We start from the raw sequence: 288,358 nt of genomic DNA on the forward strand, positions 1-288,358 counted from the left end.
GGTATATAATTTGAATAGCAGGTCACAAAAACTGCAGCACTGCGCTACATCCTTTTTAGTCTGAGTATTTGTATCTTCGTCTTCCATCCTTACTGCTATATCTTATTTCTTGTATAAGTTGTATGTTACTCACCTTCCAACATTTTACTGTGTCGAATGGTTAGCTATCTCGACAAATCCTATGAAGGTGTCTTGAGTATTCTTAAATCTTCCACTACTGCCTTCCTGATTTCTTCACGTTTTCTACAGTCAAAGTCACCGTCATGAAAGGGATCCTTTGTTTACATTTATACTCTTCTGCATACTTTTTTTGATCAGGAACTTAAATGCAGCACTTAAGTTTATTGTGCGATCGTTCTCACATTTATCTCCCTTTCTATCTTCGACAGTGGTTGAATGATTTATAATCTTCCTGAAGTCAGATGTATATTTCCAGTCTCTGACTTGAACAGTTGTTTGATGGTTACTTCCGCCAATGGTTTCGGAAATTCTGAAGGAATATCGTCTATGAAATCTCCTTGTTGTGTCTTCCAAAGCTCGGAGCAACTCTGGGTCTAATGCTGGATCCCCTTTAACTTCCAAACAGACATTCATTTCTTCTTCTATCACGTCTGTTCCTACAAATCGCACTGACTCTCATTGTACTCTTTCCACCTATACGCTCTCCCAAGAACTGCTTTTGGGCCGATAATGTTGGAATGATATGCAAACCTTGGTGTGAAACCATGGTGATATATTTAACCCAGATGACGAAACAGCTTCTAGGCTTCCAGCGTCGCTACAAAGTGTAGAAAATATTGTTCCATTGCCGAGGCCACCTCGATACCTAACCCAAACCCGGCTACATTTCTTTTTGTGGATATATTTGAAGAGTGTGTTAACTAGTTCAGTAGAGGTGTGTACAGAAATGTTTTGATTTACAAGAAACTGTCTGACAAATGCGACATTTCCCGGGTATTCACTTTGCCAATTTCCTATCAGAAAAGAAAACGAAAAGTGAGCTCTGTTTGTAGTGAATATCGAAAATATTTCATTCCCATGTATTCGTGAGAACGCATTTGAAATTACGAAACAGTCGTACAAAGAAATGTGCATAACGTACAGATGTATAAGTACAGTAACCCCATTAGGTAACGTGATCCCGGACAGTATTCTGGCGCCAACTACTTCACGTGTCTGCAACGCGGTTTCGTAAACGTCTCTATGGGAACGCCTCTTCATAGATCTATAGACGGCTACTGATTTCGCCTACAACCATTTGCGCTTCGCAGATGGAAGCTGTCAAAAGCGCTACCAGGTGTTTGGAATTTCCTTAATTTGACTCGACTGTACGATTGTCTTAGTAGTAAAGAATAAATGCATGATGCCGTAATTTTTCACGCATTTCAGCGTTTATGATGTCGTATCTCTTGAACTATGTGTCAAGCAATGATTTATTTGTGTAGTTACGTTCAGCGGCATAAGTGGGTACTGGAAATATATTGCGAATAGATATATTGCGAATAGACCCAGCAGCAAAGGCGTAATAAATCGACATACACGATGCAGTAGTCTTTCACGCATCTCATTGGTAATGGCGTCATAAGTCCTGAAATGCCGCCTGAACTGTGTTTGAATAAAGTAACGTCAAGGTTAAGCGTTTTGAAAACGGCAAGGAATTCTAGAAGTTACTAGCTTTATTTAACATATGACACATTTCATCTGCTTGCGGGAGGCGTGCTATAGGATATGCTAGAGGTGTGACAGCTAACATTTCAGCCATACGTCTCGGTACCTGCGTGCGAAAGGGCTCTTGGATTCCACTGCCGACCGGCTCGGTGGTTTTCTCCGCTTGGGGAGTGTACACAGTGTTGTCCTGACGTTTGTATCGTCAGAACTGAAATCCCCCTATTGAGGTGGCTGAACGGGTACCTCCTGAAAGCCAATAAATTGTGGGGGGAAAAAATCGGCCAGGTAAGGGCACACATTCACAGGCTGACTGTATCTAGTACCAACAACAAATCCGACACGGTTAGTGAATCCAGAAAGCAAACCAAAGCCTACGTTTTATTGGCAGAACGCTCAGAAAATTAACACGTCTACTAAAGAGACTGTCTGCACTATGCTTGTTCGTCCTCTGTTAGAGTATTGCTGTGTGGTATGGCATGCTTACCAGATAGCATTGACGAAAGACATCGAAAAAGTTAAAAGAAGGGCAGCTCGTTTCGTATTATCGCGAAATAGAGGAGCGAGTGTTACGGATACGAACGCGAATTGGGGTGGCAATTCTTACACCAGAGGTGTTTTTCTTTTGCGGCGAGATCTTGTCAAGAAATTTCAATCACGAGCTTTCTACTATAAATCCGAAAATATATTACTGTCGCCAACCTACGTAGGGAAAAATGATCATCGTAATAAAATATGAGAAACAAGAGGACCCGTGCGAAACTTTCGCACTTTTATAGTTTTAAATAATGACAGTATTTGGAATAATTATAGATGTTGGATAGGGGGACTTGTGCGAATGAAGAGAAAACATCTTTAAAAATGAAGCGAATAACGTAAAGTAATAACCATGAATTTATTATACGTCTTTATATGTATATTTTCGTGCTTTATTGCTTGTAATTTCTATCTTTCGACCGTAACATTTACATTTACTTGCTGCTGAAGAGAAGTTTAGTGAGAAATACGAATACAAAATACAAAGAAGTAAACAAATGCGAAATTTATAGGTTGGAACGTACAGTTCGCTTCTTTCCCGGTGCATCACTAAGGGCGCAAAAACCTCTAACTGTGTTTTGAGATTTTAATTGTACACTGTACTTTATGTAAACACGTTACCATGTGTTTGTTGTTTCGGAAAGTATATTCGCTTAGAAACATCACCTTGTACGACATGCAGAGGTAATGGACTACCGCAGTGATTAATGTTGTAAACAAATTATGCAGTCAATAAATACTTTAAAACAAATAAAATAGTATTTGTTACAAGATAACATGAAAAGGGAGTCTATTATTCATGATTAATAAGTTAGTTTTGTAAAATATAGGTATGAAGCAGGGCGTCCATGACGCCCATTTGCCTATCATAGTCAAGTCTCTTCTACGTTAAAATTTTCCACAAGTGATTTTAGCACAAATCGGTCTGCAATGTCAGAAGTCGGTTAAAATACCTTCTAACGATACCTCATTATTCCCTGTGCGATTAGTGTGAGTTGGGAAAAAGGGATGCTGACTTTTTTTAGAAATAATATATATGATCAGAGCTCGTACGGAAAGATTTAGGTTTTCATTTTTTCCCACGAGCAGTTAGAGAGTGGAACGATAGATAGATAGTCTGCAAGTAACTCGAAGAACCCTCTGCCACGTACGTACGTGTGAATTGTAGTCATGCAGATGTAGAGCCAGGAAACCATAGAAATTTGAGTAAGACAATTCACAAGAGGAAAGACCCTTAAAAATTTATTTTCCATGCGTAATGGGAAGTAACTGAAAGAAAAAGTATTTCTCTGTTACACGCTCGTGTAGTTATGACTTGGAGACCAATTTCACTGTCTTACTGCTTAGTGAAATAACGATGGCTGCGAGTGCACACTTCGAGTCTTTGCTGTGTAAATTATGATGTTATCAAAGTTCTGAGAGTTCGCTGCTTTCATTCTTGACGTAATTGTCTGACACATGCACTTTTCAGATTTTCAGATGTTATGTTTCTGCCTGAACTGGAGTTTCTCGGATGTCATGCTAAACAATGTACTGTTAACTTATTTTATTTGTTTTATGCGAGTAAATTATTTATATTAAAACATTATTGCATAATTTTATTGTTATTAATACTGAAGTCGTACTTTATGTGGCACCTCAAGTTATGTTTGGGGCGGTGGAGAGGGCGACACAGAAATAAATTCTGTTTCGCCCTAGAACTGAACCATGGATGCGCACCTGACTCAAACCATCTACAACAAGGGTGCTCAACCTTTTAGCCTACCTGGGTCACACTGGAAGAAGACAAGTATTTTTCGGTCACAAACAACATACTTAACACAGCTAACAATAACTGCTAAGAGGGGGAAAAAATCCGGGATGGCCCAACGAGAGAATAGCAACGTGTGGAAGGAGTTCCAGATGGAAAAAATTCAATTTATCGTAACTACACATAGAAGGAATTTTATGGAATTACTTTTTTTTATGGTCGTACGATTTTAGCCGCTTTGGTACATGCTTTCGGCCACGTGCGATCAGCGGGTTGGACGACCCTGCTCTAAGCCAAGAGGATTATGTGCAAAGAACTCGGTTATGCTTAGGATGATTTGCGATTGGCGAATGTGTTACTAAAATATAAAAAAAAGGACAAACGTAAGCAAATGTCGTGTGACGTGAGATTTTGAGAGAACCGGGAAGCTGAAGGGCGTCGTAAGGCCTGAAGATGCAGTCCACGAGTGTCCAGATGTGTTCAACGAATGCATTCGGAAGCTACGGAACCAAGTTCGAGGACGGAGTTGCGGCGGCGGTCGCCAGGCGGCAGCACGCTAGGCAGTCGCGTGATTGGCGGCCGCTCGCCCCCACCCGCGCGCCGTTCTGGGAAGCGGGACTTATGCCCGCAATAAAACGCGCGGGCGCGCGCGCCGTCACACCACTGTTGGGTTCGCGCCGCGGACAGTCGGCAGGTAGGGTCTGGGAACTGTCAGGCAGCTGGTCCACGGTAGCTTGGTAGTGGTACAAGAGCTAGGCGAGATTGCCGTGGACGACGCGTCTCGAGTGACCAGGACAGGACACACAGACACACGAGTGGTGCGGCAACCAGCATGTCGACCGCAGCGGCAGCGATCTCTGTGCTGGCGTGCGCCCTCCTCTGCGGAGCGGGACACGCCTTCCCCGTGGGAGGAGACATCTCGGACACAAACGCAATGGTGAGTACGCCAGCAGCTGCGGTATCCGTATGCAGGGCACTACGAAACTTCTCTCCGCCGCACTCACAGGTTGCCATACTTCTTATTTTCGCGCTACTCGTGAAGTAGCACTTTGAACACGAAACAAACAGTTTACAAGGGAAGGGTGCAGGCGTAGTTCTTACGCACGTTTAGGATATTTCCATTTCAGCGCTTGTAACGCATTGCAGTTTCTTCCATAAAAACTCTACTTGTTACGAGATGCTTTAATTTTATCTGAGCTGTCTTGGGTAAACTTTAACAAAATCAGTCGGCAACCTTCCGTTATACAGCACATTTCCTACAGATGTTATGAAACTAGCTAACCACTATTGCTTACTTTTTTCGAAACACTTACTTTTAAAAGAAGTATAAGGACACGTAAATTTTACATGTTTGTTTCATCTTCTTGATACAAAAACTTAATATTTGCAAATAAAAAAGTATAAAAATATGAATTTCCTACAGTATATATTGTAGACCACCCACTGTTTTGTGCTTTCCGTTTATAAGTATGTTTTTAACTTGCTCTTACAATTCTGCACTCTCTGTTACCGCTAATTACTACCGTAGCCTGCTGAAAGAATCCCTCGAAACATCCATAAATCATTAGTTTTACAGATTCTTGTTCGAAGACAAACAGTATGTCGGTCCCGCAGCAGTAAAAACGTAAAAGAAAAGGGATTGAGCATCTCAATATGTGTTTTATCTGCTTATGCTCTACACGTTAGTAAAATTTTCGTCAGGGCGGAGAAGACTGTGGAAATATTTCGGACATTTTTTCATGTTCTTTTTGGTAGGACATACAGTTCTTGACTTGGCAACAGCGTACAGTGATTGGAGAAATACATCGGAACCTTTACTGGAAAAAATGAAAACTGTCTTTTTTTCTTGGCAGAATATCTCTAAATTCGTTGACAGTAACAGATAATTAGACACTCAGGCCGGTACAAATAATAGTAATATCTCTTATAGGTGTATTTTCACTATCATTTGGAGGTATTTCGCACGACAGGCTGAACATTGTTGAGTGATGGATTCGCACGAAAGCGTCATATACGCATATGTTAATATAAAAAGTTTTCACCATCGCGCGCTTTAAATAGTTGTTTTGAAACCTGCTGAACATGAAAAGCTTTGAAAAATTTGTAATTATATAAGTTTTTTAGTTATTGTTTTGAGTAGAAATTAAAATGAGAACTGAATTAGGTATGTTACTCTCATGGAATAGCGTCAGATGGTCTGACTTTTTAGAAGAATGGTAAGACTAAAGTAGTTAAACTGCACTAAGTAGTCATTAACAACATTTTGTTGGACGTACGACTTTCTTTTATGAACACTGACCGCTGATTCGGCCCTCGAGGTACATTTTGCAAGACTGAGAACGAAGGAAACGTGCAAAGAATTTCACTTTTCTATTACATGACCCTCGATTGCTAACGAGTATAAGAAAATCAGGATACATTTAATGATTACATGTGTATGCATCTGTCATATGAGTTTTGGTATGCCGTCCAATAGCAAAGTTGCTAACAGACTGAGGGTAGCAGGTACCCGCCCACTTTTGGGCACCGCCGATGGCGCGATATCTGCATACAATGTGGCAAGGACATGTCGGGGCTGGGAGCCAGTCATGAACGAGCGGTCCTTAGCCGCGGTGAGATGACAGTCGGTCTGCCTTTTCGCAGCTGCCGCCGGCGCTCACGACGTGTCGCAAGCCGCAACGATGACGCACAGCCCGACACACGCAACGCGAGCCGGAACACACGCTTCCGTTTGTCAGCGCACGGAGATCGTTCCGGCTTCAATGGTCTAAAGCGTGACTCACCTCCTACTCGTAAACGGAGTTTGAACTTCCGCGCAAAACTCGCTCGGAATTTTCTCGGTCTCTGACACTCATTGCCATTACTTTAGAATTCGCTATACGGAAGGTACCACTCGTCGACATCTGTATCATTAAAGGCAGGGCTGAAAACCATAATCTCAAATTTCTTCCTTGAGTTGAGATAACTGTCATAACGAACGCATTGTTTCGCTCGGTACCAAAATACAGAACCAAAACGAGCATGTTCCTTAGTCATATATGTGTACGTTAAGCTCATGACATCAGACGTTCGCAAATAATAATTTCGTTCACTTACTATGGCAACAGATTACCTTAATTTCCATTACGTAAAGGTGAAGTGCCCTCTCTAATGACCTGGCGCGTTACCTGATCATCGCTAGTGAAGTGACAATTGTTGCATTTCCTTTGTTCATTAATAGTTTCTTCGAGCGCAAACGTCTTAAGGACAATATTTTATACAAGAAAATAAAAACCAGTATGTTTCGCAGCCGCTCACGGGGACCCATGATGGCAAGTCTCAAAAGATGCGACGATGATCCGTAAGAAAACAACGAATAAAATTTATCTATCTCCTAGACATAGCATTGAATTGGTAAGATGTATAGTTGCCGACGACAGCCTTTTGCGTCAGAAAAACATACCGGATGCATATAACGTGTTTAAATTACTAAATACTAATTAATTATTAATGTTTTGAACAAAGCATAAGCTTTGACTTGAAAAGATTTACTTCGTTTGCCTACCAGTTTCTAGATTTTCAATATTACCTCGAATCCGTGCTTTGTCAGCAGCTATTAATACGGTAACGATTTTTCCGAATCGCTTTTTCATTTCTCACTTTCCTGAAAAAATACTTTTGACTATTGGTGAACGATGCTCATACGATTTTTCTTCATCTTGGGTTCGAATAGTATTTTATTTCCGGGAACTACGTCTCGAAATTTCGAAGTAAATGTTCCTGTATGCCGGTGTATACGAAAATACAAACTATCATCATTTTTCACTCCCTTCAAATAGGAAATACGATTCATGTGAATAAATGTCAAATTATTTGCTTAAAAACACATGAATGCGCGATACTGTTTTTCGTCACGCTAAAAGCTTCTTTATCCTGGCAGAACTTCTACAGTACGCGACCGATATCTTCGTGATCCATTGGTAACTAGGCGCTAGTGTAATCCCACGTGTCACACGCTACTACTTCAGTGTTAACTGTTGTTCCTTCTAAAAAAATAGTTTCCTTACTTCTTTCGCTGTAGTCAGATGCGGGGACGTCGCGAAAAATATTGTTGTTTAAGCAAATCCTTGTCTTCTCACCTTTTTTATTAATGAACAATACAAATATGCATTAATTTTAACATTTTACTAGAGGTTTCTGATAGCTGCCCCTGTGTATAGGTTTTGCTTCACAAGATGACGTCTATTTCACTGGATACACTTCGTGAAAAACCTTTAGCAAAGGTGTTCAGGTTGCGTCCGTTAGCAGCAATATTGGAGAATGCTCTCTACCGCCGGCAGCCCGGTGAGCGTTCTCAATTGACGCCCAATAAATCTGCGTCAGAGCTCAGTTGTCGAAGCTGCCTGCCTTCTCTGCTCATTGGGAACAGATTTCTCAGGCGCCGTTACATCACACTGGTCAAAGCGCTTCTCAATAGGACAGCTCAACAAGACCGCAAGTCTGGTAATGTCGTTCCAAGATGGAAGGCTGGTGCTTAATCTTCAATCTACAACAGATAAGCGGAAGGCCGGTTCATGAGCGACGTACGAATTATTGCTTATCCACACTGCACCAACTTGAACATGGAATTTTCTTTATCTTATCAAATGACGTGGTAGCAAATCAGAAGGTTACGATATGCGTTTGTATTGCGTGACAGGTTTCGTGGAATTGGATTACTTTCATTTTCGAAACTCATACCGTCGAACACAGTCACACACTTTACATTCGAAGCAATAGAGCGTAGTAAACATGGGATTTAATTACATTCCTTCAGAGCTATGATCACTTCTTCATTTCCTCTACTGAAGAAGTGCTCATAGCTTGAAGGTATGGAGTTTAGAGTCCATGTTTACTACACTTTTTAGCTTCGAATGATCGTTCCTGTCATCCATGAATACAGACCATTCCTCTAGCGACACCTTGTAATCAAGAAATATTCAGCTTCCTCTACCGCTGTCTTTTATGTAACACGCAATGTTATAGCTCGCATTCATAAACCACGCGCAAGGTTTTTCATATTCTCTCGCTCGCTCCTTGCGAACTGTTAGTCCTACATAAAAAGATTCAACAGGATCTTCCTGTACGAAATTTAAAGTAGTGAAATATTGTACTGAGACACGCTTTCACTAGAGGCCGTAGTTTTTGAGTTATTCAAGAAAAACGTAGGAAAGTGACCTTCAGACACACCCCCACTCCCACACTCGGCTCGCACCTGTCAGGATTTCTAATGTGTTGTTCATGGCACTCCTCCTTGCCACTGTTAAAATGTTTCCCATCTTCTAATTTTTTGGTTTTCATTGAGTTGCCTTATTACGCCACTGGCTTAGTCGGGAACTTAGAACTTGTAAAACTGACTTTTGTGTAAATTTTACGTAACAGTTTTGCCAGTTTTAACACCACTGCATCGTTGTATTCGTCCAGCCTTCTGACTATGAAACTACTGTGCTTTTAGGGGTTAAGTTTGGACGAGCTGGCAACGTTATTAGTTTTATCAAGACGTTTACAAAAGTCGTTTTACGTTCATCACATTCAAGAGCACGGTTGATTTAATAATGTTAACGAAGTAGTCGAATGCTGGCAGGATAATAGCCCAATCGACAGAAACGAAAGGAGGTCGAATATCGGGAATAGTTCGTGTAATAGGGAATTTTTGTACAGTGATAGGAGGGAGTGCCACGAACAACATACCAGAAATCCTGACTAGTTCAGTGTAAGCTGGAGGTGCGTTTGAGCGTCACTTTCGTACGCTTTTCTTGAATAATTCGAAAACCATCGTCTCCAGCGAAAATGTATCCAAGTACAAAATTGACCTACATTAAATTTCCTACAAAAAGAATTTGCTCATTTTCTTTCTGCGGGACCAATAGTTTGCGCCTAGCGAGCCAGAGACTATGAAAATCTCACGCGTGATTTATGAATGCCAGCTATAACATCGCGGGCTGCATAAAACGGCGTCGGTAGGGGCAACTGAAACACCCTATTGTAGTATTGTAGTAGGTAGCGTTATAATAATTATGTCGTGTGACGAGGACCTCCCGTCGGGTAGACCGCTCGCCTGGTGCAAGTCTTTCGATTTGACGCCACTTCGGCGACTTGCGCGTCGATGGGGATGAATGATGCTGATTAGGACAACACAACACCCAGTCCCTGAGCGGAGAAAATCTCCGACGCAGCCGGGAATCGAACTCGGGCCCTTAGGATTGACAGTCTATCGGGCTGACCACTTTTTTTTATTTTCATTTTTTGTTCGCTTTAGTTCGTTTAATCTGCTCGGGGCGAACGTCGTAAGACATCCATTTAAGATCGTTGTTGATCTGTTAACTCAGTTTTTTTATTACAGAGGGCACATTACCCTCTGACCGAACACGCTGAGCTACCGTGTCGGCACCACTCAGCTACCGGGGGAGGACGTAGGTAGCGTTAAGGAAATGTTAATTTCAGTGTGCTGCTTGCCCGTCGAGAAAGAGGCGAGGCTCCTTAACGCTGCACCTCTCTTCCCTCTGCAGTAGACCATTAGCCAGGCTGCGCTCCCTTGCTTACGGTGCCATCATCCCCTGCGAAGTTGTACTGTGCGTGTAGCGGATAATATACCAGTTGAGGCCGCCTCGACTGCCGCTGACTGGTGTGCAGCAGGTCCCTCAGAGTGGTGCTGGGGAAGGGCCGCGAGCGCAACACGTGCTGGACGGGCTCGCTGCGTGATGTACGCGTCTTTTTGCTGCGTGACGTGGGATTGCGTTCGGGCGCGGCGCCAGCGCTGGCGCGGCTTGTCTTGCTGCTGGCTCGCCTCACATCTGCAGCGTACGGGCTGGGCAGGAACTGTACTCTCTCTGTCTCTCTCTCTCTGTATCCTCACTCTGGTGGTGGGGCAACTGGCCTTTCAGAGAGAAATAAAGCCACAGGTTGCAGCTGCGCTATTGTGACAGCCACACTCGGCGTCCAAAGAGAAAACGCTGTCCAAACAGGTAAGAAAAATTCCGGGTCAACACAAGACGAAACTCTGTCGACGACAGAAAGAGGAGTGTAAATCAAGGTGGCAAATTAAGCGTGTAATGAATCTTTCACACCACTGCTCAGTCTAGGCTGTGTTGAAACATTTATATTAAAATTATCAGCCGGATCTGTACCCCTCTTGCACTTAGTGGGAAATACAACAACGTTGCCCGATTAAGGCAAGACTCCGTATTGACACACGGTTTGTCTGCCAGAGATTTCAAATCACATCTGTAAAGCGTATTGGCGAATCGTAACTGGGACTCGGATCTGGGCAAATCACGTGCTTTACGAAACCACAATCTTCTATCTGCGTCTGTCTTTCTGCCAGAGCGTCAACATCCACAGTGCAGCTTTTTGAGTCGACATTACTTCGTCCTGTAAATCACTGTCTGCCAGTGTGGCCGAGCGGTTCTAGGCGCTTCAGTCTGCAACCGCGCGACCGCTACGGTCGCAGGTTCGAATCCTGCCTCGGGCATGGATGTGTGTGATGTCCTTAGGTTAGTTAGGTTTAAGTAGTTCTAAGTTCTAGGGGAATGATCACCTCAGATGTTAAGTCCCATAGTGCTCAGAGCCATTTGAACCATTTTGTAAATCATTCAAGAGCTGTCTTTCTTGGTCAAAGATGTGGCATGGAATAACCCGTTATGTTGGAAGAAATAACCTGGCATTCGTCAGGACATATGAGTGAAATGATCGTTTGGCATTGTTGGCCGGGATGTCCCAGTCACGTTCGGCCCCCAAGTGTAAGTCTTATTTCATTCGACGCCACATTTGGCGACATGCGGCCGGCGATGAGGATGAAATGATGACGAGGACAACATAACACCCAGTTTCCGAGCGCAGAAAATCTCCAACCCGGCCAGGAATCGAACCCGGGCCCAGTGCATGGGAGGCAAGCACGTTACTACCCAGCTAAGCAGGCGGACGTCAGGACATATGGCAGGACACTTGAAACACCTAACAACTTTTAATTTATCTTGTGGAAAGTATTTTCGACATAGTATCCTGATAGAACTAATAACAATGTGTAAACGTTTTCTTCAAAATTCTGAATTGTCAACACTTTCGACTTGTAATCATTATTTGACATTTTATAGCCTTAGTAGACATTTATGAGAGGAAGCCACAAAGCCGCCAAGCCATCAGCATATGACGGAGAAATACTTGTAAGTTTCATGTATGCCCACCGTATGCTGGTGGCTTGCACTTAATCAAGTCAATGGTGGAAAATAATGATTACGAGTGGAAAAGGTTGTAATTTCAGAAATTTTATACGGGTGTGGTAACTGCCCGAATAAAAGTAAAAGGCTATGTTTACTACTACAATTCGTACCTATGTGTGTAGGCTTCTGCGGCTCTTGTCATCTTCAGTAAAACTTCTCCGCCTCAAGTATCATAGACCAACGTTTCGGCGATTCTTTGCAAGTGGCCATCATCCGGTTGGTTAACGTAAATCCAAATGCAACAGAGACTGAAAAGTTCACCTGTTTAACAACATGAGGACGCAGTCATATTTTCGGAATACCATGATTAGACATCCGCTGTTACTCAGTCTATAATTCTCTGCTTATCATATCTCTAGAAGACGTGATGAAATTCTATGAATTCCATTCTCAAGAAAATGTATGAAACACAGAGTACCTGTGTGCAGAGGCAGACCAACAAGACACTACCGTGAGACGGAATACTTGACGTTTTCCCGCTGTAATGACTATTCCATAGAGTTTTGGAACTGTTCAAGGATGACACTGACATCTTGCCGACTTATTTCGACTGAAAATGAGGCAGCGATGTTCAGGAGAGAAACTGGTCTGGCCAAGTTGTCAGCCGAACCGAAGTATTGTGGAAAGATATCGACGTCATCCGTCTGCAGCGGAGAAACCTTACATAACAAGACACAGTACTAGCAAAAAACAGGCGCGAACTGACGTGGCTCCGTGCTTAAATACCGGGACGCTTGGTTTAAGCCTCTTTCCACCCGCACCAGTTGAAATGTCCCCTTAGAAAAATTTATGAATTACTTGCGCTGATAAAACTCTTACGTTATTTGATTTTCAAACAGCTGAACAGAACTGAAAGTACTCAGACATTTCTCTCTTTACTTATTCTGATCAACACTAAACTGACATACAATATTTTTAGCGCAACGCAATCTGATTTTCAATAATCCCTACAAAAGAATGGCCCTGACTAACAATAACCTATACCTTTCATGAATCACTTACCTCACAAAAATCATCGTTACTCGAACTACTGCAATACAGCGAGCGCCAATACTGCCACCTAAAAGATTCTAACTACTGAAGGCACTAACTACTGATAGGCACAGTTAGCAAATGAAAGATTTTGATAGAGAACTAACAATGCATTTACCTTAATAATGTTCAAAAGTCATCATATATATATCAGTTCATGATATCCAGTATTACAAATTTACTCTTTCTGATGGACACACGTCCAGATTGTCCGCTCTCAAAATTGTGCCATCTCTCTCCCCACATCCACCACCGCTGGCGGCTCACCTCCAACTGCACAACGCTACGGGCTGTTCACATCCAACTGCCCAACACTACAATAGCGGATATTCCAACAATGCCAACCATCCACAGACTGCACACAGCACAGCCAGTGATTTTCATACAGAGCGCTACGTGGCGTTACCGACATAAAAATCTAAACAGCCTACTAAACTAAATAATACAGTATTGTGGTTGACGATCCTACAGCTGTCGAAATATTTTTCGAAACAGATTCGCTGAGTTGCGAATTATTGTAGCATAGTCTGTATTGGGTGTGGTTAGAGTATCTATTGGTAACATATGAAAATTTGTGCCTGACCGGGAGTCGAAGTCGGATATCCCGCTTATTGCGAGCTGTTGCCTTAGCTTTAGGCTATCCGTGCACGCTCTTCGTACCCACCCTAACTTCCATATGTGACGTTTTCTACTTGAGGATGTAGAGAACAGAACATGTGGAAGTTCAGGTGCTCGGATAGCCTAAATCGTAAGGCAACCGCTCGCGATAAACGGGAAATCCTGCTTCGACTCCCGGTGCGGTACAAATTTTCATAAGTCACCAGCGGGTAGTATAGCCATACCCAATAGAGCTGATGACAAAAGAATTCCCAGTTGAGCGAATGTGATTCGCACACACACACACACACACACACTTTGCTTTATCACTTCAAGTGAGTTCTAGGATGACGTGTCTAATGACCTCCGTATCGACGTAACGTTTCTCTAAAAACCTCCCCCTCTTGTCGTAACTCGATCTCGGATTTGCACGATTCTGCGCTTTTGGCCGAATCGAGAAAACGGATTTGCTGGAAGACCGAAGGCCTTCTCGCCCTCTGGAGGTTGGAGGGTGCCGTCACGCCCCGTCGGACAGCGCCAGCGCCTTGCCGACCTTCGCAGCTCGGCCCTCTTTACAAAATCCGCCGGCCGGCTTTCGTTTTGCAGCCGACCGTTTCCCCGCGATTACAGCCGCCGGCTTTTCTCTTTGCCGCCGGACCACTGCTTTCCGTTTTAGCCTTCACGGCTGTCAGCGCTCTGCTCGTGCATCGGCAGGTGTTGACAAACTCCGCGCGGGAGAAAACATCCCACACAGACCTCGCTCACCGCTGCCGTGCCGCCGCGCCTGGGAGGGAATCGTTTCCGAAGCGGAGACGAGGTGGGCCGCTGGAGGCAGAAGCCAGATCGTGAGAAATGTATCTGGCGTTACTATCTAATCGGGTCAGATAGGTGCTTATCTGCTGCTGGCTCCGACATTAACGGTGGAACAATCGGGACGTAGGATTCGTCGCTCAACTGTGCTTAACTGCTGCCTGCTGCAGCGAGTGGCAAAACGCAATTGGACTTGCAGAGATTTGCAAGTAGTTACGTGATGTTTCTGACTTCTTCTTCATCTTAATCCCGTCTAGTTCAAATTCAAATGGCTCTGAGCACTATGGGACTTAACATCTGAGGTCATCTGTGCCCTAGAACTTAGAACTACTTAAACCTAACCAACCTATGGACTTCACACACATCCATGCCCGAGGCAGGATTCGAACCAGCGACCGTAGCAGCTGCGTGGTTCCGGACTGAAGTGTCTAGAACCGCTCGACCACACCGGCCGGCAATCCCGTCTAGTATGGGGTCTCCTGTACTCAGGACAAGGCACATTAATTTTTCACTAAAAAAAAAAAAAAAAAAGAAAGAAAAGAAAGACTCACCACGAAGGTATTATCCGAATGGGACGGAAATCAGTAAATTTGATGTACGTGTACAGACAGCCAATGATTACAGTTTTAGAAAAATTAGATGATTTATTCAAAAGAAAGAGCTTCACAAATTCAGCAAGGCAATAACGCGTTGACAAACTGCCTGTTGTCTTCTGTCTCGGGTTGTTCGACTGACGCTCATCTGATGATTTTTCTGATGTTTCGCCAGCACAAGTGGCTGGAGGTTGAAACTTTGACAATGCCAGACACTTGCGCTGGCGAATCGTCAGAAAAATCATCAGACGAACGACGGTCGAACAACCCGAAACTGAAGACAACAGGCAGTTCGTCAAAAAAATTGTTCAAATGGCTCTGAGCACTATGGGACTTAACTTCTGAGGTCATCAGTACCCTAGAACTTAGAACTACTTAAACATAACTAACCTAAGGACATCACACACATCCATGCCCCGCCCGCATCTCGTGGTCGTGCGGTAGCGTTCTCGCTTCCCACGCCCGGGTTCCCGGGTTCGATTCCCGGCGGGGTCAGGGATTTTCTCTGCCTCGTGATGGCTGGGTGTTGTGTGATGTCCTTAGGTTAGTTAGGTTTAAGTAGTTCTAAGTTCTAGGGGACTGATGACCATAGATGTTAAGTCCCATAGTGCTCAGAGCCATTTGAACCATCCATGCCCGAGGCAGGATTCGAACCTGCGACCGTAGCGGTCACGCGGTTCCAGACTGTAGCGCCTAGAACCACACGGCCACTCCGGCCGGCAGTTTGTCAACAAGTGGCCACAAAAGCCTTAACAGTTTTGTAACAACGCGTTGGTCCACATCTGCACTGAGAGTCAGTTTCCAGTCCGCGCACGAAAGGAATGTTTCGTCCAAATGTAACTAGATTTTACTGCAATTTTCGTCGGACTGGAGTTCTTGGAACGTCACTCTATCAGCACAGCAGGAGCAAAACGAACGCAATACGAGATCTGATATGTGTTAGAGAACGCAGGCAGTGGCTGCGGAGCGTGACACGGGCTGTTGAGTCAGTAGAGCCGGCGCTCTGCAGTTGGCAGTGGCGCCGTCCCTTCGTTGCCAAGTCTTCTTCATTACGGAGGTTCCCCTTGAAAAAGATGTTGGCCGAGTCCCAGCGACGACGCAGCGCGACTGGCAATGAATGAGACACGGCGCGGTGCTCACAGCTGAGTCCGCACCAGGCTTCGACGCTTTCTACAAGGGCGTACAGCGTTGACGACGATCATGATGGTGATGACATAGGTATCAGTGCGTACAGAGCTTCGTTAGCAGGGCTCTTGCAGAATATGAAATAAATGCTTAGTCAGGTTAAAATCTTCCCTCGCAACCAATATTCTTGGGAGTAAAACTAAACTCCGTCCAACAGGCCTCGTTAGGCCCAACAGTACCGACCGATCGCCGTATCATCCTCTGCCTACAGACGTCCCTGGATGCGGATATGGAGGGACATGTGGTCGGTACACCGGTCTCCCGGCAATTGTCAGTTTTCGTGACCAGATCCGCTACTTCTCAACCCAGAAGTTCCTCCATTGGCCTCACAAGGGTGCTTGGCTACAGCGTTCGGCATACCCGGACGGTGATCCATCTAACAATGGAAGCCAAGTCCAACAGCGCTTCACTTCGGTGATTTGACGGAAACTGGGATTACCACTGCGCCCGGGACGTTGGCATTTCGGGACAGTGGACACATACTAGAGATTTGGCAACGACAGTACATTCAGTGACTGCTTATCAATATCTTAATATGAACAATAAAAATTTAGCATGGGTGGGTGCATGTCTACGATCAACTTCATACCCTTTTCTTGCGCTTAAAAAAAACTGAACGTCGACCTTGCACAATACACAAAATGAAACGAGAATTAACGGGTAAAATGTGCTACGGGTTATTCCCTGATCCGCATGGCTGTTTGACCGCTAACGACGGGGCAAGAGCCACCTGCCGTGAGAATAGATATTTAGGTTTCCTAATCAACAGATGGATCACTATAATAGTGGGAAAACCTTACAAAAAATCACTCTAAGGCAAAAAAAAAAAAAGAAACGACGCACCACCAAGGAATTACGCGTATACGAAGGGAACGGAAATAGGCAGATGTGATGTACATGTACACACAAATAAATGATTACAACTTCAGAAAACTGGGCGGTTTATTCAGGAGAAAGAGCTTCGCAAATTGAGCAAGTCAATAACGCGTAGGTCCACCTCTTGCCCATGTGTTTGCACTGATTGATAGAATGCGTCACCTGACACGTTTTCGCTGGTCGTCGGGACTCAGTCTGAAGCGAGACTCAGCACTGAAGACAATTCTACTGCAGTCAATAAGATTCCAGGCCGAAGACGTTGTCTGGAGACGACATGGACGTCAGTGGGACACCAGACCTGTCTGCCACACGGTCCAGCAACAACTAGCGGCGGTCTGGATTGCCACTTAATTTCATATCAGGACCCCTTTGGTCGTCACCTGTAACACGCTTACAGCACAGTGCTCGATGATACTCTACTCCCCGTTTTGTTGCCCTTCATGACAAGCTATCCTCAGCTTACGTTCCAGCAGGGTAATGCCCGCCCGCAGACAATGAGAGTTTCTACTGCGTTTCTTTGTGCTTGCCAAACCCTCCCTTGGCCAGCAAGATCGCCGGATCTGTCCCCAATTTAGAAAGTTTGGATCGTTATGGGCAGGGCCCTCCAACCATCTCGGGATTTTGACGATCTAACGCGCCAATTGGACTAACCCATTTTTGTCTTGCTCAATTTTTGATGCTTTTTCTCTTGAAAACATCACATACAATTTTTCCGAAATTTTAATCATTTGTTTGTCTGTACATGCATATACATCTAACGATTTCCGTCCCATTCGGATAATTCCTTCGTGATGTGTCGGCTTTTTTTGTTTTTTGTAGAGTGTACAACACATCGCAGAGATCTGAGATTAAACTCAGGCATTTTTCCCCACAACATCTCCACCTCTTTCCGACCAAATTCTGTCGAAAAATTTTTATTTTTTTCTCATCGAGATTGGAAACTCGGTTGTGGTATGATGTTTTCGTTTCCCTTCTATACTTCCAACACATACTACGTATGTTGGATCTTTTTCACGAACAGCGAAGGGACTAAGAACTGTGAAGGTGAGAAGAGTACTTCTTTCTTTCTGTCTCGACATCCAAGTATGTTATGTCGTAATGGAAAGTGAAGGAACGTCTCACTTAGCATGACACAGACCTAAGACGAGGAGGCATTCAGCGAGAATAATGTACAGCAGGAAGTGAGGTCAGCCCGCAAAACTACGCTTTTAACTGACTGCTACATTGTCCGCAACTTTCTCGACCGATAACGGGGAGCGCCAGCGGCAGTGAATCACGCGTGTAGCTCGCAACAGGCGGTAGATAACACGGGGAAATTGGACTGACGCGACCAGGAACTCTACCACAACACCTCGTAACTTTGACAAGGACATACCTTGCAAATCCTGTCATTGCCGTTTGCTTCGCGAGCTTAGCGGGTAGCGGTAAAGGGCTTCCATGGGTCGGACGTAGAGATGGACAAGTGAAACTGGCGCATGATCTTCGTTGTCGAGGCACGCATCATTTCCGGAAGCAGAGTCTGTGCCCAAGGCAGGGTCGAAGGCCGAGGTCCTGTGTCCTTCCGGGATTGCCATCGGCCCACGCGTCTCGGACGCGTCCTGAATCGCTCAGCGAGCCCGATATAGCGTCGCCGCTTCAGCATGGCGGCCGCTATGTGAACTCTGCGTTTTGATTAAGAATGAGGTATTGTTCTGCAACAAGATCGCTCAATATTCAAGCTCTGTGTGACCAGAACGGACGATTTAAGGCGACAGAAACACTACCTTCATCATTTTGCTTTCTACATGTAATATAGGAACTTCGACATTAGTTTTTAGAAGTTTTAGAAATGAACAAAGTAGATTACTATGTCGCATGAAATAAAAATAGTCACAACCAGTAGTTGCGTAACTGTTCTTCACGGTTACAATGAGTGTAAAGACAAAAAGTCATTAGCAGGTTACATTGGTGCATGCTTCACGTTATTCTTCTGATTGTTTATGTAACTTTCACGAATAGACATCGTGCATCAGTTGTATACAAAGACTTTGTAGAAGATGCCGATACGTTACTGATTCATTATTTTTTCAATTAGTTGTTGTCTGCACCCATTTAACTGTTGATGTGTCTCCAAAAGTTTAGCATAGTGACACCGGACTCACATCACGCCACGCTGCACACGGTTGACGTACTGAGTGGATATAGGTCGCTCAGTTACATGGTTACTGATGTGAAATGAGTCACATCATTTCTGCCTCACAGAGTCTCTATAGGCAACCTACTTCGATCTCTTCTAATTTTTCATTCAAAGTCTAAGGCACGCTTTGATTTCATCCTTTCGACTTTCTCGTTCCACGTTACTCCAACTCTTTCTCATTTTCTAATTTTCTCCTTTTCGCAGTATGGCTTGCTTCAACATTAAAATATTATAACGAAATTTTAACTATTGTGTTTGGTGTTAGACTGGTAGCTGTCTTATCTGCTTTAAAGATGGGAGGACATATCCGCTTTCGGTAGCCCATAGTGACTTAATTTGCAATGCAATATGCATTTCGGGATTGAGGTATTCACATCTGTATTTCGTCACTGTCCGTTCGTTGCAGCTTTTTCAGTGGCGTTTATTATAATCTGAAGTGATAATTTCATATGTAGCCATGAAGCCTCGTCTAGAAGTATTTGCATCTACGCTAGATGTCAGGAACAACATAGGTAAACGCCAAAAAGCCTTAACTAAATCCACGGAAATAATCGAATAGATAAATATATTTTAAAAATGCGTCACAGTCGTGACAGAATCAACATAAATAAAACGGGAAACACTTGCACATCATAATAAGCAGCAGGATAAGGAAATTATACCCAAGTCTGAGTGTGGTAGTAAGATTATCGTTAAAGGCAGTTGTAGTGCCTTGACGCGTTTTCTAGTCAACGAGGAAGTGAAATCGACTATCGCAAACCAGTGAATTCGCGCTGACTTCGTATACACTCTTAGAATAAACAACAACAGGGGCCTTGTCTGAACAAGGTCAGGCGATAAAGTCTCAAGTTATAGCATATATATCGTTGTCTCTCAAAATAACAACCACCAACTGCTGGGTTTTTCTGTGACACTAATCGAGGCTGGACGTAATTAAGGGTTCTTATTATCGTCATAAGATTTCTCTTCTTCGAAGAAATCATTCTCGCAAGAGACTGTCGTTAAAAGTTTACATCCAACAAATTTGTGATTTAAGTGCTTAAATTCGGATAGAATACAGAGGGGAAGTCAACCTTTGGCAGTGAGAATTTCAACTCCTCTCACGCTGCTTCTTTTGTGGAAAAGTAGCTCCGTTACTGGGAATCGAATGACACCAAGTGAAGACATTAATATCACTGTGTGATTGCTTCCAGAATGCTTGTCGCAGATAGTAGCAAACTGACTTTAGTAACTGGCTTTCCTACTGCTCGTAAAAAACATGCAGAGCACAAGATACAGTTTGACAGGGATAGAGCGAAGAATCTTTGTCTTTATTATGAGAATTTTTTCTTGGAATTAAGGCGACACAAAAGAAAGAAAGGAAGGAAGGTTGGGTTTAACAACACGACGACATAGATGTCATTAAAGACGGAGCAGAAGCTCGGGTGGCGTCAAGGATGGGGAAGGAAATCGGTCGCGTCCTTGTCAAAGGAACCTTCCCGGAATTTTCCTGGAGCGATTTAGGGAATTCACGAGAACCTAAATCTGGATGGCCGAACGCGGGTTTGAACCGTCGTCCTCCCGAATGCGAGTCCAGTATGCTAACCACTGCGTCACCTCGGCCGATATAATGAGGTGTTACACCTATTTTTAGTTTCATGCTAAATATTCCTTCCCTTTCTTTGGCATATAGCACAAATTTGGGAAGCGACCTTTTTTTTCAGGGCAGCCAGTCTAACGCTGCAATTGATATTGTCTGAGTCCATAGGAGTTCTTGTTGTCTGTTGTCGAAGAAGGTGTCTGGTCGATTTGCAAGCGCCAACCAGTTTTCTGAGTATTACCTTCTGAGACATCACTGGCATTAGGGGTAAACTGCGAATATTGCACAGCGGTCTTGGAAATTGGAGGTAATCTGTAGTTGCTTTCAGCATATCTGTGGATGATACCAGATTCGTATCGAGTGGATGAGAGTGACTGTGTAGCGTAATGGTGTGCTAATAATTGTTGTGGATGAGTGGTGTATAGGAAGATGGGGCAGTCGGATATCCGAAGCCGGTTCTTTCAAAGCAGCAAAGGAACGGCAAACTTAAGGTACCATATATGTACGGCTGGCTAGCATTTGTATCTGATGCTTTCTCTACCACAGTATTTGGGCCGAACAGTTCGGTCCCCACAGTGAATTAGCGACCTCAGCCACGGAGGTAAGTCGCTGCCCTTGGTGAAAACTCCGCTTTGTGGTCACCAGGGCAGTAGCAGGTGCACTGGGAAACGGCGTGCTCTACCACAGGCGAGCAGGCGGTCCGCAGCATCCGATCCCGCCTCAGGTGTCTGTCGCAACATCCTGTCGCCATCCGCTGTCCCGGCACGCCTGTTGCAATTGGCCTCGTGGGGCAGGTGGCGATTTCACCCACCCGAAAGCGCCGGCGATCCTAGAGAACAGGCGTATGTCGAATCCGCTGCAGCGCGAAACCGAGCACCTACCGGCGAGTCGCTCGTACAGCGAGTGAACACCCGAAACAAAGGAAACAAAAGGACTTAAGTACTCGAGCCGGCACCAAGAAGCAAAAAAAGCGCCTGCCAGCTTATGTCTGACTTTTCCCGCTGCTGTCCGTCTAAACCACAACGATTTCTCTTAAAACAAGGAAGCGTTGAAGACGAGGAGTCGCGAATTCGACAAATGTTTAACGGCGACGTATGACGAAGTTGAGCGCTCGTCTGAAGGCTAACCTTTCTTCATTTGACCTTTACGCTGCGAGAATAATCGTTGATAGAGCATTTTGTAGGCTCGACATTGGGTTTAAAAGCGTCACGATAAACGGCCCGTGGCTTTGTCGTCACAGATGACTGGAGCAACATAATTTTCCACACTTCCGGATTTTCTTGTGCGTTTGTTGGTATACATAAAAATCCTTCGAAACCGCGGAGAGTTATGCTTGTGGTTAAAAGCGACAACCCTTTCTTATGACGTCGCAGGTACAACGCAATCTGATTGCTTCCGCGGTGGAGAAAACTGAACTCTAATTTCGGGAATTAGATTAAATATTAATATTAGTTAGCTTAGCATCGAGCATATTCACATGTCACTCAGTGTACCTCAACTGTGTGGGAATGAATATAGATTAAATGAACATGGAAAAATTCACTCAAGTCTTGCGCGAGTTAAGATATTCTCTACGTTCCCCGCAAATGTTTACAGTGTTTTGGATCAGGCAAAGCTGGGCAAATTCCAGATTACGGAGTTCGCTTGCACTTATCATGTGTATTATATCCATCTACTCTGACATCATGATTTCTTCTTGTAACGAAAACTGCAAATGTACCAACATAACCATTCACAGAAGGTAACTAATCGGTCTTTAATTCTTAGTATTTGTCGGTTTTGTCGTACTGTAATCTGGAATATACATATGAGTCAATATGTCCTCCATATAGATCTTTCGTTGATCGAAACTGGCTCCGATTGCCGCCTTACGCTTCTTCTCAAATAGTTTGGAAACATAGAGATGACATTCCAGATTTTCACTCTGCAGCGGAGTGTGCACTGATATGAAACTTCCTCGGACCGAGAGTCGAACGCGGGACCTTAGGCTTTCGCGGGCAAGTGCTCTAACCGACTGAGCTATCCAAGCGCGAATCACAATCCGTCCTCACAAATTCAATTCTGCTAGTTCCTCGCCTCCTACCTTCCAAATTTCACAGAAGCCCTTCTGGGAGCCTTGCAGCACCTGATCGCGAAAGGCAAAGGTCTAGAGTTCGACTCTCAGTCCGGCACAGGAAGTTTCATAGAGATGTCATTCGACGTTTTTGCCAGCTGGAAGAATTTCATCGCCTCCGAACATTAGTATCGGCAACTCTTCCTCTCACATTTTTAATACTCTTTTAAATTCTTCTTCATGCCATCCGTCACGTCTTCGATATACGATTTTGTTTTTACACAGTTGTTACTCAGTTGTCATCAGACTGCGAATCAATCATTTTTTTCAGTTCCGCCATGCACTCTCCAAAGATCAATGTTTCCGTATACTTTTTTCCTGATAGCAATTTCTACACTCATTTGCGAAACCGTCGGTGCTATTTTTTACAGGTCTACAGGACTCAGTCCAAGCTGAATGCAGGTTTCAAATCCGCGATTTCACTTTCCAAGCCAATAAAGGCACCGACCCATGCGATCCAGTGGTTAAGGCCTCTCGTTCGAGAGGACAGCGGTTCGAATTCCCGTTCTACCATCCAGCTTCAGGTTCTTCGTGTCTCCTCTACACAGCTCAAGGCTAACGCCGGGATGGTGCATTCGATAAGAATGCAGGTGAATTCATTTCTCTTCCTTCCATCAATCAGAGCTTGTGACGTCATTGTAGACACCCGGAGTAAAAGACTGCTCTACCTTGCTTCCTTTCTGCATCCACATCTGTACATCACTAGTCGCCTTATTGTGTGTGGCTGAGTGTATTTTGTATACCACTGTCCCTTCCACCTTTCCCGTTCCAGCCTCGAATGGTGCACGGGAAGAACGATCAGTGTGGGGTCGAGTCTCTCTAACTTTACCTTCATGTTCTTTTCGTGAGACATATGTAGGAGGAAGCGACATACAGGGTTTAACGGGTATAAGTGCAGATATTTGTGTGTGTGTTACGTTAACATGTACATACATCAGTGTGCTGACTGATTTTTTCTCTGCATCTAACAGTCTTCCCACAAAAATGTCACAAACTTTATGACCCGATGTTTTCTCCATGGTCGTAACTGCACCTGTCAGTATAGACTAACAGTTTTGCGTCCTTGTACCACACCAACACTTGACCTGCTGCCCAGGGGAAAATAAGCATTAATAGCTTGCTCTTGCCACGTGTACTCGGAAGTAGTAACTAATCTAAAAACATGCTACTCCAAATAGCTATAATTGTTAGTCTACAAATGAAGCAATGTTGTTCAGTGCCCTGTCTTCAGTCACAATAGAAACGTCTGCACTGCACTACACCCGTTACACCCTGTACCGGTTAGCGCATCTAGAAATGTGCGCTCTGGGAATTTTAGAGTAAAGCACACTGTGATTCACAGGGCCTGTGCTGTAACGACTCTGTGACGCTTTCGTCCTTATCAGATGAACCTGTATCTGTTCAATCTTGTAAGGGTCCCAACTGACGAGCAATACTCAAGAAACAGTAGAAAGCAGGTTTAGGAAGCTACTTGACTGGGGTCGACCATATTTCATGAGGATTCTTCTAATGAATCTGTCAGGCATTTGCATTTTCTACAGTTAGTTTACTGTGGCTGTTACGCTTTAAATCCTCCGTGCGCATGATCCCTGACACTGGACTCGCATTCGGGAGGACGACGGTTCAATCCCGCGTCCGGCCATCCTGAATTAGGTTTTCCGTGATTTCCCTAAATCGCTCCAGGCAAATGCCGGGATGGTTCCTTTGAAAGGGCACGGCCGACTTCCTTCCCTAATCCGATGAGACCGATGACCTTGCTGTCTGGTCTCTTCCCCCAAACGACCCAAACCAAGCCCATAATCCCTGGTAATTGGCGGATGTGACAGTTTCCAGTGATTTTTCGGCAATCGTGTAATCGTCCTATACCGGGGAACTTCCGCCTAGTTGCACAAAGAAGTACTTCTGTACGTAACCTTCCCCACCAGTTCGCGGCGATTGTGATTCCGCGCGATTTGTGGCGGGCGGTTCGGTATAGGTAGTGCGTGCGTCACGCGCTGAGCGGCATCGGCCATCAGGCATGCTCGGCGGACGCGCGGGGTCCTTGGCTGAAGGCAGAGGCCACCCGCGGCGGGCGGCATACAGATGCCCGCCGGCCACGGTCACCGGCTGCCGGAAGGCGCGCCTGTCTACCACAACACCACCAGCCCTCCAGGGCACTTTTCGGACTGGAATCGCAAACAGCTGACCGCCACAAAACACGCGGCATCCTGCTGTCCTTGATGCTATCCTTTCCGACTTTTTCTTCCCAGTTTTATTGGAGTTGACCTGCGCTATGCGATATTAACAGCACCACTACTCCTACGTCCAAGAACCTCACTGGAGAATAAAGCCATTTCCACCCTGTTTACTTAATCTCTTGGGGGTAATAAAGGGGTAGACGCGGAGAAAAATGAAGTTATGTAATTGATATTTTTTTTGCACGTATATGTCTGCAATCCTGGGACGCGCGGAAATGAAGTATCCCTTTTTCTCTTTACGTATAGGCTGCAAAAGTTTGTTTTCTTCCTGCCGGTCGGAGTGGCCGAGTGGTTCTAGGCGCTACAGTCTGGAACCACGCGACCGCTACGGTCGCAGGTTCGAATCCTGCTTCGGGTATGGATGTGTGTGATGTCCTTAGGTTAGTTAGGTTTAAGTAGTTCTAAGTTCTAGGGGACTGATGACCTAAGATGTTAAGTCCCATAGTGCTCAGAGCCATTTGAACCTCTGCCTGCGATGTTTCTTTATTTCCACTGTAGAGGGCAATTTTTGCGCCGTGAAGCCATTTTTTTAATTTTAGTGTCCCATGCCTCAATCGGTAATGCCAGAACCCTTATGGGCTCACTTTTCAGTTCGTTTGTCTGTTCGTCTGACTGACTGACCTTTAATAAAAAAAAATGGTTCAAATGGCTCTGAGCACTATGGGACTTAACTTCTGAGGTCATCAGTCCCCTAGAACTTAGAACTACTTAAACCTAACTAACCTAATGACATCATACACATCCATGGCTGAGGCAGGATTCGAACCTGCGACCGTAGCGGTCGCGCGGTTCCAAACTGTAGCGCCTAGAACAGCTCGGCCACCTCGCCCGACTGACCATTAATAAAACTTTTTCTCAGAAAGTGGTAGACGTATCAAATTGAAACTTCTGTCACATACGAAGGTCTACAGCCCCTTGGCTCCGTAAAAAAATTAAACTTCTAAGTCAATGCAATTGAAAGATACGGCCGTTTCGGTCGCAGGTTCGAATCCTGCCTCGGGCATGGATGTTTGTGATGTCCTTAGGTTAGTTAGGTTTAACTAGTTCTAAGTTCTAGGGGAGTTATGACCTCAGCAGTTGAGTCCCATAGTGCTCAGAGCCATTTGAACCATTTTTACGGCCGTTTCTGTCATACATTCACTCATCAGAACCTATAGGTACTTCATGTTGGCCTAGAACCATGTAATTTGACGAGAAGCGAGCCTTCACAGTACATGAAAAAGGAAAAAAATCCGAAAACGGTGAATTTGTAATTATGTCACGCGATTTTTTTTTTCTTTTGCTATCCGACAGTCTGTCCGATAGTCCGTCTATTAAGAGGCCGTTTCTCAGGAACGGGAAGTGGAAAAGTATGCCACGTACTAAGATCTATGGCCCCTTGCTGGTGTGAAATAATTAAGCTTCCGAGTCAATGAAATCAAAAGGTACGAACATTTGTCACATATTTTCATACTCGCAAACTCACTCATTAAAGCCTACAGGGCCCGTTGACCTAGAATCACGAAGTTTGGCAAGAAGCAAGGTTTCACAATACAAGTGAAAAAAATTAGAAAACTGTTAATTTGTAATTATATCACACGACAAAAATAATTTTTTGTCATTTGCTATCCGACTTCAAACTTAAAATTAGAACGTTCTCGAAAGTCTTGGAATTCTCGGAATCGACGTTTAGCCAATATCAATGTCGATAACAAGCAACAGTCGTCGATATTCTCGATTCCTGGTATGGATCGATTGTCTATGGATACAATTAAGTTTGAACAAAACCCTCGCAGCGCAAGTCCTACTAGCACGTAGACAAGTTTTCCTATAATTCAGCTGTGAAACTAGCCGATCTGAATATTTCCTCGTGTTTTACGTGTTTCTGAGAATGTAGTTCGGGGATAATAGAATTCCACACTATACAATAGGTCCTCTTGTAACTGGCTGGACGAGTCGATTATCTGTTCGAAAACAGGCGCCTCCAACACATCAAGGGCGACAAGTGGCTGTGACGTTCTCGTCAGACTTGATGCTGATGACTGCTTCTGCTAGTACAGCCACCATGACGAAGCTTTCACGGCAGACTCCCCCACCCTCACCACTAAGGTTAAACAAATGTACTTCAAACAGTACCGCAATTTGTCTCCTATATCAGCATGTCTCTAGGTGTGTGTTATTTCGAACCACCTATACTTAAAACAGGTTAGTGCCAGTTTCGGTTGCATATAAAATAACCTAATACGCTACATGGGGACATCAGCTGGACCGAAAAAGCATAGCACTGTTAGAGGTTAACAAACGTAGATTTGCCTGTAGAGTGAAATATTCTCACAGTCAGGCCACCGAATTTGAAAATATTATTTTCTCTAATCTTCCTAATTAAACGCTATTCATGTATTCAGCAATTCAGCACCATTTAACGTAATGTCACTCTTACGTTTTAGTATGCGAGTAATTATTTTGAGGTTTGTCTGACTTTCGTTCTGGGGCACTACGGCAATAGAAAATGAACGAAGTAAGATGCTGCACTTTGGAGTGAAACTTTTTTATATTTCCTGTCAACACACAAGTAAGATGCGTTTATTGACAAAAGAAAATACGCTCTGGAGCTTACGAATGTTTGACTACTAGCCTTTCATTTTCTCGTATTTCACACATAATGTAGGTAGCATTTAACAGAAGGTTTTGGCAACTGCCCTTACATCGGTCTTAGTTTGTACCTTTGTACTTCAAAAGTACTACGTAAGATCGACTTTTAATGGATCTTCGTAACGCGAGAGACCGCTGCACGCGTGTGGTGAAAACTGTTGTGACCATTATGTATTTGAAGCGAGATTTAAGTCGTCAAGAAAAAAAATAATACGGGTTTCCCTTTGAAATTTACGAAAAAATGACGTGGCCGAAAAAAACCTGAAGTCTTATAGCCGGGCCTAGGTAGCAACATGACATTGTTCCGAGCTATATTTCCAGGTGTGTTATCTTTGCGATAAGGAGATAAGTACTACTCCAACCATCGAAAGCGCACTGAGTCACAGATGAAACATTTCATCCCACGAGCCCACTTATGACTAAATAGCCAGATAAATGAGCTGTTCCTGCAGAATTTCATGCTCTAGGCCTATTGTACGAAACATGAGCGACCGTGAAGGTGAAGCAGCGTACAAAAGCAAGACCACAGTTGCGTCTGCTATTCTGTTCTGAGCAAAATGTGATAAATGTAAAGAAGTTTCTGGTAAATGACTAGGGAATCCCGAGTCATAACGTGTTATGTCTTGACCTCTCTCAGCAAGGCGAAGCAGATTCTTCGGAAACATTATCTAGATTGTGCGTGTAGCTCTCTTTTGCACATAAATTCAATCTGTTAGCGTTGTTTAAGCTACAAAATATCCACATCTGTTTTATTTAATGGCAAAGTAGAATTTGCTGGTGTGCTTTAACGGAATGAATTGTTATTAGCAAAATATTCAGACTCCCAATTATTGTCCATTGCAAAGACGCTTCAGACGAAGAACGTCTTGCAATAGAATGCAAAAAGATACGAAACTATGTTTTATCTTCGCTGTGTGCAAATCATGAGCTGTTAAATATCACGTACTTACCCATCGATTGGCGTACATTTTGCACCGTAGCTGATAGACTCGCATGACAGAAAGTCTGCATTCTTCATTAACCTCATGCAATGGAATCTACTACCAAATACCTTAGCTAATAGGGATCTTTTCCTGTGATCTGAAGACTGATTTGATGCGGCTTTCCACGCTAGTCTATTCCGTACAAATCCATTCATTTCTTTATAACTACTGCAAACCACGTCTATTCCAGTCTGCTTACTATATTTTTCCTTGCTCTGCAGTTTTACCCCTCCCCCGTATGACGTCCCATTTAAAGTTCCTTTCTTTATACCTCAGGCTGTGTCCCATCAACCTACCCCTTCTTTTAGCCAAGCTGCGCCATAAAGCTCTTTTCTCTCCAATACGATTCTCTCCAATACGATTCACATAAACAAGAGAGAAAAAATCTCAGGCTATATGCTGCTAAGGCGGAGATGTAAGAGTTAATCTCGGCCCGTTCATCCTACACTCTGAAGGCAGCGGCGATGTTTAATTACAGATGGCATCTGCAGCGGGAAGCAGCTCGTAAAACGGAGTCCATTGACCTGGAAATGAGCAAGGTTTTTATCGAGGGGCAAGTTGAGCTGCCCTCCTACTTATAAACGTCAGAAACACGTTAACAGGTTTTGGTCAGTAACCAGTGCTACCTACGTTGATGTGCACGTTAATTTACTGCTGGCAATGACGAAATTTTCGAAATGGAGAAGGACGAGTGCGAACTATGTCATTCACAAGCAAGGAATTAGCCTACAATTGAAGGTAAAGAAATTACTTCAGAGACGGAAGGACGGTAACAGTTTGCCTGTGTCGCGACCATTATAGGCGGCGTATTAGCTGGATCGGGAAAGGATGGCAGAAAGAATTCGGAAGCTCTTCAAGAACCACTTCCTCTAAACCCATTCGAGTCTCATACAACTATTTCGAAATGAATGCCTGATACTGCCCGAGAGCGTTTTATTTCATCAGCTGTTAAACGATCAGAAAGTTCGTCTAACAAATGATTGCAGCGCTCGATCAAAGACTCAAATAATCTTATTCTTTGGTGTGTTCTAAAAGTGTAAAGATGTTCTCCCATATAATTTTCCCAGAGCTCCATTAAATGTGAATAGCTTATATTCGGCAAGAGAACAGTTTTAATACCCAGTTTTTACCATTTGTGCTGTAGAGCCGGCTCTAAAATAAGTGTGAGAGAAGTTTCACAACAGAGCAGTGTGGCGCTCGCATGCTGTACTGACATATTTTCGATACCTCCACCTCTCCAGTGGGCGGTGACGTCAGATGCTCATAGACAGCAAGTCGGTGTCAAGGCCTGCGCCTCTCCCAGTTTCTCCCCGTGGCGCTGTTTACTCTTCCGTTCCGGTAACGGCGGGTACAGCGAATTCGGAAAGTCGGCTCCACAGAACTGGCGACTTGCCCGCGAAATTGCAGACCTAGCGAACTCGCGAAATGGGGCCACCATTTCACGGGCCGTTTCATACTACCTCGTGATTCGCAGTTGGCAACGAAATTGCAGGGTAAGTAGGTATTCGGTAGATCTGTGCGTCCATAGAGATGAGACAGCAGTGCTGCACCTAACGCAGAGCTACACCTTACTTTCCAAGGCAAAGTCGGCAATTGAGATTACATACCAGGGTGAAAGAGCAAGCATACAGCTAAAATTTCGTAAGTGTCCTAAATGAAAAGTCTTTCAAAATCGAGCAGCCCTCGGTTTCAGCGCCAGTTCTCCTGTATTATCACTGATTTTCCTGTGATCATGCATGTGGTGCAGTATTTGTTGGACGTTTATTAATTTGCTAAGAGTAAGCTCTGAGTCTCCTCTAAAGAAGTGTTTTGTTGAGAGACTTGTCATTAATCGTCGCCGGAAGACATGTGCATCATTACATGTTTTTGTATTCCAGTATGGAAAGAATTACGTGCCGGCCGCAGTGGCCGAGCGGTTCTATCCACTTCAATCTGGAACCGCGCCACCGCTACGGTCGCAGGTTCGAATCCTGCCCCGGGCATGGATGTGTGTGATGTCCTTAGGTTAGTTAGATTTAAGTAGTTCTAAGTTCCAGGGGATTGATGACCTCGGATGTTAAGTCCCGTAGCGCTCAGAGACATTTGAAAGAGTTACGTGGCAAGAACGAAGAAGGAAGACGAGGGTTTAAAGTCCCGTCGACAACTAGTCCTGTACATACGATAAACAAGCTGTGATTGGGAAGGGAAATCGGCTGTGTGCTTTTCAAAGGAATCTAACAATTCCCCTAAGCTATTTAGGAAAACGACAGGAAAACTAAATACGGATGGTCCGACGGGGATTACATCATTTCGCCCGGTAATGCAAGTGGAATTCCGTAAACAATGCGACACATTTTTTTTTTCCTCAAAGCAGGTAGATTTTATTCTGGTTTTCAGATAACCATGCTATTCCCCATTCCTTTCGTTACAAAACATTATTTTTCAGCATAATATCGGTTCAAAGCGACGGCCTTACGCCACCTCGCTGGGAGAGCCTGTGTACCACCCTACCGGTCAACGTCAGGGCCAACGCTTTGCTGCATCAGTAGCCTCCCCATCATCCAAGTACTGCTTTCCGCAGAGTGCATCCTCCATTGCCCCAAATAGACGGTAGTCGCAAGATGCGAGATCCGGGCTTTAGGGTGGGTGTGGAAGACCAGTCCAATGAAGTTTTGCGAATTCCTCTCAGGTGCGCAGAATAATAATTGTGACGATCAGCCTCGTAACGTGCAAGCAGTTTCGCCCAGTTGGTCCTTCTTTGCTCTGTACAGTCTTTTGTGAAGCGAGGAGGAACACAACGTGCACACCTGTGAGTACCCCAACTGGTGGACGAGTATGTCAGCCCCACAAAAAGACACGTCCAATTGGGGGAGGGAGGAGGTTGATTGCGAGCCGTCGGTCACCTCGAATGATAGTGTCCGCACGTTCCAACATTGCAGGAGTCACACCTGTGTGCAGCCGCCCGGCACGCGGGAAGTAGGACAGGTTTGCGCGACATTGTTGCAATGAGAACAGACACCTCGCCCAACGACTCACCGTTCTTTTTTTTCGCTTCCAGTTCTCCGTAGACATTCTGCAAGAGCTATGAATATCTATGATGCTCTGGTTTTCCGACTAAAGAAACTCAGTGACATCTCTCTGGTTGGAACGCACCTCCATTACAGATGCCATTTTGAATGCTAAGTACAGCTTCGCCACCTATCGAAACTTCACGAAACTGTGGGGTCTGAAGCGGGAATATTCGACGATGTCCGACAACAAATTTCATAGTTTTTACAATCCAAATTGGCCGAGAAAAGTTTGTATTACTTATTGAACGCCCCTTGTATTTCATGGATTGCGAGTCGAAAACTGCCATTTTCCTTCCGCGAACAGCACTTTTACCACGAAGCCGCTCGAGTGTTGTTCGTGGTTTGCGAAGTGTCACAATTTGTCATCTTCTCCAAGCACCACATATTTCTGCATGAAGGCGACTACTTCTTTCCTGGAAGATAGTAAAATATAGTTTAGCAGGTCAATAGTCCGTGCCTCCTTCAACACGTTAAAGACGGTTTCCAAACATAGATGTGCCAAATCGTTAATTCTATTAGCATTTCTCAACAAACATGTTGCTACGTTTTGCATCCTTCAAGTTTAGAAGAGACCCAAGCTTCTTCTTTGTACCTGTTTTCACATTCCTGCACTAGTGTTAAAGAGGACACTACTCTTTCTCAACTCTCAGACAGGCGTGAAAATTTCGCTTCGTGATGTTTTCGTGACACGTCAGTCCTACGGCACTCACGAATACCGATGAGGACGAGACGGCCATGTAAAGAATCTTCTCCGGTAAATAGAAGTGTCGTTGCAGTATGACTGTCCGCTAGAGAAACAACAAAGAGACGGGGAAAACAAGGCGAGATAAGCTACTCTGATAAGAGTATCTCGGCCTGCTCTCACCAGCAATCGGGCCAAAGTGTTGACGGCAGAAAGCACTCAGGTGCGCCGGGTACCGTTGCCCCTTTGTCACCCTCGCTGGCTTCCAGGACGCGGACACTGGTCGGAAGCAGCTGGAGCTCCGGAAACGAGAACAAAGACCACAGTGTTTCGGTGAACAGCCTTGGATAATAGATATTACGACTGAATAATGATCCTGCAAACTCGCAGAGAAAACGTTGCCTTTGATAGTGCTACAGTAATAACTATAGAGAACATTATACCTAAGAGACTCAAGCTTCCCTTGTTTGGGTCATATTTATTTATTTTTTACACTATAGATCTTAATACGTGGCATAAATTTAAATTTGATGCTTCTACCCGTTCCTTAGTAAAAGGGGTCGTAACAGATGGATGGGCCGAGAGGCAGTCAGATAACGAATGACAAAAAATTTTTCGTCTGATTTAGCTACAAATTCACACAATTTTAGGATTTTTGGGTTACATGTACAGTGTAACCTTGCTTCTTGCCAAATTTCAAGATTCCAGACTAATCTACATCCATACTCCGCAAGCCACCTGACGGTGTGTGGCGGAGGGTACTTTGAGTACCTCTATCGGTTCTCTCTTCTATTCCAGTCTCGTATTGTTCGTGGAAAGAAAGATTGTCGTTATGCCTCTGTGTGGGCTCTAATCCCTCTGAGTTTATCCTGATGGTATCTTCGCGAGATATACGTAGGAGGGAGCTATATACTGCTTGACTCCTCGTTGAAGGTATGTTATCGAAACTTCAACAAAAGCCCGTACGGAGCTACTGAGCGTCTCTCCTGCAGAGTCTTCCACTGGAGTTTATCTATCATCTCCGCAACGCTTTCTCGATTACTAAATGATCCTGTAACGAAGCGCGCTGCTCTCCGTTGGATCTCCTCTATCTCCTCTATCAGCCCTATCTGGTACGGATCCCACACTGGTGAGCAATATTCAAGCAGTGGGCGAACAAGTGTACTGTAAACTACTTCCTTTGTTTTCGGATTGCATTTCCTTAGGATTCTTCCAATGAATCTCAGTCTGGCATCTGCTTTACGGACGATCAACTTGATATGATAATTCTATTTTAAATCACTCCTAATGCCTACTCCCAGATAATTTATGGAATTAACTGCTTCCAGTTGCTGACCTGCTATATTGTAGCTAAATGATAAAGGATCTTTCTTTCTATGTATTCGCAGCACATTTCACTTGTCTACATGGAGATTCAATTACCATTCCCTGCACCATGCGTCAATTCGTTGCAGATCCTCCTGCATTTCAGTACAATTTTCCATTGTTAAACCTCTCGATATACTACAGCATCATCCGTAAAAAGCCTCGGTGAACTTCCGATGTTATCCACAAGGTCATTTATAAATATTGTGAATAGCAACGGTCCTACGACACTCCCCTGAGGCACACCTGAAATCACTCTTACTTCGAAAGACTTCTCTCCATTGAGAATGACATGCTGCGTTCTGTTATTTAGGAACACTTGAATCCAATCACACAATTGGTCTGATAGTCCATATGCTCTTACTTTGTTCATTAAACGACTGTGGGAAACTGTATCTAACGCCTTGCGGAAGTCAAGAAACACGGCATCTACCTGGGAACCCGTGTCTATGGCCCTCTGAGTCTCGTGGACGAATAGCGTGAGCTGGGTTTCACACGATCGTCTTTTTCGAAACCCATGCTCATTCCTACAGAGTAGATTTCTAGTCTCCAGGAAAGTCATTATACTCGAACATAATACGTGTTCCAAAATTCTACAACTGATCCACGTTAGAGATATAGGTCTATAGTTCTGCACATCTTTTCGACGTCCCTTCTTGAAAACGGGGATGACCTGTGCCCTTTTCCAATCCTTTGGAACGCTACACTCTTCTAGAGACCTACGGTACACCCCTGCAAGAAGGGGGGGGGGGGGGGGGGAGGGGCAAGTTGCTTCGCGTACTCTGTGTAAAATCGAACTGGTATCCCAAATCGAACTGGTATCCTCAATGGAAAGTACCTCATATGTGTTGATGTGTGAGTTTGCGAGTATTAAAATATGTGGCATAAATGGTCCTATCTTTCGATTGCCTTCACTTAGAAGGTTCACTTTTTTTTGGATAGCCAAGGGCCCATGTAATTTAACATGTGACATTTTAGTTTGATACATTTGCCAGTTCCAGAGGAAAAGGGTTTTGAACAGTGTGACGGACAGACGGACAAAAAAGTTATCTTATAAGTGATCCGTTTCTGTCGCTTGATGTACGGAACCTTACTTGAGAGTAGTTTTTTGGACATTATGGACGTCTATATTACATATGAATTTCGGACTCTTTAGGTGACAGAGACTTTAAGGCGAATTTCTATCACCAGCTGCGGCGTCTGTCTGCAGATAGTACTTTTTGTGGCACCGTCGGAGCTTTGAACCTTAAATGTCAGATGCTAAGTAATTTAAATCAGACTGTAGGTTACCCTAGCAGTTTACCTGCCCGCGCCGGGGTCGGTGTGGCGTGTTCTCCAAACACAGCCGACGCTGGTCACGTATCGGAGTGGTAGGAACGGTGCGCTCCGATCTCGGAGCGGGCGCACAGTAGCGGCGTTATCGCGACCCGTCGCCACGGTAACGCCAGAACCTGGTCTTTGTGTGGCGGCTGATGCTGCAGGATGCTCGCTTCCTGTGACCCCGAAACAGGTCGCACGAAACCAAAAACTGGCCAGCGCATCCGCCGCGCCGACCCGCGCACCGACAGACAACGCGGCGCTCCGCCGCCGTGTGCAGTTCGTCGTCGGCGCCCGCGTGAATCACGGAGCGCAAAAAACCGCAGAGCTCGCCGCCGGCCGGCCTTCGTGACAGTTCCGCGTGCTCGCCTTCTGCAGCCCGTCACACACACACACACACACACACACACACACACACACACACAGAGTGTTTGTGTTTACGTCGCTGGGTGCCGGCCGCCGCAAACACGCCTGCCGGTGGCAAGAAATTTACGGACGTGGCCATATTTTTGTTCATTTTCCGCTCCTCTTCCTAGACCGCGAACTGCTCACCGCCTCCCGTCATGCTTTCCCTTTTTTTCGCCTCCTCTCTTCTGTAGGTTTTCAAAATATTTGTTCTGTGACTGGTCGCTCTCTGCTTCCGCGACGTCGCTTTTGTTTTTGCTCGGTGTGTGTGAGTGAGTAAGTGTGTGTGTGTGTGTGTGTGTGTGTGTGTGTGTGTGTGTGTGTGTGTGTTTCTTCTGCACGGATGGCGACCGGCGCTCGGTGGAGAAAATAGGACGAGAGGCAAAATTTAGCGGTAGGGCGTAGCTGCTAATGATCTGACCCAGTTTCTGCACTGACGGCGCAGCACTGCTGCTGCTATCAACTTGTTAGCGCGACGAATTAGGACGCGATAGAGCCAGTTAAGGATAGGAACAAATACATCTAAGGTGTAATGACTACAATAAAAATGAAAGATAAGTAAGACTGACAAGTTAGTATGAAATTTTTTAGAACACTTATTATTTTTTCCCTTTTTAAGGTTCCGTACCTCAACCATTAAAAAAGTAACCCTTATAGGATCACATGTCCGTCTGTCCGACTGTTGAACCCTTTTTCTCACCAAAGTGTTAAAGTATGCCGGCCGGTGTGGCCGAGCGGTTCTAGGCACTTCAGTCTGGAGCCGCGCGATCACTATGGTCGCAGGTTCGAATCCTGCCTCGGGCATGGATGTATGTGATGTCCTTAGGCTAGTTAGGTTTAAGTAGTTCTAAGTTCTAGGGGACTGATGACCTCAGATGTTAAGTCCCATAGTGCTCAGAGTCATTTGAACCATTTTTTTTGTTAAAGTATCAAGTTGAAATTTATACCGCATACTAAGGTTCACCGTACATTGGCGGGGTACAAAACTGAAGCTTAAGTTAACGTAATCGAAATATATGGCCATTTATATCACATGGTTTGAAACTCGCAAGCCGGCCGGTGTGGCCGAGCGGTTCTAGGCGCTACAGTTTGGAACCGCGCGACTGCTACTGTCGCAGGTTCGACTCCTTCCTCGGGTATGGATGTATGTGATGTCCTTAGGTTAGTTAGGTTTAAGTAGTTCTAAGTTCTAGGCGACTGATGACCTCAGATGTAAAGTCCCATAGTGCTCAGAGCCATTTGAACTATTTTCATACTCGCAAACTCTCTCATCGAAATCTGTAGGGTACTTCCCGTTGACCTGGAATCATGAAATTTGGCAAGATTCAAGGTTTCACAGTGCAGCCGAAGGGAAAAAAATCCCCAAAAATTGTTAATTGGTCATTATATCACACGATTTTTTTTGTTATTTGTTGTCGACTGTGTGTCAATGCACGCAAAAGGTACAGCCATTTCTGTCACATATTTTGATATTCGCTGTCCCACTCATTAAAACCTATAGGGCACTTCACGTTTACCTAGAATCAGAATTTGGAAAGGAGCGAGGTTTCGCAGTAAAAGTAAAGGAATGAATAAAAAAAATGTTAATTTGTAATTATATCTCACAAAATATTTCCTTTGTCATTTGTTATCCAACTTTAAACTTAAAACCCTCTCGAATGTCTTGGAATTCCTGGGACCAATATCTTGTCAGTATCAATCTCGATAACAGGAGAAAATCGTTGAGTTTCTCGACTCCCAGGATGATGAACTGTCTATATACGTAACCAAATTTTTGCGTAACCTTCAGAGCACGAGTGCTACTAGTCTTTAGATCCACTACACAAAAAAACCAAAGTAGTTCCAGCAGCTGTTTTAAATTCTACTCAGCGGTGTTTGTCAATCACAGTGCTAAGCAACAAATTGAAATCAATTCGTTGGATCAATAAGTTCAATATGAGCTTGTTTCCGTGGTGCATCTGCTCCTACCAAGTCGCTAATTTATCTGTACTACATACTCCAAACTCCTTACTACCGAATGAGTTAGTGCTGGAGATTCAGTGGACGTTGCACAAAAGTGCTCCTTTGGTTTGTAAATATTTTATTCGCACTGTAATTATCAATAATTTCATCTTTTCGCATGGAAAAGTGACTGTTTCCAATATTCTTGTGCATCAGTGAGTCCCGGGAGCTACTGCATTCTTGTCTTCTGCGTTTTTCATTGTCCGTATTTCACTATGCGAAATCATACCCGGAAATAAATTATTAGACACATTTCTGTAATTGCTGTTTTGGAACAATATTCGAGAATGGTTTCAGGAACATGGCTCGCCTCGGTAGGCTGCTACACTCATTGTTCTGTCCGTTCTCTGCACCTTTGCTTACCAGATGGATGAAATCCCTTACTTCTCGTACAGCCTGCGAACCCGTTCCGAATCTAAAAATGAAGCGTGCTGAATGTTCCTGCTGCTAAAAAGTGCGTGCCTCACCATGACTCGAACCAGGGAACTTCACCTTTCGTAGGCAAGCATTCTACTGACTCAGCTATCCAAGCATGATCCCCCTCAAATCTCTACTTCCCACGAATACTTCACAGAAGTTCATTTGGCAGATCACTTTCCCGCGAAAGGCAAAAGTCCCAGGTTCGAGTTCCAGCCTGGCACACAGCTTTAATCTGCCAGGAAGTTTTAAATCAGCGGACCCTGCACTGAGAGATACACAGAGATGACATAAGTCATGGGATACCTACTTTTGGCCGTCTTAGTGCAGCAATTAGACGTGGCATCGACTCCCCTTCAGAAATGCTGCCTCATTAGCCGTCCGTAATTGCGGAAGTGTGGCCGCTGCAGGATTTTGTACGTGATCTGACCTCTCGATTATGTTCCGTAAATGTTCGATGGGATTCAGGTCGGGCGATCCGGGTGACCAAACCATTCGCTCGAATTGTCCAAAATGTTCTTCAAACCAATTGCGAACCTGTGTCACAGTGACATGGCGCATAGACATCGATAAAAATTCGTTGGTTTTTTGAGAACATGAATGGCTCCAAATGGTGTCCAAGTAGGCGAACATACAGAGGTCCAGTCCATTCGATGTAAACACAGCCCATAACATTATGGAGCTACCACCAACTTGCTTAGGTCTATGTCTTCGCGGGTTGTACGCCACACTCGCACCATCAGCTCTAACCAACTGAAATCGGAACTCATTTGACCAGACCACGGTTTTCCAGTCGTCCATGATCCAACCGATATGGTCACGAGGCCAGGAGAGGCGCTGCAGGCGATGTCGTGCTGTTTGCAAATGCACTCGTGTTGGTCATCTTCTGCGATAGACGGTTCACGCCAAATGTCGCCATACTGTCCTAACGGATACGATCGTCGTACGTCCCACACTGATACCTGCGGTTATTTCACGTAGTGTTGCTTGTCTGTTAGCATTGACAACTCTACTCAAACGCCGCTTCTCTCGGTCGTTAGCTGAGGGGCCGCCACAGCTTTGTCTGTGGTAAGAGGTAATGCCTGAAATGTGATATTCTCGGCACGCTCTTGACACAGTAGATCTCGGAATATTGAATTCCCTAACGATTTCTGAAATGGAATGTTCCGTGCGTCTAACTCCAACTGCCGTTCCGCTTCCGAAGTCCATTAATTCCCGTAGTGCGGCCAGAATCACGTCGGAAACCTTTTCACTTGAATTACCTGAGCACAAACGACAGCTCCGTCATTATACTGCCCTTTCCTATCTTGTGTACGCTATACTACCACCATCTGTATATGTGCAAAGCGTTATCCTATGACTTTTTTCACTTCAGAATAAACGATGGGAGACAGTCAGTACAATCTCAATATATATTATCCTCTTCCTATTGCAATGCTGTAAATCGTTTTTCAAAGAACAGAGGACACGCTGACGTTCGAGTGGAATTGATGTGTCTTGATTATTTTGTTTGGGGACCAAGTCTTACACAATCTGAAAAGGGAGCGCGGACAGTGGATGACGCCAAGCAAGAGCAATGCAGACGGATTCCTGTTCGATCTGTTAAGACGTTGGAGATGATACACACCACTCGATGTTCCCGTTTAATTACGCTCTGTGGAGCAGACGAAGACGAAAACAAATTGAGATGAAAGTAGGTAGAGCAAACAACGGCCGCGCGCCTTGTTCTGACCAAGTTTGAGGGACAAGTGTTTGCTTTTCCTGCAGTATTTCTGGTCGGACGCATTCTTCGCGTTTCTGCGGGACGCAGTGTTTGCGAAATCCAAGCGGCCGACGTATCTCCTTCCGCGCGGCGACTTTTGGTAGTTGCGTCCGCATGATTGTCGCAGAGCGGATACTCAGCTGATTTATCGGTAGCTGATGTCACTGAAGCGAGCGTCAAACCACGTTTGGTGCACTTCAGACGCAATTCATTGTCCACGATAACGCGGTGACTAATACTGTCTGACGCTCGACGCATTCATTATTTTGAGAAAGGGAACGTTGTTTGCAGTAGATTCTGCGAAGATTCTCGTTGAACGCGTGCTAAGTTTGTGTTTCTTGCATCAGTGAGCATCGTATGCGTCATCAAATAATAAACAGAAGTTCCTGCGTAAGTCACAAAATACCTGACCTTACTACCTTTTCTTCAGGGGAGCAATAATTTTTTATTGCTGAAGCTATGACAAGTAAATGTGCATTTGGAGAAAAAAAGAGGCCGCAAAATAGTGTTTATTCAACAGTAAAATTCTTGATAGTTTAACTTAACAATAATTATGTTGTGATCTGTGGCTTTCCCGGCGTATACGCTGTTTTCATGGTTCTCGGATGCGTTGTCGGATCCGATCGTCCGAAATCCGCCACAGAATTACGTCAGCAACTGAAGATGACGGAACGGTTGTGCACCGAAATATCCTGGATCGTCGACGATCGAATCCGGTAGTACACCCGAAAACCATGGAAGCAATATATTTGTTACACCTCCGAAGATGCGTTAAGAAGCATCAAGGAAAGAAATAATTTCAAATGTGATCGATATCTAAATTATTAGCAGCGGAAACCTAGTTGAACTGCACATGACTGGAAAGGAAATAAACGGTGCCTCATTTGATGCAGCCAGTCCACCTGTGGTGGCGCAGAAAAATTAAGGAAAAGTGTAGGACGAACGGAAGAAGGCTGTGAAATGGTTCAAATGACTCTAAGCACTAAGGGACTTAACATCTGAGGTCATCAGCCCCTAGACTTAGAATTACTTAAATCTGACTAACCTAGGGACATCATACACATTCATGCCCGAGACAGGATTCGCACCTACGACCGTAGCAGCAGGGCGGTTCCGGACTGAAGCGCCTTGAACCGCTCAGTCACAGCGGCCGGAATGAAGGCTGTAACACTGCTGTTCCTAGTACAAGTCCAACTCCTGAGCCATTGCGCCACCTCGATCGGTTTCACACAGGATATGAGTAATTTTAATCGACGTTCGCAGCCACTACCGCAACAGCTTTTATGCAGTGATGTTGGCTGTAAACAGACTTTTCCACTGGCACAATGATAACAGTGTTCATCTCTTTTACTGAGGCTCTTCGTTTCGATGTCTGTTCTCATGACAAACCAACACCGAAAATATGAATAGTTGTAAGAAGATATAAAAGGTGAAACCCAGTTCCTTAAAAGAGACTGGTGCCTGAGACCATGTATTACTTATAAGTCACCTCGCACCACGACACGCCATAAGAAGTCCGTGTTCCTGCTTTTTTTTCCCCTCAGTTACTGGACTGGTTTAACGCAGCCTTCCCCAACACCCTTTCCTGCGCCAACCTCTGCACCTCCGACTAACATTTACATATAGCGTCCTCGATTATTTTCTGGATGTATTTCAAAATCTGTCTTTCCCCAGAGATTTTACTCTCTATGTCTCCCTGTAGTGTCAAGGACGATATTCCCTGACGTCTTAACAATGGTCATAAAGTTCTAAACCGCATTCTAATCAGTATTTTCTAAATATTCTTTTCCTTGCCTGTTCTCTACAGGACCCATTCATGTCTTATTAGTCAACGTAATTTTCAGCACCCCTTCGTAGCACTACATCTGAAACTCTTTGATTCTCTTCTTTTCGTTTTGCCACAGTTCATGATTCTCTGAAATTCAACGCAGTGCTGCAGACATTCTGCCACATTTCTTCCTCAAATTAAGGCCAATATTTGACATCAGTAAATTTGTTCTAGCGAAGAACGCCTCCTTTTTCTTTGCTCGTCTACTTTTTACGTCCTCTTTTCTTCGTTCTGCCTTGCGTTATTTTGATTGCAGTGCAGCACAATTATCTCTATTCGTCTACTACGTGACCCCCATTTTGATGTTACGTGTATTCATAATTTTATTTACGGTACTCCTCAATAATTCGTCTTTTTTTCCATTCCATTCAGTTCATGTTCCGTGTTTATTCTACCGCACTTTCCACTCAACAGGACCTCTAGTTCTTTGTTATCTCCCTCACTTTCAATAGCGGTGTAACCAGCGAACCTTTCACCTCGAATTTTAATGCTACTCCTGAACCTTTATTTACTTCTGTCATAGGTTCTGATGAGCAGTAGCGGAGAATTACTGTTTCCCCTCACACAAGGGACTAATCCTCCCCCCTGTCCAGTGAGAGTGTGTTGGTCACTCGAACAAGTCAGCTGGCACAGTGTAGCCCTGACGATCCCGACAGTATGTGGCTATCTGAGAAATACAGGCCTTGAGCTACTCTCCGCATGTAGCCTGTACAAGTTCGACGGTTCTACGGCAGTCACGTCTCCTTTCTGATAGCCTTCTCCGGTGGAAGCTGCTCGCTTTAACTACAGGTAATGAGAGCACTGAGAACTCGAGCCACAAGAAAAACTACCTTCGATACCCCCTGTGCTGTAGATGACTTAGGAACTCCATTGTATCCTCTGGCTCTCTAAATTTAACTTGGAGTCACGGTAAATCAGAAGAGGCACATCCAGCCAGTATGGTATCCACTGATTACCGAAGCAGAGTAATCGTTGACTTGTTGGACTCTCATTCGGGATGCAGAGATCAAATCTTTGTCTGCCCTTCTTAATTTCCTTCGAGCGGACTTAAGTGTCTATAGCAATCTTCACCTTTCCAGTTTCTTCTTATGTGATGATTTTCTTGACTTCAGGGACTTCTCAACCACTAAACGAGAATGCTTCTCCCTTTCTTGTTACGCAATTCTCACTGAAAGATGAAACTCATTCACGCATCCGTTGCTTTTCTTCCAGACCGTGAGTTTCCAAAGCTTTGCCATTCCTGGTTTCCTTGAAACAAAACATGCCATTCAATAAGCAAGCGATGTTTTTGCTCCAAGAGATTTATGCAGGTACACTGATCCTGAATGACGTATTGAAAATGCAAAACCCAATACTCCCATCAGGTACACTGTAAATTTAATGAAATCTCCAACACACAATCTAGCAAGATCTACACACATACCCTACAACAGAATCGTCACGCATTGCATAACGACAAAGTTTCAAGACTTCCAGTGCCACATAGGGGTCCAGGAACTTTGAAACGCATTAAAAATGTATTTTTTAAAGCGGATAAATAATTCGAAACATTTGTATCACTTTTTTCCAGTTTCACTACTTGAAAAAGAATTATATTACTGGAAAAACTGCTTCGCTATAGCAACCTTCGGCTGTAAATTAGCCACAAAGTATTACACTCTTAGTAGAGGGGGACCAGTATTTATTGTCGCATAAGCGGAACACCTGAGCTTTAGGCAGCACGCAGATGACCTTTTTTTCGCAGACCGTGCCGCGTGCAGGCACTTAGGTAAATTGCTAAAAGACCGTGCTAGAGCAAACAAAACGTTTTCAGTGCGCTCGTCGGCTCTGGAGAGAGCAACGCAAAGTGTGTCGCTACCGACCCGCTTCTCACAGACTTCCGCTCGACTGCAGCCACTTAGAAGAGCCGATTCATCTTGCTGTGACTCGCTTTGGGGATGCAGACGGCTACTGCGACGCGTGCTGAGTAAGCATTTCGCGTCAGTTTCACTGGGTAAATGGTGTTGAAACGGTTTATTTAATTTGCAAAATTTGAATTTCCATTCGTTTCAAGCTTACGCACTTGCAGAAAAGTCGATACCCTGGTTATGAAACTGAGTTATTGCCACAGACTATTACTTAGAAGAACCTCTTATAGATTAGACGCATGAGTGTGGTTAGCAACAGCAGGTTACTTCTCGAAGGGAAAAACAACTTTCGGTGAAGAGCTCTTACCGTGCGTACGTCTGATACGAGATGGAGAGCAATTCTTTATCTGAAAACAAAATCTTCGTCCTGATGTAGGTTGATATTTAACGGACTACATACTACCTATAAGTTACGTTTGTGCGTAGTTGTGCTCAGAAACTTCTCGACATTCAAGCTAATGACGTAAATCAAATGGGAACATTTAACAATACTCCTAAATCTATCATCTTGCGCTATTTTCATGATTAATTCATTACGTCTTGGTACGTACTACTAGATGGAATAACGACCTAAAATCAGTAATGATTCATTAAATTACAAATAGCTATAACAAGCTACAGCCTGAAATGTCTTAGCCTTGTACTTAACAGTTTCGATTACCGTGGTCTGTTCAAAAATTTAATGCGGTCTCCCTTCGGAAGTGTTTAACCGAGAAAAATTATCGTTTTTTTTTTTTTTTTTTTCACGAGAGTTTTCTGAAACTGACACGATGCCGAAATGGCAACAGCATATTATATATAACATGTAAACAGTCATTAGCTGTAAAACTGGGAGGAATTCCTGAGTGAGGTTAGCAACGTGGCATTTACAGACGAGAGTTAATTCGTCGTCGTGTCTTATCGGGAATTCTTTACCTCGGTGGGCTGTAGGTTGAAACAGCGTAGCTGATATTTCTATTTCTTTCTTGGTTTAATGGTTGTGGCACATCTCTTGTGGTTTGGTCTTCTCTTCACATTACCAGGTGAATTAAACAGGAAAGCAGTTCAAATGGTTCAAATGGCTCTGAGCACTATGGGACTCAACATCGGAGGTCATCAGTCCCTTAGAACTTAGAACTACTTAAACCTAACTAACCTATGGACATCAAACACATCCATGCCCGAGGCAGGATTCGAACCTGCGACCGTAGGCTCGGCCACTGCGGCCGGGCAGGAAAGCAGTATTGAACCTCGTGTCGGGTCTGAATATTTTATCGCATTAATAGTAGCGAACCAGTGGAGGTGCGATGTCTTTACGCAATCCTCGACGGGCGTTCCCGGTCCTTCAGTCATGGCGGTGGTAGGCCACAGGACCCACAGCGTAACTGGGACGATGACTTAGTTTCGAGGTTGTCAGTTACACGAAGCATCGCCACAGGTGAAAGTCACACAAAGTATCAGTTAAGATCCCAAGTGAAACACCGACCCACTGGGCTTGTATTCTGACAGTTTCCCACCGCGCCACTAAGCTGCAGATGGCTCTAGACGCTGGGAGAGACGCGGCAGTGAGACCCCTAGACCGTGACCTCAGCCGGCGGCGCGCTTAGTGTGTCCGCAGCCCCCACAGCGCTGATGCCAGCAGGTGAATCAGCGACACCCGGCGCCCAGCAAGTGGGACGGCCTGTGCGTGACTCAAGCTATGCAGATACTAGGCGCCGGCGGCGGGCCAGAGCGAGGTGCGCATAGCTCGCACGCCCTCGACCACCGTCGCAACGGCTAGTCCCCAGTCAGTTTACCACGAATGAATGTGGGAAGCCGATTCCAGCCGTACTCATTTATTCTTCGTTGATCCATTATGGATCGTGGGACGACGGCTAGCATGAACTTCTTGATACGATAATTTACCAACAGCCATACGTATTGTACAAATTTATTTTATTTTATGAACTTCTATGTGCTACCAGTTTCGGCATTACATTGATGCCATCTTCAGGCCCCACTTGGCATAGTCGTAAAATCGCTATACACGGAAGGAGCCATATAACTGGATCCGTGAATCAAATCGTCTTGCAACAGCTCTTGGTGGCCAGGCAACACCGTGTATAGCGATTTTACGACTATGACGAGTGGGGCCTGAAGATGGCATCAATGTAATGCCGAAACTGGTAGCACATAGAAGTTCATAAATAAAATAAATTTCTACAATATATACGAGTGTTGGTAAATTATTGCATCAAGAAGTACTCATTTATGTCTTCCGTGGTTCCATTTTATCCTTCCGTTAGTGCACGGCAGACATCGTCTCTAATAGGCTCAGCGAAAACTTGGCGTTAAATCAGCGCTTCACTTTGGAAGTGAGGTCCTTTGGGTAGCTATCGCGTGTAACATATACCCTTGCATATTTTCTTTAATGCTTACTCTTTTCTACAATTTATCCATGGTGCAGGATCCAGTATATTCATGATTCGGCTGATTTATTAAATTTTGTGGCTGGATGCCATTCTTTTCGACAAAGACGTCAGTTAACCTAAGGGAAAGAAGTTCCGTGTGCCATCGTACATATTGCGTTTGCTATCGGATTGAGGACGAGCCCAGCAATTTTCTTAAACGAGCGTGGGAAACCGTCAGAAAACCATCCTGAGATTGCCGCCGTACCAGTCGTTATACTCGTAAGCTAGCGTATTTTTTTAGTTTTGTTTTTAATGCTTAGAAACTGCCTAATTCTACAAAGTCGGATGTAGCCTTCCTGTCATTCTAGTAAGTCTCGCACAGCGCGAGTCGTATTGGAGTACTTTCAACGATGCACACATCGCTGAACTTCCGTATTCTGAGGGCTTCTGAAAATGTAACCACATTAATTGGAAACAGAAATGAGCGTTTGGCGTCATTGTCAGGGAGGCCTCTAACGGAGCAGGTCCGTCCGCCTTGGTGCAGGTGTCATTACATTCGACGCCACATTGGGCGACTTGCGCGCCGGATGGGGATGAAATGATGATGAAGACAACACAATACCCAGTCTCTGAGCGGAGAAAATCCTCGAACCAGCCGGGAATCAAACCCGGGCGCTTTAGGACGGCAGTCCGTCACGCTGACCTTTTTTTTTTTTTTTTCAATTTGTTCGTTGTTGATCGATGTGTTTGGTTGTTGCGGACGTCACATGACATCCGTTCAAGTTCGTTTTGTTGATCCTTCCACTCAGTTTTTTATTACAGAAGCCAACCAGCTCTCTGACATTTTGCTTTTAATACTTAGACCATTCAGCTATCGATTACATTCATCGTATACTGTTTATACGGATAAGTTAATTTTATTACAGCCAATAATGTGGTAGTGACAATGTCAATAAAGACTGTGCTAGGTAGTTTTCGTGACATGAAAGGAACCGCACGAACACCGTAAGCGACGACGAATAGTGTGGAACTCAAACCTCAGCTGCTCTCGAATAGCGTTTCGCAAGGTCGATTGGTGTTGATGACAATGTATGTGGGTGACAGTGAAATATTGTTTGGCTATTATCACAGTAGTAATCAATCACTACTCCACGCCGAGGTGCTGAGGTGTATAAAGTTATCGCGATGATTCAGACTGTGAGGACGAGGAAACAGTGTTTTCACAACCTACTTTCACAGTCTCCGTGACTTAAGGATCAGCATTTCTGTAGCAGGGGAGTACAGTATGGGGATACATAGTTTCTCAGGTTGCCTGACGACACGTGGTAAAAACTCCTCAGAGACAAACCGACTGTTATCTGTTTATCTTTACAATTCCCGTCACTCGTTCTGCGTCACCCTGGTACACTTCCGGCCATGATTTATTGCGTGTCCTGACTCAGTGTTTGTTTCAGATCTTTAACAGCATTCCAGCACTTTTTTCGACGAGCTTTTAGAAATTGTTACACTTCCTGTGAACTGCTGGAACGAATGGCGATGCCGGATTTTATCGTGTGTGGCACTGCACGTAGCGTATTTCTCGCTACTAGTGCGTTGTTGCAGAGGGACACATACGTCTGACAGGAACTTTAGGAAGCTGTCGAATAGCTCTGCTGAGCCGTACCAGGAGGATCTGTTTGGCTAGTCTTTGGCCGATGCCTGATAATTGTATCGCGAATGTTTATCGCTGTTAGCGGCGCACAAGGCGACTTGCGTGCGAAACAGCAAACTTGTCTTGGAGCTCTTACGAAGGCGTCCTCGCTTCAGCTTCAGTGCAGCTGTTTGCAACAACTGTTCCGGTAGCATTGCTCGCAACCTCCCATGTTCTTGGTAGCGATGCTGTTGTCGCTGTTTCTCTGAATACATCGGGAAACTTCTTCTGTTGTATAGCAGATTGTGGGAACGACAGGCAGTTGGGCCTGTGTTAAAATAACTGCTTTAACGTTATGCACGTAATGGCTATTCACTTCGCTTAAAAATTATAAGCGTTCCATTCATACGTCAGTACTGCAAGTTAAGACTGCTTCTATTTCTGCAGTAGTTATATTTGCGACGGTCATTTTACGATCCAAAAAGCACTTTGAAGTTAGAGAATAACGAAAGTAATTTGATACGAGGTTGGTTTGAGTAGCTGAGTGTCTCTAGGAGACGCAGATCTGCAGGAATTAGAATCACCTTTCGTTCCTCAATTTCCCACGGGTATCAGAGCACAGTCTACCGGTTATGGATGCTGGACTCCGTAGAGGGCATTTGCAGTAAGGTTCCAGAAAGAGATTTTTAAATATTAAATAAACAAGTACCTTATAAAAGACAGTAGCATATTTTCCAACACAAGCCTATTTATTTCACTTTCTGTGCATCGCCCGTAGAAAATTCCTAAACTGGTTTTATTCATTCATATAAGCGAACTTTAGAGCAGCAACTACGGCGACAGCTTGAACTAGCAGCTGTAAACAACAGATGTTCATTGACCAGTCAGTCGTGAACATGCTGTGATAATTAGTAGACGCGAGTCTGTAGTGTATCAACATTGTTGTGCCATAAATCGCAGTGGAGCCGCATCTCTAAATCAGCTGTTCAAGGCATCCTCGATCATGTGTAAAGTTTGTCCCGCACGCCTCAACTCCCGAACAGAAACAGTGACGCCTGGACGCCAGTCTCGACTTGACTGAAATGCAAAACACGGACAATTATTTTCTGCAAAAAACTCATCACGCTCGATGAGACTGGTGTTGCCACTATAAATACACCACAAAACCACTAAATGTAGAAATTCATATAAAGGCGAACGCTTCGACGACATAACCGACATTCAAGCCAATGTGACGCGCAAGTTGAACAACATCCTAATGATCGACTTTTCTGACAGATTCAAACGGTTGTATGAACATCCTGTGCATTGTATCCAAATGAGAGGAGACTATCTAGTGAACATGAAACAATAAAACCACCATCTCATTTTTTCTCTGTTTTTTAATTAATCCAGTTCCGAAACATTTTTGGACTGACAGGATGTTGTCCACAACAGTCACTCTAGATCTTCTCGTTAAAAAAATGTCATGAAGTTTGTTTTTCTTTTCTGTCTGCTGGAATATTGGCACATTTTCCAGCTAGGACAGCCGGCCGCTGTGGCCGAGTGGTTCTAGGCGCTTCAGTCTGGAACCGTGCGACCGCTATGATCGCAGGTTCGAATCCTGCCTCGGGTATGGATGTGTGTGATGTCCTTAGGTTAATTAGGTTTAAGTAGTTCTAAGTTGTAGGGGACTGATGACCTCAGATGTTAAGTCCCATACTGCTCAGAGCCATTGGAACCAGCTGGGACAAATACATCTTCACCACCACAAGTCTCGTTGTGTTTTTGTGACATTTTTTGAACGTAGTGACACTAATTACCGGCTGGAGTCACCTTTAAGAAGTCTAATGACACGCCCTATTTTCTATTTTTTTCAGCATTTTTTGTACCGTGGTATATTCTTTATTATCGACAAACAGCAGAACCGTCACCCTTTAATGTGGTCTTGAGAATAGAGTTAAAAGCAGGTGCAAACAAATCTCAGGAACTCTTCTGTCTGGTGGTAACGAACAGTGGCTGTATTTTTGTAGTCTATGAGGAAAGTAGATCTGAAGGGGAACTTACTAAGGTTGAAGTTAGCGCTGTGGACAGTAAAATGCAGTTTAAAGCCCTAGGAGTAAAGTCTTCTGAAAACACCGGATAAATGTTATATAACAGATCTACTGTCAGCGCTTTAGAAAAATTAGATCACAGTAGTAGTTGATGCTGCGGCTAAAATGATAGGCAGAGCTCGGACTGTTTGCAGTACACCCTGCGCTAATGTCTCTGTACGGAAGAGATACTAAGGGAGGAATCGAAAGAGTTGTGCCTTGGCTTGTGTCCGGTACAGAGTGGAGCGGCTAACTAATCTGAGAAAACGGCGAAAATCGAAGACGAGGCAGCTGCAGCAGTTACTGCATCAGTAGTGGCATTAACGATAAATACACTCCTGGAAATTGAAATAAGAACACCGTGAATTCATTGTCCCAGGAAGGGGAAACTTTATTCACACATTCCTGGGGTCAGATACATCACATGATCACACTGACAGAACCACAGGCACATAGACACAGGCAACAGAGCATGCACAATGTCGGCACTAGTACAGTGTATATCCACCTTTCGCAGCAATGCAGGCTGCTATTCTCCCATGGAGACGATCGTAGAGATGCTGGATGTAGTCCTGTGGAACGGCTTGCCATGCCATTTCCACCTGGCGCCTCAATTGGACCAGCGTTCGTGCTGGACGTGCACACCGCGTGAGACAGCGCTTCATCCAGTCCCAAACATGCTCAATGGGGGACAGATCCGGAGATCTTGCTGGCCAGGGTAGTTGACTTACACCTTCTAGAGCACGTTGGGTGGCACGGGATACATGCGGACGTGCATTGTCCTGTTGGAACAGCAAGTTCCCTTGCCGGTCTAGGAATGGTAGAACGATGGGTTCGATGACGGTTTGGATGTACCGTGCACTATTCAGTGTCCCCTCGACGATCACCAGTGGTGTACGGCCAGTGTAGGAGATCGCTCCCCACACCATGATGCCGGGTGGTGGCCCTGTGTGCCTCGGTCGTATGCAGTCCTGATTGTGGCGCTCACCTGCACGGCGCCAAACACGCATACGACCATCATTGGCACCAAGGCAGAAGCGACTCTCATCGCTGAAAACGACACGTCTCCATTCGTCCCTCCATTCACGCCTGTCGCGACACCACTGGAGGCGGGCTGCACGATGTTGGGGCGCGAGCGGAAGACGGCCTAACGGTGTGCGGGCCCGTAGCCCAGCTTCATGGAGACGGTTGCGAATGGTCCTCGCCGATACCCCAGGAGCAACAGTGTCCCTAATTTGCTGGGAAGTAGCGGTGCGGTCCCCTACGGCACTGCGTAGGATCCTACGGTCTTGGCGTGCATCCGTGCGTCGCGGCGGTCCGGTTCCAGGTCGACGGGCACGTGCACCTTCCGCCGACCACTGGCGACAACATCGATGTACTGTGGAGACCTCACGCCCCACGTGTTGAGCAATTCGGCGGTACGTCCACCCGGCCTCCCGCATGCCCACTATACGCCCTCGCTCAAAGTCCGTCAACTGCACATACGGTTCACTTCCACGCTGTCGCGGCATGCTACCAGTGTTAAAGACCGCGATGGAGCTCCGTATGCCACGGCAAACTGGCTGACACTGACGGCGGAGGTGCACAAATGCTGCGCAGCTAGCGCCATTCGACGGCCAACACCGCGGTTCCTGGTGTGTCCGCTGTGCCGTGCGTGTGATCATTGCTTGTACAGCCCTCTCGCAGTGTCCGGAGCAAGTATGGTGGGTCTGACACACCGGTGTCAATGTGTTCTTTTTTCCATTTCCAGGAGTGTAGTTTAGACAAGAAGAGAATAGAAGCTTTAGAAATGTGGTGCTACAGAAGAATGCTGAAGATTAGATGGGTAGATCACATAACTAATGAGGAGGTATTGAATAGAATTGGAGAGAAAAGAAATTTGTGGCACAACTTGACTAGAAGAAGGGAACGGTTGGAAGGGCATTTTCTGAGGCATCAAGGGATCACCAATTTAGTATTGGAGGGCAGCGTGGAGGGTGAAAATCGTAGAGGAAGACAAAGAGATGAATACGCTAAACAATTTCAGAAGGATGTAAGTTGCAATAGGTACTGGGAGATGAAGAAGTTTGCACAGGACAGAGTAGCATGGAGAGCTGCATCAAACCAGTGTCTGGACTGAAGACCACAACAACAACATAGTGGCATTACTACTGGAGAGGGAAGGTTGGGATGTCGCGTGGCCATGCGGGCAGTCCACGCGCCCGCGCGGCTGAGGTGGGCTTGGCGACAGCGGTCACGCGTAGCGGAGCAAGTGCGCGTGCGATCGCCATGCGAGGCGTGGGCGGCTGACTCACGGCGGGGCGGGGGAGCAACGTCTGCCCAGGAATGCCAGCACCGACCCGTGCCTACCGCACGGGGTGCCGCGCTCCCTGAGAAGCCACCTGCACAGAAGTGCATCCGCCAGTTCAGTACTCCCTTTTCTTCGGAACGACAGGTTCCTGAAGATGTGTCTCACCACCACGCCGCAATTTTCGTTCTTCCTAACGATGGAAACTAAAGAAAAATTCGGAGCAGGTCTTAAAATCCATGGAGAAGAAATAAGAACATTGATGTTCGCCGATGACATTGTAATTCTGTCAGAGACAGCAAAGGACTTGGAAGAGCAGTTGAACGGAATGGACAGTGTCTTATAAGGAGGATATAAGATGAACATCAAGAAAAGCAAAACGAGGATAATGGAATGTAGTCGAATTAAGTCGAGTGATGCTGAGGGAATTAGATTAGGAAATGAGACACTTAAAGTGGTAAAGGAATTTTGCTATTTGGGGGGCGAAATAACTGATGATGGTCGAAGTAGAGAGGATATAAAATGTAGATTGGCAATGGCAAGGAAAGCGTTTCTGAAGAAGAGAAATTTGTTAACATCCAGTATATATTTAAGTGTCGGGAAGTCGTTTCTGAAAGTGTTTGTATGGAGTGTAGCCATGTATGGAAGTGAAACATGGACGATAAACAGTTTGGACAAGAAGAGAATAGAAGCTTTCGAAATGTGATGTTACAGAAGAATGCTGAAGATTAGATGGGTAGATCACATGACTAATGAGGAGGTATTGAATAGAATTGGGGAGAAGAGGAGTTTGTGGCACAACTTGACAAGAAGAAAGGATCGGTTGGTAGGACATGTTCTCAGGCATCAAGAGATCACCAATTTAGTATTGGAGGGCATCGTGGAGGGTAAAAATCGTAGAGGGAGACCGAGAGATGAATACACTAAGCAGATTAAGAAGGATGTAGGTTGCAGTAGGTACAGGGAAATTAAGAAGCTTGCACAGGATAGAGTAGCATGGAGAGCTGCATCAAACCAGTCTCAGGACTGAAGACCACAACAACAACAAACGGTGGATTACAGTTCCCCATGCTGTTGAGAAACCTTCAATAACTACGAACATCAATTCTTCTACCGTTTGCATTTTCCCGCTTCTCTACGTGGTCGGCATTGTTATGACGTATTTTGCTGTGTTACACCCACCCACCCATTCCCCACGCCCCACGCCGGCAAGGAATTTGTAACTGCGTCTGGAATAGATCTCGTCTTCAAGTGTGATCGCGGGCATTTTCCATGAATGTCAATGTCATCGACAAAATATGACACATATTACGGTAAATATTCCGACTTCAAGATCTAAAACGTTATCTTAGCCCATATAATTTCAGAATAATTTCCTTTCCTTTTCTTTTTTGCAAGAATTGTAATCCTTGACGGAACGATTTAGCTCCACTGCACATAGATCACAACTGAAATTCTATGGACATATAGCATCAAAGAATGACTTAAGATTAACCGCCGGCCCTGTGGCCGAGAGGTTCCAGGCACTTCAATTCGGAATCGCGCTGCTGCTACGGTCGCAGGTTAGAAACCTGCCTCGGGCGTGGATGTGTGTGATGTCCTTAGGTTAGTTAGATTTAAGTAGTTCTAAGTCTAGAGGACTGTTGACCTCAGATGTTAAGCCCTATAGTGCTTAGAACCATTTAAGATTAACCAAGAAAATCTTCAAACCATAAACAAGGCTCGGAAAAGAAAAATACAATCACTAGTCGACACCCAAATGTTTGATACTTTTCCTTTTGCCTTACGCTGTATCAGCCCGCCTGGTTGGCCGTGCGGTCTAACGCACGGCTTTCCTGGCGGGAAGGAGCGCCTGGTCCGCGGCAAGAATCCGCCCCTTAATCCGCATCAGTTACACTACATCGGTGATTGCTGTGCAAACAAGTTCTCCACGTACACGCGTCCACCACCATTACTCTATCACGCAAACATAGGGGTTACACTCGTCTGGTGTGTGACGTTCCCGGGGGGTGCGGGGGGGGGGGGGGTGTTCCACCGGGGGCCGAACCACACAATAACCCTGGGTTCGGTGTGGGGCGGCGGAGGGGGGAAGTGGACTGCGGTAGTCGTCGTGGGGTTGTGGACCACTGCGGCTCGGCGGGGACGGAGCCTCTCCGTCGTTTCTAGGTCCCCGGTTAACATACAATACAATACAGTACAATACGCCGTATCATCAAACTAACGTCTGTAGCTCTAGGTGCTATTATCAAGCGGCTGTGTTCTCCTTGATGCTGTTTGTCATTTAGCTTCTTCAGACGTGTGCGCTGTCGTCACGATTATCCCATATGCAGAGCAAAGGAATATTTATTTGTACTTACAAAAACAGTCTGGATCCCACAAATTACATTTATTGGTGACTGGTCTCAGTCCAAAGGCGATCCGTACTCCAGCTGACTTCTACATTTCCTACTCCGTGGCTCCGTCTCCACACAGCAACTCTGCAGTACGGTCTGAAGATGGTCCGCCTTTGGACTGAGACTGGTCGCCAATAAATCTGCTTTGTACGATCTAGACAGTTTTCTCAAGTACGATTGTGGAACTGGTCACTCTTTTCCCAAAATGTTTTCGAAAATGCTGACCGCGGTGGCCGAGCGGTTCTAGGCGCTTCAGTCCGAAACTGCGCGACTGCTACGGCCGCAGGTTCGAATCCTGCCTCGGGCATGGATGTGTGTGATGTCCGTAGGTTAGTTAGGTTTAAGTAGTTCTAAGTTCTAGGGGACTGATGACCTCAGATGTTAAGTCCCATCTACGGTCGCAGGTTCGAATCCTGCCTCGGGCATGGATGTGTGTGATGTCCTTAGGTTAGTTAGGTTTAAGTAGTTCTAAGTTCTAGGGGACTGATGACCACAGATGTTAAGTCCCATAGTGCTCAGAGCAATTTGAACCTTTTTTTTTCGAAAATATTTTATCGGTCGGTTGGGTGACCATAGACTCTTTATTCACCATCAGTACTCTGGATCTGCGCAGGATAAAGCAAAGGTCCTCGAACAACATTAGTCGCCGCCGTAATGGCTGTATCTCGATTCACTAGTGGCGTGCCGTGGTGGGTGGGACACTGACACCACCCTGGTGACCTGAATCAGCGACTGATTCACTGACGTGGAGGCTGGGCCGAGCCCATTCACGCCTCCTTCCCACCTGAAGTTATTGCGGCGCTGCGCTCCGCGAATACCTGCGGTGCGGTGTGGGGCACCTGAGTCACAGCGCTGAGTCAGGGAGCGTCGTTTCCTTCCGGGCTGGAGGCTCTCGGCACTGGGACTATTAGCGTGGTCGTCTGCCGCTGACTCAGCCACTCACTCAAGGTTGAGGGGTGATCCACTTGTCAACCTGCTAGATGCACGGAGCACCTAGGCCACGTAGGAAGCGGGCCACAGATTGAGCAGGTGGATTTGAGTACAGAGCGCACGACATCTGAGCCATAACAAAAAAATGTTCAAATGTGTGTGAAATCTTATGGGACTTAACTGCCAAAGTCATCAGTCCCTAAGCTTACACACTACTTAACCTAAGGACAAACACACACACCCATGCCCGAGGGAGGACTCGAACCTCCGCCGGGACCAGCCGTACAGTCCTTGACTGCAGCGCCCTTGACCGCTCGGCTAATCCCGCGCGGCTGAGCCATTAACGGACATAATGTTTCTTCTATTATGCGAGTACCATATCTATGATTTCTCAAGTCAGCATTTCCTTTTCTCAACACATTCTAATCGTACAGGGATGAATCGAGTTGTCGTTAGAAAGGTTTTTTAACCGGCTTCTGACAATGCATACCCATTTTGCGCTAAAACGTACTATTTGTGGAAAATTTTAACATAAAAGAGACTTTTAACTACCTTAGGCAAAAGGGCATCATGGATGCCCAGCTTCATAGCCATATTTTACGAAGCTAACTTATTAATCGCTAATAAGAGAGTTCCTTTTCATATTATCTTATTACAAATACCATTTTATTTATTTTAAAATACTTATTAACTGGATAATTTGAGTACAGCATAATCACAAATAATAACCATGACATCTGCAGTAGTAGGTTATCCCGGCTCGTCGTACAAACTGCCCCTAAACAAATATATTTTCTGAAACAAGAACAAACATTTTTTTCAATGCCGCCATCTAGCCTTATTTAAAAAGGCTACCGTTACTCCATCGCCATCTAGCCTTATTCAAACGGTTACCCTTACTCCATATACTATCATCATTTAAAATTATGAAAGTACGGAATTTTCGCACGGTTACTCTGGTTAAATAGTAGATCACGAGACTCCTAAGTACAATTTCACATACAGATGTAAAAAAAAAAGAAAGAAAAATGATAATCGTGTTTTGCTTAAACCTTTACAAAAAAATAAAAAAAAAAAAGAAATATGTGAAACAAATAAAGAGACATGTTGGATTCATCACTGAGGGTTACGTATTAACTAGCCACTCTGAAGTACTATTCTGTTCGTACCTCATACGAATAGCGTGCTTAGGAGTTCGGATACCAAGCAAAATCTTAACAATTTTTACACATTCAACTAGTTTTCTTAAGAAAAGATAAGTGGCTAGCCAGATATATTTCTGTTCTTTGTTTTAATTCTAAATACAGAACCTGAGCTTGTGGAAGATGGCCAGGTTTCAGAGGGCAGTGACCTGACTCTTGTTAGGGCTATTCTCCAAGTCAGTGATTAATGTCCGCCGTGGCCTTGTGGTATACTTTACCCGGTATAGTTTATTGCTTTTTATCTCCAACCATTCGTTCTCCCTTTTTTATATTATTTTCCTAAAAAACGCTATTAAACAGAAGATTTAGTCTTTTATCGCATCATTCAGGTTTACGCCATCGAACAGTTGTACCCTCAGGTAAACACAAGAGTTCAATAACACACGAGACTTACACGGAAAAGCTTCTAAGTTATGCTGGATAGGACGCAGCGAACAGCGACCAGAGCAACTTGTTGAGTAGTGTACACGGCCTGTGATCTCGCTATTAAGACGTCTGACTCTACTCTGCCTGCATCTTTATTGGTCAATTGAGACGCCAGATACAGTACACATCTATGACGTCCGGCTACTGTATCATCATTCACTGTATCTTCTAAAACGGAGTAAAAAAGGAAAGCTAACGTCTTGTAGATGTCGTTACAGGCTGGGATCAGGATCTGTTCGATACTTGAGAGATACCAAAAGCGCAGGTTTAATCTGAGTTTCCAGAACTCTCTTATCAAGGAAAGATAAAGCTGATGAATGACATACTTTCTAATTCGCCGTATCCGTTTCGTATGCGCGGCCAAGTTAGGGAATTATTGTTTCGTATTTTGTCTCGGTGTTAACTTTTTTGGTGAGCTGTTTAGCAAAATTATGGAAGCATGGGAGGAGGCCTTGTAGTCTGTTCGCCAGGGTTACGGTAGGCCTATAATTGCGACAGCTATGCCGATTCGTATTGATTACTTTCAAACTTTTTCCGATATCGCGCAGTATCGGATTCCTGTTACAGGATCTTAATAGCTTTTATCCCTTTTCTCGCACTTTCACTGCCCGCTCCAGAACCTCTTGCGTAAAATGAATACGCCGCACGCAGAAATAAAGCACACAAAAAAGTGAATGACAGCACTTAACGATACCAGCTGCAAATGTCATCCCCAGCTGCTTGTGGTAGCGGACACCAGAGGTTCCCGAGCCATATTAGAACGGCAATAGAACAGAAATCATGATCCAAGCTCTTTTTGTGATTGTTTGTTACTGTGGTAATAGCCATGTAAAACATTATTTCAGTAATATGTTTTCATGTGCTCTGCCGAGTTGTTGATCCAGTTATTCTGCACGCTATTTCGACGATCGACCTATTAGTTTTCTTCAGGTGTTCCGAGCTGCCCAAACTCCAATCAGATTGTGAAGTAATGTTAGTGTAGTGACGCTGTTTATAGCCGAGCTCAACTGCCGACGTCCGCCATGCCCTTTAATGTTCATTGTTGCTGATTTTAGAAGCACGCACTGTTATTCCGTAAAATACTCATTCTCTAATAAATGGAATGTTGGAGCTCACACCTTGCTTAAATTCAAACCTCCATCCCGGATTATAAAATTTTCCGACGTATTTACCTCGATAGAGTCCTTCATTATACTGTCTCAGAAACCTGCTGTTTGCAACACTACACTGGGTTGAGTGTAAGTAACGAGAACTCATAACAACAAAGGTCGCAACACCTGAAAAAGGTGTTAGCGTCTGTTATCGAAATATTGTGCTTGAAAGTGGAATCAAAACTCACTACACCCCGGAGAGCACAGCATCAGTGAATAATGCCGAGAAAACTTAACAGGTCAAATGACATTGCGACTAGATATGGGAGACTCAGCAGTGTGCTTTCATGATCACCCGCGTGCTATTGCAGTACCCTGTGGTTTAAAAACAGGCCTCGTAACTGTCATACACTTGTCTTAGTTTCCTAATCACAATCACAGGACATGTGCCGCACACAGGTCCTCTTGAAAAACTTCAATGGGAAAAAAATAGAAAGGATCTACATTAAAAACTTTCTTTTTTAGATAGTTCTACTTATACACGATTAATAACGACAAGAGAGACATATGACGAACAGACCGTCCAAAACATGCAAAAAACACCTATGCGTTGTCGTATTACACCGGACATAAAAAACCTGTGAATTATACAGGTGCCGCGCGGGATTAGCAGAGCAGTCTAAGGCGCTACAGTCATGGACTGTGCTGCTGGTCCCGGCAGAGGTTCGAGTCCTCCCTCGGGCATGGGTGTGTGTGTTTGTCCTTAGGATAATTTAGGTTAAGTAGTGTGTAAGTTTAGGGACTGATGACCTTAGTAGTTAAGTCCCGTGAGATTTCACACACATTTGAACATTTGAATTATATAGGTACTCTAAGTGGCACTCCACTTTGCCGTTTCTTGGCCCACAATCGTGCATCCTCTAGATGTTGTCGAACTCTGCAAGTTCTTTAATGCAGCACACATAAAAATAAAAAAAAGGTAAATTGAATACAGTGTTTTTAAAATTTCCCTTAAATTCTATTCTGAATCTGAATATATACTCTTTTTGCGTATCTCAGATACTGTGGTGTGCGTACTGTAAGACCTTCGGTACACACACCATCAGATTATTTGACTTGTCGCTCTAACGAAGTAGGCGAGTGTCTGCAATATGTCTCGTGGTCTTATCGTGGCGTGTTTATCTTCTGCCGTTAGGTCAGACAATAGAAATGCCACTTGCACGCTTAGAGTAGCAGATTGACAGTGACCAATTTTAAACAGAACTTGATTAATTTTCACACACATTTATTAAAATAATAAATAACATAGACATTACGTAAGTTGATTCTGGATGCTGTTTACAATTGACAATCTGAAGTTCCTTTGGTCTTGGTACATTAATCTTATTGTCACATATCTCTGATACTTGACAAAGTGTCTATACATTTCTCTTCATGGCTATGTACAGGAATATGATAATCTTATTAGGCGCAGACTGAAACTTGACTATAGACTAATGCAGACTGACTACTCGGAGGTCTGTATACTCGTTATAATACCTCGTGCGTTCATGTATCACTGCGGGAGTGTGATCCGCGAGGAGAAAAGGTTCTACGTTAGCAGCAATCTCATTGGCTGCGTTACATACTAATACGCGGATCGGCGGAAACAGAATTTGGTCCGTCTCTAAGACAGCGCCATCTCGTAGTGCGGAGACGGACGAGCGCTGCGCCTGCGCTGTTGTGCTTAGCGGGGCGCGCTCTAGTGGGAAAGTTGTGTACGCGCTGACTACGCGGAACTATGTACACAACAGATACTTTAACTGACTGGGTGGTTTTGGAAATCAGCCTTATGCAAACACAATAGATTGTGTTTGCTTAAGGCTGCTTTCCAAAACCACCCAGTTTTTAAATCGCAAACACGGAAGAAAGAAAAGAGGAGCTTCAAACCTTAGTAAAATGAGTAACTTAACACCTAGTAAGTTTTGCTAAATGGTCATTCATTCCAAATCAATACAGAGAGCAAGTCATAAAAGCTGTAACTGTGGTGCCGTGAGACTGAAGGTGGAAGACAACAACCGTTTCCGTTCTTCCGCGAAGACTCGCCCGTTGTTTGGTAACGCAGCTGGTCTCATCTGAGAAGCTCCTGGAAGCGGATGAAAACGGTTCCCGGTGCCGTGTGTGATGGTGCACACAGCAGAAACCGGGGCGCCGCATGAGTGATTCACTGGTTCGCCGGCGCACTGGCAATTAGGCGGTGTTAGTCAGGCCGCGAGTTCAACACGCCTAGTATTTCCTGGGGTCTCAGTCACACGCGACCGGGACAGGTGACCTTCGCTCCTCGTATGACGGGGCATTTTCTCGCGTTACGTAATTCTCTGCTCGCCGGAAGCTACCGGGGCGACATTGCTGACACTCCTGTGTGCGCAACAGCTGTTTCTAATTCTGCGAATTGTGGTCACTATTTCTGTAGAGTCAACTTGTGCACTCTCAAGGATGCTGTGTTATAAACGACTGAGCACAGAGACCACCCACAATGTATGATAATCGAAAAAAAAATGCCGTCGACATTTGCTCCTTCGTCTCGTATAATGGTACATTCTCTTAATACTTATTCCTTCTATTAGACTATTGGGATAAAAATATTAAAAAACCATAAATAGGAAAAGGAGAACAGATGTCAGAGCAAGAACTGCGATAACCTCCTTTATTTCATTGCGCGGATCATGAGGAAGAGCACAAAGTTTTTTTTCAGTGCTCAAAAATGGTTCAAATGGGTCTGAGCATTATGGGCCGTAACTGCTGTGGTCATCAGTCCCCTAGAACTTAGAACTACTTAAACCTAACTAACCTAAGGACAACACACACACATCCATGCCCGAGGCAGGATTCGAACCTGCGACCGTAGCGGTCGCGCGGCTCCAGACTGTAGCGTCTAGAACCGCTCGGACACTCCGGCCGGCTTCAGACCTTATAAGGGTATAATGGGTATAAGACCAGACATTACTATTGGTGAGTGAGGGCGGTGTACAGAACAACATTGCATCAGTATTAACTTTCGTAGACTAATAATTACAGCCATTACAAGTCGTACGTTTTTAGGTTGGTTAGTACCTCCACGTGCATGTGGTAAGAGCAAGCCATTAATGCTTATTTTCTCCTGGTCAGCAGCTGATGTGTTGTAGACGCAAAACGTTTGGTTTATACTGTGAGGCGTAGTACGGCCGTGTAGAAAACACGAGTCATTTCAAATGCAAAATTGTACATATTTCTTAGGTTTTTGCTGCAGTTGAGATTTATGTATGTATGCTTTTTCATTATTTGTTTCTGCGATATTCAATTGTAACCGCAACTTCCATTCCGGAATATATCGCTTAAGACGTGATTACGTAATAACAAGCGTCAGTAGATCATCTGAAATCCGTTGCAAAGCAATCGATTTTTGAGCAGTCCAGAATTGTTTTTTAAGACGGATAAAGTCACCGTAAAAAGAAGGCACTGGAAGTTGTGCAGAAGCTCTCCAGAGCAATGCGATCTGTCGCTCCTTGGCGGCTGTCCAGCGTCCGGCGTCCGCTAGGAAACCGTCGACGGTCAAGGACGGAGATTTTTTTCCTCGCCGGGGTCTCCACTTCTCTTATCCTGTCTTTGTGTAAAAGGCGAACCTTGCTGCTTCGCTATTTCTTTTTTTCTATTGTTTAACAGGCTGTCATTATAAGTGGTTGTTTGAATTTATTAGGTGGACTCGAGTCCAAATCCCGGGACTAGTGTGAAAACAGGAGGGCCTAATAATAACTTGGCAAACATTTCGGGAAATAATGGCTAAACGCAAATCCTTGTCAACTGTGTACCTTTTCCGACCGCTATGCGAAGTCTTGCTCCTGCAGAGCAGTTGATAAATGATTCGGACTCTCATAACTTTCTTGCCTCCAGTAGATTGCTGACGTTTTGTGGCACTCATCCTCTCCACACACAATCCTTAGCCCTTTGCCCCACCCCCCTGTCTCCTTCAACTGTGCCAATAATTGATGTGGTGTTCCCTCTCAGCCGGCAAATTGAAAATGAGTATCATAGTAAGATAGTAAGCTGTCTACATCTGCATCTACATAGATATTCCGCAAGCTACCGTATGCTGCGTAGGGAGGGTACCTTGTACCCAACTCGCAAAGAGAGCAAGGGAAGAACGACTGTCTTTATACCTCCGTACGAGCCCTAATTTCTCGCATCTTATCTTCGTGGTCCTTACGCGAAATGTACGTGACGGCAATAGAATCGTTCTGCAGTCAACTTCATGTGCTGTTCCTAAATTTTCTTAATAGCGTTTCGCGAAAAGAATACCGTCTTCGCTCCAGGGATTCCCATTTCAGTTCACGAAGCATCTCCGTACTATTCGGGTAACAAACCCAGCAGCCCGGCTCTGAACTGCCTCAATGTCTTCCTTTAATGCGACCTGTTACTTATCCGAAACACTCAGCAGGACTCAAGAATTCGGTAGCACTAGTGTTTAGTAGACGGTCTCTTTTATATATGAGCTACACTGTCCCACTCATCTCCATTAACTTACATTATTCCAAATTTAAAGCAAGCTGTTACTCATTGCCGGCCGGTGTGGCCGAGCGGTTCTAGGTGCTACAGTCTGGAACCGCGCGGCTGCTACGGTCGCAGGTTCGAATCCTGCCTCGGGCATGGATGTCCTTAGGTTAGTTAGGTTCAAGTAGTTCTAAGTTCTAGAGGACTGATCACGTCAGAAGTTACGTCCCATAGTGCTCAGAGCCATTTGAACCATTTTTTTTTTACTCATTCTGTGTAAGTTCTTGCACCGTGGTAGGGTCACTCAACGACGACACTTTGTCGTGCAACATAGCATTATCAGCATAGACAGCAGACTGCTGCTCACCCTCTCCATTCGTTCATTTATGAATACAGAGAATAACAGAATAAAAAAAACTGTTGAACTGGGACGGAGGCTCATAAAAATGTGAAATTGAAAGCCACCAGGTAGATGTAGGTAAAGACTGAGGCGGATTGGTCGCAGACTACGGGTAGCCGGAGGGCGACAGAAAAAAGGCATTGATTGGTCGCGTGTCGGTTGTGAGAAACAGAAAGTGGTGTAAATCACCCGCCTAACTATTGCTATATTTCTTCAATTCGTTTCCCATTTACGGTCCTTTTTATTCAACTCTTTGTCCTACAGGCAATGAGCTCGCGTTCACTCGCAGTAGGTAGCAAATTCCACAGTAAGAGCGTCATCGGCAGCAAGCGGCCCTACAGACCAGCTCCTTGTTCTTTAGAACAGAGAGCCTGCTAATTGAGCTCTGCCGAGGTACAGGGGGAGAGGGAGAAGAGAGAGAGAGAGAGAGCCGTAAATCCGGCGCCATTTGCATCGTTACTGGCGGTCGCGCCTCGGCGACGACTGCCTTTAGAGCTACTTGGCTGGAGGTTAACACCTACATGCGGCCTATATGACGCGCGTCGCGCTTGAGCGCGTAAAACTTTACGCGCGGCCTGGGAAGGCTGCTCTTCGCGGCTCTGTTAAGTACCGCTCAAAACGTCGCCGCTCTTCCAGGGCAATGAAATTTCTGCAGTCGCTGGCGCTTTACAACCCACCACCTTAAGACCATATCTGACCACCTCCTTCAATCTTACAGATGCTAATGGGCAAAAAAAATGGAGGGAGATTCACGCTTAACGATCCGTCGACGACGTCTTATCGCAAAACGATGCGGAAGGAAATCTTTCGCACCCCTTCGTAGGAACTATCCCGACATCTGACTTTAGTTATTTACGGAACTCGCGGAAGGCCTAAATCTGGATGACCGGATTAGGATTTGAGTCGCCATCTTCTCAAATACACTCCTGGAAATTGAAATAAGAACACCGTGAATTCATTGTCCCAGGAAGTGGAAACTTTATTGACACATTGCTGGGGTCAGATACATCACATGGTCACACTGACAGAACCACAGGCACATAGACACAGGCAACAGAGCATGCACAATGTCGGCACTAGTACAGTGTATATCCACCTTTCGCAGCAATGCAGGCTGCTATTCTCCCATGGAGACGATCGTAGAGATGCTGGATGTAGTCCTGTGGAACGGCTTGCCATGCCATTTCCACCTGGCGCCTCAGTTGGACCAGCGTTCGTGCTGGACGTGCAGACCGCGTGAGACGACGCTTCATCCAGTCCCAAACATGCTCAATGGGGGACAGATCCGGAGATCTTGCTGGCCAGGGTAGTTGACTTACACCTTCTAGAGCACGTTGGGTGGCACGGGATACATGCGGACGTGCATTGTCCTGTTGGAACAGCAAGTTCCCTTGCCGGTCTAGGAATGGTAGAACGATGGGTTCGATGACGGTTTGGATGTACCGTGCACTGTTCAGTGTCCCCTCGACGATCACCAGTGGTGTACGGCCAGTGTAGGAGATCGCTCCCCACACCATGATGCCGGGTGGTGGCCCTGTGTGCCTCGGTCGTATGCAGTCCTGATTGTGGCGCTCACCTGCACGGCGCCAAACACGCATACGACCATCATTGGCACCAAGGCAGAAGCGACTCTCATCGCTGAAGACGACACGTCTCCATTCGTCCCTCCATTCACGCCTGTCGCGACACCACTGGAGGCGGGCTGCACGATGTTGGGGCGTGAGCGGAAGACGGCCTAACGGTGTGCGGGACCGTAGCCCAGCTTCATGGAGACGGTTGCGAATGGTCCTCGCCGATACCCCAGGAGCAACAGTGTCCCTAATTTGCTGGGAAGTGGCGGTGCGGTCCCCTACGGCACTGCGTAGGATCCTACGGTCTTGGCGTGCATCCGTGCGTCGCTGCGGTCCGGTCCCAGGTCGACGGGCACGTGCACCTTCCGCCGACCACTGGCGACAACATCGATGTACTGTGGAGACCTCACGCCCCACGTGTTGAGCAATTCGGTGGTACGTCCACCCGGCCTCCCGCATGCCCACTATACGCCCTCGCTCAAAGTCCGTCAACTGCACATACGGTTCACGTCAACGCTGTCGCGGCATGCTACCAGTGTTAAAGACTGCGATGGAGCTCCGTGTGCCACGGCAAACTGGCTGACACTGACGGCGGAGGTGCACAAATGCTGCGCAGCTAGCGCCATTCGACGGCCAACACGCGGTTCCTGGTGTGTCCGCTGTGCCGTGCGTGTGATCATTGCTTGCACAGCCCTCTCGCAGTGTCCGGAGCAAGTATGGTGGGTCTGACACACCGGTGTCAATGTGTTCTTTTTTCCATTTCCAGGAGTGTACAAGTCCATTATCTTACCAGTGCCCCACTTCGTTCGGTAAAGGGCGAAGAAGAAGGAAGGGTAGGGTTAATGTCTCGTCAACGCTGAAGCCATCAGACATGGCACGCTAATTATGCTTGAGATCAGTGGACCACGGAATCTATAGTTCCGGCGTTAATGGAACCTCCTCGTCATTCACCAAATAAAGCACGTTAAAACTTGAATGGTCGGACGGATGTATGGGGCCGGCACTTTCTGAATATGAGAACAGTGATCAGCTTCGAGCTGCACGGAGGACATGGCGTTGTTGTACGAACTACTCTAGATAATTTTCAGGGTGTTTCAGGAAAACTAACTAAAATTTAAATCATGAACATCAGGCTTGAACCCGGTCCCTCCTAAACTCTAGTGACTTAATGCAGTGCTACCCGTTCTGAACCTGTCACAGTGAAGCAGGACTGAAGTTGTACAGGTTTTAAGCTTGAGAACAGACTGTACTGGAACATAGAAAATTAGCTGTAAGTGGTATTTAGGGCACCTTTCAATGGAAACCGTCCCGTTGTACCTGTGCGATGTATACCCGCAGACAGAGTCGTTGCTTCATAGCGGGCGTAGGCTCCAGGTTGCGATAAAGTGTTGTGGAGTGGCGAAATCGGTCGACAGGATCATCGGCAAAGCGTCGCATACTTCGTTGAAAAGAAGGACCTATAGAGCTACGTGAGTGCTTTGTGCAACGGTCGCCGATAGATTAGTCCTACTCTGTCATGTAATCCCAGACATTAATGAGAGCCATCTGTCATAGATAAATGTCGTCTTAGAAACTACAGAGTTGTGAAGTAACAGATGTGGATATAGCTTTTTACATACCATCGAAATTTATTTTTATTACTAGATTACGTTTTTTCAGTGTGTAAGTTGCACTGTAATGTGACGACTACCCGTAACGCTCTCAAAACATACAGAAAAGTTGTCTGAATGGAGAATGAATACCACCATATCGTGACATTAATGGCGGGAGAGGAACGACGTTTTCCATTGAACAGTGCTATGCCAGCAGTTGGTCAATCAAAACTGAAATTATCCTCCCGATACGTGACAAGCACTATTCCTCCATAAACAAGTTCAAGGCATTCCTGAACGTCTGTGCTCACTACCGTCCTATACAGAATCATTTACTTCGGAGACCTGTACAGCGCTTCAATGTGCTTTAAGTATCAATCTGTGCCTACGTCTATTCTACAGCGGTTATCTTTTCCAATTGGAATTTGTACTCATTCCACCAGTACTTGTAGTTACAACCATCTTACACATATTCTCCGCACATTATACATTTTACTTGTATCACCTGCCCATTCGCTTATATGTGAGCATTATTTTGTGGTACTGTATGATACACACTCACTCACTAGGCCAGAGATCGTGGAATTCGCTGCTATGCATATAGAATGTAACAGGTATAAGGGTAGATATAGTTATATGTGATACCTTAATATGGATACACATCAGTGTGTCGGTAGCTTTTTTTTTTCTCTGTGGCAAACAGTCTTCCCGCAAACACGTCACAAACTTTAGAGAGGATATAAAATGTAGATTGGCAATGGCAAGGAAAGCGTTTCTGAAGAGGAGAAATTTGTTAACATCGAGTATAGATTTAAATGTCAGGAAGTCGTTTCTGAAAGTATTTGTATGGTGTGTAGCCATGTATGGAAGTGAAACGTGAACGATAAATAGCGTAGACAAGAAAAGAATTGAAGCTTTCGAAATGTGGTGCTACAGAAGAATGCTGAAGATTAGATGGGTAGATCACATAACTAATGAGGAGGTATTGAATAGAATTGGAGAGAAGAGAAATTTGTGGCACAACTTGACTAGAAGAAGGGATCGGTTGGTAGGGCATATTCTGAGGCATCAAGGGATCACCAATATAGTATTGGAGGGCAGCGTGGAGGGTAAAAATCATAGAGGGAGAGCAAGAGATGAATACACTAGACAGATTCAGAAGGATGTAGGTTGCAGTAGGTACTGGGAGATGAAGAAGCTTGCACAGGATAGAGTAGCATGGAGAGCTGAATCAAACCAGTCTCTGGACTGTAGACCACAACAACAACAACAATGTATAACTTATAATCTATTTTCGAGGCACTATCGACTCTGTTCAACTGATCTTCCGAATCCTTTACCGTCACTGACACAATTAGAATATCATCGGAGAGCTCGTATTTCTTCTCTCTGAACTCTAATTCGTTTTCCAAATTTCTCAATGGTTTCCTTACTGCTCGCTCAACAAACGCATTGAATATTTTCAAAATGCGAATTTAATTTAATTAACTATAGCCGTGCTAAACGTTCAAAGATTCCGTTACGGACTGCGAGGCTCTCAGTTGGGGCAGAAGGGTGAGGGTAAATGTGATGAGGAAGGATTCTTTTTTCCTTTTTCCTTTTAAAACGAGACTGCAAAGGCGGCTACGTAATGGAGAAAGGGCTCCATGCGGTGACGAAGCGGTGCGCGCCGAGCGGGAGGTTCGTCGCAGACTGCCCCCCAGTGCCTGCGGCGCGCCTCCAGGACGCCGCGGTATGTGGTGGTGGGTGCGTGGCACGCGGCTCCCGCCTCAGACTGCTTGCCAAGAACAATCGGCCGTAATCGGGGCCTTCCTTCCACTTGTGGCGGCCGGCGCTCCGGGCTGGCTGCCTCCTTTGTTTCCTTCAGGCCGAGACCGGGCCGCGACTCTACTCAAAAGCAACCATTTTATGGCTAACAGTGTCATTCGTTTCTACATCTACACCTGCGTTCCCCAGGCCGCCTTGCTGTGTGGTGGTACCACCATCATCTCCTCCTTTCCCTATACCAATCGCGAATTGCGCATGGGAAGAACGGTACTGCTGGCCGCGGTGGCCGTGCGGTTCTAGGCGCTCGGTCCGGAACCGCGTGACTGCTACGGTCGCAGGTTCGAATTCTGCCTCGGGCATGGATGTGTGTGATGTCCTTAGGTTAGTTAGGTTTAAGTAGTTCTAGGGGACTGATGGCCACAGATGTTAAGTCCCGTAGTGCTCAGAGCCATTTGAACCAAGAACGGTACTCTGTTTGCTTGCGTATGACCCCTAATTTGAATTTCACTTCGTCGTAATTTTGCGTCAAAGTAATAAATTGCCCGACTTTTCCTGGAATGTACGCTCTCCCGACCGTGATGCACAACGCATCGCCGGCCGCGGTGGTCTCGCGGTTAAGGCGCTCAGTCCGGAACCGCGCGACTGCTACGGTCGCAGGTTCGAATCCTGCCTCGGGCATGGATGTGTGTGATGTCCTTAGGTTAGTTAGGTTTAAGTAGTTCTAAGTTATAGGGGACTGATGACAACAGAAGTTAAGTCCCATAGTGCTCAGAGCCATTTAGCCACAACGCATCCAGTAACGTCTGCCATTGGAGTTTGTTGAGCATCTGCTTACCGTTTTCGCGCCGACTAAACGACCCCGTGACGAAACGCGCCACTCTGCGTTCCATCTTTTCTATTTCTTCTTCAATTCGACCTGGTACGGGTCCGAGACTGGCGAGCAGAACTTAAAGGACAAGTCGAGTAAGTGTTTTGTCAATGATATCCAATCACATAAGGAGTTAATATTGCAACTGTGGCAATAGATGTGTACACCTTTAAATAAATGTGCGAAATAATGGGTGGTGTCACCGCCAGACACCACACTTGCTAGGTGGTAGCCTTTAAATCGGCCGCGGTCCGTGAATATACGTCGGACCCGCGTGTCACCACTGTCAGTGATTGCGGACCGAGCGCCGCCACACGGCAGGTCTAGTCTAGAGAGACTCCCTAGCACTCGCCCCAGTTGTACAGCCGACTTTGCTAGCGATGGTTCACTGCCTACATACGCTCTCATTTGCAGAGACGACAGTTTAGCATAGCCTTCAGCTACGTCATTTGCTACGACCTAGTAAGGCGCCATCTTCAGTTACTATAATCTGAACAGATAATATTGTGAATCATGTACCGTCAAGAGCGACGCTCATCATTAATGGATTAAAGTTAAGTATCAAACTAATTACGTCCGCTTTCTGAATTCTAATTCCTTGTCATGTTCCAGACCTCACGTCAGCATAGTCCTTCCCTCCTCACGCCAGCCTGCGTGAGCTAAAACGCGTGCATTTCGGCCTTCACTAGTAACACGGGGTTGGTTCTTCTGTCAACACAACATAATGCAATCATAAGGAGCAAAAAACTGGACTTAATGTAAAGGGAAACAAGGAAACATTCATGATAATGTCCATTTCTAAGGCTAGAAGGGTTGTGAAAGTCGCTAGTAAATGTTTGGATGCTGTCAACTGTGTCCTTTTAACCGGGTAGCTCAGTCGGTAGAGCACTTGCCCGCGAAAGGCAAAGGTCCCGAGTTCGAGTCTCGGTCCGGCACACAGTTTTAATCTGCCAGGAAGTTTCATATCAGCGCACACTCCGCTGCAGAGTGAAAATCTCATTCTGGAAACATCCCTTAGACTGTGGCTAATCCATGTCTCCGCAATATCCTTTCTATCGGGAGTGCTAGTCCTGCATGGTTCGCAGGAGAGCTTCTGTGAAGTTTGGAAGGTGGGAGACGAGGTACTGGCGGAAGTAAAGGTGTGAGGACGGGACGTGATTCGTGCTTGGGTAGCTCAGTCGGTAGAGCACTTGCCCGCGAAAGCCAAAGGTCCCGAGGTCGAGTCTCGGTCCGGCACACAGTTTTAATCTGCCAGGAAGTTTCATCTAACGATGTATTAGAGAACAGATAGAAGCAGGAGATAACCTCTATTACGCGAACTTATTTTTTAAGAACTCTCTAATTACAAACAGAATCACGTTAAGAATATACTATTTCCTTGTTACATGTGGGTCAGACCTGTGTTGATGACAGAAGAGGACATGAACAACGTAAGGGCATCTGACAGAAAAAATCCCTTGAAAAATTTATGAGCCTTTGAGAGATGCAGAGACTTGGAGAGTAAGGTACAATCACGAAACACAAGAGTTTATAAAAATGTTCAAATGCGTGTGAAATCTTATGGTACTTAACTTCTAAGGTCATCAGTCCCTAAGTTTACACACTACTTAACCTAAATTATCCTACGAACAAACACACACACCCATGCCCGAGGGAGGACTCGAACCTCCGCCGGGAGCAGCCACACAGTCCATGACTGCAGCGCCTTAGATCGCTTGGCTAATCCCGCGCGGCAGGAGCTTATACAAAGGAAAGATACAGTTAAGTTTATTAAATCTCAAGGAATACACTGGTTAGCACATATGGAGAAGATGGCAGATTGTGGTATGTCCAAATGAACAGTAAAAGGCACATCGGTTTACACTAGAAGGAAGGGCCGACCGAGAGCTAGATACTCGGTAATGTGTTGGCGGACCTTACCAAGATCCGAGGGTGGAAGAGAAAAGCAGGGAACAGAGAAGTCTGGAGGTAAATTGAAAAGGATGCCAAGGCCCCAATGGCTGTGGTGCCAAAGAAGAAGAAGAAGAAGAACTGTTTTGTAAGTCACTTCTTTCGTGGATAAATTACATTTCATTAAGATTCTCCCAATGAAAGCCTGGTGTCTGCTTTTGCTATAACTAGCTTCATGTGATCATTCCACTTAAGGTCGCTCGAAATGGTTAGTCCTACGAATTCGAGGCAATTACTGTTTCCAACGACTATTCGCCAGTAGTGTAAGCAAACAGTAGCTGATATCTTCGCTTATGTATGCACAATACGTCACATTTGTTTACTATTAGGGTCAACTACCCGTTCCTGCATCAATCGTCGATCCTCCATAGATCTTCCTGCGTTTCGCTGCGATCTTCTGGTGTTGCAACCTCCTACAGCCAACAGCATCGTTCACGAATAGCTTCACGGTGCCTCAAACACTTATTCAATAGAGCGTTAATGTATTCTTAAAACAGTAATGGCTCTATAGCACTCCTTGTGATATTCCCGAAATTACCCGGCATGTGGAATTCAATAAGCAAGAAAATCCTGAATCCACTCATAAACCTGTACGAAACACAGTAACCTCTTATTTTGTTCAGTGCAGAATTTTGTCGCTGATAACATAAGGTGAATCGAACATCTATGTTCTACAATTTATTTTAGAACAAGAGTGTGAAGTGTCCTCCGTAGGCGCTCGTTATTCGCTTCCTAACCCCTGCCTCCATTTCGTGCCGTGATGTGTCACGGCAATCAAAGAAGAAGAATCGCTAATTCGTGTACCTATTTTGAGACTGTTTCCGTCGGAGCCTTATTGACATCTGCTCCTGAAGTTTATTTGAAACCCCTAACGAGCGGCGCCGGTCTCGTGAGGCAAATCTAACATTCGGACCAGTAGGTCGCGTTTGTTATCGATCGCTGGTATTTGCGGCCGGCCGTTTCGGCCAGTGCGCCGCTAGACACAGCTCGTGTTCTGCCACGTCGACTTGAGGTTTCTGTAATGCGCTTCACAGTGCAGGGGATGGGCAGCTAACTTGATAAGAGCCGGCCGGAAGTATCTCCCGCCTCAATTCATCGCGCGGCTTTCAAGGAGGCCGACAGGCGCTGCACCCAACCTCTTGTGAGGTCCGTCTCTGTTTACAAGGGGCCTTTTATCCTCTACGTTCAGTCTGAGATATCATGTGGCCCGGTTACAGCCGACCGATAGCTGTGGTACTTGAGAAGCCGATCCTGCACGTTCCCCCACTGGTTCTTTCAGTTGTCTAAGAGGGGCGCTCAACTGCTGTCTTCCTTTCTTTCTTTTTTTTTTCTTCAAAACTGCCCTGATTCTCTCTCCCCCCCCCCCCCCCAATCTCTCTCTCTCTCTCTCTCTCTCTCTCTCTCTCTCTCTGTGTGTGTGTGTATGTGTGTGTGTGTGTTCGTGTTGTTTTCCGTGTGACAGGGCTTGCCTCACCAATACTAACTTCACATTTCGTACTATTTTCCTTTCACCAGAAACTGCTCCTGTTGCACTTTATAAAGTAAAATGTGGCAGAATGTCGTGTACGGTGTCTCTCATCAAGCTACATAAAATTTTCTCTCTGTGTTTTCGTATTTTTAACGTCTTTGTTGTCGTGTCTCTGACGACGAGACGAGCTGTTACTCGAACAGGTGTGGAAAACCACCTAAAATCAAATTCACGGCGGTCGGCGTACCAGATGAACGGTTGTTAATCCTACGTGCGGAATCGATCTGTGGCTTATTCAGATTCCTGTCTCTCGTCACGTGTTGAGCAGATCACACGGCCCTCATTCGCGTCCGGTCTGTACTGTACCAGCGAGCAACCACGATTACCGTTGCAAAGCTTTCTGGATGCAGATCATTACAATACATATGTTTGGGAGAAAAAAAGGGGTCCAACATGGGTATTGCGAAAGTATTTGAGTTCGCTTACCCGAAGTATTAAGGAAAGAAGAAGCATAATAGAATGTCCGTACATCCATCTTCCGACAGGTCACGGGACGACAGGTGTTACTGTATCTTTGTTTAGTAGGGATGACACTTCCATCTGTATTTATACGCCTTATTGTATTTGCAAGCAATTTTGGTGTCACCTGATATCACAGAGGGGGAGAGGGGTCTGAAGATGGTGTAATATAATCGGTTTCAAATAGAATAAAACCTATAAATATACATGAAAGTGTCATCGCTACTACCTAAAGAATGGGTTCTTTCGTCAGGTACGGAAAGTTATTACTGTTACAGTTATATTCGTTTTATTTTGTGTTTTGTATATAGTTATATTTTCAAGATTCTGTTTAGTTTCTTCATTATAAAAAATATGGTTCAAATGGCTCTAAGCACTATGGGACTCAACATCTGAGGTCATCAGTCCCCTAGACTTAGAACTACTTAAACCTAACTAACCTAAGGACATCACACGCATCCATGCCCGAGGCAGGATTCGAACCTGCTACCGTAGCAGCAGTGCGGTTCCAGACTGAAGCGCTTAGAACCGCTCGGCCACAACGGCCGGCTCCCCATTATATATTTACAACAGTTGCTATTAACATAGTTTATCAGTTTATATGTATTACAAAGCATTGTATGTTTTAGTGATTATTAGGTATGTACTGTCTACGTTAGAGTTTCCAGACAGCAGTAAATGGAACTGAATTGAGCCACGAAACATAAACGAGACCTTTCAGTAAAACCAGATCTGGTTGTTTGACTCCTTCACTTTGTAAAATGGCACTTGGCGTTTCTGCCACTGTCACGCCGACAAGATGAAGGCCAGTTGCGACAGTGATAGGAAAGTTGGAACTTCTGTTACATCACGTCGTTAGACAACAAGGAAAAACTATGTCTTTAAAAATAAAGAATCGCGTTCTTTCAAGATATGAAGGTCTCAGAACACCGAGTGTATGTGCTAGTACAGAAAGCAAGAGGTTGTATCGATGAGGACATTCACTAAAGATATTCATCTAGGAACCTTAGTACGTGCAACGCTACGGCCTGTACAACAAAGTGCGTGACCTGATATGGCGATGCCTTGTATGCATTTTTTACCCTACACAATGCTAAGCCATTACCTTGTCTGTCGCTAGATTACCTACATCAACTAGATACTGCAATACTTACTCCAGTTTTTTAACTCTCCGATACTGGTCTTAATACCGGCCTGCTGTTAGAAAGCGCAGAATTCGGATATTTACATGTGGCGTAGATATCAACAAGAATACCATATTTCCTTACGGAGGTCACGTTACCCTGACCGCACTGTGTCTGAATTTTCCCGCTCGTTGCTAAAACGTACATTTCGCAGAATACGGAAGGACGAGGCAGAGCGGAGGCTATTCAGGGACGCGATCAGTACTGAACTTCCGCAGTGCTGGTGTCTGGCGTTGGTAGGCGTCCAGTGTGGTGGTCAGACAGCAGCGCCCAGAGGCCGATTCGATAGCAGCTATCCACGGCTCGCCACCAAAGGTCAAGAGTTCGCGGCGTGGAAATTTTCTGCTCTGTGAACAGCCTCCGGCCTCTTGCGCTGTGCAATGTTTGCCCGGAGCAGGCTTCAGGAACAGGGAGAAGGCAGATAAACAATATCTACAATCCACTCGAATGGACTCGTGTTCTATCCCCGGTCAATCCTAGGCTTTTGATCTGTCACTTATCGCTCCTTTCACCTTTGGTAATGTTTGTTGATGTGAAAAATGCCGAGTCCCACCATGATTCGGAATCCACGTTAAACTGTAGGTCCACTATAACTGGCTGGGTAAGTCAAATGAAGCGTCAGAGAAAGACAGCCCTATACCAACTCTAATAGTTATTATGCCTAATAAACTACGTTCTAAACAACCTTCAATTGATGACTGCTTTACATTTTATCACCACAATGTTAAAAACGCGTTCACTACGTGCCAGATAAAAACTGTCACCCACAACGGGACTGGAACCTGAAACCTTTTCATAAACCCGTGACTGCAGGTTGTGACTCGTATTTGGGTAGCTCAGTCGATAAAACGTCTGTCCGTGAAAGGCAAAGGTTCTAGGTTCTAGTCCCGATGCAGCATACATTTTTAATCTGCCAGAAGGTTTCAAACTAGCGCATAGTCCGCTGGAGAGAGAAAATTCATTCTGAATACGTTCACTTAAATCGGTTTCCAGTTCCATGCATTTATCTTTACCAGCGTCTTCGTTTACAGCGTTATGTTTTCAAGATTTGGGGCGGCAAAGATGTATTACGGTGTATTTTAAGTATCACGTGTAACGGCTCTTTAAGCTTAAATTATCGAATGATGTATAATGCTGTAACTGAAATGTAAACGGCAGCTTCAGAGAAGATGGAAACACGTAAAAAATATATGTGAGACATTATGGCCGGCGGATGTTATTCAAATCCTGTGTTAAAACACAGTCACCCAGTCCAACACCCAATTTACGACAATATCGCAGTAATCAATTGTGCAGTGCTCCATTGTAAGTGCCCGTAAAAGTAAAACTATTCTGACGACCAGTACGTTAAAACCAGCAACACTTCACAGGGAAAGGTCCTACCGGAGGTGGTACACGTTAGGTTTTCTCCGGTCTCTGAACTGATTTTCCCAGCCACCTATAGAGGCGTATGGTTTCACATGGACAAAAATTATGGATACGACATGGCATTTTCCACGAGCACAAATCGTTCCCAGTGGCAAAAGAAAAAAAATCTTAGTGCTGAGTGAGCAATGGATGGCGTACTATGAGTTGCAGTCCTGACACACATTGATAGAGCTGATAACGCACAAAGCACTCCATCTTCAGGCCACAAGTGGCCCCTCGTAACCATCCGACCGCCCTGTCATCCTCAGCACAGGATGCGGATGGAAGGGGCGTGTGGTCAGCATACCGCTCTCTCGGCTGTTACGGTGGTTTTCTTTGACCGGAGCCGTTACTGTTCGGTCGAGTAACTCCTCAATTGCCTTAACGAGGCTGAGTGCACCCCGAAAAATGGCAACAGCGCATGATGGCCCGGATGGTCACCCATCCAAGTGCCGGCCACGCCCGACAATGCTTAACTTCGGTGATATAATGGGAACCGGTGTATCCACAGCGGCAAAACCTTTGCCGCGATGGAGCTAATAATTACGTAGAATAACGTAGCAGAGACTTCAGAGGTTAAGCCTTTTTTGTTTCTGTTTGCCTTTTCGCTGCTGTACCTCGCCTTCAGCGATAATAGTCGTGAGAGTAGAGAAACATCTAGAACATTTGGTTTAAATTAGACAGAGAAACGCTGCTAATGTCGCCAGTGCTATTCTTAGCTGTGGCTGATAACTGCCACGGGAGAAGAAAAAGTGGCTTTAGAGTGCAGCTCCTCGCCCACTGACATCTCACAAGTTCGAAGCCGTCCAGTCAATAACGAAAAAAAATGGTTCAAATGGCTCTAAGCACTATGGGACTTAACATCTGAGGTCATCAGTCCCATAGACTTGGAACTACTTAAAGCTAACTAACCTAAGGACATGACACACATCCATGCCCGAGATAGGATTCGAACCTGCGACCGCAGCAGCAGCGCCGCTCCGGACTGAAGCACCTAGAACCGCTCGGCCACAGCGGGCGGCCGATAATGAAACCAAAGGTGCATACACAACTCAGACGTTGTTGTGGATAAATAATTCTTGTGGTACTATATTATTATATGTGTTAGCTAACAGGTAAAGGACTAAGTGAACGCCAAGTACATGTATAGTGTGAGATACTAGCGCCGAGTGTGCTGGGTGGCAGTAACACACGCTCTGAATCGGCCGCACAGTGGCTGTTGCGCTGCCTCAGCCGCCTGTGTTCCGGCGTGCCACAGAGGCCGTGTACTGTGCAGCGGCCAATGTTGGTCACGACCCCTGCGCCCACGTGGTCCCCGCCCAGTGGCAGCGGGACTACCGTGGCAGCTGCTGCCTGCTGCTGCCATTGTGTGGCCTTTTCCTCGACTGGCCCCCAAATGTATTACTATTGCAGAAAACGGCGCCTTATGCTTCGACTACACACTAAATGATTTACTACTCTGCAGTGTGGGGAAAAAGCAATTTGCTGTTTAGTTGGCGTCCTATATCGGAGTGGTGTATACGCTTCCCAGTGTCCCATTCTCCGCAAATGACTTGAAAGCTGAAGTATTTCAACTCTGAGACTCCAACGGCGTACACATATAATCCAATCCGACCATGGATGTGGCCGTTACAGTAGTATGCCAGGACAAAGAAATGATACATAGTCAACTAATTCAATTGTTGGCCATTGCCCGGGAAAATAAGAAATCGAGATCCGAATATACGCACGACACGAAGTTCTAATCCATGAGGAACTTCAGCAAAAATTCGGCAGAGTAAGAAATTTCATTCAGCAAGTATCACCAACCCCCAGCAACACTTCTTAACTTCATCTTATCTCATCTGTTTTGCATTTTAAAGTCGGGTCTGCACGAACTATTATCCCGCCTATTGCTCCTTCCAGCGCAAGATCAACCACACATAATGGGAACAATGGATGCCTCAGAGCTGGAAAACATAAAGAAATGTACGGATGTTGACGCATGTGGTGCGTGCATATAGCTCAATTACAAGAGAATTCTGCGTTAGATACAGAGAAAGCACATTGTGCATCATATAGGCACAAAGCTGTAATGTTTTAGGGAGAAAATACATACGCATACATCGTAAAGGGAGACACGCAGGGAAGCAGGACTCTGAACAAATACGCGCTTCCAGTCAATAAGTGTTGTTGTAATGTGTCAGCCAGACGTAGTGACAATTTGGTGGAATTTTCTTCGTCCGTCTCCAAAAATGCTTCGTTAGTAGTTTACTGCATGCAATACACACACACACACACACACACACACACACACACACACACACACACACACACGGACAACGAAAACACACATACGTAACTATACTTTCGTTGCCTATACACACACACACACACACGGACAACGAAAACACACATACGTAACTATACTTTCGTTGCCTATTCATGTTAAATTGGCACTCTCGTGACAGGAAGAGCATACGCCTTCAGTACGAAATCCAAGACCACAAATGTCCGCCAAGAACGAAAGTCGAGAAAGCGGAATGAAGATTTTAGTTGGCTAGTTGGTTAGTTAGTTTCATGTTCCATGGATCATTTTACACGATGAATCATAATTCCCATAGCAAATTAATTTATAAATATGGCTACACGCTGAACATTAGTAAGATTTTTTAAATATACTAATGTGGGTTACAAATTCCTGCCCACCACCTTTTACGCATTACAATAATAGAATAGAAGGAGTTGTCAAGGAGAACTATTTTCAGGTTTTTTCTCCATTTTTTTTTTTAAATTACTTTGTTGTCTGTCAGACATTTTATATCACTGGGTTAGTTACGAAAAACTTTAGTTGCAGCGTCGTGCACCACTTCTCGTGCTAAAGACAACCTTAATGTGGAGTAACGAATGCCATTTTCCCTTCTCGTATTGCAGTTATGTACATCATTGCTCCTTTCCAACTCTAGAGGATTGTTTACGACGAACTTCGTGAGGGAAACAATACACTGCGAAATAGTAGTCAGAATCCCCAACTCCTTAAACAGATATCCACAAGATGATCGCGGGTGAGCACCACGTGTTATTCTTACAGCACTTTTTTGACCAATGGATAATTTCTCTTAAAGATGAGTTACTCTGAAACATTATTCCGAGTGACATTACTGAACAAAAGTAAGGAAAATGTGTCAGCTTACTGATTTGTCTCTTCCAAAGATTTGCAATAATTCTAAGTGCAAATATGCCCGAACTAAGTTGTTTTAGGAGTTCCAAAATGCGCGTTTTTCAGTTTAAATTTTCATCGACGTGGACACTTAAGAATTTTGAAGTTTCTATCCTATTTATTATTTTTCACACCATGTGTTTCACTTATCATTGATGTAGTATCCATAGATGTGCAGAAATTAATATGTTGTGTCTTTTAAAGCTAAGGATGTGATCAATCGCAGCTAACCAGTAAATAATACTTTTAAGAGCATTGGCTATGTTCAAATGTGTGTGAAATCTTATGGGACTTAACTGCTAAGGTCATCAGTCCCTAAGCTTACACACTACTTAACCTAAATTATCCGAAGGACAAACACACACACCCATGCCCGAGAGAGGACTCGAACCTCCGCCGGGACCAGCCGCACAGTCCATGACAGCAGCGCCTCAGACCGCTCGGCTAACCCCGCGCGGCGAATATTGTTTATCATTTCTTCTGTTTCTGTATGTATGCTTGGATTGATTAGGCAATAAAAGATTGGAAGAAAGCTTAGGGATAAAACGGAGTGGGAGGAGACGTACTGCAGCTGAAGCGGATTTGCTTGTTTGGTCCCAGGTGGAAGTTATGACGCGTCTGGGAAATGGAACTAATGTCCAGAATAATCGCTCGCGCGCGCCAAGGTTCACCACTGGCGGTGCAGCCTTGCCACGGGCGAGGACGCTCTGGGTGAACGGGGCCGCGCTTCGAGGAAACCCTTGGGTCGCCCTTACATGGCCGGCTGCCGGGAGATACCGAAGTACGGCTGCTGAATGGAGCGGAGGCTGTGCGCCGCGCACGACGTGCGACCGGCTCGATCCCTCCTCACTAGTGACTCAGAAATTGAGTCAGCAGACAGCGACATTGACTCACTGGAGCCGCGCTGATTCACTCAAATGACAGCGTCGGAGGAGGTCAGGAAAAACGATCGGTGAGCCTGAAAGAGAGCAGTAGCAGAAGAAGGCACTGAAACCGGCCGACGGGCCGAGAAGTTCCTCAGGAGCGCGGCGCACACATGGTGTGCAGATGGTGGGGGCGCCGAGGGTATTGGCCCCGCTGCCGAGGGCCGGCACCCCCGCCAGGGCAACAGCCACTCATTCAGCAGTAATCCAACACCCATCTCAGTGCGGCGGGGCGGAGCGCACCCTTCTCAAACGCGCTCTTGGAGGGCGATTTATTACAGAGATTTTTCTGCGCCGTTGGGACTGGTGCCCGTTCGTCATCACGCCGTCCGTCCGCGCCCTACCGCAGGCTGCGGGCCTGCAGGCCGATGAACTCCAGTCGCTCCAATTAATTTTCGTGTTTTTCTCCTGCAGAGGGGCTCGGGACACACTTCCTGCGTGGTCTTCTGTACAGTAGCATTATCTCTGGAAGTCGTAAAACAATCTGATACGTCCAGTTCGTTGCTCGGCTGAGGTGGTATTAAAAGGTAATGTCCCGTCAGAAAGGGGTATGCTAAGGGTGAGTGGTCGCTTGTCTTTAATACGAATCTCTCGATGAATTCTATTGTGAAGGAAGAGGGATCGGCTGGAATTTAATGTATCCTGTCGACGTTGAGGCTCAACTGGCTCAAATGGCTCTGAGCACTATGGGACTTAACGTCTGTGGTCATCAGTCCCCTAGAACTTAGAACTACTTAAACCTAACTAACCTAAGGACATCACACACATCCATGCCCGAGGCAGGATTCGAACCTGCGACCGTAGCAGTCGCGCGATTCCAGACTGAGTGCCTAGAACCGCTAGACCACCGCGGACGTCGAGACCATTAGACTTGGAACACAAGCTTAGATGAGTAAAAAAGTGAGGGTAGCGGCCCTTACCTTGCCTTTTCCTGTAAACACTCCAGATCTAGCCTGAAAAGATTCGGGAGGCCCACAGAAAACCCAACTCAGGGGAGACAGGACGGGCATTTCGTTCCTCCCGAACATGAGGCAGTTTGATAGGTTGCCACAGGGTTATTTGATTAGAGTTAAGACCAACTGGCGGTGTGGGAGCCAATTTAGAAGAATTTGCAACGACAGAGAGAGTGGCGTCTGATATCACAGCAACAGATGGCAGCCACGCACGTATTTTATTACGTGCTGTAACTTTCTGACCTTAGCATGTGTATGTGTAAGCAGAATAGGTTATGAACTGGCGATATCGAATATATGACAGTTATTGTGAAATGAATAGAAACTTTACCGAGCAGATACTAAATATGTTTATGCTGTAGACTGGTTTCAGAGCGTTATAGCTTCATTACATGAGCACGTATGAATAAGCAAATACGCATATTTAGCAGCTGTATGGAGAAATTTGTTTTTCTTATACAGCGAACACTGCAGCTGCGGGCCAGAGAGAACTCCACTGTAATGTGGAAAAGCCTTAATTTCGTCTTGCTTTAATTTGCTTCAAATCGTGAATAGAGATCGAAACATATCCTCAGTAGTACAGTAGGGTCTATGCCAAACTACTCGATTCTTCGAGTCCAGACCGCTTGTATAAATTGGTTGAAGTTTCGCGCCGTGGTTACAAATTAATCGCCTTTTGCCTCACTTCAGTCCATTCCAGTTGTGTTTGCCCCCCCCCCCCTGCACTACCAGGAATGTTGCAACCACCTGTAACACCTGTCACTACCACAATTTCTTTTATTCAGAAGGCATCGGTCGTATAGAAAATATAAGGGAGTATTTCGAACAAAGGATGAAACGTTCCAATCAACACCCCTGGATGACATTTCTGGAGGCCAAATATCTCTTTTTGTAGGAATCAACAAAGATTCGAAAAACAGTGATCGTGTGAAACCCAGTTCCTCTTCGTTTGCGTGACCTGGAAAGCAATAGATAGTGGTGCTGAGGTTGCTGCCTTGTTCCAAACAGCTTTCGATACGGTTCCGTGCTGCCTAATGAATAAAATACAAGCATACGGAATATCACAGCAACTGTGCGAGTGGACTGAGAAGTTCCTAGCAAATATAACACAGCATGTCATTGTCAACGGAGTGAAATGTCCACTCGTTAAAGGGACTTGGGGCGTACCCAAAGGGGAAGTTGTAGATTCATTACTTGTTACGTCCGCCCCGATAGCTAAATGGTCAGCGTGACGGACTGCCATCCGAAGGGGCCCGGTTTCGATTCCCGACTGGGTCGGGGATTGTCTCCGCTCAGGGGCTGGGTGTTGTGTTGTCTTCATCATTTCATCCCCATCCGGCGCGCAGGTCGCCCCATGTGGCGTCGAATGCAATAAGACCTGCACCAAAGCGGCCGGACCTGCCCGTAAGGGGCCTCCTGGCCAATGACGCCAAACGCTCATTTCCATTTCCATTACTTTTTACAATATACACAAAGGAGCCAGTAGGTAACGTCGGAAGTTCCATGACGCTTTTCGCGGATGATGCGGTTATAAAGAAAGAAGCTCTAACGCTAGAAAATTATAGCAGAGATGCGGGGTACCGAAGCTTTGTACAGGAATTGGCAGTTGCCCTCAACATAAAAAAAGTAACGTATTGCATATACTTGGAAACACCATTAATGTATGATTAAACGATTACAGAACAATCTCTAGAAGCTGTCACATCCATAAAATACCTAGGAGTACATCTTGTGAACCCTTTTAAAGTGGAACGACAGCATAAAACTAATCTTCAGTAAGGCAGATAACATACTGATATTTATTGGAGAATAGCTGAGAAAATGCAGTCCACCCACAAAGTAGGCAACTCACGGAATCCTCGTTATACGAATACTTGAACATTGCTTTCTTTTAGTCGGAGACTAGTGCCAGATAGGACTGACAGAGAAAATCGAGAAGACCCAAAGAAGAGCAGCGCGTTTCGTTACAGATTCGTTCAGCCTGCGCAAAAGTGTCGCGGAGATTCTCAGCCACGTCCAGCGGCAGACCCTAGAAGAGAGGCGTTAGAATCATGTTCCTAGAAGAGCAAACCACTATATTGCTTCCTCCTACGTATATCTGGCGAACAGGTCGTAACCGATTCGGAGACTTACCAATAATGGTCGTTCCTGGGAAGTATTCGCTAGTGGGTGAGAAAGAGGGGAACTGACAATGGCACACAGCATAGAATGGCTTGTGCAGTATAAATGAAGATATAATACTCCTGGAAATGGAAAAAAGAACACATTGACACCGGTGTGTCAGACCCACCATACTTGCTCCGTACACTGCGAGAGGGCTGTACAAGCAATGATCACACGCACGGCACAGCGGACACACCAGGAACCGCGGTGTTGGCCGTCGAATGGCGCTAGCTGCGCAGCATTTGTGCGCCGCCGCCGTCAGTGTCAGCCAGTTTGCCGTGGCATACGGAGCTCCATCGCAGTCTTTAACACTGGTAGCATGCCGCGACAGCGTGGACGTGAACCGTATGTGCAGTTGACGGACTTTGAGCGAGGGCGTATAGTGGGCATGCGGGAGGCCGGGTGGACGTACCGCCGAATTGCTCAACACGTGGGGCGTGAGGTCTCCACAGTACATCGATGTTGTCGCCAGTGGTCGGCGGAAGGTGCACGTGCCCGTCGACCTGGGACCGGACCGCAGCGACGCACGGATGCACGCCAAGACCGTAGGATCCTACGCAGTGCCGTAGGGGACCGCACCGCCACTTCCCAGCAAATTAGGGACACTGTTGCTCCTGGGGTATCGGCGAGGACCATTCGCAACCGTCTCCATGAAGCTGGGCTACGGCCCTGCACACCGTTAGGCCGTCTTCCGCTCACGCCCCAACATCGTGCAGCCCGCCTCCAGTGGTGTCGCGACAGGCGTGAATGGAGGGACGAATGGATACGTGTCGTCTTCAGCGATGAGAGTCGCTTCTGCCTTGGTGCCAATGATGGTCGTATGCGTGTTTGGCGCCGTGCAGGTGAGCGCCACAATCAGGACTGCATACGACCGAGGCACACAGGCCCAACACCCGGCATCATGGTGTGGGGAGCGATCTCCTACACTGGCCGTACACCACTGGTGATCGTCGAGGGGACACTGAATAGTGCACGGTACATCCAAGCCGTCATCGAACCCATCGGTTTACCATTCCTAGACCGGCAAGGGAACTTGCTGTTCCAACAGGACAATGCACGTCCGCATGTATCCCGTGCCACCCAACGTGCTCTAGAAGGTGTAAGTCAACTACCCTGGCCAGCAAGATCTCCGGATCTGTCCCCCATTGAGCATGTTTGGGACTGGATGAAGCGTCGTCTCACGCGGTCTGCACGTGCAGCACGAACGCTGGTCCAACTGAGGCGCCAGGTGGAAATGGCATGGCAAGCCGTTCCACAGGACTACATCCAGCATCTCTACGATCGTCTCCATGGGAGAATAGCAGCCTGCATTGCTGCGAAAGGTGGATATACACTGTACTAGTGCCGACATTGTGCATGCTCTGTTGCCTGTGTCTATGTGCCTGTGGTTCTGTCAGTGTGATCATGTGATGTATCTGACCGCAGGAATGTGTCAATAAAGTTTCCCCTTCCTGGGACAATGAATTCACGGTGTTCTTATTTCAATTTCCAGGAGTGTAGATGTAGAAATGTGGTAACTCTACGACGTCTAATCATCGATGAGTGGCCTGGAGAACGTTGTAGACTCTTCCTCGCCGAACTGAGACCACTTGAAAGGCTAGAGTCGGGGTCCGGTGTAGTTATAAACCCTGCAGCATGTGACCCATGCTCCAAGGTACGAAGCTACTGACGTCACTACTAACGAGTTCAGGGCTGGACAAGCGGCCGTCTATTACGGTCCAGTGGTCGACGGCAGCTGGCAGGGCGCGGCACGGGAGCTGCCGGGATCTGCGCATACTCAGGGTCGAGGACCCGGCGCGCGTCTATCGTCGGGGCGGCGGCAGTTTATCTGGGCCGACCCCAGTAACAAATTGGGCGTGGAGCGCAGGCAGAGCGGCATGTTGACGTCTGCGATGACACCCGCCGCCTCCTCCTCGCCCGCCCCCGCGGCCTTGGCCCTGCGGCCCCTGACTCAGAAGGCCGCCGTCTCGGGTTTCGCCCAGTGCCGGCGGCGGCGGACGAAAAACAGCTCCCGGCGCCGCCTCCCCGCTGCCCCCTGCGACACTCTGTAGCGACCATTTTCGTACGTGCTGTGTGAACTCGACCTAGGTCGGAGCCCTTGTCGACGGACGAAAACCGTGCCGGCGACTTGACACGTTTTTTCTCTCGATGCGAGGCAAAGTAGTTGTGTTATTCGTGGCGCCGGCGGCGGCTGCTGTGCTGGTGGTTTATTTCCCAGACGATGGCTCGGGGCAGGCGCTGCGATTATCGAAGGCTAATGGACAGGAAGATGGGTTTCACGTTCATCGCACCCCTCGTCGAGATGAGGTATTTTTAATGCGCTCACAAGTGCCTACCGCGACGTAAACTAAACGCCCTTCAACGCATTAGCTCGGCCTCGTCGATCACGTGTACTTGGCAAGAAATCGCGGGAAGAAAGCCAGGCGAAGGGAGGGAGAGAAACTAAACGTTAACGCTCTACTTACATCGAGGTAGGAGGAAACGGCTAGAGGGTGTATCGCGTAAGTAGCCTCGGCATTCCTGCAACTGTTACAAATACCGACAGAAAGTTTTAGACGAGCGACAGTGTAACTAACCTGTTTCTACCGGTTATTACGTTATTATTGGGTTCAAAATGGTTCATATGGCTCTGAGCACTATGGGACTTAACTTCTGAGGTCATTAGTCCCCTAGAACTTAACACTACTTAAACCTAACTAACCTAAGGACATCACACACATCCATGTCCGAGGCAGGATTCTAACCTGCGACCGTAGCGGTCTCGCTGTTCCAGACTGTAGCGCCTAGAACCGCTCGGCCACCCCGGCCGGCTATTATTTGGAATAGAATGGCTTATTGATTGTGGAATTAACGTGAGAAGATTAGGGTCGCCACCGACTCTAACCATGCAATTAATCAAAGGTTTGGCCGAGTCGGAAAATAAATTAATTTGATCACAGACCAAAATCTCATAAAAATGCATACGTTGTGATGTCGCTCATAGGGGATGCGATGTAATTAATAGTATTGCCCGTGCACTGTTCACGAGAATCAAACATGTGGATTTCTCACAAGTAGCGCAAACCTCGTTGCCTACTTGACAACTACGAGAGTTGGGTATTTCTGTACAACTGCTGCTGAATCTGTATGACTATAGCAGACTTTCTGCAGCAGACTACGCCACCGTCTAGCAACGTGACACACAACCACATTCATTGAGGCACACCACTATGAGAGTTATGAAAAAAGGGAAACAAGGAAAAGAAAGAGAAATGCTAATGAAAATGGGCTACCGGACTAATGAAAGGCGCCTACAGGACCCTTTCAACAGTATGGGACTAAACATTTCTGATACTGTCATACGAAAAATGGTTCAAATGGCTCTGAGCACTATGGCACTTAACTTCTGAGGTCATCAGTCCCCTAGACTTAGAACTACTTAAACCTAACTAACCTAAGGACATCACACACATCCATGCCCGAGGCAGGATTCGAACCTGCGACCGTAGCGGTAGCGCGGTTACAGACTGTAGCGCCTAGAACCGCTCGGCACTGTCATACGCTTAGGTACTGTAATAAACGTGCTACCTTTCGATAGTTTTTGGAAAAAAGGGGTACAATGATATGATAATTATTGCAGTGTGGAACGAAAATATTCCTCAAAACAAGGTGGAGGACGTGCTGAATACTCGTTTGCGGGCGAGGACTGCCAGTACAGCGTACTTCCGCCTATCGTCTCACATAACCGTAGGGCAGCAAGCGGGAACCTCCATTACTTCTACATCTATACTATCCCAAACCATCTTGTGGTGCGTGGCAGAGGATACTTTGTGTACTACAGTCACGTTTCCCTTTTTCTGTTCCAGTCTGGAACGGTCCGCGGAAAGAACTAATGTAGTTAAGCCTCCGACTGCGATCGAATCTGTGTAATTTAAGTTCGTGGTTTCTTACGCGAGAGATACATAGCAGAAAGCAACTGGTTAGTTGACTCTTCTAGGAATGTGCCCTGTAGAAACTAACAGTTACCCACACCGTGGTGCACAACGCCTCTCTTGCAGTGTCTGCCACTGGAGTTCGATGAGTATCTCTGTGACGCTTTAGCTCTCGCTAGATTGACTTGTGACGAAACATGCTGCCCTTCTTTGAATGGGGATTCCTGCGGCCATTGGAGAAATATATTCCAGCAATTTGTTCGCGACCACAGTATAAAGATATGTGATAGTACTGAGGAGAACACAGACAATCTTGAAAATTATATACAGGCAGTTCTTGTTACTCTATTTTTCTTACTTTTTTCTTATTGTTTCTGTTTTCATACTGTTAGAAACATGATTTAAATGATACTAAACAAGTTTCAAACGATAGCATTTTTTTTTCTGGATGGGATGTCTATAAAGAGTAACCAAGTAAGCTTCCTCAAGAAAGTAAACGTAAATATCATAATTACAGCATATAAATTTATCAAAACTTCTGAATACTGGAAACGATAACCATCATTATCATACTTTCTACTGTGTTTTAAGAAGAACACTGTATCAGCGCAACAAAATATTCCTCATTTTCCCACAGCATGCAGCTGTTGATATGCGGCAAAGAATCAAGGCACTTCCTTACGTTATAGCGTAATTTGTTAGCAGAGCAAACATAAAAATACTGTTGACGGCTTACGTATCTCTGTTTATTTACGATCCACTTCTTTCTTTAATTTCAGATATACTTATCGCAGTTCGGGTACATCAACAAGAGTCTTAGCCAATTCAGCTCCGGCTACTTCAACAGGGATCAACTCTCTACGGCCATCGCAGACTTCCAGTCATTCGCTGGACTGAACATAACTGGTGAGTCCGCGACGATCACTGTGTTGACGGTCAGAGTAGCATGTGCCACTTCCATTAATCGTTACTAGATTAGTCACATACGAAGTTGCGTTGCTGGTGCGCTTATTCATCACTTAGTAACGAAAATTGTATCAACCCAATCGGTTCAACAGGATTGTGCGGGAGTTAAAGAATTCACAGACGTGTTAACATGAACGTAAGGATTACTATAATTATTCTGCCCAGTAAATGCTGTATTGGTATGCGCAAATCAGAACATAAACAGATTAGCTAGAAAAGTGCACGTTCCCTAGATGACTTTAACCAGTGACGTGTAGGAAACAATCTCATATTCAGCAAAGTTTGAATCATAACTATTATTTGCGTACGCCGAAGAAAGATTTTGTGTTAGTGTAAACGGCTTCTGCTCGTTTAAATACCATTAAATGCCTCCGGTGATGAAGTGGAATTCATAATTAATTAAAGTTAAATATGTTAAACATGACTGAGAAGGTTTGCAATAGCTATCTCTTGAACCAAATGAGGGTTAATAATACTGGAGTGCATCACCTCATTAAATGTAAAGAATTATACATTTCAGCAGCTAGTATAAAAAGAACACCGGTGTTTCAGACAGGTTTAAATGTGCTGGAGATCTTATCCACCGACTGAACAAATATGAAATTGGAAAATAACTCACTCAAAGTGCCAAATATCATCGCTGATAATAAGCGAAAGCGATCAATAAGCGAGATGCAATAGTAATCGCTAGCAATGGGTTTCGCATCTCAGTCTTGCCATTCCGACTTAGAATCCCCGCGGTGTTCTTGAATACTGAAAATACGTGAAGATAAATGTCAAGTTTCACATGTCAAAATATCCGCACTTGAAGTGGGCCACGCTCAACATCATCGATAGTTTTGTTTAGGAAGTACGGGCCGCAAAACTGATCACAGACTTTGGAACGTAAATAAATATATCTGGATGGCTCCTCTGCAAAGGTCACGGCCGGTTACATGCTCTTTTCGTGTCCAGTTTGTGCTTGTACTCTGGCTCTAAAGACCCAGCCGCTGACGGGACGCTACACCTTAGTCTTCCTTCTGTACTTCAGTAAAACATTGGTGAATGGCTTCAGTTGTAGGTCTAGATTTATAATGTCGCAATAAGTGCTGTGTTCGAGTAAGAGCCAAATTTGACGCAAGTTAGCTATTACGCAATAGGATGGCCTTACCAAAGAAAGGATTTATGTTCAGTGAACTCTTTCGAATTAGGTACGTGCACTGTTTTATCATTGTTAGAACTTCTTTCTTTATAACAGCACATTTCTTCATCTCTAGCTTGTAGTTTACGTTATCATCTTTATCGTTCCTCGTGGGATTATATGTACTAAAGCTTACAGCCGAAGATAAATCTCGGGTTTCACAAGAAACGACAGCTTAGAGTGAACCGCACCTCTTAGCTCTATGTCAAGAGTTACATCTCTCTTTGTTTTATAGGAATCCCATGAACTTGGTACCAGTATTTTTGTGATAATAGTTGTTACAGAGCTAGAGGGACTACATCTGACTAACATAGGAAAAAGATCCATGCTGCAAGTACTAAGAAACAGACTGCGACTCTGTTGGCCACGATGACGGATTACAGACTTTGGAACGTAAGACGTTGATGCAATGTTTATTACGTACTAGTGAAGAGAAACTATGCGCTGCTCCAACACTTTCAGCACAAAAAGAAAACTGAGCGACGTAAGAAAGGCAAATATATTTAGCCGATTAAATTGAGTCATCCGCAGTTACGCAAAAGGTTATCTTTCAGTGACGAACGAGAATAAACGTACTGTATTAACAGTCTGGCAGCTCTTGTTCGTGATCGGGTATTCAGATGCTGCAGCGAAAATAACATTTTTTCTTCTTCCAGTTAGAGTTTAACGTCCAGATGTCCGAGAGGTTATTAGACACAAACTTAATTTAAAGGAAAGAATGTAACAATAGTTTACGTAAGTCTGTAAACTCAGTTTTAATATTAATTGCGGTTCACGTACTGTCGCAAATTATAAATTTTATAGCAAGGGCAAAATGCTGTGTTGACTTTCCTGATCTGGTTTTAGGCCGGTGGCACTGAGGCAGCAACCTTGTTTCCAATAATTATTGCTGTACGTCGACTCCGTTCAATCAAAGTGACATGTCGACCGCAGTCAGCACAGTTCTCAGAATTTACTCATGCTTGTTTTAATGACATTTCCCCGTCGTCCCCACATATTCTGTTGACGTACAGAAGCAGTTACACCTCTTGAGCACAAATAACTGATGATGTGCTGCTGTTATTTCAGATCCAAAAACGCAGTGAAAAACGTGATGAAATAAGGCAGTTCCGGATGCCGGGTAGGGTAGTCAAACAGGGCACTTCTGAGCACAGATAAGAAATAGGAAGTAAATGCAGTTGTAGATTGAGCTACATTTCTTTTCAGTGAATGAAAGGTTATTTGTCATTTTCTTTCTAATTATATGCACACTCGCTTGTTATTACAATAAAAACTGAACTCCGTTCGAACAGGCCTCGAAAGGCCGGACGGCACCGACCGACCGTCACGTCAACCTGAGTCGTTAGGCGTCACAGGAGGCGGATATGGAGGGCCGTGTGTGTTATTACAATAAAAACTGAACCCCGTTCGAACAGGCCTCGAAAGGCCGGACGGCACCGACCGACCGTCACGTCAACCTGAGTCGTTAGGCGTCACAGGAGGCGGATATGGAGGGCCGTGTGGTCATCACACCGCTCTCCCGGCCGTTGTCAGTTTTCGTGACCGGAGCCGCTACTTCTCAGTCAAGCAGCTCCTGAGTTGGCTTTAGAAGTGCTGAGTGCGCCCCGCTTGCCAACTGCGCTCGGCAGACCAGGAAGGCCACCCATCTAAATAATAGCCAACCCCGACACTGGTGAACTTCGGTGATCTGATGGGAACCGGTGTTACCCCTGCAGCAAGGACGGTGCCAGGTAAATAGGCAGGAATTACAATTACGAATGACTTGAATTGGAATCTCACATAGGTAACGTTTCGGGGAAGGAAAACAAAAACTATGTTTTATTGGCAAAACGCTTAGAAGATGCAACGGGTCTACAGAAGAGATTGCACACACTACGCTTGTCTGTCCTCTGCTAGAGTAGCCCCTGCTTTATGGGATCTTTACCAGAGTGAATTGACGGAGGAAATCGATAAAGTTCAAACAGCGGCAGCTCGTTTAGCATCATAGCGAAATAGATGAGAGAGTGTCACGAATATGATAATGGAGTTGGACTGGCAATTATTAAAACATAGGCATTTCTCGTTGCGGCGAGACCTTTTCACGGAATTTCAGTCACCAACTATCTCCCGAGAATGCGGCAATACACACTAGGAGAAAAAGAAAGGATTCACCACGAAGGGATTATCCGAGTGGGACGGAAATCGGTAGATATGATGTACATGTACAACCAATAAATGATTACAATTTCAGAAAAAATTGATATTTTATTCGGGAGAAAGGGTTCCACAAATTGAGCCAGTTAGTAACCCATCGATAGACCTCTGGCCTTTACGTAATCAGTTACTCGGCTTTTCCTAGATTGATAGAGTTGTTGGATATCCTCTTGAGGAATGCCGTGATAATTCTGTTCAATAGACGCGTTAGATCGTCAGAATTCCTAATGGTTGGGGGTCCTGCTCATAAGGCTTCAAACGTTCTCAGGTGGGGGAGATGCACCGACCTTGCTGGCCACGTACGAAGACAAAATTGGTTCAAATGGCTCTGAGCACTATGGGACTAACTAACCTAAGGACATCACACACATCCATGCCCGCGACAGGATTCTAACCTGTGACCGTAGCAGCAGCGCGGTTCCGGACTGAAGCGCCTAGAACCACTCGGCCACAGCGGCCGGCCGTACGAAGACAAGCAGTAGAAAGTCTCGTCGTTATCTTGCTCAAATGTAAGCACGGCAACAAAATGAGCCGTGGAATATCGCCGACATACAGCTGTGCTGTAAGGATGCTGTAGATGACAACTAAAAGGGTCCTGCTGTGAATAGAAATAGCACCCTACACCATCAGTCGTAGTTCTCGGTGAGTACGGCGGGCGATAGTCAGTTTGGTATCCCACCTCTGTACGGGATGTCTCCAGAGAGATCTTCGCTGATAATCAGATCTCATTTCGAAGTGGGGCTCATCACTGAAGTCAACTGACTGTGGCCAATGAGATTCCAGGACGAAGACATGTCTTCCCTTCATGGCAAGCCATCCTGGCTTACATTTCGGCAAGATAATGCCCGACCACCCACGGCAAGAGTTTCTACTGCTTGTTTTCGTGCTTGCCAAACCCTGCCTTGGCCAGCAAGCTCACCGGATCTGTCCCCAGTTGAGAACGCGTTGAGCATCATGGGCAAGGACCTCCAACCATTCCGGGATTTTGACGATCTATTGCGCTAGTGGGACAGAATTTTGCACGATATCCCTCAGAAGGATATTATACGCGCCAGGTTATCCGAGAGCGTTAATGCGCTGCTTCCTGGACTCGGGAAGGCGCGCCGGCCCCAGTTCGCATCCGCCCGACGGCGTAACGGATGTGTTTTTTAGGCGGTTTTCCACATCCCACTAGGTGAATACCGGGCTGGTCCCCATTCCCGCCTCAGTTACACGGTTCGCAGACATCTGAACACATTCGCACTATTCCATGGATTACATTAGATACAGACAGTTGGGGTGCACTAATTCTGTCCTGGGGGGTATGGGGTGGCAGCAGGAAGGGTATCTGGCCACCCCACTTAAATTAACCTTGCCAAATCCGATTAACCATGCCGACCCCGCGTCATTGTGGAAAAAAGGCACAAGCAAAAGAAAAAAGAAAGATCCCTCAGAAGGACATCGAACAACTCTTATCAATCAATGCCAAGCAGAATAACTGCTTGTGTAAGGACAAGAGGTGGACCAAGACGTTATTGACTTGCTCAATTTGTGAAGCTCTTTCTCTGGAAAAAAAAGTCATCCAACTTTTCTCAAATTGCAATCATTTGTTTGTCTACATATGTACATCACATCTAACGATCTCTGTCCCATTCGGATAATTCCTTCGTGGTGCGTCAGTTTTTTTCTTTCTTTTCTTTTGTCTTACAGTTTTTTTATTGATACCAATCTACATAGGAAGAAATGACAATCGCAATAAAAAATAGAAATCAGAGCTCGTACGGAAAGATTTAAGCGTTCACCTTTCCCACGCGCTGTTAGATTGGAGGGGTAGAGAAATAGTGTGGGAGTGGTTCGATGAACCATCTGCTAGCCATTTGAGTGTGAAGTGCAGAGTTGTCATGTAGACTTCTGCGAGGGTTGACTAACGCTGCGCCCGATGTGCTTCCTTGCCGTTGAAAAGGCGGGGTGAGCCGGCCAGGGTGCTCGCGCCGCAGCTCCGGCAGCCAAGTCCGCCAGCAGGCCTGCGCAGACCCGCGAGGCCGCCCGCGGTCTGATTATTCCGGCTGCGCCGCGCCGCTGCGGGCAGGCCGGCCGGCCTTGCGCGCCGAGCATCGCCAAGTGCGCGCGTGTGCTCGTGTGTGCGTGCGCGCAGCTTCCTCCTGGAAACACGCGTGTGCCTCCCCCGGTCGCTCCTTTGTGTGGCTGCATTGTGCGCCGGGCGCGGCCTTCGCACGCCGTGTGCTCTGCTTGCTGGGCCCCGCGGGGAAGCCTGCGCGAACAATAACTCCGCCGCCTTCTTTGTCACCGTTCCTTGTTGCGTAATTGCCGTCGCTGCAAATTCCGGAAACACCGTATAGCTAGTCTGCTCGGAAACGCGGCGACGCCGCGGGAAATGACTGCTTTAAACGGTCGGGATACAGAGCTCCTTACAAAGATCCGAGGATGCTACGGAGCACATAGAATAATTGTGAACACAAAATATGTCAACTAGCTTGTTGCTGTGGCCATTTCCCCAGAAAGTATATAAATATTCGTTTCGTAACTTCAGACACCTTTTTCTGCTGCATTATAATATTTATTAACTTTACATAGACCCGTTTCGCTTCTTATGAAGTCATCTACAGTGGAGTGTTGTTGTTGATGATGAAGTCCCATACTCCTTGACAGAGCGTAGGGGAACGATGCGGGAGACCCCCACCGCCGTACAAGACAAGGTCCTAGTGGAGATGGTTTGCCATTGCCTTCCTCCGACCGTAATGGCGATGAATGATGATGATGAAGATGACACAACAACACCCAGTCATCACGGAGTAGGTGAAAATCCCCGACCCCGTCTGGAATAGAACCCGGGACCCCGTGCTCGGGAAGCGAGTAGATTGTTATAAAAAAAATGTTTTATTTACATTTATGAATTCGAAACAGCTCACCAACTACATGAATAGGCCACAAGGATGATATTTTCAGCTGTTTTCTTTCGTACCAAAATCTGCGTTTCCCCTCATGTGATGATCAATTAGAGGGCGTACTTCCACTATTTTTTTGAAAAATCGGAACATATTCACGTCGATGTCTTTTTTTCATACTTCATTTTTCCTTAGCTGAATCATGTGTAACACTTCACTGCTGGTCTTACAATAATTTGAGACGTATATCAAGTGGGCTATGAACTATTTTTATTATCTATTATTCCGTTGTTCCGTTCTTTTCTCGTCAGTCGTCTACATTTTTTTTAAATATAGAAAGTCGTTTTCCGGTACTTTAAGATCTTTTTCTTTGCCGTCGGAAATTCACTGTCTGATTTTGCTATCTGGAGTTTCGTGTCTTTTTACCCCAGAGTCATAATAGTGTGGTATGACTGCTAAGTTCATATAATATTCCTCTCCTAATGACTGGATAATTGATAAATCCACATATATAGTAGCTACGAGAACTGTGAAGATTTTTGTCGTAACACTGTCTGTCCAATGTTGCTAAAAAATTCTCACAGTTCTTATAACTATAAATATGAGGTCCTTTACTGCTCACTGAAGTGTTTCACACCACTTAGCTAAGAACAAACGAAATATCAAAACAAAAAGACCAAAAGATCTTGACGCGAATGTGTGAACTGTTTGGAATCTATAAGTAAGAGACGTGAAAACATACCTTTTTATTCCTGAAAAACATTCACCTAAGATATCTTTAATACACAAGGCGAAACGTGTCTGGAACGTGAATAAATATTACATCGCAGCAAGAAAAAGGCGATTGAATTTGAATCGAATACAAATTGTATTCCAAACATGATTGTCGTACAGGTAATTTAACGATTTTGAATTGGTTTGCCCTATTCATAACCACTACGTGCATTATGCTGGTCAGAGCAAGCGTGTTGCCTTTTTAATATTGTGTATTTATGATCTGTCAGACCATAATAGTAGCAACTTTAAATCTTTCGTAGCACTGTCTGAAAAAAGCTGCACACGTATTCAGTCAGATCTTGATAGCATTTGAAAATGGTGCAAAGACTGGCAGTTTGCTTTAAATATTCAGAAATTTAAAACTGCGTACTAAATAACAAAAGAAAATAGTAACATACTAATTACTACAATGTATGTTGGACTCCACAATTTCACAACTGGAATCCGTGAAACCACACAAATACCAGGTTGTAAGAATTTCTCGAGACATGAAGTGGAACGATCACATAGGTTCAGTAGTAGGTAAGGCAGTCGGCAGACTGCAGTTCAGTGGTTTGTTTACAAAACACTTGAGACAGAGTTCCTAGAATAAGGCTCAAGTGTATGGGACTCTTACCGAATAGGACTTACAGAGGGTGCTGAACGTATACAACTAAGGGCAGCACGAATGGTGGCAGATTTTTTTGCCACACGGAAGAGCGTCATGGAGATGAATGAAAAGCTGAACTAGCAAATGCTGATTTCTCCCGTGACAATATGTTTTTCCATTACAACGTTTATTGTCAGAATACGCCGATATCATAGAGCAGTTAATTGTCAATCCTGTAAATCGTCGGTGTAAATGTCACAAATGGCAAAGTATTAACTGAAGTACCAGGACATGAGTCTATATTTAACAGATTTTCATCGGTTGAGACATATATTCCAAACCATTTATTTTTTGAAGTCACAAGCAGTGTACCACAGTACAACAAGTTAACTAGTTGCAGCACATGACATTCCAGACTCGCTAAAGCTTGCTGCATTTCGAAACAACCGAAGCTGTAGATCTGATTGCTGCCTTGGCGAAGTATACGCTGTACAGCTATTTAGATACACGATAGCACGTTGATACACGCTTCAGATAAGAGATCGGCATCTCTCTCTCTCTCGTGACCTCTCTGTCGTTAATACTACAGCAGAGGGAGAAAGACATAAATTTCTCAAACGGGGTCACGGCTACGTATTTTTTAATAGAAATACTCTGGTACTAATGGCGAATTGCGCAAATGGTAGAAGCTGCGACCACAGCAGAATGAGTGGACGCCAGCCGCCGCCGCTCTATGCGGGTACACTCGTGTCCTGGCGATAGTAAGTCCGTCCTTCACCCCGCTGCCTCGGGCGACCCCGGGGAGCAGACACAACCTCTCGCCGCTTACTACGTGCGTATCTCTCCACGTGCGGTGCCCGCTTCTTGTTTCGACTTCTGTTGCTCTTTAAGACGTATCAATTCCTCCGATCTTCATTACTTCTCGCAGTGGATGTTATCTCCATCTACGATATTCCACTAAACTCTTACGTATCTTTCCGTCCCAGCAAAGAAACCAAAATCTTTAGGAAAACTTATATATTTAAAAAATGAAAAACGCTGTCTTCAGACTCTTTGGAACAGTGTGCTACATTTTCCGCTGCAGGTCCCATTGGCTGCAGAATGACGTTACAGGAATAGGCCTCACATTTTAATTAGTGAATCAGCACCGTAAATGAACGCTAATATTCCCAAGACAACCATTAAATCTCTGCAGTTTTCTATCAAAATTCAATCATGTCACTGGTTTAGCTCAGTGCTAATGATATGACTTCATAGGAACAGATAGGAGAGTAACATCATACCTTAGAAGCAACAGCTATGACAAAATGGTTCAAATGGCTCTGAGCACTATGGGACTTAACATCTAAGGACTATTGAGTCCCCTAGAACTTAGAAGTACTTAAACGTAACTAAGGACATCACACACATCCATGCCCGAGGCAGGATTCGAACTTGCGACCGTAGCGGTCGTGCGGTTCCAGACTGAAGCGCCTAGAAACGCTCGGCCACACTGGCCGGCAACAGCTATGACAGTTTCTGTATATACAACACAATAAATGCGAAGCCCACTGTTCCCAGGAGTACCTACGAATGTATCTGAGAATACTTTCAGTACGCACATGGCACGGACGCTTAGAATTAAGGAAACGCATTTCACCATAAGAGAATCTGAATCTCGTGGACATGGTAACAGCTTCTCTGGAACGGCAATAATAGCTACCTTCACTTAACATAGTCACCATGTTAGCTGATGAGCGAAAATTGCTAAATAAACGTTGAGAAACGGAACAAATTTCTTGAAACTTCCTAGCAGATTAAAAATGTGTGCTGGTCCGAAACTCTATAACTCGGAACCTTTGCCTCTCGCGGGCAAGTGCTCTACCAGCTGAGCTACCCAAACACAACTCACGATCTCTCCTCACAGTTTACTTCCGCCAGCACCTCGTCTCGCTTCCTACCTTGCAATAAAGTTCTTTTGGGAAAAAAGTATTAGTGTCAGAGCTAGGAGTTAAGTTATTGAGTTTGATGGCGTACACATTAAAACGATACCGGTAGCAAACTGTGGGGAAAAAAGTGCTTTTGGTGTCTGTGAAATTATTAATAGTCATACTTGCAATTAATGAAGTACATAGCCAAACAGTAGCCATTTTTTCTTTATTTTTAGACTCGACCCAGGTTTCGGTCCCGCTATGGGTATCGTCTTCAGAAGAACAAGTGGTTACTTCGTTATGTAAAACATGTTACATCCCGGCTGAGCTGAGGCGCTCGAGCCACAATAATGACAGTATGATTAAAATCCAGTAAAACTGTAAAATTACAACAGATATGGCTATTGAACAGAGAAACGTCAAACGAAACAATTATCATATCATGGATATTACGAGCTGGTGTTCACTATTATCACTTTAGACAGCGTTATAGGACCTGATGATTGACCTGAAAGAAACTAAAAGAGATTACCATTTTCATACCAAAATAATATTTTGACTGTAAATGGAGTTCCTGTTTTATACCACAGATTCATCTTGCAGAAGCCGTTCTTCAACAAGCTGGCGGGTCTGTATTTGGACAGAAACTGAAAACGCCGTCTTCCACACTGATACATTCTTCACTATATAATCATAGAAAGTTTACATAATATTACAAGAAATGTATTTGCAGTTGCGAATACGAATTACTATCAGATGTTTAAGGGATTGTTGACAACGAAAATTAGTGCCGGGCCTGGACTCGAAGCCAGATTTCCCGTTTTACTGGAACGGTCGCACAGGCACTACAATATTGTACTTATTCGCCGATAACAGGCAGTGACTTTCAATTAAAATTTCCTCTCCTGTACTGAAATTATATAATGTGTGTACGACTACAGGCTGTGACGCATCAACGATGACTTATCGAAGTTTGGGCTGGCAGTCAATCGTGCACGGATAGCCAAAGCGGTTAAGATGACCGCTAGCGTAAAGCGAGAAACACGGATTCGAGTTCCGGTCCGACACAAATTTTCACTGTAGTCACTCCCTTGTATACCTAATAGTGGTTTGTATTCGCAATCGCGAATACATTTCGTGTATTCCATAACGGCTGTAGTAGCCGCAGTGCTTATTCCTTCGGAGATGCATGCATATCGGTATTCTCAACAACACCGGCACTGCAATGTGGTATAACATTATGTTTGACTCATGGGTAAACCCTTTCTAGGGTACAAGGTACTCGATGACGACCGTCTAACAAAGAATGATACGTGGAACGTAATTAATCATGTGTTACTGTAGAGCGTTGCGGACGCTTATGAGCGTGAGGCGAATAACTGGAAAAAAATTCTAAGTGACCGCTATACTACGCCATTATGTGGCTCAGACTGAACAGATTTCGGGTAACAATAATTGTACCCGAATTTCCAACAAATTGGTCGGACAATCGTGTCACGGACTGCGCGAATGAGTTTCAGGCGAAATGATCAACGGCCACGCCAGGTATTCGGAAATCCGTTCGTGTGAACTGCTGATGCAAGACAGATCACGTAAGCCTGAAAAAAAAAAAGAGCTAGGACATTCCGCAATGTGTGGTGATGGAATGACGACTCACGCCACGGGCATTTGCGTGAGAGGCGCCGCATCGCTTCTGAGAAAGCCGGCCGTCGTAACTGGCGGAGTCAGCCGTGAGCTTAGTCGATCGCTGTCCGCGCAGGTACCCCGACCTCGGCAATTGTGCCCACCTGCTACTCTTTCCTCGATCTGAGGGAGGCAGACGGCGTTTACTAACTACGCCGTACTGCCAAAACTTCTCGCTGTAGAGAAGATTTGATGGGTTGGCTTTGTAAATACATAGCGACTCGCCCCAACGCTGCCGGCGTAGTACGCGAAAGGCAATCGTGTACGCGAGCGAAGGTCGTGAAACAGAATGGTCGGGAGCTCTGCTTAATACGGACGCGTTTCTTTGTCCGAGACTGGCCTGATTCTGCAAATTTATTCAGTGCAACTGAGAGCTCAGTCAGGCTGAAAACTTGCAAAATTTGTGGGAAAAGGGTATCCTCCTGCCAGGACATCTGTTGTACGAGGTCTGTTTTTTGTTTCAACCTCCGGTCAATCGCGAAATGGAAACTACAGTGAAAATCAGAATAGTTTTATTTGAAGCACGTTTGCACTCAGACATGAAGATGGTCAATTAATCACCTGATTACAAATAATCGTTGTGATCCACGACTGGAAATACAATGACGCAAAAATTTTGCTACGTCTTCCAGCTACTTCTCTACGTGGTGGCCACTGCGGCTTAACGTAGTACCAACTTTCCAATATCCCGCGATTTCTGCCAATTCCATATGCTGGTCTGCAGCTCGTTGTCTGCGCTAAAATACTGTCCTCGTAGCCAGCAGTTTAAGAGAGAGCCAAGTCCGAGCTGTATGGAGGGTAATCAAAGGTTTCCCATCGAAAATGCCGCAGGTGCGTCTTCGTCGCATCTGCAGCATGAGGGCGAGAATTGTTATGAAGAAGAAAATGTATGGCAGTTATGTTATGTGAGCTGCATTAAATAAGGCGAAGCCCTTTGGCAGGAATTCGCACTTGGGGGGAGGGGAGGGGGGGGGGGGAAGACACCACTTTCCAACTTTCCAGACATCTTTACGTGCTCACTGCGTGCTCAGAACTGAGAAGGGCGACGTGACGCGATGGACGCTTACTTGTGACACTGCGCCACACATCTGCACAAAGCCTCTCAGGGTTTTCACTTTGGTTTTAATTTCGCGACCCATCGGAGGTTGAAAATAATGGCCATCATGTTGGTAGTATCTCATGTATAGAACTGGTTGCATTAATGTGAGGGAGACACTGAGAAATAGCATCGTTGCTTAAAATTAATGTGAAAACATGAACTTCTTGCCAAGAAACAGGATAAAAATACTGGCAGATTGAAGGGTTGGATTGAAAGTGTGGGGCGTTTTAAAATACCCATCGCTGTCTTGTACATCACTGCAGATAGAAGAATTCTGAGAACTGGTAAAGCGTGAGTAGACTCGAGCCCTGCAATGGATCGCGAGAAGCCTCTTCACTCATTTCAGATTAAGAAAAGGGAGCCCCGTTCACTGCACAGCACAATGCATTCCATGACACAATTTGTTGCTGAGGTTTCCATGCCGATGAACCAAGCAGTACAGGTGCGACTTCTACCAGTACCTTACGCAATCATGGTTCTACACAAACCCTACCTAAAACTGCCTGTTAATAGGTCCATACTACCGTGACACCGAATTTACTGTACATGAAATCTAGATGCCAAAATATTCTATATAAAAATGGAATAGTCAGGGCAATGTGACTCTAGAAGAATGTATACATAGGGTAAAGTATTTGTATCGTAGCTGTGATCCGAGCCAAGCCGCAAGGAACATGGTGGTAGGGCCAGCGCTAGGCAATTGCGCTGTGTCGTAGGGGCGTGCGAACAGATGTGCCGATGTCAGGGTTATGCAAGGAAGCCAGAGGTTCACTTAGTCGCCGTCTTACGTCAACCTGTAAACACGGGCTCCGCCTCTGAATGCGGCAAAGCCTGCTCGTGGACACGCATACAGGACGCCGTGCGGGTACCAAACAAGTACTTGTCAGCGCCGACAAAGATCCAGTAATGACCGACACTGTACCGGGAAACACCGGCAGACGCACTGCAGCTGCTAAGCCGCTGGCTCCTGTTCTAGAGGACACTGGTTCAGATACTAGCACCGGTAAACCGACTGAAATTATTCGTGGTTGCCATAGAAATACCTTCAGAATGAACAATGAGAAAAGTCCAACAAGGCCGCAAGACGATCTTTACATGCTAGCTCGAAAAGTTACTCCTAAGTTTGGTTGCTGAAAACATCGAAACCTGAACAAAAGCACTATATGGACGTTCCAGCTTACGTACTAGGTCTCAAAACCGAACTCCCTGCCTTTGGCTGTCAACATTCTTATCAACATCAAACCTCAGCGTAGCAGATCTTATGTTTGGAAGGAAGGCACCGAATATCGTGGCTATTGAGTCAGGCTGCGCGAGACCGAGGAAGATCAAAAATACTTGTTAGTATCTGTATTCAGATCCGATGCTGTTTTAAACTACGTTTTTCATCAACACAGTAGTGAACAAGCATACTGGAGTGGCATTTTAGTCATCGCGAAAGCTGAAAATGATAGGATTTTTACAAACTATTTACAGTTTCTCTTTAGACAATGTTGAAACCCTACAATCTACGCAAGACAATGACGTCCTGACGCAACTGTATTCGCTCACCGTCCTCACACAACGCAGCAAAACATGTACCATGCACGTCCACACAAATGAATCGAATCCACGAATTTTTGATTCCAGTCCACCTCCTAACCGGGCGCTAATATGCTGGCCCGCATAACTCGAAATTTTTCTAATCGCTGCGTCCTTATCCTTAGCATTAATCTGCTTGCATGACAAAGGTAATTCTTTCGTGATGATACAAAGATGTTTCAATTGTCGGTGGTGAAGCAAATTACCAGCACAAATATTTAATTTGCAAAGAAAGGAGTGGCGATTGCTTAGTACAGTACTTGCCTATTTTCACGGTAGAGACTATTTGTCAAACTCGGGAGCCCGCGTAATGCTGTTCGAGAGGAGAAGATTACGTAGTGTAACTAGAATTAATAGTCCTTCACCTTTATATTTTCGTATTCACCCATAACAGGACAAATAAGACACCGAAAGGGACCAAATGAGGTGATGCAACGGTGAATGAACTCATACTCGACAAGAGCAGGATTCAAATACTCTCCTGCTCATCGCCATTTTTCAGCGATTCCTACATTTCCTATGAGGAATTCCAGTGCGGTTCCTTTAAAATCTCCAAGATAACTCCCTGCCCCTTCGTTCTACAAGTCGAGTTTGCGCACTATTTCTAATGGCTGTGTCACCGACAGGTCGTTACACCTTAATCTCTTCTCCTTTGTCATCTCCTATGGACATGGCAGTACGTTTAAGGCAACCGACTCGAGTTCAGGATAACTGCGGTACAACTACCATTCTGGCGGCCCTGAGTTAGGTTCTTCGTGATTTTCTTTACCAATCGCAGGCCAAGAAAGTTCTCCCAACAAGGACGTGGATGATTCCTACCGCCCTCTTTATCCAAATGAAAGTATTTCTCCCTGTTTAAAATCAACGATGTTAAACCCTAAGCTCATTCCCTTCCTTCCTTACGAGCGCAACATAACGTTACTTTTTCTTCAGGGAGTGTGTTCTGAGAGCAATGTAGACACCTTTGCAGTAGCAAGACACTGAGATCGTAGTGGTCACAACCAACGTCGAAATCCCATCTTGGTATAAGCTTTCCGAGATTTCCATATCTGCTCCAGGAGTATGCAGGTTGATTCCTACAAGGCCACTGTACATGTAAAGGGCGTTCCGAAATTCCCGTTACAAACTTCTAGGATTTTTAGAGGGGAGTGAGGACAAAATATTTTGAATAAGACCTCGTGTCCGAAAACGTACTGTTTCCGTTCTGCAACGGTTTCAAATGGTGGTTCAAATGGTTCTGCGCACTATGGGACTTAACATCTGTGGTCATCAGTCCCCTAGAACTTAGAACTACTTAAACCTAACTAACCTAAGGACATCACACACATCCATGCCCGAGGCAGGATTCGAACCTGCGACCGTAGCAGTCGCGCGGTTCCGGACTGCGCGCCTAGAACCGCTAGACCACCGCGGCCGGCGCAACGGTTTCATTTCGAACTCAACCACTTCTGCTTGAGGAATTGAATTAGGCATGACGTAGTACAATTATCAGGTAACAATTCGAAAGGAAACAAAACGAAACATTTATCACTTCAGCACATTTGTTTGTATTAACACTTAAAATTTCCATGTTTACGTTATTCCAGAACAAAAAAGAATCCAGCGCACTGTACGCACAGAACAGTACTGATGTGTTAACAACAGCGGCTCGACGTGGCGACCACCGACGTTGTCACAATCATTGTACGTATGTCATCCTGTCTGCCCTATTGCATACGAGGACAAGCAACTTTGAGATTTTTCTTCTTCCCTCAGCAGAAGTGGACGCGCTACACATCTGAACTGAAACCGTCGTAGAATGGAAACAGTACATTCCCGGACATGGGTTCCTATTCAAAATATTATATACTCACTCCGCTCTCCAAGTCATAGAAGTTTGTAACGGGAATTTCCAAAACCTGTATTTCCACACCTCTGTGAATCTATAATACTACCCTGCTTCTGATGATATCCACGTCAACGGCACGCCAAGGTCTATCCTTATGTTTGTTGCCACTATTATGTTCCTACACTGTCAGTAGATTTAATCGCTTAATCTGTGGAATTGACTCCCAGTTGTTTCCCGCATTTTCATACTGTTTCGTACGATACAAAGATGTGAACGACGAGGTGTCGGCAAAATCTGTTCTGACAAAAGACAACTCCATTATAGGAGATGAGCACACTTGTCTAACCAATAAGTCGAGTACTTGATGTACGTTCTTGAGTTGTACAACGCTTCTTTCCTGCTCAGCTCTGCCACAAGGTCCAAGGGCGAATTCCGTCCAAGGTGAGCAAGAAAGTATACGCCGACGCGAAACCAAGATTCATACCACCTAAGTGCACTATTTCTACCAGTTACTAATGATTAAAACAAATCCAGATTTCAAACAAAGTGCGGATTGGCAGTCGCAGTAAGCGTATGAAGCTGACTTCTGTTAAAAAGTTATTACGTGTACGGCCTGAGGATGTAGTCTGGAGGAATGATAGACAAACATACCAGTCGATGACGTACGCTCTGCTTCACGTGCACCAGAGGCGGTTATCTCGGAATCTGTGCGCCCTTTCCGTACCAGCCTTGTGCCGTTTTCCGAGACTATTCCCCGAAGGCGGTGAAGGAACAGGTTTGGTAGAAAGCGGGCTCCCAGCACGCACGCTTCGCTTCGATGACGTCAGTTGACGGGTTATTTATACCAGTTGCACAACCCACACGGGCTTCCATCGCTGTCATGGAGGTATTATTCAGCCAGGCCGCAGAATTGTCGACCATTACTGCCAAAGTACCACGGAGTCCTTATGCGGCCTTTCTGACACAACTCCTCGAAGTCGTAAGTCGCATCTTGAGTAGCACCGACACCAAAGTCACCCGTGACGTGTGTCGACATTCCGTCATTTCAAAAGCGGCGCCCGTATCAAATCCTAGCGTGCAAGTTCCTCGTTAGCAACGTACGAACTTTCTTTGGAATGTGAAGATACGAGTTTAATAAGAAAAGGTAAAATTATTAATTTTTCTCAAGAATATCTGTTTCCTTTATTTCCTGCGTGTCATGACAAACTCCCTTTGATCTGGGCTGAGGCTACTTTGTTTTTGAGTCAGTTGAAAGCCGATTTCAAATGCTTCGTTCGCAGCGAAGCGCGAATTTTCTGGACATCGTTGTGACGGGCGGAGAAAGGTGCTAGTTGAACATATGATGTAGAATGTCCGACATGAAAGGACTACTGCGAGACACAGAAACTCGCCATCAAAAACAAAACTCCGATATACTAATACTCAGGACGAAAAATTCGTTTTAAATATAAACGAAAACTATTGCGAGACGCTATAAAAGCAACAGCTGGCTATTCAAAACAAAGCGTGAGGTGTACTTTTACGAGTAACTTGTGTACAGCGCGATGCATCCATCCTCACACCGTGCATGGCACATAATTTGTAGCCCTACTTATCATACAATTTGGTGGCAGTTTGTCTACCTCGGTAGCTGCGACGTCAGCGCAGAAGACTGTCCACCGAAGGGAACCGTGTTCGATTCCCAGCCGGCTCGGAGATTTTTTTCCGGTCGGCGATTGGGTGATGTGTTATCCTTTCATTCGTATGGTCATTACTGACACGACAGTCGTCTCAAACACATTGTCGCATTTCCTTTGTATTGTTGAGATGGTTGCATAGGAACGCAACAAAAGTCAGTAACTTGAAATAAAAAAAAAATGGCACTTTCAGTCAGCGCTAACTTCAGCATAGATTTGTTTTTTATGGATTTTCGAAGTTACTTTAGACGTGATCATTCCTGTGCGCATTCTTGTTGCTATTGAACAAGTTACGTGCCGGTCTGAATTCAGTGTCTATAGGACATATGTCTTCGCCTTCACTCCTACAGGAAAGATGGTCTGAATTTGATCTACGGGCGTTTGTAGGTCGTGGTGTACGCAACCACAAGTTTTCACCTTGAAAATTATGTCAGATGGTTCGACAATTCTTTATTGACATAAATATATTTTTACAGTGTCTTAACTTCACAGTTCCCTTTGTACCAGGTGAGTGATGTTTCATAAGGACCTTTCAAGACTGTACTTTCAATGTATAAAACCAGCAGCAGCAGAATTCAAAAGCTGAAGTATGCTTCAGGTTGTAAACTGGAGAAGATGATTATACAGCTGATTTCAATGGACACAAAAAGCAGAACTTTGCACTCTTTAAACTAGACTACGATAAAGATAACGCAATAGCGGCGTTCACGCATTTCCAGTGATTTTTTACGACGAAAAAATGTATCACGATAATCACTGTATCATCTTGTACGTATCCTACAAAGCAACTGATACTCGACAGATTGTGATTTCGTGAGATGTGTTAGACGGTAGTATCATGGAACGTTGGGGAACTTTGCAATAGAATGCAGTATTGCTGTAAAGAGGGGGGTATATAGATGTACTCATAGAGATATCGCTATCATTAATGTTCCATCAGAGCAATTATGGGAGAATTTAGCGGAGAGACGCTGCCATTCTGTGCACGTGAGGACGAATCCCACGTAGGACACCATAGTCTTGTGGACACACAGAGAATGGTGCATTGTCCCCCGCCTAATTACAAACACGAACGGAAATCCATTGTTCGCAGCGTAACGCCCTGGTTGGGAACCATACGGAAGTAGCGCGAGTCGTTTTAGTTTCGGAGGTCCAGATCGACTACAGTATTTCAGTACAAGCAGTCATATATAGTGGTATACAACTGCTGTTTGCAAAGTGGTGACGAAACTTTTGCTGATTGCCCTTGTTATTTCTGGTAATGTAAAAGTAAAACTATATTTTCACTTCTAGGAAAAGGCGTGAATCCGATTAATACGGCAGCTAGAGACCCAGTAAAGACAGAAATATGATACAACTTTCTTGATGTACCGTTCCTCCCAGCAACCTTGTTTTCGACAAACACTTAAATTTTAAAAAAGACTGAAAAGAGAGTTTTACATCACTGTTCCGATCCGCAGAATCTCACATATTATCCATAAACGGTGCACATTACCTTACTGTAAAAGTAAGATAATTCTTAAATGTACGGTTATTTTGGTAGTATTTGCCTTCTTCAAAGTAAGGCACCTGCAAAATACTGAACTGCTCCAGAAAGAAGTTCGGCAAGGAAAACATCCTGCACATTTTCAATGTGTATAGTGTACAGCGTGTGACAACAGACTTTTTTCAAAAGACTGTAACCGATGTAGAGCGTCCCTTAAGTCAGATAACAATTCATGTCGCCAATCCGTGATAGTATTGCTATGTATATATCTTCGCCTAAAAAAATAAGAGATTTGGAAATAACATCCGAAGAACTACAATTCTGTTGCTTTGCCAAAAAAAGTCGAAGACTCTGAGGAGATATTTATTTTGTGAGTGTATTCCATAATTCTTTCAAATACATTGAACTCCCATTCGTCCCTCTTATGTTCAGTTACACATGTATGAGAACTGTCGCACAAAGCTGCAGATGATTGTGGGAATGCTTGTAGGTTTTGTGCACTGAAAACGAAACAATTACCGCTGGTCTTTTGTGGGAGCGATGGAATTCATTCGGTTGGCCCGGAAACACTAATGTCACGGATTTCCGGTGGTCAAGTGCGCAACCATTCTGGCATTGTCACTGCGAGAATGTAAATTACGTCGCGCTGTAAGCACGCCATATACGTTTGCATAATTATATAAGTGCAGATGACGCGTAGAAATGGACTAGGAACGTTTACCCACTGAGCGGAATATAAAAAATAAAAAAGTAATGAATAACGCATGATCGAGTACTTAAAGGAGGTTACACTTCAAGAGAAGGTCTAGCGTAATACGAACAAGATAGGAATCCAGATAGAAGACGTGGCTCTTAATCACATTTCAAAGCGGAATAAACGAGTGTTCGCCTTGATTCGGTGAATTGTGTTACGCCCTGAGGATATTACAATTGTGTCAGCGTTGTATCTTAGTTGAGGGTGATGGGGTGGGGGTACGAGAGATTGATCAAACCACATCCCTTTTCAGAATGCTGGCCGGGACAAGTGAGAAAGCAGTTCTATCTAGGTAATATAGTTTCACTTCAGTTGTTTTACCATGGATTGCTGCTGTTGATTGTCTCGATATAACACTGTATCAACTATTTTTTTCCGGTATCGAAACTAACAACCTGGACATACTTGTTTTTTTTTTCTTTTTTATTAGTGAAGTAGCCGGTCATGCTCCTTGAGTTGATTGGTTGAAGCTCGAAACGTCAGTGTTCGGTGTAATAAGTCACATATGCCCCAAATTACATCTTAGCAGTGTAGCTTTGCGTAGAGGTTACTCTGACGAACAGAGCTCCTCCAGACAACAGGCCTTTCGTGGTACTGTGTTTTACCTCCAGAGAAGGAAAGCTTTAACAGCTGTTGTTTACATGGCCATGGCAACTTGCAGGAAAACACGTGACTGCACATTATGCTATCGTGAGCTAATACGTATGTTTCAGTGCAGGTGAGTCACATCGAAAACTTTCACAGACTTACCGTTCTAGAAATCAAGACATGAAACGTTAACTTTTAATCACGTTAATCTTTCTGCACTCCGCCTGTATTTAGATGACTGATGAGCGTACCGTAAAATACGCCATTGAATATTAATGAGTACCAAATTGCAGCGTTTCTGGTTAATAATCGGTCTACATGTCTTTTTTATTGCAATTATTATTTGATGTGTGAAAGTGTGTCCGAGCGAACCAGTTTAAGAGCAGATGACCGCGTTTCTCGCGCACATAGGCTATTAGCCTAAATACGTAGTTATGGGAGAAAGAACACCTTAACGATCAGCGCAAACATTTTTAAAAATTATGTCACCATCGTCTTCATCAGTCCATCATGAATTTGGAACTCTTGACCATTCGAGTTCATTGTCCCAACTTTCTCAGGAACTATCTAACTGCTCTTTCCTTGTGACTGCCACTAGAGAGCTAGGTTTAGCAAACTCTCGTAAAATATGTTAATATAATCCACGTCAAAGAACTTCAGTTACTCTCGTATTCTGCCATTTCGTACGCAATACAACCTCGTAAGTGCCGTAACTCCCGCAAAAATTTCATTTCAGCCGCTTGAACTGTACTTTCGACTTCAGGTTTTATTAATCAAATTTCACGGCAATACATAATTGGACACAGTTTTTTAAAAATTTCATTAGTGTTTTTTTCGTTTGTTTCTTCCAGTTGTTTCATACATTGTTGACAAGTAACTCAGTTCGATTTCAATATCTTTACTGCAAAAGGTGTGTAAGATAGCAGCCGAGTACAAAAATGCTACCCTTGTTGTATGATGACGTCATTTAGACATCGTTTTGAGCTTATATTCTCGTTGCCGTAGAATGCTACGTTGAAATTTTGATAATCGGGGATGTTGCTTATGAAGACCCTTCTGGACAGGGGATAAACTCAGTAGGTCATCTTACGTTCAGTTTTGCTTTGTTTTATTTTTCTTTTGGCTTCAGAGTACCAAATCAGACCATTTCCGGCGATGGTGACTGCGGAAACTCCAGTTCAGCCTTTTCTTCTTGTCCTCCGTGTTGTGGTAGAGACACTACCACACATTTATCTGCCATTGTCACTATTTTTGCCCAGAATGGATTCGTTCTCACGTTACCTCGGTGTCTGAGGTCACAATAACGCAACGCTGGCCTGACGTAATCCTGCTACGAGGCTCTTCCTGGTTTCCGCGCGGCATCAAGTGTCATATCGTCTCCGTGCATCGGAATACAAACGACCTCAACACGAGGGACACCTGTTCTTAGCGCACGTGATTCGCGTCGCATATTCCTCTGTGCTGTGATGACGGCTGTCCTTAACTTCTGGTGCACCGCTGTCGACTACACTTATCCGCCTCACACTATGAGGAATATATCTGGTGAAGTGTGAGTCGTTGTTGCGTGGTCTTACGCACGTCATAGAGCACAACGAACTTCATATCCGGCGTACTGAGTACAGATTTACAGTGAAACCATTTAGTTGTGCACGTTCTGTGTCCACAGTATGATTCCGCTTCCCTCCCGGAATCAACAAACACTGATTAGCATCGGTGGCGTAATGGGCTTTAGCATTTCGAATCTTGTTGACGCAAACCTTTGTAATTACATTAATAATTTAACTTTGACTTGAAGTTCGTGCGACGTTAATATATCCGATTGTCTCATCTCTTCAATCCACTTATACTTCCCGAACACTACCGATCAATTTCTCCATCTGCGTCCAGATGATATGCAACTTCTCAAACGCGTTTTTCGTTACTATACACGGTTAGTTTTGTTCAGTTAAAAAGTAACCAGTGGCTTAGTTTTCTCGTACGTTTCCTGCTTGCAATGGAAATACGGTCTCAGCCTGCATGCTTCACTGGAATTTTTCTCTTTGGTACTTGTGCCGTACATAAAAACAATGGAAATGGGAGCCATAAACGGTGAGCAATGAAACAAGGCTAACAATGACGCAATATTTCACAGACGGCCAATAACAAAAGACCATAGGCAGCAGCGGGGCAGGAAGGGAACGAGCGGAAGCACTGTTTTCCCGCTTCTTGCAAAGGCCGCTGTACACGATCAGACTTGTTTTTCAAATTCCCCGTTTGCTATCCACTAGTTTGTAAAACAAGCACGCAGACTAACCAAGTTAATTTAACCTCGTTTTTGAAGCAGCTGTCACATCGGTGTGTAAGTGTCGTGAAATATTTTGACACTAGCAACCAAAGCAAGATGAAAATTTTAAATCTTCGAAATCTGCTCGAGGTGCCAGGTCTCAGAGTTGTAGACAATACTACGGCAATCAATCAGCTATTGTTTGACAAACACATGCGTAAACGGCCAAACTAGTTTTTGAAATCGGTAGTCTATCAAAATTTCTCTCAAACACTTGAGGCACAACCTATGTGTGAAGAAACCGTAAAAAAAAGCAGCACACTGTCAAATAATGTGACAAAACTCTTGAAAACAGCCAGCGGCGCTCTCGCCTGCTTAGCTACTGGTTCATTTTCGAGTTCAGTTGGCAACGATTGCTAATATCGCTGATCGCAAGTGCTGTGTAGTTGTGTTACGCATCTATATGTGCCCAAACTGGTTTTGCTTCGCTTGTCAGCTGTCTTCACTGGATGTTTTATAGTTGGAGTCACGAACGGGGCGGTTCAGTTTAGGCTTGCTCTGCGCACTATAAATAAATGTCTTGTGACTAGGGCCTCCCTTTGGGTAGACCGTTCGCCGGGTGCAAGTCTTTCGATTGGGCGCCACTTTGGCGACTTGCGCTTCGATGGGGATGAAATGATGATGATTAGAACAACACAACACCCAGTCCCTGAGCGGAGACAATCTCCGACCCAGCCGGGAATCGAACCCGGGCCCTTTGGATTGACATTCTGTCGCGCCGACCACTCAGCTTCCGGGGGGGGGGGGGGGGGGGGGGAACTTCTGCGCACTAATCGCCACACACTCTCCGATTGTCAATGAGCGGTCAGTAGTGTTCTAAGGCGCTCTGCCGTGAATGTCGCAGCCTATGCGAGTATTAAATGTAATCGTATCAAGTTATTTCGAAATTTTTAACCGATTTGTTGTGAATTATCATCGCTGATGGTGGCGGTAAGCGACGACCTCTACATAGGCAAGTGGGAGGCATCATTTGCAGGATACACGTTTTCTTCAAGCGCACCGAACGAGGTGACCCAGTGGTTAAACACTGGACTCGCATACGGGAGGACGACGGTTCAATCCCGCGTCCGGCCATCCTGATTTAGGTTTTCCGTGATTTCCCTAAATCGCTCCAGTCAAATGCCGGGATGGTTCCTTTCAAAGGGCACGGCGGACTTCCTTCCCCGTCCTTCCCTAATCCGATGAGACCGATGACCTCTCTGTTCGGTCTCCTTCCCCAAAACAACCCAACAACCCCCTCTCCAAGCGCAAGGCAAGTGAATGCGCGAACTGCAACTGTTGCTTGGAATCGGCAACAGTGCAATCCGATTTCGCGTCTCGGCCTTTGCGAACGGCCATCGTTCGTGAACCGGACTATAGCTATTATTGTTTTTTGAAGAAGGTAGACTATCTTTCTGTATGATATGTTTCTTTTTTTTTGGGCGACAGGAAAAGTATGAAATCAAAAAACGTCGACAGCCCAAAACAAAAGAGAACTGGCGGTTGGGAAAAAGGGGCACCGAAAGGTCTCCGGTGCGTAGGGTGTCGGTCTTGTTCGGGAGCCGCGTCAAGTACTAGTGTACCGGAAGACTGGCTGTCTTGTCACAACCCAGTGCCCCAGCTCACAGTCGTTGCAAAACCCGGAGAAGTCATGTCGTTTTCTCGTTGACGGCTGCCAGCGAGCTGAGATGGACGACCGGGAGCGAAGGCCGGTGGTGGCCACGTGCTGGAATGGGAGGTCCGCCCGGGCTGACCGGAAGTGCGTCACGCGTCACCGGCTGCAGCAGGCGGCTGGGCTGCGTTGGCGTGCCGGTCACACACAGCAGGTGCCTTGACCTCGCCCCTCGTGGGCCGCGACACCCGCAACCTCTGCCGGTACCGTTACGGGGGAGGCTCGTGCTGCGCGGGGGCGACACCTGCCAACAGTTCGGCTCACCTTCTTCTCCAGCTGCCGCTACAAGTTGACCGGTGGAGAGACAAGTGTATTTGTGCTCTGCTTAACTCCGATGTCTTCTTTGCCATCTGAGGACCATGCTAATTCGGATCAGCTTTGTTATCTCCTGTATTTATCCTTGTCCAACATTCTTTCATTCTCATACTTCGCATTCTTCTTCGCTCTTCTGTTCATAATGACTTCGCCCTCGATGTAGTTCCCCTTGTAGAAAACTATACCGAGGTGACAAAAAGTCATGGGATATTTATTTTATGTATTTATTTATTTATTTATTTAACCTGATCAGATTAGGGCCATCAGGCCCTCTCTCACGTCGGTCCAGTGTTTCACACATGCAGCATTTCACACATCAGAGTTACATCATGACAATAGTTTAAATAAGAAAATTCGATTACTCTAGTCACAATATGAATAAAGAGTAATGACTAAGACCTAATAAAGTAAGTACTGGCAGTATTTTTACAACACGTGCTATACATACAAATTATGATAAAAGCAATAATAGTAACAGTAAAAAAATCAAATAATAATGATAAACATGAGAAAAATTGGCAATAGTAATGAAGATTTGTGCAGATGTACATTAATATCTTGGTGTGTAAAGTAGATGTTTACTAGTATAGCGAGTTTTGGGGAAGGGAGATTTAAGGAGGGGGAAAGAGGGAAGTAATGAGGTGAAGTGCATTCATGTACAGAGAAAGGCATTACTGTTGCTTAAGTAGATACGTCATTAACTGTTTTTTGAAGCCGGACATGTTTTTAAGTTCTGGAACATAACGAGGGAGGTTATTGCAGAGTCTGGTTCCCGCTACTGTAAAGGACTTGGAGAAGGTGACTGAGCGATGCTGTGGAACAGAGAGGATTTTATTATGATGGGAACGTGTGTTTCTGTCGTGTTGTTCCGACATAAGCGTTAAGGACGAGGAGAGATATGAGGGACAGTGTACATTAAATAAGAAAATTCGATTACTCTAGTCACAATATGAATAAAGAGTAATGACTAAGACCTAATAAAGTAAGTACTGGCAGTATTTTTACAACACGTGCTATACATACAAATTATGATAAAAGCAATAATAGTAACAGTAAAAAAATCTTGGGAACATGAAGCCCAGGAATTGCTGAAAGGTCTCCAAGTAGCCGAACATAACCAGTCGATTACATGTAAACACAGGCCACACCAACATGGAGGCAGTAAATGAGACAGAGTGTATGGAAATCTCTGCGTTTGTCTGCACGCAGCCAGGACAATTTTGCATATGCTGGTGAAATGTGATCAAAAAGTCGAACGTCACAGATATATCGGACGCAGGCATTCATGACCAGTTCCAGACGTCGCGAGTTTTCCTGAGAGAGGCCTTGTAGGATAATATCGCTGTAGTCAATGATTGGGAGTATAAGAGTTTGTACTAGTTTTTTTTCAGATCGAAAGAGAAGAGTTTTTTTATATTTTTGTAGGACATGGAGGAATGCTCATGCTTTTTTGCGCACTACAGTTACGTGCTCTGCCCAGTTTAGATTTTCATCTATTATTACTCCCAGGCTCTTTGCTGAGGGAGAGAAGTTAATATTTGTTCCATTTAGGATAAGAGATGGTACGGATTCCCGATGTTCTGGGCTAATGAGCTTAGAGTGACCAACAAGTACCGCTTGGGTTTTAGATGGGTTTAGTTTCTTACCTTCTAATATCGTGTCGGAGCTCCTTTTCCACGGCGCATTGCAGCAACTGGAAATGGCATGGACTCAACAAGTCGTTGGAAGCCCTCTGCAGAAATACTGAGCTAAGCTGCCTCTATAGCCGCCCATAATTACGAAAGTGTTGCCGATGCAGGATTTTGTGCACTAACTGTCCCCGCGATTATGTCCCATAAATGCTCGATGCGAGCCATGTCGGGTGATCTGGGTGGCGAAATCATTCGCTCGAATTATCCAGAATATTCTTGACACTCGTTGCTAACCATTGTGGTCCAGTGACATGGCGTATTGTCATCCATAAAAAATCGATCGTTTCTTGGGAACATGAAGTCCAGGAATTGCTGAAAGGTCTCCAAGTAGCCGAACATAACCAGTCGATTACAGGTAAACACAGGCCACACCAACATGGAGCCACCGCCAGCTTGCACAGTACCTTGTTGACAATTGGGTCCATGGCTTCGTGGGACCTGCGCCACACTCGAATCTGCCATCAGATCGTACCAACTGACATCGGCAGTCATTTGACCGCGCCACGATTTTACAGTCGTCTAGGGACCATCCCATATGGTCACGAGCCCAGGAGAGGCGCTGCAGGCGATGAACTGTTAATAAACGCACTCGCGTCGGTCTTCTGCTGCCATAGCGCCTTAACCACAAGTTTCACTGCACTGGGGTAATGGATATGATCGTCGTGTGCCCTACATTGATTTCTGCGGTTATTTCACGCAGTGTTGCTTGCCTCTTAGCATTTAAAAATGGTTCAAATGGCTCTGAGCACTATGGGATTTAACTTCTGAGGTCATCAGTCCCCTAGAGCTTAGAACTACTTAAACCTAACTAACCTAAGGACATCACACACATCCATGCCCGAGGCAGGATTCGAACCTGCGACCGCAGCGGTCGCGCCGTTCCAGACTGAAGCACCTAGAACCGTTCGGCCACATCTGCCCGCTCTTAGCATTTAAAACTCTACGTAAAAGCCGCTGCACTCGGTCGTTAAGTGAAGACCGTCGGCCCACTGCACTATCCGTGGTGTATGGTAATACCTGAAGTTTGATATTCTCGGTACACTTTTTACACTGTTGAACTCGTAATACTGAAACCCCTGTCGATTCCCGAAGTAGAACGTTCCATGCGCTTACCTCCATCTACCATTCCTTGTTCAAAGTTTGTTAATTGCCGTCGTGCGGCCATAATCACGTCGAAAACGTTTCCACGTGAATCATCTGAGTGCGAATGACAGCTCTGCAAATGCACTGACCTGTCACACCTTGTATACACGACACTACCGCCCTCTGTATATGTGCGTATCGCTTTCCCACGACTTCGTCAGCTCAGTGTACAAGGCTTTCGGGCGGGTCGGTCTGCTCGGTTTATACGTTGAATCCATGTTGTTTATTCGTGGTACCGTAGCGCCTTTTTTCTGTCCGAGGAGCTTCTATACATTCTCCTAAGCATTTTGCTATGTTTACGCCTTGAATTTTCTCTCCTCCTACTGCCATCCATTTGGGAACTATCTTGATGTCCGACATATACCGCATGTTCTCGATAGAGACGAGATGTAATAACGATGAATAAAAAGTCACACAGGCCAATGCCGTAGGAACCTGCCGTTGTTTTGCGTGACGGAGAAGCTGACTGGAAAGAACTTCAGCCGAAGCCCTTCAAAGCAAGGCGCTACATTTACACTTCACAAATCCCTGCGGCACATCAGGGGGCAGTCTTATATTACTGTTGGTAGTCTTCACGGTCTCCACAGGAGCAGTATCATGTGGAGTGCTTATAGAAGGTGACGAGCTGTTCTTGTAGCTGGAGCGGTTATAATATTAGAAATATATACATTCTAGATAAAACATAAAATTTAGTTCTTTGCATGGCTTCTATCGCTATACTTGTGAAATCTTGTCTACGCGGACTTTTGTTTCAGGCACTTGTTGAGACCATTTCAAAACCAGCTCTCACTATTAATGATACGTATATAAACATATGGAAATAAATTATTGATTGTATATTGTATCAGACAACCTGAATCTATCGCTTCTTTATATCTGTAATTTTGTTGTTGTTGTGGTCTTCAGTCCTGAGACTGGTTTGATGCAGCTCTCCATGCTACTCTATCCTGTGCAAGCTGCTTCATCTCCCAGTAACTACTGCAACCTAAATCCTTCTGAATCTGCTTAGTGTATTCATCTCTTGGTCTCCCTCTACGATTTTTACCGTCCACGCTGCCCTCCAATACTAAATTGGTGATCCCTTGATGCCTCAGAACATGTCCTACCAACCGATCCCTTCTACTAGTCAAGTTGTGCCTCAAATTTCTTTTCTCCCCAATCCTATTCAATACCTCCTCATTAGTTATGTGATCTACCCATCTAGTCTTCAGCATTCTTCTGTAGCACCACATTTCAAAAGCTTCTATTCTCTTCTTGTCCAAACTATTTATCGTCCATGTTTCACTTCCATACATGGCTACACTCCATACAAATACTTTCAGAAACGACTTCCTGACATTTAAATCTATACTCGACGTTAACAAATTTCTCTTCTTCAGAAACGCTTTCCTTGCCATTGCCAGTCTACGTTTTATATCCTCTCTACTTTGACCATCATCAGTTATTTTGCTCCCCAAATAGCAAAACTCCTTTACTACTTTAAGTGTCTCATTTCCCAATCTAATTCCCTCAGCATCACCCGACTTAATTCGACTACATTCCATTATCCTCGTTTTACTTTTGTTGATGTTCATCTTATATCCTCCTTTCACGACACTGTCCATTCCGTTCAACTGCTCTTCCAAGTCCTTTGCTGTCTCTGACAGAATTACAATGTCATCGGCGAACCTCAAAGTTTTTATTTCTTCTCCATGGATTTTAACACCAACTCCGAACCTTTCTTTTGTTTCCTTTACTGCTTGCTCAATATACAGATTGAATAACATCGGGGACAGGCTACAACCCTGTCTCACTCCCTTCCCAACCACTGCTTCCCTTTCATGTCTTTCGACTCTTATTAATACCTACTCCGAATTTTTATTTTGTTTCCTTCACTGCTTGCTCAATATACAGATTGAATAACATCGGGGACAGGCTACAACCCTGTCCCACTCCCTTCCCAACCACTGCTTCCCTTCCATGTCCTTGGACTCTTATAACTGCCATCTGGTTTCTGTACAAGTTGTAAATAGCCTTTCGATCCCTATATTTTACCCCTGCCACCTTCAGAATTTGAAAGAGAGTATTCCAGTCAACATTGTCAAAAGCTTTCTCTAAGTCTACAAATGCTAGAAACGTAGGTTTGCCTTTCCTTAATCTAGCTTCTAAGAATAGTCGTAGGGTCAATATTGCCTCACGTGTTCCTATATTTCTACGGAATCCAAACTGATCTTCCCCGAGGTCGGCTTCTGTAATACATTTGGTTATAGATGAGACAATTTTTACCCTCTTACTGCTTACGCTTTTATCTGTCACTAAGTACAAAATGCACAAGGCAACTTCAAAATACTTTACACACAACATGAGGAATTAAAAAAGAAGAATATGAACTAAAAGAGACGACATTTTCTTGTATTACGTGGAATCGTTAACAGGTTTTCATTTCCAACCAGTTGTGTTCCAGTCCAGGGGAAGCGGTAGTTTATGTGAGGTGTCGTTAAGAGGCGAGAGTAACAGGCGGCATGTTCTTTTGTTGCAGGCGAGCTGGACGAGGAGACGAAGGCGACAATGAGCCTGCCGCGGTGCGGAGTCAAGGACCGCATCGGATACGGCGCCAGCTCGCGCAGCAAGCGCTACGCCCTCCAAGGTAAGCCGGCGGCGGCGGCGGCGGCGCACGGCGCATTCCAACCAGCGAGCAGGAAGCTCCGCACCCCAGCAGCGTCTCGTGTGTGCCGAACGAAGGCACACCTGCGCTTATAGCATCTGTAGATTTAGAGAAAGTTCTTGGCAATAGTGCCTAGAACACACTCTTTGGAATTATAAAGGTAAGAGGTGTGAAAGGAAGACAAAAGGCTGTCCACAACTTGCGCGGAAACCAGACTGCAGTTGTTAAGACTCAAAAGACATGAAAGGGAAGAAGTATTTGAGAAGGTAGTTATAGAGGACTATGACTCGTGATACTGAATCTTTAATTTGAGCAAGCAAGTAAAGGATATCAAGAAGATATTTGGAAAGGGAATTAGGTTGAGGGAGAGGCAATGAAAGGTTTGAGGTCTGCCGATGACACTGTAATTCAGTCACAGACTGAAAATGATTCGGAAGAAAAGCTGAACGGACTGGGTAGTGTATTGAAAAGAGGTTATAAGATGAACATAAACAAAAGCAAAACAAGGGTTATTACAATGTTACTCATAATCCGTCTTGATTGCAAAATGTTTATTCATATGACCGGTTTCGGTTCATCTAGGACCATCTTCAGATCTGATATTTCGGTTGCAGGAGTGAAAGTTGCTGTATTTGGACGGATTACTCCTGTAACCGAAATATCAGATCCAAAGATGGTTCTAGGTGAACCGAAACCGGTCATGTGAATAAACATTTTGCAGTCAAGACGGATTATAAGTAACATTGTAAAATCACTGATTGCGGCTATCCTATCAGACATGATGTCTGTTTTTACAAGGGTAATTATATGTAGTCCATTTATAACAGGCGATTCTGAGGGAAATAGACTATGAGATGAGACGCTGAAAGCAGTTGATGACTCTTGCTACTTGGGCAACAAAGTAACTGATGATGGCGGAACTAGAGACGGTAGAAAATGCAGAATGGCAATAGCAAGAGAGGGCCTTTCCGAGAAAGAGAAATTTGCTAATGTCTAATGTACATTTTAGGGTCAAGAAGTCTTTTCTTTAATTTCTTGTGTGGAAAGTAGCCCTGCACGGTAGTGAAACGTCTGCGATAAACTGTTCAGACAAGAAGAGAATAGATTTTTTTTCAAACGTGGCGTTATAGAAGACTTCCGAGGATTGGATGGGTGGACTGAATAATTAATGAAGAGTACCGAATGGAATGGGTCAGAACATAAATTTATGGCACAACTTGACTAGAATAAGGCATCGGTTGACAGGACACAATCTGACGCAACAAGGAGCAGTCAGTTTGGTACTGGAGGGAAGTCTGCAGGGTGGAGCGGAATGGTAGAGGACGACTAAAGCGCGACTGCACTAAGAATATTCAACGGGCTGTAGGCTGCAGCAGTGGCTTGTACAGGATAGTTTAGCGTTGAAGGCTGTATCAAACCAGTCTAAGGACTGAAAGTCGCAACAACAATACGCTGTCGCCATCGGGACAAACTTAATAACAATTATTGGCCGTGAAAAAATGCCTGCACCATGGCGCTTAAGTACATTTTTCTGTCCACTTGAAAATATTTTGGGGCTGAATTCGAGTTCGTCAATAAATACAGCTAAGGTAGAAATATGTTGTTCTTTGATCAAAACAACAAAGATAATAAAGTGGCTGATCAAACTTGAAATACAAATTTGGTATGAACAAGGGTACTATCTAATTAATAGAAGGTGGTAATTTAAAGAGCAGGGAAATATAAACTGGGTATTGCTCGAATTTTGGTTGGTTCTCGAAAAGAAATGAAGATGAATAAGAGCAGGTGCAGCAGAGGGGTGGGTCTCGGGGTATTTCTGTAGAACGGGAGTATTAATTTCAGGCCGGCGAGTGGAATTTTACGGCATGAAGTGCTCTGATTCCAATCACGCGGTCAGCAGCGGGAAACTCCGGTGTTTCGCTGCTGACGCCGAGACGTGGGCGCCGCGGGTGCAGGAGTCAGCGTCACACGCGCAGGGAGGAACTTCCAGGCGCCTTCGGAAAATATGGGAAAAAAACCTTGCTCGGGAATGGAATGAAAACCCGTTCCGCCGCTTCAGGTTTCACAAGGTCACTGTTGGCGCTACTGCGACACCAGCTGCGGAGAGTCAGCCTGGCTCTCCTCGTATGGTTCCGTATCTATACGTCTCCTTCGGGTCTTTTCCTATATCTCCTGGTTTGCTAATGTAACTTGGGAGATTTTTATGGAGATACAACCCTTTCTCACTGTCTTCTCAACCACTGCTTCCGTTTCATGTCCTTCGATTCTTACAACTGCAGTCTGGTTTCTAAACACTGTGCAAATAATCTCTTGTTTTCCCGGCTACTTTCAAAATTTCAAAGAGTGTAGTCCAGTGAACGTTGTCGAAAGCTTTCTCTAAATCCACACACGCTACAAGCGTAGGTTGCTTTTCTTCAGTCTGTTTATAAGACGCAGGGTCATTATTGATAGTTCACGATAAAAAAACAGTCGGCTGTGAAGATTGGTAACGAGCCCTTAATGTAAAGAATGCGAAGTTGTCCACGTTATGAAGCATAAGAGCATGGTAGTAGGACTGTTGTACTGGTCCTCATTTCGACGACTAGTCTGATGCAGTTTTATTACAAGATTAATAAACAACAACTAAAGTTAGAGATATCAAATAGATATTTGGGGGTAACAATGTGAACAGATACGAGTTACATCGGCTACGTAGATTCAGTTGTACGTAAAGCGAATAACACGCTACGATTTATTTGTAGAATACTTGCAAAACTGCAAATTAGCCACAAGAGAGACTGCATACAAGACTTGTAGGCACGAATCTGACTGCCACTCATGTGGATTTCCCCACATCACGTCGGACTAACTGCAGAAATCGAGCACATTCAAAGGCGGTGCGAGTGGTCAGAGGCTGGTTTCACCGGCGGGAAAGTCCGGCAGGAATGGTGAAAAATTTCTGTTGACAACACTGGAAGAAATCGCCTTACGTCTGTCTATACTCACTTTCGTTAACGTCCTAGGGCAGAGGGCGAAGCAACGGGCTGCTCGCAACGTCAGCCTCAGTCCCTTGGCCCTGATGGCTGAGTTAGGTGGAACTAATCAACAGTTTACGTACTAGTGTTATTCTTGCTTATCACATTTGGCACACTGATACCTAATACTAGCTTGTTGATGTGTCGGTACGCTGGTGCTAACAAATTGCTCACAGTTCTCCGGGCAAATGGATGGCTGCTCCTCTTGCTTACAGAATACAGTAATGCAGTGTGCGCACTAAATTCTTCCGTACATTAAACACCAGTCAGTCAAGGAGCTTTCTTCCGAGTAGAAGATTTATATAGCTTATCATGTTATGTAATGACTATAGCGCGTGAAAGACCATGGCAGTATTTAGATTCAGATATAGAAGACACGAAGAAGAGAATAGAAAATATCAATGAGGCTCTCAATATGGAGATCATGAGCGCACCCGTCAACTAAGCTTTCCTTGAAGTTACATAATTTAACAAGCAAATATCTACAAATCAGCTGTGCTGTCTTTTCCTTAATTGCGCTTCTGTTGCCGACAAGTTGTGCACAAGACGATCTCTGAACTTTTCCATTATTCCACGCTTCCGAGAACTTGAGTCACACCATTTAAAGCTGCCACCAGAATTACGCAGTTCTCCAGAATTCCAGTCTGCACTGTAGCGTCAGCGCCGCGTTTGTATGTGCCAGATGTAGTTTCAGTCTTTTCAGTCTGCTCGCGTTCGGCATAAAATCTGATAATTGTGCACTCCACTTTTGCGTGAAAAATACAAGAGCATTGAGCTCATCCACGTAATTAGAAACGTGATAAAAGTCGTGCATTATGTAAGAATTAGCTTTCAACTTTTTGCAGATTAATGGTCTAGGCTTTTGCGATATCAAGAGCATCGTATTCAAGGAAGACAACTTGGACATGGCATTTAGTTATCTAGAGCGTGTCACCGTTCACCACACCAAGCACATGCAAGAAGTGAGTGTGAGAGTAACAATCTGGAGAGTGGAAACACGCTTCTTGCTACTTGCGAGAGATACTGTGTGTAGCACAGAGACTTGGTTCTACTCACACCATACGTTTATTCCGCCGTCGCGATGTGCACACCTATCATGCAAATAGCAGAAAATGAGTACTTTGAAAAGGAGGCCGCAAGAATAAATAGAACCACTGCAACAGTAGTACCCACATACTACATGAGGAGCACATAAATTGTCATTACAGGACGCATCCTACATCTATGTTTCAGCCTCTGTAATGTTCTCAGCCCATTTCAACGATGACTGTACAAGCGCGAAACGTGTTACGAAACGTTCATAGATGGACACAGAAAAAGAAGAAGTTTTCTGATGTCGGAAATAGTTATTCTCTGAGCGTACTTCAGCCAGAGGTATAAACTGACTCTCTTCAAACGGGTTTGAGCTGGTGTAATGATTATTGGCAGGTGAGGTTTCTCTGGAAAAGGCAAAAGGCAACGAGAGAGAATTCATTTTGAAGTATTGTATATGAGCTGTGATGTCTACATTTAGCGAATCGCAAGCATCACAGCCTTTTCAAATTCTTTGGTGAAGTAATTTGTAGAAGAGTCGAGACACTGATACACGTAGCAAATCGGCAGTTTATTGTTGCATGGCTTCCTGAAGCTACTTTACTGACGATCTGCATATCCAAACAGGACCGACAACTCACATGAATAGAACAAGAGGTGGCTGAGGGCTCTTATACGAACGTCTGCATACAGGGCACCTAAATACAACACCACACATCAGATCATTAATCGTCTAGTATTTTGATTTATTTGACTAGTAAATACACTGTAACATTTGTTCGGCTCTGTTCTGTAAAATTATATAAAAATATGCAGCTCTACTAATACCTTAAAGTAGAGAACGCGAAATCTGTAAAACAATTGTACGAGATACGAACTTAGATACATTCCGGTAGCCATCCCTAAATTTCCTGGGTGATGTACCGTATTCTTCTTCTATATTCTCAATTATTTCCTACAAGAGTATGTAAAAATCTCTTTTTTATAAGACACTAGCAAGTACGTAAAAGGAACAGAGAAAGTTTCTGTTTTGAGATTCGAAACATTCCAGGAATATTGGAAAGGCTACGGCAGGATCTCCTATGTCGATGTCCTCCTGCACACTTTGAGGTTGCGGAGTACGAAATGGTATGGTGTTATCTCAGGATTCTGAATGGTGCGACAGGAATTTCCATTTGTTTCTGTGCTCAGCAATGAAGTTATAAATGCAAAAACGCTGATAATACGGCGAATAATCGACGGTGCCTCGAGATCACATTATATCTGTCTTACAAATCTTCCAGATCCCATGTTACTGCCTCACCAGATTGAGCATGACAGTACCTACCCACAGGTCAATTCATTACAAAGTTGAGGAATGTGATACGAAAGGGAGCAAATTCAAGGTAGGCTTACAGCATAGCAAGATGATGGTAAACTTGAAAGCGTAGAGTATTAAAAGTAATTTGAGTACGTGTTAATTCTAGCAAAACATGTAAACCAATAAATACATGCAGAGTGAGTTGTAGCAAAAAAAATAAAAAATAAAAATAAAAAAGGAAGGAAGGAAGGGAAAAAAAGGAGCCAAAGTAACAGTCCGGAAGAAATGGGAAGCTCATGTTTCACTTTAGGGTGAGATTATTGTACTAAGGCTGGTCTTTGGTAGCTGCGAATGGCTACTGTGTGGAGTACAACAGAGGAAGGGCAGCGATGACACGTGCCGGCAGTAGCCAGTGGCGGATGCTGAGGAGCTGTGGAGCGCGATTCCGGGCTGTCCACAACAGATGTAATGAGGACTCTCCCCTTCTCGTCACACGCCAGCACGCTAACGTGGCCACTCGCTGCTGTATACTCTATTTCGTCTCTACTGTCCAACAGGGTCGGTAATTTAGTTGGCAAACAGACTTGTAAGTTAGCAACAATATGATTAATAACGTCTAGCAATAGAGTTGGAAGGTGTTTCACACGTCAAAGAGTAGTAATTCAATAACGTACTGTGTTTCTGTAAACAAACTCGCGAGTATCCTTACATCCACACCTACCTATATATTTCGAGAGGCACTGTACACTGCATCGTCGAGAGCGCACCATACCAACATCGTAAATTTTCTTTCCAGTTTTTATCGCATTCTTAGAAAGGAAAAAAATGACTGTAAATGTGGCTCTGTACGGTATAGCTTACTACTGCGATCCCTACGTGACATAACCATGGTGGCAGCACAAGGGCTGCACGATCTTCTTCGAAATTATTTTCTCTGAATTTTCCCAGTAGGGTTTCGCGTGCACTATGTTGCCTTTCTTCCAGGGATTCCCATTTAAATTTACAGATAACTTCTGTTAGACCTTCGTGTAGAGTATACCTACCTGTTATCATTCTAGCAGCATTGACAGTGAATTGGTTGCATGTCTGTTGTTCTGCTTGCTTGTTATAGATGCGAAATACTGCAACAGTACTCTTGTACTGACCGTCCTAGCATCTTGTATGCAGTTTCCTTTCCCAACAAATATAACTCTTCCATTCGCCTCCTCTGACATCGATTTTATGTGATGATTCCATTTCAGGTCACCTCTTAGTGGAACATCCCCTTAGAAAAATTTATAAATGACTGCTGGTAAACCTCTTACGTTATTTGATTTTCAAACAGGTGAGCAAAACTGAACGTACTCAGACATTTCTCTCTTTACTTATTCTGATCAACAGTAAACTGGCGCAAAGCAATCTGACTTTCAATAATCCCTACAAAAGAATGGCCCTGACTAACAATAACCTAAACATTTCATGAATCACTTACCTCACAAAAATCTTCGTTACTCAAACTACTGCAATACAACGCGCGCTAATACTGCCAGCTAAATAAAAGATTCTAACTACTGAAGGCACTAACTACTGATAGGCATAGTTAGCGAATGAAAGATTTTGGTAGAGAACAAACACTGTATTTACCTTAATAATGTTCAAAAGTCATCATATATATATCTGTCAATTCATGATATCCAGTATTACAAATTTCCTTTTTCTGACGGACACACGTCCAGATTGTCCGCTCTCAAAATTCTGCCATCTCTCTCCCCACATCTACCACTGCTGGCGGCTCACCTCCAACTGCGCAACGCGCTGTTCACATCCAGCTGCCGAACACTACAATAGCAAATATTCCAACAATGCAAACCAGCCACAGACTGCAGACAGCACAGTCAGTGGTTTTCATACAGAGTGCTACGTGGCGTTACGAACATAAAAACCTAAACAGCCTACTTACATCAGTATTACAAGTACATACTTAAAAGATTTCACGTGCTCAAGATGGTCACCAATAATCTTGTAATAAGGTACGACACCACCGGTTTCTTTGTCGCTCTTGTATTAGTTACTTGTAGATTAACTCGTGTACGTGGCAGCGCTGAGTTGAGTGCAGAGTGTAAGTTACTGACGACGTGTTTCCCGTTCTCCTCTGCAGGAAGCCGGTGGCGTGTCAAGAGCCTGAAGTACCGCATCTCCAAGTACCCGAGCAACCTGAACCACGGCAAGGTTGACCGCGAGTTGGCCAGGGCGTTCGGCGTGTGGTCCGACTACACCGACCTGACCTTCACGCAGGTGAAGAGCGGCTCGGAACAGGTGCACATCGACATCCGCTTCGAGAAGGGCGAGCACGGCGACGGAGACCCGTTCGACGGGCCCGGAGGTACCCTGGCCCACGCCTACTTCCCCGTCTACGGCGGAGACGCGCACTTCGACGACGCCGAGCACTGGACCATCGACAGCTACAGAGGTCAGTGGACTTCCTCCTCACATCCCGTCCCTCCAGTCTGCTTTGCTGGCTCATCGCCACTAACAGCCGCTGTTGCAAAATTCCTTGACTCACCCACCCCTCTCCCTACGGCACTGTTGGTAACCGGAAAAACTCCAGTCCCCTCATGCTGTGCACCTGTGTCGGTCGACTAGAGCCCATGATCCGTTACGAACAACACATAGTAAATAGTTGAGAGAGCAGGTATGTGCTTTAAAACGTCGGCACCCAAAGAAAACAGTCGACATACAAAAATGTTGTTACTTTTTTACAACCAACTGAACTATGTCTTTTGCACCACTTCTGGAAGGATCTGTCTGGGATTTTTACTTGCCAATTACCGGCCGCTGCTAACGGCCAACTTCATCTTGCACCTTTCCCCTTGTGGATGACAAACACTTGGTTTCAATCTAAAGAGTCATCTTAGCCATAATTGGTAACTTTTTTATTGACTCCCAAAAATCGAGGAAAAATAACTCTACACCTATCCAGGGTGTATCAGGAGGAATGGTCAATATTCAGGGATACGACAGGAACGATCATTCCAACCAAAACACGCCTAATAAACGTAGGGTCTCAGACGCACATTTTAAGAGCTGTAAGCACTACTTCATCTTCGCAACTGTGAAACACATCTCTTATACTGAATAATTGCTCATAGCTCTTTGGGAATGCATTTTAGAGCCCATGGAGGAGGAGGAGATTAGCGTTTAACGTCCCGTCGACAACGAGGTCATTAGAGACGGAGCGCAAGCTCGAGTGAGGGAAGGATGGGAAAGGAAATCGGCCGTGCCCTTTCAAAGGAACCATCCCGGCATTTGCCTGAAGCGATTTAGGGAAATCACGGAAAACCTAAATCAGGATGGCCGGAGACGGGATTGAACCGTCGTCCTCCCGAATGCGAGTCCAGTGTGCTAACCACTGCGCTTTAGAGCCCATGTTTACTAGACAATTTTTCTTGGTTTGGTCCGCACTACCTCCTTCCAGAATATGGAAAGCTAAGGGCAATAGAAGACAATTGTTTCGCACTATCGATGATGAAATAGTGTTCACAGCTCTTAAGGTATTCATTTCAGAACCTACGTATGCTTTGAATGATCGTTTTTGTCATATCCCCGATTAATGACCATTCCTCCTAGAGCACCCTCTAAATCACCGTTATTTATCTATCATCTCTCATTCACACTCGCGTCAAACATAAAACTCATATGCGAATTTGCCCACTCATTAATTACTCAAGTTTCTGAACTAATTTTTAGTCTCAAGTGCTTCATTTTCTCTGGTCTAAATAATTCTATTGTTTCGTCGCCATCACTTGAGAATGTGGCGTCACAGAATAAGAAAATGAGAGAAGAGATCCAGTAACTGCGCAATGCACTGTTGACCAACAAGCATGCAGGTGCACAACTATCCGTGCGCTAATTGGCCAATTTACAACCCTGGCCTGCTACGCGGCTACGATATCTGGTCACTCGTGAGGGATGGGATTTACCAGACACCTGCTGCTTGTTCACCAAGAGTTTATAAATCAAAACTAAGTTATTACAAGTTGCTTTTTTCTTCCACTTGCACTTTCAATCATACCAACATCCATCAGAAATGCGAGGGGGGTTGGTTCAAATGGCTCTGAGCACTATGGGACTTAACATCTGTGGTCATCAGTCCCCTAGAACTTAGAACTACTTAAACGTAACTAACCTAAGGACATCACACACATCCATGCCCGAGGCAGGATTCGAACCTGCGACCGTAGCAGTAGTGCGGTTCCGGACTGAGCGCCCAGGACCGCTAGACCACCGCGGCCGGCTGCGTTGGGGGGGGGGGGGGGGGGGGACCATACGCTTGTTTCTGAGAGAAGTTTTGCAACTTGATTTCGAACTACGTTCTTGTTATTCCGAGCTTTTGAGCACAGGAAGCATTAAGACCTTCCTCGCCCTTGATTCTTTTGAGCCCATCTTCTACCTGCTATTGTGTTCGTTCATTGTGGAACGATAGGTTTACTGAATCGCTACAGAAATGCGTTTCGCGTACCCTTGCTCCAAAACAACCACTGCCTCACCACTCCAGACTCAGAGCGGTAATGTTGCTCTTGTAATGTGACGAATGCCTTTTAAAGTGAAAACATCATTTTCTTCATACGATTTTCTAGTCGTTTTTTTCCTTGGAATGGACAGTCCCTATTCAATAATCCCCTTAGCGTAATCTATCTTTCTCAATCATCAGCTCACATCACGGTACCAGTACTAGAAAAAGAATGATCTTCGTAAATATTTGCAGATACTTGCTTTAGTCCATAAATATGTGTCCATTATTCAGGAACCAGAAAACATAAAACATTAAAAATTAATATAACATATGAAGAATGTTAACGAAAATTTTAACTTTTGCACATGTTCATTGCATTAAAATAATCAAAGTAAATAAGTGCCGTAGCTCGATTTTCTATGTGTGTGTGTGTGTGTGTGTGTGTGTGTGTGTGTGTGTTTGTGTATTGGGAAGATGTGACAAGTATCTGTCCATTGCAGGCACTAACCTTTTCCAAGTGGCGGCTCACGAATTCGGCCATTCCTTGGGGTTGTCGCATTCGGACGTCAAGACGGCCCTGATGGCACCTTTCTACCGAGGATACGAGCCATCATTTACGTTGGACACTGATGACATCTTGGGTATCCAGGTGAGCATCTCACAATCATACGGCGAGGAGCTGCGCATCGACCTTAGTGCACACAGCAAAATAAAATTAGATTGCAACTTTGCCTGGATAAAGGGCCACGGACTAGGAAGCATACCGACAAACTCTTTGTTAAGGGATTTTCCTCACTTTGATGTCCAAATGGGTGATATAGTTTTCTTAACAGAGTGAATTATCGACTACATTGTGAAGCAATACTGTTTAAACGACAGCGTCTTTGTGCTTGTTGCGAATTTCAATATTTTCTACAGTACTCTTAATGGACAAGTTTTGCTCTTGTTATTCTCGTTTACTATCTAATCGTCCAGCAGACGTATTTACTTTTCGTTTACTTAATGGGCTATTGGGCAAACTGTTGTGTGTAAAATTATGGAATCAAGCGCATGACAATTCTATAGCACGTGCTGCAGTCTACGTTCTTAACAGGGAACGACCACGCTTGTTTTTCAGGTTCTGGCATTCCTTTTACTATCTCTTGGTTGGCGCTGCCGTTTTTTACGTGATATTGACTGTGATAGCAAGCTGATATTTCACGAGGTAGTGCATTACGACACATTTCTTGTGATTTCTTTGTTTCTTATATTAAAAGGAGGTGGAGAAACAACCAAAGCTGCTGTGTGACTCATTACCGCCATAGGCTTGTTTGTCTCGAGACAAGTGTTTTGCAAGACAGTGCTTCTTCTATTTCGCACAATACCTCAGTAATGTTTCCAAACGCACCACAGGTACATTACGAAGGCTCCTGCCTTTTCGTATGCTATGAAAAAAATCGTCTGTAAATACGAATATTTTGCCGCTATGACAAAGGGAAAATCGTATTAAAAGGAACTATCTTGAAGAGACTGTAGGCATTTTCGTTGGCCATTTCCTGTTCCCATTTATAAAACTTTTGTAAGAAGCTACTTTCTGGCAGCAGTTTTAGACTTATCTCTGCCACGGATGTCAGGACATAACGGCCGTCACGGGGAAAATACTTGGCCTTAAAATCGGCCTAGTCGGTTCGGACGTCCATTCATTTAGAAGGATTAAGCCCATTACCGTTTATTGGTCTGGTCCTTCTAAGAAAGTCATTTAATTTAGGGATATTTATTCATTCAAGCCCACTTTCTTGACGATAGCAATCAACCGTTACATAAAAATGTACAGTTATGTGAACAAAAAACCCTTCCTTCTGCAAACTAGGCTAAAGCGATTAAAATAGCGAACAGGGAGCCCACGAAATCATATGCACAATTTTCTCCTGCTCAATATTACACACACATTCGGTCGCCCGCGCAACCCTGGCAGTCAGTAGTCCTGCCAGTTTTTGTTCTCATTAAATGGAAACCTTTAGCCAACGGCCTTGCTGCAGTGCTAACACCGGTTCTCGTCAAATCACCGAAGTTAAACGCGATCGACCTTGGCTAGCACTTGGATGGGCGACCTCCCGGGTCTGGCGGTTGCTGTTGGCAAGCGGGTGCATTCAGCCATATCCGTTAAAGCTCTAACATCCGTATCCAGTGACGCTTATCGCCTGAGGATGACACAGCGTTCGGTCGGTGCCGTTGGGCCTTCCGAGCCCTCTTCGGACATGGTTTAGTTTAATTGGAATCGCTTGCTATAACATGTCGGCTAGGCGTAGGAGCGTACGTAAAAGTTTAGAGAATCATATTGCGCGACACTCGTATTTACCCGCCAGGATAGCCGAGAGCGCTAACGCGCTGCTTCCTGGACTCGGGTAGGCGCGCCGGCCCCGGATCGAATCCGCCCGGCGGGTTAACAACGACGGCCGGTGTGCCGGCCAGCCTGGATGTGGTTTTTAGGCGGTTTTCCACATCCTACTTGGGGAATACCGGGCTGGTCCCCACATTCCGTCTCAGTTACACTACTCGCAGCCATTTGAAACGATTTATACTAGACGCAGACAGCTGGGGTCCACTAATTCCGGGGGTATGGGATGGCGGCAGAAAGGGCATCCGGCCACCCCTTAAAATTCACCATACCAAATCTGTACTTATCTCTGCCGACCCTGCGCACAATGCGGAATTAAGGCAGTAGCAAAAGAAAGAAAGAAATAAAGATTGAGCGACACTCGTATTTGTGCAGAAACTGTACGGCAAGAAGACTCGCGGCTCCGGAGGCAGCAGCGGTGGCGGCAGTGACGGCAGCAGTAGCGGCTCGGACAACACCCCCAAGCAGCCCAAGGTGCCCACCGCCCCCGGCAGCGGCGGCACGCTCTGCAAGAACGCTTCCGTGGACACCATCTTCCGCGCCGAGGAGGACACGCACTACGTCTTCAAGGGCGATCTCTACTGGAAGCTGACCGAAGACGGCGTCGCGGCGGGCTACCCGCGCAAGATCTCCGACTCCTGGCAGGGGCTGCCCGGAGACATCGACGCCGCCTTCACCTACCGCAACGGCAAGACGTACTTCTTCAAGGGACCGCACTACTGGCGCTACGTGGGCAAGCGGATGGACGGCGACTACCCCAAGCTCATCTCGGAGGGCTTCACCGGCATCCCCGACAATATCGACGCTGCCGTCGTCTGGACCGGCAACGGCAAGATCTACTTCTACAAGGGTGAGTGAGGGCCAGCATCTGCTCGGGGAGGGAGCTGAGTGTCAGCGAGCTAGAGATTACTCCTGCATCACTAACGTTACATGTTTCTTACCGATATGTGTCGTCATTAACGTCCCTTTGAACTCCGCCTGATACTGTGTTCAAATGCGTGTGAAATCTTATGGGACTTAACTGCTAAGGTCATCAGTCCCTAAGCTTATACACTACTTAACCTAAATTATCCTAAGGACAAACACACACACCCATGCCCGAGGGAGGACTCGAACCTCCGCCTGATCAGCCGCACAGTCCATGACTGCAGCGTCTGTGACCGCTCGGCTAACCCCGCGCGGCCCTGATACTGTGCCCAAAACATTAATACTTCGTGTGGGTAAGGAAATGAAACTGCTGCTGCTTAGCTTACTTTTTTCCTTTAAGTTTATTGCTCTAATCCTTTCAAGAGAGAACATTTTATCTGTTTATTTGCGAATATTTATTCATTCAAGTCCACTTTGTTGATGACAGCAGTGGTCCATTACATATATATTTACGTTTATGTGAATCTTTATGGTAATCTGTTTCTTTTTTCTCTTATAAATATTGATCTAAGCGTATAGTGTCTATCATGCTATTCTTCCTTATCTCTGTTCGTTTCTACTGTTATAACTCAATCATTCAGGCGGCCACATGCATGTTACTCTGCATGTAGTTATCCTACGACACCTTTTTCCACTTTCATTCAGGTGTTTCTCTGCTGTGACAGAAAAAGGGCCACGGGTTTTCGTCATTTCAGTCTGTTTTCACTAAATTTGTAGTTACTCTTATCACCTGCTGATATCAGTTCTATTACGACACTATATACCACTACTACAATAACAAAAAACATTATTACTAATATAAAGGGCCTACTACTACTGCTATGACAACCTTGGTTTTTCTGCAGTAACTACTGTTACTGACACTTACGTTACTAAAACTAATACTTCTACTACGATCATTTACGATAATATTAGGGTCGCTGATCCTCAGAGAACAGTTAAGAAGTATATTGCACACACACACGCACACACACACACACACACACACACACACACACACACATACACACACACACACACACCTTCCCATTCTTAAAATTTATCTAATTTCGAGGAAAGTATTCCACTGTAGAGTGAGATAGTGCGTATGGTTTGAAAACCTAATAACAAAATCCGTCTACTGCCTTACTAATAACAGTTTCACTTTGCCAGTGTATATTTCGAAGTGCATTTTCACTGCCAGGGCTCCAGTTCTTAAGTAAGGGTCTTCGCTGCGGTGTCAACACTCGAGAGAAGCGCATCAACGAATTTTGCTGATTTTTGCTGTGTTTGACAATAAAATGAAGTAACTTCTACATGTTTGTTACACTATTACTCATTCATATATATATATAATGAAGTCCTGGTGATGAAATTGTAGTTAGAAATACACATTGGCGAAGTAAAAATGCAGTTAATAGTACAGCAGATGGATTCTGTTACGAAGTTTTCCATTCATTCACAGTTTAGATTTTCCAAGAATAATCACTGTGACTACCATGAAAACTGAATGTGATTGTTAATATTCTTGTTGCAATGGCAATTCACGCTACATTACTTGTAACAGTGCCCACGAGCTCCACAGAATGACAGGCGAGACTACACTGATAAACACAATCTCCTCGTTGATAAACATAACTCAGGGCGTTTGATAATCAGGCTAACTAGAGTTAGTTCTACTAGATTCTCGTGATCTGTCTCTAGACCAAAGGTGGTACATGTACTGAAGACGGCAAGCTTGTACCTCACGATCCCTAGATCTCTCCCGCCTCAGGTACTGAACCACACGTGTGGCTGTTCCAGGAACCAAGTTCTGGAAGTTCGACCCGGCCCAAAGGCCCCCCGTGAAGAGCATCTACCCCAAGCCCATCTCCAACTGGGAGGGCATCCCCAACAACATCGACACCGCCACCGTCTACCACGGATACACCTACTTCTTCAAGAATGGACAGTACTGGCGGTTTGACGACAGGTCCTTTGCGGTAAGTTGGAACCAGTTTCACTCAATTAATACAAGGTGTACGTCAAAGTTTACTTACGTTTTGTCAGCATAAATCTCATGAAATGAATTTCGCGAAGTAGGGGTTTTTCAAATGGGTCAGTAAGTTCCAACCTTTTTCCCATTTTTGCCCCTTTTAGACTTGTTGTAATGAAGGGCGCAGTTCAGATCCATACTCTGTGATTTATGTACCTGTTATGATGTTCTACTGGGTTTCCTCACTGTAGTAGTTACAAAGATAACTGAGATAAAAAAGGTCAACTAATTACTCTCAGCACTGGAGACCAAAGGTTACTTGTATTGAAACACTCACCAATCAGTTCTGATCAGATTTCGAAAGTTTGTCAGCAGAGTCCAGACCCACTCTGCGTATATTCTTGCGGGCTGCACGTACAACGGATAGTTCTGTGGCGATGCACAGCGGCAAGGAACAATACACCACATGACACTACAACCAATTGCATCATTCTGCTGTGTCTGATTGTATCGTGCATGTAGAACATTGAGAGTTGATTTAAAAAAAAAAAAGTGTTAAAATGTGTGTGAAATCTTATGGGACTTAACTTCTAAGGTCATCAGTCCCTAACCTTACACACTACTTAACCTAAATTATTCTAAGGACAACACACACACACCCATGCCCGAGGGAGGATGTAATGGCTACGGCTCTTTGTTTTGCAGTAAACTGTAGCTTTCCAGTGACTGCCTTGATGAGCTAGTATACAATTCGTGGAGAGTATCACCGACAGTAGCAATTTCTATGCTACGTTCAACCCTAGTGTAAACAAACACACGGTCCTCGATTGGTCGTCAGCTGGACCGCGGGATATTTCAGCTTCCCTTTAACCGAGCCTTCAGCTCTCAATGATGCGAAGGTTCACCGAGACCAACACGTGGTTCGGCTTCCACGTTAACCAGCGGTCTCCCTTTACTGATTTGTGTCCGTTAGGGATATACATGACGCCCAAGTGCCGTCCAACTGAAACACTTTAATCAGGCCACTGATATACACGAAATTATTATTATTGTTATTATTATAAATGCATAAATGTATCCTGAGGCAACGGCCTTGCCGCAGTGGTTACACCGGTTCCCGTGAGATCACCGAAGTTAGGCGCTGTGGGCACTTGGATGGGTGACCATCCAGGCCGCCATGCGCTGTTGCCTCGTGATGCCAATTGAGGAGCTACTCGACCGAATAGTAGCGGCTTCGGTCAAGAATACCATCATAACGACCGGGAGAGCGGTGTGCTGACCCTACGCCCCTCCTATCCGCATCCTCCTCTGAGGATGACACAGCGGTCGGATGGTCCCGGTAGGCAACTCGTGGCCTGAAGACGGAGTGCTTTTTCTTTTTTTATATAAATGTATCCTTACGTTACATCTTACCGAGTCCAGTGGCCTGGAAAGAAAGGCGGAGGAATACACAGCATAACATTCAACGTATGATGGACATGATATAGTACGATAATATGGTTTTTCTTCTGCTTGCAGGTGGACAACGCCAACCCTAAGTTCCCGAGGCCGACGTCGAAGTGGTGGTTCGGCTGCAAAGGTGAATTAGTAGATGGGAACAACAGAGTGGGGGGTGAGGAGCGGCCGCAGTCGGAGCGCGACAGCGAAGTGGGGGACAGCGACTTAGACGCAGGTGAGCCCAGGTGCTGGTGGCGCCTCTACTGGCCGCGCGCCTGCGCTGTCGTGCACTACCGCGGCTGACAGGTGACAGGCGTGCCCGCTCGCCGCCAGTCGTAACCGTTAACCGTCACGTGGGAGGTGGGACCGCGCGCTTCTGTGTCGGTGTTTGCGTTTAACAGGGTCTGGTGCTCATTACAGTACTACGCGCAGGCTCCACCTCCTGTAACAATCAAATAGGACGATGTTGTTGCCGATGCGAACTTTCTCTTAAGTGGTGCTACAGACTCCAGATACTAGAGAATCCCACTACAATTTTATCAGTCGTTATTTCTCAACTAACAACTCACTGCGTCGGCAGTGGGTACTAGCGACACTCGCCTGGTTGTTTTGTTTTGCATCTCGAGACCTGGAGGACTATTTCCGACGCCCCTTACTACCACACGACACGAACCACATAAGCATCACTAGCGCGATAATAAAAGACGTCCTGAAAAAAAAAAGACATTCCCAACGTCTGACTTTACTATCCGAAACGCTACTGTCTTCACGTAAATTTTAAATAAATTTGTAATTCATTAAAAAAACATTTCAAATTCAGTCCACGGCGCGATAGCAAAATTAGTAAATATAACGCGAAAATGTTATAGTTAGCCTACGACCAGAAGACTGTAAGACTAATATAGTAAGTTGTTTGGCGAAGTGTAGCTGTCTTATCAAATAAAGACGTAACGCCTCATGTCAGTGGAGGAGCAGACATAACGACGATTTCGTTTTCCGACTACTGGAATTGGACGACAGGCGCCTGGCTGGGCTTCCAACAACTGCTGCCCTTTCTGGAATAAATCCCGAACTACCAATTGCACCGTGTACGGTAATTTAGATGACGTAATCCCAACGACGACTCAGAAACCGAACACTGAATCCATCTTCTGTATTCTGTCAGTAATTTTCATTGTAATCTCCTCATGCTGCAGTTCACTTCTTACGCAGACAACAAATGACGTTTTGGGGACCCGTTTTAGAATTTTCTTACTGCTTGTAGAACTACTTGGTAGGACCACTGTTTCGGAAAACCACTCACGGTGAAAATACATTTCAGTATCAAAGGAGAAAATGAAGACCATTTCATCCACCACAAAAAAGCCTGGTGTTGCCGATAAAGAAAGTTACAGGATACAATCACTAGTGTATAACTTCTTTTTACTGGTCGCGAATGTCTTCACTTTACGGAAGGTATACATTTATTTGGCACGCACACGGAAGACATTCGAAACAGGTAAGGCAATAACGTGAATTTCAAAATCTAAATAGTGTCTTGTTGCTGTAAATGATCTTAATAATATACTAGGCGTTACAGACGCTGGTTTCGATATATCCATCACGCAGAAAAATAAAATGCTGTTGTTGAATTCAGCCATGATCCTTGACCTAACGAACCAAGCCCCTTCAATACGATGCATCATTCAGCATTAAACAGGAATTATTTCTCTTGTTTACGGGTCCTTTTCTGCAGCATTAGGAGACCTTTTTAAGCATGACGGTTTACGTAACAGGATGATGACTTATCACCGATAACGACAACAATAATCTAAGGAGAACTAACATTAAAAAAAATTGTTTTTGGTAGAAGGCTAACAGAGAGCTAACATAAACGTAGTTTTGCCGCTCCTCGCTCATCCCTCTTAATAGTATTAATATTACTAATAATATAATACTTCCGTATTACTAGTGTATACCAATTGTTAATTCTTCCTGAAGTCCAAACTGAAGTCAAATGCTCATTTAGCTGAATTTTCAGTAGTAATGGCCTCTTATGTTAAAACTTGATGTCTATTGTAGAAACTAAGTTAACGGTGTGCAAGGTTGATGTGCAAATGCTATTTCTCAGTATGCATATGTGGTTAAATACGAAAAACAAAACTTTTCGAATTCTAGAGCACAAGATATTTCCAAGTGCCCAGAATCGTTACTTTGCTTTTCAACCATGCACACACTATAAACAAACTGCTGCCTTCGTTTTGGACTTCTTAACTAATAATTAAACATGCATGATGCAACTTTCTCAACAGCATGTAGAGTTTGACTGCTAACACGGCAGATATTAACATTATTTACTTACAGTTACTTAACACATAACTAAGCATGTGTTCTAAAAGTGTGGCTGGCATCCTGCATGTAGCAACATATTCGTGCTTGGAATGTTGAACAGTTTAAGCCTGAAGTCGACGGCCTCCTTTCTTGAAAGTCTCTCTCTGTCTGACCCAATGGCAGGACGGAAATGAAACAAGACCTCGTTGGAGACGAAAATGTAGATCATTTACATGTTTAATATTTCGATGCCCAACTTTGATACATCTCTTACTATGACATTTGATACACAGATACACAAACAGACCATACGTAATAATGAAATACAAACCATGATGTTCTATTTCAAAATTTACACTATCACAAACTTCACAGTTCCAATAACGTCTTTGATCATATTTAGCAAAAATCGAATAAATGAATTACTTTTGGTTTTTCCACAGTTCCTTGACTATGTTTCAATTTTTTTATAATCAGAATAATCGTTAGTGTTCATAAGAATGATAAGAAGAAAAAAAATAGTTCTTTGAATTGAAAATCGTTTTTAAGTAGCATCTCACCAGTATTTTTACTGCCGAAGTCAGCATTCGAATTTGACTGCAGAATAGAGGTTGAAAAATTTCGATACGGTTTACTCGTTACAATAACCCCGAAATGTTGCCATACTGGTTATTCATTTTTTAAAGGCAAATGCCACGAATCTCTCATGGACTCGATGTGTCCCACGAGGTCTGTGGATTCTTGTGCATGTTGCTGTAAACTGTTCTGTGCTCGTGATTCTTGGGATGCTGTCTCCAAAACTGCGCTTCCAGAGTTTGAGACGAATTAAGGTCTCATACAAGCACACTATTATTAGCACAAAGTCTTTCTTCTGAATCTTTGTATGTCGCACTATTTTCATGCATGCAATCACTTTTTGTGGAAATTATCTTCTTGTGTGACTTTCTTTCATCCTGACGAAAGGGTAATAATCAGATATACCGCCTTCGCATGAACAATATATAAAAAATGATGAACTACCTATATGTTTATAGCATTTTCTCTTATTTCGAGCAGTCAGTCTAAGTAACACAATGTTGGGCGATACATTCTATAACATTAGTGAATTTCAGTTTTCGGCTGGTATAATGGCATCTCCGTCATAAAAAGATGCATAAAAAGGTAGTTTTAATAATAAACCATGACACCGCGCAGTAAAGTGAACAAGTGTCAGTTAAACTGAAAATATGGAACAATTCCATAGCTAATAGTTATCAGAAGAATCCTTTATTATTTAATAAAACGCAAATTACCCAATGAAGTGAGAGAATTTTCATTTCGTTACTGCTAAAGGTTTTAATATTAATTGTGCAGATGCGTGTGAGGGAGAATATGTAGTTTATCAGAAACATCTGTTCCCTTGAAGTTGTGAATTTTCACGGAAATTTTCGTGTTCTTGTGATTGGGTCTACACAGTCGGCAACAACAAACATTGCAATCGTGGGTAACGCAATCCGTTCGAAACAAGTAGTAGCAATGGATTAATCAGTCATCACTTGGCGGTGAACACTCAGTATATCATCTTTTTCTTGACAGGGAATGAGAATCTTTTTTCAGATATTGTAGTGGAGATGACTGTCCAGCCAGTAAGTAAATACTGGCCTCTCTTAGAAGCACGAGTGTGTTTTACTTAACAATTTTCCCGTTAGTACTAACACTGGTTCTACTCAGAGGGATAGACGTATTACTTACTCTTTAAATGTTGTGTATATACTAATTTCCTTTTATTTGTTGTATGTTTTGTGTTCCTTGTGTGTATAATGCAGTAACAGGTTGAATTATGCACTTGGGACCGGAGTAGAAATCATGCTCTACAGAAATATGTAAGGTAGGAGTTTGCTGTTTGCGAAAATTCTGTTTTCACGTTAGTTAACGCCAGTTGTTCGTTGAAAATAATTGCGAAATGCTTTACTAGGAGGGAGGAGGGGTAGGCGATTTCGAGAAGCTTTACAGGGAATGATATTAGAATTATTCGGTAGTGTATAATGTTTTTGTTTCAAACCTTACAAGAGTTTTATAAATGCTGTGAAACTAGTGTGTTAACGTTTCGTGTGTAGGAGAGATTTATTTAATGTATACGATGAAAATTTTTGTTACATTTAATTTCATATTCTACAGTCATCCCAGGTTCTAAATGGGAAATTTTCTTATGTCATTAATCGGCCCCAAATGCATGGTTTCACAATTCTGTTATGTGTTTAGTTTCATGTACGTTATTTGTTCGTGCATCTGAACATAGTCTGTTGCACATTCTTTTCGTCTTATTCTTTCTTTGTGTCACCCGCACATAAACAAATCAAACACTAGTCGCACTTACACACTAGTAGCAGAACTTCATACTCGGAGGAATGCTCCGGAACAACTAGAACAAAAACATCAACAAAACAGAAAAAAACATGGGCAGTAACTCGTACACATAAAACAGGCTCATTTTTTTAATTTCCAGACGCAACTTATGCAGGACTGGAACGCCCTGTTGTTAAGTAAAGAAATTCTCAGTGCCATGAAAATAACATCGATTGAACATTTGCAAGCGTTTGGCGCTAACAAAGAGATGCAAAACGGGAAGTGAGAGACAGAGACAGACAGACAGAGAGGGGGTTGTTCGAGAGGACCGCTGGCGGTCCTTTCGCTTTTAATGAGAGTCACGAGTCATGTGTTGTGATCGTGTGTCATACGCAGACGATAGCAACGTGGAGCCACCACGGGACACCAGAGCCAACCTTGGTAACCAGGCAGCGACGAAGGCGCCCCTGCCGGTCTTTGTGGCAATCACGGCGACGGCAGCGCTCCTCGCGGCGATGCCCGGACATCTGCTGACGCACTAGCACACCTCGGCTGCACATTGCCACTTGCACAGACGTCACGGATCGCACGACAACTGTCTCTCTACCACAGCACCACCACCACCACACGATACCCTCCCTCTCCTCTCACTAGTCTGTAAGTTAATTTATTTACAACAGCTTTCTTGCGCCAACAAGAAGTCGGCTGTGAACTACGAAGTTTGTTCTCAGTTCAGCATGACGATGGATCGTCATGCTTTGAGATGGCCACGACTGAAGATAAAGAGACTTGGTAACCCTCTCGGGGTAAGGTGCAAAGAGTCACTGTTTTTGTAAGTGTAAAAGGCATCGAGCATGTTGTGTCGGTTCTGAGCACGTTATGTAACTATCACAATGCACCTGGAGTGGATCTGGATAACTAGTAGATGGGCGATGAAGTGAGTCGAGGAGTTAAACGAACAGCTTCCGAACAGAGAGGCAACAAACATTTATTTTACTACATAAATATGACAATATTTCTATACAAACTGCTTCATTTTATATTAACATGGCTGTAGATGATACTCGGCACTAAATACACCAATACATATTACGGAAGGCTCCTCGACTTACTTGATTCGCTGCAGATTTTTCACGTTGTTGCCCATAAAAGATGAAAACAGTGCACTGACCCGTCACATCTGTAAATGTTCACAACTGAAACTACTAACGCATGCTGGAGACAAGACTAAGTACAAAATTCTCCGTCCCAGAAAAATCCTGTGCCTCATTACTATCACTTTTGTAATGTACTGAATGGATCCTTACTTATTTCAGACACGGATCACGAGATTACTCATCTCATAAGTCTGCTGCTGCGGACGTTACAGAGTTAGAAAAGTCAAATCCGGTAACTGTAGAGAAGAAGGACCATTTCGAAATTCTCAGGAAGATTTTTAATACTACAGTGGTTATTGTAAACTTTGTATGAGTTAAGTAATTTCGAGGAAAATATATAAACTAGTTTCTGAATATTTAAGTTCTGCGGAACAGAAAATCTTCACAGTTGTGCCTTAATCATTCCACGACGCTTTGTAGCGAGAATTCATGTTTATAGCCCAGCAATGTCTGTTGAAGCTAGTCAAGAAACGAATAGCGTGAAGGATCAGTGCAAACGTAAATGTTTACTTTTATATTTTTCCCAGAAAACAGTATACATATATTTCAACAGTATGAGCAGATCTCACCTGCTGCCTGGTTTTAATGTGTCTGAAGTTGTTGTAGGGAATACAATAAATGCTTACTCAGAGAGGAAGACAGCGCAAGTGCGTGTATGATGAGTGCTCAGTTCCATACCGGTAATTCTCAGTCGGATTCTAAGAAGCACAACATGCTCCTATAAGGGACGATGAAGGGGTTTTTAAGTGCTCTACTCAGGATTGAGGTAGCAGTGCCTCTGGAAACTCAGGGGGAAACATATTAACTGGGGAGAATAGCCAGATGTGCCTTTGCTTGTCTCCTCTTCAGAGAGGGGCGAAAGCGGTCGTTGAAGAATGGAGAGTGTTTGTAATTATGTCGCCTCCATGTTTTAATGCAGCTCGTCGGCCAACAATGTTCACATATTCACCAGGATACTCCTCGCAACAGTTTTAAATCAATAGGGTAGCATGTAAAATATTTTGCTCTCAAGTGCAAAAGCTTTGCGCATCTCTGGAGAACGTATTCTTATGTCTAAGGCGATTAAATCAGTGGTAACCTTACAGAACAAATAACATAAAATTAACCATAGGGATTTCCACAATCTTGTCCCACCTGAGACAATAAAAAGTGGGGAAAACATGCCTGGTGAGAAAGTGGACAAAGTTTGCTCTGCATTCCATCCAAACATATGAAATGAAATGAAATATACCACGAACTGTGATTATTTTTGTATATATATATTATGTATATGTTTGTGTGAATGTGTTTTGTACATTGTAATGTTATGATTGGGCAGGGTCGGACAGTGACATAGTGTTTGGATTAGATCTCGGGGGCGGTAACTAAGGCAATGTCTCCTGGTGGACGTTTTCTGAGGAGTCCTCTTAAAGAGGGATTCCAGGTGTTGAACATTGTTCTTGTGACAGGCCATAGTTCCACTTCGCCAGCCGGGGTTTGCAGCTCTGCCACTGTCCGGCCCTGCATTTGAGAGCATTGTTTATGTATATGTTCATGTGTATAACCTCTGTGCTGAATGCACATGTTCCTAGAAGTTGCGCCGACAACATGTCCTGTGTGCATCTGACAATACCACTCCACCAGCGCGTGTGGGCTCTGGACTGCAACAACGCCGTTGCCAACAAAGCAATATTTGCCAACAAAGCGATATTTACGAATAGGGCGGCAGACGAATAAATCTGACTGTATGTAATGTCTGTAAAGTTGATAGTAGAGCACAAAAGTTGAAAAACAATAGTAAACCCATGATTAAAAACAGTGTTTTAGATTTCATTTTTAGCAAACAGCTGTACACCGAACATGTTGTCTGAAACACAATAAACCAAGGTACAGTATTACCACTGTGCCAGATTATGCCTGACACAATAATGCGATGAACGTTTTTATTGTGAAAATGTCATTCATTAAAAAGTTATGTACATTATAAAATATAATAAAATATTTTGTTAAAAATTTAAATAAGTATCTGTCTTTCTTATTCCCTTTGCAGATTCATTTTCTCATAGTGCTTAATGTCACACATTAATTTCGAAATACAGTATAGAACCAATAAACAAATCTCTGCATTTTACATCAACTGATGATTGTACTGTAGAAAGTCAAACAGTTTATAATTGTGCTACTTATATTACAGTAATGAAAACCTATTTGTATAGTACAGGTTATCACACCTACCTAACTTGCTTGTTGTAGCTCATTGTACAGTGTTCTAGACTATGCATGAAAAAGTATAAAAAAAGTATCACACAGCTAGTTTTCTGATAGTGCTCCTTGAACTAAGTTACTAACCATCAAGAAATAGATCCAGCGATCTAATTCAGACATTACACACTTAACACTGATCTACATCTTGCTCATTTTAGTTGTTCGAACATGAACTGTTTATCTTTGCAAGGATTTCAGTAATAACTCTCTACAGGTGTCTTAAGAAGGAGTTGAGAGACGGAAGGTAAAAATGTCAATAGTGATGAATAAATCAAACACAAAAAATTATGGTTAGAAAGTATACAACGTTTTTAATTTAGTAATACATCTTTTCTTTGTACCAGTGTTGCATGTTCAATGTATTAATGCAGATAACACAGCACCTAACATACAAAATTAATCAGTTTGGAGTACATCATAGGTCAAGCAACTGAAATAATTTTGTGGGCAGGTAGAAAATCTGAAAAAATGGTACTGAATTAAAAATAAAGACAAAGAAACACAATGAAATAAGTTATGTATCTGTGCTGTGGATGCATTTCGTATGCTTAAAAATTCAGTGTATTAATATAGATAACACAGCACCTAACAAACTATTTGTTTCAAGGTAAATAATTTTTTCCACAGAAGTACTGTATCACAGTGATATTTGAAAAGTCGACCTGATTTACAAAGTGTAAACGTTGATACATAATGCATACATATAAGGTGTCTATATATGGACACTGGGGCTACAAAAAAATAGTACTAAGCACAGATTTGTGTGTGTATGTATTTAACTTAATAATTGTATATACGAAAAAATACACCAAAGAGTAAGGATCTTTTTCAACAGAATAAAACACTCTCTTTGAGATGTTGCTAGGAATGGAAAATATTTTAGAAACTCATCTTACTTGTATACGAGCGCTATTTTTATGCTAACCAGTGGATAAAATTTACATAGCACAGTAAGAAGAACATGAAACATGACACTACTACTGAAGGAACAACAACAATTTTAGTTTTCTTTCACATTCTTTTAAAACTAGTTTTGAAATGTCAGTTTAGGGAGACACATGATGCTAGCATACTGTCACGAAAATACACTTCGCATTTTAGCAAAATTCAATTAAATGGTAAATTATGGGGGACATTATACTTAAGTGTTCGACACTACTACTGGCGCATCACTGAAGGCAAAAACAAAAATGCACTTGAGAAATGAAGGCTGAAGGTCATGAAGAGCACTTTTCTGTCAACATTCTTTCGTAATGGTCACCTGAGAGACTGCTGCTTCAGAATATTATTCAGACCATATCTAGCAAGCAATAAACCTTTCTTGAACATGTGCCAGGCAAAGCTGAAAAGTCACAAATGATAATCTGGAATAGAAGCAACAAGCACAGAGCACAATTCTGCACATAGTAGTAAGGGCTTGAATTCACAACAACAAAATGACTGATCAAGGTTGTCTCACATTGTCACTCAGCTTTCCACATGATCATTTTTCTGCATGGCCATCCTGTTTTCATTTTCTATTATTTCCTTGAATCAGTTCAGGCAATTGCTAAAATACCTTGACCAACTGATATGAGATTCGTTTCTAATGACCTTGATGTTGAACACAATGTTTAGCTGTTTTCCTTACCTAAGAGGAGAGACATTTTCCCCTTAAGAGTAGATGAACACAAGGGAAGTAGCTAGGGTAATAAATACACAGGAAGTGAGAAAGAAAGTGCTGTAACTTACTGAGTGCTCTACATAGGCATAGATATTTCGCAGATGATTAGGTGGGTGACAGGCTTGTCCACATTTGACATAGGACATACTGTCTTGTTGTGTGTAGTATAGTTCTGATGTTGCTCTGATACCAGAACATTTCTGGAACAGTACCTAAAATGGTCACCTATCAGTACTTTCATCATTCAGTACATCTAAACAGCAGTGTTATAGCATAACAATTTGTCTTTAATTATTACATGCCTCAATCTTGTTTCGTTGATTGAAGAGCATTTAAGCAGCATCGTTTAACACTATACCTTCGTTGTACATAACACAAGCAGATAAATATTATATATGTTCTAGAAAGAGTACACCATAGAGTACATAGTGAACAAGCAACACAGAAAAGAATGTAGTACAGATCAGTATTTAACAGCTCAGTTTGTAAATTAGAATACACAATGAGGTATTATAATTATGAAAGGAGTACTCCAACAAAAAATAAATAAGAATCACTAGGACATTGTATATACACAACACACTACATAACATTCTTAGAGGAAGCATGTTTAACAGGTTTGAGAGCCAGAGTTGGACTTCATTTAAAGAATGAGAATGTGAAACTAACTGTGAAATGTTATTAAGCAGCATGATAACATCGCAAAGTTAATGGTGTCTGCATGTTGTACTGACATCTGCCTGCCTTACCACTCTTATAGATATAATGAATGATACACAAAAGAACATTTCAGTCACTCTTGTGACACACTCTGATGGGTTAACTTTAGGGTGAAACTTTGAAATTAATACATGACTTACACCCAGCTTCTTGAGAAGAGTTTGAAAATTTTTGCTAGTAACTTCATGGTTTCCACACCTTTGGAAAGACTCATTCTGCAGGATGTGTATTACGATTTCACTTGTTGCTTTAACTACAAAATACAGTATAAGTAACTTTGACTGTTCTTGGGTCCTGCAAATATGAATTGTACCCCAGACCATATAACTCTAAAGCAAAGAACCCCACATTTTTTTAGGCACAACTGCTTAATGAGTGAATTTTACCCAATGATTATTACATTTATCCTTTTAACATAAATTACAAACCTTTCTCACTTGTCAAACAACGCAGTTCAAGCCTCTGAAGTAGTAATACTTATGTTAAGTGACTCATATATTTCTTTGACCCATAATGACCGTATTCAATATGTACACAAACTCAATATGTATACCTTATATAAGAGTATTATATAAGGTGCTCAGTGATTTATTCTAGTAAATAATACAGCCTCATTCACTGCAAACATTTCTCATTCACTGCAGACATTTCTTTCAGAAACCAGATTCCAGAGCTTGCCAGAACTTCTACAAACAGTTCTTCTAACTGTGGGCCGACCCCCGTTTTTCCTTAATTTTAAGCACCAGTTCTTTCAGTTCTTTGATTTAATCAACTACTTTCAGAAAACTATACCCAAATTTCATGTATCGAAAGATTAGTATTTCTATCTGTCCCTGTAGGCACTTTAAATAATGCATAAGCTATTTTATTGATTTCACTACTTGTATGTTCCATGTGAATGTTAAACTGTTGTAACAATTACATTCATCAAGTTAAGACACTATTTTGTAACGTACTGTGCATGACTATACAGTCTGAGTGAACTATCATTTTGTGTCTAACTAACAAATTTGGAATTTCTTCAAAACTCAGATCATTGTGAATGTTTCTTTTTCTGTCACCAAATAGGTACATTCACAATACTAGAACAAACGATTAGTGAATACTATTGTGTCAACCTACTGGATTTTCAACCTTTTCAAGCTGATATCCTCAGCTTCAATGCCATATCCCAAGGCACATGTTACTGTATGTAATTCCTTGGTGAATTCAGGTTGGCCAAAATATTCGAGTCTCAAAACATTTATTTTATCAGCCTGTTTCCATTTCTAAACCTATTTCACTAATTGATTCATTGGTATACAAAATCTAATCAGGTTGAGAAATATTTTAAATGTTTTCTAGGCCTAGGTTCTGCGCATTTCATGACAGCATCTTTTTTTCTTAGGATTCGGGCTAATACCATCATTACTGATTAAGGGGCCCATAAATATCAATTCAACATAACGGAAATGCGCCTGCTCCAATTTAATACATCTTTTTCTTGGGCGTTTCCAAAACTCTCTGCAGTGCTTCTAGATGCTCCTATCAGGTCTTTGTGGCAAACAAAGTACTACCCTCATACATTGAGGCGCCAAAGAAACTGGTACAGACATGCATATTCAAATACACAGATATGTAAACAGGGAGAATACGGCGCTGCGGTCGGCAACGCCTATACAAGACAACAAGAGGCCGACGAAGTTGTTAGACTGGTTACTGCTGCTACAATGGCAGGTTTTCAAGATTTATGTGAGTCTGAACGAGGTTTTATAATTGGCGCACTAGCAATGGGAGACAGCAATCTACAGGGTACCGATGAAGTAGGGATTTTCCCGTACGACCATTTCACGAGTGTATCGTGACTATCAGCAATCCGGTGAAACATCAAATCTCCGACGTCGCTGCGGCCGGAAAAATATCCTGAAAGAACGGGTCCAACGACGACTGAAGAGAATCGTTCAACATGACAGAAGTGCGAGCCTTCAGCAAAGTGCTGCAGATTTCAGTGCTGGGCCACCAACAAGTGTCAGCGTGCGAACCATTCAATGAAACATCATACATACGGACTTTCAGAGCCGAAGGCCCGCTCTTGCTCCCTTGATGTCTGCACAGCACAAAGCTGTACGCCTCGCCTGGGCTCATCAGCACCTACATTAGACTGTTGATGACTGGAAAAATGTTGCCTGGTCAGACGAGTCTCGTTTAAAGTAGTATCGAGAGGATGGACGTGTACGGGTATGGAGACAACCTCATGAATCCATGGACCCTGCATATCAGCAGGGATTGTTCACGCTGGTGGAGGCTCTGTAATGGCGTGGGACGCCTGATACGACTTTTACAGGTGACACATACATAAGCATCTTGTCTGATCACCTCTATCCATTCATGTCCATTGTGCATTCCGACTGACTTGGACGATTCCAGCAGGATAATCCGACACCCCAAACGTCCATAATTGCTACTGAGTGGCTCCAGGAACACTTTTCTGAGTTTAAACACTTCCGCTATTCCCAAACTCTCCAGACATGAATGTTATTGTGCATAACTGCGATGCCTTGCAACCTGCTGTTCAGAAGAGATCTCCACCCCCTCGTACTCTAACGGATTTATGGGTTTCCCTGCATGTTTCATGGTGTCAGTTCCCTCCAGCACTACTTCAGACATTAGTCGAGTCCATGTCACATCGTATTACGCTACTTCTGCTTACTCGCAGGGCCCTACACGACATTAGGCACGTGTACCAGTTTCTTTGGCTCTTCAGTGTATATTACCAACTTTGACTGTACCTCCTCACCTAACGTTGTGTTAAGTGCTCTGATAAATTTAGCGTGAGAAATGTTGAGCCTGAAAGGTAAAACTTCAGCTTTATAACTTTTACCATTAAACAGGACCATTGTTCACTTCTATGAGTCTAAAGCAAGTGGAACCTGACAGTAGAATCAGTATAGTACATACAGCTAAAATATATCACGCTTTGGTGTTGAGTGGGCTATCTCTCTCTGCCTCAGTTTAGTGATTCAGAGTCGTTCCCTCTAGCACTAAATAAACATCGTCAGTGGGCTTTCTTACAAGAACCGCTGGGTTGTTAAATAAACAGTTGCCTTTCAGTAATGTTCCACTCTAGCTTTTGATATATCTTGTCTTCAATAATCTCTCCAATACTCAAGGCTACCGATTAGAAAAAGTTCGCCTTTTATTTCATTTCAGTTTACGTATGCACACTACTAGAAAGAAATGCGACCCCTAACGGACAAAGTCATTTTATAGAACACGAAATGACACGTAAAATGAGGATGTGATAAATTCAGAGCAAATGAGGCGCAAGTGTTACACTACAAAGTTCACAAGCACTCTCATCGTTATACAGCATACCCACCTCTGGTGGCATTGCTGTTGTGTATTCTGAATGCAAACGACCATAAAGGTGCCAAGCTGTTTCCTGTGCTAGACTGGGGCAAGCATCTTGCGCCTTTTGTTGCAATTCAATAATAGTTCTTGCAGGCTCTGGGAAACGAGTGAATTCCCATTAAATCATGTCCCATAAATGTTCAATAGGCGAGACATCTTGTGATCTTGTTGATCAGGACAGCTGTTGTGCACCAGGAAGAGAAAGTTGCGTTTCAGCAGACGTATGCAGAAGTGCTTTGTCCTGTTGGGAAAAGTGTATCACCTTCCTGTAGAAGAAATGGCGCTGGCATGGGGATAAAAGGCTGCGTAATGTAGTGGACTTGGTTTCTTTGACCTGCAGAAACACTAAACGTGACTATGAGTTGTAACTGATGGCCCCCATGAGATGAAACGTGGGATGGGAGCTGTGTGTCGTGGGCGAATGCATTCTGGAATAGGCATGTCGCCACACGCTTATGTCCAGTACTCACATACAGACAGAACCTACTCTCGTTGCTGAAGACGACAGAGCACCATCCCACTTTTCAATCAACTCTTTCACGATACCAGAGCTGCCATATTTGGTGGTGTCGTCGTGACAGTGGTAGCCTGGCCTGAGGTACATGTGATCTCAGTCCTACTGCAATCACACAGTTTCCGGTAGTCATGACAATACAGCAAATGTAACATGTGCTGAGATTTCGTCCCTGGATGATGTTCAGTCTCCCACTGTTGCTCGCACAGTGCGTCGATCTTGGCGTATGTCTGTATTACGTGGAGATCCAGAACCTGGTCTGCAGATGCGGAAATTTTCCACACAACACCGCTGAAATCAGCGACACATTACTGGTACATTGCGCCCAACACGTGCAGCAATCCGTCGATACATCTGTCCACTTTCCCGCTGGCTCACAATGTCACTCAGTTTGAATGACTGAAGCTGTTCAGAAGGCGTACATACTCGTCGGTAGAGCATGGGTTTAGCCTAGAATGAACGTTGCAAACACAGTTCATCTCTAAACTCAGCACAGTTACTGCTTTCAGAGCCAAAGCAGAAGCTGCACAAGCTGGCCTCCCGAGTGCCATTTGGACGCCAGTGAACGCGACAGATGAAACACTAACGCTATAACCCCTCAGTGAACTCATATTGTACCCTGGCGCCACTAAACTGTGGCTACTGACAAATAACAACCATTGACCTCTCAGAGAACACATGTCGATACTAATGTAATAGCCGCTGAAGCTGCTTCATCTTTTTGTCTTTCCAACTGAAACCAAATCCTCAATTACTTCCTGGACGTATTCCAGTCTCTGTCTTCTTCCTCAATTTTTACCCTCTACAGCTGCTTCCAGTATCATGGAAGTCATTTTCTAATGTCTTAACAGCTCTACTATCTTATTCCTTCTTCTTGTCAGTGTTCTCCTTATTTCCATTCGTCGCCGATTCCTCTCAGATCCTTCTCATTCCTTACTTTATCAGTCCACATAATTTTCAACATTATCCTGTAGCACCACATCTCAAATGCTTCGATTCCCTTTTCTTCTAGTTTTTCCACAGTGCATGTTTCACTGCCATACAATGCTGTGCTGTGCTCCAAAGGTACAGTCTCAGAAATTTCTTCCTCAAATTAAGAGGCCAGGAATGCCCCTTTTGCCAGTGCTAATCTGATTTTATGTCCTCCTTGCTCCGTCTGTCATGGGTTATTTTACAACCTATGTAGTAGAATTCCTTAACTTCATCAACTTCGTTATCACCAATCCTGATGTTAAGTTTCTCGCTGTTCTCATTCTTGATACTTTTCACTATTTCGTCTTTCTGTAGTTCTTCCGCCTTCCTGTAATTCTTCACTTTTACTGGGATAGCTATGTCATTAGCCAATCTTATCTTTCATATCCTTTCACCTTGGATTTAAGTCTCACTCTTGAACCTTTCTTTTATTTCCGTCATAGCTTCTTCTAGGTATAGATTGAACACTAGGGACGAAAGACAACATCTCGGTCTTACATCCTTTTTACTCCCAGCACTTCGTTTTTTGTCTGCCAGTTTTATTGTCACCTCTTGGTTCTTGGACGTATTGTGTATTACCTGTCTTTCCCTATAGTTTACCCCTATTCTTATTATAATTTCGAACATCTTGCATCAATTTACACATCCGAGTGCCTTTTCCAGGTCGACAAACCCTATGAAGTTATCTTGATTTTTCTTCAGATTTTCTTCCATTATCAACAGCGGCGTCAGAAGTGCCTCTCTGATGTCTTTCCTTTACTAAACCCAAAGTGATCGCCAACTACCAGATCCTCAGTTTTCTTTTCCGTTCTTCTGTATATTATTCCTGTCAGCAACTTGGATGCATGAACTGTTAATCTGATTGTGAGATAGTTCTCGCACTTGTCGGGTCTGGCTATCTTCAGAATTATATGCATGATATCTTTCCGAAAGTCTGATGGTATATCTACAGTCTCATACATTCCACACCCCAATATGAATAGTTGTTTTGTTGTCAATTCCCCAATTGATTTTAGAAATTCTGCTCAAATGTTATCTGTCCCTTCCACCTAAACTTATTTAATCTCAAGTTTTGGCCGTGCGGTTCTAGGCGCTACAGTCTGGAGCCCAGCAACCGCTAGGATCCCAGGTTCGAATCCTACCTCGGGCATGGATGTGTGTGATGTCCTTAGGTTAGTTAGATTTAATTAGTTCTACGTTCTAGGCGACCGATGACCTCAGAAGTTAAGTCGCATAGTGCTCAGAGCTATTTGAACCATCTCGAGTTTTCCAAACGTCTCTCAAATTCAGATTCTAATACTGGATCCCGTATCTCTTCTATATCGAATCCTGTTTCCTCTTCTATCATATCAGACAAATTGTCTCCCTAATAGATACCGTCAGTGTACTCTTTCCACCTATCTCCTCTCTCCTCTGCATTTAACAGAGGAATTCACTTTGTACTCTTGATGTTACCGCCCTTGCTTTTAATTTCACCGAAAGTTGTTTTGCCTTTTCTATATGCTGACTCAGTCCTTCCGACAATCATTTCTTTTTCGATTTCATCACATTTTTCGTGAACCCATTTAGCCTTAGCTTCCCTGTATTTCCTATTTATTTCATTCCTGAGGGACTTGTACTTCTGAATTCCTCAATTTCCTTGAACATTTTTGTACTTCCTTCTTTCGTCGATCAACTGAAGTGTTTCTTCTGTTACCCAGGTTTTCTTTGCACTTATCTTGCTGGTACCTACGTTTTTCTTTCCAACTTCTGTGATAGCTCTTTTTCGAGATGTCCATTCGTCTTCAACTGAACTGCCTATTGAGCTATTCATTATCGCAGTATCTATACCCACCAACTTTAAGCGTTTTGCTTCATTCCTTGGTAGTTCCGTATACCACTTCTTTGCGCATTGATTCTACCTGACTAGTCTCTTTGAACTTCAGCCTACCCTTCATCGTTACTAAACAGCGATCTGAGTCTGTATCTGCTACTGGGCGCTCCTCAAAGTCCAATATTTGATTTCGGAGGCTCTTTCTGACCATGGTGTATTCTAATTGAGATCTTCCATATTTCCTGGCTTTTTCCAAGTATACCCCTCCTTCTGTGATCCTTGAACAGAGTATTCGCTATTACTAGCTGAAATTTCTTGCAAAAGTCAATAAATCTTTCTCCTCTCTCATTCCTACTACCAAGCCCATATTGTCACATAACCAATTCTTCTACTCCTCCCCCTATAACAGCTTCCTCTATCTTGTAAATTTTGGGACTCTATAAATTTCTCCTCTATATCTTCCTTGCACCACTATGTTAGTATCACCATAACTACGTTCCGCTGTAATTATCCAGACATTATTTGCATCTTCTGGAAAGTCCCCTGGATCGCTACTAAATTTTATTCCCATTCTTCTCCTCCAATATTCTATACTCTTCTTTCATTTCGCAATAGGCATACTCACTTCATTATTTCACAGCGAGCCTAAACCACGTCAAATATTTAATCTACTTGTGATAGCACACTTGGAAATGCATGTACTCTGTTCGGAAATTCGTATAGGCTTGCCCATATACGTTTCTGTCCACACTGTCGGTTAATTTTGTTATTTCCTTCACTGGAATCGTAACTTCTCCTATTTATCCATTATTCATTACCATAAATTCTTACTAATGAAACTAACATCTTTTTATAGTCAATAAACACAATACTGGATACTTCTTGTCTTCTATCCTTCACTGTAGCCCTAGTCTGAATTGCGTTTTTCATTTCCGTCTCCTCCATTAGATCGTCTCTTAGTCCTGTCATCCTTGACATCGAACAAATACGAAATTGCATACCTGTCGTTCTTTGCACTCCTAAGTTAAGGTCTCTTCCTCATCAGCAGTACCTGTAAAATTGGAAATTTAGAGCACTTTTGATATGGTGAACTACTACTGGCTTATTCTACTGGGGTACGGCACCTCGTCGTCGTCCTGCCCAATACTGGCATTAACCCTGTTATTTCTCGAAAGTGGCCTGTCCTGTCGCTGGTATCTTTGGTTTTGTGGCTGACAATCTCGCCTGCATCCTCTAACATTATTAACATATTTATCCACGACCTGTCCAAAATTCACCTAATGAATCCTGTTTCCCTTGTCATTTCGTATCATTTGCCTCTTGTTTACAGAATTTGGTTTTGATTAACTAACAGAATTCCCTTGAGACATGTATAGACAATCTGACTAGACTAAACTTTTTACTCATACTTGGATATTGTCCCAGAATTTACCAATTAATTTTTTCCTAGCCGCACAAGGTAATCGAATAATCAAGACCTCAAACAAGTGAGTTTCGTTAACCCTTACACACGGATACTTTGCTTGATTTATGTTCCATTCTTTGGAATTATATGCGCCCCCTTATTTACTATACAAATTTGGAACGAATAATTGTAATCTCAAATGTTGTTGGACTGTAATCTCAAATTTTATTGTTCATCCGCCGACGAGAACTTGACTTTAAATTCTCGCTCGAAGTGAAAGTGCTAAATCTTTTAATATTTAATAGTCCCAACTGCAACACGACAAAACGTACAGTTCTTTTGTCATTCCATGGTAATTTCCCCTGAAAAGTTCATAAAAACAGTTCGGTACAGGATGGTTCTTCCCGTGGGGATCAAAGACAGTGAACTTTACAGTCAATCCTTTACGCGGTTCAAATCTAAATTCCGCCCACCATTGGCTATTATGACCCTGGCGTCTCCCACCTTGACCGAAATCATTTTCCAAACCCCTTTGTTGAACATTTTGACTCCCCTGCAATTATTTTTTTTTTTTCAGAAATTTCTTTGGCTCTGAGCACTATGGGACTTAACTTCTAAGATCATCAGCTCCCTAGAACTTAGAACTAGTTAAACCTAACTAACACGCCTCCATGCCCGAGGCAGCATTCGAACCTGCGACCGTAGCAGCAGCGGGAGGGGGTTTGAAGGAATGGAATATGGCTTAACAAAAGGAAAGTTGGGGTCCTCTACCGACAAACTGGTAAAATTTGGTGTTGCTTAAAGTAGCTTTTGGTAACTGTTTTGGAGTTCGGGGAAAAAAATGTAAATTAATAAATAACAAGACGCCTATTTTAAGTTAAGTGATATTTATTGGTTTAGGTAGTAAGTTATTTGCCGCTCTTATTCTTTTGTTAAAAGGTGTTTTGAATACATTGCCACCTGTATTGCTACGTATTTATAAAAAAAATATTCTCTGATTTCTGAAGTTATATATTTGTTGATTTCTGAAGTCATATTATCCAGTGTAATATGATACGCCATGTAGGGTGGGAGCTATGGCCCCCATAGCCCCTCCCCCCTCCCCCCCCCCTCCCCTTGCCACCATCCTGACTAAACACGCAGTATACTTTCTTGCAGACATTACCGGACATTACCTCTAACTAGCCTCAGAACAACATTTCCTTGCCACAAATTCAAAAACTGTCTTCTGGGATACTGTTTTGCTTACAGCTACAGTATATGATCTTTATTTCATATAAATATTTTGCATTTACATTTATCAGACTAAAACAGTTCTTAACGTTAATTTAGTTACATTAGATATATACCTATTTTTGTCTGAATGTGAACATGTCAGTTGAACTTCTGATGTGGTTGGAAATATTGGAGCCGTCCATCAACCACACACCTCGACAGTCAGTTTGCAGTGTGCCCATCTCTCCTGTGTATGATTCTGCATCTCTTAAAACGAACAAATGAAAACAGGGTTTGAATGCAATGGTATCATACACGCTGTTTTGTACTTGAAAGAGAATGGAGAGGAATTTAAAGGCGTTTAGAATGCCTAGATGTACTGTTATATTTACCATATCATTCATCAGTTCACAATACTTTCGTGGCTTATCGTCAGATTGAAACATAATTTGTGTCTGAGAATGTATTTTTCCTTTCAAGGCTCATGTAACGAAATGTGTCTCTACACCAGGAAGTATTCCGTGCGGGTACTTATAACAACCGTTCGAGGCTGCCTATCCCAGCGACAGGTGATTTCTATTGTTCGTGTTAAGAAAAAACTTCAACGCTGGTTGTTGATAAACCGTTAACCGAACAAACAACTGGAAGACAAATTTTTGTCTGCAAATTATCTGTACCTTCTTCAGGCCATGCCTCTGCTTGCGTCGAAATATCACCCCATACGTAAACGTTGCCATAAACGTTACCATAAACGTTAATTCATTGTAAAATAAGTCAGTATAGAGCTGTATAACGTTCAAACCATATATTCTCTCACCCACAAAAACACGCAACAGCTAGTGACCACAAAACGGGCAAAGAGGTATTTCTTAGCAAAAGAAAAAGAAAAATCCTGGTTCGACTAATGGCAAGCTCCATTCATCCACGAGTGTCACAACTGTGTTTTTAATGAAACTGGCGTGGAATAGTGTCTACACAGTTATTTTAGAAGCAGCAATAAAACAGGACCGTGTTACACTTGTTCAGCACAACACTAACTAACGTATAGCAAAATACCGCGGAAATTGTGTTGACTGTAGTCTCCACCACATACACTTTGTGGCCAACAACGCAAGTGGTTGTTTTGTTCAGATTTTAGCGTCCTCTCTGCATGGGGAGATGTGTGTAGCCATGGTCAGATTCTTTTTCGTCAAGCCACTTCTGTTGTCCTTTGTCCACAGACATGTAGAACAAATACGCTGAAGCACCAAAGAAACTGGTATAGGCATGCATGTTCAAATACAGAGTTATGGAAACAGAATACGGCGCTGCGGTCGCAACGCCTATATAAGCCATCACTTGTCTAGTGCAGTTATTAGATCGGTTGCTGCCGCTGCAATGGCAGGTTATTAAGATTTAAGTGAATTTGAATGTGGTATTACAGTCGGCGCACGAGCGATGGGACACAGCATCTCCGAGGTAGCGATGAAGTGAGGACTTTCCAGTTCGACCATTTCACGGGTGTACCATCAATATCAGGAGATCGGTAAAAAATCAAATCTCCGACATCGCAGCGGCCGGAAAAAGATCCAGCAAGAACGGGACCAACGACGACTGAAGAGAACCCTTCAACGTGACACTAACGCACCCTTCCGCAAACATCGCAGATTTGAATGCTGGGCCATCAGCAAGTGTCAACGTGCGAACCATTCAACAAAAGATCATCGACATTTGTTTTAGGAGCCGAAGGCCCACTCGTGTACCGTTGATGAGTGCACGACACAAAGCTTTACGCCTCGCCTGGGCCCGTCAACACCGACATTGGACTGTTGATGACTGGAAACATGTTACTGGTCGGACGAGTCTCACTTCAAATTGTATCGAACGGATGGACGTGTACGGGTATGGAGATAGCCTGATGAACCCATAGACTCTGCGTGTCAGTAGGTGACTGTTCAAGCTGGTGGAGGCTCTGCACTGGTGTGGGGCGTGTGCAGTTGTAGTGATGTGGGACCCCAGATAAGTCTAGATACGACTTTGACAGGTGACACACACTTAAGCATCTTGTCTGATCACCTGATCGCCTGCATCCAGTCATCCCCATTGTGCATTCCGATGGGCTTGGGCGATTCCAGCATGATAATGCGACATCCCACCCGTCCCGAATCGCCAAAGAGTAGCTCCAGGAACACTCTTCTGAGTTGAAACACTTCCGCTGGTCACCAAAGTTCCCAGACTTGAACATTATTGGCTAAATCCAGTCTCCTTGTGCGTGCTTACTACATTGCCTCACAACGATGTTCTGAAAACACAGAGAAGATGCAGTGTACGTCTGAGCAGGAAGACACTGCCTGCGAAAGTCAGAGATTCTGACTAGAGTTTCTGTACGCCACACAGACGTAACAGCAGAGCTCTATCCTTCGAGATTAAAACAACTTCTTCAATCGAGCATGAGATAACTGAACATCGTAGATGGCAGATGACATCGTAGGACCTAGTTAAGAATTTGCAGCAGGGCCACGTAGTTTAGACTTCTAAATTTGGTTCGTTATTTTGTGAACAACCAATATGTGTAGGTAATAGTGTATCTGCAGTTTTGCAGGCTGTGGAGAAATTGGTCAATGAGAATTGAACCGATTGTAAATCTGCCAGTGTACCCGCAAATGCGGTTTCAGCAGGCGTTGCCGGACACTCCACTCACCAGGCAGTGGCAAGTAGCAGGGCTTCTTCTCGATTAGTTGAGGCGACGCATTGCTGACTGGATTCGCATTCTGGAGGACAGCGAACAATACCCCTGAGGAGGTCTAGAATTAGGTCTCCCGTGATTTCTGTACATCGTTTAAGTACGGATAATTCGAAAAGGCACAACTGATTTCTTTCCCTACCCTTGTCCTGTCCAAAGTTTTATTCCATCTCTAATGATCCTGTCGTCTAGAGGACGTAAAATCCTAATCTAACTTGCTTGGAGTGTTGATACCACATCTGATCATTCCTGTAGAAGCGTTTCTGCGCGCTACCACGCACTGGACGCAAGTGATGGGGCAGTGGCCTGTAAGAATGTTTTCCTTTGCGGATCAGGACGTGATAGCACCGACTTTTGTCCTGGAACAACGTCGGTGGTCACACGAGCGGATTGTGACAGTCTCATGAACACAGTGCACGCGCTGAGTCAGTACATGGGTGAACTGGTCTCTGACCGGAATGGTAAAGGATGGTTCTCCAGAAGGTCGAGAAGTCGTTCCCCAGCGAATTCCCCAGTAGCCGACAATTCACCCCAGACAGACCTGTGTTGGTACGAGAAGTTCAGAGACCGGGCACACAAGTGAACTTTGCCGTGTGCCTTCCTCAGTGGTAAACGACAGGAGAAACTAATTGCTTGAAATATACAGTCGTAGTCCTTGCGCCTCTCCACTACAGGCCGCATGACAGGACCCAAGATTTTGGTGGACACCGGTTCTGACCTACGTATTTTCCCGTGGGCCCGGTTACACAAATACCGACCGGCCACCTCGTTTTGATTTTCCGCGGATAATAATTTAACTATCTCGACGTACGGGATTCAGCAGACCGAGCAGGATCTGCCTTGGCGTGAAATTTCACAGTAGTGGTTGTGAACGAACCAATAATCGGAGACGATTTTTTAGCGCATTATCTTCTGCTGCCAGACGTCACCAAAGCTCTTGCAATAGGCTACGTCACCGGGATATCTGCCTATGGATTCCAACGTTGCGCGACAGTACATTGCGCCAAACTGATCCAGTCAAAGGGCAATGGGTACGCTAAACTTCTAGAACAGTTTTCTGGTATCACGATGCCTCCTGGAGCCCCACGAAAGGTATGTCACAACGCTACATATTATACCGACACTATTGCAGGTCCACTTACTTCATGAAGACCCAGACGTCTTGCCCCTAATCGACATACCGTTTCCAAGGCGGAAATTAATACTGTATTGAAGGAAGGCATCATTCGCCCACCTAGCTGACCCTCGTTGTCACACCTACATTTAGAACCAAAGAAGAACGGTGCATGTTGACCATGTGGTGATTACTATGCGCTGAATGATAGGACACTACTTTGTCGCTACTCTGTTCCCCTATTGAGGGATCATAATTTTGCATTATGTTGGTAAGAGTCTTTAGCGTACTAATCGCGCAACAGCATAGACACGTATTCACGTGGCTGTCCGGTGTGGCCGAGCGGTTCTAGGCACTACAGTCTGGAACCGTGCGACCGCTACGGTCGCTGGTTCGAATCCTGCCTCGGGCATGGATTTGTGTGATGTCCTTAGGTTAATTAGGTTGAAGTAGTTCTAAGTTCTAGGGGACTGATGACCACAGAAGTTAAGTCCCATAGTGCTCAGAGCCATTTGAACCATATTGATGTAGCTGAAAGAGACATTCCGAAAACGGCCATTATAACGCCGTTTAGCGTATATGAAAGCCTGTGTATGATGTTCGGATTGAGAAATGCTGCGTATACATGGCAAATGTTTATAGATTTAGTTTTATAAGGATTGCGTTATTGCTTTGCATATCTATCATTTTTTCAGAAACCGCAGAGGAACATAAACAGCACCAGTTTGAGGTAAAACGACTTGACAAATAGAGGGTAATGAGGAACACCTTAAAGTGTGTTTATGGCTAGGCAAAGATTACCATTTTAGGCCACCTCGTATCATCATGCGGATCACTGCCATTACTGCTGCAAGTCGAAGCTATTTTAAGTATACCAGGGCCAGAAACTGCTAATAGACTGCGAAGATTCCTGCGAGTCATTAACTTTTATCGATGTCACCCACTTCATGCAGCAGAAGTCTAAGAGTCTCTTATCTCAGCTTTAGTTGGTCCTAAGGTTAGAGATAAAATGTCAAGCAGTGACCAGAGTCACTGGATAACATGTTCGAAGTAGCTAAGAAAAGTATAGCAGATGCAGCCCTTCTAGCACGACCGACTTTAGAAGCACCTCTCACGCTCATAGTACACTGAAGAGCCAAAGAAACTGGTACACCTGCCTGATATCGTGTAGAGTCCCCGCGAGCAAGCCGAAGTTTCGCAGCACGACGTGTCATGGGCTCGGCTAATGTCTAAAGTAGTGCTGGAGGGAAATGACACCATGGAACCTGCAGGGCAGTTCATAAATCCGTAAGAGTACGAGGGGGTGGAGATATCTTCTGAACAGCACGTTGCAAGGCATCCCAGATATGCTCAATAATGTTCACGTCTGGGACTTTGGTGGCCAGCGGAAATGTTTAAACTCAGAAGGGTGCTCCTGAAGCCACTCTGTAGAAATTCTGGACGTGTGGGGTGTCGCATTGTCCTGCTGGAATTTTCCGAGTCCGTCGGAAAGCACGGTGGACGTGACACTTGGATGATGTCGTCCAGGATACCGAGCAGCATACATAGCACACGCCCGTTTTGACTACAATAGCCATACATCAGCATGATATCGATCTATTCCGCAATTGGTAAACGGTCCATTTTAACACGAAGCAAATACCGTCTTCGCAAGCAGAATGCTACCTGATACCATGTACTTATACGTTTGTGACTATTACAGCGCCATCTATCACAAAGCGAAAAAAAGTGGTCCAATTGATACATTCATATTTCTTTGCGTACTACACGAATATGTACTAAAAATGGGATTTCATATTTAAAAAAACGCAGTTGATATCCGTTTGACCTATGGCAGCGCCATCTAGCGGGCCAACCATAGCGCCATCTGGTTTCCCCCTTCAAGCTAGACGAGTTTCGTTCTTTGTAGTTTTTTCGTTTGATGCTTATTTCGTGAGATATTTGGCCTGGTCACTATCAGTGGACCACACTGCATATATATGGCCTTTTGGCGTTATGGCCTTTTGGCCTTTGTCCATTTTCAAGTACCACACTGAAAATGATTCAAGAACAGAATGAACAATCTGGTCATTTAAACTGGTCCTATCAGGGTTCCGTTTTTACCTTTTTAGGTAGGGAACCCTAAAAACCAAACAAATTTTATTATTGTTTTCCTTCTTCATCGTAAAGTATCAGCGCTCATTAAAATAAGGGAATAGTAAAATGCTAGCCAGACAGGTACTGTGGATTGTATTTCATGCAATTAGTGGTATATTTGCATTCAGAGTTAGACGCCATAAATATGCAGGGTGTGTCTGCAGATATAGAGAGTAGGATAAAGTTTTTGAATATGCATGCAAACCGCGCTACAGCCGCCCTCTTTCATTTGCAGCGAAGACAGCAGGCAGGAAGAAGCGGAGGAACAAGAACCGGCGCGCCAGGCGCCGCAGGAGGCGTCCGGTCCAGCGGCGGCGAGGGAACGCCGGCCTGCTCTGCGCCTGCGATTAGCACACCAGTAGCCCGACTCCGGTACGTACCGCGCCGAGCCGAGCCGCCGCCGATAGAGTAGAGTCAAGCGAGGAGGAAGTAAGCAAGCACTCCGGACAAAAATCCAGTCGCTGTCAAAAGGCACCACACTAATACCGTGCAACGCAGCCTCTTGTCGGCGAACAAGACAGTCCGCAAGCTTCTTCATACTTTGCCGTCCGCACATCTTGTACAAATTTATTCGCTTTGCCCCGGCAGCGCTGGTTCGGATTAACTTGGATTGTCGCCGGCCGCTTCTCACCTTTCCGTTGATGACAAGCTTCAAACACATTGACTTTTGCCCGTTTCAATTTTCCTGAAATCCTCTATTTTGTCGTATCGTTCCACAAACTCGAATTTTCTTTTCAAGTAACTTCTCTGCAGGTTCTACACTGTTATAATAATTATCCCTGCAGAGGTGATGCCAGTTTCCATCAGAAGGTGTCAATAGTTCCATCACTATTTTTGCTAATGGATGTCCAGCGCCGGAATATATCTTGAATGAGGAAATGTATGCCGTACTCGAATCACAGCAACCGAATGAGTATGCCATATTTCGTAATTTTCGACGGATTGTACACTTTAAAATTTAACCGTCCACGCCACGGTATCATTCCTTCATCAGATGAGATGTTTTGACTTAGATTAAACGTTCCTTTAAAGAATGAGATTTTCACTCTGTAGAGGAGTGTGCGCTAATAGGAAACTTCCTGGCAGATTAAAACTGTGTGCCTTACTATTAACGCTTCAGTGATCTCTACTTCCACATACGATTCCTCTTTCGTACATGTAGATGCACTGGACACAATTTAGTCTGCTGGATGACGTTGATACTGTCCAGAAAGAAACTCGCACCTGTAGCCAACGTCGCTAATGCACGCTTTTCTCGGTTTGGAGGTATCCGGTTCGATTTGCGGTGGTGGAAGAAATTTTCACCACCAGCGTTTGACGGAATGGGAATTATCTGACTTTGAAACTATGTCGTCGATAAAAATTCCAAAACTCTCTGTAGTCTCTCAAGAACTAAGGGCAGGGAGACGCTTTTTGTGCTGTTAGAGAACATATTTTCACACAAGGACATATCATTTGGCGCCCCTTCTCAATCAAACTAAAAACTAAACCACGTCCGAACAGGTCTCCGAAAGCGCAAAGGTACCGATCGACCGCCGTATCATCCTCTGCCGTTGGCGCCGTACCTCCCCTAGCCAGATCTTAATACCATTGTGACTATTTGGTAGAGTGGACCAAACGGAGCAGTCATCATACCCACAAGCTAGTAGCTGTCTAATTATCACTGAGTGGTTTCAGCTGTATATGGCATATATTAACACTATGCCGTCCGGCGACACCACAGTGGTGTCGTGCGCGAAACAGCGGTCAACAGCCGGCGACTCCACTGTGATGTCGTCTACATGGTATCGCTCAGTGGCCGGCGACACCACAGTGGTGTCGTGAGCATAGTATCGCGCAGTGGCCGGCGACAGCACTTAAGTATCTTTTGCATTCTGTTGCTGTTTTGCTTAGGTAACAATAAGTTAACACGACAGCAAGTTTTTTGTTTTTGTAAGTACTTGGGCCTTTTCATCATGGCGGACAAAAGAGACAATAGGATTATTTACAACGAATGAGCGGTCGTCTTGTCTGACGTTCCGGACGACTTGGCCGATTTGGAATAAGACATTGGATATAAAAAAATGAAAGTTAAGCAGAATCGTAGGAAGATAGTAAAATACGACCAAGAAGAATTCAGCTCCTACCTTCCAAACTTTACAGAAGCTCTCCTGCGAACCTTGCGCAGACGAGGTGCTGGCAGAAGTAAGGCTGTCAGTACGGTGCGTGAGTCGTGCTTGGGTAGCTCAGTTGATGCCGCCACGATAGCTCAGCGTGCTCGGTCAGAAGGTTAGCTACCCGGATCAACAAAGAACCTGAATGGCTGTCATCGGACGTCCGCAACGAACATATGCCGGCACGGTAGCTCAGCGCCGCAACGACCAAACCCAATGATTAAAAAAAAGAAAAAAAAAAAAAAAAAAAAAAAAAAAAAAAAAAAAAAAAAAAAAAAAAGGTTGGTAGAGCACTTGCCCGCCAAAGGCAAGGTCCCGAGTTCGAGTCTCACTCGGGCACACAGTTTTAATCTGCCAGGAAGTTTCGTTTCCATAAACTTTTTGGAAAAATAATCAATTACAGATTCCAATTTGACAAGCCGGTCGGCATTAGCCGGTTTATTGTTGCTGTCGGAAAAATGTAAAAATGCTAATATTTGTCTGAATCGGTTGCGGGACATCATTTTGCGAAATATCAGTGTGTCTATCAACGGATTCATTGACCAAAATCATCGATTCGTGCTTTTTTTACAATTCCCATAAGGATGGCAAGCCCAAACCATTTTCTAAGTTCGGGTCCCGTTACGTCGACAAATTTGACTCTAGTACTTGTTAGTTTCGTTGCTAATATATCAATTAGATCGTTCCCAATATATAATTCTACGATATCCTCGACGTTCTGTTTATCTTTGGGAAATATGTTTGGACCCAGGAATCCATCAAATTTATTGTTGGTCCTCGGTAAATCAAAGTCTGACCACTGTGCACTGTCTTCTTCGTCTGAATCAGTTGGCAACCATAGCGTTCGCCGAATTCTTCTTGGTCGTATTTCACTATCTTCCTACAATTCTGCTTATCTCTCATTTTTTGATATCCAATGTCTTATTCTAAATCGGCCAAGTCGTCCGGGACGTCACACAAGACGTCCGCGCATTCATTGTAAATAATCCTATTGTCTCATTCGTCCGCCATGATGAAAGGGCACAAGTACTTGTAAAAACAAAAAACTTGCTGTCGTGTTAACTTATTGTTACCTAAACAAAGCCGCGCGGGATTAACCGAGCAGTCTAAGGCGCCGCAGTCATGGACTGTGCCGCTCGTCTCGGCGGACGTTCGAGTCCTCCCTCGGGCATGGGTGTGTGTGTTTGTCCTTAGGATAATTTAGGTTAAGTAGTGTTAGGCTTAGGTACTGATGACCTTAGCAGCTAAGTCCCATAAGATTTCACACACATTTGAACATTTTGAATCTAAACAAAACAGCAACAGAATGCAAAAGATACTAAATAGCTGTCTCCGACCACTGCGCCATACTATGCTCACGACACCACTGTGGTGTCGCCGGGCTGCATAGTGTTAATATATGCCATATACAGCTGAAAGCACTCAATGATAATCACACAGCTACCAGCTTGTGGGTGTGATGACTGCTCCGTTTGATCCACTCTACCAAATATTCTCAGTGGTATTAAGATCTGGCAAGGTGAGGTACAACGCCAACGGTATTGCCGTAGCGGTAACACCGCTCCCGTCAGATCACCAGATCACCGAAGGTAAGTCCTGTTGGGCTTGACTAGCACTCGGATGGGTGAGCCTTCGGGTCTTTGAGCGCTGTTGGCAATTGGGTTGCACTCAGCCCTTGTGGGGTCAATTGCGAAACTACTTACTGAAAAGTAGCGGTTCAGGTCACGAAAACTGACAACGGCCGGGAGAGCGGCGTGCTGACCACATGCCCCTCCATATCCGCATCCAGTGACGCCTGTCGGCAGAGAATGATACAGCGGTCGTTGGGTACCTCTGGGCGTTCCGACATCTGTTCGGACGTGGTTTAGTTTTTAGTTTGATTGGGAAGGGGCGCCAAATGATATGTCGCTTGTGTGAAAATACGTTCTCTAACAGGTCCTGTCCAAATGACAGATCAGCACAAACAGCGTCTCCTGCTCTGAGTTGTTGAGAGACTACAGAGAGTTTTGGAATTCTATCGATGACATAGTTTCAAAGTCCGACAATTCGCATTCCGCCAAACGGTGCTGGTGAAAATGTTTTCCACCACAGTAAATCGAACCGGATACCTCTAAACCGAGAGCGACGTTGGCTAGAGGTGTGGGATTCTTTCTGAATTATATCAACGTTAATCAGCAGACTAAATTGTGTCCAGTGCATCCACATCTACGAAACAGAAATGATATGTGGAAGTAGTGCTCACTGAAGCGTTAAGAGTAACTTAGTTTAAAATAATGGTATTTATTGACGTGCTAGACGCATTAAACGAGGAGTTGTCTCCTAGATAAAGCCGTTCGTAACTAGAAGGCGTTCAGAACCTGTCAGCATATTTCGATCTCTATCCATTCAGATACTCCCGTCAGCTGCATCGCCGAGTCGTCTTGGAGTTCGTTTTAGTGGGCTACGTGGACACCAGTATCAGTGGATATTCGCAGTAATAGTTAACACGGTGTATAATAGCTTGCGAAGATGCGGATATCGCAGGTGTCTCAGAAGATATCCGCAATGATTAACTGCTTTGTGAATAGAAGTTAAAGGACAGTGTCAATGTTTTTATACGAATTTCGTCAACTGAAGAGCGCGAATGGAAAATGTTCTAAGTCCAATTTTTTCACAAAACGCTTCTTCAGTGCTGTTGTGTTCTCAATACTCTGCGATACGTCCCTAGATTTGGTCCACGCGCTCTGGTAGATGACGCATGGTCACTGTGTCAAGCTGCGCTTCCTTCTGGAGTGTTGAAATTTAAAAGATAGTAAGAACCAGTTTTTGATGAGCCACAGTTTCAGTAGTTAGAAGCCTAATGTTGTATTTCTGTACTTATATCGTCACAAATAGAACGTAGTGGCTCTGAGCACTATGGGACTTAACATCTATGGTCATCAGTCTCCTAGAACTTAGAACTACTTAAACCTAACAAATCTAAGGACATCACACAACACCCAGTCATCACGAGGTAGAGAAAGTCCCTGAGCCCGCCGGGAATCGAACCCGGGAACCCGGGCGTGGGAAGCGAGAACGCTACCGCACTACCACGAGCTGCGGACATAGAACGTAGTGCCTCAGTATTAATGATACTTCGAATAAATACTTTCTTCCCACTATTTTGTCGAAAATTGCCATTTTTTAGATCGTGGCTGTGTACAAAATACAAGGTGATTCTTGTAAAGAAGAAAACAGCAACTAGCAATTGTTAATAACGCTTTTGATTTGCACAAACAGCGCCGTACCGGTTTCGAACCGACAACCTAAACTTGAACTAACTTATTCTAAGAACAACTCACACACCCATGCCCGAGGGAGGACTCGAACCTCCGGCGGGGGGGGGGCCGCACAATCCGTGACATGACGCCTCAAACCGCGCGACCACACAGCGCGGCAAAATTTTGTTGGCATTTGTTTGGTTGAGAGAGGGTAAGTGTGTTTCAAGAAGTTGTATCCATAAATATTACGTAATTTTCTGTTGGCGCACATCCTCAAGAGGGATGCGAGAAGTCTACAGAGATCGTCTCCTCTAAACAAATACACAATAAAATGCAAATGCCAAAAATGGAGCCGCGTGGGGTAGCCGTGCGGTCTAGAGACGCCTTGTGGCGGTTCGTGCGGCTGCCCCAGTCGGAGGTTCGAGTCCTCCCTCGGGCGGGGGTGTGTGTTGTCCTTAGCGTAAGTTAGTTTAAGTTAGATTAAGTAGTGCGTAAGCCTAGGGACCGATGACCTCAGCAGTTTCGTCCCATAGGAACTTACCAAACATGGAAATAATAAAAGAAACAAACCTTATAACAGTAACTGATTAATCACGAGATAATTTCTGCTGTCACTCCTCGCGCAGAGAGGCTGATTAGATTTGTATTATTATGTAGAGTGGTCTAATTTAATAACGAAAGTTTCTGGTAGTATACAGTACATTAAGTGCACATCCGTGAGAGGTTAGCTTGCGATTAGATTCTCTTACAAGTAAGTCTACAGGTACACTATCTTACTAATTTTCAACATATCAAACAGACAAGACATCTTTAAAACTAAGTAATATGTCATGAGGGAAGGATCTTTGCAGAGAACACGTGCACTGCAGACGATATGAGTACCGAATAAAATGTAAAAATAGAGTGTAGTGTACGCTGTGAACATTGAATATATTGGGACAAACTGATTTAGAGCACTTAAGAATGTAAGAAAATCATTCAATACACAAACACTTCGTTTTTGGTGTACTTTTTTCATTTTTCAGGATTGCACTCAGCAGGGATTTGTGGATGGAGAGCTGGCTATTCGACGAAAATAGAGAAATGGAGAAATAAAGCATCCCAGAGAAGCAAATTCAAGAGAACGAATGGCATGCACACACAAATGGCGGAAACTGGACGGAAATGAACAGACTATGACTTTTCCGGGCTGGGTATGTTACAGAGTTTGCCTGTAGCGACGGACCAACATTGCCCCGAGGATATCTCAAGTTCATGTTGTGTATAAAAATTACATTTCTCAGCTCCAATCATGGAAGTATATGTATGTTGTCATGAACGCTTTCTGTGACACCACTTTTGCAAATTGTTGTCTTGAGAAAGACTATTTGAACGGTGCGCTAAGTTTTAATTTTTTTCGTCATAAAGAAGCCATAACGAAGGGAAATGCACTTGAAACGTGACATGAGCCCTACACAGATTTGAAAAACTGTTGCTTTCTGTCAACGAGGATATGCTGTGCAAAGAGGTTGTTTATAACAAACCAATTTGTCCCAAAATTCTTTTGTATTACTTCAACGCTTAACAGAGTTGGTTCTAATAACATTGCGAGATTAAAAGATATAGTTTAATTAATCTTTGAGTTCATACATATGTCATGAGACAATACTTTTGTACGAGAGTAAGCTAGAATGATTGTTCACGGGTGCCATTAAGAATAAATTTTATTGACAATTGTACGACAACTTACTAGAGTCAGAGAGTGGCTCAAACTATCTATGTTGTAGTTCCTAATCTGTCTCCTCTTGTAGCTCTGATATTCAGAGCGATATTTGTGTTCATATAAAGATTTTATAACACTTTGTTCAACTGTACATAAACATTGTGTGATGTACTGTCTATAAAGTTAATAAAAATAGCATTTCTCTGTATTTTAATGTAAACCCTCTTTTGCACTTTCATTTCAGAAACATAATTAAGAATTTCTTTCGCAAAAGGCTTGTTCATTGTGCACTTTGAGGAAGGGGACGAATTAATTATTTTCGTTGCCATTTAAGAAAGTTGCTTCTGAGATGTTTCGATTTTTATTGTAGAATAGTACATTTACTAGCATTTTTTTCCATTATGTGGTATCTCAAGGAACTATACAGTGCGTTCGGAAAGTCGCTGTGCATTGGAGAGTACGGACTACGAATGCAGATTACGTTGGCGGTCCGAAACGAAGTTGCCAGAACACCATTTGCAAGAACTGTTTTTATACGCGATTGTTTTTTAATTAGTTCTGCTGTTGCGTAACATGTTACTGTTTAGTTCAGTTGATGAAAGTTACTGAAAGCGATGTGTAGTGTGTAGATGTTTTATATGTTTACAAATTATGGTGATTTCAACTGAGAAACGTATTTTTCTTATTGAATATGTGTTTCGACGATGGGATAAATACACAGATTTATGTAGGAGGCATTTATTGAAAAAAAAAAAACAGAAACCGTTGTACCTCATCTTAATGCTTTTCGTAGACTTGTTGAGAAATTTCGAGAGGCAGGCTCATTGTTAGAAGCCGAAAGAACTGGAAGACCACTTTAACTAAACGAACAGAAGTTGTTGGATATTTTTGACTCTATGTAGCAGAAACCAACAAAATCATTGCGCAAGTTGGCACAAGATAAAGATATCGGGCTTGCAACCGCACATAAAGCGATTAAAACAAAACACTGAATTTATTCCCATATAAAATGACGGCAGTGCAGGAACTGAAATTGAGGATCATGGAAAAACAAATCAGTTGAGAGGAATACCACTGATATTCTTGATGTCACCTTCTAACAAACGGGGTCAGATCCCACCTCTCTTGTCGTGTTGACAAACAATACACACGATTATTGTCAACGGAGAATCCGCGTGATGTGCTTCAAACGCCACTGTATGAGCAGAAAACTGGAGTGTGGGTAGCAAAATCCGGCCGGTGCATTATTGGACCTTAATTTTTTTTATGAAACCGTGAATAGTGAACGTTATTGTCTGATGAACTTCGATTTAAAATGGGCCAGCTAAAGGAAGACGACATCACCTAATCATGATTTCAGCTAATAACGCTGTGCATCTTCTGAAAAAGGTTCTTGAGTAACGAGTCATCTCAAAAAACCTATGGCCCCCTTGCTCGCCGGACCTTACTTACTACACCGGACCTCTTTCTTTGGGGAGCAGAGAAAGTTGTAGTGTATCGCAATCGCCCATGCACGCTTTGTAACTTAGAAGCTGAAATAACTGCGGCTGGAGAAGCATATAGCAATCAGATCCGCAGAAAATATTTTACAGTAAAATTAAGATGATTCAGACTCGTATACCCGCCCCTGGATGTCATTTCCCAGGTATGTTGTAACTGAACAGCAACTTTCCGAACACCCTGTATTTTGACACATCGAAGAAAAATGGCACCTGCTTGATTCTGCAGACAGGTTGCTGGCAAAACAGGTAAGTCCCGTGAAATATACCTATGAAGTTTTTCACAAAGGAGTTCTTGCATAACAATTTTTTGATTCACTTGCAGCATCAAATTCGGATAAAATTCCAAGCTTTCGATGATATCCTCCATCATCTTCGTTAGTATATCATCGAAAGCTTGGAATTTTATCCGAATTTGACGCTTCAAGTAAATCGAGAAATTTTTACGCAAGACCCATGAAAGCTCTGGAAAAATAGAGCAGCCACACTTACAAAATTATTAATAATAGTTTTGGACTTCTTTGGTGAGGATCATGTTTATGTATCCAGACTCGCTGCAAGTTGGGAAGATAATTCACTATTCGATCTAAAAGAGAACGATATACTTGTGAGACTGACAGTAAATGTGACAAAGGTTTTTGATGACTTAAATACACTTCAAGATTTGGTTTTTATTTTCATAGTGAGTGATATTAATTAAAGGCCTGTATGTGACATGAGTTTCAAACACAAGTCGCTCCGCAAGAGGCCACGTCAGTTGTTCCAGAAGACAGCCCAAACCCAAAATCAACGCTTCGGTATGCACCTACGTCTCTGCTCTGTATAAGGCTGTAAACAGAGTGGCAGAGAGTATCTTTGGTTGTAGCATAAAACATTATTTTCTTTTTATTCTGTTCAGTACAAAAAGCTCACGTTGGAAGACAGGATGCTAGTCTCTCTTTGTTGTTCCAGCTGATCGTACAAAAGCGGTATTTAAAGTTCTGTTGAGAGATAATCGCTTGATGCTTTATAAGTATGTATACAAGCTTCTGGCGGTTCATTTATTATGTCCTTTACAGACGCTGCTCCGTAAGTGAAACAAATCCACGATATTAGGCTTCTTTTTTCGAGTGCCATTATTTTTCAGCGTTCTTCTCTTCACTGATTTATTTCTGGAGCGCATAGTTCCGTATTTGTCTAACTTTGGAGTCATATATCTAACTCTGGATGATGACAAAATCTTGTAGCAATCTAAATCCATGTATTATTTAGCACTTCTTCGCAGCTTTGTTATCTGTTGCGTCTGATGTTGTAATTAAATCACAAGGACCCAGAGGTGCCGAATTGGGGCGTTTCCACACTGCTATACTGCACAAAGTAGCCCGCTGGTCATTAGGACAGAACTACAGAATAAAGTGTATACAGAATGGAAACAGCTGAGATCCATGCGCCAAAATTTAATGCGCATCAGTGAAGTCTGCCATAATGAAATCTAGAAAACAGTTTGAAGCCAGTGGCGAATATATGCGTTTCGTTTAGTTCGTGAATTGTGCACTTCAGATGCAGGTAAATACTTGTTTTATGTACTGTAAAAATTAGAAACACATAGTGAACAGTAGTAAGAGAAAAGACCACACAGGAAAGTAGCGAGCAATTCCCAAGAAGCGGGTGACAGCAGTACAGGAGAAAATCGAGATTTCCCATTTTCTTGCTGTAAATAATTGGACCTTTTTTTTAAGGATTCGTAAGGGAAAGGTAACCTTTTTAGCTGGTCAAGCTAGAACACAACGGTTCTGGTGTGATGAACGGCTGAGCATAGTAGCAGAACAGTTGCAGGTTTAAATGATAATTAAATCAAGACCCTAAGCTGTCAACAGGCGTTGATATACATCAACGGGGACAGTTGAAAATGTGTGCCCCGATCGGGACTCTAACCCGAGATCTCGTGTTTTCATGGCAGATGCTCTATTCATCTGAGCCACAGAGGGCACATGAACTTAATGTCCACGCACTAAATTCGTAGTGCCCCTGCCCATTACACTCATTTCTCGCGGTAGACAATCTTACCGAGTCCCGTAAGAGTTCGGGGAATGCGTGTGCATCCAGCACAGAAGAAGAAGGTCAATTGCCCGTTAGCCTTAACTATATGAAGACTACATGCCTGAATAATATATTTATAGGTTTACTTACTTTACACAGGCATACACAGGTATACAGAAAATTCATACTTTCTTTTTCTTAAAACATTAAAGCCAATAATCTTTAAAACACTAAAATCATGGAAACTTTTTAGAATGTGAGATACTTAAAGGTAATTACTGAAATTCTAAATCATCAAAAACTTCCTTCCCATTAAACATTAAAACCAATAACCTTTACGACAGTATTTAGAAAAATCATGAAGTTCTAATCTGACATCACTTCTCTACAATATCATGCACATAGTTCACATTCCTCTCCCCCCATGAACCATGGACCTTGCCGTTGGTCTGGAGGCTTGCGTGCTTCAGCGATACAGACAGCCGTACCATAGGTGCAACCACAACGGAGGGGTATCTGTTGAGAGGCCAGACAAACGTGTGGTTCCTGAAGGGGGGCAGTAGTCTTTTCAGTAGTTTCAGGGCCAACAGTCTGGATGATTGACTGATCTGGCCTTGTAACTCTAACCAAAACGGCCTTGCTGTGCTGGTACTGCGAACGGCTGAAAGCAAGGGGAAACTACAGCCGTAATTTTTCCGTAGGGCATGCAGCTTTACTGTATTGTTAAATGATGATGGCATCTTCTTGGGTAAAATATTCCGGAGGTAAAATAGTCCCCCATTCGGATCTCCGGGCGGGGACTACTCAGGAGGATATCGTTATCAGGAGAAAGAAAACTGGCTTTCTAACGGAGCGTGGAATGTCAGATCCCTTAATCGGGCAGGTAGGTTAGAAAATTTTAAAAGGGAAATGGATTGGTTAAAGTTAGGAATAGTGGGAATTAGTGAAGTTCGGTGGCAGGAGGAAGAAGACTTCTGACCAGGTGAGTACAGGGTTATAAATACAAAATCAAATAGGGGTAATGCAGCAGTAGGTATAATAATGAATAAAAAAGTAGGAGTGTGGGTAAGCTACTACAAACAGCATAGTGAACGCATTATCGTGTCCAAGATAGAGACGAAGCCCATGCCTACCACAGTAGTACAAGTTTATATACCACCTAGCTCCGCAGATGACGAACATATTGATGAAATGTATGATGAGATAAAAGAAATTATTCAGATAGTGAAGGGAGACGAAAATTTGATAGTCATGGGTGGCTGGAATTCGATAGTAGGAAAAGGAAGAGAAGGAAACGTAGTAGGTGAATAGGGAATGGGGGTAATAAATTAAAGAGGAAGCCGCCTGGTAGAATTTTGCACAGAGCATAACTTAATCATAGTTAACACTTGGTCCAAGAACCATAAAAGAAGGTCGTATACATGGAAGAGGCCTGGAGATACTCGAAGGTTTCAGATAGATTATATAATGGTAAGACAGCGATTTAGGAACCATGTTTTAAATTGTAAGACATTTCCAGGGGCAGAAGTGGACTCTGCCCACAATCTATTGGTTATGAACTGTATATTAAAACTGAAGAAACTGCAAAAAGGTGGGAATTTAAGGAGATGGGATCTGGGTAAACTGACAGAACCAGAGGTTGTAGAGAGTTTCAGGGAGAGCATTAGGGAACGACTGACAAGAAAGTGGGAAAGAAATACAGTAGAAGAAGAATGGGTAGTTTTGAGAGATGAAATAGTGAAGGCAGCAGAGGATCAACTAGGTAAAAAGACGAGGGCTACTAGAAATCCTTGGGTAACACAAGAAATATTGAATTTAATTGATGAAAGGAGAAAATATAAAAATGTAGTAAATGAAGCAGGAAAAAAGGAATACAAACATCTCAAAAATGAGATCGACAGGGAGTGCAAAATGGCTAAGCAGGAATGGCTAGAGGACAAGTGTAAGGATGTAGAGGCTTATCTCCCTAGGGATAAGATAGATACTGCCTACAGGAAAATGAAAGAGACTTTTGAAGAAAAGAGAACCACTTGTATGAATATCAAGAGCTCAGATGGAAACCCAGTCCTAAGCAAAGAAGGGAAAGCAGAAAGGTGGAAGGAGTAAATAGAGGGGCTGTACAAGGGTGATGTACTTGAGGACAATATTATGGAAATAGAAGAGGATGTAGATGAAGATGAAATGGGAGATATGAGATTGCGTGAAGAGTTTGATAGAACACTAAAAGAAATAAGCCGAAATAAGGCCCCGGGAGTAGACAACATTCCGTTGGAACTACTGATAGCCTTGGGAGAGCCAGCCCTGACAAAACTCTACTATCTTATGATCAAGATGTATGAGATAGTCGAAATACCCTCAGACTTCAAGAAGAATATAATAATTGCAATCCCAAAGACAGCAGTTGTTGACAGGTGTGAAAATTACCGAACTATCAGTTTAATAATCCACGGCTGCAAAATACTAACACGAATTCTTTACAGACGAATGGAAAAATGGTTCAAATGGCTCTGAGCACTAAGGGACTCAACTGCTGAGGTCATAAGTCCCCTAGAACTTAGAACTACTTAAACCTAACTAACGTAACGGTAACACACACATCCATGCCCGAGGCAGGATTCGAACCTGCGACCGTGGCGACTGTAGCGCCTAGAACCGCACGGCCAAAACCGGCCGGCACGAATGAAAAAACTGGTCGAAGCCGACCGCGGGGAAGATCAGTTTGGATTCCGTAGAAATGTTGGAACACGTGAGGCAATACTGACACTACGACTTATCTTAGAAAATAGATTAAGGAAAGGCAAACCTACGTTTCTAGCATTTTTAGACTTAGAGAAAATTTTTGACAATGTTGACTGGAATATTCTCTTCCAAATTCTGAAGGTGGCAGGGGTCAAATACAGGGAGCGAAAGGCTATTTACAATTTGTACAGAAACCAGATGGCAGTTATAAGAGTCGAGGGGCATCAAAGGGAATCAGTGGTTGGGAAGGGAGTGAGACAGGGTTGTAGCCTCTCCCCGATTTTATTCAATCTGTATATTGAGCAAGGAGAAAAGGAAACAAAAGAAAAATCCAGAGTAGGAATTAAAATCCATGGAGAAGAAATAAAAACTTTGAGGTTCGCCGATGACAATGTAATTCTGTCAGAGACAGCGAAGGACCTGGAAGAGCAGCTGAACGGAATGGACAGTCTCTTGAAAGGAGGATATATGATGAACATCAACAAAAGCAAAACGATGATAATGGAATGTAGTCGAATTAAAGCGGGTGATGCAAAGGGTATTAGATTAGAAAATGAGACGCTGAAAGTAGTAAAGGAGTTTTGCTATTTGGGGAGCAAAATAACTGATGATGGTCGAAGTAGAGAGGATGTAAAATGGAGAATGGCAATGGCAAGGAATGCGTTTCTGAATAAGAGAAATTTGTTAACATCGAGTATACATTTAAGTGTCAGGAAGTCGTTTCTGAAAGTATTTGTATGGAGTGTGGCCATGTATGGAAGCGAAACGTGGACGATAAGTAGTCTGGACAAGAAGAGAATAAATAGTAGCTTTCGAAATGTGGTGTTTCAAAAGAATGCTGAAGATTAGATGGGTATATCACATAACTAATGAGGATGTATGGAATAGAGTTACGGAGAAGAGATGTTTGTGGCACACCTTGACTAGAAGAAGGGATCGGTTGGTAGGACATGTTCTGAGGCACCAAGGGATCTCCAATTTAGTACTGGAGGGCAGCGTGGAGAGTAAAAATCGTACAGAGACCAAGAGATGAATACACGAAGCAGATTCAGAAGGATGTAGGTTGCAGTAGGTACTGGGAGATGAAGAAGCTTGCAATGGATAGAGTAGCATGGAGAGCTGCATCCAACCAGTCTCTGGACTGAAGACCATAACAATAACAGTTCACATTATTTACGCATCCCGGAATGTATACAACTGAAAGGCATCTGATAAACCACACAGTCATGGAAATTTGCAGAAGACTGCCAAGGTACAATTTCGTGACACTACAGTCAATGATAAGGCCAATTCACTCTTTGACGCTACATCCAATGGCCGCGTGGAGTGGCCGCGCGGTTTGAGACGCCATGTCACGGATTGCGCGGCCCCTCCTGCCGGAGGTTCGTGTCCTCCCTCGGGTTTGTGTGTGTTGTTCTTAGCATAAGTTAGTTTAAGCAGTGTGTAAGTCTAGGTACCGATGACCTCAGCAGTTTGGTCCCTTAGGAATTCACACACATTTAGCAACATCCAATGATATGTGTCGCAGAAGAAACAGGAAAAATGCTCCTGAAATTTGCTAACCGAAAACAGTTTAATTTACAGGCTGAATCTGCACGCGACCGGAGTCGATCACAGACGGACGAAATACTGTTCCAGTCAAGACGAATGACTCAATTCAAATTCCAAACTGAACGCCGACGCTCACCAAAATCAGTAGCAGTGCGAGGCACTGTTACCGATGTGATGCGCTCCCCACCATCCGGGCCTCTGACAAGTCACTCGGGCGACGCCGTAGCACTTCCCGCGCTTGCAGTTCACAACTCGAATGGGCCCGGCACTCGCTAGACGGCTTACTCCGCCCTGTGTCGGCCAGTAAGCCGGTCACCACAGGCTCGCCCGGTCCCGCTTAAAACTGCTATCCAAGCCTGGCATGTCTGACCACTGAACAACTTTTCTTTGCGTAAAGGTGAGCTGACGCCAGAAATCGATACGGTCGCTTCTACGCATCGCAGAACTAGGAAGTGAAAATCATACGACCGCATCAATAATAAAAGTTCGCTAGAATGTAAAAAGTATTGTATGTAAAAGAAGCAAATACATATCAACTCCTCTAGTTAGATTTTCGGTAGGGGTTCCCCTTTTCCTTTAAAGAATGAAAATCGATTTGTTTCGCATTTGCACTTCGTCTTCGCTACTGTATGTAGTATCTCATTCGATCCCGCGGCGGTAGCCGCGAGGTTTCAGGCGCCTTGACGCAGTTCACACCGTCGCAGGTTCGAGTCCTCCTTCGGACATGGGTGTGTGTTGTCCTTAGCGTAAGTTAGTTTAAGTTAGATTAAGTAGTGTGTAAGCCTAGGGACCGATGACCTCAGCAGTTTCGCCCTATAGGAAATTACCACTAATTTCCAAAATTTGATCCCGCGGAAAATAATTGGCATACACAACTGATTTCTTTTCGTTCTTATACTTTAATATCACATGTTGTTAATTGAGTGGCTGTTTTTCCGGTATGGGTCATACTCACCGTGATATTTTCGAAGTACTCTGTAGCTTAAAATTTGAAGGGTTTGCAGTGAAAAATACGGTAGCCAATTACTTTACGTTTGGTTCATTTTAGGTGATACGTTGCTGTATAATAAATGTAGCTAACATATCGTAATTGTTTTTAAAGCAGGAAGCAAAGCCACATCTCACAATTGTATGGAGGAAATAGACTAAAGCGACAAAGAAACTGGTGCACGCATGCGTATTCAAATACAGAGATATGTAAACAGGCAGAATACGGCGCTGCGATCGGAAACGCCTATATGAGACAACAAGTGTCTGTCACAGTTGTTAGATCGGTTATTGCTGCTACAAAGGCAGGATATCAAGATTTAAATGAGTTTGAACGGGTGTTATAGTCGTAGCACGAACGATGGGACGCAGCATTTCCGAGGTAGCGATGAAGTGGAGGTTTTCCCGTACAACCATTTCACGAGTGTACCGTGAGTATCAGGAATCCGGTAAAACGTCAAATCTCTTACATCACTGAGGCCGTGAAAAGATCCTTCAAGCACGGGACCAACGACGACTGAAGAGAATCGTTCAACGTGACAGAAGTTTAGCCAGCCGCTATGGACGAGTGGTTCTAGGCGCTTCAGTCCGGAACCGCGCTGCCTCTACGGTCTCAGGTTCGAATCCTGTCTCTGGCATGGATGTGTGTGATGTCCTTAGGTTAGTTAGGTTTAAGTAGTTCTAAGTCTAGGGGACTGATGACCTCAGATGTTAAGTCCCATAGTGCTTAGGGCCATTTGAACCATTTTAAACAGGAGTCCAACCCTTACGCAAATTGCTGCAGATTTCAATGCTGGGCCATCAACAAGTGTCAGCGCATGAACCATAAGCGATATGAGCTTTCTTAGCTGAAGGCCCACTCGTATATCCTTGATCACTGCACGACACAAAGCTTTACGCCTCAACCGGGCCCGTCAGCACCGACATTGGACTGTTGATGAATGGAAACATGTTGCCTGGTTGGACGAGTCTCGTTTCAAATTGTATCGAGCGGATGCACATTTACAGGTATTGAGACAACCTCATGAATCGATGGGCCCTGCATCTCAGGAGCTGATTGTTCAAGCTGGTGGAGGCTCTGTAATGGCGTAGGGCGTGTGAAGTTGGAGTGATATTTGTTGTATAGCTAGAGAAGGCCGAAATGCACGCGTTAAACTCAAGCAGGCTGGCGTGAGGTCCGAAACAGGATACGGAATGAATGCTATAAAGAAAAGTACGTAGCTGCTGGAATACTTAACTTTAATCCATCATTTGTATACATCGTTCTTGACGGTATGGTATAAAGAATATAAACTGTAATGGCGCCTTGCTAGGTCGTAGCCATTGACTTAGCTGAAGGCTATTCTAACTATATTCTCTGCAAAGAAGCGAGGCTTCGTCAGTGTTGCATCGCTAGCTAAGTCATCCGTACAACTGGGGCGAGTGCTAGTAAGTCTCTCTAGACCTGCCGTGTGGCGGCGCTCGGTCTGCAATCACTGATAGTGGCGACACACGGGTCCGACGTATACTAATGGACCGCGGCCGATTTAAAAAGGCTACCACCTAGCAAGTGTGGTGTCTGGCGGTGACACCACAATATTTAACCCCTGATACAGCCAAATACGACTCTGACAGGTGACACTTACGTAAGCATCCACTTATGTCCATTGTGCATTCCGATGGTTGGGCAATTCCAGCAGGACAATCCACACCTCCAGGAATACTACAGTGTGGCTCCAGAAACACTCTTCTGAGTTTAAACACTTCCGCTGGCCACAAAAATCCCCAGACATGAACATTATTGAGCATATCTGGGATGCCTTGCAACGTCTTGTTCAGAAAAGATTTCCAGCCCTTCGTGCTCTTACGGATTTATGGTGTCAGTGCACTCCAGCACTACTTCAGATAATAGTCGAGTCGTGTTGCGGCCCTTCTTTGTGCTCGCGGGGGTGCTAGCGATGTTAGGTAGGTGATACAGTTTCATTGGCTCTTCAGTGTAGAATTTAAGGTACTACACGTGCAAACAAAGTTGACACTTGGCGCAGTGGCTGATGGGAACGACCGTAAAGGCATTTCCCATTTACAGTCGCTCCCACCAGCCACCGCACCGAGTGTCGTCTTTGTTTACGCGAACAATATTCGAGCGCGCTGTCTGAGCAAACGACGTACAAGTAGCCTGCAGCTCACAAAGGGACCGCGCCTACTCGACATCATCACCGATCTAGTACCGATTTATGGCACATGTAGAGCTTGGTAAGAATTGAATGTGACGGAAGTGGGAGCTACAGGTGGCCAGGCGTTTAAAAGAAAATAGAATTCTTAGCGCGGCTGGGGCGGCCCAGAGCCATTGTTAACACAGGTATGAAGCTGTGGGTAGCATAGTGGAAAGCGTACGGTCTGGTAAGCCGAGGCTGGATGGTTCGAGTCTGTGTGTGTGTGTGCCTGTGCAGAGTACTTTATATTTTCAATTTCTGCGTTTGCTTACACTGCAAAACAAAGAGAACTAATATTTAATACTGTATGTTGTATGTATTAATACTTTATTAAAGGCACGAAAATGAAGAGCAAACAGAAATTCGGGATTGCACATAATTCCCCAGGGAACGATTGTAAGCTGTACATGACAACTTCGAAGAAAAAGTGAGTTGCTTTCATTAATTCACAGTTGGTTATTTACACTTGGTGAAGTGATATTTATCGTAAAAACGGGGAAACTCGGCATGTTGCAGATGTTATATACGTCGCATTTTTACAATTAAATGGTTGTTTTAAAGTTTCTGTAAAAAAACAAACTGGGCTTACATTAATAGAAGGGTCTCTGTCATTGTACAGTCTGGCAGCAGACCACACATAACGCATCAAGTCGCCAAACATTGCCGAAGACAGCCGTTGATGTACAGTAGAATAAATTTTGATACAATCTCCTCGGAATGAGATTTCATTTTTTCTCGATACGAGCAATTTTGAAGGTTCCGGAACAAATTCATTACCTGGCGATAAAAAAAGGGAGCGTAGTGGATTTGGGGGAATCGCTTTAACACGTACGATGGCAATTCTACTTCATCTTGAGAAATCTCGTCGTGTAATTATGGATTTGTTTGTCCACCTCACGAGCCAGTTAACAGAAGAAATTTGTTCATGAAAATATTGATAAATAGAATATACTGCGTATAATTTCGTTTTATTTTGAATGCAAGTAACACAAAAACTGAAAGTAAAAACAAAACAGTATCCGCATAGCTTCGCGGCCCGCGACCCTCGGATTCCTGCTCCGCACTGTTCCGCTGCGCCAACCGCAGCCACGTTAACATACACTGAAGAGTCAAAGAAGCTAGTACCCTGCCTTATATCGTGTAGGGCCCCTGCGAGCAAGCCGGCCGGTGTGGCTGTGCGGTTAAAGGCGCTTCAGTCTGGAACCGCGTGACCGCTACGGTCGCAGGTTCGAATCCTGCCTCGGGCATGGATGTGTGTGATGTCCTTAGGTTAGTTAGGTTTAATTAGTTCTAAGTTCTAGGCGACTGATGACCTCAGAAGTTAAGTCGCATAGTGCTCAGAGCCATTTGAACCATTTGAACCCTGCGAGCACGCAGAAGTGCCGCAACACGATGTGGCAAGGAATCGACTAATGTCTGAAGCAGTTCTGGAGGGAACCGGTACCATGAATTCTGCAGGGATATCCATAAGTCTGTAAGAGTACGAGGAGGTGGAGATCTCTTCTGAACAGAACGTTGCAAGGCATCCCAGATATGTTCCATAATGTTCATGTGTGGGCTGTTTGGTGGCAAGGGGAAGTGTTTAAACTAAGAAGAGTGTTCCTTAAGCCTCTCTGTTGCAATACTGGACTTGTGGCGTGTCGCACTGTCCTGCTGGAATTGCCCAAGTCGAAGGGAATGCACAATGGACATTAGCGGATGCAGGTGATAGAACAGGATGCTTTCGTACGTGTCACCTGTCACAGTCGTATCTATTCGTATCAGGAGTCCCATATTACTCCAACTGCACATGCCCTACACCTTTACATGAAGCCTCCACCATTTTGAAAAGTCCCCTGCTGAGATGTAGGGTCCACGGGTTCATGAAGCTGTCTCCGTACCCGTACACGTCCATCCGCTCAGTACAATTTGAAACGAACTGGTCCGACCAGGCATGATGTTTCCATTGATCAACAGACCAATGTCGGTGTTGGCGACCCTAGACGAGGCGTAAAGTTTTGTGTCGTACAGTCATAAAGGGTACACGAGTGGGCCTTCGGCTCCAAAAGACCATATCGATGACGTTTCGTTGAATGGTTCGAACGCCGGCACTTGTTGATGGCTCAATGTTGAAATCTGCAGCAATTCGCGGAGAGGTTGCACTTCTGTCATGTTGAACGATTCTCTTCAGTCGTCGGTGGTCCTGTTCTTGCAGGCTCTTTTTCCGGCCGTAGCGATGTCGGGGATCTGTCGTTTTACCGGATTCGTGATATTCACGATACACCTCGGAGATGCTGTGTCCCATTGTTCGTGCGCCGACAACGACAAAATGTTCAAACTCACTTAAATCTTGATAACCTACCATTGTAGGAGCAGTAACCGATCTAACAACTGCGCCAGACACTTCTTTTCTTATATAGGAGTTGTCGACAGCAGCGCCGTATTCTGCCTGTTTACATATCTCTGTGCTTGAATACGCATGCCTAGACCAGTTTCTTTGGCGCTTCAGAGTAAATGTCTCAAGCCTCGCCCGACCTGCGCCAAAACTGCTATTTTTACTAAACATTAGGAGATCTGGAACTCCCCTTCTGCGACTTAAAAATGATCAAACCCTGCGTACGCCATAAATTTGGAGTAAATCCGTAAAGAGGAGGAGGAGCGGTTCCCTTGCCAGTCGTGAACAGTTTGGGGAAGTAAATGCACATTTCTCAAACTAGTGATCGCGATTTGTTGTAGTGTTTGTTGCTGGAGAAAATGATGAAGAAGACATTCTAGAACAACAGTTACATAATGGAAAAATTGAACACATCTCCTACGTAGAACGAAGTTGGACAAAAGTTTCTTTACAACACTTATCAATCGTAATTTATTAAACGAATATGATTCATATTTCGTAATGTATTAGAGTAAACTTATAGGTCTGTGACTAATCCAAAACATTTGTGTAATTAAACTTCAATCAGCCTGCTGGCTTCACTTAAAGTAATACCTATGCGCTACTTTCAGGTTGAAAACATGAGTGAAAATTCGAGCACTGGTGCAATCGCAGAAACTCCTGCAGAGTATTCAATAAGAGCTGCTTCTGTTGGATGTGAAATTGATTATATAAGTTCACAGTCTCAGGAAATAAAAATTATGGAGTAAATTCGTTGCAAAGAAAGACCCGATATTTACTAAAAAAAGTAGCTTCACTGAAGCTAAAGCAGTGGCGGTTCACAGTTTGCACTTGTGAACAGTAATTAATTTAAAGGCGCATTTAATCGCGTTTACTCGGTTTCCATATGGCGTCGAGCGCAATGCTAGTCTGCACACAAATCAAAGGAGCCGGCCTCTGCTTTCCTTTCTGTACACGCTCTAGCCTGTGACTGAACTGCCACATTGTCCGGCGCTAGAACTATATGAAGAGTAAACTATGAAATCTACAAGATTATTGTAAAGTCCGTACTCTCTTAAGCCTTATATTTCTATATGGTATGGTGTATTTTTGTGTTTTTGTTTACTTGTGCTTAAATGTGGAGTCTTGGCTGGTTATCCACGACAGGTAAGCGACGTAAGATCAGATAATATTCAACTACTGAAAGAACCAGAAAAGTATGTCGCTGGCCGCCTACAAAGGCCTGTGGAGAAGCAGTGCTATGGCTTCCAGTGCTCGTAGTACTTCGACGTGAGCCGGGGTGCTGTGTAGTGGTGAAAATACGTTATTCTGATGATTAGATTGGCGTTTGAACAGAGAGAGAATCAGATTTCAAAATGAAGTTGTAGGGAGCGGACGCGCGTTCTATACTTTCAGTGTGAAACGTACCTCGTGGCACACAGTATGTTGTGGTGCACAATGAATCTGAGTGGGGTGGGGGTGGGGGGAGGGACGTATGACAAACGAAAAAAATAAAGTTTGTTATCCTCGATTCCACTGCTCTCGTATTAGAACTTCACTATCCAACTCATTCTGTGCCCGTGACTGATTTTATGGAGGGCAGCTGGGGGAAAAATACTAATTAACACTGCTACGGACCGCAAGAGTCATCGTTCGAGGGGCTTTCAAGAGGTAAGCAACACATTATTACTGCACGTACAGTAAGTTTTATTGAATTTGCACTGTATCCCAAAGTGACACAAACACATGGCGCTATTTTTTAACGTACTTACCAAATACCTGAAAACAATGGTTGGAACTTTCTACCAATCGTTCAACTACTCGACGATAGAAACCCACTGTTTGGTCACGGAGCCATTCGAGAATCGCTGTTTTTACGTCATCATCGTTGGAAAATCTCTTTTCCCCTAGATGTTTCTCGACTGGCTGGCCATTGTTCTTTGTAGCTGATGTCGATGGCCTTCCTTCCCGATTAGCATCATCCTCGTCTGTCGGCCTTGGTGAAATTGATGGCACCATTTCACTATGGCTGGACTTGATATAGTATTTGGCCTATACACTGTCAGAATCTGTGCGTAATTTAGATGTTTTGCCAATCTACTGCCCCATGTACTACAACTCTCGAGCACGTTTTCATTTGCCACTCCATTTCCAATACAACACTGTGATCCACTTATCCGCGCTGCAGGAGAACTGCGTGTTCAGGAAACTAAGAACACATATTTTCTTCGGACAACGCGCCACTATTGTTACAACGACATGTGTAACATAACGTTCTGAAGTCCCCACCAACCACCACCACCACCACCATCATCATCATCATCATCTTGGAGTTTACAGCCTGTGGCCGGGTCTGTATGGAACATAGGCCTCTCATTCGTCTTCTTTCTTGCCGTTATCTCTCCGTCTTCACCTTGGTCCAGTCGTCTCCTTTCTTCTGGACGCATTCCTCTACTCCTTTCAGCCATTTGTCTCTCGGTTTTCCTCTTGGTCTCTTTCCTTCCAGTTTCATCTCGTGTATCCTCCTGGCTATCCTCTTCTCCTCCATTCTCTTAACGTGTCCATACCATCTCAGCCTTGATTTCTCTATCTCCTCCTGTAATGGTTCCACCCCCATTAACTCTCTGATCCTCTCATTTCTTAACCTGTCTATCTTTGTCACTCCAATACTGTTTCTCAAAAATTTAATCTCATTAGCTTTTACTTTGCTTTTCTCTCTTCCTTTCATAAGCCAGGTTTCTGAGCCATATGTCAGGATTAGGACATAGCATGACCGGTATATAACCTGTTTACTGATTTGGGGTACATCCTTGCTCCACATCAGGCTTCTGACATTCTTCTGAAATGTTTCTGCTTTTGCCGGCCGGTGTGGCCGAGCGGTTCTAGGCGCTTCAGTTTGGAACCGCGCGACCGCTACGGTCGCAGGTTAAAGTCCTGCCTCGGGCTTGGATGTGTGTGATGTCCTTAGGTTAGTTAGGTTTAAGTATTTCTAAGTTCTAGGGGACTGATGACCTCAGATGTTAAGTCCCATAGTGCTCAGAGCCATTTGAACCATTTTTTTTGTTTCTGCTTTTCTCCCCCGCTCGTTTATTTCTCTGTCCTTTTTTCCATCTTCCTGTATCAGTCTTCCTAGGTACTCGAAACTCTCCACTCCTCTCAATCTTTCCTCACCAATTGTTATTCCAGTTGTTCCTCTCTCCTTCTTTCTTGTTGTGATAGTAATCTCACTCTAACTTACACTAAATTTCATCCCATTTTCTTGTACTGTTCGTTCCCACACGTCCAACTGCTCTTATACTTCCTCCTCCTTATTCCCCCAAGTCATCAGATCATCTGCAAACACCACAGCTTTCATCTTCCTTTCACCAATTACTTGTGCTACTGTACTCATTATGTCATACATCACTACAATGAAGAGTAATGACGAAAGTGCACTTCCCTGTCTCAAGCCAGTCTCCTGTTCAATCCAAGCTGATCTCCCTTCTCCCACTTTCACACAGCTCACACATCCATGTTACATTTTCCTAATCCTCCAAATAATCTGTTTTGCTACTCCTCTGTTCTCCAGGGCTTTCCACACTTTGCTTCTACGTTCACTGTCATACGTTTTTTCAATGTCCAGGAAGGTCATTAGTAGATCTATTCCATATTCATACTGCTGTTCCTGGAGTTGTCTAACAGCAGAAATTAGATCCACCCTGGACCTTCCTATTCTGAAGCCATGTTGCTCTTTCCTCATTATTCCTTCTAATTTTGAGCGGCATAGCAGCAGCTGTAGTATATGCTACTTCCATAATCATAAAGCATCTTTCATTCTTTTTTCCGTCTAGCACTCCCTACCCTTCCGTATATTTCACCAGAACGAAAACTGGTCCTGTCATGGCAGAAAAAGAAGATTATGTCCTAGGCAGAGTTAGGGATGTAAAAGAGGGGACTAGCTTTTATAGCTTCTCCCGGCGGAGGTTCGAGTCCTCCCTCGGGCATGGGTGTGTGTGTTTGTCCTTAGGATAATTAAGGTTAAGTAGTGTGTAAGCTTAGCGACTGATGACCTTAGCAGTTCAGTCCCACAAGATATTACACACATTTGAACATTTTTTTAGAGCTTCAAACACATTTAAGTCAAAATATCTTGAAATTTGCACGCTTTTTTACTTTAAGTGTTAGTACCCATGTCACGTAATATAATGTTTCCATCCCCAGAAATTTTATCCTTGCAGAATAACTTTTTTAGGTATTACATCTACGCTCCTCAGCCATATGATATTATATATTGTTTACTATGTCTAGCGAATCTTCTGGTTTATCAGAGACTTTAGTCTATAAACTGCAAGATGCAGGTCTGCCAGCTCCTTGCGGCTAAGAAGGCATATTCGCCTTCTTTGTGTGATGATACGAACTTTTTTGTTTTGGTTTCCAACTTTTACTGTACCATAATTTTGATACTAGACCGACAGAGCTTGGCAGCTTATGTAGACTTTAAGTAACCCAGGCGACGTCTGGTCCAGTATGTGAATTCTTGTTGTCTTTCGAACCATGTTGCTTATATAGTGGAAATGAAAAAAGCGTTGATAAAACTACAGGACGACCATTAACTACTTGTATTTCTGCACTTTATTACAAAATTTGAACAGATTCGCCCATGTTTGAAACATAGCAGTGGCGTACGTTAAAAAAACTCACAAAACTTGTTTTTTGTTCGTAAAATCCGAATGAAGCTAGATTTTTGAAAACATGTTGTCAGTTTTATCGTAAGAATGCACCTTTTATTTATCTGATTCAAGTTAAACCGTTTCCGCGCAATCATTTCAATCAAGAACGAATTTTACGCGCTGCATATCTCGGCAATGGATAGATTATTGGATAAGAAACATTTTGGATTGACATTATTCATTTATCTACCTTCATGCAATGTCTGAACCGACTGGTACAAGTTTAAAGTACAGAAGTGGCGCCCTTCAGAAATCTCCCAGAACACGTATTGCATGTGAAATCCAAACAAAGCAAGATTTTTTGACACAGTTAAAACCTATCTTAGACCAAGGTCCGTTACACAGGTGGCCCGAATTTGAACCATCGGTCTCGCTCCAGTCCAATTCAGTTCAATTCAACTGAATTTATTGCTATGAATTTTACACTTATTAACTGGGAACTCTAAACAAGTAGTACATATTCGTTAATCATGGTGTCAGAAAGTTTTATATTATGTCTATAGTACTAAATCACGTTAACAGCAACCATTGGTAACATTAATGTAGAAATAAAACAGAACCATTGAAAAATAAGAATCAATTACAAAATCATGAAATAAAGGGAATTATCTCAAGTTCCAAGTGAGTAAGTTCTGTCTTACATTACGAAATATGTTTGTTACTGACAGTCTCGGAAGAACTATTCTACATCACCCACACTGGTATATGTGTACCTCGGCAATCCTCGAGTATACGCGTACACTTTTGGATGGCCATAGCATTCTTTCTTTTCTTTTTACTTGCTTATCCTTTATATATTTGGTCACTTACAACTGTTGGAAGCTTGCAGTGTAACTGTCTGCAGTCTCTCTCTGCCCGAAAAAGGAGGCATCTGAGAACGATATATATATATATATATATATATATATATATATATATATATATATATATATATATATATATATATCCGTTTTGCGTTGTATGAGAAACACATCTTGACTAGTCATACAAATCTAATTAATGTAATTGAGGGCATTTTACTTTACTGTTCCGCAACTCGTTTCTTTTTAAAGCTTAGTCTGATTATTTTGTAAGAAAATGTATTTCATGCAAAATGCGCCGCACAATTTTAAGAAAATTTTGTGAACTTCCGATAGGTTATTCCATATCAACTGAACTACAGCATGCAGCCCACCGACACAGATTTTCATTAAATTTGGTACATATGATTTGTTTGCGTATACACTGAAGAGAGAATGAAGCTGGTACACCTGCCTAATATCGTGTATGGCCCCCGCGAGCACGCAGAATTGCCGCAACACGACATGGCATGGAATCTATAATGTATGAAGTAGTCCTGAAGACAACTGACACTCTGAATCCTGCAGGACTGTACATAAATCCATAAGAGCATGGGAAACTAGAGATCTCTTCTGAACAGCGAGTCGCAAGTCATCCCAGATATGCTCAGTAATGTTCATGTCTGGGGAGTTTGGTAGCCAGCGAAAGTGTTTCAACTCTGAAGAATGTTAGTAGAACCACTCTGTAGCAATTCTGGACGTGTGGGGTGTTCCATTGTCCTGCTGGAGTTGCCCAAGTCCGTCGGAATGCACAGTGCACATGAATGGATGCAGGTGATCAGACAGAATACTAACGTCCGCGTCACCTGTCAGAGTCGTATCTAGACGTATCAGGGGTCCCATATCACTCCAACTGCACACTCCCCACACCATTACAGAGCCTCCACCAGCTCGAACAGTCCCCTGCTGACATGCAAGGTACATAGATTCATGAAGTTGTCTCCATACCCGTACACGTCTATCCGCTCGATGCAACTTGAAACGATCAACAGTCCAATGTCGGTGTTGACGGGCTCAGGAGAGGCGTAAACCTTTGTGTCGTGCAGTCATCAAGGGTGCACGAGCGAGTCGTCGGCTCCTAAAGCCCGTATCGATGATTTTTTGTTGAATGGTTCGCACGATGACACTTGTTGAGGGCCTAGCATTGAACGATTCTCTCCAGTCGTCGTTGGTTCCGTTATGGCAGGATTTTTTTTCGACCGCAGCGATGTCGGAGATTTTATGTTTTACCGGATTCCTGATATCCACGGTACACTTGTGAAATGATCGTATATATAAGTTTCCACTTTATTTCTACCTCGGAGATGCTGTGTTCCATCGCTCGTGCTCCGACTACAACACCACGTTCAAACTCACTTAAATCTTGATAACCTACCATTGCAGCAACAGCAACTGATCTAACAACTGAGCTAGACACTTGTTGTCTTATATAGGAGTTTCTGACCTCAGCGCCCTCTTCTGCCTGTTTACATATACATGTACGAGTATTTGAGCACGCATGACTATACCAGTTTCTTTGCCGCTTCAGTGTATAATGACTGGTTTAAAATTTCAGGCCTCTATCTGAAGCTGCTCCAGAACTAAAGCAACCTGACTTCCAGCCCAAATTACTAAAACTATACACCCGCGGCTGTCGCGAATTCAATAAATAGTTTTAAATTTATTTAATTTATCCTGAAACTGAAGTAGGAAAGATTTGAAATTTTCCGTTCTTATGTAAAATTTTCTGCAGAATTAAAATACTGTATCAGATTTGTTGTAATCACATTAGTAAAGATCATTTGAGCCTTGAAAATAGAAATATTACTGTCTTTTAAATGTCCACAACTTGAAATTACTGTATACGGACTGCAGTTACAGTGTCTCAGTATTAGCTAGCGTCACTGGACAGAGCAGAAAATTTCCTTTAAAACATACTTAAAAATCTTTGGGGAAATGACAACTAGGCCTAAGATAGAACAAAACATGGTAAATTAAAAAAAATGTTACTGCATTGCAGAAAACTTTTCAGATCCCCCCCCCCCCAACACACACACACACACCCAGATTTCCTACTGGTCATGCGTCTTTCAAAATGGCTGGCGTAAGAAGTTGTAGCTAGCTAGTGTGGTTAGTGCACAACCTGAACATTATATTTCAATTACAATGGCAAGTTACAACTGAATACTTATAGAGTAGCATGATAAATTTCCTGTTGTTCATTCTAGAGGAGAAATGAACCCCTGTCATAAAACATTAACTTACCTGGAGGAGTATGGCAGTTAGACCTGTAGATTGCACAAGTTACTTACCATGCAGCATCAGTACTTTCCTGCAAGCAGAGAGCCATACGGCTGTCTATGCACCTGTTGTAATCAACATTGTGGCTACGACATTCACTGATCTACAGAAAGAGCTGTTACTTCGGCGAAAAGGAATTGAGCAGTATGGTGATTTCAGTAATGCTTGCAATCAGCATAGAATTGAGTACCTGAATCAGTATGAAAGTTATGTTCATGTGCGTTGTTGTGATCCATTTAAAAGTCACAAAAAATAATAAAGCGTGATTTGCGGGTTGTTTCACATGATCTTGCTAAGTAGTTCCGTGAGATAATACACGTCAGGTCCACTGTCATTCCAGGGCGGAAGTTGTGTTCAGTATGTCATAAGCATGCCTTAAGTGAAATTTCAGATACAGATCAAAAGAAGACTAACAAAGACAGCAGACAGGAAAGTAACAGTGAAGTGAAGACGCCGTCCGACGAAGAGTGGGCGTAGGGGGAAGCAGCACGAGATATAGAAGAACTGCATAAATTGAATACAAGTTTTCCAAGTATAGATGACTCACTCTAGGTTATCGAATGCGTCTTAAGTGGAGTGTGCTTGCCAGTTCATCAGGAACATATGCTGTTCGTGCATGCATAATACACCAAAATGTTGACTTGCTTTTACGTGGCCTGAATTTAAATATGAAAGATGATGTAAACTCTTTGACAGACAAAATTGTTTGCAGTAAAGAAATCAGGCATTGCATGTTAAGAATTTGTAATAAATGTCGTCCCTCAACAAATGTAACAGATGACATTGAAACTAAATTTCAACTTGAGGACGATGATGAAATGAATTGCCAGCAGTGGCTATCAGTTGAGAGAACTCAGCTTGTTGATGTGGACCTACCATTTAGTGAATTTACTGGTATGTTAGTAACTAATTAAGAAACTTTAGCTTCATATACTTACGTAGTAAAAAGTCAGGCTATGTATTTGAAAGAGAGAAAAAATAATATGAATGAAAATGAGACATTAGTATTAATGGATTTTACTGAAAATTATGTTTTCGTGTTACAAGGTGTTGTGTGTGGATGATACACATGAAAAGAAAAGTTTTAAAACTGACGCGTATAACTTAATCAACTTCTAATGATAAAAAATATTTGAAAATGCTTTTGATATATATCTTTGTTTTAAAAGCACCTCAGACTGAGGCTTTCGCTGAAGGAGAATTATATAAAGTAACTTAAGATCTACAGTATGCCGAAGACAAAATAAACCACTGTGTATGGCAATCATTCACTGTTGTGTACATAAATTTTATTTGTAGAAGCGTCAGTGTGCCACCATATTTTTCTGGTGCCATTTCATGTATAGCTTACACACTTCTACCAATAACTTTTTAAATCGAAAGGGTAAATAATGGACCCATTTACGTCTGAAAAGCTTGAGCGCTTGTTTCGTTACTAAATTCTATGACGTATTGCCACCAGAGCGTTTACAGTTGTCATTCGCATTTCCCGTCCAAACGTTAAAAAAAACAACTATGTAATGAGCGATATGCATATGAGAAATATACAGTTCTATTTGCTACGAAATCTGGGTCACTTCTAGTGTCCGATTCCACTCGTCGGCTTTGAGCAGTGACGTCATACCTAAGGCAGAGACGCTACATAGACAAAAATTATGCCGAAAAGAGTCAAAGATAACGAAAATAAATAAGAACAGGAAAATAGAAGTATACACGTCCGAAATAAATTATTATCGTAATTTATGTGAGTAAGAAAGGCACAGAGAACCTTTAAATCCAGTACAGTCGTACAATATAGCGCATGATGAAGCCATAATATTATGAATCAGCGATAACTTTTACTACTAATTGTTGAATCTAACGGGACGAGTACACAAGTAAAGAAAATTGGCGAAAAGTAGGATCTAGCAAATACTTGAATCGGTAACTTGAACTGACCTGTATAGTTTAATGTTAGCTAACTTTTTCAACCATTCCATGATGCTGTATTTAGATCGTTTTAACAACAAGTGTGTGCACTGAAGCGTTAAAAGATTTCTACATATGGTATTACCTGCTTCATTAGTATGAAAAATGGAGAAGTTTGAAAGCTGTACTTACAATATTTATTAGTTTTTCATGGTAGTTCTGGGATCAATAAGAAATCTAGAAATCCTTCAAATCGTAGTCCAAAGATTTAATGCAAAAATGTCCAAAATTATGAACCATCGAAAAGTTGGAATCGGTAACTAGAATTGACCTTTATAGAGAGATTCCAGTCATTCGATGATTCATTAATTAGATCGTTTCTTCAGCACGTGTGCGCACTAAAATGTAGGCTAATATGATTTCTGCATTTGTAATTGCTCTTTAAACTCCTCCAAAAAAGTTACTAATATTGGAATCGGTAACTAGACGTGACCTATATAGAAGGTAACTAGACATGACCTATATAGAAGGTCAGTTCTAGTTACCGATTCCAATTTTTGTTATACACAATTTTTTTTATGCACTGCAGTAGTCTTAGAGAACAATTACAAATGCAGAAATGTTATTACGTTTCAATGCTCCCAACTGGAAAAATAATTTACATATAAAAAATGGAGCGGTTGGAATCTGTAACTGGGATCTACCTACATAGGTTAATTCTAGTTATCGATTCCAATATTGTTTATTTTTTTTTAGATACCCGTTTGTTATGCACTGGTTTTTCTTTTAAAATTTAATGTGTCAGTTTCTCCACATTTTATGCTACTGTTTCGTATAAGTTGTCATTCATTTAATTTTATAGTTTTTTGATACATTTTAGTTTCTCCCCGCCCAATACTCCCACTTTCAAGAGCTTCTCCCGTTAGAGTCAATAACTAACATAAAATTAACGCTATTTTGTAACAGTATGATTTCACCATGCGCTTTACTGTAATGCAATTCAAAGGTTCTCTGTGATTTTCTAGTGGCATAAATTACGAGAATACTTCTTACCAGACGTGAAAATTTTTTAAATTCTTATTCTTAATTATTTTCGTTATCTTCAGTTCATTTCGATGTAATTCATGATTAAGTAAATAATTGCTTGAATGTGCTTGTAATTTTATCGTATGCTACATTCGTTTGTTTGCGAGTATGATCCGTTGATTTCATAAATTGCCTATACGTAGCGTCTTTGCCTTAGATATGATGTCATTGCTTAAAGCCGACGAGTGGAATCGAAGACTAGAATTTATCCCGAAATCTAACTATTAGTGCGTCCTGCCAGGCTTTTACCTTAAAAGTGCAAAATAGTAGTGGAGAATACTGCACGAAACATTCGGTTAATTACTTTCAAGCATATGAAGCAGTCTTCATATCGATCATTCAGTGCGCTCAAGTTACAGTAGTCTTTAAGTTTACAGGAAAACAAAAGGCAGCCGATGCTAATGAAGCCCAGCGGCCCCAATATACAACAAAAACTGTGTCATCCTCTATGGTGTCAACATAAGTGATATCTCTGGATAGCAGCCTATCTGCAGACGTCAGGAGAATTTCACACACGAGTAGTAAGTAATGCACAGGAAAATACCTTTAGTCCTCGGCACGTTCAAGAATACGGTACTTCGTATGTTCTATGGCTTGTAATGCAACCAATACGCGACATAATGTATGCAACCACCTTATTAGAACCGTTTGAAAACGCTCATATACTTACGTTGTGTGCGTAGGGTTGCTAGGTCCAAAAACAGAAAACCCGGACTCTGCGTTACATTTAGCCGGACATTTTGCCACAAAGACCGGACTTCCTATTTTAGATAGAAGGAGAGACAGACGAGTATTTACAGTTATTAATAATCAGTTACAGTGTTTTGGGAGATCAATCTTAATCGCGCTTAAACAAAAAAAAGGTTGGTTAACAGCCTTATAATTTGGCACTTATAATAGCAACTGAGTGTTCAGTTTTTTAAACTGCTGTCTCTATCTTATATCAAATAAATCTGAAGTTATTCGTTACAAAAACCAACAATTATCTATTGTTCTTGGACGCAGAACGAAAATTATTCAAAAACTTTGGTCGTTTCAAACAGTCTTACAAACAAACAACAATAATTTGTGGTTAAATGTTAATGTTTTTCAGTGGAAGGCATCATATCAAGAGTGATCGCTTTCTTCTAAATAATTTCATGGAACTCTTCACAGGATAAATTTAAATTACACAACAACAATATCATCTTTTTGATTGTGTCAACTTGCAATTTATTACGTCCCTCCGTGAAATGAGCGTTTGGTTGGTATTATGGCCTGAATTGGAAACTAATACTCTGCTGATTTCAATAATTCCAGATAAAATTCTTCGTTATCCTGTGATTCGAAGTAAACTGTGGACTTCTCGTGTGGACATGGCGGGTTAACATCGGCTAATCAGCGTATTCTACATCTACGTCTACATCTACGTCCATACTCCGCAAGCCACCTGACGGTGTGTTCTGCTCTGCCTCGCTCGCTCTGCGCATATCGTGATTGTGACATCACTACGTTTACATGCGACGCGTCTTCCGAAAGACGAAAAGCGAATTTGGTAAACCGTTTCTCGCTGTCGTGTTTTTCACATTAAAGTCTGAAGCGTGTTTGCTAGCCCAGTTACATAGGCGCCTGGAAAACAACTGTCACAGTTTCGGACTTAGTCAGCACAATCGCTATTTCTCTTCAATTCTAGTACTTCCACTTTTCCTAGGCTGTACAAAAAGCCACTCCGTCCATATTACTCGAAATTTTATAAAAACAAGACAAAACCTGACAGCCCAAGCACGTTTCTAAACTGATTGCGTGTACGTAGGAACGAAAATCGATTGCGGAGTTGGAAAACCGGCAACTAGAAGCGGATCTCCAGAATCGATTTTGAAGTGTTTACATGACCAACTAAAAGCGAAATTGTGAAATTGGCTTAAGAAATTACAATTCGTTCATTAATATCAACACTAATCATGTATACATGTTCTTTAAAGTAACATGTTCCACATCTTTTCGGTCAAAGAATCGTTCAGTTGATCTATGGAACAAGTAACTAACTAACTTGACAGTCCATCCCTCCTTGACTGTTAGCGAAGCAAGCAATACGTTCTAGCTCCTGAGTAACACCCATCCTGGGAGGAACTGTTAATGAGTTTTCTCGTGGAACAGCTGCTTCGGAACGTTCCGAAGAAACGTATGTGTTGCTGGCCCGGGAATAACGTCCTGGCGGCAAGGAGCTCTCTGCCTGTAAAAGATTCCCAGACGAAACCCTGAGGCCGCCTGTACAGTGACAAGGCAAGAATGGTATTGATTTGTTAAAATTATTGAAATTTTGACAGCAACAAAAAAAGCGTTTTAATACAAACTGAACAGTTACTTGATTACTGTCAAAAATCGAGGTGTAACGTGAAAACTCGTCTTTTGATAGGGTACAGAATGAAACCTTTTGTTTGATTAATCAGTACAACTTATTAACAGTGTTATTTTTATAGTTACTTTATATATTCCCACCGTTACTGGTTAGTGATGTCATTGTATTCGGACTTTCTGTTATCTGATTAATGTATGGGAACTCATATTAGCTTCTGTTCCTAGACATCTTGTTTAGGCGCTGGTCAACATTTTGTACGAATTTCACAAAATGCATAGCACTGTGCTGCCTGTGATAATGAACTCAAAAACAAAAGTTTCTTAAATAATTTCATTGACAGTTTCAAATATTTGAGTGGACTTTCTTAAACTATAACTCTCATCAATTACGCTCCCCTTTTTTATTTCCTCTGTGCCCCCTCCCCCCCCCCCCTCTTGACATTACCCACTTTCTTTTTTCTTAACCTACTTGACATTTTACATACGTATTTCCCTTCGACTTTTATCATACAATATCTCTTTACTAATTTTTATGTGCATGATAAATGAAACTTTAATTACATTTTATGATTGGGTAGACATTGGATGACATATTTTCCTTACTAATGTGTAACATTCTAGGTTTATTTTACACATATGTTTTACTTTTGAATTTTATGTGTACGATTAATGGAATTTCGACTACATTTTATAACTCCATGGACACTGGATAACATATTCTTCTAAATAACGTGTAACGTTTAGATGTTTTTTACATATATATTTTACTGTGACTTTGTTTTACTGTGAGTTTTATCATACCATATTTCTTTAGCAACTACATTTTATCATTGCATAGACACTGGATGACATATTCTTCTAACTAACGTGTAACAGTTTAGATGTTTTTTACAGATATGTTTTATTGTGACTTTTATCATACCATATCTCTTTAGCAATTTTTATCTATATGATAAATGGAACTTCAGTTACATATTGTGATTGTGTAGATGTTGGTTGAGATATTCTTACAGCTAATGTGTAATAGTTTAGATGTAAACCACGTTTCTTCACACACGCACAAAAAAAAAATTGGTTACATTATGGGACATGCATAAAAGTTTAGATGTTTTACATCTACATACTTTACATTCCCTTTGTTTCCGCTCATTCCTAAATAACGTATTTAATTAATATTAATTTACTTTAACTCGCGAAAACAAACGAGTTGGAAATACAAGACGAAGACAAACTAGAAGAAAAAATTTCATAACACAAAAAATGGAAGCCATGATGGAACATCTCACCAACAGTCTAAGAAATTTAATAGATGAAAAAAATCAGAACCGAAATTATACACTTAACCGGGGCCACAGCAAAAGCGAAAGTTGAGGCCGTACCAAGTGGAATCAAACCAAAAGAAACAACGCGAAAAGTTCCCAACCCGCCAACTACACAAGGAGTCATAATCAACGACAAGAAATACGAGGAGACCACACAAGGGCCGACAAAAAGGAAGCAACCTCGGACGAAACGACCGGCAAAGAAAAAAATCAAGCATGGATTGAAGTCACGCTAAGGAACCGTCGAAAGAATCAACAGACGATGGCCCCGACAGTGGTGGGCATGCAGCAACAATCCCAACGAGAAACGGAATCAACAGACAGCGCACTCCAGGCAGCAGTATTCAGAGCGTGGCTCTTCTTAGGACGGCTATACTGCAACTCCACGCCGGAAAAACTTATCCGACACCTCGGAAAACTGAAGGTGACTGAAATAATAGAAGGTGCGGAAATAAAATCCAGAGGAACACTAAAAGCCTACAAAGTAGGCATACCACTAAACGAGCTTCACAAAATCACAGATCCTTAGAAATGGCCTGAAGGGACCCTAATTAGAAGATGCCGATTTTTTCGCTCCTAAAGCCGAGGTGCTGAACTCAAAGTTCAACCTACTTCTTTAGAACATAGAAGGACTAAGAAGCACCTTAGATTTGACGGAAGGCGTGCTCCTAAGAAGCCATGACATACTCATCCTGATAGAGACGTTAGTGATGGACAGTATAGAAATCCCCGGTTTCTACTCAAAACACATTCCTGCAAAAAACAAAAACAAAAAAAAGGACCGAGAGGAAGACATACTAAAGGAATATCCTGCTTCTACAAACCAGCGACAAGAATAGCATCTTGCGTCTATCAACAAGAAGACACCGTAATAATGGAGTCTTCAGACTAATGCAGCAACGGCGCTGGAAGACATAATTAAAGCGACCAACGAGAGAAAGGCAAAGAGTTGGTTCGATCAACAATGCTACACAGAAAGAAAGAGAGTCTTATTAGCCCTCCACGTGGCCAAACGCACCCAAAAACAGGACGACCTGATCACGTATAGCAGACTGATAAAAGAATACAAGAACCTCCTAAAGAAAAAACGAGACGATTTCACAGAACTCGAGGCTAGAAGAATGGTGGAAGAAGCAAAAGAAAACCCCTACATAGCTCTAAAACCACGTCAGTCACAGACAATGGGAAAAATAGAGTGCTAGAGTGCTAGTCTGGGAGGATCGCTTCACCAACATCCTAAAACAAGAAGAACTTATGTCTGCACACAGATCGGATCCCGGATAGATGGAGAATGCTGTTACAGCGGAAAGGAGAACCACATGACCCAAACTCGTACCGGGGAATCGTACTAGAGAACAGCCTCCTCAAAATACTGACGAGCCTAATAAAGATAAGACCAACAGAAGAAATCGACAACAAGATCCCAGAGGAACAATTTGGATTCAGGAAAGGCCGAAGCACCCTACACGCAGTCAGAAACCTCATAGACGACCTAGAGGAGAAAATAAGGCACCCGAAAGGAAAATTTCACACGGTATTCGTCGATTCCACAAAGGCTTTTGACAATCTCAACAAGACCATAACATGCGCCAAACTAGAACAGGTGGTGGAACAAAACAAGGAACTAGGGTCTTGACACACAGCATCCTGAGCAAAAACACCATCATAAAATCAGACAACGTAACAACCTCGCAAGAAACTACACAGACAAATGGAGTGTTATAAGGAGACTCCCTCAGTAGTTCCCTTTTGTTCAACGTAGCCACACATGACGTGGTCCTAGCAATAAGAACTTCGGCTCCGTCCCTCAAGATCTATATAAACGCAGAGGACTTGGTCATGGGATCACACGATACAAATAAACTACAGAAAGGAATAAATGCTCTTGCAACATGGGCTGAACACAAAGGACTGCAGATAAACGCAGAAAAGACTGTACACGTGGTCTTCAGGAAAGGAGGACGCCTACCCACGAAGGATAAAATATACCTCAAACAAGAACCTCTACAACCTATGAACAGCTTCAGATATCTGGGCGTAACGGTTCAGACAACAGCACACTCATACAGAATCCACACAACACGAGCAGCAGCCATCTACGACATCAAGTCACTAAGTAAACTATCCGTAGATACAGCCATGGCCCTCTTCGAAGACAAAATCTTTTCTATCATAATATACGGAATAGAGATAACATGGACAAAGCTAAGCTATGGAGGGAGACCTACTACGAATGGAAAAAGTGAAAGCCAGCTTCCTGAAGGCAGCCCTCGGAATTTCCAGGTACACCAACTCAAGACTAGCGTTCGAACACGCGAGAGAAACATTTCTAATAGAGGACCTACACAGACAACTGGAAGAAACTGCGGCTAGAGAGGGAGAAGAAAAAGAAGGAGATACGGCCATAGTTCTACTCTTCAGAGGCCATGATGAACAGAGCATGGACAGGCAGAAACCAGGAGCTGAGACACTTCATAAATTCCATGGCGGTCCACGGCTACCATCATGTAATCTGCAGGACGAAGACATACCACGACCCGCACTCGATATGCATATGTGAACTCTGCGAAAAACATTGTGACCGATAGCAAGTACTAAAGTGTAACAACCGTGTGAAATCAGTCATAGATCTCTATGTTAACTAATGTATCTTGATATGCACAACTTGTGTGAAATAAAGTTTATTATTATTTTCGTTTGTGTTTTTGTCAGATATGACTTGACTGATTGTAATTTCATAGCCTGGTCATAGCCATTTCATGGACTGATCTGTAGCCTGTATTTTACATGCTTACTTTTTTGAGTGGATTGTAAAATATTGTGTATTACTACATTCATAAAGATGTTACTCTTTTACTTTATATGTATTTTTTAAAGTTTCTGTATAATATTAATCAGTATTGAATTGTCAATATTTCAGTTCTGTAATCTCATTAACACAGAGGTGTTCGATGGTAATTTCTTTGGATTCGGTCAAGGCTGTCATCTTTGGTTCAAAATGGTTGAAATGGCTCTGAGCACTATGGGACTGAACTGCTGAGGTCATCAGTCCCCTAGAACTTAGAACTACTTAAACCTAAGTAACCTATGGACATGACACATATCCATGCCCGAGGCAGGATTCGAACCTGAGACCGCAGCGGTCGCACGATTCCAGACTGTAGCGCCTAGAACAGCTCGGCCACTCCGGCCGGCTGTCATCTTCGACTTTGAAGTTGTTTGACATGTTTGCTATACATCACATGCTGTCCTTTGGTCAATGGGCCATAGTAATGTAATGTGATAAATCTACGATAATTTTTGTGGGTATTTCCATTGATTCAACTTTTTTTTCTATTTTGATCTTATTTCGTTTCGCATTGTGACAGTGTGCACATTTGTTTGTTGTACAGTTGCCGTTGAAGATGACTTAAGACCGAAACCGGCAGCAGAATAAATATCATTATCACAGCGTTACGCATTTTGTAAAATTCTGTTCGTGGGTTAATCCGAAATTAGCTAGACATTCCGTTTCTAAGCGATTAGGTGGGAAGCAATGAAGCAGCGGCGATGGGTGGCTTCATTCAAGTATGAAAATAGTCGCAGCTAGGTTCCTAAAGTTTACTTTGCTAAAAGTGGTTTATTTCGCGTAATGTCTGAGATTGCAGTGAAGCAGGTATACGAAACAGGTTAACGAACATCTTTATGGACGAGGATGAATCTTTTAGTTTAAAGCGGGGTGTGCGCTGTTGTGAAACGTATTTATTTATTTACACGTCAAGTTCCGTAGGACCAAACTGAGGAGCAAATCTCCAAGGTCATGGAACATGTCAGTACATGAAATTACAACATAACAGTAATAACAGGTAAAAATAAAATGTTTATGAACCCGAAATCTTCTTGAAAGACTACGACAGTGTATCGAATCTTGAGTCGGACCCGGAACTTTCTTTCCCGAACCGAATGCACTACCGATTGAGCCAAGCAAACACCGGTCATGAACCGCTTCAACACTTTCAGTTCTGTCAGTACCAGTCTATCTATCGCTTGCGCCTTTGTCCCGCATTGTGCGCGGAGTTGGCGTGGTTAATTCGGTTTTGGCATGTTAATGTGAAGGGGTGTCCGGATGCCCTTCCTGCCGCCACCCCGTACGCCCCGGGATGGAATCAGAGTACCGCATCTGTCTGCGTCTAGTGGAAATCATGGAAAAGTGCGGATGTGTTGCAAATGTCTGCGAGTCGTGTAACTGAGGCGGCACGTGGAGACCAGCCCGGTATTCACCTAGAGGGATGTGGAAAACCGCCTAAAAACCATATCCAGGCTGGCCGGCACACCGGCCCTTGTCGTCAGTCCTGCGGGCGGATTTGATCCGGGGCCGGCACGCCTCCCCGAGTCCAGGAAGCAGCGCATTAGCGCTCTCGACTAACCTGGCTGTCAGTACCAGTCTCCTACATTCTAAACTTCACAGTAGAGCAGTGTCTCTGAAAGATATACGATTCGAGTTCAAGTCGGGCACACAGTTTTGAATATTTATGGGCTTCGGTTGAATGTGATTCTTTTAGTTTTTGATTTCTCAAGATATTCAAGCCAAACAGATAATTGCAGCCTCCAAGAAGAAATCTTGGAAAGACTTTGGAAACAGGTTGGAGACTTTAGGTCAAGCTACTGGAAAATCATTCTGGAGTGTAATTAGCAGTCTTCGAAAAGGAGGTAAGAAGGAAATGACAAGTATTTTGGACAGGTCAGGAAAACTGCTGGTGAATCCTGTTGATGCCTTGGGCAGATGGAGGGAATATTTTGAAGAGTTGCTCATGTAGGTGAAAATACGATCAGTAATGTGTCAGATTTCGATGTACAATGGGAGAAGAATGATGATGGAAATAGGATCACATTTGAGGAAGTGGAAAAAATGGTCAATAGAATGCAGTGCAATAAAGCGGCTAGGGGGATGAAATTAAGTCGGAACTCATCAAATACAGTGGAATGTCAGGTCTTAAATGGCTACACAGGATAATTGAGATGTCGTGGGAGTCGGGACAGGTTCCATCAGACTGGACGAAAGCAGTAATCACACCAATCTCTAAACATGGAAACAGAAAAGATTGTAACAACTAAAGAGGTATCTCTTTGATGAGCGTTGTGGGTAAAATCTTCTCAGGTATTGTTGAAAGGAAAGTGCGAGTATTAGTTGAAGACAAATTGGATGAAAATCAGTGTGGGTTTAGGCCTCTTAGGAAAGAGAAGTGTTACGAGTGGAACAGGGAATTGTATTTATGCTTTATAGATATAGAAAAGGCATATGACCGGGTTCCTAGGAGGAAGTTATTGTCTGTTCTACGAGATTATGGAATAGGAGGCAGACTTTTGCAAGCAGTTAAAGGCCTTTACATAGATAGTCAGGCAGCAGTTAGAGTTGACGGTAAATTGAATTCACGTTTCAGAGTAGTTTCAGGGGTAAGACAAGGCTGCAACCTGTCTCCACTGTTGTTCGTATTATTTATGGATCATATGTTGAAAACAATAGACTGGCTGGGTGAGATTAAGATATGTGAACACAAAATAAGCAGTCTCGCATATGCGGATGACTTAGTTGTGATGGCAGATTCGATTGAAAGTTTGCAAAGTAATATTTCAGAGCTAGATCAGAAATGTAAAGACTATGGTATGAAGATTAGCATCTCCAAAACGAAAGTAATGTCAGTGGGAAAGAAATATAAACGGATTGAGTGCCAAATAGGAGGAACAAAGTTAGAAAAGGTGGTCGGTTTCAAGTACTTACGATGCATATGCATATTCTCACAGGATGGCAACATGGTGAAAGAACTGGAAGCGAGGTGTAGCAAAGCTAATGCAGTGAGCGCTCAGCTACGATCTACTCTCTTCCGCAAGAAGGAAGTCAGTACCAAGACTGAGTTATCTGTGCACCGTTCAATCTTTCGACCAACTTTGTTGTATGGGAGCGAAAGCTGGGTGGATTCAGGTTACCTTATCAATAAGGTTGAGGTTACGGATATGAAAGTAGCTCGGATGATTGCAGGTACTGGTAGATGGGAACAATGGCAGGAGGGTGTCCACAATGAGGAAATCAAAGAAAAACTGAGAATGAACTCTATAGATGTAGCAGTCAGGGCGAACAGACTTAGATGGTGGGGTCATGTTACACACATGGGAGAAGCAAGGTTACCCAAGAGACTCATGGGTTCAGCAGTAGAGGGTAGGAGGAGACGGGGCAGACCGAGGAGCAGGTACCTGGATTCGGTTAAGAATGATTTTGAAGTGATAGGTTCAATATCAGAAGAGGCACCAATGTTAGCACTGAATAGGGGATCATGGAGGAATTTTATAAGGGGGACTATGCTCCAGACTGAACGCTGAAAGGCATAATCAGTCTTAAATGATGATGATGATGGTGATGATTCACTTAACGGAAAAGTGCAGCGAACTGAGTGTCGCCGGCTGGCAGTGTGCGGTCGCCGCATTTTGCGTAGGTGGTGGCGATGCTGCGGTTCGTCACACTGGTGGCGCTGCTGGCTGTCTCCTCTGCAGTCGACAACCCGACCGTGCAGCTGCCGCTGGGCTCGCTGCGCGGCACGCGGCTCAAGTACGAGGGCAGGGCGTACCACGCCTACCGCGGCGTGCCCTACGCCGAGCCCCCGGAGCGTTTCAAGGTGAGCTGTAAAAAGTTAAGGTTACTGCCGCGGCGTGTTAATGTCACGTTATGCTAGTGACACCAGAGTTTAGGATCATAGCCGCTATTTTCAGTGCACCTTTGTATCCTCCTAAGTGTTGAAAAATAATTATAAATAATTCACATTCAGCGTAACCTAGCAACAGTTAAAAATATGTATAACATTCCGTAACCTCGCAATAATAACGTGACTAGCCTTTCAGTAAAATTGTGGCTCATCTACATCTACTACATCTACATACATACTCCGGTATCCACCATGCGGTGCGTGGTGGAGGGTACCTCGTAACACAACTAGCATCTTCTCTCCCTGTTCCACTCCTAAACAGAACGAGGGAAAAATGACTGCCTATATGCCTCTGTACGAGCCCTAATCTCTCATATCTTATCTGTGTGGTATTTCCGCGAAATGTAAGTTGGCGGCAGTAAAATTGTACTCCAGTCAGCCTCAAATGCTGGTTCTCTAAATTTCCTCAGTAGCGATTCACGAAAAGAACGCCTGATTTCCTCTAGAGACTCCCACCCGAGTTCCTGAAGCATTTCCGTAACACTCGCGTGATGATCAAACCTACCAGTAACAAATCTAGCAGCCCGCCACTGAATTGCTTCTATGTCCTCCCTCAATCCGACCTGATAGGGATCCCAAACGCTCGAGCAGTACTGAAGAATAGGTTGTATTAGTGTTTTATAAGCGGTCTCCTTTACAGACGAACCACATCTTCCCAAAATTCTACCAATGAACCGAAGACCACTATCCGCCTTCCCCACAACTGCCATTACATGCTTGTCCCACTTCATATCGCTCTGCAATGTTACGCCCAAATATTTAATCGACGTGACTGTGTCAAGCGCTACACTACTAATGGAGTATTCAAACATAACGGGATTCTTTTTCCTATTCATCTGCATTAATTTACATTATCTATATTTAGAGTTAGCTGCCATTCTTTACACTAATCACAAACCCTGTCCAAGTCAAATATATAACCAAGTCGTATATAACCTTTCAATAATTGACTGACTGTGAATCTAAACTGGTAAATTTGGACGTCAGCACTGCTGCGTCATGGCCCTGAATGATCATACAGAATAAATTGAAAATTCTTACCTCAATGAAGTCGCCGGATAACGCGTATATATCTGCTCCTATAAAAAACTTTTCTGGCACAGCCCAGTGCAATACTAGCCGATAGATTTGTCATTTATAAAAAGAAACAACTGATTTTTCTTTACAATAATTGGGATGACCATGGATTGGAGAAATTAGTAAATTCTTTAAATTGAGATGAATGATAGTCAAACGTTAATTTTATAAGAAAGATTATTATTAAGAGATTTTTTTCAAAAACATTTACATAGGACTTGATATAATAATAGTACATATGCGCGAGACTGCTTTTACCTTATACCACATCGCTCAGGCACCACCATCGCTCCCCACGACCGGCCCAGCCAACTCGATACACCAGACAGCTAGCTACTACTTACTCCTACTGCCACACAGTTCCTACTGCTGACAACACTGCTCTCTGGTCTGAGATTCTCTTGTAGCTTACATATCGCAGGCAGCGCGTGAGCAATCCATCGAAATTACATCTGCTCGAGTGCGCTAGCAATAAATTCATTAGTCATGGACCTCCTACACCTTTCCGTGGGGATATAAAGCTCTCCTAATTCGTTTACCGTGAATACTGTTGTTATGATGGCTCGCACTGTATCAGGTGTTTCTGCTTAGTTATAGACTTCTTACCCAAGGAAATTGAAAACAGTGTCCCACTTACAGACCCCGAACGCCCTGTCGATACCCATCAATTCCATCTTTCCTGCCTGCTCGTTACTTACAAGGCTTCAATACCCCACCCAGATTTCCCCTACCGAAACCCCTCTCCAGCTACTCCCTATGCGAGGTCCCATCTCCAGCTCACACACATCCCATGACGCACCAACCCTTCCTCTAGAAAAACCATAGCGTCCCACGTATTTTGTTTTTCATCCCCTCGGCCCCGCTTACTAAATCTAGAACACTTATCGGGAGCTGATCATCATACGCAACAGTCTAGATATATTAAAAGGCAATATTATGACTGACTGACTCATAATCGCCCAGCCCTAACTGCTAACGATAGACAGACCCATAAGGGGGTTAAATAGGGGATGAAGATTTTTTTTTTAATTTCGTGTTAAGGCAATTTTGAAGCTAGACGTGCGAAAATTGGTATTTTTTTTCCTCGCTCAGAAAAGAAATACGTGTTTCAGCATTTTTGGAAATTTAACCCTACGGGGGTGAAATAATGGGTGAAAGCTTTTATTGAAAATATATCATTATTAAACAACTACTAATGTATTTTTAAAGCTGCATCCATCAACTTTGGTATTTGATTTCACGGTTGCAAAAAAAAAAAAAAAAAAAAAAAAAAAAGTATTAGTTTCACTGTTTTTGGAAATTGAACTCTAAGGCGATGAAATAGCGGATGAGCTTTTTTTTAGAAAAATATTTTATTATGAAAGCGTTTTTGAAGTTAAATCTATGAAAATTTGTACCTGGCATATCACTGTTTTTGGAAATTCAACCCCTGAGGAGTTGAAATAGGAGCGAAACGTTTCATGAAAATATTTCATTGTGAAAGCGTTTTTAAAGCTAACTCTTTAAAAATTGGTGTTAAGCTCCTCGGTTGGAGACGAAAAATCATGTGTTTCACTGTTTTGGACGTTCAACCCCTACGGGGGTGAAACAGCGTCAGACTGGTTCACTGACTGACCACTGCCCAGACCAAACCGCTAAGAACATAAACTTGCAGTTTGGAGAGGATGTGGATGTTATACTCTAGGAATCATTTAAGACGGGTTGTCCGAAATTCCACTCCTAAGGGGATGAAATAGGGGATGAGAGGATTTTTGAAAGTATATCGCTACTAAGGCAAGCCAGAACTACAAAAACCGATATTTTTTTCCTTAGTCAGAAAGCGAAATATACGTGTTGCAGCATTTTCGTAAATTCAACCATTAAGCAGGTAAAATAGTGGGTGAAAGTTTTTTTGAAAACAAATAATTATTAAAGAACAACTGAAGTATTTTTTAAGGTTACATCTATGACAATTGATGTTTGACCGCTCCTTCAGAAACTAAAAAAAGACCGTGTTTCAAATGGTTCAAATGGCTCTGAGTTCTATGGGACTTAACATATGAGGTCATCAGTCTCCTAGACTTAGAACTACTTAAACCTAACTAACCTAAGGACATCACACACATCCACGCCCGAGGCATGATTTGAACCTGCGACCGTAGTAGCAGTGCGGTTCCAACTGAAGCGCCTAGAACCGATCGGCCACAAAGGCCGGCTTGGAATTTAAACCCCTAAGGCAGTGCAACAGGGGATGAAAATTTTTAAGAAAATATTTCGTTAAATTAAAAAAATTTAAAGCTAAATTTATAAAAAATTGTATTTTACTTCTCGGTTTGATATAAAGAAATATTTGTTATGGGATGAAAGTTGCTATGGAAACATCTCCACAGGAACGCAGAGGGTATGAGTAACAAACACTTAGGACTCCAGCGACCAGAATTGCTTTTCGGTCAGAATTACATCCGGAAAAGATCGTGCTTATACGGTCTTTATTAGTGTAAAAAGCTTAGAAGTTATTGCAATTTGTGAACAACATAAAATTCGCTAATGTAAAAACAAAAAATATCTCTGCAGGCCATACAGTCAACGCGAGTGAGGCAAAGGGCGCTAAGCTAGTATAACAACATCTGTCATCTACAAGACAGACGGGGCATCGTCGTCCACATCACAGCACCAGTCATATCATCATCTCCACTTTATATGGAACTGTCACTAATAGAAATAATTGTAATAGTTTTTAAAATTGTATTTTATCTATTTTATGTTGTAAGACTCCACTCGTATCTTAAGTTAGGTAAAGCTGAAGACCATCAGTATCATCTGTGCCACCTTGTCCTTCCCCCATTCCCTCCCACCCATCCGAATGACGTGTAGGCAATAAAATGATCACTAAAGAAATGACTGTTCACAATTAACGCCAATTAATTTACTCATTACCCGTTTATCATTCACTGGTCTCGACGTCGTCTAATCCTCCTCCGTAAATTAATCCTCTAGATTCTTTCTTATCACGAAGGTAGCAAACGGTTTTCTTATTCGGTCCTCTGTCAGACAACCTGTCTCCATTCTCATTATTCTACTTCCAAGCAGGCACTTGATACAATCATCTCCTGTGCTTTCTCTCATACATTTATTTATCATTCTGTCCTTTCTCCTTACCAGAAGAAATACTTGTTTATAGTTTTTAAAACTCCGTATTTTATCTATTTTAAATTGTAAAATTCCACTGATACCTTAAATTATGTTGGGCTGTAGCTCCTATGGTTTGCTAAATGAAATTCAACGCTTTCTTATCATGATTAAAACTGTCAGTACACAACAGTTCATAAAATTTACTAGTTAATAGGGGTTTGAATTACATGTATGAATTTCAACGTACTTGTATTTTTGGCTTCACTTCTTTCATTGTCCACCTGCTCGTTGGTTTATTTATAGCAAAATTTTGTCGACTGCGATAACATCGTTGCAATACTTTCATTTAGCATTCAGAAAATACACGTAATGCACGAGTTTGTACTTATTGTAGTTAATTTTCAACTTGTTCGCATGCTTTTACCTTTTAGTTCAGTAATTGTTCATTGAAGTGTTCTACATTCGTATCATATACAATTATCGTTTCATTACAGTATTTTAAAATAATTATACTAGGAAGTAGAAAGAATTTTTAGAAAAAGGGACAAACTATTTTCGTTTCTAAAATGTCCTCACCTGACATAGGGTAAATGGGGTTTTTCACATTACACCTACCTCAGCTGAAATATAGTATCAAGATGACTCTATGATTCGGCTGCAAACTCGCGAGATGTTTGTAGTTTTTCATGTTTTGCTATCGATTAGGCGCTTTGCCTGACTATATCTATCTCTGTTGCTACATTAGTTTCATTTATCATCCAAGAGCCAGAAGGAGACATGTGAAAGAAGTAAAAAAAATTGAATTCCGCTCACGGTTTGGCGTCCATACTGGCAAGAAGTCCTAATACTTTCTAAGCAGAGTAACACATACGACACAGCTGTGCAGAAACAAATAGGAAAGTGAATTAAGATACCTTTTTGGTCTTGCCTACATTATTTCAAGAATATATTTGATGCTCTCACTCTAGTTTTGTTAGATCCAAGTTCACATTGCAACAATACATGTTTATTCGTTACCATGTCAAAAATGAATCCGTAACAAATCACAAAAGAATGTAAAAAGCATTTTTTTATAAGAGAAAAGGCAGAGAAAGTAATTCTAACAAAAGTAAACAATATGGTCTACCCTCATTTCTTATTTTATTATAGTCTCTCAGTGCGCATTTTGCCGAGAGTCAGAGTTGAAACGAGATAATTTTGACATTGTCTATAGCACCATTTATAATTTGGCTCTGAGGACTATGGAACTTAACTTCTGAGGTCATCAGTCCCCCAGAACATAGAACTACTTAAACCTAACTAACCTAAGGACATCACACACATCCATTCCCGAGGCAGGATTCGAACCTGCGACCGTAGCGGTCGCGCGGTTCCAGACTGTAGAGCCTAGAACCGCTCGGCCACTCCGGCCGGCTATAATTTGGATTTGATGCATTATGCTTCTACGACTTCCAAAGCCAGCAGAAGTAACTTACAATGTGACAACTGAAATTTCGTGTCGAACTGAGATTGTTGTTGCGAACATTCACTTAACTAATCAATCAGTCCGGACACTCCTCCTCCAGCGCTGACCGTTCTCGCTGGTGTTTAGCTATTAGTATAATTCGATAGATGCATAATACCACGGTCATTGTATTAGCTAACTGATTATTGATTCAGTGTCTCCATGTCTGTTAACGTTCCAGGGTCCAAGACACAGAGCGTTCCCTTCACTAGACCCGTTCTCTCAGCAATGCTGTTCCCACGCACCATCCACGCGGGCTTCCCGGTTGTGATGTTCGGAAGTAATATGAGATAGACTACAGTGGCACTGAACTTTTAATTGGTCCTGGGAGCGTGCTCTGGCCACCCAATTGATTAAGTCGTCTGTCCGCTGTAAACAGGAAATCCAGATCTGTCAAATCTTGTCAGCTGTCGCGACAGATGACAGACTCAAAGAAGAGATTTCTTTGATCCCAACGTTTCTATGCTTTACGGAAATTTTGATTAAAAATTTTTATCTACCTCTGACAAAAGACTGAAGGACCCATAGTTCTTTACATATTTTGTGTTTAGTCTAGTGATTTTTCAGGTATAAACTAGCCTATTTTTACGTTTATATTCCGTGAATAATTTTACAGGTTTCACGTTACCTACATTTTTCTTTGATTTTATTGCCTCTACATTTCTCCCCTTATTATCAAGAGTAATGCGTCCTGCATGTGACGAGCCTGTATTTACATGTTTTGGAAATTTATTAGGAACTCGATGGTGGGGTCCTAGCCGTCTGTCTTGCTGTACAGCAGACAACATGGATTTTGAGAGACTTAAAAATTTATTTTCCAATGGAATGCATGCGTTGAAGTCGGTGGTTATCACATGAGCAACTCTTATGAATATAACTTCTCATTCCCGGCCGCGGTGGTCTAGCGGTTCTAGGCGCGCAGTCCGGAACCGCGCGGCTGCTACGGTCGCAGGTTCGAATCCTGCCTCGGGCATGGATGTGTGTGATGTCCTTAGGTTAGTTAGTTTTAAGTAGTTCTAAGTTCTAGGGGACTGATGACCGCAGATGATAAGTCCCATAGTGCTCAGAGCCATAACTTCTCATTGTTGAGTTGTCGTTATCTCATTTTGAAATTAAGACCACTACAGCTGTAAGTCCTTTGTTTATAAGCACGACCCGTTTCGCAGCATTTTAGCTGCATCATCGGGCGCAATAAAGTCGAATCATGTTCCGATCGAGAAAAGAGAATGGGATGGTCGAACCTTCATGATCGCAAGTTTTCGCTAAGCAGTGGACATCAAATATAAAGTGGCATAAAATAACATAGAATGCTCCCGTGATACGCCCCTGTGGCACCATGAGTAACATTAAATGATGAGCTAACGGGTCCCCATATACCAAAAGATTGGCGCGTTACTTCACCAGATACTGTTACTTGCGGTATATCGGGAGCGTTCTGTGTCATTTAATGGTGTTTTACGTTTGACGTCTGTCCATTAGCGAAATTTTACTTGTTATGAACACTGGCTCATCCCATTCTCTTTTCTCGATCGGAACATGACTTGATTTTATTGCACCTGATGATGAAGCTAAAAAGGTGCGAAATCGTATTGATTATAAATAAAGAACTTACCGTTGAAGCGGCCTTATCTTCAAAATGACATATCCAGACTGTGGCTGCTCTACTGCAAAGCCTGCTGTTCTTTATCTCATAGTATGCCATTTATGATCCTCTACTACCTATACGGTTCGGATCCAATAGGTCTGGGATAAACTCTACAGCTCCCTTGTCTCTGTAAGTTATCAGATATCAGAGTTACCATGCACGACGTCTTGCGTCGAACCACAAGGAAGTAAAGAGAGAAATGGAAGATAATCCTACAGTTTCCTGAACAATCGACTTGGCAAAATCAGTACGCTAACAACCAATCTTACCTAATTGGCCGAAATCTAATAGTGCTTTTGTTTCATTTGCCCGGCCACCAACCCCCTCCCACTTCCAGAATTCGAACAGAGTGCTTCGGTTGGAGTTCCACTCTACACTGCATAACGACCCACTAGCGACATCGGGCACGAAGCAGGACACTCAGATGTGTAAAGCAAGACAAATACACAGGACAAACATCGTCTTAAGTATGCTGCTAACTTCTCGAAAAGCTTGTTCGCCTTTCTGGAAAACATCTGCCACGGTAAACATTCCAACTGTAGGATCCCTGAAGCCAAGCCAGGGCTCGGTTTTCTGTGAGGAAACCGCCAATAGCCCACTGTGAGCAGTGACTCAGCTGTGTTTCTGTGTAGTCGGTCTCAGCCACGACAGCCCTCATCTTTGTTTGTGTCGAGTACGCCGTATGGCTGCTCTCACAAGAGACGTGCAAGAGACTGCATGACGTAAAAAACGGAGGCAACTCACAAATGATTCTGCAGTTTCAGCAGATCCTACCGGAAATGTCCTGCAGTAAACACAAGTAGCTAGCGACCAGTGTTTTACTAATTTCCACTACCTTCGATTAAATAGCTTCTCACTCTCGATTTCAGTTAACATGCCTACCGTAACTGGAAGCACAGGGTTTCTTTGAAGACTCAAAAAGAGGGAACTTCAAGTGTTGATCTCTGATTTCCGTCGCACACCAGCGAGTATTAAAAAAATAGTAAAAAATAAAAAAAACCGAAAGTACCTCGAAAGATGTGGCACCCATATAGAAAATCAGAAGCTACAGAAACTGTTTCTTTTACTAGACTTCTATGTAATTTCAGTCAGCGAGAACATTAATTTCGCTTCTTTTACAAAGCTGCTGTAAACTGTCAGTGAGTATCATATGGGGATAACTAGAAACATCGATGTCAGACGTCTGTGGATATGAATCTAAGCTGGATATAGATTCGTCTGCAGTATGGCCCAAGTCAGCACCGATCATGTATCACCTAGCCTTATCACCTGTCGTTTGAATGAAGACAGAATGAACCTCGCTCACATGCCTCAGAGAAATCTCCATCTATTTGTTTTGTGTGTTGACTCCTTCTCGTCAGTCAATGTGTGCGGGGCAAATATGGACAACGGATGTTTTGGCTATCCCAATTACTGTCCATCCTGATTCACAGTCTGCTATCAGTCTTGTCACTGACTTTGTACCAGAATCTGTCGCACTTGGCTATCATTCGGCTTGTTGCAGGTTGACCCCGACGATATGATTCAACAACAGTTTCTGTTTCTTAAAAGACACAACATTCACCGTTGACCGTAGAAATTATTTGTTCCACAATTGAAGTTTCGGCCTTTGGGCCATTTTCAAGTGGCACTGCAAAAGGTTTTGCTTCAGCATATGTCAAACTTTAAAATTCTCAGACACGTATACATGTCATCTTCAAAAATAGGCCTTCAAAGTCTGACAGTACTATTTTAGAATGAGCCAAAGGTTGAAATTACAATGTGAAACAAATAATTTCTACAGTCGATGGAGGATATGATGCCCTTTAAAAAGTTCTTCATGACTGGGAACTTGTAGCCGCCCTCCGTCGATCTGCTGTCGTGTACTTCTCTGACGTAAGATATTGATGATGTCATCTACCGTATATGCCCGACTTTTCGTTATATCAGATGGAGCAGCCACATACATCGTCACTGTAACGGCAACTGAATTCCGGGTTTTCATAATAAGAATTAAAGTTGACTTTTTGCACAGTCGATCACCCTTCATTTGTTGCTGCGTTAACGAAGACAAAATAGTTAATAAAGTCTTTGGATGTTAGTTGTTTTTTCAACTTCCTTTTTCCGACGTTACCACTTATCCGCACTATTCCTGATTTTGTATTATTTCTATCTGATTGGAAATGAAATGTTAAATCGCTTTTAAGTCACAATTTACACTTCGTAATATTTCATAATCGAACCTTCCGTAATCCAGAGACACAGTTTGCCGCTTGCCTATGATTATCGTTGACTGATACACACGCTATTGTAGAAATCACTTTAGCTTTTTATTAACAACATTTAATAATAATTAAATGATCATGAATGATTGCGTTTTGTATATAGAGAAAATGAGGGTTGATCCTACAATTTCTCTCAGCAATTTGTTGCAACTAAAATGTCTGTGAACTTTATAGCACTGTTATTCGAAGTGATTATCACAAGATCTATGGTCCATTACTATACTTCGATACAGTCATTCAAACTTCGTACGCTTTTACCTTCACAAAGCTATGTGTCCAATTCCGTTCTTATATTCGATTTAACGTCCCTTCGTATAGTCCTCTTATCGATTATTCAGCATGCACTAGAGTTTAATACTGAGCGCTACTTCCTCTCGCGCACAAAATTTCTCAAATATTCTTAGTCCGCGACCTTACGGCAAAAGTCTGTCCCGTATAAATTAACTACAGTGACTTTTCTTGCAGTTTAACAAAAGTGCTCTGATCCCTTCCGTAGCATATCACACGGAAACGGCAGTTATATCGCACGCCGCAGCTGCGTAGGCTTATTCATAACGTAGAAAACAAGACAAGAGAACTAACTATACCCTCTCATGGTTTATAAGGTAGAATTTAGAAACAAAAGTACCCGCGTTGAACCCTCTTTGTTTTTCATGAGGCGCTACTTTTGTGCTGGCGTTATTCTGATTAGAGATTATATATCCATAATTTTAATTAAAACTTCTTCAGTGCCGTTAATTAGTTCCGATATTATCGATCAGCTCTCCCCTATATGAGAACAAACCTGATAATATTGTTCTCATTTAAAAGAGCGGTTATAAACAGCGGCCGACTGACCATTATAAGGAGTTGTTCGACATAAATGAAAGTCGGTAGCGTGTTTCTACATCTGAAAGATGACGTTTTGTAAGTAGGCTGTTTAGGTTTTTATGTTGGTAACGCCACGTAGCGCTCTGTATGAAAATCACTGACTGTGCTGTGTGCAGTCTGTGGTTGGTTTGCATTGTTAGAATATTTACTATTGTAGTGTTGGGCTGTTGGATGTGAACAGCGCGTAGCGTTGCGCAGTTTGAGGTGAGCCGCCAGCAGTGGTGAATGTGGGGAGAGAGATGGCAGAGTTTTGAGAGCGGATGATCTGGACGTGTGTCCGTCAGAAAGAGTAAATTTGTGATACTGTATATCATGAACTGATATATATATGATGACTTTTGAACACTATTAAGGTAAATACATTGTTTGGCTCAAATGGCTCTGAGCACTATGGGACTCAACTGCTGAGGTCATTAGTCCCCTAGAACTTAGAACTAATTAAACCTATGTAACCTAAGAACATCACATACATCCATGCCCGAGGCAGGATTCGAACCTGCGACCGTAGCGGTCTCGCGGTTCCAGACTGCAGCACCAGAACCGCGCGGCCACTTCGGCCGGCAAATACATTGTTTGTTCTCTATAAAAATCTCTCATTTGCTAACTATGCCTATCAGTAGTTAGTGACTTCAGTAGTTAGAATCTTTTATTTAGCTGGCAGTATTGGCGCTCGCTGTATTGCAGTAGTTCGAGTAACGAAGATTTTTGTGAGGTAAGTGATTCATGAAAGGTATAGGTTATTTTTAGTCAGGGCCATTCTTTTGTAGGGATTATTGAAAGTCAAATTGCGCTGCGCTAAAAATATTGTGTGTCAGTTTAGTGATGATCAGAATAAGTAAAGAGAGAAATGTCTGAGTACGTTCAGTTTTGCTCAGCTGTTTGAAAATCAAATAACGTAAGGGGTTTATCAGGACAATAATTCATAAATTTTTCTAAGGGGAGGTTTCAGTTTATACAGATTTCGCGCCAGTCCCATAAGAATGGCGCTAGTAGCACCACTATGAGAATGCAATTCATGTTTGCTTTAAATACACTCTTTAACGGTCGTGAGCGTTAGTTGCCTGTGAGACTGGATGTGTTAAGTTGATCTTAGTCAAGAATGCCTTTGAGTTGACAAAGACGCCATTATCAATACCTCACTGAGTTTGATAGACGTCGTGTAATAGGAATACGTGAAGTTGGATGTTCCTTCTGCCATATTTCAAGTATACTTGGCAGGAATGTAGCCATGTATACTTCACGAGAATGTACAATCGAAGGAAGACCAGGTGGCCACGAGAGGTAAGACCATCGTGTTCGGCGTGTAGCTGTGGCGCATCGTACTGCACCTGCACCAGCAGTTTGGGCAGCAGTTGGCACCACAGTGACATAACGGACTGTTACAAGTTGGTTACTTCAAAGACAGTTCCGAGCATGAGGCCCCGTAGCCTGCATTCCACTGACCCCAAACCACCGCCGTTTGCGAGTTTAGTGGTGTAAAGGGAGAGCTGATTTGAGGGCAGGAAGGAGGTCTGTTGTGTTTTCTGATGAAAGCTGGTTCTGCCTCGGTGCCAGTGATGGTTCTGTGTTGGTTAGAAGGAGGTCAGTTGCGGGCCTACAACCAACCCGTCTGCGTGCTAGACGCACTGAACCTACATCTGGAATTATGGTTTCGTGTGCGATTTCGTATGATGGCAGGAGCAGTCTAGGGGTTTCCCACGCACCCTGGCTGCAAATTTGTACATCAGTCTGGTGATTCGACCTGTTGTGCTGCCAATGTTGAACAGCATTCCTGGTGGTGTTTTCCAACTACATAACGCTCGTCCACATGTCGCTGTAGTTACCCTACATGCTCTACAGAGTTTTAACATGTTGCTTTGACCTGCTCGATCTCCAGATCTGTATCCCATCCAGCTCATATGGGACATCATTGGACGACAACTCCAGCGCCATCCATATCCAGCATTAATTGTTCCGATATTCCCCGACCACGTGCAACAGGCATGGAACTCTGTGGTGTCACCGCCAGACACCACACTTGCTAGGTGGTAGCCTTTAAATCGGCCGCGGTCCATTAGTATACGCCGGACCCGCGTGTCGCCACTGTCAGTGATTGCAGACCGAGCGCCGCCAGACGGCAGGTCTAGAGAGACTTACTAGCACTCGCCCCAGTTGTACAGCCGACTTAGCCAGAGATGGATCACTGACAAATACGCTCTCATTTGCCGAGACGATAGTTAGATAGCCTTCAGCTACGTCATTTGCTACGATCTAGCAAGGCGCCATAGCATTTGATATTTATCTTGAAGCGTGTCTAAACAAGAGCGATGTTCTACAATTATGGATTAAAGTTAAGTATTACATCAACTACGTACTTTATTTGCTACTATTAATTCCCTTAACTGTTCCAGACCTCACGCCAGTCTGCGTGTATTTAAACGCATGCATTTCGGCCACCTCTAGCAACACAGTGTTGGCTCTTCTGCCAACACTTCAAACTCCATCCCATATACTGGCATCCGGCATCTGTACAACACAATGCATGCACATCTGTATGCTTGCATTGAACTACGGTTATAACAGACTGGACTATATGCTAAAGTCGGCTCCGTGGCCCAAATGTACGGCAACAGACAATGTTCTGAAATGTGCTCACAAACTTTAGTTCTTTTTGATTGAATGGGGGCTGTCCCAAGTGGCACCTGGTTCGCCAATCTTCCTGTGGCCGTGCTTTAGGACCTGACGATCCCTCCACCCGATATACGGCTGGCCTCTTCAGCTCCTGTCCGCACGTCGCATAGGCCCCAAGGCCGACGTCATACAGTCGGGCACGTGCTGCTCTCGAGGAACCCACCCAACTTTTCCGCTCTAAATGGAACAAAATACGAGTTTATGGAATATCAGGTCAACTGCGTGACTAGATTGAAGAGTTTTTAGCAAATGTAAAATAACACGTCATGCTGAACGGAGAGAAGTCTTCCGACATAAACATAACATCGGTTGTTCCTCAGGGGAGTATTATAGCACCTTTAGTTTTCATAGTAAATGTAAAGTTGGAAGGTCCATGAGGTTTTTCTGGAATGATACCGTTGTATACAGAGAGGTCGTGATGCTAGGAAACTGTAGCAAAATGCAGAGGATCGACACTTGGTGTAGGGAGTGGCAATAAACCCTCAACATAAACAAATATAATATACTGCGAAAATATATACAGTTGTTGTTGTTGTGGTCTTCAGTCCTGAGACTGGTTTGATGCAGCTCTTCATGCTACTCTATCCTGCGCAAGCTTCTTCATCTCCCAGTACCTACTGCAACCTACGTCCTTCTGAGTCTGCTTGGTGTATTCATCTCTTGGTCTCCCTCTACGATTTTTACCCTCCACACTGCTCTCCAATACTAAATTGGTGATCCCTTGATGCCTCAGAACAAGTCCTACCAACCGATCCCTTATTCTAGTCAAGTTGTGCCACAAACTCCTCTTCTTCCCAGTTCTATAATTCTATTCAATACCTCCTCATTAGTTATGTGATCTACCCATCTAACGTACAGCATTCTTCTGTAGCACCACATTTCGAAAGCTTCTATTCTCTTCTTGTCCAAACTATTTATCGTCCATGTTTCACTTCCATACATGGCTACACTCCATACAGGTTCTTTCAGAAACGACTTCCTGACACTTAAATCTATACTCGATGTTAACAAATTTCTCTTCTTCAGAAACGATTTCCTTGCCATTGCCAGTCTACATTTTATATCCTCTCTACTTCGACCATCATCAGTTATTTTACTCCCTAAATAGCAAAACTCCTTTACTACTTTAAGTGTCTCATTTCCTAATCTAATACCCTCTGCATCACCTGACAGACAGACCCTTTATTGCATGATTTCAAAATTTCAGAACAATCACTGGAAGTACTTGCTTCCATAAAATACCTAAGAGTTTGCGTATGGAGCGATGTGAAGTGGAAGGACTACATAAAATACCAGTAATCGTTGTTCTCGCGAGCCATATGTGACTGGTATGGCAAAATGGGGAAGTTACACTGGTACACAAAATACCCTCCGCAACACATCTTAAGGACGCTTGCGAAGTATAGATGTAGGTGTAGATGTAGATGAGTTAGCACTCTTGTTGCCAACTGGAACGTTCCTTCTTGACCGTCATACAGAGAATCCTCCACAAGAGTCCGGATCGGCTGTAAAAGGATCGGAAATGCCGTGCGTGCCCTCTTGGGCCCATGCGAGACGCCGTTGATGGGTAACAGCCAATGAGCGCAACTGCACGCAACCTCGATGAGGGTCGACACAGCTCAAAGTTTACTGGACAAAGCATTAGTCGTCAACCTTAAAAAAAAACATTTGTAATTTAGGAGCGCTATAGATAGTGTAGAACAAATACCAACCGATCATATGACTTTCCACTGCTGATGTAAGTCACGACAGTGAACTGGGGTGTACGTTCAGAGCCGTAACGTACGTCGACGTGGAGACTTGGCAGAGTGACATAAAGGAGACATTGTGTTTATATGTAACCATGACTACACCATGAATGAATGGGAAGTTTATTTGAGCAGCGAGGCGTGCTAGGGTAGTCTGTGCAATTGTGCAAGACCACTGTGCCAGGGTGGCGTAGTGGTTAGCGCATCTGCCTAGGGAACAGGAGACCCGGTTTCGAACCCAAGCTTTGGTGAAAATGCTCATTCATCGCTTCAGTCTGTAGATAAACAGTATAGATGTTTGAGGGTTGAGAAGTTCTCAGCAACCATGTAGTTTCATTTGATTAATGCACCTATGCCTGGGCTTCAGGCAGGCTGCCCCAATTCGTTCAATGCTGAGATGCTATCCCTGTACAGTTGGACAGCCTTTTCGGTATTTCGAGTTTAGGGGAAAGATCAAGTGAGCTGATGGGTGAATGGGAATTTGGATTGAGGACGGAGGCGTGCTAGGGTAGTCTGTGCAATTGTGCAAAGCCACTGTGCCAGGGTGGCGCACTAGTTAGCGCATATGCCTAGTGAGAAGGAGACTCATGTTCGTATCCTGGCCTTGGCACAAATTTTACTTCATCGCTTCGGTCTGAATATATACAGGGCTATTATAAATGATTGAAACGATTTCATAAATTCACTGTAGCTCCATTCATTGACATATGGTCACGACACACTACAGATACGTAGAAGAACTCATAAAGTTTTGTTAGGCTGAAGCCGCACTTCAGGTTTCTGCCGCCAGAGCGCTCGAGAGCGCAGTGAGACAAAATGGCGACAGGAGCCGAGAAAGCGTATGTCGTGCTTGAAATGCACTCACATCAGTCAGTCATAACAGTGCAACGACACTTCAGGACGAAGTTCAACAAAGATCCACCAACTGCTAACACCATTCGGCGATGGTATGCGCAGTTTAAGGCTTCTGGATGCCTCTGTAAGGGGAAATCAGCGGGTCGGCCTGCAATGAGCGAAGAAACGGTTGAACGCGTGCGGGCAAGTTTCACGCGTAGCCCGCGGAAGTCGACGAATAAAGCAAGCAGGGAGCTAAACGTACCATAGGATGGTGCTCCACCGCACTTCCATCATGATGTTCGGCATTTCTTAAACAGCAGATTGGAAAACCGATGGATCGGTCGTGGTGGAGATCATGATCAGCAATTCATGTCATGGCCTCCACGCTCTCCCGACTTAACCCCATGCGATTTCTTTCTGTGGGGTTATATGAAAGATTCAGTGTTTAAACCTCCTCTACCAAGAAACGTGCCAGAACTGCGAGCTCGCATCAACGATGCTTTCGAACTCATTGATGGGGACATGCTGCGCCGAGTGTGGGAGAAACTTGATTATCGGCTTGATGTCTGCCGAACCACTAAAGGGGCACATATCGAACATTTGTGAATGCCTAAAAAAAACTTTTTGAGTTATTGTGTGTGTGTGCAAAGCATTGTGAAAATATCTCAAATAATAAAGTTATTGTAGAGCTGTGAAATCGTTTCAATCATTTGTAATAACCCTGTACATCATAGATGTTTGAGGCTTGGAAAGGTCCCAGGAACCATACAGTTTAATTTGATAAATGAAGTATCCCAATTCGTTTGTATATGAAATCATACTGTCCAACATGTGTACAAGGAATGGAATACCATATGACATAAGGTGTAAGAACAGTAGCTGCAAAAAGAAATTAATAGACAGGTACTGGAGATAAGTGTTACACCTTGTCACACGATTCAAATCTGGTAGGGACTGCTACTGTCAGTCAATGAAGGTCCATCTTACCCAGATTCCGAGCAAACATTGCGAAGGGAACTTCATACGATGGACATTTGAAGTCTAGTACCTCACCAAAGATCGTTGCTCACTGTGGTATTCAAATCTGGACGTCTTAAACGGGCCAAGCAAAACAACTGCTCAGTAAGTTGACAGGGGGCGTATAGTGTGGTATGACATTGTGTTTTGCGTCTTCGAAAATATTGCAAGTTGTTTCGTTCGCCAACGGCCCAATGAGGTGTCTTACCCACAGGGTGGGGACGGTGTAATTAAGGTCACACGCGGTTCTGAGATGTTTTCGGGTGTTTCTGGTACTATAACTTGGACACACACATAGGTGTTAAACGTGAATCAGGAATTTTAGTTCATTGCTTTGGATGACTAACTGTTAACCTTTTTTCTAAATGTCCACTATGAGTATGCTGTGGCCGCTCCTTTCTTCCGAGACGACAACAGCCGTTTTCTGAGGACTGCTCTCATATGTTCCTGGACTGACGGACACTGAGGCAACCTCTTACACATAGACTGGTCCGCCAAATCACTCCATGTCAATCGTACAGAAAATGTATGCGATTATTTGGAACAACGGATGTAGCGTAACAGTCAACATTTACGCAATTTGATGCCTCTGTGGGATCTGATCACCAGTGAGTGATTCAGCTAGATATAGAATACCTGAAGAATCTTGCCTTCTTCTTTCTCGCTGACCTTACGGCAAGTGAGAGAAAGAGAGATTTGGGGCGAGAAGGATTTACATATGTATGATAAATCACTTCCATCGAAAATTTCCTTCCTTCATACCTCCTCTGGGTTACCACAGATCACTGATCTCATTTGTACTAAGACTGCAGTACACTTGAGGTGCCTAGTTGCTTCTAACGGCGTGAGTGAAAAGCATAGTTCGGAATAATGTTCACCAATCTGCAGTTTTCTATAGCTGTTGTCTCCTGCGCAGCAAGCAGCACATAGGTCGTGAATACGTTATCTTGAGGCTGTAATAAACTATTAGCGAGGAACAACTGTTGTATAAATAATTAAATTTTGAACTGGTTTGTTTAAACTCGCTTTTTATTGGCAGAATACGATAAACTGCACAATTGTAGTCCACTTTATGAACCACAAATAATTTCCATTTTTCACACTTTCACAGAAAAAACAGTGAACTGTGTGTTTGTATAATTACTATCAAACAAGTTCAGTTACATGTTCAACAAGCTAGCCTGGCACGAATCCGCCCGGTGTATTAGTGTCGAGGTCCGGTGTGCCAGCCAGCGTATGGATAGTTTTTAAGACGGTTTTCCATCTGCTTTGGTGAATGCGGGTTGGTTCCCCTAATTCCGCCTCAGTTACATTATGTCGGCGATTGCTGCACAAACACTGTCTCCCTGTACGCGTACATCATAATTACTCTACCACGCAAACATTTGGGGTTACACTCGTCTGGTATGAGACGTTCCCAGTGGAGTCCACTGGGGGCTGAACTGCACAATAACCCTGGGTTCGGTGTGGGGTGGCGGTGGGGTGGGTGGACTGCTGTGGCCTGTTGTGGGTTTGTGAACCACTGAGGGCTAGGGCGGGACGAAGCCTCTCCATCGTTTCTAGGTGCTCAGTTCAATACACAATACACACACACATGTCCAACTACCCAGAGACTGGTAACGAAGCTCTTAAGCCATACCGACCGCATGTCTGTTCTCCGAGACTGTCGATCGACATATGGTCTCATAGCCGGACCACCTCGCCCGTCATCCAAGGTGGGCGCCATCCGAAGCTCTCCGCAATTCCTCGTCTGCCTTTTTGTTGTAAGTAGGCTGTTTATGTTTTCTTATTGGCAACGTTACGTAGCGCTCTGTATGAAAAATCACTGGCTGGGCTGTGCGCAGTCTGTGGGTAGTTTGCATTGTTGTCTGCCATTGTAGTGTTGGGCAGCTGGATGTGAACAGCGCGTAGCGTTGCGCAGTTGGAGGTGAGCCGCCAGCAGTGGTGGATGTGGGGAGAGAGATGGCGGAGTTTTGTAATTTGTCATGAATTGCTATATATATTATGACTATTAAGGTAAATACATTGTTTGTTCTCTATTAAAATCTTTCATTTGCTAATTATCCCTATCAGTAGTTAGTGCCTTCTGTAGTTTGAATCTTTTATTTAGCTGGCAGTAGTGGCGCTCGCTGTACTGCAGTAGTTCGAGTAATGAAGATTTTTGTGAGGTAAGTGATTTCTGAAAGGTATAATTTAATGTTACTCAGGGCCATTCTTTTGCAGGGATTTTTGAAAGTCAGATTGCGTTGTGCTAACAAAATATTGTGTGTCAGTTTAAGCACAGTCTTGTACAATTGTTCTAAGGGGACGTTTCATATGGCGACCCTGCCAGGATTCGAACCTGGAATCTTATCTATTTATTTCTATTCTTTTGTAAAGCCTGTTTTACTACAAAAGTTATCTGTATTGTTATGTTCTTTAATGATGTATTTTGTACCTTTGTAATTGTATTCTCATGTTATAAAATTGTAATTGACACCAGCTCATCAAATTAAGTACCTTGTGAGTTACATTTCACTGCACACGTTTCTGTTGGTCATAGTATATGGACAATATGTGAGAAGTAGGGACTGTTAGTGTTTGCACGTGTGTTAATAATTCAGCAAGGGACTGGACTGTGAGAAAATTTTAGCTTTTGACCAACATTGTATTAATAAGTGTGTGCATTTGATATCTTTCTTACTGTAATTATGAAAAATTTTTTTCAAATCTGTATTGGCCAGTGCCCAAAACAATTTGTAAACTTTTTTGTGGGGAGCATGGGGGCTATGTAAGTAGGCTGTTTATGTTTTCTTATTGGCAACGTTACGTAGTGCTCTGTATGAAAAATCACTGGCTGGGCTGTGCGCAGTCTGTGGGTAGTTTGCATTGTTGTCTGCCATTGTAGTGTTGGGCAGCTGGATGTGAACAGCGCGTAGCGTTGCGCAGTTGGAGGTGAGCCGCCAGCAGTGGTGGATGTGGGGAGAGAGATGGCGGAGTTTTGTAATTTGTCATGAACTGCTATATGTATTATGACTATTAAGGTAAATACATTGTTTGTTCTCTATTAAAATCTTTCATTTGCTAACTATCCCTATCAGTAGTTAGTGCCTTCCGTAGTTTGAATCTTTTATTTAGCTGGCAGTAGTGGCGCTCGCTGTACTGCAGTAGTTCGAGTAATGAAGATTTTTGTGAGGTAAGTGATTTCTGAAAGGTATAGTTTAATGTTACTCAGGGCCATTCTTTTGCAGGGATTTTTGAAAGTCAGATTGCGTTGCGCTAACAAAATATTGTGTGTCAGTTTAAGCACAGTCTTGTACAATTGTTCTAAGGGGACGTTTCATTGTTTAGCAATTATTTGTTATTCTGCTGGTAATTGACACTTTTGAAATAGTGGCAAGATAGTCTGCTGTTGACAGATACTTTTGTATGCAATGCTAATGAATTCAGTATGTACTTTTTCGAATATTAATAGTAGAAGTTTATCATTTTGGCGCTCCTAACATAGCAGCCAGTCACGGAGAAGGACCACAATTTATGCGGTCTTTCTCACGATGCATATACCGAGTAAACCATCTGTCATTGGTACATTACATCACATTATGTCATCTACCCACTACTGCCTTCTGAACTGCTGTAAAAAGAGCTTTTTGTAGCTGAATATAATGGCTGTAATTGCAACCCGAATCATTATCAAAGCTAGAGGCGGTGATACGCGTTGTTACTGTCGTGCTTGCTGGAGCAACAAAGTTTTTGTCTGAAGTTCATATAAACGACGTAGCTTGTGCATGTTCACAGGATGCTGAGTCCATAACTGTACGTTCAATTAATGAAAAACCGCTCCAGCTGCTAGTAGGAACTTTATTAAGACCCCGACTAGGTCATCCTTTACGTTTGTTAGTTTTCAAGTGGAGCTGGAACTGTCAGTTCTAATACATAATATAATGGATATACAGGGTGGTCAGAAACAGTCTGAAAAGCTTGTAACGGTGTCCCAGGATAGGTTGTGCTCACAAACAATTGCTAACAAAAAATTCGGTACGTTACGCCGTTTCCGATATAATTAGATTAAAGTTAACCAATCAGGTCGTTGCGATCGTAGGTTCAACCAGTCTGCCAGAGACAGTGTCGCCAAATGCGTTTTAAGTTTGGTCTCCTCAAACGGAACTAACAAAGCTTTTGGTCACATAACTTAAATTCATCTCTTCTCAAAAAGGCACAATTTAACTGGTAATGAGCGTTTGAACAAGTGCTGAATCACGAACCCACAGATTCCTGTGTATTACCACATTTTATCTCGAACAAGTGCTTGAATATGCGCGCGCATCAACCTTATTGGCTAATTTCAAGGCTAATTAAATCGGAAACATCGCAACTTGTCGAATTTTTTCGTTAACAATTTTTCTCTCAGCAGAACTTACCTCGCAACGCCCTTACTAGTTTTTCAGACTGTTTCTGACAACACAGTATAAATATTTTACTTAACAGGAGATGAAAAAGAAATGTTAGATGTGTACAATATAAGTACAGAGAGAATATGTAGCTTTTGTTGTGCTGAAGAAAAGCAATGTCAAATGATGAAAAAAGTAAAATTGACGGTAATGAAAATTATTATCAGCTCAATATGCATTTAGAAGAAAAAACAAACAAGCGAGGAACCATTGTTTAGCCTAACAATTCTATTACCGCGATGTACGGGGTGGCGCAGGGGAACGAGAAATTTTGAACGTTACAGTTGGCAGCACTGTAGCGCCGGCAGATGTTCGAAACTTTGCACAATTGATGTGAACGCATTGCCATTTAGTAATCATGGAGAATTGGACTGGTGCGGAACGTGCAGTAGCTGTGAGAGCGTTTTACAAAAATGGTGATAGTGCGACTGCCGCGCAGAGAACATTTCGACAGCATTACCAGCTTGGACGTCATGGACGTGTCCCATCTGCACATGCGATTGCAACGTGGGTGCGTAATTTTGAAGAAACAGGATCTGCCTTGAAAAAGAAACCTCCAGGTGACATTCCAACGGTACGTACCCCAGAGAACATTGCAGCTGCTAGAGCTGCAATCGAGACAAGTCCTTGCCGCTCCGTTCGACAGCATGCATCTTCGCTAGGGATTAAGCGACGAAGCTTACAAAGAATACTGCATGAATTGGACTTCCATCCCTATAAGTTGCAGATTGTGCAACACTTACATGAACGAGGCCCAGCGTCACGTATGGAGTTTAGTAGCCAGATATTGGCTAAAATCAACGAGGACGCGAATTTCCTTGGTAACTAATGGATATCAGATGAAGCCCATTTCCACCTGAACGGATTCATGAACAAACAGAATTTTCGTTATTGGGCACAGGACAATCCTTGTGAGTTTCACCAGCGACCACTACATAGCGCCAAGGTCACAATATGGTGTGCTGTATCATGTCATGATGTTATCGGCACTAATTTTTTTGAACGTGAGGATGGTAGTGCAGTGACAGTAACATCCGCTCGATATGATGAAATGCTTCAAACATTCTTTACACCGAGACTGTACGAGCTTAATCTTAAGGTCGAAAACATGTGGTTTCAGCAGGACGGAGCCATGTCACACACTGCTCGACAATCGATGGCAGCAGTTCGTCAATTGTTTGGAAGACGCATTATTTCACGTAACGGTGACATTGCATGGCCTGCGAGATCCCCTGATCTTAGTGTATGCGACTTCTTCCTGTGGGGATATCTTAAAGGCAAGGTGCACCGTACACGTCCTGCAACAATCCATGAACTGAAGGAGAACATTGAAAACGAAATCACTGCCATACCCCAAGATTTGCTACACCGCGCATTCCGGTTTTCGTAACAGGCTGTTAGAGTATGAACGCCGAACGGGAGTACATCTTTCCGATGTCATCTTTAAAAAGTAAAGAGACACTTTTGGACATTTTGACTGTAAAGACATACTGAATAATGGCATACTGAATACATTCACTTTCGTTAATAAATTACTAGTTTTATGAATTTATTCATGGAAATGACGTTATTTCGAAATTTCCCGTTTCCCTGCGCCACCCTGTATAATAACATCAAAGTACTATTTTTAAAAAGCACAAGATAGCACCACTTATACAGGTGGTTAAAAACTTAGAAAAATTTAAACTCTCGCAATAATCAGTTTGCAAGACTAGAATTAAAGGAAATAGCCTTGAGATCGTAGGCTTATAAAATCAGCTACATACATTCTTTTTAAAACACCATCAGTATTAAAACACATAACATTGTCCACTGAGAATTCACATTCAGGCTGGCAGTTATACAACAATAACTCCAAAATATATACACCAGAGGTGTAAAGGAACTTTTTGGTTTGAATGGGGGTCCACAAAATACAAAAAAATGGTTCTAATTGCTCAGAGCTCTATGGGACTTAACTTCTGAGGTCATCAGTCCCCTAGAACTTAGAACTACTTAAACCTAACTAACCTAAGGACGTCACACACATCCATGCCCGAGGCAGGATTCGAACCTGCGACCGTAGTGGTCGCGCGGTTCCAGACTGCAGTGCCTAGAACCGCTCGGCCAGCCCGGCCGGCCCACAAAATAAACAATAAGAAAAAAATTGCCATAACAACAGTAACCAGTAATTACAATCTTTCTTGAAAGAGCCGACAGCAACGGCCGCGCAAGCTAAGACAGAATATCTCACCAAAAATTAGTAATGAACAAGAAGTGTTTCTACCAAACATAATCATGTTTCAACTTGGCCACAGCGAAGTTCAGAAAAAGCCCGTAGCCAAGTACATTTTGGCACGCAGCGGGTTGCGTACAGTTGGAAGGTCAACAGATCAGACCACGCCTCAAAACAATAAGCCGGCTGGAAAGTCCGTTGATGGATGGCCCGTTGTCGGCGGGTCGGTACACGTAGCGAACTGTACCCACGCGGCTCAGGCTGTCAATCAGATGTTGTCTTGTTGGCCGCTCGACGAGAATTGAGACCACACAGGAAAGCGGCTCTGGCGAAGTGGGCCGCGCTCCGCTCTTCACTGATTGTGGCCGTTAATATTTCTTCGGCGCCGGAGCCATCTCGGAGCCGCTGGATGTTCGTTCAAAGCGGCTTGCAGACGGGATACAATTGAACTCTTACGTAAATCTCAGGTGGCTTTAAAAAAGATGCACTATTGGCCACTAAAATTGCTACACCACGAAGATGACGTGCTGCAGACGCGAAACTTAACCGACAGGAAGAAGATGCTGTGATATGCAAACGATTAGCTTTTCAGAGCATTCACACAAGGTTGGCGCCGGTGGCGACACCTACAACGTGCTGACATGAGGAAAGTTTCCAACCGTTTTCTCATACACAAACAGCAGTTGACCGGCGTTGCCTGGTCAAACGTTGTTGTGATGCCTCGTCTAAGGAGGAGAAATGCGTACCATCGCGTTTCCGACTTTGATAAAGGTCGCATTGTAGCCTACCGCGATTGCGGTTTATCGTATCGCGACATTGCTGCTCGCGTTGGTCGAGATCCAATAACTGTTAGCAGAATATGGAGTCGGTTGGTTCAGGATGGTAATACGGAACGCCGTGCTGGATCCAGACGGCCTCGTATCACTAGCAGTCGAGATGACAGGCATTTTATCCGCATGGCTGTAACTGATCGTGCAGCCACGTCTCGATCCCTGAGTGAACAGATGGGGACGTTAGCAATTCAACAACTGTGGTGTTACCGTCAGACACCACACTTGCTAGGTGGTAGCCTTTAAATCGGCCGCGGTCCGTTAGTATAAGTCGGACCCGCGTGTCGCCACTATCAGTGACTGCAGACCGAGCGCCGCCACACGGCAGGTCTAGAGAGACTCCCTAGCACTCGCCCCAGTTGTACAGCCGACTTTACTAGCGATGGTTCACTGTCTACATACGCTCTCATTTGCCGAGACGACAGTTAAGCATAGCCTTCAGCTACATCATTTGCTACGACCTAGCAAGCCGCCATATTCAGCTACTATTGATATTGATATTGTGAATCATTTACCTTGAAGAACGACGTTCATCATTAATGGATTAAAGTTAAGTATCAAACTAATTTCGTCCACTTTCAGAATTCTAATTCCTTGTCATGTTCCAGACCTCACGCCAGCCTGCGTGAGCTAGAACGCGTGCATTTCGGTCTCCTCAAGTAACATGGTGTTGGCTCTTCTGCCAGCACTACATTGGCAACGAGAGTAAAAACGGTGTTCTTATCTATACTGCCTTGATTTCATTGTGTAATGGCTTAGCCACAATCTACAGATGTACTGTCAGAATTTTATCGCCTACAGAATTCAAGGTAACGAGCGGCAGCCTTTTCTTTTGTCATCCGTCGGAGTGCAAACCTACTGTGTGATAGTCAAATTATTCCCCCGACGCGACATAGCAACTCTTTCCTACAACGAAATTTTGTTTGCATTAGATGCATATTTCAAAGAATCAGTCAATGTAGTTGCGAAACGGTATACCTTCTGTGGTGTCACCGCCAGACACCACACTTGCTAGGTGGTAGTTTAAATCGGCCGCGGTCCATGTAGTACATGTCGGACCCGCGTGTCGCCACTGTGATCGCAGACCTAGCGCCACCACCAAGGCAGGTCTCGTGATACGAGAGTGGACTCGACCCCAGTTGTACGAGAACCAAGCTACCGCCCAGTTGTACGCGAACCTAGCTATCGCCCAGTTGTACGAAGCCTTCTCTCTCATTAGCCGAGAGACATAATAGCCATCAGCTAAGTTAATGGCTACGAACTAACAAGGAGCCATTTGTATCAGTGCCTATAGCTTCGAGTATTCAAGAGAGATGTATTCCAAGGAATCAATAAAAGTTAAGTAAAAAGCATCTACATACTTTTCTTCTTATTCATTCATAAGTTCTCATGTTCCAGATTTCACGCCCGTCTGCGTTATGCCGAGCGTGCACTATCGGCCACAGCGTTAGTTTAGCATTCCTTTTCAGCAATCCACATCACGGTGTCGGTCCAGCTACCGACACTACAATTATTGGCGACGAGGATGGGATTCGTCGTCCACCGGTATTTGCAAGTACGCATCGGCTAGGTCCAACTTTGAAAAATATTTACCCGGGCACAGTTTAGCAAAAAGATCTTCCGGGCGGGGCAAAGGAAAAGTAGCAGTCACTAGCTGTGGATTCACTGTGGCCTTGAAGTCCACGCAAAGTCTCAATTTTCCGGAAGGTTTTGGCAAAATTACTAAGGGTGAGGCCCAGAGAGAAGCTTGCACACGTTCAATTACACCCTGTGATTCGAGATCGTGTAACGTTCTTGCGACCTCATCACGCAATGCGTGGGGAACATTGCGCGCCCTGAAAAATTTCGGTTGCGCGTTTACCTTCAGTTCTAAATGTGCTTCATAGTTGTTAGCGCAACCTAAGCCCGGTGCAAAAACGTCTGCAAATTCGTCACACAGCCGAGAAACACTGTCTGTAGGCACAGTCTGATTCACTGATAGGACCTGATTTACAATAGACATGTTAAACAACTTAAATAAATCGAGACCAAACAAATTCACTGCAGAAGAAGAACGAAGAACGTAAAATGACACAAGTTTTGTTTGTCCCTGGAAGGTTGCAAGAAGGCTGCACTGTCCTAACACAGGAATTTTCTGTCCGGAATATGTAGTTAGCTTAACATTTGCGGCACGCAACGGAGGGTTGCCCAGTTGTTTGTACGTGTCGTGATTGAGCAATGAAACTGCAGCTCCGGTATCGAGCTGGAATGGTATCACTTTGCCTTCAAAGTCTAAGTCCACAAAAAGTTTATTGTCCTGCTGACGACAAGAGCGACTGTTTTGTGCAATTGGAACAGACACTGGTACAGAATCACTTGCTAATTGACGTGATTTCCGGCGACGTCGACGCACAGTTTTTGTGGGACGATCACTGTCACTGTTAGAGAAAGTGTCACTGGACGAAGTGGAATTAACGACATGAATGTCCATAGGCGAAGGGCCACGAGCCTGAGTGTCCTTGGTTCGATGCCGGCGCGAAGCAAAGGGCCTGGAATGATTGTGATTGTCTGATCTGAGCTTTTTCTGGCAAACACTTTGAACATGTCCTTTCTTATTGCAGAAAAAGCAAATAGCTTGGCGTGACGGGCAATGTTCACGCGAATGTCTAGTAGCACACCGCGGGCATGATTTCACTGCATTTGCGGGCTGGCGCGGCACCTCTGGGTTAGCACGCGGCGGTCGCTGTGTCGCCGTGCGCGAGGCCCGGGTACCGGGCCGCGCAGCGCGTCCAGCGGGCCGGTTAATGGTACACACGGCTGGCGAAGTTTCAAAAGATTCCTGAGCACAGTCCAGTGTGTCCTGTCTATCCAATATGTCTATCACTTGTTGAAGGGAGGGATTAACTAGTTTCAAAATTTGCTCCCGTATGCGAATATCAGAAACGTTCTGTGCAATTGCATCACGCACCATTGTATCTGAATAAGAAAGACCACAGTCACATTCAAAGGCACAGTCCCTAGTAAGTCCTTGCAATGTTGCTACCCACTCCCTATTAGTTTGACCGGCCGTACGTTTTGTACGAAAAAACGTATACCGTTTGGCAACCACATTAACTGTTTCTTTGAAATAGGCATCTAAGGCAGACAAAATTTCCTCGTATGACAAAGTTGCTACGTCGCGTCGGGGAAACAATTTCACTATCACACGGTATGTGGACACACCGACACAAGAAAGCAAAAACGGCTGCCGCTCATTACCTTGAATTCTGTAGGCAGCCATGTGAAAGGCGAACTGACGAGACCACTCTTGCCAGGTCTCATCGGCTGCCACGCATGGTCGAATCGTTTCCGATTGATTTTCGTCGTGTCGCTACAGCCACAGCTGCTGACCCTGTCCTTGCTACTGTTTTACGTTTTGTTGCTACGCAATGGCCTTTGTCAAAGTCTCGGATCGAGGATCCGTTGGTTCGCCGATTTTTTGCTCACAAGGAGAGACTTTTTGTTCGACGTGGTGTTTTGTTGTTGCGTTCTGATAATGATCAGTCCAGAGTCGTGGTCCCACGTTCGTTACAGTCCTCTGTTTTACGGCTTCTTCACCAAGGACATTGGGGTATAGTGCGAACGAAACAACTTGCTCATCAGCACTGTACTTGGTTCGGAATCGATGCTGCGATTACGAATATGTGTTCTTCGTGCCCGGCGTGTGTCGAACAACAGTCCGCACCGCCGCGGAAAGTCTTTGCGTGGCCAAAAGCCACTTCCCCTTGGCAACGCTTGCACGTTGATTTTGCTGGTCCATTCTGGAATGCTCGATGGTTGGTTCTGGTCGACGCCTTCAGTAATTTTCCTTTTGTTGTCCGGATGTCTTCCACGACGTCCTCCGCCACCATCCAAGCGTTGTCTGCTATCTTTTGCATTGAAGGTCTTCCGCAGACTATTGTTTCCGACAATGGCCCACAATTCATGTCCGCAGAATTTCAGTCATTCTGCCAGGCCAATGGAATTCAACATCTGACATCCGCGCCGTTTTCGCCTCAGTCCAACGGTGCCGCTGAACGATTGGTCCGGACTTTCAAGTCACAGATGTTGAAATTGAAAGAGTCGCATTCTCGGGAGGACGCATTGTTGCTCTTTTTGTCTTCGTATCGCTCTCAGCCCCGAGATGGTCGCTCGCCGGCTGAGTTGCTCCACGGTCGTCCTCATCGCACCTTGATGTCTTTGCTGCATCCGCCGCATCAGGTTCCTGCGCAGCGGCAGACTCCTGCTTTTGCTCCAGGCGACGTTGTATTTTATCGCCACTATCGAGGTTCACGGCGTTGGCTCGCAGGGCGCATTCTTCGCTGCCTCGGCCGCGCGATGTATTTGGTTTTGGGGGCCTCTGGTGAGGTGCGTCGGCATCTCAATCAGCTGCGCCTCTGTCGTCGCTCGGGTTCTGCCGCTCCCCGTCTGCTTTCAGCGACGGTGCCGTCCGGTCAGCGCCCTGGGGACCCATCTACTGGCTCGCCTCATCCCCAGGTGTTACCGACGATGCCTTCCATTTTGCCCCATGGCGACGCGCCGCCGCCGCCGCAGCAGCAGCAGCAGCAGCAGCCGCCGCCGCCGCCGACCGCATTCGACGCTTCGTTGCAGCCGCCAAGCGCCTCCCAGGGTCACGCGCCGCCGATCGCTTCCCGTGACCAGCTGTACTCCGCCATGGACCGCCCGCCCGCTCCGGACCACATGACGTCATCGCGCGTCGGCTACCCCGACGCCATGGACATCGACCCTTCGGTCCCTCATGTCTTATTACGGGCGCATACACCGCATGTTGATGTGCACCCTGGACTAGTTTTGCAGGCGTTTCCTAGCTCCCCTCGGACCGGATGGCCGGGTGCGGGTGGCACAGCCTCGCCTGTTGTTAGGCTCCCCACCTCATCGCATACGTCAACATGTGGTCCTCCCCACGGCGGGCGGAAGCCTTATTACACGACCGTTCGCCGATTTGCGGGGGAGGAATGTGGTGTCACCGCCAGACACCACACTTGCTAGGTGGTAGTTTAAATCGGCCGCGGTCCATGTAGTACATGTCGGACCCGCGTGTCGCCACTGTGATCGCAGACCTAGCGCCACCACCAAGGCAGGTCTCGTGATACGAGAGTGGACTCGACCCCAGTTGTACGAGAACCAAGCTACCGCCCAGTTGTACGCGAACCTAGCTATCGCCCAGTTGTACGAAGCCTTCTCTCTCATTAGCCGAGAGACATAATAGCCATCAGCTAAGTTAATGGCTACGAACTAACAAGGAGCCATTTGTATCAGTGCCTATAGCTTCGAGTATTCAAGAGAGATGTATTCCAAGGAATCAATAAAAGTTAAGTAAAAAGCATCTACATACTTTTCTTCTTATTCATTCATAAGTTCTCATGTTCCAGATTTCACGCCCGTCTGCGTTATGCCGAGCGTGCACTATCGGCCACAGCGTTAGTTTAGCATTCCTTTTCAGCAATCCACATCACGGTGTCGGTCCAGCTACCGACACTACACCTTCTTTCAGACAAAACATATGGCAGGTCAGACTAATCGGGAGTGGGTTGCAACTTTGCAAGGCCTTACTAGGGATTGTGCTTTTGAGTGTCAATGTGGACTCCCTTATTCAGATACTATGGTACGTGATGCAATTGCACAGAACGTTTCTGATGTTCGTATAAGGGAACAGATTTTGGAACTAGTCAATCCTTCCCTTCAACAAGTGATGGTCATATTGGATTGGCAGGACACACTTGACTTTGCTCAGAAATCATTTGAAACTTCGCCAGCCGTGTGTCAGGTTAACCGGCCTGCCGGGTGAGCTGCACGAAGCAGTAAACAGCCCTCGCGCCCGGCCGCGCCGCTGCCGCCAGGCTCTCAGCTACGTGTGCCACGCTGGCAAGCAAATGCAGTGCTCAAATCATGCCCGCAGTGCGCTACTAAACATTCGCATCAGAATTGCCCGTCACGCCAAGTTATTTGCTTTTACTGTTATAAAAAAGGACATGTTCAGAGAGTTAGCCAGAAAAAGGTCAGATCGAAACTCAAAACCATTCCAGGCCCTTTGCTTCGCGCCGGAATCGGAATCGAACCAAGGACACTCAGGTTCGCGAAACTTCGCCCAGTGCCACTCTCTCTAACAGTGACTGTGTTCGTCCCACAAATAGTGTGTGTCGACATCGCAGGAGATCCCGTCAAGTCGCAAGTGATTTTGTACCAGTGTCAGTTCACATTGTATGAGACAGTCGCTCTTGTCAGCAGGACAAAAGTTTTTTGTAGACTTTCCAGCTCGATACCGGAGCTGCAGTTTCACTGATCAATCAAGACACTTACAAACTGCTAGGCACACCTCTGTAGCGTGCCGCAAATGTTAAGTTAACTAGCTATTCAGGTCAAGACATCCCTGTGTTAGGACAGTGCAGCCTACTTGCAACATACAAAGGACAAACAAAACTTGTGTCATTCTACGTCCTTCGTTCTTCTTCTGCAGTGAACTTGTTTGGTTTCGATTTATTTAAGTTGTTTAACTTGTCTATAGTAAGTCAGGTCCTATCAGTGAACCAGAATGTGTGTTCAGACAGTGTTTCTCGTCTATGTGAAGAATTTGCAGACATTTTTGCAGCGGGACTCTGTTGCGCTAAGAACTATAAAGCACATTTGGAACTGAAAGTAAACGCGCAACCGAAATTTTTCAGAGCGCGCAATGTTCCCCACGCACTGCGTGATGAGGTCGCAAAAACATTACATGATTTGGAATCACAAGGTGTAATTGAACGTGTGCAGGCTTCTCTCTGGGCATCACACTTAGTAATTTTGCCAAAACCTTCGGGAAAATTGAGACTTTGTGTGGATTTCAAGGCAACAGTGAATCCACAACTAGTGATTGCAATTTTTCCTTTACCCCGCCTGGAAGATCTTTTTGACAAACTGTGCCCAGGCCAATATTTTTCGAAGTTGGACCTAGCAGATGCATACTTGCAAATACCGGTGGATGAAGAATCCCAGCACGTTTTGGTGGTTAACACACGTCTTGGTTTGTATAAATTCAAACGACTGCCATTCGGGTGTGCATCCGCCCCTGCATTGTTTCAGCAATATCTACAAACTGTTGGTGCGTCGGTCCCTACTGCAACAAACTGTCTGGACGATATTGTGATCTCCGGAAAGGCGGAAGAAGAACATTTAGCCAATCTCAGAACATTACTTCAGGTCTTGCGACACAATGGTCTTCGCTTATGGAAGGACAAAAGTGTTTTTTTGCTCGTGACTTGCCATACCTGGGACATGTACTCAATGCCCAAGGCCTACATCCCAGTCCCATGCACCTCCGTGCCATACAAGACTTGCCTTCGCTGCAGAATTTGAAGCAGCTACATAGTGTGCTGGGCAAAATTAATTATTATCACAGATATGTGCCGCATGCCTCGTCCATTTCAGCTCCACTTCATTGCTTACGCCGTAGAGATGTTCCGTTCGTCTGGACGACAGAATGCGAACGCGCCTTTCCGTCCGTTGAAGTCGGCGTTGCTTTCCAATACTTGCCTTACGCCATTCGATCCCTGGAAGCCCCTTTTGTTGATGGTGGATGCATCGGATTTCGGCATCGGTGCTGTGCTTGCACACAAAGATGGCTCGCACGATCGCCCTATTGCCTTTACGTCCAAATTGCTCTCGTCTGTGCAAAGAAATTATTCACAGATCGAGAAAGAAGCATTGGCTCTCGTCTTTGGTGTTACAAAGTTTCAGGACTTCTTGTATAGTCGTCACTTTACCATAATCACAGACCACAAACCTTTGACATCGCTTTTTCATCCGAACAAGCCTGTACCTCCACGTACAGCACAGAAATTCATTCGCTGGTCTATTTTCTTCTCGCAGTACTGCTACGATATCTTGTATCGGTCCACTGCTAAGCACGGAAACGCCGACGCGTTGTCCCGTTTGCCTGATGCTGAGGATAGGGCATTCGATTCCTCCGAACTTGCTTGCATGTTCATTGATTCGGAAACCGATGACGTGGTCGAATCGTTTCCGATTGATATTCGTTGTGTCGCTACAGCCACAACTGCCGACCCTGTCCTTGCTATCGTTCTGCATTTTGTTGCTACGCAGTGGCCCTTGTCAAAGTCACGGATCGGTGACCCGTTGGTTCGCCGATTTTTTGCTCAGAAGGAGAGACTTTTTGTTTGATGTGGTGTTTTGCTTTTGCGTTCTAATAATGATCAGTCCAGGGTCGTGGTCCCATGTTCGTTACAGTCCTCTGCTTTAAAGCTTCTCCACCAAGGACATTGGGGTATAGTGAGAACGAAACAACTTGCTCGTCAGCACTGTACCTGGTTCGGAATCGATGCCGCGATTAGGAATATGTGCTCTTCTTGCATGGTGTGTGCCGAACACCAATTAGCACCACCGCGGAAATTCTTTGCATGGCCAAAAGCCACTTTCCCTTGGCAACGCTTACACATCGATTTTGCTGGTCCATTCTGGAATGCTCGATGGTTGGTTGTGATAGATTCATTCAGTAATTTTCCTTTTGTTGTCCGGATGTCTTCCACGACATCATCTGCCACCATCCAAGCATTATCTGCTATCTTTTGCATTGAAGGTCTTCCACAGACAATTGCTTCCGACAATGGACCCCAATTCATGTCTGCAGAATTTCAGTCATTCTGCAAGGCCAATGGTATTCAACATCTGACGTCCGCGCCGTTTTCGCCACAGTCAAACGGTGCCGCTGAACGATTGGTCACGACTTTCACGTCCCAGATGCTGAAGTTGAAAGAGTCCCATTCTCAGGTGGGCACGTTATTGCTCTTTTTGTCCTTATATCGCTCTCAGCCCCGAGACGGTCGCTCGCCGGCTGAGTTGCTCCACGGTCGCCATCATCGAACCTTGATGTCTTTGCTACATCCGCCGCATCAGGTTCCTGTGCAGCGGCAGACACCTGCTTTTGCCCCAGGCGACGATGTCTACTACCGCCACTATCGAGGTTCATGGCGTTGGCTCGAAGCGCGCATTCTTCGATGCCTCGGAAGCGCCATATTTCTGGTTTTGGGGGCCTCTGGTGAGGTGCACCGGCATCTCAATCAGCTGCGCCTCTGTCGTCGCACGGGATCTGCCGCTCGCCGTCTGCTTTCTGCGACGGTGCCGTCCGGTCAGCGCCCTGGGGACCCATCTACTGGCTCGCCTCAACCCCAGGTGTTACCGACGCTGCCTTCCATTTTGCCCCATGGCGACGCGCCGCCGCCACCGCCACCGCCGCCTGTTCTCCGGCCGGTGACGCCCGCAGTGGACGCGTCGCCGCAGTCGTAGGGCGCCTCCCTGGGTCACGCGCCGCCGATCGCTCCCCGGGACCAGTTGCCCTCCGACATGAACCTCTTGCCCGCTCTAGGCCATATGTCGTCTTCGCCCGTCGGGTGCTCCGGCCCGATGGAGGTCGACCCTTCGGCCCATCCTGTCACTCTACGGCCGCATACACCGCATGTTGGCGTGCACCCTGGAGCAGGTTTTCAGGCGTTTCCTAAATCCCCGCGGTCCGAATGGCAGAGTGCGGGTGGCACAGCCTCGCCTGTTGTTAGGCTCCCCACCTCGTTGCATACGTCAACATGAGGTCCTCCCCACGGCGGACGGCGGCCATATACCACAACCGTCCGCCGATTTGCGGGGGAGGAATGTGGTGTCACCGCCAGACACCACACTTGCTAGGTGGTAGCCTTTAAATCGGCCGCGGTCCGTTAGTATACGTCGGACCTGCGTGTCGCCACTATCAGTGATTGCAGACCGAGCGCCGCGACACGGCAGGTCTAGAGAGACTCCCTAGCTCTCGCCCCAGTTGTACAGCCTACTTTGCTAGCGATGGTTCACTGTCTATATACGCTCTGATTTGCCGAGACGACAGTTAAGCATAGCCTACAGTTACGTCATTTGCTACGACCTAGCAAGCCGCCATATTCAGTTTCTATTGATATTGATATTGTGAATCATGTACCTTGAAGAGCGACGTTCATCATTAATGGATTAAAGTTAAGTATCAAACTAATTTCGTCTGCTTTCTGAATTCTAATTCCTTGTCATGTTCCAGACCTCACGCCAGCCTGCGTGAGCTAAAACGCGTGCATTTCGGTGTCCTCTAGTAACACGGTGTTGGCTCTTCTGCCAACACTACAACAACCATCTGCACGAACAGTTCGACAACGTTTGCAGCAGCATGGACTACCAGTTCGGAGACCATGGCTGCGGTTACCCTTGTTGCTGCATCACAGACAGGAGCGCCTGCGATGGTGTACTCAACGACGAACCTGGGTGCACTAATGGCAAAACGTCATTTTTTCGGATGAATCCAGGTTCTGTTTACTGCATCATGATGGTCGCACCCGTGTTTGGCGACATCGCGGTGAACGCACGTTGGAAGCGTGTATTCGTCATGGCCATACTGACGTATCACCCGGCGTGATGCTATGGCGTGCCATTAGTTACACGTCTCGGTCAACTGTTGTTCACATTGACGGCACTTCGAACAGTGGACGTTATATTTCAGATGTGTTGCGACTCGTGGCTCTACCCATCATTCGAACCCTACGTTTCAGCAGGATAATGCACGACCGCATGTTGCAGATCCTGTACGGGCCTTTCTGGATACAGAAAATGTTCGACTGCTGCCCTGGCCAGCACATTCTCCAGGTCTCTCACCAATTGAAAACGTCTGGTCTATGGTGGCAGAGTAACTGGCTCGTCACAATACGCCAGTCACCACTCTTGATGAACTGTGGTATCGTTTTGAAGCTGCACGGGCAGCTGTACCTGCACACGCCATCCAAGCTCTGTTTGACTCAATGCCCAGGCGTTATTACGGCCAGAGGTTGTTGTCCTGGGTACTGATTTCTCAGGATCTATGCACCAAAATTGCATGAAAATGTAATCACATGTCAGTTCTAGTATAATATGTTTGTCCAATGAATACCCGTTTATCATTTGCATTTCTTCTTGGTGTAGCAATTTTAGTGGCCAGTAGTGTCTGTTCCCAGTGACTTAGTAAGAAAAATTGGCGTGTCATGATTATAAAAACAGTACGTTTCTATACATTAGACGTATTAAAATGTTTTAACTTTAAGAAGAGCTATATTCTAATGTTTACAAAATTTCAAATTGCACACTTTACGAGACAAAGGCTAAAAGTATTGTGTTTAGATTTAATAAAAGTGTAAAATAGTTGCAGCGTAAAGTTACGTCCTCTGGTGAGCAAATATTAAACCACAGGGAAGAGCAGAGGGCACTAGCGTACTTTGGACGTCCTGCAGACTGCTCACAAAATCGTGTTTACATATATCTAGCTGCAGTTATTCCATCATGTGTGTCCCTAAATTATCCCTTCTTCATTGTATGTTTTCGATATCGTGTGAACTTTTAAACACCGCTGAATATAACTCTCCATAAAGTTAAAGTATGCTGATACTTGTAATGTATCGAACTGTACTGTTGTTGTTTCACCGTTTTATGACACACCCATTTTTGTCACGATGTAATTAGGTGCATAACTTGTAAATCAGCTTGACATTTACTTTTATTTATCATTTGGCGATGCTTCTCTACAGCACAAAATTAAGTTATACGTTCTTTCTATTCTTATACTGTACACATACAAATTTCGTTTTTCATCTATTGTTGAGTGGAAAATTTGTACAGGCGCGGGATAGTCACGCGATCTAAGCTGCCTTGCCACGATCCGTGCGGCTACCCCCGTCGGAGGTTCGAGTCCTCCCTTTGGCATGGGTGTGTGTGTGTGTGTGTGTTGTCCCTAGCGTAAGTTAGTTTAAGTTATATTAAGTAGTGTGTAAGCCTAGGGACCGATGACCTCAGCAGTATGGTCCCATAGGGACTTTCCACCACCACCAATATTTGTACATACATCATATCATGCATTAATAACGGAACTTTCAGATCCACTTGAAAATGGCCTAATGTAGCGGCTGAAATCGATTGTAGATTTAATAAACTTTTTATTAATTTTATTAATAACTGGTATGCCTTTCCGTTAAACGTAGATAATGTTGAATCAAACTGAAATTAAAATCCAACGGTATATCTGCAAGCCTGCCTTCCTCGTAGATTGACGACGGAAACTGAAACAAGTGTCGAGACTTCGCGGGTCACTGTGTGTGCAGGAGGCAACGCGAAAGCGTCCCTGGAGCGGAATGTTGGACGCGACCGAGGACGGGCCGAGCTGCCTGCAGCACGATGCCTACGCGGACGAGGGGGACGGAGCGGAGTACAAGGGCGACACGGACTGCCTCTTCCTAAACGTGTACACCCCTGCGGTAAGCCCTACCAACTCGCCGTTCACCATTAAAAAATATAAACACTACCACTTTCTGCCTCATATTGAATACTTTTACGTAAATATCCAGCACGTAAGAGAGTGGAAGTGGGTCACCAAAAACTGGTTTCTGCATGGAGGTGAAGCTAGTATTAAATCTTTTGTTATTCCTACTTATTTGCTTCTATTGTCTTCAGAATCCAACGCTGATAGTTCTGACAGCGTCTGCTGTCTCAATGCGTTCTACCCTTCCTTCACCAGGGAAGACGAATGGAATATTCCAGAATTTGAAACACGAACAGCTGCTAGCATGTGTTTCTTAGAAGTAGATACCTTAGGGGTTGATATGGGCACGTCTTCAGGTCCAGATCGTATACCGATTAGGTTCCTTTCAGATTACGCTGATACAATAGCTCCCTACTTAGCAATCATATACAACCGCTCGCTCACCGATAGATCTGTACCTATAGATTGGAAAATTGCGCAGGTCGCACCAGTGTTTAAGAAGGGTAGTAGGAGTAATCCATCGAACTACAGACCTATATCATTGACGTTGGTTTGCAGTAAGGTTTTGGAGCACATACTGTATTCAAACATTATGAATCACCTCGAAGGAAACGATCTATTGATACGTAATCAGCATGGTTTCAGAAAACATCGTTCTTGGGCAACGCAGCTAGCTCTTATTCGCACGAAGTAATGGCCGCTATCGACAGGGGATCTCAGGTTGATTCCGTATTTCTGGATTTCCAGAAAGCTTTTGACACCGTTCCTCACAAGCGACTTCTAATCAAGTTGCGGGCCTATGGGGTATCGTCTCAGTTGTGGGACTGGATTCGTGATTTCCCGTCAGGAAGGTCGCAGTTCGTAGTAATAGACGGCAAATCATCGAGTAAAACTGAAGTGATATCAGGTGTTCCCCAGGGAAGCGTCCTGGGACCTCTGCTGTTCCTGATCTATATAAATGACCTGGGTGACAATCTGAGCAGTTCTCTTAGGTTGTTCGCAGATGATGCTGTAATTTACCGTCTAGTAAGGTCATCCGAAGACCAGTATCAGTTGCAAAGCGATTTAGAAAAGATTGCTGTATGGTGTGGCAGGTGGCAGTTGACGCTAAATAACGAAAAGTGTGAGGTGATCCACATGAGTTCCAAAAGAAATACGTTGGAATTCGATCACTCGATAAATAGTACAATTCTCAAGGCTGTCAATTCAACTAAGTACCTGGGTGTTAAAATTACGAACAACTTCAGTTGGAAAGACCACATAGATAACATTGTAGGAAAGGCGAGCCAAAGGTTGCGTTTCATTGGCAGGACACTTAGAAGATGCAACACGTCCACTAAAGAGACAGCTTACACTACACTCGTTCGTCCTCTGTTAGAATATTGCTGCGCGGTGTGGGATCCTTACCAGGTGGGATTGACGGAGAACATCGAAAGGGTGCAAAAAAGGGCAGCTCGTTTTGTATTATTACGTAATAGGGGAGAGAGTGTGGCAGATATGATACGCGAGTTGGGATGGAAGTCATTAAAGCAAAGACGTTTTTCGTCGCGGCGAGATCTATTTACGAAATTTCAGTCACCAACTTTCTCTTCCGAATGCGAAAATATTTTGTTGAGCCCAACCTACATAGGTAGGAATGATCATCAAAATAAAATAAGAGAAATCAGAGCTCGAACAGAAAGGTTTAGGTGTTCGTTTTTCCCGCGCGCTGTTCGGGAGTGGAATGGTAGAGAGATAGTATGATTGTGATTCGATGAACCCTCTGCCAAGCACTTAAATGTGAATTGCAGAGTAGTCATGTAGATGTAGATGTAGACAGAATGCAATCTTAGTCATTTTTGTGATTTTACTCATGAATGTCAGCAGCTGAAAGACTCCACAAACAAAGAGGAGAGATAGTGTCTTGAGTTCTTTTTGAATGTTCAGCCAGGCTGTTAAGTTTTTAGAAACCACTCTGCTCATAGCGGAAAAAAAAGTCTCAAGAATGTGAAGTGTTCTCTGATGTATGACTTAACCTTCAAGAGCTTAGACAGGGAGTCGTTCCATATTACACCACAGTTCCAGCAACACACACTTCCAGAAGCACTCTCGAATTCCCTTGTCTAATTCCACTCTCCTATTCAATGCATAAGATCTACGATCCTACTACAACCAGCGCAAACCACAAACAAAGCACAGCTAGGTTTTTTCCAACCTTAGGAGGAAAACCTGATAAATTCTGTTTTCCAGCATTCATAATGAGACCTTTACCTTGTAACTTTCTTTAATTAAATGAGAAAAACTTTACGATTACGTTGAATGATTGTCTGAAGTGTGGAATGGATACAAAACTCGAACTATCGTAAAGCGTGACGTAACTGCAAGTGGTATGCTTACCCTGTGTTATTGTTAGCAAAACTTTACACGAATTGATTGGGCAGTGCTACTCTCAGAAATACAGTTACCACAAAAGACATTCAGCCGCTTAGGCACTGAATCCTCTGGCCCTGTTCAAAGCTGATAACTTTGGTCTCTGTGTACATAAAAAAATTAAATTGTCTTACCTCTAAAGCAGCAACGGTGGAATGCGATATATTCTTGTCTCTCATAAAAAAATATAAATATACTAACTACAGGCTCAGCGATGTGCAGTGCTAACGGTAATACTTTGAAATGCACGTGAAATTCTTTTGGCTGATAAACGAGAACCTTTATGAAAAATCCAACTTCTTTGAAAAACATACGACCTGGACAGGGAAGCGCTACTGACTGTGGTAAATTACTAACACTTGAGGTTTTTCAGCAAAATTATATTGCAAGTTAAGTTTGTCTTTTCAAAAACATCTACAACTGAAGTTATATTGCTTAGAATAATATATTTACTAACTGGTCCACAAACAATGAGATTTATACAGCAAGTTGTATCTATCCTCACTAATCCAGCATAAATGCAAGTCATCAAATTTTATATAGCTCTGTTAACAAATCTTAGAAGCATTACAAACGCGAAATATCTAACTAGCCTTTTTATCAAATCAGTTTACGTACATTCTGGGGTTACTCAACAACTACAAATTATCAGCCAACTCATGTATACTAAGGTGCTGGCAAAACAAAAATCGTAATTATTTAACATCTTTACCTTGCTTGCATGAAGACTTCTGCTTCCATGTTTAACAACATTGACATACCTACAATAATCTAACACTTGGTGGCTTCACACAGCACACCGCCAAAACTGCCTACTCCATCGTCTTTCGCTCACAGACAGCTACCTACCACTGTGCGACAAGTGCTCTCTTACTCCAAAACTACAATCTCAGACCAGAAGCAGTATGTTTGGCTCTGCGGTCGTACACAGTCAGCGATCCGCATTATAATGTCTATCAGAGACATACATCGTTTATAATCTACTAGTTTCATTATAATTTACATTAATGTGTAGTGTCATATTCGGGTGCCACATACAGGTGTGCCCCAGAAGACTCCTTTCAACATATAATCCACATTCACCACTGTCCTCATTCCCTCATTCACTTCACCTGTCTGCCAGCAGTTAGTCATGCAGCCGTTGAACAATATCCTCCGGACGGCGTACAGTACAATATCAAAGCCTCCATGTTTATCATACTATCGTCACATCATGATCACCTGTTTTAACAGTATCTTCTGACATTCTTTCTTTTTTTTGACAACATTAAATGAAATAAATACTTTACGGCTGAAGAGCAGTCAGATACAGAAACCTTTTTGCTTTGGAGGAATGTAATGAAAGAAAAACGGTTGAAAATCCAATTTCGTGGTGTTGTAGTGAAATATTTGTACAGCAGGCAACACAAATTAAATTTTTGCGATATGAGCATGATTTAATTTCCGTGTGGTTCACTATCTGATGCGAGACTTTTTAATGGGACGCCTATTTAGTGGCTTACGTATCTGAAGTTATGAAAGCGTGTACAATGTAGTGTGATGGTCATGTTGTCGATGATAATGAAAGCAAACGAAGATGAAGAAATCCCATGGAGGCACATGGCCTTACTAGTATCGAACAAGTACCACAGCGAAAAGCTTCCCAATTGAGAGGTGTACTCCGAATCTTCATTACATGCCACCCACGTATGAAACACTGCATGGATTATTTGGAATTCAGCCGAGGGCAGTAGATGCCAAGGAATTTTGAATCACAGTTTACTTCCGAAACTTCCCGGCAGATTAAAACTGTTTGCCGGGCCGAGACTCAAACTCGAGACCTTTCTATTTCGCGGGCAAGTGTTCTACCAACTTTTCTTTTTTTTTTTACGGAAAACATAAAAGGTAGCTATATTTCCGCAACGGCCTTCTTTTTTTATTCTTTTTTTATTTTTGTTATTTTTATTTTTTAACATAAATGAGTATACAGTCTCACCATCAGCAGCAACCCTTTTTTTTGGTTGTTTTGGACCACAGGAGAAAGAAAAACAAAGAGGCTGCAGATAGAGAGCTATGTGTGAAAAGGATAAACATGTGTAAGGAGAAAAAAAACTTAGAACCAACTGAGCTACCCAAGCACGACTCACGCCCCGTTCTCACAGCTGTACTTCCGCCAGTACCTCGTCTCCTACCTTCCAAACTTTACAGAAGCTCTACTGCGAACCTCGCAGAACTAACGCTCCCGAAAGAAAGGATATTGCGGAGACATGGCTTAGACACAGCGGAGTGTGAGCTGATATGAAACTTCCTGGCAGATTAAAGCTCTGAGCCGGACCGAGACTCGAACTCGGGATCTTTGCCTTTCGCGGGCAAGTACTCTACCAAGGTAGGAGACGAGGTACTGGCGGAAGGAAAGCTGTGAGGACGGGGCGTGAGTCGTGCTTGGATAGCTCAGTTGGTAGAGCATTTGCCCGTTAAAGGCAAAGGTCCCGAGTTCGAGTCTCGGTCCGACACACAGTTTTAATCTGCCAGGAAGTTTCATATCAGCGCACACTCCGCTGCAGAGCGAAAATCTCATTCTGGCACAGTTTACTTCCGTTTGCAACAAGAAATATCCCTTTATTCCCATTATTTATTTTGGCTTCATACGTCGCAGCGTTGTCAGTTGTTTCCGAATCGTGGCTAAAGAGAAATGCACGATGAAACCTATTGCGTTAAACACAGTGCATTTAAAAACTTCGGTGAATGTTGTCATAACGCAAAAAAGCATACAAAGAAAACAGATTTATTCAGTAACTGTGTAATCTCCGTTCGCCACGATACACCGTTGTCAACGTCTATAAACGAAGTGAAGAGTGTGGCTGTAATCGATCGTAGTATGGATGTCACATTTCTTCGGAAGCTCTCCGCCAAGTTAATTTGACGGCAGCATTCCTGTGACTCTGATGGTTGAACTAGCAGCACAAGTTCTCATAATTAATATTGGTCACTTTGGTGTGTAGAATGTATTGTTGTGATTGACGTGAAGTGACACCTCTCGACGTGTCTCGACAAGAACATATTTTTAATACACATCGAAAGTTTTAGATGCATTTTGTGCTGTTTGGCTCTTACCATTTAAACGACTGCTTTCGACAGGTGAAAGGCGAGCGAGGCTTCCCTATAATAGTGTACATACATGGAGGGGGCTATTCGAGCGGTCATGCCGGTTCGGAGTGGGTCGACCCCCAGTACTTCATGCTCAAGGATGTGGTCGTCGTGACCGTCGCCTACAGACTGGGCGTCTTTGGTAAGTGCTCGGAACACAAGTAAAATGATATTCCTAATCCCATGATAGTTGTGTGCCATTACACTTGTTCTCAGGACTGCTATGAGGAGTAATCGTAAGGTTTTAATTGTTACCTCCAAAAAATCAAGCTGCGATCTTCAAAATTTTGTAGTTGCTGTGTTGGGCAACTCTAATTAGCAGCAATACAGCCTAACCAGCAGGTTGCCGAAACTTCGGCCCCGCCAGCGACTCTACTGCGGCAAGATTGCCCGTAAATACACTGTCCAAACTCATTAATGTGCCAACCTGTCAAAAGCTTGAGCAGCCACCTTCTGAAGCGCGGACGTGTAAGAAGAGAATCAACAAGAGGAAGTTAGTTAGTTGGTTGCGTGTTCCATTGATCAATCGCACGGTACGGTAGCCGTTATTGTGAGGAACGTGTCAAGAGCACAAGAAATATATATATATTAAAAAATCTTGTTTCATATGTGCATTTCTTGTGCTCTTGACAACTCTATATATATAGTTAAAGATTGATATTTCTGTTATTTACCCCATTCCCTTAAATAGCTCAAAATGTATATACTATTTTCATAGATTTATTTATTTCTATTCAAGAATTCATCTATGATATAGGAGGAGTTGTCAAGGAGATATAATTTCAATTTATTTTTGACGCTATTACTGCTGTCTGTCAGACATTTTATTTCATCTGGTAATTTGTCGAAAAATTTTTAGCGGCATATTTTACCCCTTTCTGGTTGGTTTGTTGGTTTTGGGTAAGGAGACCAAACAGCGAGGTCATCAGTCTCTTCGGATTAGGGAAGGACGGGGAAGGAAGTCGGCCGTGCCCTTTGAAAGGAACCATCCCGGAATTTGCCTGGAGCGATTTAGGGAAATGACGGAAAACCTAAATCAGGATGGCCGGACGCGGGAATGAACCGTCGTCCTCCCGAATGCGAGTCCAGTGTCTAACCACTGCGCCACCTCGCTCGGTCCCCTTTCTGTGCCAAAGATAGGTTGAGTAAAGGATAGTGTAAGTCTTCCTTTTTTTTGGTATTATAATCATGAATGTCACTGTTGTTTTTAAACTGGTCCATGTTGTTGAGAACAAATTTCATTAGTGAGTAAATGTAGTATGAGGCTGTTGTAAGAATTCCCAATCTTTTAAAAAGATGCCGACAAGATGTGCGACTATGAATCCCACACATTATTCTAAATACTTTCTTTTGCCCAGTGAATACTTTTTGTCTAAATGTTGAGTTACCCCAAAGTATTATTCCGTATGACATCAGAGAGTGAAAGTATGCAAAGTATGTTAGCTTACAAATTTCCATATCCTGAAAACTGGCAGTTATTCCGATTGCAAAAGTTGCAGAACGTAGTAGCTTTAGAAGATCCAAAATATGAATTTTACAACCGAGATTCTCATTTATATGTACATCCAAAAACTTAGTATGCTCTACCCTGTCTACTGACTTCTGTTGACGTATATTTATGGAAGGGACTGTACTTTTTGCAGCAGAAAATTGGATGTACTGTGTTTTTTCAAAGTTTAGAGCAAGCCCATTTGCACAAAACCAATTAATGACTTTTCCAAAGACCTTTTTTTATCATTTTCAATTGGAGTTTCTTTTACTGGGTTAAAAATGATGCCTGTATGATCAGCAAACACTGTCAGTTCAGCTTCCTTTTTCAGATAGGAAGGGAGGTCGTTCACATATATCAAGAACAGAAGGGGACCCATGATTGAACCCTGTGGAACACGTAATGTAATTTCACCCCTTTTAGATGAAGTGGTAAACTTATTTAAATCACTTGACCCATACAACGAAACTTTTTACTTCCTGTTCTGTAGGTATGACTTAAACCACTCATATGCTATTCCATTTATACCATAGAATTGTAATTTCTGTAACATAATGTCATGGTTCACACAATTAAATGCTTTGGATAAGTCACCATAAGGAAGGAACCAAGATGGATGTGGGACTATGCCGACTTCACTGCCATGGGCAGATTCGTCGTCGAGTACACCATCGCAGGCGCTCCTGTCTGTGATGCAGCGTCAAGGGTAACCGCAGCCATGGTCTCCGAGTGATAGTCAATGCTGCTGCAAACGTCGTCGAACTGTTGACTCAGGGATCGAGACGTGGCTGCACGATCCGTTACAGCCATGCAGTAAGATGCCTGTCATCTCGACTGCTAGTGATACGAGGCCGTTGGGATGCAGCACGGCGTTCCGTATTTACATCCTGAACCCACCGATTCCGTATTCTGCTAACAGTCATTGGCTCTCGACCAACGCGAGCAGTAATGTCACGATACGATAAACCGCAATCGCGATAGGCTACAATCCGACCTTTATCTAAGTCTAAAACATGATGGTACGCATTTCTTCTCCTTACACGAGGCATCACAACAAAGTTTCACCAGGCAACGCCGGTCAACTACTGTTTGTGTATGAGAAATCGGTTGGAAACTTTCCTCATGTCAGCACGTTGCGTGAACGCTCTGAAAAGCTGATCATTTGCATATCACAGCATCTTCTTCCTGTCGGTCAAATTTCGCGTCTGTAGCACGTCATCTTCGTGGCGTAACAATTTTAATGGCTATTAGTGTATCTCTGCGTCACTCACTGTCGAGTAGCTTCTGGTGATGAACATGGTTGGCTATACTATCAGTCTCAGTTCACTATCCTAGTAGAGAGAATGGTACGGCACGAGGCGAGGAAGCAGGCAAGGGGTAAAAGAAGTTTCTAATGAGAACATTTCACAATATCTCAGCTGACTCGTTACTGATATTTATGGACTGAGCGCTGTTTCTGGTCGTTAGAGTTTTCATTTGCTGGTAGCAGGCACTTTGTTTCGATAGGAGGGTACGCGCTGCCGGCAGGGTTCCTGTGCACGGGCGACGACCAGACGCTGGCCAACCTGGGGCTGCGCGACCAGGCGCTCGCGCTCCGCTGGGTGCGCGCGCACGGCCCGGCCTTCGGCGGCGCCGCCGACCGCATCACGCTCATGGGCCACGACGCGGGCGCCGCCAGTGTCCACCTCCACATGCTGGCACCAGCCTCCAGGGGTGAGTCGCTCACTGATGTCCTCCGCCGCCCGGAGGGGCCGTGCGATTCTAGGCGCTACAGTCTGGAACCGCGTGACCGCTACGGTCGCAGGTTCGAATCCTGCCTTGGGCATGGATGTGTGTGATGTCCTTAGGTTAGTTAGGTTTAAGTAGTTCTAAGTTCTAGGGGACTGATGACCACAGCACTTAAGTCCCATAGTTCTCAGAGCCATTTGAACCATTGCTGCCCTCCCACCTTCACCACATGCTCGCTAGCGAGCCAGTCGAGTCGCTCACCGAATCTTATCAATGGGGACATATCTGAGCCTTTGAATGCAAGAGAATTACTGTAATAGTAATATTAACAGTTTGCTTGCGGCTAGGATGATGTGACAACATGTGACGGTTGCTGTGGCCTTCTCCACCAGACATCACGGCGCCTAGAGTATCAGCAACCAAACTGACAGCCTGGAGCCGCGGGTTGCCCGCTTCACAGGCACACCGAAGCACTACACAACCGACAGGCAATATTGATGAAGGCCACAACAACAACAACAACACAGCAAAGACAGCAGCGGCCACCAGGGGCCACTACCTGCCCACATAAATATAAGGAAGAGGTCGCTGCAGATCCCAGAACTATTTTCACACGTCAAACCACGTGACAGAAAATAGTTCCGAGGTACTCATCTGTCGAAGTGCTATAAAGGCCGGCGCTCGGTCTCAAATCGGGCCCCTCCCAGATGATGAGCTTCGCCCTGACATCTACCCTTCCTACCAACTCTAACCCCATCTTCCTGCCTCCTCCTCAGGGCTCCCTCTCCTCCCCCTCCCTCCTCCTGAGCGGCTTCCCCCTCCTACTTCCCCTCCCTCTCTTGTGCCCCCTTTCAGTGTCTCTGTACTCCCTCCTGCCCTGTCTTCCCTCTTCATCTCCTGCCCAATGTGTCTCCTGCCTCTTCGTGTACCCCTGGACCAAGAGGTGTAGTCTTGGTCCAGCAAACAGTTTTTATCTACCAGGAATTTTCAGATAAATAATGTCTTTATAGGTTTACAAAAGTGATATTTTCTGAGACAGTGCTTTCTGAGGGAGAGAAATTTAGGTAGACTGCACCAACTAAGAGCTTTAGGAGATGAGAATGGAGTAACATAAATAAGAAGTCCAACTTATGACGTTTCCCCGTAAAACATGCTTGATAACTATGCAATTAATGTCTGTGTCGGCGAGTTCTGAAACCACCACAGAAAAGAATTAATATAGAAAAACTCAAAGATTTCATGACAATCAGCCATTGTATAAATAGTAGTGTAAGTATAATAATGTCGTTGTCGTCTTCTTGGAGTCACGCAGAGAGGAGGAACCTGTGACGCTATGTTTAACGCATAGGCAGCTTTCTTTTGTCAAGATTGAAAGCTGGACGCCATTAAGCGCTGATTGTGAAGAAAGGTGTGTCAACTTGTTATTATTCGAGTTTTAAATATATTTATTTAATGAGAATTCGTATGGTATTATTAGAAAGCTTGCCTGGTATTTAACCCATTTATTTGAGACATTTTCAGTTTTTTAAGTAGTGTTCGTGGTGCAGAGCTGCGACACGGCGGAACGAGCTGCCACCGCAGCAGATTCAAAACTGATATTATCGGCAATCATACCGCAATAAGCGGTCAGGTAAAAAGGGATGTTAAAATTATTTCTTACAATAGATCGAGATCAGAGTACAAAGCAGCAGACTTTACGTTGTGTTTCACAGGCGGACGCGGGCTGCTAATATTGTAAACTTTAACAGTGTCAAAGTAAAAATACTTTCGTGTTTCAAAAGGAAATCATGCTATGAAAAAATTATGGACCGGTAAAAGTTATAGAAAAATTATTTCCTGGTTAATAATGATAGTCTTGCTCTCTAGTGTTAGCCGTGGCACTGATTAATAATTAATGTTGACGAAAAATCCACTGCAAGGTTTGAGGTTCTTTAAGCATTGCGTAAAGTAATTTCATTATTTTTGGTAACAGAAATAATTTCACGACATTTTTTCGATTGTTGTAGCAGAGATGGATATGTTGTGCATTCTATCGAGTTACAGTAAAAAAACTGTTCATTCAATAAGAAGTCAGCTCCAGTATAACAATAATTAATGTCATTTGTTCGCAACATACAATTAACCAAAGTAAACCAGTGTACAGAAAAAATAGTGGAGCGCGAAAAACTGTAAAAATAAGAGCCATTCTTGTGACCACCATTGATATGTCTGCGTACGCAGAAGAAACTAACGATCAAAGTCCGAAAACAATTTATTGGACTGTTCAATTAACCAAAACAAATTCTCCAAGTATAACACCAACACAAAACAGTGATCCGTCTTCGAATCACAACTGCATACAAGAATAATATAGAAAACAACTGAAATAATTTCCTACTAGTCTCCGCCAGAGACTTCTCCGATATACCAAGCTTAATCCAGAGATCAGCGAGAAGATCCAAGCCGGGCTGCCGGGGTGGCAGCTTTCCACGCATATGGGCAGGGGAGGGCTGTCAGCGGCACAATCCGCCACTCTTCAGCCGAGTGACATGACAACTAAAATAAGAATAAAATGTTGCATAAATAAGGCGATAAAAAAGGGGAACATAAAACACAGTAATGGGAGAAAATGGAGGTAAAAATAGACTGACATGGAGACGTTCATGGGGGGCAGTTAAAAAAGTCACAAGAAAGTTAAAAAAAACAGTTGGCGATTCTTAAAACACAGAGAAGACACTGAATTGGACATGCACAGGTTAAAAGTCGGCCACAGGATTAAAAACACTCCAGAACAACACACTTAAAACCCACTTGGAGCACACACGACGAAGAATAAAACTGCCAGGTGGGACCTGCCGAGGGAAAGGTCAGAGAGGATGGAAAAGGAGGGGAGAGCAAGGGGCAGCAGAGGAAGCGGCGGGATGAAGAGAGTGAGGACCGATTGGAGGAATCTGACGTGCTGGACGTCCGTTGGATCCCCAGGGCCGGCCGACAACAGTGGTGCCCTTCCACTGCAGCTCAGTTATTGCTCGCACTGAGGCCGACCCCTCACCTGTGGCTGAGTGGGAGGTCGCCCCGGGACGAAGCAGGTGGCGAAAGACTTCCCGGGCGGCCGCACCTAAGGCCTCCCCAGTTTGTCTCACAAATATGTTCCAGGTGCTGTCTGTGGCTGACACTGTCGCTGAGCCAGATGCTGTCACCTGTCCTGTTTCAGAGGAAACCACTCAGCCTGCAAGATCCAGGGAATCGCAGATGGTGGGAGTCTGCAGTTTTAATCTGCCACAAAGTTTCATATCAGCACATACTCCACTGCAGAGTCAAATTTCATTCTGGAAACATTATGTATCTACCTATTTGTCACTATCACTATTATTATTATAAAGGGCCAGAGCCATGGTCTCTATGGCTGGCAGGAGCATGGTGCCGAGTGCAGGAATGAGGATCCTTCGGCCGCCCGAAGGTTCTAGCAAGATACTGTTAACTGGATGCACAACCTTGGCTCAAGGATACACAGTTGTCTTGTTTGAGGTGGCCAGAAGCCAGGTAAGCAGGCGAAGCTCACTTCAAGACTGATGTCTGTGCACCTTGTGGTCTTAGCCTCCACAGTGACGACACTGCACACACAGCAGGCAGTTAGGTCACAGAAGGTTGCTGAGTGGACACACTGTGGATGTTGCCTGCATGGTCCCAATGGCCAGCAGCTTGGGTAGTAGCTTACGAGGGCTCTCGGCGTTAACGTTGTAGGCAGACCCACAGGAAGACCCAATCAGCTCTATATGAGGTGACCACGATCATGAAGAGCTACGTCACAGCCTCTCAATGAGAGAAAGGCCAGTGACGGTGGTGTCTGCTCGTAGAAGCAGATGATGAGCGGCAGTTACTGTGCTCCCCCAAGCTGATGGTAATTCGGCAGCTCACCAGGCACCGTCAGCTAGGCCTCCAGGGGCCCTGATGGTAGGAGGCGAAGATGAAGCAGCAACAGCCCACAGCTACCTGGGCTGGTTGTTGTATCGTAGATCGAATTCATGTAGGTGGGCTGTTGATAGTGTGTCCTAAGTCCCATCCTGGGACTGCTTATGTGCAAAACTTAGAACTGGGCTTTGGAAGTCAGAGCATTTGAGCATGTCTCTCTATCCAGTCACATTGTTGTCTGGCAAAAACTACCAAATGTAGCCTAGTTTTCAGGACCCGACAGCACTCGACACTGCACTGCTGTGTTTTATATCTCTTCAAGCTTTCAGTCTGGTAATTTCTGCAGCATCTGTGTGCTGTAAACCCGCTCGTGCAAACGACTTAGGTATTGCGCTTCACTGTGCATGATCAAGAGAACGACGTTGTGCTCCCCTTCTCGAGAAATCACCTTGTTGCATCAACGCTTTGCTCATCTAGCTCGGGTGATGTGTGGCTACTAACTCTTTGGTGTGCCCATGCTACGTACGATACTGGAAGTTCTTCCTTGTTCGCATTCCATTGTACATATTGCATAGTAGCCTGCCTTGGCTACAGTTCTGACGCTGTCACCAGCTAGGAAAACTTTAAAATTTTTTTCACATCTGCGCAGAATGCCATCCTGTGGCACATCAAAATAATCAGCAACAGCACCAGTAACAGAAACAGCGGTGAGACGCCCTGCTAAACCCGCAGGAAAGGACAGGTAGTTTAAGTTGTGGAAAGGGGTCAAAATAAGCGGCTGTCAGTTACACTCGAACATATAACCTTTTATTTGATCAGAAATTACAAGAACCGAGAAAAATGGTTTTTAAAAAACACACACACACACATCTTTAGTTTTGGAATTTAATTATCGGCAGAATGCGCCGTACAATCTCATGCCTTAACAGCAAAACCACTTTAATTTAAAAACGGCTAAAAGCCAATAACTTAAAGGTCAACCAAAATCAGAAATTTAAAAGGCAAGGCCTTATCTTGAAACAGTTCCTTAATAGGCTGAAAGCCCAAGGAATCTGACAGTTTAAGAGCAAACAACTTAAATTCAGAATCGGCTGAAGGCCCAACACGTAGGACTCAATAACATTAATTTTAAAAATGCCAAAGGCTATACGTAAAACAGTTCTTAAATTAGGCTGAAGGCCCAAATCATCTTACGCCTTAAGGGCAAAACAGCCTTAATCTAAAAATCGGCAAGAAGCCATACAAGTACAAACAACAAGAACAAACAAGAAAAGGCAGTACACGCAAGGGCGCTCAGAAGTTCCGGGGGTCAGCCTGGAATTCAAACACGAACGCGCACTTAGGTGAGACAGGCAGTCGGCCCAACCATTGTCGGTCCGACGAGAACCCAACCGACAGACAGTCAACGGACCCACCGACAATCTAATCTCCGCTTCACCCGACCAGCACACAACAGGGAGTTCAATGGAACAACGTAGAAGGTATTGGCGCCCACAACCAATTATACATTGAGCTGTCACTCGATACACCGTGCTGGACAGTGGCAACACGATGAGGAAAATACACTGCCTGAATTTACGTCAACGGCCAGGGCAGGTAACCGGAACGTTAACGGCCACAAGGCAGAAGATTCCGCTGGTGCACTTTATTTCAAATAACCAAGTATAGTTAAACTCCGCCGGAGTGTGACTACAATTTGCCAACTTGACAACACACGTTGTTGCTCGCGGGAATATCCCAACAGCTGACAACGAACTCCAAACGACAGAATGTGAACTGTCGCGACTTGCTGGTAGATTCAGTCAAAACTCAACTTTTATGTCCAGAATCGGTGAGCCACGGACCTCGTAGCAATGAGAACAGCAACTCACACTCCGACACCGCATAGAGGCCGCCAGCGGCCCGGCCAAACTACGTGCCGTGCCACGAAGGTTTCCTCGGTGCCCCACGCCAACCGGCCAGCTGCCCGCACACAGCCCAGCCGGAAACTATAAGCGCCAGGCCAAAGACAGTCCAAGGTGCGAATATCGATACACACCGCTGCTGCCACCCGCAGAAAGAGAGGATAACAGCATAATCGCGATTACCGCGGGAGACTAAACACAGAATAGCAACCAAGGTTTAATCCAACGCATAATACGAGCTAGCCACGGCTCAAGCAGCATTGTTAGTAGTACTGATAGTATTAACTTTATTAGTTCTTAGTCAATACTGTTATTCACATTTTCTTTAGATGTATTTAAATCTTTTTTAGTCTATTAAAACTATTTTCTTGCTGTTTACCATATTGAAATTGTTGCCATTTCTTAACTAATTGTAATTTTAAAAATCTGTATGTGTGTAACGCTGGTCTGACGTAAGAGAGGCCCTGAAGACCTTAACATGATCATGTTGAATAAATAAATGAAATAGTTTGATGTCACTGCACAAAAAAGTGCGTCTAATTTGGGCTCCACATGAAAAGGGGAAATGGTACCTATACACTCTACATTAAGAGGAAACAGATAAATCAATTAAAATCTTATTTAATTTTTACGTTAAAAGCTATTGCCCCTACATTAAGAGAAAACAGATAAATCACTTCGAATCTTATTTAATTTTTACCTTAAAAAGGAATTGTCCAGAAGCCACTAATAATCAATAACTTCATTACTTTCAGTTGTACATTAATATTGTTGTATTAGCTTTAATAATATAATCCATTATGTTACTATCGACAATGTTTCTGAATCACATATGAGAAGAATATAACGTTTTCTTTAAAAAGTTCTTATTCTTTGTAAAATTCCTTTTACATCGTAGAAAACTTCATCTTCGTGTCATTGTGAAGGTTATACCTTAAAGAATGTGTCACACATAAGAAATTCGGTAAAAGTTTACATATTTTACTAAAAGGAAACTGTTCAGTGGCAGTACAGGTACATTTTGGGATTTGACCGCTTCTTACTTAGGTTCTTTTAATATTTTCCTTTGATGATTGTGCCTCCCGGCTCATTTCACTGACGATTTTCATTTTTGATTGAGAGGTCTAATCGTGATCAAAGATGGCCACTGCGACATAACAGTAGACATATATCATACACGATTTGTTTCGTTTTTTAGAAAATATTCAAAACCTGGTATTTACGCTGTCTGAAAAAAATAGTGAAACAAACTATGTGCTTTGGCTTCAGAAGAGGCACCGAATCCTGCTTTGACATACAGTGGTATGGAAAATACATTTACCACAAATACCGTTCTCTTCTTGAGCTAATTATAAGTATACACTGCAGAACATAAATACTTCCAAGCAACAAATGGTTATTCTCATTGACTTGAGATATCACTTAGACAGATTGCAGTTCATCCTAAAACTTCAACATAATTCTCTCTGCGGTGCACTTCTCTCATTGTATCTCGAACAAAATTGAGGATTTGAGACATATCGACGTGCTGAAGTCCAGTTTGGAAATCATTAACATCTATTTCAAACCTAGAGCTTTGAAATTTTTTTGAAGATTTATATTGTCCTATCTCTTTTTCTACATCTCCCCTTTTCCTCAAAGACAATTACGAAAATATTTTCATGCATACCATACGTTCAAGGAAAATACCAGAAGTCTTTTCTAAAAAGTTTCCAATCAAAACATGCACGTCTAAATGTATTTGTTGCTATTGCGTCGAAAATTAAGGCCTTAAATTAGGACTGAAAATACCACTAAGCGAGGGTTTCAGAGATAACTTTTGCCTTCTATATTCCATAATGAGTTAAGCGAACGAAATATGTGTAAAATCTTCAGCTCTGAATGAATTGTTCAACCTTCTTTCCAGATGGATCTGTGAGTGCAATTTAAATGCAAGAGCATAAATATATAGCTTATTAATTGGTCAATTTCACACTCACTTCACTCTCAGTTCTTCATAGCTGCCTATATTCGCTCAGAAGCTCTCATCTTCAAAAAGCTGCTGATCGTTTCCATGCACCACCTATGGCCCTCGTTTTAACCGACCGATCAAAAACTGTCTACTTTCTTCAATAATTATGATCTTCAAAGCATTTGCATGTGCTATGTGATCCACTTTTTGAAAAAAATTTCTTTTTGTTGATGAACGACCTGCGATGTTCTAGCATATTTTTGAAGCTGCTTCATTGTTGATGAGAAGATTCAAAATTTGGTATGACGTTTCTCAGCTCTTGTGTTGAATCCGTATCTTCCCCCAAAATTTTATAGCTTTCCGCCGGTACTTTGATGAACAATCAATTTACTTATCCACAGACTGTGAGAGACAAATATTAACATTTGTCTTAAGAATATGGTATGTGAGTAATACCAGGATAAATATATTATGTGCTGTAAACTAAATGAAGACGAAGACACTGGCTCTCTGCGTTGCTACCTTCCATAGAAAGTGAAAGATGACCAGGGTGGAATGCGTTGGGTCGTGAAGTGGAATGGCTCGGCCCGATCTGCTCTTTTTCTAACGATCGGGAGGTCACTGACCTGTCCTGTCACCAAATAAACATGTTCTGTGAAATGAGAACGCATTTAATTAGGGAAAGTGAAGTAAACGACCGGCCTATGCTGTATGAGAGCAACCCAAGCGAGCTTTGTGGCGCTAATAATCGAAGCACAACGTAGGACATTCCATCCCATATATCCTGTTCTCCAACAGTTTAACGTGTTGCCAAGTGTTGGCTTATCCTGGCAGACGTTTTGAATGTGAAAGTAAAGTGTGGTGCTAGCTGGTCTGTCCTGACACGCACTGCCGGTCTGAAACCATTCTCCTGGTAGCTTGATTTAATAGTTGCTCTGGCTTTGTGGTAGGCAGAGTAGAGGTCGAATAAGCTAATTCAGTGTAAAAGGCTATTCCCTGGAAGCATATAATACATTACCATAGCCATAGTGTTAACAAATCATTTCTTTTATGGATAACCCATGCAAAGCACATGTTTTTACCAACTTTACCAGCTCAAAATTATAAATGTGTGATTTAATAAATATTTTTGTATTTGACTACAATAGTACCAACGCTATTGATTTAAGTATGGACGCATAAACCTTGAAGCATTGATAAATTTTTGGTTGCCTCCACATGTCTCAATTGCATTTCGCCCCTGACTCACATATAAATATTTTTACTGAACACTGTTTCAACTCAGTGACCTTCTATTTACGAAGCTTAAAATTACAAAAAACAAAGAGAAATAGCTTTTCTGCTGCAAGAAGCTGTATCAGAGAGAGGATTGCAGGCAGCCGCGATGGCCGAGCGATTCTAGGCACTTCAGTCCAGAGCCACGCGGCTGCTACGGTCGCAGGTTCGAATCCTGCCTCGGACATGGATGTGTGTGATGTCCTTAGGTTAGTTAGGTTTAAGTAGTTCCAAGTCTAGGGGACTGATGACCTCAGCTGTTAAGACCCAAAGTGCTTAGAGCCATTTGAACCATTTGAAGAGGATTGCAAAATAAATTAGAATTACAGAACGGAGGGCCTGGCATAGACTTATGATGGTCTCCAGCTATTCGACTTGGCACTGATTGATAGAGTTGTTGGATGTCCTCTCAGGGATATCGTCCCATATTCTGTCCAACGGGGGCGTTAGATTGCCAAAATCCCAAGAAGTTTGGTGGGCCCTACCAATAATGCTCCAAACGTTCTCAATTGTGGAGAGATCAGGCGATGTTGTAGCCAAGGTAGGGTTTGAGAAGCACAAGGACAAGTAGTAAAAACTCTCGTGGTGTGTGGGCGGGCATTATCTTGCTTACATGTAACCTCAGGATGGTTTGCCATGAAGGGCAACCAAATGGGGCGTAGAGTATCGTCGACATACCGCTGTGGTGTAAGGGTGCCTTTGATGACAACCAAAGGAGTCCTGCTATGAAGAGAAATGGCACCCCAGACCATCAGTCCTGGCTGTTGGGCCGTTTTAGCGGGCGACAGTTACGTTGATATCCCACCACTGTCTGGGGTGTCTCCAGATACGACTTCGGCCTGAAATCTCGTCTTGAACGTGTCTGTTCCAAGACAGCTTATTAACTAACCTCAGTCCTATGAAATGACTGGCTGTTTGATCACATAGACTGTAAAAGCTAATTTTTAAAAGCGTCCTATGTCATTACACGTTGTTCCAGTTAAGTGTTAATCTGTTTTTGAAAGGTATGTGCTGCTGTTACAGACAACCTTATTCACTGTCCCCTTTCACAAAAACACGTGTCATTTGAGAATTATTCTCATTATGTATAAAACATAGTGCCAGATCATTGATATAAATGATGACTAAAAATAACTTGGAGGTCGGCGTGCTATTCCTGATCCAGATTCAAGACAAGAGATCATCTAGTAAAATCATATCTGCTGGATTTTGAAAACACATGTATGAAAACTAGGAGCTGACAACACTGTCACACCGTGCAGTGCATCGGAATGTACACAGGAACGAGTATCACCCAAAACTACCGCACCAATCGTTCTAGATCAACGAGTAGACTATGGCGACATCAAACAACACCCCCCCCCCCCCGCCACCCCGTCCCCACCATACACATGGAGCTATGGCTCGAATCTTCATGAAGTTTATTTTTTATTTTTTTGACGTCTGTTCCCTAGTTCAGTCCCCCCAGACAGCTGAGTGGTCAGCGCGGTGGTCTGTCACGCCAAGGGGCCTGGGTTCGATTCCCGTCTGGGTCGGAGATGTTCTCCACGCAGGGACTGGGTATTGTTGTCCTCATTATCATTTCATCATCACCAGTGGAAGGCAACGGGAAACCACCACTTGAATCACTTCCCTAGACGCTCATGCGGTGGACCTCTGTGACGAGGCTTCCCCCATGACAAGACGTGCCGTAAGGCAGAACACAGAGTTAAGTTTTCCCTAGTTCTCGTCGTTTACAAGCAGGACATCATTTTGTCACATGACAACAGCCTATCATATGACAGTGGTATCGATTAAACTAAGTGCGCACTGTGCAACCGTAACTGGTCTTGTTAACGATGAATATTTGGATATGCTTTGGCTGATTTCGGTGATGGGTGCATCTGATAACCAAGCTGCTGCTGCTGCTCGTGCGTATGCTGCGCGGTAGTCTCAAGGGCGCCATCCCAATAAGAATGTTTGTCGTAGTCTGGAGCAACGCCTTCGGGAAGCTGGTAATCGTCCATAAGTAATGCACAGAGATCGTCCAAGAAATACAGAGGAAGCACTTTAAACCGTTCACTAATCACCTCGGTGAAGTACCCGTGATATTGAAAGGCAGTTCCAGATATCTCGAAGACTGTTTGTTGAATTGTTGCCCCATAAAAAAGTGCATCCGTATCATTAAACGTTAACTCAACACCGACGGCCAGAAGACAAATTCGCCAAGTTTTGTGAATGGCTTTTACACCAAGAGGAAGATAACGACCATTTTATAAATAACGTGACAGACTGAGGAATTTAGCTTCGCTCGTGAAGGTATTGTTGGTTGTAACACAACCACACGTCACCTGTGGACGTTGTTTTCAGGCACGTTTTGGCAAAATCCTGTGGGCTGAAATCGTGAGATGAGTGGTTTTGTTCCCTTACCTATCGCCGAAGAAGTTGAACGCGCTCGTATATCGTGCGTTTCTTTACACTACTACGCCTGACGCTTTAGAAAAGGTTCCGCCTGGCGCTCGGCAACAGCTATGCTTATAGCATGATGGTGCACCGCCACACTTTGGAATGAATTTGCATGACTATTTGAATGAGGCCTTTCCATGAAGATGGATCGGTCGTGTAAGTCCAAATTTCCGGCGTCCATATTCCCTGGATCTTTAGCCACCAGATTTTTATTTTTGGGGACACTTAAAAATACAAGTTTATAATACTCCTTCCATGGATGTACACGACCTAATAGCTCGTGTGCATGCCGCTTCGGCAATGGTGGATGCAGTGTTGCGTAGGGTCCAGCGAAGTATGATCCAGCGAGTGGCGAAGCGTTTGAAAATGCAAGATGGTCGCTTTGAACATCTTCTCTAAAGTGAACGTTGGTTGTGCGGGTTCGTACCGCCACTGTGAAGATATGCCTAGACGTCAAACGTGCAGAATGTGCAGCATAATGTGCAACGTAGAGTAGCCTTCCTATTGGGTTTTTTGGGCCTCATTGAATTCAGATGATGTTACTGTATGCATTGTTATTTTCTGTTGGCTTTATTTGTGTCGTCGGCGAAAAAACGTGGTCCTTTACGTCTGTAACTAGTTCATGTTATGTCTTAATGTTTAAATAAGGTAAGGGTAACAGAAAGAAATACACAAGATACCGCATTGTGAGCAATATCCCGGGCTGTGTAATACTGTGAAATCTATCAGAGTAATGGACCTACCCAGATTCCGTTACACTCCCTTAACGCTCCATGTTAATTGCAAATTACCCAACGGAATCGCTGTCTTGAAATGTCCTAACATAGAATCGTAAGATGGGAAATTGCAATGATGCTACTATTTAACTATCCATTCAATGAATAGAATAAACCAGTGACTTGAAGGGAACTACGTGTTGCTTAAAGAAAAAGAAATGAATAATAAACCGATTATTTATTATATTGAAGAATTACAAAGTATTCGTATCAGCATTGTACAAAAAAAAAAAAAAACAAAGTTAGTTGCTGACGGCATCTAACAAGGTAGACAAGCGAAGTGATGGCCACCGTATACTAGCTGCATATTAAATCATGAATCTAATACAACCCGACGATTAATTTAGAAACTCCGGTGGTTGACTGAGTATCACAACAAACGAAACTATGGCTTGAATCGGGTTTAGCGGAGCTGTGGCACGTGACATTGAATCCCACCCAGTGAGTCGTGCTGAAGCATGGTTCAAATGGCTCTGAGCACTATGGGACTTAACAGCTGTGGTCATCAGTCCCCTAGAACTTAGAACTACTTAAACCTAACTAACCTAAGGACATCACACACATCCATGCCCGAGGCAGGATTCGGATCTGCAGACGTAGCAGTCGCGCGGTTCCGGACTGCGCGCCTAGAACCGCGAGACCACCGCGGCCGGCGTGCTGAAGTATGCTCTCACCAATCTGCTAAGGTGGTAAGCAGGAGGACCGTGGGCGTATTGGAGAATCAGAATCTCTCTCGTGAGGACTCGAACATCTCCAAGAGGCACGGCGTCTCGAACCAGCGATCTGTCTCCATCTACCATCAAAGCAAGAGTGTTTCTTTTTCCTCCACCAGCTACCGCCACGGCAGTTTGCGCCAATTTGTCCACAGACGCCAGTCAGGAAAAATGTTACTCTCTTCTTCCAATAGCCTGTCAATGCCATATTTAACAAATCCCCATCGCAGAATGTCGTCAGTCATGTGCAAATCAGAGCACATCTTCCTCGCTAGTTTCTCTTTGAAATTCCTTCCTGACGGCAGCTGGCGATGAGCGAATCAGCATTCCAAGGCTTGTACGTCTCCGCCATAAATTACGATGTCCCAGGAAGCACGTGAAACTGTTGCCCTAGGCCATCTCAAGAGGCGAGTCCTGTCACAGGCCGCTAACCACGATCTAGTAAGTTCCGTAAACTTCTGCCGGATGGCCACTTGACACGTGCAAACCGACACAAATTTCTTGTTCCCCACGACATACCTACCGCTTTCAGAGTAGTGTGCGAGCTGTGCATTTCTCATGTATTCACAGACTGGAACTATTAGGCCCTTTACCGACGACCACTGAAATTTTATAAAATACATTTCCCTGTAAGACATTTCCAGGGGCAGATGTGGACTCTGATCACAATCTATTGGTTATGAACTGTAGATTAAAACTGAAGAAACTGCAAAAAGGTGGGAATTTAAGGAGATGGGACCTGGATAAACTGACTAAACCAGAGGTTGTACAGAGTTTCAGGGAGAGCATAAGGGAACAATTGACAAGAATGGGGGAAAGAAATACAGTAGAAGAAGAATGGGTAGCTCTGAGGGTTGAAGTAGTGAAGGCAGCAGAGGATCAAGTAGGTAAAAAGATGAGGGCTAGTAGAAATCCTTGGGTAACAGAAGAATTATTGAATTTAATTGATGAAAGGAGAAAATATAAAAACACAGTAAATGAAGCAGGCAAAAGGGAATACAAACGTCTCAAAAATGAGATCGACAGGCAGTGCAAAATGGCTAAGCAGTGATGGCTAGAGGACAAATGTAAGGATGTAGAGGCTTATCTCACTAGGGGTAAGATAGATACTGCCTACAGGAAAATTAAAGAAACCTTTGGAGATAAGAGAACCACTTGTATGAACATGAAGAGCTCAGATGGAAACGCAGTTCTAAGCAAAGAAGGGAAAGCAGAAAGGTGGAACGAGCATGTAGGGGGGCTATACAATGGCGATGTACTTGAGGACAGTATTATGGAAATGGAAGAAGATGTAGATGAAGATGAAATGGGAGATACGATACTGCGTGAAGAGTTTGACAGAGCACTGAAAGACCTGAGTCGAAACAAGGCCCCAGGAGTAGACAACATTCCATTGGAACTACTGACGGCCTTGGGAGAACCAGTCCTGACAAAACTCTACCATCTGGTGAGCAAGATGTATGAGACAGGCGAAATACCCTCAGACTTCAAGAAGAATATAATAATTCCAATCCCAAAGAAAGCAGGTGTTGACAGATGTAAAAATTACCGAACTATCAGTTTAATAAGTCACAGCTGCAAAATAATAACGCGAATTCTTTACAGACGAATGGAAAAACTGGTAGAAGCCGACCTCGGCGAAGATCAGTTTGGATTCCGCAGAAATGTTGGAACACGTGAGGCAATACTGACCCTACGACTTATCTTAGAAAATAGATTAAAGAAAGGCAAACCTACATTTCTAGCATTTGTGGACTTAGAGAAAGCTTTTGACAATGTTGACTGGAATACTCTCATTCAAATCCTAAAGGTGGCAGGGGTAAAATACAGGGAGCGAAAGGCTATTTACAATTTGTACAGAAACCAGATGGCAGTTATAAGAGTCGAGGGGCATGAAAGGGAAGCAGCGGTTGGGAAGGGAGTGAGGCAGGGTTGTAGCCTGTCCCAGATCTTATTCAATCTGTATATTGAGCAAGCAGTAAAGGAAACAAAAGAAAAATTCGGAGCAGGTATTAAAGTGTATGGAGAAGAAATAAAAACTTTGAGGTTCGCCGATGACATTGTAATCCTGTCAGAGACAGCAGAGGACTTGGAAGGGCAGTTGAACGGAATGGACAGTGTCTTGAACGGAGGATATAATATGAACATCAACAAAAGCAAAACGAGGATAATGGAATGTAGTCGAATTAAGTAGGGTGATCTGAGGGAATTAGATTAGGAAATGAGACACTTAAAGTAGTAAAGGAGTTTTGCTATTTGGGGAGCAAAATAACTGACGATGGTCGAAGTAGAGAGGATATAAAATGTAGACTGGCAGTGGCAAGGAGAGGGTTTCTGCAGAAGAGAAATTTGTTAACATCGAGTATAGAGTTAAGTGTCAGGAAGTCCTTTCTGAAAGTATTTGTATGGAGTGTAGCCATGTATGGAAGTGAAACATGGACGATAAATAGTTTGGACAAGATGAGAGTAGAAGCTTTCGAAATGTGGTGCTACAGAAGAATGCTGTAGATTAGATGGGTAGTTCACATAACTAATGAGGAGGTATTGAATAGAATTGGGGAGAAGAGGAGTTTGTGGCACAACTTGACAAGAAGAAGGGACCGGTTGGTAGGACATGTTCTGAGGCATCAAGGGATCACAAATTTGGCATTGGAGGGCAGCGTGGAGGGCAAAAATCGTAGAGGGAGACCAAGAGATGAATACACTAAGCAGATTCAGAAGGATATAGGTTGCAGTAAGTACTGGGAGATGAAGAAGCTTGCACAGGATAGAGTAGCATGGAGAGCTGCATCAAGCCAGTCTCAGGAGTGAAGACAACAACAACAACATTTCCCTGTAATAAATCAACATAATGAGACTTTAAGTAGACGCATCTAAAGTGTCCTGCCTATCGCCAGTCCTGATAAGAGGCAGATAAATTTAGTATAAATGGAAGGAGGCAAGCCAGACGTCTTATATAACCTTCCATGTGGAGTTGTGCGAGGCTACAGTTTGATACTTTAACTGAAAAAAAAGTTTGGAGCGAATGCAAGTAGAATACCGGTGAGTCTGCGTATCGTTTCCAACGGCATTGCCTCCTCTTGCGGAGTTAACGGGACTGACAGCTGTGGCACACCGCCGAGTTCATGCTATCTGTTGATTGCCACGCTGCATGTAGTTACAGCATATAGTACGTTAGCGCCTTGTCCAGGCTGATCGCGTGGCTGGGAACTCCATGTTGATGCTGCGACGAGGACTGTGCTTTGTGTCGATGAAGGAGATTTGTATGCCGGGAGTGCCAAAGATGCCGGACTTCGTGAAACCATAATGACAGGCATTTCACAGTTCACGTAGAAATTAATAATAGCCAGAGGAATCATGATACCTTAAAAAGGAGCATGTACATTACCATTATTTGCACGACGATTCTAATGGTGTAATCAGATATTCAATGTCTTTATTAGTTTAAAGTGTAGTATCTGACTGTAAATTATGCAAGTAACACCCAGCAACGAATTTACAAAATCTGAACGGTTCATCCGATTTTGTCGATCGAGGTGTCTTTAGAAAGCTATTAATGTAAACCTAAATGGTATGAACTGCACGCATGCAACTTGAATAGTATATGCGTTATTGGAGGTCAAAGTGGCCGATTACTATTGATCGCGTCAGGCTGTAAGTACTCCACAGTTACACAAAAAAACGGTAGCAGCATGCTTATAAATATATTTATTCGTCTATGTCTTTGTTTATATCCGATATATAGTATTCATGAAGAAACTGGTTAAATATTTACTGTGTTTTAGAAAGCGCAGAGACATTATGCTACTGGCCTATCTTTTGCTTCTATTCCTTTGATATGTGTTCATTTGATTTGTTTATGTATTTAATAATGTGTGTTAGAGCGTGTTTATGGTCCAGGTGTAGGAATAATCATTTAATTTCAAGTTATTTAAATGTAAATCCAGTATTTCGTATATGTTTCAATATGTTGGTGAGTGTGCATTGGCTTGGAGAAAGGGCGGGAGCGTTCTAGGCAATCATAGCGCTCGTTAATGAGGAGACTGTATGGAAGTGGGGGAGGAGCATCGGGTCGCACAGGACACGAGGGTAAAAGTGCTGGACGAGGAGGCGCGACGGGCAGTCGGAGGAAAACATGGAGAGTGGAGCCGTTTGCGTGTGGTCACGGGAAATAGAAATATTTCTTAGTGACGACTTGTGCACTTGTGAGATTTCCGTGGCTTCTGCAGTGCAGATGTAGTATGCCTTTACTCGTGAATATCTCGCGAACTGTGTTCATAATTAATTAAGTGAAGTAGGAATTTATTGTTTCCCTGTTATTGAACTTATATTTTATTTAATTGCTGACCATCGACACCAATAAGTGTTTTGCAGTAATAAACGGCATTCTTAAAGGTGCTTCTGCTATCGTACTCGTCATTAAAGTCGTTAAAAATAGTACCTGCAGGTTTTATTTAATTACAATCTTTCGTTTATAAATTTCTATGTCACATTCAAAATTCGCAATTGCCTAGTGATAGGAACCTTCGACCATTCGATTTATGTGTATATTCATATTGTATACTGTAGACTCAGCAGTATTTGGCTTGTAATGCGGCAACTACGTATCCCAGCCCCTAGACAACTAAACCAGACAAAACTTTCAATATTTCATCTCTGAGTGAGAGGGTACGTAGTTGAGAGCCACTCACCACATTTTCTATTTGAAAACCCGCAACAGGCAGATCCTCCTTTTTTAAATCGCAATTCTGTTGAACCTATTGGCGGGAATGGGTTTTGCTAGATATACTTTTTTTTGTGAACCGGCTTGAGGAATCGCATACCGACTAGTAAGTGCGACATTTTTTCTTCAGCCTGTATATCAAGAAATGGAATGGGCCCACACCAAAACGCGGTGCCCCCCGCCCCCCCCCCCCTCCACCACATTACAAAACATCAGTCACATTCAAATCTCTTCTCTGTTTGTTGAGAGTATAAGACGTTTTCCGCTTTCTAGTTTCCAGATATGAAATGAAACAAGGGAAGTTATGTACTCAGAACAGTCAGATTCAAATCTCTTTGTTTGCACTGGAGGACGATGTAAGGGATCCGTAGGCCCTTACTATAAGTTTTGCGACAGCACAGGTCGACAGGACAAACAATCGATAGTGTATGTCGGGTTGCGAGAGCGAGAGCGAGTGTTGAGAGAGTGGAGTGTGGTACGCGCTGTGGGCCGAGCCGGGTGGAGGTCTGTTGCTGGAATGCAAGACCGTACCGACAAAGGGAGTGGCCATCGCCGTGGTTTAACCCCTCTGTGTTAGGAATATTCGGGAAAGTAAAAAAGTATAATTAATAGAGTGATTCAGTGATATTTCAGTGCCGATATTTGTATTTTCGCGTCTACCGCGCCGGCATTATTTGGATTGCAGTGTTGGATTGCAGTGTTGGTTTACAGTGATTAAAATTTGCGTGTGACGATAATGAACAACGAAGAGGCCTGTGCTGAGATTAGCCGTTATTAATTCTGTACGACGAAGGCAGTGGCTGTCTCCTTATGTTGGTGTTTTTGTGATGAATATAGGTCGCTGCTTAATGAAGCTGTGTTGTTGTTCTTCTTGCCACCAGACATTTCATTATTACAGCATTCGAGAAGGACAGATTGGAATGTAACATCTCCGTAGCAGTCCAATCCGATTGCCAGCCCCATTATGTACACGGTCACATTAATTATTATCTATTTTGGGCTGCTATCAGATCCAGATCGAGCGGGATAAGTCAGTAAAATAAACCGGAGTGTTACACCCTTGGCTTACCGTGAAAGGACAAGTGCAATTTTCGGACGAATCGCAAAGAACAATAGGTAATTTTATCTTATTTAACGCGAAGAAAATATTTTCCAGTGTTGAATCGGGACAGAGCATAAACTTTAATATCGCGACAAGAAACAGTGCATTGTGAACAATATGAAGTAATAGCACCTTACGATTGTGACTAAACTTTTTCTTGCCATTTTAGATGAGAATAATAGTGTCAATAAGCTGTGTTGTAATGTGCAAACGCGTAAATCCGCACGAAAAACTGTGAAAAGTGAACACCAAAGAAAGTCACGTGTGAACCTTAAAATAGCAAAACGAGCCAAGAATTCGTCACGAAAGATTTAAAGAAGTGTTTAATAGTAATATTGTGACTGAAATTGTTTTTTGAATAGTGAAATACAGACAGCTTCATGTGGACCCATAAACTGGTATGCGGACGACAATGTATTGTGGCGACGCAATTATTGAGTGACGTCACACAGACACGTGTAACAGTTGCGCCAAAGAGCTTCGATCTGCAAGGTGATTTCACACGCCCGCCACAGCAAGCCGCGCGACTTCGAAACACCGAGCGCCATCCCGACATCTAGCAGCCGAACTACAAACTATGCCCGCCTGCAGCGCCACGGAACAGCCGGCTGAGAACTATGACGTCCCACCACAGCGAAACCTCACGCGGTTCCGGCGGCAGTACAGCGCCACGCCCACTTCAAACGTCAAAACATCGCGACTCGTGGTAACGTCGGTTGGTGAGTGGAGACGACTGGTTGACATAACATTAAATTGCAATGTGCAGTTTTCGCGGTAAATAAACGTTTGTAAACTGAATTGCGTGTTAGGAAAAGTGCCCAATTGCAGTAATTTCCGAAAAGTTTGCGAAAAATACTCTGAAATTGAGCATACTTATTTATGCATACTGCGCTGTCTAAATGATAATTATACAGATATGCTTATTGTTTTTGGGGGATTTTATATGTATAGATTTTATGAATAGTATGATTTATCTTATTTAAAACATTTTACATAAGCTGTGTATGTGAAAATTGATATTTGAAGTGATTAGGTTTTGAGAGTTGTTATGTTCGATGCTCTTGCATATTGTATCAATTTAAGGATTAATTGAAGAATACTTCAGGTACTGTTTGTTTGGGTTCCTGATAATTAGGAGTGTTTTGGGTTGCTAGAAGTTATTTTATATCCCTTGCCTGTGCATTAAAAATAAACAAACATGTCTACTGAAGATAAGCAGGTTTGTGAGGCAGTAGTTGAAAGGAAAGGGATAGGACAGGAAGACAGAGATGATTCGGGAATCAGTGATTATGGAGTGTCATTAGATAGCCCATTAGCACATTCAACTAGTTATCCCAAGACACCGGGACAAACGATGAGAAATAAGTCAGTTTCAGAGGATGCAGATAAGTGGTCGATGTTGGTAGACTTGATAAAGGAGAATACCGCATCACTAAAGGGTTTACAAGAAACTAACGCATCATTAGAGAAAGGTTTACAAGAAACTAACACATCATTAGAGAAAGGTTTACAAGAAAATAGCATATCATTAGAGAAAGGTTTACAAGAAGCTAGGGAAAGGGAAGAAATATTCCGCAAATCATTAAAGGAAGATTTACAAGAAACTATAGCACAAGAGATCAAAACATCGTAGATGAAGATGGAATGTAATCTGAACAAGGAAATGCAGGAGTTACAAGAACGACTGAAGATGGACATCGATGAGAGAGAGAGAGGAAGTTACAGAAGAGCGTAGACCAAGTCCAGGGAGACATGGAGAAGATGGAAGAAAAGTTGACAGAAAAGATAGAAGACGATGTTGAAGAAACTAAAGCCGAATTGGGAGAAAGGATCGCCGAGGTGACGCAGATGCAGAAACAATGCAATGATGCAGTTAAGGGGATAGAAAATAGTCAAAACCAATTGGCTGTCAATCTGGGAAATGCTGTAGCCATGCGACGAGAAGAGGATAATCAGAGGGTTGCAATAGAAGGCGAGGCCTTCACTTGGGGAATCAAGAAGAAGGAAGGGACTAAGGTTCATGCAAAATCAAAGAAAATAAACTCTGAAATAAATAAATTCAACCACGTTTATAAGGGACCATACAGAATTATAAAAATTGGTCATCCTAACACGGTGGAGTTGGAGTATGCACGGACAAAGAGAGTGCATGGTAAGGAACATGTGGAAAACATAAAAAGGTACTACTCACACGAGAACAGGGATAACCCAGATGAGGAAGAGGTACGAGTTGAAGAAAGTTAAGGTGTAGGGAGCTAGCAACTCTTTTGCTGGTATACCAAGTGACGACTGGTACACTCCCAGCTGGGTGAGACTTTATTTCTAATTTCAAGTGTCACTCCTCTACCATCTTTCTCTATCCTTAGGTTAAGAAAGTTAGTGAGTAGTAGTTAGGATTGGTAGTGGTCATCCAAGTAAAGGTGTAGGGAGCTAGCAACTCTTTTGCTGGTATACCAAGTGGCGACTGGTACACTCCCAGCTGGGTGAGACTTTATTTCTAATTTCAAGTGTCACTCCTCTACCATCTTTCTCTATCCTTAGGTTAAGAAAATTAGTGTAGTAGTTAGGATTGGTAGTGGTCATCCAAGTAATTCAGTCAGGAACCATGTAGTAAATTTGTAGTAGTTGCTGTTGATGTAGTGTGTGAGGTGTCAAAGAATCAATAAGTTGAAAGCTCAGTTTAGTGTGAGTACATTACAAAGTGAATAGTGCCAGAAGTAATAAAATGAGAACCAGATAAAAAAGCTAATGTATACAAAATTTCGTGGGAAGCTAATTGGTCAAACAAGATTTGTGTAATCTTATAGAGTTGTTTTATGAGGCATGAAAAGGTCAAATTGTTGTAAGAAAATTGAAGTAATGTATCAGCTTGTAAGTAGATGAACATATAAAGAAACAAATACACAAGGAGATAGTTGTTCGAATAAATGATGTGAAATATGATGAATGGAGAGGCTAAGGAGCCTGAAGTAGTATTTTTATGTGGTTATTGCAGCGAATATGGAGAGTTGATGTAGGTTGAAGATATATATGCAGTTGAAGTTGCTGTTAAGTTGAGGGAGTTATGTCGTAATGATGTGTATTGAGTATGAGATATTTGAAGTATTGAAGTATATGGAAGATTGATATAGGTTGAAGATATATATGTATTTGCAGTTGAAGTTGGTGTTAAGTTATGTGTAATGAAGAGTATGGAGTATGAGATGTTTGAAATATTGAAGTATGTGATTTAGCACATGAGCAACATCTGTTTGCAAGTTATTTGTAGGTATACATGTTTATCTGAAGTATGCTGTTAAAACAAAGTGTAACTAATGAATAATTAGTAATTCATGTATCCAATTAGCTATCAGAGTCAATTATGGTTATACGTAGGTCAAACTTTAGAAGCAGAATTCTAGCACTGAGTAATGAATGACAAATATCTATATAGTGGATTTGAATTAGTGTGAATATAACAGGAAATATTGTACCTCTCATCTAAGCTTTCTTGATAACAATTCACATATAGCAGTAAGGTTTGGCAAAATGAAATGATCAGTAGTTTAAAATTTTTTCATTGGGTGACCACGTTAGTTGTAGTGTTGCAAATAATTATGTAAGACATGCTCAGCGGTACAATGTAGCATTTAAAATTATGGAATCTGTAATGAATAAGTTGTGAATTTCTTCCTTATCTTTTATGTGTGTTAGCCAAGTGAGTTATAAACTAGAGTGATAGTAGTATGGACAGCACGAACCCCGCTGAAAGGACGGCATACCAAAGGGGTACCTGGCATTCACCTAGTTTGTTTTCTTGTCTTTGCTGTAGCAATAAGTTGTGAATTTCTTCCTTAACTTTTATAAGTGTTGGCCAAGTGAGTTATAAATCAGAGTGATAGTAGTATGGACGGCACGAACCCCGCTGAAAGGACGGCATACCAAAGGGGTAGCTGGCATTCAACTAGTTCTCTTCTTGTCTTTGCTATAGCAAGTTATAACAGATATGTAGTTAATGACTCGTACTAACCTTTGAAAGTGAAAAGTTGTTGGAAATTTTTGGTAAGATAAGTTATAAAAAATATTTACCATGCTATGTTAAGTAAGTAGGATTGATGTTCTGTGTTATTTGGACAATGCCATATTTTTGAGATGTAATAACTTTTTGTAGAATATTATTGTAGAGGCAGCCCACTACCGGAGTCAAGGATTTTCTTGGTGATTGTAATTTCATTGCTTATTTGCACTGTGTGTTTGGTTCATATGTAGTGAGGTCTAATTCCCTAGCCGATTCTTTTACGCCTGTGGCTTCAAAGAAGTTTTCGAGGGCGGGGATGTAAGGGGTCCGTAGGCCCTTACTATAAGTTTTGCGACAGCACAGGTCGACAGGACAAACAATCGATAGTGTGTGTCGGGTTGCGAGAGCGAGAGCGAGTGTTGAGAGAGTGGAGTGTGGTACGCGCTGTGGGCCGAGCCGGGTGGAGGTCTGTTGCTGGAATGCAAGACCGTACCGACAAAGGGAGTGGCCATCGCCGTGGTTTAACCCCTTTGTGTTAGGAATATTCGGGAAAGTAAAAAAGTATAATTAATAGAGTGATTCAGTGATATTTCAGTGCCGATATTTGTATTTTCGCGTCTACCGCGCCGGCATTATTTGGATTGCAGTGTTGGATTGCAGTGTTGGTTTACAGTGATTAAAATTTGCGTGTGACGATAATGAACAACGAAGAGGCCTGTGCTGAGATTAGCCGTTATTAATTCTGTACAACGAAGGCAGTGACTGTCTCCTTATTTTGGTGTTTTTGTGATGAATATAGGTCGCTGATTAATGAAGCTGTGTTGTTGTTCTTCTTGCCACCAGACATTTCATTATTACAGCATTCGAGAAGGACAGAATGGAATGTAACATCTCCGTAGCAGTCCAATCCGATTGCCAGCCCCATTATGTACACGGTCACATTAATTATTATCTATTTTGGGCTGCTATCAGATCCAGATCGAGCGGGATAAGTCAGTAAAATAAACCGGAGTGTTACAACGATCTGGTGTAAGTTACCGTCCAGATATGAAGTTGATCGTTGAGCTTGCTGATAGGTAGGGACTCGTCGGTCCTGCAGTGACTGTGACGACGCTCGATGCCTGGCAGGTCTGTTCTCGCGCGCCATCTCCCAGAGTGGCGTGTGGCTGGACTGGTGGCTGGGCGCGCAGCAGCCTCGGCAGGCAGCGGCCACCGTGAGGACGCTGGCGGCGCTGCTGGGCTGCTACTGGGAGCCGCCCTCGCTGATGCCCTGCCTGCGCAGCAGGCCGATCCGACAGCTGTTCAACGCGACTGCGCAATTCCAGGTCAGCTCGCCTCTCCTCGCCACACCTCACTTCACGTCTCACTTCCACAGGCGGTATCTACACATAGTCTATACTCGGCAAGCTAACTTATAGTGAGCGCCGAGGGACACTTTGTGTACTACTGTCTCCTTCCCTCCACCGCTCACTTTCTATAGCTGGCCTGCTGTGGTTTAGAGGCACGTACAGGACATTTTCGGCTCGCTATCCTGCTCTGTTACAAAATTAATGCACCACAGCAGCGTTGCAGAGACCCGCCAGGTTAGCCGAGCGCGCTAACGTGCTGCTTCCTGGACTCGGGTAGGCGCGCCGGCCCCGGATCGAATCCGCTCGCCGGATTAACGACGAGGGCCGGTGTGCCGGCCAGCATGGATGTGGTTTTTAGGCGGTTTTCCACATCCCTCTAGATGAATACCGGGCTGGTCCCCACGTCCCGCCTCAGTTCCACGTCTCGCAGACATTTGCAACACATCCCCATTTTTCCATGATTTCCACTAGTCCACTAGACACAGACAGATGGGGTACTCTGATTCCGTCGCAGGGGGGTACGAGGTGGCGGCAGGAAGGGCATCTGGCCACCCCTTCACATTAACATGCGAAATCCGAATTAACCACGCCAAATCCGCGCACAATGAGGGACAAAGGCGCAAGCGATAGATAGACTGGTACTGACAGAACTGAAAGTGTTGAAGCTGTTGATGAGTGGTGTTTGCTTGGCTCAATTGGCAGTGCATTCGGTCCGGGAAAGAAAGTTCCGGGCTCGACTCACGGTTCGATACACTATTGTAATCTTTCAAGAAGATTTCGGGTTCATAAACATTTTATTTTTACGACAACATTTTTTTAAGATTTTAAACATGGCTGAAACAGCAACTGTTGAAATTCTTCACGGTAAATGATGACAGCCAAAAGAGTTGCAGGATAAAGATTTATTAAAATTCTTGACCACGGTTTCGGTATGTCTAAATATACCTTCGTGAGAAGTAAAATTCACTAAAATTACATCCTGCAACGGAGATTCCTAAAACAATTGTGCCAAAGGCGTCGTCAGTAGTTAAAACATCATCTCCCCCTAGGTGAATACCGGGCTGGTCCCCACGTCCCGCCTCAGTCACACGCCTCGCAGACATCTGAACACTTTCGCACTATTCTATGGATTACAGTAGTCCCAGACAGTGGGGGTACACTAATTCCTTCCCGGGGGGGGGGGGGGGGGGGTACGGGATGGCGGCAGGAAGGGCATCCAGCCACCCATTCAACTAACATTGCCACATCCGATTAACCATGCCGACCCTGCGTATCCGCGGGAAAAACGGCACAAGCAAAAGAAAGAAAGCAGCGTTACAGAAACAAAAAAGAAATGCGAGTGGTCCACCAATAAGGGCAATTTTTTCCACAGAAAACTGCATGTCATCACATACCTCCTCCGAAAAGCAAGCTATACATACTGTCGTAAGAGCCTTAAATTTATATGTCCTTAGTGCATACAAAAACATAGTTGTTATTGCTATCCGGGCTTCGTGTAGGAGGGTGTGGTTGCTCATCAGAAACAACGGTAAATCTATGTCGACGTCTACATTCCGGAAACCATCTTGTAGATCCGACGGAGAGTGCTTTGTTTTCCACTTTCATTTCCCCACTTCCCTCTTTCCCTCTTACAGCCGCTTAGCAGCAAAAAAATTGTAGGTGAGCTCGAATCTCTCTGGAGAATGCGCTCGCCAGGACAACGATGGAACACCTTGTGTATCGAGGAAGGTCCGAATAATATGGCCAACGTGTGGTCTTGAATTATCTTGCTGAAAGATAGCGTCACTGAGACCTTGAATGAAGGCCAGAACAAACCTCCTTAACACGTCATCAACGTAACACCTGCTCGCCAAATTACCGGCTGTGTGGAGCAGAGAAGATCTTGTTGTGTACCAAATGCCAAGCCACACCATCACGACAGGCACTGAGCCTGTACGACAGTGATAAATGTAGTCCACCATTGTTCATTCTTTTTGAGCCTTGCACATGGATGAATCCACAGTGAAGCTGCATGTACGGGGGGGCCCTCAGTTAGTGATGGATCACATTTTTTCTGGGTGCAGGTTGGTTTTATTCAGGATTCCAATACGCTATATTGTACACCACCCTTTTGGCTGGCCGGCCGTTGTGACCGAGGGGTTCTAGGCGCTTCAGTCCGGAACCGCGCTGTTGCTACGGTCGCAGGTTCGAATACTGCCTCGGGCATGGATGTGTGTGATGTCCTTAGGTTAGTTAGGTTTAAGTAGTTCTACGTCTAGGGCACTGATGACCTCAGATGTTACGTTCCATAGTGCTTAGAGCCATTTGAACCATTTTGTACCTTTTTGCTGCAAAATACTGTTTCTGAACATGATCTCTGTTCAAAGCGACGGCCTTACGCCACATTATTAAGAGAGCTTGTTTGTCCGCATGGTACCAGTCAACTGGTAGACATTGGAGCCAGCGTCTTGCTGCATCAATAATGTTCCCGTCATCAAACTACTGCTTCTTGCGGAATGCATCCTTCATTGGGTCAAACAGATGGAAGTCGGAAGGTGCGAGATCCGGGCTGCAGGGTAGATGATCACGGACGTCTCGCCCAAAGACTCAGTGCTTTTGTTTCACTGCCATGTCTTCGTGTAAATTCTGCAACCGCCTACGAATATCTGACACGCTCTGGTTTTACACCACTAGAAACTCAATGACAGCTCTCTGCTTGGAACGTACCTCAGTCACAGACGCCATTTCGAAGGCTTCATATAGCGCCGCCAGCTATCGGAACTTCATGAAACTATAGGGGCTGAAGCGGGAATATACCACGATGTCCCACAATAAATTCCACATTTTTTCAAAAATTTGCCAAGAAAAAATATTTTGCGTTATTTATTGGACGCCCCTTGTCCAATTGCGATGCATCTGAGTCAACATTATAGTAGTCTTGTGTCCACTGTTGACACTGGGCACACCTCTCCACTTCCACGTCTGTGGAAGCCACAAAGAATGGTCACCATGTTCACACTCTGTGATGCTTCAGACGTCGTCCCATTGTCTGAGGGGATACTCGTCTTTCTGCAACTGAGCCCATAATCTGAAACATAATATGATTGTACGATAATGCACGACTGAGCGAACAATGTGCAGGTCCTGTCAGATGCTAGTCACTCAGAGCCACTGACATCCTGCACTGCCTTCAGCGGCCCGCTCGAATCCTTTGATTCCGTATTTGCATGATAGTCATGGGACCCCTATCGATGCAGGCAGTAGTATTGCTATATGGTAAACCACAGTCTCGATAAGCTAAGTTTGTGCTGCAGTCGAATTCCGAAATGTGACGGTAGACGTATCTAATTCTTACATGAGGCATACCGTAATCATCTAACAAAGAACCAGTATGCAAATGCGATTTCTTAATCAAAACCAGCTGTGTAATAGTTTCTTACGGGTATAGGTGGGCAATCCGACCCTGAACTGTGAAACTGCAGAGTAGCCGGCGAGGGAAGTGATAAGGTGCTGTTATAAACAAACAATTTACATCACAATACCAAACTTTTTATTTAAACAATTTCCAAAAATACTTAACAATCTTCGGTTTATATGATTTTTTTCTTTGGTACAAACAATTTTTATGAAATCGTTAAAGGATCTTCTTAATTAATCATATTAGGCCAGATCATTGGCCTAAATCGATTAATATTCTACAGCACAGACGGACACGTGAGTACCTTAAAGAAAATGGGCGCTTATTCTAACAAGCTAAACAAAATGTGTGGTTATTTTAACAACGTAGAAGACAGTTTATCAAAACGTGATTTATGTCACCTTGTAGAATGAGAAGAGTTTACCTAAACTGAATCAAAGATGCCACACAGCCAAATGTGAGATGTCATTTTTTCTGAAATGATGTTAGTTAGCCTTAAAAAAATATTAAATCCTCAAGATTATTCAATTAACTAAATTACTCCCCGAGTCACCTGCACCCAAACACCAACAAGCCTATACACAGGCGCCTTAATTGCAGTTGTCAATACCAGTGACGAGAGAGCACGTCACACTAGAAGGCAGAATAGAGAGGAAGATACACAAATTTGAATTGAGCCAACGGCCAACCGTCGCCTGGGCTCACTTACACCTGTTAACTTACAACAGCGCTTTCGCACGTAAACGCGAGTATAAATTGCAAATTACAGTAATTAAGTAAAATACAAAGAACAGAATACTATCAACTTAGCAAGAAGAACTGCCATCAGTGGACGCACTCCTGTGCTAATACAGTCACTGCAAGTGCGTCTGAATGTTAACAAACCTCGTGTGAACAACTGGTCCATAAATCTAGTACAGATCAGTGACTCGTATGCTTTCGGATCAAATTAAATAAACGTCACCTGAAACTTACAAGAAAGAAAAAAAAACATTTTATCACTAAACAGTCGCGTGGAGTGGCCGCGGGTTAGAGGCACCATGTCACTGAATGCGCGGCCCCTCCTGCCGGAGGTTCGAGTCCTCCCTCGGGCATGGATGTGTGTGTGTGTGTGTGTGTTTAAATTTAAGTTAGTTTAAGTAGGATGTAAGTCTAGGGACCGATGACCTCAGCGGTTTGGTCCCTTAGGAGCTGACACACATCTAAATATCCGAACACTAAACAGTGAGAAAGAAACGCCTCCAATGGCAAAATTCAGTATAACTTATTTAGATACTGGAAATGACTGGTGCTATACACGAGCTAAGATTTCATTCATTTAGTTTAAACAGCACTTCTTGCACATAATCGTGTCTCAGAATATCTGACCATATACACTCAAGCAATAAACTGACAAATAGCCTTAAACTGCCAAATTGCCTCACCTTAGACAATCCTCACTATTGTGACAATGACAGTGAACAAGAAGGCGAGCGAAAGCCAAGGGCTTGACACTTGTGTATTTCCAAAAGTGAGCTTTTCATAAGGCCTGCCGAGACGGGCAGTGGTCAGTAGCTCGGACTTGCCCCAGGTTCTGTCAGTACAAACACAGTTAGGTGTTCATCCACTCCTTGCCGTCCAAACACCGGCTCCCACCGCCAGCATTTATCAACCCAGTTTACTCAAACAGCCACACTGGCTCTGCACGGTCCCTGCCCGCTCCATAGTCTCGCTCCCCTCAAAACTGCTCTGGTCTCACCCAGGCACCAAAGACTTTCGTAGCTTCTAACCAAAGATATATATATACCCAGAAATCACAGATATGCCTGTTGCACGGTACAAACTGGTTCAAACAGCTAGATACTTCTATGGAATGAACAATCGGTGATTCAGGAAAAAGGAGCGGAAACTCTTCTGACCTGAAATGCCTCTACAGTAATGTAAGTGAGCGCAATCAAGAGTCTTCGACAGGCTGGTGCAACAGCATCTCATGCAAAATCCTGAATTAGTGATGATGGCAGAGACCATTATGGTAACAAACATCTCCCAAGATGCAGATAAATACACCGTAGACGATGCATATGTATGTATGTATATAGCTTACTACTGTGAGCAGCTTTTGTCAGCCATGAAAAGAATAGAAAGCAGAGAAAGGTCAGTTCTTTCGAAAGCTGCATTAACACAGAAAACACTTTCTCGTCGTTTATTTCCTCTCTTGATTTCAGAAGACAGCTTGCAAGAAACATTCTGTAGCACACTTGGGAGCGAGTGAGGTGCAAGGAACTGACTCACAAGGCTGATTCTCTGCCCTCCTACAGCTCTGACTTAACACAGATAATCTACCTCATGTCAGCCACCCACCACTCGCCGACCATCTCACCATTCACTGTTCACCAATATGCCCTTCGCTTACCTACCGCTCCCGGCTCCAAACTGAGTGAATCACAGAGCGACTTAGGAGTCTTCGACCTGATTCCTTCTTGACACAGCTTTCTCAATCCGAATTCATTTCTACCGCGCGGAGTGGCCGCACGGTTTGCGGCTCCATGTCACGGATTGCGCGGCCCCTCCTCCCTCGGGCATGGGTGTGTGTGTTGTTCTTAGCATTAGTTACTTTAAATAGTGTGTAAGTCTAGGGACCGATGATCTCAGCAATTTGGTCCCTTACGAATTCACACACATTTGAACATATAACATTTATAGATTACAGAATACACTGTATGTTCATTTGTTCTCATTTTAAGTTTTTGATGTTAAATATCTGCGTCTTAATAGTATTTTATTTTTCCATGTAACGAATTTTTCAATGCTTCAGGATGTAAGTCAACCCATTGCTTTGCCTAGAAGACCTGCAAGCGATATGTGGTATCATCTTACCAAACTGAATAATAAAAATAGAGAAATGCCGCTATTTCCAGCAGATAACTGTCTGTGCTTTTGGTTCCATATCAGACCTGAAGAGAGATCTAATGTGCAAGCACCCAACAGTACCTCTAGAACGCTGGAACCATGAGGCCAGTCAAGACTGCAATCAAACGTTGATCCTTCTGTACGCATTTGAGAAATTGTTTCTCACGAATCGTCCTCACTGATGCCTGCTTCCACTTCATATGAAATTCTCCTTCCGGCAAATCAAAATGATTCTCAGTGTGTGTATCCAGCATGCCACGGTGATTTGGGCCCTGATTAGATGCTGATTTATTTTCTTTTGTGCTACTTTCACCTCCAACCCATTTTCATTTGCAACAACCAATTCGCAACTTTCCAATTTTACAAAACTAATCACATTCAATAAAATTACGGTAGTATAGATCCAACACCTAAATTCATAAATATGCTTTGTCCAAATTATAATTTACTGATTCGAAAACGTTATCAAACTCTCCAATGTCCAGTTATCTAATGAAATTAAAAATGGTGCTTTTGCGGCAAAGGTAACAACTGATGGAAAACAATAAATAATATTGGTTTCTATGCACTCAGAAAATCTTAACGTCGAACCTTATTGGGTGCTTGCAATTTGAAAAGAGACATACTTCAGGAAATACTTCAAACTGGGTAAAGTCAGTTATCATACAATATAATACAACCCTTCAAATATGAAATCAACTGATGTGCTTTCGAACATTCCACATATCTCATGCTCTCCACAGATTCTTTAAATCTTATTGTGCAGTACGCTATCCGAAAGACAATATAGATGACTGATGACAAGGTGAAAGCACGAGTTATACTTTATACATTTTAAAAAAGAGTAGATCTGTCTGGAGAAACCTTTTTGAAATACAATAAAATAAAAAAAGGACGATCAGTGACCATTTACCGCCGTAACGGTTGAGGGTTCTTCAATTTGGGAGAAGCTCTGTAACACCATGAGTCGCACCAAGGAAGCCGCGACTCAGGAGCTGCGGCGACTCTCGAAGTAGGCAAATTTTCGTCTGAGACACTTTTGACTAGAAGTAGTGGTTCCTTAAACTTGTGAAAATCCAGATAATTGCTGTAACAATCGTCTCGGATAGTGGGCTCTGGAAAGATTATTTACTTCTGCTATGACTGGGTCCTGTTAGTGCAGCTTCTCAAAAGGAGAGATATGCACCAAGAAAAGAAGCCGACGCAGTTTGAGTAAAATTGGTAAAATTTTGTTTACACACCAGAACACTGATTAGTTCCTTCCACTTGAACACTTATATTGCCCTGTTAGTTGTAAACGGCAACATTAGATACTTCAACAGGTAGAAATGTAATTTAAATTTTGTTGTACTTTTGATATTATATTTTGTTTTCAACAAAATTATTCCAGGATTATTGGTTTATTGTGGCCCGTTCGGTGGCGAAATGGAAAACACAGTGAAAACCCGATGGAACTTTGTACGGATGTGTTGGTCAATATCTCTAGCATGCCCATTAATCGCGTCACGTCGCTCTTTCTAATTCTGAGCGCACAGTGAGCACCTAAAGGCGCTTAGAAAGTAGTCTGTCCCGCCAACTATGAGTGTCTGGTATAAGATTTCGCTGAATTTCATGCAACCCACATAAGGTAACTGTCACGCATTTTCACGTCCGCCCCCGGAAGCTGAGTGGTCAGCACGACAGAATGACAATTCTAAAAGCCCGGGTTCGATTCCTGGCTGGGTCGGAGATTTTCTCCGCTGAGGGACTGGGTGTTGTGTTGTCCCAATTATCATCATTTCATCCCCCATCGACGCACAGGTCGCCGACGTGGCGCCAGCTCGGAAGACCTGCACCCGGCGAGCGGTCTAACCGACGGGAGGCCCTAGCCACACGACGTTTTATGCATTTTCATCTTGATAACAGTTCTCATCTGCACACTGCAGGGGCAATGAATACAAACACCATACTGACCGCAACTAGCTCCGTCTGAGTTTCATCTCTGCTCACATGAACTTCTGGCTGTGAAGACATTTTGACACAGACAGATAGCTGTAGACCAGCGTAGAGTATTGGCGGAAAGCACAGACGGCTGCCTTCTATGACGAGAGTATTAGGAAGTTGGTACAATGCTACGACAGGTCTCTAAATCGGAGTGGCGACTATGTAAAGTAGCTGGGAGGTGTAACTGTTGCAAATAAAATTTTTTTATTTGAACTGTGGTTTCCATTTGGTGACCGATCGGACCTGAATAAACGAATAGCCCTCGTAAAGAAAGTAGCAACGATGAGTTTTATGCATGTAATTTACGAGATAAAATTATTTAGACTTTTGTTGCGATATTTATAAATTTTGCTGAACATGAAATGTAGGAATTTTCGGAAATTTTTAAGTAGAATGGATGTAACGAAAAATTATAATCCTTTATGTTTTATATTTTCAGTGAAAACAGATCAAAATAACGTTATCAAGACACGCACTTACCTCTCTTTTGTTTGAGTCAGTGAATGTTAAGCGGTGAGTCACCAAAAAGAAACATTTTATTCCAATGCGTGAGCAGTTCCAATCCGATCGCTGAAAAGAATGATTTTGCCGATCTCCAGTTACTCCAATGTGTATTGCGCTGTTATGATGATATTCTAATCGTTTGCACATTCAAGTACGTATTACATATGACTCCAGTTTAACGTCTGCGGTTCCACTAAAGTTGTAAAACTAGCGTCGGCTGCCGGAGACTGTCATAAGTTAGCGTAGACAACTGTAGTGTTCCAGGTAGCCTTGGTTAGTTGAGATAGTAACTGTGTTACCTTCACATTAAGTGTCTTGCCTACCTACCAGGTGCTACCTTATTCTGATCCCTTTGTTTGCATACGAAATCAGTGCCTTACTAGATTAACCTTGAAACCGGAAGCGGTGAAGAGTCTAGAAACTTAGGATGTATGAAGGGCTGTGTAATCTACGGAACATTTTTGTTCTAGATAGTTATCTTATTGTCTGTTACTTAAGAATAAACAGAGTACATAGCAAAATTGAAATTGTCAATTTTTAATTTAGGTTTTATTCGAAAATTGTTGATTAGTAACTTGTAACGGATCGGTTGGTTGATTTGAGGGAGGGGACCAAACAGCGAGGTCATCGGTCCCATCGGATTAGGGAAGGATTGGGATGGAAGTTGGCCGTGCCCTTTCAAAAGAACGATCCCGGCGTTTGCCTGAAGCGATTTAGGGTAATCACGAAAAACCTAAATGAGGATGGCCGGAGGCGAGTTTGAACAGCCGTCCTAGCGAATGCGAGTCGAGTATGCTAACCATTGCGCCACGTCGCTCGGTCGTGGAACAGAGGGATGTTGTAGTATTAAAAGAAAAAGATTTATATTTACTAAAAAAATAAACTCAAAAAGTGCCACAGGACATACGAGGGTAAGTCAATTATTATCCGCAAAGTAGTTATAAAAGTTTATTGCAATCTAACAGGAAACTTACAAGAACATCATTTTTCGACATAGTGTCCTTGCGTTTCAACGCACTTGGTCCATCGTTGTACAAGCTTCCTGATGCCCTCATAAAAGGAGGTTCTCGGTTGAGTTACGAGCCAGGAATGCACCGCTTCTTTCATCGCTGCGTCCGAGGCAAATCGACGGCCCCTTAATGCCTGTTTGAGTGGACCAAACAAGTGATAGTCAGAAGGGGCAATATCGGGACTACATGGAGGATGATCCAGTACTTCAAATTTGAGTTTCTAGCCGGCCGCGGTGGTCTAGCGGTTCTAGGCGCTCAGTCCGGAACCGCGCGACTGCTACGGTCGCAGGTTCGAATCCTGCCTCGGGCATGGATGTGTGTGATGTCCTTAGGTTAGTTAGGTTTAAGTAGTTCTAAGTTCTAGGGGACTGATGACCACAGATGTTAAGTCCCATAGTGCTCAGAGCCATTTGAACCATTTTTTATAGTTTCTAGAGCGTTTCAGCAGTGTGGGCAGCAGTATGCGGACGAGCATGGTCGTGCAACAACACAGCACCTTTTGACAGCAATCCTCGGCGTTTGCTTCGAATTACAGGCTTTAGCCTGGCAGTAAGCATCTCATTGCAACGTACACTGTTCATTGTTGTGCCCCTTCACTCTAAGGTTCCAGTACTGGACCTTGTGCGTCCCAAAAAACCGTAAGCATCAGTCTTCCTGCGGACGTTCCAGTCTTGAACTTTTTCTTGCACGGTGAATTTGGATATTTCCATTACATACTCTGCCGTTTACTCTCCTGCTCGTAATGGTGGATCCATGTTTCGTCACCTGTAATGATTCTGTCTAAGAAGTTGTCCCCTTCGTTATCATAGCGATCCAAATGTTTTTTGCAGGTGTCCATGTTGTGGACTGGCAAGACAGCCAATCCACTGGGAGGAAGCCGAAAGGCACGCGTTTAAGCTCACGCAGGCTGGCGTGAGGTCTGGAACAGGACACGGAAATGAGAATAGCCAAAAACGCACGTAGCTGCTGGAATACTTAACTTTAATCCATAATTGGTGAACATCGGCCTGCCGGTACATGCATCACAAGATAAATAGCAATTGATAATGGCGCCTTGCTAGGTCGTAGCAAATGACGTAGCTGAAAGCTATGCTAACTATCGTCTCGGCAAATGAGAGCGTAATTTGCCAGTGAACCATCGCTAGCAAAGTCGGCTGTACAACTGGGGCGAGTGCAAGGAAGTCTTTCTAGACCTGCCGTGTGGCGGCGCTCGGTCTGCAATCACTGACAATGGCGACACGCGGGTCCGACGTATACTAGCGGACCGCGGCCGTTTTAAAGGCTACCACCTAGCAAGTGTGGTGTCTGGCGGTGACACCGCAGTCCAAATGTTCAAAATGTGTGAATTCCTAAGGGACCAAACTGCTGAGGTCATCGGTCCCTAGACTTACACACTACTTAAACTAACTTACGCTAAGAACAACACACACACCCAGGGAGGACTCGAACCTCCGGCGGGAGGGGCCGCGCAATCCGTGACAAGGCGCCCTTAGGCCTCGCGGCGTAGATGTCCAAGCGCGGTTGTTAATGCAACTATGTGAGTTGTTTTGGGACCCATCTTGCACAAACTTTATGAAACCATAGTGTGTTGTAGATGATTTCGTAGGCAGAACCGTGAGTAATTTGCAGACGATGTGCCACTTCGTCAATAGTTAATCCATTTGTGGCGGTAAACGGTCGTCCGGCTCCTTCATCGTGCGTAACACTTGTGCGTCCATTTCGGAATTTTTCAATCCATTCGTAGACACTCCGTTGCGGCAAAACACTGTTCCCAAACTGCACCGAAAGTCTTCGGTGAATTTCTGCCCCTGATATGCCTTTCGACCACAGAAACGAAGCACTGAACGTAGCTCTTCTTTGGTGCAAATAGACAGCGGAGCAGCCATGATTAACAGGACGGCGGTGATAACGAAACTAACCTAGGAGTTTGAAAATTGCAAAGATATAACAACAAATAAACAAAGCATGCGTCTTCAACGTAAAACGACAGTACTACCAAAATAAACAAAAATATATAGCTAAATTGCGGATAATAGTTGACTTATCCTCGTGTATTAGACATCACTACAATACCTGGGCGAACTACACTCTTGTCATTGATCATGTTGAAGAAAGTTTTCTTTCTTTCGCTTGTGCCTTTTCCTGCAGTTAGGCAGGGTCGGCATGGTTAATCGGATTTGGTAATGTTAGTGGAAGGGGTGTCCAGATGCCCTTCCTGCCGCCACCCGTACCCCCCAGGACGGAATCAGAGTACCCCAACTGTCTGCGACTAGTGTAATCCATGGAATAGTACGAAAGTGTTCAAATGTCTGCGTGCCGTGTAACTGAGGCGGGATGTGGGGACCAGCCCGGTATTCACCTAGGGAGATGTGGAAAACCGCCTAAAAACCACATCCAGGCTGGCCGGCACACCGGCCCTCGTCGTTAATCCGCCGGGCGCATTCGATCCGGTGCCGGCGCACCTACCCGAGTTCACGAAGCAGCGCATTAGCGCTCTCGGCTAACTTCGCGGGTCGTTGAAGAATGTTTTATTGAGTACAAATGACAACAACAATCATATAGAATTTTTATGTTTGTGCATGTAAACGGTGCTTGCGTCAAAAGTAATGTCTTTAGTTACACAAAAGTCCCACGGTCAACTAACTTTTGTTACTTAGAAATTGCCCCGGCCGGAGTGGCCGTGCCGCTCTGGGCGCTACAGTCTGGAGCCGAGCGACCGCTACGGTCGCAGGTTCGAATCCTGCCTCGGGCATGGATGTGTGTGAAGTCCTTAGGTTAGTTAGGTTTAATTAGTTCTGAGTTCTAGACGACTGATGACCTCAGAAGTTAAGTTGCGTAGTGCCCAGAGCCATTTGAACTTAGAAATTGCAATTTGTATTTTGAAAGGATGTAAAACACACCATGAACTAACGCTGAACAATGTGAGGTTCTAATTATGTGCGAAACAAACAAACAGCGAACAGCCAAAGAACAAAGAGAAGTCTTCGGCTCCCAGTTTCTCTCTCACACATTCATTTATGGTTCATTTCCTACCAATGCTGCCAATACTACCGGTAATCCTATCCTTCACTATGTCATTTATATAGTGTACCAAAACTAACCAAACTGTAGTTTTGCTACGGCGCAACTCTAGATGTCACAATTTTAATGGGTAGCGTTATATGTAGGATACATTACTTTCGCAACAGAATAAGAGAAATCAGAACTCTCACGCAAAGATTTTGGTATCCTTTTCATGACTCTGAATTGCAGAGTAACTATGCAGGCGTAGATCGTGTAGACACCCACGACGTCGGCGTTGTGTAGTTCTGGTCGATCGAGCCGCTGTCGCTGTTCCGGCCGTGCGTGGACACGGCGACTGCCTCTCCGTTCCTGCCGGTCGACCCCCTGCAGCTGCTGGAGGACGGCCAGGTGGCCAGCGTGCCGTGGCTGCTCGGCGTCACCTCCGACCAGGGGCTCTTCCGTCTCGCCGGTAAGTCTGCACACCGCTTAAATCACTGTAAGTTGCAAAGCGTCTTCGCTGAGACGCATTTTTATGTTATCAGTCTCTCCATTCGTTTGGCGGCGTCCTTCAGTTTTCCTTTTTTTTTTTTGTAGTTCAAGTCCGAAGCCAGAGCCGCACGCAAGTCTATCACGTGAAAATCTCTTCATCCCTACAACCTACATCCACTTGTACCTGTTTAATAATGATTTGAACGAAAGCGCCCGGACACCTACACTACTGGCCATCAAAATTGCTACACCAAGAAGAAATGATATGATAAATGGGTATTCATTGGACAAATATATTATACTAGAACTGACATGTGATTACATTTTCACGCAATTTGGGTGCATAGATCCTGAGAAATCAGTACCCAGAACAACCACCTCTGGCCGTAATAACGGCCTTGATACGCCTGGGCATTGAGTCAGACAGAGCTTGGGTGGCGTGTACAGGTACAGCTGCCCATGCAGCTTCAACATGATACCACAATTCATCAAGAACAGTGACTGGCGTATTGTGACGAACCAGTTGCTCGGCCACCATTGACCAGACGTTTTCAATTGGTGAGAGATCTGGAGAATGTGCTGGCCAGGGCAGCAGTCAAACATTTTCTGTATCCAGAAAGGCCCGTACAGGACCTGCAACATGCGGTCGTGCATTATCCTGCTGAAATGTAGGGTTTCGCAGGGATCGAATGAAGGGTAGAGCCACGGGTCGTAACACATCTGAAATTTAACGTCCACTGTTCAAAGTGCCGTCAATGCGAACAGGAGGTGACCGAGACGTGTAACCAATGGCACCCCATACCATCACGCCGGCCGGGTGATACGCCAGTATGGCGATGACGAATGCACGCTTCCAATGTGCGTTCACCGCGATGTCGCCAAACACGGATGCGACCATCATGATGCTGTAAACAGAACCTGGATTCATCCGAATAAATGACGTTTTGCCATTCGTGCACCCAGTTTCGTCGTTGAGTACACCAGCACAGGCGCCCCTGTCTCTCATACAGCGTTAAGGGTAACCGCAGCCGTGGTCTCCGAGCTGATAGTCCATGCTGCTGGAAACGTCGTCGAACTGTTCCTGCAGATGGTTGTTGTCTTGCAAACGTCCCCATCTCTTGACTCAGGGATCGAGACGTGGCTGCACGATCCGTTACAGCCATGCGGATAAGATGCCTGTCATCTCGACTGCTAGTGATACGAGGCCGTTGGGATCCAGCACGGCGTTCCGTATTACCCTCCTGGACTCACCGATTCCATATTCTGCTGTCACACAGTCATTGGATCTCGACCAACGCGAGCAGCAATGTCGCAATACGATAAACGCATCGCGATAAGCTACAATCCGACCTTTATCTAAGTCGGAAACGTGATGGTAGGCATTTCTCCTCCTTACACGAGGCATCACAACAACGTTTCACCAGACAACGCCGGTCAACTACTGTTTGCGTATGAGAAATCGGTTGGAAACTTTCCTCATGTCAGCACGTCGTAGGTGTCGCCACCGACGCCAACCTTGTGTGAATGCTCTGAAAAGCTAATCATTTGCATATCACAGCATCTTCTTCCTGGTGGTTAAATTTCGCGTCTGTAGCAAGTCATCTTCGTGGTGTAGCAATTTTAATGGCCAGTAGTGTAGTTCAAGTCCGCAGCCAGAGCTGCACGCAATTCTATCACGTGCAAATCTCTTCATTCCTACAATCTACATCCACTTGCAATTCCTGATCGAAAGTGCCCGAACACATGTTACTAGACAATAATATGGTATGCGTCCACCCTTCGCCTTTTTTATGGCTTGAATTTGCTGGGGAAACTTTCAGTGAGGTGACGGAACTACTGTGGAGGAATGACAGACCATTCTTTCTCAAGAGCCAAAACAAGAGAAAGTAGTGATGTTGGACACTGGAGTCTGGAACACAGTCGACGATCGAATTCATTCCAAAGGTGTTCGATGGAGTATAGGTTTAGACTCTGGTAGGCCAGCCCATTTCACAAGTGTTATTGACCACCAACCATTGTCTCACTCATTCTGCTGTATGACAGTGTAACCTCTCCCTTCCTAATCGGTCTATTGGACTGCGATATAATGACCGTTATCGCTTACGTCTAAAACATTTTGTGGTAAGATCTTATGGGACCAAACTGCTAAGGTCATCGTTCCCCAAGCTTACACACTACTTAAGGGGGACGGTGATGAAATTGACCAAAAATGTCAACTTTCGATTTATTTTTTATTTGTTAGTACAACTTATGGACAATAAGTTCCCAAAGTTTAAATGTTGAAATCGCATCCGAAGTGCCTGAAAATTAATTAACAGTGTGACGCGGCCTCCCTGCCACGCCCATGTTTTGAAGCAGCACTTCAGTACCAGCTCAGTGAACAACGATTCTGAGTATTACTTTCAAATGTGTGTGGGATACATCTAGAAGGCCGTGATACATACTCTGTGGTTTTATAGATCATCTTTGGCCGATCCTGCACTTCTCAAAAAGTGTGTTTATTGCAAAACCCAAAATCCAAATGAGTCCTAAATTCACTCATATGGAAACGATGCCCTAAGAACATATTTTCATTTGCTACAGTTATTAGAATTGCAACTTATGACGCAGTTATTGTATTTAATGATGGGAACGTCGGCAGGATGAAGGTATTAGAAAGAATGGGCTTCAAGACAGGTAATTTTACTCAAGACGTCCTAAGAAAAATAGAGTTACAGAGCGTCTCTGCAGCTGAAAAGTCAGTTGAAGACCTGGTAAAGGCAAGAAGGCGGACAATAAGAAACCAGAAGAGAAGCCTTGAAGGGAAAGACGCCCCATAGTGCAAATGTGGTGCCTTCTGAAGAAGTGACACAAGGAAAAAGTTAGATATAACTTTAAATTGTGTTTCCTGAAAAGTAAGTTTGTCAAAGTTTATGTACCTTTCCCTCATATTCTATGAATGATAGAATTATGAAATTTTGTACACATGTTTCTGTAAACCTAATAAACGTTGTCTCACGAGCAAATTTTGAAATTCGGATTGCAAGCTGAGATATGGGGCAAAGTGCTCGGAATTTTGCATGAATTTAAAATTGTACTTGTGGAATTATAATTAACAAATTATGAAAATTCTCCTGTTTGACCTATTCCAAAAACCTCATGAGAGAATATATAGAATAGAGAGACTATATAGAATATATAATATAAAGAGATGAAACAGAGAAATTTTTGTAGAAATCTCTTGTGAGATAAAGGAACATACATTAATTTTTGAAAATAAAACTTCAAATTTCATTAAAGAAGTTGAATATATGTATAATCAAAGGATATTATATGTAAAGATGTTACTTTCATGTAAAGAGTGGTACAAAATCTCATTGACGTACCTGCAACTCTGTGAAATTGGTGCATTTTTAAAATAGTGTGTGTTTTTCATGAACGTCCCTTCTTAATCTAATTTATACTAACTTCCGCTATGGACAACACACACATCCACGCCCGAGGAGGACTCGAACATCCGACGGAGGGAACCGCGCGGACCGTGGCAAGACGCCTCACACCACGCGGCTACCCCGCGCTGCTCGCTTATGTCTAATGAAATTTTACAATGCGTAATGTTATCGCTACCGAAGGAAAATAATAGCGATTAGTAGCAGGAAAGTGTATGACAGACTTTTCTGAAGGAATAATCTATTCTAAACCTAATCTAAATACTGATAATCGTTTTGAAATGAGTGGAATATGGTCAGTCGCTCACGTACCTCACAGGGCAGAAAAGGTTAATATATCAAATACTGGTAATACAAAAAATACTGATTAACAAAGGAGGGATAATTAAACGATCGCCAGCCCACTAAGGCAATGAACATCCAGAATCCTAAGAAAGGCAATGGCAAGGAAAATCTAGAAAACAATCACTGGCGTGGAAACAGTAGTCGGCCTCGCTTTTCCACAACACAACAATTCACGAGAAAATAAATTAGTCAGGAAGCACTGAGTATGCACGTCCTTAATCTGAAATACTAAATTTTGAAAACAGAGTTAAATGAAGTTGCTGGTTAAATAAATGACTGACAGTAACTGAACCTTTGTTACCGTAAAATGAGATTTTAAGTAACCTCAGTGTAACGTAATGCAAAATTTGGAAAATGGCAGGCAATTTAGTTTTAATTATTGAATGATTGAACTGAATTTACTTAAGCGAATTAGCAACTGATTTACTTTAAACGTAAGAGCAGCAACATACGTATCAAGCCAGCAGAAGTCAATTGCTTAGTTAAATGTAGAATAAATGAAATTGCGCACTCTTAATTTCTGCTGTATCTTTAGTTATTAGTTTTGACAGTG

At 43.8% G+C, this 288,358-nt stretch overlaps 2 protein-coding genes across 7 annotated transcripts in view; both read left to right on the forward strand.

Moving 5' to 3' along the window:
• Window positions 1-4,605: 4,605 nt before the first annotated feature.
• LOC124773493 (matrix metalloproteinase-24) lies at window positions 4,606-167,010 on the forward strand. Of its 6 annotated transcripts, XM_047249407.1 has the most exons (10): window positions 4,606-4,889; window positions 87,296-87,422; window positions 117,350-117,457; window positions 124,959-125,270; window positions 127,814-127,962; window positions 130,066-130,540; window positions 132,400-132,578; window positions 134,090-134,243; window positions 159,944-160,080; window positions 166,126-167,010. In XM_047249407.1, the coding sequence occupies exons 1-9, from the start codon at window positions 4,785-4,787 to the stop codon at window positions 160,057-160,059; spliced, it is 1,725 nt and encodes a 574-aa protein (XP_047105363.1). In that variant the 5' UTR covers window positions 4,606-4,784; the 3' UTR covers window positions 160,060-160,080; window positions 166,126-167,010. The 6 variants fall into 6 exon arrangements, with proteins under 6 accessions (XP_047105363.1, XP_047105362.1, XP_047105364.1 ...); XM_047249406.1 differs by lacking the exons at window positions 159,944-160,080; window positions 166,126-167,010 and adding an exon at window positions 139,040-141,798; XM_047249408.1 differs by lacking the exons at window positions 159,944-160,080; window positions 166,126-167,010 and adding an exon at window positions 139,960-141,798.
• A 34,089-nt stretch (window positions 167,011-201,099) lies between these two features.
• Window positions 201,100-288,358, forward strand: part of LOC124775909 (juvenile hormone esterase-like) — a 124,309-nt gene continuing 37,050 nt past the window's right edge. The window contains exons 1-6 of the mRNA XM_047250745.1: window positions 201,100-201,270; window positions 237,722-237,874; window positions 243,406-243,556; window positions 246,371-246,616; window positions 270,537-270,733; window positions 283,847-284,012. Of these exons, the coding sequence (XP_047106701.1) occupies window positions 201,100-201,270; window positions 237,722-237,874; window positions 243,406-243,556; window positions 246,371-246,616; window positions 270,537-270,733; window positions 283,847-284,012 (1,084 nt within the window). The remainder of the gene's footprint in view (window positions 201,271-237,721; window positions 237,875-243,405; window positions 243,557-246,370; window positions 246,617-270,536; window positions 270,734-283,846; window positions 284,013-288,358) is intronic.

The sequence above is a fragment of the Schistocerca piceifrons genome, chromosome 2, assembly GCF_021461385.2.
Source record: "Schistocerca piceifrons isolate TAMUIC-IGC-003096 chromosome 2, iqSchPice1.1, whole genome shotgun sequence".
NCBI classification, from domain to species: Eukaryota; Metazoa; Arthropoda; class Insecta; order Orthoptera; family Acrididae; genus Schistocerca; species Schistocerca piceifrons.

What these genes read in the sequence shown, in the direction of transcription:
- LOC124773493 (XM_047249406.1), top strand. Translation starts at nt 4,785, where the DNA reads ATGTCGACCGCAGCGGCAGCGATCTCTGTGCTGGCGTGCGCCCTCCTC. An exon ending in ATGACATCTTGGGTATCCAG is followed by an intron (nt 127,963 to 130,065) that starts GTGAGCATCTCA and finishes GTATTTGTGCAG; the next exon opens with AAACTGTACGGCAAGAAGAC. An exon ending in TTGACGACAGGTCCTTTGCG is followed by an intron (nt 132,579 to 134,089) that starts GTAAGTTGGAAC and finishes TTCTGCTTGCAG; the next exon opens with GTGGACAACGCCAACCCTAA.